Source organism: Rhinoderma darwinii, chromosome 4 (genome assembly GCF_050947455.1).
Source record: "Rhinoderma darwinii isolate aRhiDar2 chromosome 4, aRhiDar2.hap1, whole genome shotgun sequence".
NCBI lineage: Eukaryota > Metazoa > Chordata > Amphibia > Anura > Rhinodermatidae > Rhinoderma > Rhinoderma darwinii.
Genome location: NC_134690.1, coordinates 299,319,321 through 299,607,678, shown reverse-complemented (window position 1 = coordinate 299,607,678; position 288,358 = coordinate 299,319,321). Strand labels below are relative to the sequence as shown.

The window sequence follows — 288,358 nt, the reverse complement described above, 5'->3', positions numbered from 1 at the left end:
AAATATTTAAAGGATAATAAAAGATGTATATATTTATTGTTTAAAATAACTTTATAAAAATGTATCTTTGCTAAATATGACGACCATGTAGCATATTAAAAATTCTATATATAAATCCATTAAATATACTACATATGAATTATTACCTAAAAAATGGACGTATTAGAAAAAATATAACAATACTAAAAAAAAAAAAAAAAAAAAAGACACAAACCTAAAAAAACTAGCTTGAATACAGGATAACAGGAAAAAAATCGTATGGAGGCAGGCAAATGTGCTTAAAATAAAGACACTCAGCACACAGAAAGACAATAAAACACTTTATATAGAGGAATGGATTTATTTATTTTTTAAAAGGGTGTAACAATGAAATAATACTTCTTATAATTAAAAGGAGAAGGGATTGTGCTATTACTGGGCATGTGCAGTACCTTTCATTAGCTTTAAAACCTAATGCAAGGAGTGCGCAGGCACTATGGATGCTCATTGTACAGAGCATGCGTGGTTCAAAGAGAGATTCTTTGAACCGCGCATGCGCGAGCTTGACGTGCCGTTCAGGGAGCTGACTGGAAGAGGACTTCGTCCGGAAATTCAGAAGAGCACTGAACGATCAGGATGTCCGGAAGTCCAGAGTTCTGATGGGGGTGGCGTGACTGAAATTGCGATTAGAAGAAATCAAGATTTTTTGAAAGGGAAATATATTAAAAAAGTTTGTTTAATAGCTATTTATTATGTCAGTAAATAGTTTTTTTTAAAAGTGGAAAACCCCCTTAACCTCTTGGAGATGCAGTCAATTTTTACTTTTTCCTTGTTCTTTTATTCTCCTAGCCTTACAAAAGCCCATTTTTATTTTTTATCTTTCTGTTGACATACACTACCGTTCAAAAGTTTGGGGTCACCTAGACAATTTTGTGTTTTCCATGAAAACTCACACTTATACTTATCAAATGAGTTGCAAAATGACTAGAAAATATAGTCAAGACATTGACAAGGTTAGAAATAATGATTTTTATTTGAAATAATAATTTTCTCCTTCAAACTTTGCTTTCGTCAAAGAATGCTCCATTTGCAGCAATTACAGCATTGCAGACCTTTGGCATTCTAGCTGTTAATTTTTTGAGGTAATCGGGAGAAATTTCACCCCATGCTTCCAGAAGCCCCACTCACAAGTTGGATATGCTTGATGGGCACTTCTTGCGTACCATACGGTCAAGCTGCTCCCACAGCTCTATGGGGTTGAGATCTGGTGACTGCGCTGGCCACTCCATTACAGATAGAATACCAGCTGCCTGCTTCTTCCCTAAATAGTTCTTGCATAATTTGGAGGTGTGCTTTGGGTCATTGTCCTGTTGTAGGATGAAATTGGCTCCAATCAAGCGCTGTCCACAGGGTATGGCATGGCGTTGTAAAATGGAGTGATAGCCTTCCTTATTCAAAATCCCTTTTACCTTGTACAAATCTCCCACTTTACCATCACCAAAGCAACCCCAGACCATCACATTACCTCCACCATGCTTGACAGATGGTGTCAGGCACTCTTCCAGCATCTTTTCAGTTGTTCTGCGTCTCACAAATGTTCTTCTGTGTGATCCAAACACCTCAAACTTTGATTCGTCTGTCCATAACACTTTGTTCCAATCTTCCTCTGTCCAATGTCTGTGTGCTTTTGCCCATATTAATCTTTTCCTTTTATTAGCCAGTCTCAGATATGACTTTTTCTTTGCCACTCTGCCCTGAAGGCCAGCATCCCGGAGTCGCCTCTTCACTGTAGACGTTGACACTGGCGTTTTGCGGGTTCTATTTAATGAAGCTGACAGTTGAGGACCTGTGAGGCGTCTATTTCTCAAACTAGAGACTCTAATGTACTTGTCTTGTCGCTCAGTTGTGCAGCGGGGCCTCCCACTTCTCTTTCTACTCTGGTTAGAGCCTGTTTGTGCTGTCCTCTGAAGGGAGCAGTACATACCGTTGTAGGAAATCTTCAGTTTCTTGGCAATTTCTCGCATGGAATAGCCTTCATTTCTAAGAACAAGAATAGACTGTCAAGTTTCACATGAAAGCTCTCTTTTTCTAGCCATTTGGAGAGTTTAATCGAACCCACAAATATAATGCTCCAGATTCTCAACTAGCTCAAAGGAAGGTCAGTTTTATAGCTCCTCTAAACAGCAAAACTGTTTACAGCGGTGCTAACATAATTGCACAAGGGTTTTCAAGTGTTTTCTAATCATCCATTAGCCTTCTAACACAGTCAGCAAACACAATGTACCATTAGAACACTGGAGTGATGGTTGCTGGAAATGGGCCTCTATACACCTATGTAGATATTGCATTAAAAACCAGACATTTGCAGCTAGAATAGTCATTTACCACATTAACAATGTATAGAGTGTATTTCTGATTAATTTAATGTTATCTTCATTGAAAAAAACTGTGCTTTTCTTTCAAAAATAAGGACATTTCTAAGTGACCCTAAACTTTTGAACGGTAGTGTAGATGTATAAGGTCTTGTTCTTTGTGGTACGAGTTGAAGTTTTCAAAAGCACAATTTAATGCACCATTTATTGTACCTGAAAACTGAAACAAAATCTTTATGGGGTGAAATGGGAACAGCGATTCCTCCATTGTCTTGGGTTTCGTTCTTACAGCATTCACCGTGCAGTAAAATGACATATGAACTTTTTTTTTACGGGTTTATACGATTACGACGATGCCAAATTTATGTAGTTGTTTGTGTTTTAACACTTTTACCCCAAAAAAACTTGTTAAAAAAAATAGTTTTGTGTTGCTATAATTTGTGAGCATAACTTTTTTATTTTTCTGTTGATTGAGCGGTGTGAGGGTTTGTTTTTTGCAGGGTGAGCAGTAGTTTATATTGGTAGCATTGTGGGGTACATGCAACCTTCACCATGCGGGTTAAACAACATTATCTTAAAATAGTTACTACTTTTATGAATGCGGCGATACCAGTTTTGTTAATTATTATTATTTTTTGTACACTACTTTTGGGGAAAAGGGAGTTTTTTTAACTTTTAATATTTTTTTGTAAAAAAAAAAAGGTTATTTAGCGTTTTTTTTACTTTTTTTTTATTAGTCCCCCTATGGACTTGAACTAGCGATCATTGGATGGCTTGCACATTACACCACAATACTTATCTATCCCCCTTGGCTGCTGTCACTTACAGTTATGTGACATGCAGCCAAGGAGTATGCTGAGCAGATTGATGTACAGTTTTGTGGGAAAATCCCTGATTAGGCCTGCCCACTGGATCCAAAGACTAGAATGAGCAGGGATTGACAGATGTATGCCCACTCATACATGTGAGTCATTAAATGAGACTGCCCACTGGACTCTTAAAGGAACAGTGTCATCACAAATTTATTTTTCATATGTTAAAGATGTTAGTGCTTTATTAAAAACGTTTATATTTATGTGTGTGTTTGTGTTTTACTTTTTCTTATTTTTACACTTTTTCTTCCCTATGGGGGCTGCCATTTTTTGTTCCATTTCTGTATGTGTCGATTAACGACACATACAGACATGGAATACGGCAGCCACAGTCCCATAGGGACTGCGAACGGCTCCCGTCCCATCCACTTCTGTGTACGCCGTCTGTGTGGGAACTGCGCATGCGCCGCTCCCACACAGTCCAATTTGAAATTGGCGCCGTCCGGCTGGACAGTAAGATTACTACTTCCGGTCGCGGCTTCCGGACTTGTGCACTTGGACCAGCGGCAGCAGACGGAGCGGACGGGCCGGAGGGAGCCGCGGCGGCAGGAGCAGGTAAGAGATTTCAATGTATGTTCGTGTTTGTGTACGTTTACTACTGTATGTTAACCTTCTACACTGTGTGTTAGCTCAAAAAATGGCGACACACAGTGTAGGAGGTTAGACCGTTCAAACCCCTCGTTTATCCCGGCACTAGCCAGGATAAAGGAGGGGGGGATGCTGAGAGCTCACTAGAGCGAGGGCTTTTTACCCAATTTTGCAATGCTGCAATTTTGGGAATAGCTCCATCTAGTGACCAGCAATGGGAAATATTATAAATTAGAATCTAATTTATAATATTTCCTGACTCGTAAAAAAAAAAAAAAAAAAATTTGAACAATGTTTAATCACCTACACACTAAATGTTTAATTAAAAAAAAACAAACATGTTTTTCTGGCAACACATTCCCTTTAAGCCTGGAATCTTAACATGCTATGTGGAACAGTATCAAAAGCTTGGAAAATCTAGATATAGGACATCCACAGTCTTACCTATAACCACTTTAAAATTGACCTCCTTATGGAGACCGAGGTTTGCACAAAATTAGGTACATAAAGACATGGTTTGAGGAGTTTGGTCTGGAGGAACTCAAGTATCCCGCAGAGCCCTGAACTCAACCCGATCAAACACCTTTGGGATGAACTGGTGTAATGATGGGGGTGGGGAGACAGACAAGTGAGCCCTAATCTACCCACCACTCAGTCCCTGCCTAATTGCAACGACCCGCCCTAGGCAACGGGGTACAACTGGGCGACGGTCCCTACGCTCAATAAGTGCACGACAGACAAACAGACAAGGGTACACAGAGCTAGGGGGAGAAAGGGGCAGTTGCCCATGGCAAAACCGTGAGCAACAAGAGAAGTGAACAAGTCGAGTCAAACCAGGAGTGTACGAAGTACCAAACGCAGAGCAGGAGAGTAGTCAGCAAGCCGGGGTCAATATGAAGCAAGGACAATGGTACAAGAAGCTGCAGCAGGGCCAGGAAACCAAACGAGAAGAATCACAAGCAAAGGAGGAACAGGAAAGGCAGGTATAAATAGACAGAGGGCGGGAGCTAGCTCCGTCTGGCCAGGCTGTGATAGGTTCTCCGACTCCTAAGCCTGCCACCCTGAGTGGTGGAAGATGGAGTCAGTCTCACAGACATAGAAGCAGGTGCAGACTGATTATCTATGGGCGTTAACTCCGAAGCTGTGCCTGGCAGATCCTTTACAGTACCCCCCCCTTTTATGAGGGGCCACCGGACCCTTTCTAAGTGGACCTGGTTTACTGGGGAAACGAAGGTGAAGCCTCCTGACCAATATCCCAGCGTGAACATCCCGAGCGGGTACCCAAGTCCTCTCCTCAGGCCCGTATCCTCTCCAATGGACCAGGTACTGGAGGGAGCCTTGGACCATTCTGCTGTCCACAATCTTGGCCACCTCGAATTCTGCCCCCTCAGGGGTGAGAACAGGGACCGGAGGTTTCCTCGAGGGAGCCAAGGACGGGGAGCAGCGTTTAAGGAGGGAGGCATGGAACACGTCGTGTACTCGAAAAGATGGGGGCAACTCCAGTCGGAAGGAGACAGGATTGAGGACTTCAATGACCTTGTACGGCCCTATAAACCGAGGAGCAAACTTCTTGGACGGGACCTTAAGGCGCAAATTTTTAGACGATAGCCACACCAGATCCCCGACCATAAACAAGGGATTAGCAGAACGTTTTCTATCTGCCTGAGTTTTTTGTATGCTCTGGGACGCCTCTAGGTTCTTCTGAACCTGAGCCCAGACTGTGCACAGTTCTCGATGTACGACCTCTACCTCGGGATTGTTGGAACTACCAGGTGAAACGGAAGAGAACCGTGGATTAAACCCAAAATTACAGAAAAAGGGGGAGACCCCTGACGAGTTACTGACCCGGTTATTAAGGGAAAATTCGGCGAGGGGAATGAATGAGACCCAATCATTTTGACAGTCAGAGATAAAACACCTTAAATATTGTTCTAGAAGCAGGTGCAGACTGATTATCTATGGGCGTTAACCCCGAAGCTGTGCCTGGCAGATCCTTTACAACTGGAATGCCAATTGCATGCTAGAACTTCTTATCCAGCATCAGTCATCAGGTCATCATGCCTGACCTTACAAATGCCCTTTTGGCTGAATGAGCATAAATTTCCACAGACACACTGCAATACCTTTTTGTAAATCTTCCTAGAATACTGGAAGCTGTTATAGTTGCAAACGGGGGCCCAACTCCAATAATGCTGGTTTTGAAATAGCAATGTCCAACAAGCTCTCTGGCAGCAGCTTATCTCTTTTGGGTACAAAAGATTGAGCTTGTATAACTCTAACATGCCCGATCCTTCTTTCCATCTGCCATCGGGGGAGTGTTGGTTGGCCGCCATACACATCTGATCGTTGGCTACTCCCAATTAAATCAACAGGTTCATCCGAGTTGTGTCTAATGTGTATGGGCACCTTTACATTTTAACATATCTGCTTATCCTAACTCAGCTGCATACATATAAACCAAGTTACATTACACATCATCTTAGTCTATTACAAGCAAAAATGGAATAGCACTCCTACTATGTGGGTGCTACTTAGATGAATTCTTTAAGCTGTAAGACTGTGTAAAGAAATCCACAACACTCCTTATGTTAGGATTAATATATATAGATTTTTTTTTTAACTCGTTTTATTGAACAATAAACACAATACAATTAGTGCATCAATAAAGAAATAATGGCATTACATCATGGGTACATATGCAAAATAGAATACAATGGAAAGATAAGAGACTAAGCATCCGGTCACACCGGAGGCAATACTAAATCCCACATAGAGGATAGTACAAACGATATATAATACATATTGTATTAAGAATGTAATTGAACGCAGTTATACAGAACTTTTGCACATGTGAGTTTCGTACTTAACAACTTATCATCACATCTTGAGTAATAAGTAGAGCACTGGATTTGGGACACAAATTCAGTAGTACATTTCAGTAACAGCCAGGTTACAGCAATGGGACCCCCCACACATCTTAACACTGGACACTTCAGGAACCTCGAGGATCAGGTGAAAGTTCCGCTCTCAGTGATCTTGGGGATAATAGGGCCAGAGGGGAAGCATTCCAAATTTCCAAAATTTTCTGGAATTTGTCGGGGCAGCCTCTATGAGTATACACCATTTTCTCATAAGGAATTGTCATGTTTATCAGTGTCATCCATTGGCCACAGGTAGGAGACCTATCGCCCATCCACCTGATTGCAATGGCTTTTCAGCAATAAGGATTCCCTAAGAAAGATCCTGATATGATGTGACCACACCGACTCATCTAGTATACCCAAAAGACAGACCTCAGGGGTGAAAAACACCGGGATCCCCAAAAGAGATGCCAGCTTCGATATTATATCCCCCCAAATTGAATGAATATATGAGCATTGCCACGCCAAATGCCAGAAGTCAGCTTGTGGCTCCTAACATCTATGACATATAGTGTGTGGGAGTCTGCCAATTTTATGGAGACATGTTGGGGTTAAGTAGCATAAATGTAGAAAGTATAATTGAGTCATCCGGTTGTTAATTGCAGGAGATACATAAAGTGGAGATGCTAGTGCTTCCACACAGTCTTCCATAGATAAACCTGGAATAAAGGATTTCCATCTATTGTCAGAGGCCAATTGTGTAGATTCCAATTGTGTCCCAAAAGATATGTATATTGTAATGACGGGGTAGGGAGACAGACAGGTGAGCCCTAATCTACCCGCCACTCAGTCCCTGCCTACTTGCAACGGCCCGTCCTAGGCGACGGCGTACAACTGGGTGACGGTCCCTACGCTCAATAAGTGCACGACAGACAAACAGACAAGGGTACACAGAAGTTAGGGAAATGGGGCAGTTGCCCATGGCAGCACCGTGAGCAACGAGAGTAGTGAACGAGCCGAGTCAAACCAGGAGTGTACGAGGTACCAAACGCAGAGCAGGAGAGTAGTGAAAGAGCCGAGTCAAACCAGGAGTGTAAGAGGTACCAAACGCAGAGCAGGAGAATTGTCAGTAAAGCCAGGGTCAAAATGAAGCAGAGGACAAAATGTTCAAGCAGCAGCAGCAGAGCCAGGACACAGACAGAATCACAGGCAAAGGAGGAGCAGGAAATGCAGGTATAAATAGACAGAGGGCGGGAGCTAGCTCCGTCTGAGCAGGCTGTGATAGGCTCTCCCACTCCTCAGCCTCCCAGCCTCACTGGTAGAAGATCGTGTCACTCTCTCAGACTTAGGAGCAGGTGCAGACTGATTACCCACGGGCGTCGACACCGGAGCTGTGTCTGGCAGATCCTTTACATAAATAGTGCTGATATAATACCCTTAGAGCACTACGTTCATTACGTAGTATTCCACAGTACTTGTAGTAAGCTGTTATCACGTAGCGGGTTAGTAGACCCACTAGGCCGCACCGCCGTAGCAGGGAGGCTGCTGGCCAAACAACAGGAGCCCCTGAATACAAAGTCCCGCACAAGAGTACCTGGATAGTCCAGACAGTGGCCGCAGCTCTGGCACAGATGGAGATGGGTGCAGCAGGTATCGCCAAATGTGGCGGTTGTCACAGGTGCCGCAGGTTGCGCCAGACGTGGCAAATTCCTCTGGACGTGGCAGAAGATACAGGACATGGCGGATGACACAGATGCCGCAGGTTGCACCAGCACTCACGGATCCATGGCTGCGGGCGTCAGGAGGTGAGTAAACCCGACGGCCCGTGGTCATGGACGCTACAGCTGTTGAGTGCAAACATGAAGGAATCTGAGTTGGCCAGCCAAGAAATATAGATAAAAGTCTGGAAGGGCCATGCCCCCTTGGGTTTTTGTAAATGGAAGAAAACAAGGGGAGAAGAGGACAACACGGCACTCCTCTAAGGTAATACTGTTTCATGTAGAAAAATAATTGAAACAATGCACAGGGAGCTGTTAGACTCACCTGATTTAGTTGTGCAAATGTAGGCACAACACCAATGATTTGCATCAAAGAAAGATCTTTCAGATGGACGCCGACTGCCATCCACTACTATCCCACGGGCAAAGTCCACAATGTCCGGGGAGAAGGTTTGGAATAAAAGGAAAGAAAGTGTAGCTTTGGGACATGGCACCAGGCATTTAATTGTTGGAGTGAAGACTACAAGTATTCTTCAGTATGTATATAGAAGAAATCCTCCAGCTCACCTGACACTTGCTGTATGTGTTGCGGTCATCGCACGGGCTCTCGTGTCGGCACACGATGGGTATAGACAGGCAGAGGCAAAGGGGCTGAGTCCAGCGCTGAAGAGGGTAAAAAGGAAACTAGTTCCAAGTTTACTAGGTATTCAATTAAAAAGGTCCAATAGGTTGGAGTCCTGGTGTGCAGACGGGAGTAAGTAACGATCCAGTCCTGGAGCCTACGCGTTTCAGACGTTAAGCACGTCCTTAATCATGGCTGTTTCAAACAGCCATGATTAAGGACGTGCTTAACGTCTGAAACGCGTAGGCTCCAGGACTGGATCGTTACTTACTCCCGTCTGCACACCAGGACTCCAACCTATTGGACCTTTTTAATTGAATACCTAGTAAACTTGGAACTAGTTTCCTTTTTACCCTCTTCAGCGCTGGACTCAGCCCCTTTGCCTCTGCCTGTCTATTCTTCAGTATATTTTCTTTATTAACACACTACGCGTTTCAAGACCGAACAAGTCCCTTAGTCTGGCATGTACACACTGCAGAGAATATGACCTCCTTATATCCTTACAAAAGAACCTAGAAAAAAAAGTGTGTTCTTACCTGCCAGTAGTTACACACAATTCAATTTGAAAAAATGGGAGGAGTAAAAATTTAAATTAGCCGACATTAGTGGTCAGTGTCGTAGTCACTACGTAATTAAGTGGCAACATGTATCACAGTAACAAGGACTAACTGTAGCCAGGCTGCAGTCGTTTAGTCATTCCGTATCTGACAATAATACTTTTGTACTATCGATCCGTTTAGATCTATTCATTTTCTTTCTTGGGATATTGTTTTGATAACCTAAATGGACATCAATTGAAAACTGACAGGTGAAAAAGATTTGTCTTTTTTCTATATATAATGGTACCGTGTGTAGCTAAAATAGTAAATACATTCAAAAAAATATATATATAATAAAAAATGAATATAAACTTGCACATATTTCGTAAGATTTGTCCTTATATAAACTAAATCTAATATGTATACAAACAAAACAATTTTAAAACTATTTTGGTCCCACTCTACACCGTGTTCCAAATTATTATGCACATTGGATTTAAGTGTCATAAACATTTAATTATTCGTTTTTCAATTAAACTCATGGATGGTATTGTGTCTTAGGGCTCTTTGGATCATTGTAATCAATCTCAGACACCTGTGATAATTAGTTTGCCAGGTGTGCCCAATCAAAGGAAAACAACTTAAGAAGGACGTTCCACATTATTAAGCAGGCCACAGGTTTCAAGCAATATGGGAAAGAAAAAGGATCTCTTTGCTGCCGAAAAGCGTGAAATAGTGCAATACCTTGGACAAGGTATGAAAACATTGGATATTTCAAGAAAATTTAAGCGTGATCATCGTACAGTGAAAAGATTTGTGGCTGATTCAGAGCACAGACTGGTTCGTTCAGATAAAGGCATAATGAGGAAGGTTTCTGCCAGACAAATTAATAGGATTAGAAGAGCAGCTGCTAAAATGCCATTACAAAGCAGCAAACAGGTATTTGAAGCCGCTGGTGCCTCTGTAGTCCCGCGAACCTCAACTTGTAGGATCCTCCAGAGGTTTGTAAGTGTGCATAAAGCTATTATTAGGCCACCCCTAAACAATGCTCACAAGCAGAAACGGTTGCAGTGGGCTCAGAAATACATGAAGACTAATTTTCAAACCGTGTTGTTTACTGATGAGTGCCGTGCAACCCTGGATGGTCCAAATGGATGGAGTAGTGGATGGTTGGTGAATGGCCACCATGTCCCAACAAGGCTGCGAGGTCAGCAAGGAGGTGGCCGAGTCATGTTTTGGGCTGGAATCATGGGGAGAGAGCTTGTAGGCCCCTTTAGGGTCCCTGACGGTGTGAAAATGACCTCTGCAAAGTTTGTAGAGTTTATGACTGACCACTTTCTTCCGTGGTACAAAAAGAAGAACCGTGCCTTCCGTAGCAAAATTATCTTCATGCATGACAATGAACCATCTCATGCTGCAAAGAATACCTCTGTGTCATTGGCTGCTATAGGCATAAAAGGAAAGAAACTCATGGTGTGGCCCCCATGTTCCCTTGACCTCAACCCTATTGAGAACCTTTGGAGTATCCTCAAGCAAAATATCTATGAGGGTGGGAGGCAGTTCACATCAAAACAGAAGCTCTGGGAGGCTATTCTCACATCCTGCAAAGATATTCAAGCAGAAACTGTCCAAATACTCTCAAATTCAATGGATGCAAGAATTGTGAAGGTGATATCAAAGAAGGGGTCCTATGTTAACATGTAACTTGGCCTGTTAAGTTTTTTTTGATTGAAAGAGCTTTTGATTTCTGTAAATATGACCTCCTGATGCTGCAAACTCAACAAATTACCATTTTAGTTCTCTTTACAACCTTTAAAATTGTTAAAAGTTTTGATCTCTGTTGTGCATAATAATTTGAAACAGTGCATTTTGAGTTTTTTACTTCTAAAAAAAATCTGTTATCATTAGGAGATTTGTTCAATAAAATTTGCATTATACTCCAATGGTTGATGGCTTGAAGATTATACTGACTGTCATTTGCATAGACTATTTAGGAAAATCAGCGAAAAATAACATTTGCATAATAATTTGGAACGCGGTGTACATTGCCTCAGGTACCCGGTCTGAACTATAGACATTGTTTTGTGCCTTGTTGGCCAGCTGCTACCCCGCTACGCGGTACGGCCCAGTGGGTCCACACCCCCCACCGTGACACTGGGTTATCGGAGTACACACGACCTCTGCAATTTCCATTAGGTACGCTCGTCCTGTATCCCAGTAACTCAGAACATGTAAATGGAAGAAAACAAGGGGAGAAGAGGACAACACGGCGCTCCTCTAAGGTAATACTGTTTGATGGAAAAAAGTAATAGAAGCAATGCACAGTGAGCTGTTAGACTCACCTGGTTTAGTTGTGCAAATGTAGGCACAACACCACTGCTTTGCATCAAAGAACGATCTTTCAGATGGACGCTGGCTGCCACCCACTACTATCCCATGGGCGAAGTCCACAATGCCCGGGGAGAATGGTTTGAATAAAAGGAAAGAAAGTGTAGCTTTGGGACACAGCGCCAGGCAGGTAATTGTTGGAGTGAAAACTACAAGTATTCTTCAGAATATTTTCTTTATTAACACACTACGCGTTTCAGGACACCTTTTTTTCCTGGTTCTTTTGTAAGGCTATAAGGAGGTCATATACTCTGTACCGTGTATATGCCTGATGAAGGGACCTGTTCGGTCCTGAAATGCGTAGTGTGTTAATAAAGAAATGATACTGAAGAATACTTGTAGTATTCACTCCAAAAATTACCTGCCTGGCGCCGTGTCCCAAAGCTACACATTCTTTCCTTTTATTCGAACCCTTGGGTTTTTGGCCTTTGTAAAATAGTCACACTCAGTTTGTGTCTGGAGTTTCCCCAATAAAGTTATTAGGGATTGTAATTTGGTAAAAAAAGGGATTTAGGAATGGTACCTGAGGCATGTTCGAGGAGGTACAATCCTTTCGGTAGAAGTATCATTTTAATTAAGTTAATATGTCCAGGTACGGACAAAGGTAAAGCACCCCAAATCTTACATTTTGATTCAGTATACCCTAGCAGAGGGTAAATATTTTTCACGTGAGACTTATTAGCGCATTTAGTTATATAAATACCTAAATATTTAAATTCTTCAGCCACTGGTAGGTTATAGTACTCGGCTGGCCAGTCAGAATCCCATAATGGCATCAAGGCTGATTTGCCCCAGTTTATGTGTAGGCCTGAAAATGGAGCAAATGCATCCAATAGAGGGATAGCTCTAGGTAAGGACGTATCTGGGTCTGCCATAAATAGAATAGGATAGTCTGCATATAAGATAGATAGAATAGTCTGCATATAAGCCAACACGTTCCTCCCTCTCCCCATGAGAAACCCCACGGAAAATAGTATACTGTCAAAATCGGAGTGCCAGAGGTTCAATCGCCAAAGCAAACAGTAATGGCGATAAGGGACACCCCTAATGGGTACCCCTTCCTAAATTAAAAAATGAGGAACATTGACCATTAATTAAGAGGTTAGCCCTTGATTTCTTATACACAATGGATATCCACTTAATGAACTGAGGGCTAAAACCAAATTTCTTAAGTACTGCGACTTAGTAAGGACACTCTACTGAATCAAAGACCTTAGCTGCATCCAAGGAAGCCAAGGCCCCCTTTTCTTTATAGGCTCCACCCAACTGAGCTATGATCTGTACCCTACGTATGTTTTCTGTAGTACTCTTACCAGGCATAAAGCCTGACTGATCAGAATGGATAATGCTGAGAATGGCAGAGTTAAGACAGTTAGCCAGTATTTTGGTTAATATTTTGTAATCTATGTTTAATAGGGATATAGGCCTATATGAGCCACATTCAAATGGATTCTTATCAGGCTTCAGGAGCACTACAATAGTAGCCTCATATAGAGAGTCTGGGAGCTAATTGGAGCTAAGCTCCCTGTGAAACATATTAACCCCTTAAGGATGCAGCCTAGTTTTGGCCTTAAGGCTCAGAGCTCATTTTTCAAATCTGACATATTTCACTTTATGTGGTAATAACGTCACAATGCTTAAAGGAATAGTGTCACGAAATTTTTTTTTTTAACATCAGTTTGATTTTAGTCTTTTATTAAAAACTTTTACATTTATTTGTGTGTTTGTGTTTCACTTTTTTTTATTTTTACACTTTTTCTTCCCTATGGGGGCTGCCATTTTTTACTCCATTTCTGTATGTGTCGATTAACGACACATACAGACATGGAATACGGCAGCTCCAGTCCCATAGTGAATTCGAACGGGGCCCGTTCCATCCACTATGGTGTACGCCGTCTGTGTGGGAACGGTGCATGCGCCGCTCCCACACAGTCCAAGTTGAACTGTGCGCCGTCCGGCGCCATTTTCCTGTGGACCGGAAGTCGCGGCCGGACAGTAAGACTACTACTTCCGGTCGCGGCTTCCGGACTTGTGCACATGGAGCAGCGGCAGCAGACGGAGCGGACGGACCGGAGGGAGCGGCGGCGACTGGAGCAGGTAAGTGATTTCTATGTATGTTCGTTTTTCAGTGTGTTTTTACTACTGTATGTTACCCTTCTACACTGTGTGTTAGCTCAAAAAATGACGACACACAGTGTAGGAGGTTTGACCGTTCAATCCCCTCGTTTCTCCCGGCACTAGCCAGGATAAAGGAGGGAGGGATTCCTAGAGCTCACTAGAGCGAGTGAGTTTTTCCCAATTTTGCAGCAAAAAGCAATGTGGTTGCTTTACCACATGCAATGCTGCAATTTTGGGAATTGCTCCATCTAGTGACCAGCACTGGGAAATATTATAAATTAGAATCTAATTTATAATATTTCCTGACTCGTGAAAAAAAAATAATAATTAGAACAATGTATAATCACCCACACACTAATTATTTAACTAAAAAAAAAATACATGTTTTGCTAGCAACACATTCCCTTTAAAGGGAACCTGTCTCAAGCATTTCACCTGTTGAACTCTCCTCACCCCTCGCTGGCCGCTGCTATTAAAAGTTCATTGCCGTTATCCCCTCTCCTAAACTCCTCCTCCAACTGTAAATGACTGTCTGCAAACATTTTGCGCCTTTTATTGTAATAATCCGGTGTCCCTTTGTGCGCACACCCCAGAAGAGGACATGCACAAGCGCAGGATTTTGTGTGCTGGGGGAAGGCCTGGAGCTGTCAATAAAAAGTAAAGAGGCGGGGTCAACTCGGAAAGACTTGAGGAATGAAGATATGACTCTTTTCAAACGAAGATTTGACTCTTTTATGCTCATTAGCATACGGCACGGGAACACTAAAAACTGAATACTAAAGCTACAGAGCCGACTAAGAAGACAATTATAGGTTCTATAGAAATGATTTTTCACCCACTACCACCAGGTATTGCTGGTTTAATAGGTGAAATGCTGGTCACAGGTTCCCTTTAAAGCTATCCAAGAGATTCTGAGATTGTTTTCTCGTGACACATTTGGCTTCATGTTCGTGGTAAAATTTGGTCGATATATTTAGTGTTTATTGGTGAAAAATTGCAAAATTTAGAGAAAATTTTGAAAAAATAGCATTTTTCAGAATTTAAATGCATCTGCTTGTAAAACAGACGGTAATACCACCCAAAATAGTTACTAGTTCACATTTCCCATATGTCTACTTTAGATTGGCATCTTTTTTGAACATTATTTTATTTTTCTTGGACGTTACAAGGCTTAGAACATAAACAGCAATTTCTCATATTTTTAAGAAAATTTCAAAAGCCTTTTTTTTAAAGGGAACATGTCACCAGCATTTCACCTATTGAACTTTACTTCTCCCTAGCTGGCCGCTGCTATAAAAAGTTCATTGCCATTATCCCCGCTCCTAAACTCCTCTTCCGACTGTAAATATCGGTCTGCAAACGTTTTGCGCCTTTTATCGTAATTATGCGGTGTCCCTTTGTGCGCACACACCAAAAGAGGACATCAATGCACAAGCGCAGGATTTTCTGTGCTGGGGGAAGGCGAGGAGCTGCCAATCAAAAGTAAAGATGCAGGGTAGACTCGGAAAGACTTGAGGAATGAAGATATGACTCTTTCCAAACGAAGATTTGACTCTTTTCAAATGAAGATCTGACTCTTTTCTGCTCATTAGCATACGGTGTGGGAACACTAAAAAGCTAAATACTAAAGCTACAGAGCCGACTAAGAAGATAATTATAGGTTATATAGAAATGATTTTTCACCCACTACCACCAGGTATAGTCGGTTTAATAGGTGAAATGCTGGTGACAGGTTCCCTTTAAGGTACCTGTTCAGTTCCGAAGTGGCTTTGAAGGGCTCAGAAGGAAAGGAGCGCTATGTGTTTGTTGTAATCCAGATTTTGCTGGATTGGTTTTCGGGTGCCATGTCGCATTTGCAGAGCCCCAGAGGTATCAAAGCAATGGAAACCCACCAGAAGTGACCCCATTTTGGAAACTACACCCCTCAAGGAATTCAAATGTGGTTGTTGTTACAATTTTGACCACACAGTTTTTTCACAGCACCTATTTGAATTGGGCTGTGAAATGAAAAAAATGACATTTTTTCCAATAAGATGTCATTTTTTATCAAAATTTCTTATTTTCGCAGGGAAAAAAATACCCAATTTTGTTGCCCAATTTCTCCTGAGTTCAGCAATACCCCATTTGTGGCGATAAACTGCCGTTTGGGCCCATGGGAGGCCTCAAAAGGGAAGGAGCGCTGTGTGTTCTTTGGAGTGCAGATTTTGCTGGTTTGGTTTTCGGGTGCCATGTCGCATTTGCAGAGCCCCAGAGGTATCAAAGCAATGGAAACCCACCAGAAGTGACCCCATTTTGGAAACTACACCCCTCAATGAATTCATTTATGGGTAATGTGACCATTTAGACACCATAGTGTCTTCACAGAACTTATTTAAATTGGGCTGGGAATTAAAAAATATATATTTGTTTTCCACTAATAAGTCGTTTTAGCTCAAAAATTCCTATTTTCACAAGAAATACAATACTACATTTTGTTGCCCAATTTGTCCTGAGTGCGGCAATACCCCATTTGTGGTGATAAACTGACGTTTGGGCCCATGGGAGGGCTCAGAAGGAAAGGAGCGCTATTTGTTCTTTGGAGTCCAGATTTTGCTGGATTGGTTTTCGGGTGCCATGTCGCATTTGCAGAGCCCCAGAGGTATCAAAGCAATGGAAACCCACCAGAAGTGACCCCATTTTGGAAACTACACCCCTCAAGGAATTAATTTATGGGTGTTGTGACAATTTTGACCCCATAGTTTTTTCACAGAATTTATTTGAATTGGGCTGGGAATTAAAACAAAATTAATTTTTTCCAATAATATGTAGTTTTGGCTGAAAATTTCTTATTTTCACAAGAATTAAAATACCCCATTCTGTTGCGCAATTTGTCCTGAGTGCGGCAATACCCCATTTGTGGTGGAATACTGCCGTTTGGGCCCATGGGAGGGCTCAGAACGAAAGGACCACCATTTGGCCTACTGGGGATTTTCTGGTGCGAAGTCATGTATGCAGAAGCCCCTGAGGTACCAGTACAGTTGAAACCTGTACAGTGACCCCGTTTTAAAAACTACACCCTTAAGGCATTCATCTAAAGGTGTAGTGACCGGAGACATACACCCCATAAACTGTAATGTGTGTTCCCACGGTTATGGCAATGTGTAATGTAATGTGGCTGTTATCAGCTGCCTGGGCACACGGCAGGGCTCAGAAGGGAAAGATGAGGGGGGATAAGCTGTGCGGAGTACATCAGGGTAAGTAAAATTGGGGTAAATTATAAACCAAGGGATGTATGATAAATTTTAAAACACTCTTTCATACAGAGCCCTGTTTTTTCGTGACACGCGTCACATTGATAAATTGTGTCCTCCCTTATCCCCTTCTTATAGCAGACTTTGCACCTCTTTTGACTTTTTCCCTTCTTGCCAGTTTGGGGAACTTCTCCTGGAAAGTGTTGCCCTGGTACGATGCGTGTGGCCTCCAGAAGTACTGGGTGCCCCCCCTTCTTGGTCCCTAAAGATTAGTTTCTTGATAACCACCTCTTGAAATTCCAGGAAAGTTCCCGTCTGGCCTGCACATCGACGTAGCACGTACGCATTGTACAATGCCATCTGTATGATGTGCCCGGCCAGCTTCTTATACCACACCGCATGGCGCTGTAGGGCTTCAGGACTATTGTAGTCCAGGATGCAGTCTGGTTTGGGGGTCTCTCTACTGGTACCTCGTCCTGGTACATGTGTACTGGTGTGGCATCTCTCTTGTCTTGTACTTTACACACAATATGTTGCTGCTGGATTGTGCCCTGCGCTCACCCCTTCTTGTTTGCCCAAGCAGAGTCTTAGGGTGGCCTCTCAGATTTCTTCTAGCAGTGCCGCATGCCGCAGGACTAGAAGCGAGGCAGTTTAAGAGTGGGACGCTGGTATAAAAATTATCCAGGTAGAGGTGGTAACCCTGGTCCAGCAGTGGAGGCACCAAATCCCACACAATTTTTGCATTAACTCCCAGTAAGGGGGGGGGGGCATTATGGGGGTTGAATACTGGTGTCCTTCCCTTTATATATCCTAGATTTGTAGGTATACCCTGATGCACTCTCGCACAGCTTATACATCTTAACGCCATACCTTGCCTTCTTACCTGGCAGGTACTCGCGGAATTGAACCCTCCCTTTAAAATCTACCAAGGACTCATTAATAGAAATACACTTCTCAGGGGTGTATGCTTGGGAAAACTGGGCACTGAAACGGTCTAATATGTAGCTACTTACCTGCAAACGCTGATGCTGCTGCAGAATCAACTGTAGCCTCTGGTGCCGATGTGTCCTCGCTCGTCTGACACGATGCAGGACCTGTGAGTGACGTCACAGCGTGATCTCTCAAGAACACGGCTGTGTCTGCACTGCCAGAAGCTGGGCGTTCTGAAGAGAAGTGGATGATACTTCTCGTCAGAAAGCCCAGCTAGTAAAAGTAGTAAACACGCCCCGATGTACGCACATAATACACGCCCAGTTGTACTTTTACTTTTCAACACGCCCAGTTGTACTTTTGCAAGCCTCATTTGCATAAATACAAAAATGGCCATAACTTGGCCAAAAATGCTTGTTTTTTAAAAATAAAAACGTTACTGTAATCTACATTGCAGCGCCGATCTGCTGCAATAGCAGATAGGGGTTGCAAAATCTGGTGACAGAGCCTCTTTAAGTTTTGATGACCTGAGCTCAACCACACCTGTCTATTTTAATCACTGGGATCTAGTATAAATATTTGCTCTTTAGTCATACAATCCTGGGCCAACCTTTTGACAAAGGAGATAGAGTATTTAAGGCATCCACGAAGATACGCCTTCAATGTTTCCCATACTATAAGGGAGTTGGCAGTACCAACATTACAGCCTATAAAAACTTGTAGCTGGTCAGGAATCCTATCCTGGTCACCTAATAAGATAAGCCAAAAAGGGTATACTCTCCATCCTGATCTACAGGTTGCCCCTGGGTTCTGTAGTTCTAAACATAGGGGGGAATGATCTGATAATCCTCTAACAGCATATCGGACATCTGCCACAAACACAGAGACAGACGGTGTGCCAAAAACATAGTCTATATGTGACAAAGCTCCCCTCCCCAATGTGTATAACAGGAGTATAACATCTCAGAAACATACCTACTCCTCCATAGGTCCACCCACCCCACTTCATCCAAGAATTTCCTTAAAGCAATGGAGTCTGGTGGGACAGCATTCACATTCTGCGAAGCTTGTAGCCTATCCATCATTGGGTCTAGTACCATGTTACAATCTCCCATACACACCATCAGGGAATTGGACCGAAAAGATTGCAGCTGGATGTAGTATAGACATGCCTGATGCTGGGGGGTATGTATAAACCTAGTATTACATATGGTGAGCAGTTAATATATGCATGCGCAAATATATATCGCCCATCGGGGTCGATAGAAACCCTTGTCACCTCCCATCTCAAACTCCCCTGGAATATGAAGTATGAGTAGAGTGACTGGACCACTGAACCCAGGGTTTATTAAGAAATCGGGCAGACAATATGTGGCGAGAAATGTCTAATTTGGGATAGGACAGCAATGCTTTTGTCAGGCCGACCCATTCCCCTAATATTCCAAGTTACAAATTTTAAGGCAGCCACCCAAGTGTAAATACATTATACTTATCAGGACCAGGGGGACCACGTACATATTCATATCTACATATCCCATCAGGTGCATGGAATAATATTATCCACTCTCTAACTGGAGAATTTATCCAAATGCTGTCAAACAGTTCCCGAGAAGTACGACTTCGCAACAGCATATCACATGTGCATTGGAGTTCAAAATTATCAAACAGCTTAACCATTGAAGAAAAAGATAACATATAGTAAGTGGCAAGTTACAGGGGTTACTTGTGAGACGAAAGAGAAAGGTGTCGGTTGTCTCACAAGTAAATGGCAATTCCCTCGTGACTGATAGTAACTGGTAGAATACAAAAATAGCATACATATATATACCGATAGCCATGTTTTTTTTTAAATCAAAAAGTTTTTTATTGAATCCGCAAAACATGCAAAAGTACATAACACAGTAATGAAATAGTTTACAGTATAGAAAGTGATTTACATACATTTGATTGACTATATGTTACGTTCACATATGTTCACTGTGTTAATTATGTAAAAATGAAACAATACATCATCTTTGTATACCATTATACATTAAGCTTTAATACAGCTCATTAAATGCTAGATGGTAATACTTATCCTGGAGCTTACAATACATTTCCTATACTCAGATCCTTTTCATTATTTATTGGGTCTTTATTCAAAGAATCAATCAAACCGAATAAGGTTCATTATAGTTTATACTGTTTATGCTTTTAGTATCACTGTGCGGAGCAACTGAAATAAGTAACTAATCTCAACCGGTTTTGACTGTATTCGATAGCCATGTTTTTACACCTCGGTCGACTTATTCAGCCTTATGAAAGATATAATAGCAATATACACCCTAGAACCAACTGTTCAACAGTGGGTCACAGCCTAGAGACAAAAAGTACCATATTCACATTAGTGAGAATCATGTGAATTACAGTCATATTAGTTGTAGAATCACGGCTGCAGCACTTCAGTAATAGTATATATTCCTTAACATTAATAGCAGCAACAGAATTATTTCGGAAACATTGATCAGGTGATGAAGTTGCTAGTTATCTATTATAGTGTGCAAATGCAACATATCGTATATTCAAACTTTAATATAATAGGAACCTGTAAAGGATCTGCCAGGCACAACTTCTGTGTATACTCCCATAGGTAATCAGTCTGCACCTGAGTCTATGTCTCTGAGACTGACTCCATCTTCCACCACTCAGGATGGCAGGCTTAGGAGTGAGAGAGCCTATCGCAGCCTGGCCAGACGGAGCTAGCTCCCGCCCTCTGTCTATTTATACCTGCCTTTCCTGTTCCTCCTTTGCTTGTGATTCTTCTCGTTTTGTTTCCTGGCCCAGCTACAGCTTCTATCTATTTGATCCTGCTCCATACTGACCCTGGCTTTCTGACTACTCTCCTGCTCTGCGTTTGGTACCTCGTGCACTCCTGGTTTGACTCGGCTCGTTCACCACTCTTGTTGCTCACGGTGTTGCCGTGGGCAACTGCCCCTTTCCCTTTGCTTTGTGTTCCCTTGTCTGTTTGTCTCGTGCACTTACTGAGCGTAGGGACCGCCGCCCAGTTGTACCCCGTCGCCTAGGGCGGGTCCTTGCAAGTAGGCATTGACAGAGTGGCGGGTAGGGAAACTTGTCATTACTTAATCACAAGCCCGTATACCTAGTCTACCCTGCTCCCTGACACTACTATGGACCCCCTTGAGACCCTGGCCCAGCAAATGCAGGGTCTCTCCCTACAGGTCCAGGCCCTGGCTCAGAGGGTCAACCAGCCTGACGCTACCATGGTAGTGCCCCTCACCTCACCTCTTGAACCCCACCTCAAGTTGCCTGACCGGTTCTCAGGGGACCGGAGGACTTTTCTCTCCTTTCGGGAGAGTTGTAGGCTCTACTTTCGCTTAAAGCCTCATTCCTCAGGTTCTGAGAGCCAGCGGGTGGGTATAATTATGTCCCGGCTCGAGGAAGGGCCCCAAGAGTGGGCCTTCTCCTTGGCTCCTGACGCCCCTGAACTTTCCTCCGTTGATCGTTTCTTTTCTGCTCTCGGACTCATTTATGACGAGACTGACAGGACTGCCTTTGCCGAGAGTCAGCTGGTGACCTTACGTCAGGGTAAGAGACCTGTTGAGGAGTATTGTTCTGACTTTAGGAAGTGGTGCGTGGCTTCTCGGTGGAATGACCCTGCCTTAAGGTGCCAGTTTAGGTTGGGTCTGTCGAACACCCTGAAAGACCTGCTAGTTAGCTATCCCTCTTCTGACTCCCTAGATCAGGTTATGGCTTTAGCGGTACGACTTGACCGACGTCTCAGGGAACGACAGCTTGAACGTTTCTATGTTTTCCCCTCTGACTCCCCCATGATGCCTCCCGAGGTCCCGTTGCTTCGCTCTTCCATGGAAGACTCGGAGGTACCTATGCAACTCGGGGCCTCCGTGTCCCCCCGACAACGTAGAGAGTTCCGCAGGAAGAATGGTCTCTGCTTCTATTGTGGGGATGTCAAGCATCAAGTGAACAACTGTCCTAGGCGTAAGAATAAGCAGCCGGAAAACTTCCGCGCCTAAGTGATCATCGGGGAGGTCACTTGGGCGCACAGGTATTTCCCGTAAATATGAAACGTAAAAAAATATTGCTTCCCTTTCAGGTCTCTTTTGGTGGTAGGTCTGCTACCGGCAGTGCCTTCGTGGATTCAGGGTCTTCTGCTAATATCATATCTGTGGAATTTGCTATGTCTCTAGCTATGCCTTTGATTGATTTGCCTAAACCTGTCCCGGTAGTGGGTATAGACTCCACTCCTTTTGCTAATGGTTATTTTACACAGCATACCCCTGTTTTCGAACTCCTTGTTGGCTCCATGCATTTGGAGCAGTGCTCTGTACTGTTGATGCAGGGATTATCGTCCGATTTGGTTTTAGGCCTTCCCTGGTTGCAGTTGCATAATCCCACATTTAACTGGAATACTGGGGAGCTTACCAAATGGGGTAATGAATGCTTGACATCATGTTTTTCTGTTAATTCTATTTCTCCCCCTGAGGAGGTGAACACGCTACCTGAGTTTGTTCAGGACTTCGCTGATGTTTTCTCTAAGGAGGCCTCCGAAGTGTTACCTCCTCATAGAGAATACGATTGCGCTATCGAATTGGTACCAGGAGCTAAGTTTCCTAAGGGTAGGATATTTAATCATTCTTGTCCCGAACGTGAAGCCATGAGAGAGTATATCCAGGAATGCCTGGCCAAGGGTTACATTCGCCCCTCTACTTCTCCGGTAGGTGCTGGCTTCTTCTTCGTAGGGAAGAAGGATGGTGGTCTTAGGCCATGCATTGACTACCGTAACTTGATTAAGGTCACTGTAAGGAACCAGTATCCCCTTCCTTTGATTCCTGATCTCTTTAATTAGGTTCAGGGGGCCCAATGGTTCTCTAAGTTTGATCTACGGGGGGCGTATAACCTTATCCGCATCAAAGAGGGGGATGAGTGGAAGACTGCGTTTAACACGCCTGAAGGTCATTTCGAATACCTCCTCATGCCCTTTGGGTTGTGTAATGCTCCTGCGGTCTTCCAGAATTTCATAAATGAGATTTTGAGAGATTACCTGGGGGTATTTCTTGTAGTGTACCTTGATGACATACTGGTGTTTTCCAAGGACTGGTCCTCCCACATTGAGCATGTCAGGAAGGTGCTGCAGGTCCTTTGGGAAAACAAACTGTTTGCGAAAACCTAAAAATGTGTGTTTGGGGTACAGGAGATACCATTTTTGGGTTAAATCCTCACTCCTCATGATTTCCGCATGGACCCCGCCAAGGTCCAGGCTGTGGTGGAATGGGTCCAACCTGCCTCCCTGAAGGCGTTACAGTGTTTTTTGGGGTTCGCTAATTATTACAGGAGATTTATTGCTAACTTCTCGGTCATCGCTAAGCCTCTTACGGACCTCACTCGCAAAGGTGCTCATCTCCTCCACTGGCCTCCTGAGGCTGTCCAGGCTTTTGAGGTCCTTAAGAAGTGCTTTATCTCGGCCCCGGTGCTGGTTCAGCCCAACCAAATGGAGCCATTTATCGTGGAAGTTGACGCATCCGAGGTGGGAGTGGGGGCTGTCTTGTCCCAGGGTACCAGGTCCCTCACCCATCTCCGTCCCTGTGCCTACTTCTCCAGGAAGTTTTCGCCCACTGAGAGTAACTATGATATTGGCAACCGCGAACTCTTAGCCATTAAATGGGCATTTGAAGAGTGGGGCCACTTCCTGGAGGGGGCTAGGCACCAGGTAACGGTCCTTACCGACCACAAGAATCTGGTTTTCCTAGAATCTGCCCGGAGGCTAAACCCGAGACAAGCTCGATGGGCGCTATTTTTTACCAGATTCAACTTTTTGGTTACCTATAGGGCTGGGTCTAAAAATATTAAGGCCGATGCACTGTCGCGTAGCTTCATGGCCAGCCCTCCTTCGGAGGAAGATCCTGCTTGTATTTTGCCTCCTGGTATAATCATTTCTTCTATTGATTCTGATTTAGTCTCTGAAATTGCGGCTGATCAAGGTTCAGCTCCCGGGAGCCTTCCTGAGAACAAGCTGTTTGTTCCCCTGCAATTCCGGCTAAGCGTACTTAGGGAAAATCATGACTCTGCACTATCTGGCCATCCAGGCATCCTGGGTACCAAGCACCTCATTGCCAGAAACTATTGGTGGCCTGGGTTGCCTAAAGACGTTAAGGCCTACGTCACCGCTTGTGAGGTTTGTGCTAGGTCCAAGACTCCCAGGTCCTGACCAGCGGGCTTACTACGTTCTTTGCCCATTCCCCAGAGACCTTGGACCCATATCTCCATTGATTTTATCACCGATTTGCCTCCATCTCAAGGCAAGTCGGTGGTGTGGGTGGTAGTAGACGGCTTCAGTAAGATGTGCCACTTTGTGCCCCTCAAGAAACTACCCAACGCCAAGACGTTAGCTACTCTGTTTGTCAAACACATCCTGCGTCTCCATGGGGTCCCTGTCAATATTGTTTCGGACAGAGGGGTACAATTTGTTTCTTTGTTTTGGAGAGCCTTCTGTAAAAAGTTGGAGATTGATCTGTCCTTCTCCTCTGCCTTCCATCCTGAAACTAATGGCCAAACTGAGAGGACTAATCAATCTCTAGAACAATATTTAAGGTGTTTTATCTCTGACTGTCAATATGATTGGGTCTCATTCATTCCCCTCGCCGAAATTTCCCTTAATAACCGGGTCAGTAACTCGTCAGGGGTCTCCCCCTTTTTCTGTAATTTTGGGTTTAATCCACGGTTCTCCTCCGTTTCACCTGGTAGTTCCAACAATCCCGAGGTAGAGGTCGTTCATCGGGAACTGTGCACAGTCTGGGCCCAGGTTCAGAAGAACCTAGAGGCGTCCCAGAGCGTACAAAAAACTCAGGCTGATAGAAGACGTTCTGCTAACCCCTTGTTTATCGTCGGGGATCTGGTGTGGTTATCGTCTAGGAACTTGCGCCTTAAGGTCCCGTCCAAGAAGTTTGCCCCCCGGTTTATTGGGCCGTATAAGGTCATTGAAGTCCTCAATCCTGTCTCCTTCCGACTGGAGTTGCCCCCATCTTTTCGAATACACAACGTGTTTCATGCCTCCCTCCTTAAACGCTGCTCCCCGTCCTTGGCTCCCTCGAGGAAACCTCCTGTTCCCGTTCTCACCCCTGAGGGGGTGGAGCTCGAGGTGGCCAAGATTGTGGACAGCAAGATGGTCCAAGGCTCTCTCCAGTATCTGGTCCATTAGAGAGGATACGGGCCTGAGGAGAGGACTTGGGTACCCGCCCGGGATGTTTACGCTGGGGTTTTGGTCAGGAAGTTCCACCTTCGTTTCCCTAATAAACCAGGTCCACTTAGAAAGGGTCCGGTGGCCCCTCATAAAAGGGGGAGTACTGTAAAGGATCTGCCAGGCACAACTTCTGTGTATACTCCCATAGGTAATCAGTCTGCACCTGAGTCTATGTCTCTGAGACTGACTCCATCTTCCACCACTCAGGATGGCAGGCTTAGGAGTGGGAGAGCCTATCGCAGCCTGGCCAGATGGAGCTAGCTCCCGCCCTCTGTCTATTTATACCTGCCTTTCCTGTTCCTCCTTTGCTTGTGATTCTTCTCGTGTGGTTTTCTGGCCCAGCTACAGCTTCTATCTATTTGATCCTGCTCCATACTGACCCTGGCTTTCTGACTACTCTCCTGCTCTGCGTTTGGTACCTCGTGCACTCCTGGTTTGACTCGGCTCGTTCACCACTCTTGTTGCTCACGGTGTTGCCGTGGGCAACTGCCCCTTTCCCTTTGCTTTGTGTTCCCTTGTCTGTTTGTCTCGTGCACTTACTGAGCGTAGGGACCGCCACCCAGTTGTACCCCGTCGCCTAGGGCGGGTCATTGCAAGTAGGCAGGGACAGAGTGGCGGGTAGATTAGGGCTCACTTGTCCGTTTCCCTACCCCCGTCATTACAGAACCAGTCATCTCGGGAATAAAACCATCATATATATATATATATTGATTTTTATTGCTCAACAAATAACAGAATTTTGTACGTCCAAAAAAATTATTTTGAGTATCCATACAGATATAATATCCAAAGTGACCACCTTACAGTCCACACCGGACCTTTGTCAAGTCGTAGCTACATAAACAAAATTTAATTAAATCAGAATAAAGATCAACATCGAGAAAATGATAGGTTGGTACAACTGTATGGAGCATAATTTATTTTCATTCAAACAAGCTCACATAAATAACATGGCCCATATGATAATACATGAATGAACACAACATAAAAAATGAAATGCTATACTAGTAGCATAGGATATAATCATTAGCTCCAGGTCTATATAGATAACTGTGTAACATCTTCATATATTCCTACAAACGTGGGTCAAAATAATAGTAATTATCTGAAGCATGGAAATTAAGGAAAGAGCAGCTACTGGGGAGAAACTGAGAGCCTATTCTTGGTGTCTGCTAAAGCCCACGCTGCAGGCGTGGATGCCCACACATGCGTAGTACCAGATTGCCATGACAAAATGACGCTACAGTAAATTAAATGGGAACTCCGTCCCGCTGACCGCTAAAGATCAATATAAATTAATAGAAACAGAAGGAGTGCCGTGGATTTCTTTACACAATCATCTTAGTCTAGGACATGGAGCTTTCCGTCAGAACGGAACCCTGACTAAAACAAAAAAAAATCATAGATAACGCTCATGTGAACACAGCCTAAGGCTTTGTTGACATCTGCGTCAGGGCTCCGTTCAGGTGTTCCATCAGAGCTTTCCGTCAGAATGGAACCCTGACTGAAACAAACGGAAACCATGATTTCAATGGTGACTGATTCGGTGCAAATGGTTTCCGACTATGGTATTTCTTCCGTCAAAACGATGGAACCCTTGCACAACGAAGACAAACGGAAACCATTTGCACTGGATCTGTCACCATTGAAATCATGGTTTCCGTTTGTTTCAGTCAGGGTTCCATTCTGAAGGAAAGCTCTGATGGAACGCCTGAACAGACCCCTGACGCAAATGTCAACAAAGCCTTAGGCTGTGTTCACATGAGCGTTGTCTTTCCATTCAGGGGTTCCGTCTGAGCTTTCCATCGGGGGAACCACTCAAAGGAAAGGCAAACTAAAACCTTAGCTTCCATGTGCATCACCATTGATCTCAATGGTGACGCAAACTTTGCTAATGGTTTCCATTTGTCACCGTTGCGAAAGGGTTCCATTGTTTTGACGGAATCGATAGCTCAGTCGAACCCTTTCACAACGGTGACAAATAGAAACCATTAGCAAAGTTTTCGTGACCATTGAGATCAATGGTGATGCAAACGGAAGCTAAGGTTTTCGTTTGCCTTTCCGTTGAGGGGTTCGCGCGACGGAAAGCTCAGATGGAACCCCTGAACGGAAAGACAACACTGATGAGAACAGGCCATTAGTAATCCTTTTTTTTTTTAAGTATATAAAAGTACAGGATTTTTTTTCTCCGTTCAAAAAGCACATGTCTAACTGATCAGTTATTTTTAACATTGGTGTCAATGTAAGGCTTCATTCACATATCCGTCAGGGCTCTATTCTGACGTTCCACCGGAGCTTTCCATCAGAATGGAGCCCTTACTGAAACAAACCGAAACCATAGGTTTCCGTTTTCATCACCATTGATTTCAATGGTGACGGATCCGGTGCCAATGGTTTCCGTTTGTCTCAGACAAAGCAAGGGTTCCATTGTTTTGAATGAATAGCGTAGTCAACTAAGCTCCGATGGAACATTAGTATAGAGCCTTGACGGATATGTGAACGCAGCCTAAAACTGATACAAACGGATTATAATCAGTTAAAATAAGCCTTTTTTTTGCTCTGCCCATTTGTAGACAGCATTTTGCAAATTAATTAAAACTCTATTGACAGGAAAATGCCTTTAGTGATAGGTCATTATAGGTTTCTTACTATTTTCTTACAAATATTGTAGTCTCGTGTTTTTTATTTTTACTTTCTACAAAGTTCTGATTGCCTGTGGGTCCAGAACATGCCCCCTCTAGACCCCAGGCTGCAAAATTTAAGCAGAACCTGGAGGCCAGGGGAAGTCAGCCCGGGACTGAGCCAAACAGACCCTTGGGCCAACAGTGAGGGGTTTAAAAATTAACCTCACTTGGGTTCTTATTGTTTGTGGGTCCAGGACATTTCCTGCTGTCCCCTCCCCCCTAGTGGTGCAAAATTAAAGCACACCTGGGGGCCAGCCCTGGACCCAGAGCCGAACAAACCCTTTTGAAAACCAAGAAGGTTGCAAAACATAACAACACAGTAAAATCACAATAGTAGTTTCATAAATTTGCAGTCCACTCATGGGGATGTTGGCGCTCGAGCCGTAGTCTCCCTGGATGCCACCAAGGTATTTGACTCCATAAAGTGGGATTTTCCTTTTTTGACCCCTGCAAAATTTGGATTTGGATCCGAGTTTATCAAATGGGTTCAATTATTAAACTCTGCCCCATCCTCATGAGTGACAGTAAATGGTTGGATTTCAGACCTATTCCCTTTATATCGAGGTATCAGACAGGGTTGTCCTCTTTCGCCTCTATTATTTGCGCTGGCAGTGGAACCTCTTTCTGAAATACTTAGACAAGAATCCTGTATTATAGGTTTTAATCTCTCTCCCATACGGGAAAAGGTTAACATGTATGCCGACAACACTGTTATATCTCGCTGACCATGGGGTGTTCTTACATTTAGTACTTTCTATAATGACACGTTTTAGTTCAATGTCCGGATTGTCCATTAATTGGTCTAAGTCCCATATTCTACCATTAGATGTATCGGCTCCTGTTGCTATGGCGATCTCTACCCCAGTCCTCTGGTCAACCTCTATCACATATCTTGGTATAGGAATTTCAAGATCAGTGTTTGAATTTAAAGAGTTAAATATCACCCCTTTAATTGTTTTTTTAAGCACCAGGATTGCCAGATGGAACCAACTCCTATCTACTTCTGCTAGAGTGAGTTTAGTTAAAATGACCCTAATGCCTAAAATCCTGTTTATCCTCCAGCAATCTCCCATATACCTCCCAGCCCGTTTCCTACAACATATTGAAAGTATTCTCACCTCCTTTGTATGGAATAATGGTAGATCCCAGGATGAGGGTGGTGTATCTCTCCCTAGTGTTAAGTGGTACTATATAGCTGGTCAGTTGTCGCAGCTGGCGAGATGGGGAGAGGCTGAATGTGAACGTCTCCAAACGTTGCTTATTTCCCCATTCAGTACACATTACTCCCACACCTGGCATATTCTCTTTTGTGGCTCACTACATACAGGAGGAAACTTACGTGATCACCCGATCCTGAACCAGGCCTTACTGGTGTGGGACGTATCCCAGCGCACATTCTTCTCCCATGACATCACTAGGCACACACCCTTATGGCACGGTAGAGCTCTCCCAGAACTATTACAGCTCTCCTTTGATATCCCCTGGCACAAGAATGGTATGTGGTATCTCTCCAACATGTATTAAGAGTTTCCCAGAGCTGCAAGAGGAATTCGCACTCCCCTCCTCCCAACTGTTCTCCTATTTAAGATTCAAGCCTGCTCTTGAAACTCAGGTTCAGGTGAGATAACGTTCCAAAGCTTTCCCTTTCCCAATTTTATACTCTCTACCCGTTAAACACCTGATTTCCAATTTTTATAGCTTATTGTCCAGTAAGCAGGGGTGAACCTAGCCCCTCTGCTGCCTGAGGCGAACTATAAAAAGGCGCCCCCCCCCTCCCAAATCTATCGGAGTTTTCACATTACTAGCTTTACACAAACACGCAATATATACATTTTTTAAATAGGAAAACATTTGATGTTTATTTGTTAGGCCCTGTTCATATGGAGTATTTTGACGAGTTTTTGGGCGCGGAAACCGCTCCGCAAAACTCGTCAAAAACCAGCCGAAAATGCCTCCCGAGAAAGAAGGGACATGCCCTATCTTCACGCTTTTACGCCTCTGACCTCCCATTGACATCAATGGGAGGCAGAGAAAGCGTATTTCGCTGAGTTTTTTGCCCGTAGCACTCAATGGGCGCAAGCGAAAAACGCAGCAAACGACGTGCAGGAAGGGACAAAATCTGCCTCAAAATCTCAAACGGAATTTTGAGGCAGAATTTCCCTCCTGCAAAAAAATCTGTGTGAACATAGCCTTAAAGTGCTGTTTGAAGTATGGAAAATATTTAAAGGGAATGTGTTGCTAGCAAAAATTTTTTTTTTTTTTTAGTTAAACAATTAGTGTGTAGGTGATTAAACATTGTTCTAATTTTTTTAATTTTTTTCACTAGTCAGGAAATATTATAAATTAGATTCTAATTTATAATATTTCCCAGCACAGGTCACTAGATGGAGCAATTCCCAAAATTGCAGCATTGCATGTGGTAAAGCAACCACATTGCTTTATGCTGCAAAATTGGAAAAAAATCCCTCGCTCTAGTGAGCTCTGAGAATCCCCCCCTTCTTTATCCTGGCTAGTGCCGGGAGAAACGAGGGGATTGAACGGTCAAACCTCCTACACTGTGTGTCGCCATTTTTTGAGCTAACACACAGTGTAGAAGGTTTACATACAGTAGTAAACACACACTGAAACACGAACATACATAGAAATCACTTACCTGCTCCTGCCGCCGCCGCTCCCTCCGGTCCGTCCGCTCCGTCTGCTGCCGCTGCTCCAAGTGCACAAGTCCGGAAGCCGCGACCGGAAGTAGTAATCTTACTGTCCGGCAGCGACTTCCGGTGTACAGGAAAATGGCGCCGGATGGTGCTCAGTTCAACTTGGACTGTGTGGGAGCGGCGCATGCGCCGTTCCCACACAGACAGCGTACACCATAGTGGATGGAAGGGGCCCCGTTCGCATTCACTATGGGACTGTAGCTGCCGTATTCCATGTCTGTATGTGTCGTTAATCGACACATACAGAAATAGAGTAAAAAATGGCAGCCCCCATAGGGAAGAAAAAGTAAAAAAATTAAAAAAAGTAACACACAAACACACAAATAAATACAAAAGTTTTTTATAAAACACTAACATCAAACTGATATAAAAAACATTTTTTTGACAACACTATTCCTTTAAAGAATTATTCTTACTGCCAATCAGTGCAGTGCAAATAGTACAGTCTGCACTGCATTGCCCCATATCTCTCCTCGGCAGCCAGTCTCATTTGTGGCGTCACTCTCTGCAATTACATTCAGGCCAGTCCAGGACGGATCGCGCTTAGCGCTGTTTTGAAGCGGCACGTCCTGGGCTGGTTTCTTTGCTCTACTTGCTGTATTGTTGTGGTCTGCCTGTGCTGGCTCGATGCCAGTGGTGGATTAATATGATCTTTGGCCCTGGGCTGTACACAAGTTATGGGCCCACATCCCACACGTAAGTATCACCTACATGTCAAAGTACATGACATGCCACTCTGCAGACTGTCTCTTAGCCTGATCATCTGCTGCTACACTCACACTTCCTCACAGCCCCCACCACAATAATTGACATAGATTGTAAGACCAACATTACAAATAATACCCCCATACTGTTACTGAATAATACCTCCATACTGTTACTGAATAATACCCCCATACAGATACTGAATAATACCCCATACTGTTACTGAATAATACCGCCAAACCATAACCACATAGTGACTGTCTAATATCCTCATACTTTTACTGAATAACACCCCCATACTGATACTGAATAATACGCCCACACCATAACCACATAGTGACGGAATAATACCCCATACTGTTACTGAATAATACCGCCAAACCATAACCACATAGTGACTGAATAATACCTCCATACTGTTACTGAATAATACCGCCACACCATAACCACATAGTGACTGAATAATACCCCCGTACTGATACTGAATAATACCTCCACACCATAACCATAGTGACTGAATAATACCCCCATACTGTTACTGAATAATACCCCCACACCATAACCACATAGTGACTGAATAATGCCCCCATATTGTTACTGAATAATACTGCCACACCATAAACACATAGTGACTGAATAATACCCCCATACTGTTACTGAATAATACCCCCATACTGTTACTGAATAATACCTCCACACCATAACCACATACTACCACCACCACATAGTGACTGAATATTATCCCCATACTGTTACTGAATAATACCCCCATACTGTTACTGAATACCCCCATACTGTTACTGAATAATACCCCCATACTGTTACTGAATACCTCCATACTGTTACTGAATAATACCCCCATACAGATACTGAATAATACCCCATACTGTTACTGAATAATACCGCCAAACCATAACCACATAGTGACTGTCTAATATCCTCATACTTTTACTGAATAACACCCCCATACTGATACTGAATAATACGCCCACACCATAACCACATAGTGACTGAATAATACCCCATACTGTTACTGAATAATACCGCCAAACCATAACCACATAGTGACTGAATAATACCTCCATACTGTTACTGAATAATACCGCCACACCATAACCACATAGTGACTGAATAATACCCCCGTACTGATACTGAATAATACCTCCACACCATAACCATAGTGACTGAATAATACCCCCATACTGTTACTGAATAATACCCCCACACCATAACCACATAGTGACTGAATAATGCCCCCATATTGTTACTGAATAATACTGCCACACCATAAACACATAGTGACTGAATAATACCCCCATACTGTTACTGAATAATACCCCCATACTGTTACTGAATAATACCTCCACACCATAACCACATACTACCACCACCACATAGTGACTGAATATTATCCCCATACTGTTACTGAATAATACCCCCATACTGTTACTGAATACCCCCATACTGTTACTGAATAATACCCCCATACTGTTACTGAATACCTCCATACTGTTACTGAATAATACCCCCATACTGTTACTGAATAATATCGCCAAACCATAACCACATAGTGACTGAATAATACCCCCATACTGTTACTTAATAATACCACCACACCATAACCACATAGTGACTGAATAATACCCCCATGTACTGTATATATATATATATATATATATATATATATATATATATATATATAATGCTGCCATATATTGTACATATAGAGTCCAACATATGCTGCAAGTATAATTAATCAAATCACTTTATACTCTGTACATTAAATAGCGGTGTTATAGGTGTGTACACATATACCACTACATATTGTTTGTATAAAAAAATACTGCTATAACTGTAGACGTATAGTACCATTATATTCACTGCACACCTATTATACTGCTATATACTACACTCACATATAATACCACCGCTATATACTGCATACACCTATAATCAGGGGCATAGCTAAAGGCTCATGGGCCCCGATGCAAAAGTTCTTATTGGGTCCCCCCACACGCAAACTTCTCATGGCCGACGGTCCACAGCTTTCAGCTGCATCGCTGGGTCTCCTAAGTGACCCAACAATGCAGCACTAGCAGTGGGGGCGTCACTAAGGACTTAAAATGTAAGGGGAAATAGCCCCAATACATATGTGTCTGCCCAAAAAAAATGTGTGTGTGTGTATAGCACTACGACCCTATAAACTATGGACAGGATACATTGGCTCAGCAGACAGTATCACACATGATAGGATTAGATACAGTGGCTCTGCAGACAGTATCAAACATGATAGGATTAGATAGAGTGGCTCAGTAGACAGTATCACACATAATGGGATTAGATACATTGGCTCAGCAGACAGTATCACACATGATAGGATTAGATACTGTGGTCCAGAAGACAGTATCACACATGATAGGATTAGATACAATGGGCAAGCAGACAGTATCACACATGATAGGATTAGATACACAGACCAGCAGACAGTATCACACATGATAGGATTAGATACACAGCTCAGCAGACAGTATCACACATGATAGGATTAGGTACAGTAGCTCAGCAGACAGTATCACACATGATAGGATTAGATACACAGCTCAGCAGACAGTATCACACATGATAGGATTAGATACAATGGCTCATTAGACAGTATCAGACATGATAGGATTAGATACACAGCTCAGCAGACAGTATCACACATGATGGGATTAGATATAAGGCCCAGCAGAGTTTCACACGTGATGGGATTAGATACACAGCTCAGCAGACAGTATCACACATGATAGGATTAGATACAGTGGCTGAGCTGACAGTATCACAAATGATAGGATTAGATATAAGGCTCAGCAGACAGTATCACACATGATAGGATTAGATACACAGCTCAGCAGACAGTATCACACATGATAGGATTAGATCCAGTGGCTCAGCTGACAGTATCACACATGATAGGATTAGATACAGTGGCTCAGCAGACAGTATCACACATGATATTATTAGATATAAGGCCCAGCAGAGTTTCACACATGATGGGATTAGATAAACAGCTCAGCAGACAGTCTTACACATGATAGGATTAGAGATAGGGCTCAGCTGACAGTATCACACATGATAGGATTAGATACAGTGGCTCAGCTGACAGTATCACACATGATAGGATTAGATACAGTGGCTCAGCAGACAGTATCACACATGATAGGATTAGATCCAGTGGCTCAGCTGACAGTATCACACATGATAGGATTAGATACAGTGGCTCAGCAGACAGTATCACACATGATAGGATTAGATATAAGGCCCAGCAGAGTTTCACACATGATGGGATTAGATACACAGCTCAGCAGACAGTCTTACACATGATAGGATTAGAGATAGGGCTCAGCTGACAGTATCACACATGATAGGATTAGATACAGTGGCTCAGCTGACAGTATCACACATGATAGGATTAGATACAGTGGCTCAGCAGACAGTATCACACATGATAGGATTAGATACAGTGGCTCAGCAGACAGTATCACACATGATAGGATTAGATACAGTGGCTCAGCAGACAGTATCACACATGATGGGATTAGATACACAGCTCAGCAGACAGTATAACACATGATAGAATTAGAGATAGGGCTCAGAAGACAGTGTCACACATGATAGGCTTAGATACACAGCTCAGCAGACAGTATCACACATGATAGGATTAGATACAGTGGCTCAGCTGACAGTATCACACATGATAGGATTAGATACCGTGGCTCAGCAGACAGTATCACACATGATAGGATTAGATACAGTGGCTCAGCAGACAGTATCACACATGATAGGATTAGATACAGTGGCTCAACAGACAATATCACACATGATTGGATTAGATACATGGCCCAGCACGCTGACATTGCGGCTCCAGCGCTGGACCCAGGAAAGGTAAGAATAATAGTTTTGCTTTTTTATGTGTTTCTAATTATTTTTGTGTGTTTGTGTTTTTTTACAAGTTCGGTTGTTGGACTACTTAGGATTCGAGGACAATTTCAATGACAGTGTTTTTTTATTCTCAATAAAATGGTTAATGGGGGTTGTGTTTTTTTATTTCAATAAAATATTTTTTATATGTGCTTGTACTTTTTTAAACTTTATTATTACCGCCTTAGTAATGGCCGCTGGCTGATTGACAACCTCCACTACTAAGGTGGGGCTTAATGTTAGCAGGTGCAAAGGCCAACACTAACCCCCATTATTACCCCGGTACCCACCGCCACCAGGGGTACTGGGAAGAGCCGTGTACGAACCAGTACCCGTCCATCTGTAGTGACGGGCAGGCACCAGGGTGGCCGCAGGCTGGTAGTATTAGGCTGGGGAAGGCCAAAAACAGTAGCCCTCCCCACCCTGGTAATGCTGCCTGCTTCTGCTGTGTTGTATCTGGCTGATTATGAAAATTAGGGGGGACCCCACATCGTTCTTTCCAATTATTTTGTATTTTATTTTTTTTAAATGACGTGGGGTCCCCCCCATTTTTCATAACCAAGCAGATACAATAAAGCAGCAGCAGCCTAGCATTACCAGGGTGGGAAGGGCCACTGTATAAGGCCTTCCACAGCCTGCGGCCGCCCCAATGCCCGACCATCACTACAGATGGTCAAGTACTGGATCGTACCCGGATCTTCCCAGCACCCCTGGTGGCGGTGGGTACCGGGGTAATAAAGGGGGTTAGTGTTAGCCTCTGCACCGGCTAACACTAAGCCCCGCCTTAGCAATGGACGCTGTCACTCAGCCGGGGGCCATTACTAAGGCGGTAGTAATAAAGTTTAAAAAAAACACAAAGACATAGAAAAAATATTTTATTGAAATAAAAATAAACCACACAACCCTCATTAACCATTTTATTGATAATAAAAAAAGCCGTCATCGAAGTAGTCCTGGAATCTAAAATCTTGTGTAAGAAAACACACAAAAAACGATTAGTAACACATGTTAGGCTTAGATACAGGGCCCATGTGTGATACTGTCTGTGGGACCCTGTATCTAAGCCTACCTCAAGGTAGGCTTAGATACAGGGTCAGGCAGAAAGTAATCTTATACAGTAATACAGGGCCCATCAGACAGGATCACACATGGGCCATGTATCTAAGGGGTTGCCCAGTCCCTAAACATTGATGGCCTATCCTCAGGATAGGCCATCAATAGCTGATGTGTCGGGGTCCGTCTCCCCGGACCCGCCAATCAGCTGTTTTGAAGGGGCCGCAGCACTCGTACGAGAGCTGCTTCCCCTTCATTTCCCTTACTCGCTCACACTGTAAATCGCCGACACCGATTCACAGTGTGACCGGAATAAAGTGACCGGAATGAAGGGGAAGCAGCTCTCGTACGAATCCTGTGGCCCCTTCAAAACAGCTGATTGGCCGGCTCCCGGGAGTCGGACCCCGCCAATCAGCTTCAGCAGTCGGATATTAATCTTACCCTCCTCTTCAGCCGCGACGGAAGCTCTGTCCTAACTCTATCCAGGATCACGATGTTTGCGCGGCGCATAGCATTGTGACGTCATGCGCTGCGCACAACGCTGTGACGTCAGGACCTCCACTGCGATCCGGAACCAGGAGGGTATATACTGTCAGTTACTATAGTAACAGTGGCCCGTGGCCCGAGTTACTATAGTAACTTTTTATTGATGTGGTGCGGGGGGCTGCGGGCCCCCCTGGCTTCGGGGCCTGGTTGCAATTGCGACCGCTGCGACCCCTATAGCTACGCCACTGCCTATAATATTGCAACATACACTATGCACAATACTGCTACACAGTCTACACACACAATACCAGTATATACACTATATACTCTACATATCAGATTTCCCACTATTTACACAAATAATGCAGAGTCTCATATATAGACGAGAATCATATATACACACACACACACACACACACACAAACACAAACAAACAAACATTTACACACTCATACACACACTTACCTTCTATCTAGGATCTCTCATGTAGTCTCTTGAAGCAGCGGGGGCTTTACAACATGCCCCATCCCAGGCCAGCAGATATGACCAGCTGCAGAAGTAGCTGGTCTGTTAGACAAATAGGGGGACACAGTACACGAGAGGAGGGGGGCAGAGGAGAGGGAAGCAAGGGGACACAGGAGAGGATGGGGATACAGGAGACACAGAAGAGTGACACAGGAGAGGAGGAGGGCGCAGGAGAGGGAGACAGGGGAGGACTAGACACGGAGCTTCCTCTCTGCAGACGCTGAGGCTGTGAACTCTCCCCTCCCCCTCTTCTCTGCACCGACTGCTTCCGACGAAAGGGAGAGAGAGGGAGAGGACGTAGCTTGTATTCACAGCAGTCCACCGCTCACCTCATTCGTCTGGTCACTTGCTTGAGGAGAGGACCGCTCCTCCTGCAGACCTGCTCCTCTCTGGTGGCGCGTGCTTCATACAGCGTCAGAGAGGAGCAGGAGTGTTCTCACAGACACAGACGGGCACGTCTGCTAAGTAAAATAATCCCCCTCCCCGGTCCAGTCCGTCTCTGGCTCAAAATGCCGCCCCCCACTTTCAGCTGGGCTGCGCCGCCTGAGGCTGTTGGCTCACCTCGCCTCCTGGTAGGTGCGGCACTGCCATTAAGTCTAGAGAACTTATGCTTATTCCACTGAATTAGAAGTGGGAAGGTGATGTGGGTCCACTGACTGATGATGAGTGGGATGGAGCCCTCTCCTCCCCTAAATCTGTCTCATCTAACTACAATGAGCAACTCACACAATTGTATATAATACAGGGTGGCCCATTTATATGGATACACCTAAATAAAATGGGAATGGTTGGTGATATTAACTTCCTGTTTGTGGCACATTAGTATATGGGAGGGGGGAAACTTTTCAAGCTGGGTGTTGACCATGGCGGCCATTTTGAAGTCGGCCATTTTGTAACCAACTTTTCAATGGGAAGAGGGTCATGTGACACATGAAACTTATCGAGAATTTCACAAGAAAAACAATGGTGTGCTTGGTTTTAACGCTACTTTATTCTTTCATGAGTTATTTACAAGCTTCTCTTTGTTTACAGCCATTGACATGTCGCAGAGGTTAACACGTGAGGAGCGGATAGAAATTGTGTTGATGTCTGGTGAACGCAGTACCCGGATCATTGCAGCAGATTTCAATGCAAGACACCCTATGAGACCATCCATCTCCCATGCTACAGTTTGCAAACTGCTTGCCAAGTTTCGTGAAACTTGTTCAGTGTTGGATTTGCCCAAATGTGGACGCATGAAAACTGTCACTAATGAAGAAACATCAGTGGCTGTCCTAGCTTCATTCAGCAAGAGCCCACAGCGTAGCACTCGCCGCATGTCACTGGAGAGTGGCATCAGTCGAACATCCCTTCGGCGGATATTAGCTACTCACAAATGGCACCCTTACAAACTCCAGCTGCTGCAGCATCTCAACAAGGATGACCCAGATTGGCGCACTGAATTTGCAGAATGGGCAAAACAAAAATTGGAACAGGACCCTTAGTTTACACAGAACATTTTGTTCAGTGATGAGGCAAACTTTTATGTGAATGGTGAAGTTAACAAACAAAACCACCGTTATTGGTCTGACACTAACCCACATTGGATAGATCCCTCCAAGACTGTTGGAACACAAAAATTGATGGTATGGTGTGGTATATGGGGTACAAAGATAGTGGGGCCATTCTTCATCAATGGAAACCTCAAGGCCACAGGATATCTGAAATTGCTACATGATGATGTGTTTCCCTCTTTATGCACTGAAGCTGGCACGTTCCCTGAGTTTTTCCAGCAAGATGGTGCACCACCACATTATGGGTGTCAGGTCCGAGCATTCCTAGATGAACAGTTTCCTGGAAAGTGGATTGGTCGTCGTGGGCCAGTTGAATGGCCCCCTAGGTCTCCCGATCTGACCCCCTTAGACTTTTATCTTTGGAGTCATCTGAAGGCAATTGTCTATGCTGTGAAGATACGAGATGTGCAGCAACTGAAACTACGGATACTGGAAGCCTGTGCTAGCATTTCTTCTGCGGTGTTGCTATCAGTGTGTGAAGAGTGGGAGAAGAGGGTTGCATTGACAATCCAACACAATGGGCAGCACTTTGAACACATTTTATAAGTGGTCAGAAACTTGTAAATAACTCATGAAATAATAAAGCACACCATTGTTTTTCTTGTGAAATTCTCGATAAGTTTGATGTGTCACATGACCCTCTTCCCATTGAAAAAACTAAAGTTGGATACAAAATGGCCGACTTCAAAATGGCCGCCATGGTCAACACCCAGCTTGAAAAGTTTCCCCCCTCCCATATACTAATGTGCCACAAACAGGAAGTTAATATCACCAACCATTCCCATTTTATTTAGGTGTATCCATATAAATGGCCCACCCTGTACATAGGGCATATTATACCACCACTAGATTACATAAGTTCCGTCCCAAATGCCTGGCCGAATGCCCTAAATGTGGGCTCACGTTGGGTTCCTTTATCATTTGGTGAACTAAAACAGAGAAAAAACAGAGAAAAAGAGACACGGCGCTACATAGTGCAGATTAACATGGTAATATGAGAGAGCAAGAAACCAAAATCGTGCTCACCTTATCAGTGTAAGTACTGGCAGGTGCAACACTTTATGTAAAGGTAAAATGTATTACAAGAAAAGCTGCTGCCCGGTCCCGTAAGCAACGACCAAAAGGAGTTGCCAATGATAAATAGGTAGGAAAAATAGGAAAAAAGGGACCACAGTGGCGCTGTTAGTACTATGAACAAAAGTTCATGTTTAATAAAGGATTAAACATATATATAAGCGCTAAGCGTTTCAACGTCGGACTGGAGTCTTCATTCTACATTTGTACTTGTGGAAACTATTTGGTTATGTTCACACGCTGTGTTTTTAGGTGTATTTTACGCCTGAAAAAGTAGCAGCTGAACGCCTACAAAGTTTGCCCATTGAATTCAATGAGTAAAACAGCATTTAGTTCATACGGGGTGTCTTTTTACTCGGCTGTCTTAAAAAAACGGTGTGTAAAAAGACACTCCATAAAAAGAAGTAGCATGTCACTTTTTAAAACATTTTTTGGAGCTGATTTTCCATTGAACACTATGAAAAACACCTCAAAAGAAGCTCCAAATTAAAAGAAGCTTAATTTTTGGCTGCAAAAACGACTGAAAAGCAGAGGCTGTTTTCTCTGAAAACAGTTATGTAATTTTCAGCTGTTTTTAACATTGCATATGAACATACCCTTTGGGTTCTTAGTTAACCAGTTAATTCTTTACACTTTGCCTTTTGCCTTAAGCCGAGATTGGCTCTGCACACAAATTCATAAATACTAGAGGAATGTACTGTATAATAACTAGATGCACTTTGTTTGTACTTGTAACTCTATTGCAATACTGTATTGAATTACTGAATTTTTTTATACTTTCGGTTGACATGTTGTCGACATGACATCATACTTTGTATGTTATTCTGATGTTTTACAATGAACTATCAGCGAATTAAAAAAATATTCACAATAGTAAATAAAGAAAAATAATTTATTGGGATAGCAAAATCAGACTGATCTTTGCCACATTCCAATACTCATTTATAGGCCCCCAAGGAAAAAATAATTTAAGATAAGAGATATAGAGATATAGAAAACATATATCAAACTGCAATTCATGATGTGAGAAATGATGAAAACTGCAGGTATATTGAATGCTGCAGGATGAGGCTAGGAAAATTTAGAGTAGCTTTGGTGTTCTGGCACCGGACTGCATCATCATCAGGTATATCTATAAAACATACAAGGAACAAACATTCAAACACAAACAAAGCCTATTCATCGTAATCAGATATTAATATGTTTGTTTGCAAACTATTTTTTTTTTACATTTTAAATTTGAGCTCATTGGGTATACCACATGGATTTTTTAAGGAACACATTGGCCATTTCCTTCTGAATCTCAAATTAACAGGTTTTTTTGTGATCACGTCAGTGTATATAACCTGTTAGACAAAGCATAAAAGTTAATCTCCTTGTTTTGATATCATGTAACAAATCACCTCAAGCCTAAAAAGAAACATGAACATAATTAGAATGCAACTCACACCATAGGCAAGCACAGAGAAATCCTGACCATCACCCAAGTAGTAAGGCCCGATTCACACATGAACGTGCTTTCGCGGGTGCAATTCCCCCGAAAATCCACAGGAGAATTGCGGCCCCATTCATTCCTATGGGACCATGCACACAGACGTGGTTTTCACGGTCCGTGCATGGCCCCGGACCGCAGAAAGAACGGGCAAGCTTTATTACTGCGGTCTGGGCTCATTGAAAATAATGGCCGGCCGACCCGGAAATCACGGCCATGCACATGGCTACGGTCCTGTGCATGAGGCCTAAAACATCCAAATCTAGCATGACAAGCAAAAGGGCTTTCTGAATGGCATATTTTTTATTTATTTTTCTTTTAAGAAATACAAAGAATTTTCTAAACTATTAAACAAGTCACCCACAATTTAAAACTTACAATTCTAATCTTTGACTCCCAAGTACATTCAGAAAGTTTCACAAATAGTTTTTAAAATGTTGGCATGGACTATGACCAATGGTGAGATTATCACAGAAAGAGTTTCAGTAATAATCTCCCTATGTCTTTTCAATTATTCACCTGTGAGTCTGATTTATTGCAACTACTACAGCCACTAACTGGTTAAAGAGGCTCTGTCACCATATGGAGTACATAAAGAGATTGGCGCTATAATGTAGGTGACAGCAGTGCTTTTTATTTAGAAAAACGATCTATTTTAAACCACTTTATGAGCGATTTTTAGCTTTATGCTAATTAGTTTCTTAATGCCCAAGTTGGTGTGTTTTTACTTTAGACCAAGAGGGCGTTGTACAGAGGAGTGTATGACGCTGACCAATCAGCGTCATGTACTTCTCTCCATTCATTTACACTGCACTAGCGATATAGTTATATCGCTATGTGCAACCACATACACTAACACTAACATTACTGCAGTGTCCTGATAATGAATATACATCACTACCAGCCAGGACGTGATGTTTATTCAGAATCCTGACACGTCCGAATCTTTTCTGTGAGATTCCAGCAAGGCAAACGTAATCTCGTTTGAAATGACACGTTTGCCTTGCTGGAATCTCACAGAAAAGATTCAGACGTGTCAGGATTCTGAATAAACATCACGTCCTCGCTGGAGGTAACGTATATTCATTATCAGGACACTGCAGTAATGTTAGTGTTTGTGTATGTGGCTGCACATAGCGATATAACTATATCGCTAGTGCAGTGTAAATGAATGGAGGGAAGTGTATGACGCTAATTGGTCAGCGTCATACACTCCTCTGTACAACGCCCACTTGGTCTAAAGTAAAAACACGCCCACTTGGGCATTAAGAAACTCATTAGCATAAAGCTAAAAATCGCTCATAAAGTGGTTTAAAATAGATCATTTTTCTAAATAATAAGCACTGCTGTCACCTACATTATAGCGCCGATCTCCTTATATAGGAGATAGGGCACTTATAATGTGGTGACACAGCCTCTTTAACTTTCCCCTTCTCCTCTGACTGATCACTCTGTCTGTCTGATTACAACTCCTTTCCATCCCTCCTTCTGTAATTGGGAAAGAGGGAAGAGATCATAAAAGGTATTTCAATGATTCTTTGTCCACATCATTATAAATCTATTTCACTCTTTGATTAAATGGTTCTGTGACCTGCAATCTATTGATACTGGACCTGCTCAGTCTCTCTCACTATTACATCTGTCTCTTGAGGCTTTAACTGATGTGTGACAAGTTATACTTTTCCAGTATTATCAGTATTTAGTAGTAGTAGTAGGAGCTGCTGGTAAATGGTAAACTTTTTTAAGATCGTCCCATGGATATCTGCAATTATAAGATGTTCCATTTTATTCTACCTGATTCACACCACATTTTTCAGCCAAATTATCAAATGCAATGTTAGCAACATGTTTACATTCCACCGGCTCCTTCTCTACACTCTGCTTTAACTGACAAATCTTCATTAACATCTGGTAAATGCTCACAAATTTTAGTTGTGTTTTTTTTTTTTTTTTTCCAAGTAGAGATTCCCCAGTAGCTACCACATACAATCTAAAATTGGTTGTTTTATCATTGATTTTTTTCTGAAAAGTTTCATACTCCTTTACTTACTGGTTTAGCTCATTGTATTTTTATTTAATAACCTCAATTAATTTAATGCAACAGGGCAGAAAACTTAACACCATGATTCCTTTACACGTTATTTATTTTTTAAAATTTTCCTGCCTGGAATTCAACATTTTGTTTCTTGTTCTGCACTTCAATTCTGAATAAACTTTCCATATTTGCATCTTTTTTTTTTTTTCACAAATTGTCCGCTTTTATCATCATTTATATCATATGGAGTCATTTATATCTCTGGAGTCAGAGACAAAAATCCATCTTGCACATCATTATCCAAAGCTTTTAACTATATGAACTACGCTATGAACCAGACTACCATGTTCAAAACCTGGATTACTAGTGCATGCTCCATTACAATCTTCCCTTTTTGTTTTTTTAGTCTGCAGTCAATTTTCACTGGATACTTGATAAGCTGCTATGAAAAATTCCCTATATGTAGGAGTTTAATCATATGGGAGTGGTGGAGCTGATGGAGTCACTGCAGAGTGTGTTTCCTCATCATTAGAAGATAAGTAGGGAATGTCTTGTTGTTCCCTTAGACTTTTACATACTTCAATATAAGTATGTAAGTGGTTTAGAGAAAAACTTACTGTTATAAGCCAGGAAACAGTGAGAGCTGAAGTTTTCTTACTCCACTTCTTACACTACTCTCTAATTCTTTTGTATCAGCAGGATATTCCTGATTCGTAACTAATAAAGGGGCTGACATGACGTTATGTTAAAATATTTGGGCACAAAGCAAATCAGTAAATTATGTCCCTAATGAAGGTGCAACTCAATGTCACAAACACTCCAACAGAGCGATGTAAAATGCTCTGCCAGGCACCAATCCTAGTAATATGGTGCCGGTTAGTATTATGATTATTTTCTGTCACTCCACTTACCGTTCTCAGAGTAATGCCTATTGGCACCACACCATAGGTGTGTCTGCTTACCAAAACCTGGAGATTCAACCACTCAGTGTATACAATGAATGGTAAGTACAGAAAAAACAAACAAGACAAAACAATTCCTAAGGGAATTCTCCAAGTCCATTGGAGAGCAGAGATCTTCAAATCTACAAATTTGACATAGGCATTTAAAAGATGCTGCCGGCATTCCGTTACGTTTACACACAAGCATTAACAAACTGGATGCCGGTACTACAATACTCCTTACTCCGCAAGAGCTTAACAGTCTGCCCAGTGTCTGGTTACTTTGCATACAAAGCTTTCACAACACTCTGCCCGCTGACTCAGTATCTCAGCACGGTTCCCCTATTTCCAATTTGGTCTAAAACCAAAAAGAGAATTTCTTGGCCTTTTGGACTGGAAAAAAATACCAAGCCAGTAGTGACGCAAACCTGAACCTGGGCCCCCTTCCTATTTTGATCCGAAACCAATAGGGTCTCTTCTGGGCTTTAGAACTAGGATCCTAATCAGCAGTGACGCAAACCTGAACTGTAGCCCCTTTTATTTCTACTAGATAAACATTACTTTTCCTGAGAGTGGTATTAGAGTATACCCATACTAATTCGTCCACTTACTGAACTGTGGTGACCAATGGAAAAAACTGTGTGGACAGGCTTTTTAGCAAAGCAAGGTGTCAGGTTACCTGTATGTTTGCGCAGTCCTGCACTGATTACATATTCGTAATGGTCACGCTGCCAGCAAGAAGAGTTTGTGTTTTTGGAATCACGTCGGGCTCACCAAAATATGTAGTAGAATACCACTCATGAGAGACTGAATCTTCAAGAAGATAGGGTTTATTCACAACCAGCCGAGAGCATTCACACCTCTAGCCCGTTTTACACTTTGAGTTGTACATCAAATCCTTACCTCGATTGGGTGACTAACATCAATACCTTTATCATATTGGACAAATACATGCATGCACAGCTTGTTATTTTCTAGTGGTCTTCTCATGATCAACTTATGGTTCACATCAGTCTCACTGGACCAAACTCCTTTGTCCTGTCCAAATTCTAACTAATCATTCTTATTGGAGTAGTCAACCCCCACCTTGGAATGTGTCTGCCTATGTAACCTCAGAATGTAATACATAGCATAACAGGGGGCAAAAATCTAATTTACCTTTGCATCTACATCTAAAAGTAGCTTCAAAGAAGACCAGATGTACATCAGTATACAGCAAATCTTTCTTCACAAAATACAGCAAAAACATTAGGATCCGCTAGATTCATGATTATTTGTTTTTATCATCACCACTATTATTTTTAGTCTAATATAGAAATATCCAGAGTAATATATCACAAATTGTTTAATTAACAGACTATTTTTTATTTATTAATATATTGAATTTTTTCCTTTTTATGACAATGCTTAACCAGAGAATATTTAAATTTCATGATGCCAGTAAATTTGTGGTTGTGTTTTTGAATTTTTTCCATTATTTATTTCCATGTTTACACACTATGCATCATATTTCTCTGTGATGTACATTTTCACTTCCATCGTCCTCCAAGAATACTTTTCCTGGCTCTGGGTCCTTTGGAACTGCAATATGAAGATAAAAAAAAGTTACCGTTATAGCAGCGCTAAACAAAATGAACTTTCCCTTACGTCCTTCCAGCAGCACAATAATGGGGTATTTCTGCTCCTATGTACTAGTAGGGCAGACGGAATTTTTAATTTAACCCCTTCCCGCTTTGGCCACTTTTAACCTGTCTGACAGCCTCATTTTTCAAATCTGACATGTTTCACTTTATGTGGTAATAACTTCGGAATGCTTTTACCTATCCAATTGATTCCGAAATAGTTTTCTCGTGACACATTGGACTTTATGTTACTGGCAAAATTTGCTCGATACATTCAGTATTTAATTGGGACAAACACCAAAATTTAGCGAAAAATTTAGAAAATTATCATTTTTCTAAATGTAAATGTATCTGCTTGTAAGACAGGCAGTTATACCACACAAAAAAATTTTGCTAATTAACATCCCCATATGTCTACTTTAGATTGGCATCGTTTTTTTTAACATCCTTTTATTTTTCTAGGATGTTACAAGGCTTAGAACTTTAGCAGCAATTTCTCACATTTTCAAGAAAATTTCAAAAGGCTATTTTTACAGGGGCCAGTTCTGATGTGAAGTGGCTTTTAGAGCCTTATATATTAGAAACCCCCAATAAGTCACCCCATTTTAAAAATTCCACCCCTCAAAGTATTCAAAACAGAATTTAGAAAGTTTCTTAACCCTTTAGACACTTCGCAGGAATTAAAGCAATGTAGTGGTAAAATTTACAAATTTTAATTTTCTTTGTAGAAATTCATATTTTTATCAATTTTTTATTTTTTTTTGCAACAGAAAGTTTTACCAGAGAAACGCAACTCAATATTTATTGCCCAGGTTCTGCAGTTTTCTGAAATATCCCACATGTGGCCCTAGTGTGCTAATGCACTGAAGCACCGGCCTCAGAAGCAAAGGAGCAGCTAGGGGATTTTGGGGGCCTTCTTTTTATTAGAATATATTTTAGGCCCCATGTCAGGTTCGAAGGGCTTTTGCGGTGCCAAAACAGTGGAAATCCCCCAAAAGTGACACCATTTGGGAAACTACACCACTCAAGGAAATTATCTAGGGGCATAGTGAGCATTTTTACCCCAAAGGTTTATTGCAGAAATTATAGGAAGTAGGCCACGAAAATTTAAATCTAAAATTTTTCAAAGAAAATGTAGGTTTAGCTAACTTTTTCTCATTTCCACCATGACTAAAGGGGAAAAAGCACTGCAACTTTTGTAAAGCAATTTCTTCTGAGTAAAACAATTCCCCACATGTGGTCATAAACGGCTGTTTGGACACCCGGCAGGGCTTACAAGGGAAAGAGCGCCATTTGCCTTTTGGTGCTCAAATTTAGCAGTAATGGTTTGCGGAGGCCATGTCACATTTGCAAGGCACCTGAGGGGACAAAACAGTGGAAACCCCCACAAGTGACCCCATTTTGGAAACTACGCCCATTGAGGAAATGATCTAGAGGTATTTGACCACAGAGGTTTCTTGCAGAAATTATAGGAAGTAGGCTGTGAAAATTAAAATCAATTTTTTTTTTAAAGAAAATGTAGGTTTAGCTAATTTTTCTCAGGACTAAAGGGGAAAAAGCACTGCAACTTTTGTAAAGCAATTTCTCCTGAGTAAAACAATACCCCACATGTGGTCATAAACGGCTCATTCGACACACGGCTGGGCTTAGAAGGGAAAGAGTGCCATTTGTTATTTTAGCTCAAATTTAGCAGGAATGGTTTGCGGACGCCATGTCGCATTTGCAAAGCCCCTCATGTACCAAAACAGTGAAAAAATGCCCAAAAAGTTACTCCATTTAGGAAACTACACCCCTTGAGGAATTCATCTAGGGGTGTAGTGAGAATTTTGACGCAACGGGTGTTCCATAGATTTTATTAGAATTGGGAATTGAAAATAAAAACAATCCCTTTTCTTCAATAAGACGCAGTTTTAGCTCAATATTTTTAATTTTCTAAACAAATAAAGGAAAAAAAGAACCACAATATTTGTAAAGCAATTTGTCCCGAGTATGGAAATACCCCATTTGTGGTCATAAACTGCTGTTTGGGCACACAGTGGGGCTCAGGAGGGAAGTAGCGGAATTTCGCTTTTCGAGTGAAGATTTTGCTGGATTGGTTTCTGGTCACTATGTCCCATTTGCAATGCCCCTGTGGGACCAAAACAGTGGAAACCTCCCAGAAGTGACCCCATTTTGGAAACTACACCCCTCAAGGTATTCACCTAGGGTGTAGTGAGCATGTTAACACCACAGGTCTTTTGCAGAAATTAGTGTGCACTCGATGTTCCAGAGTGAAAATGGGATTTTTCCCATAGATATGCCAATATGTGGTGCCCAGCTTGTGCCCCCATAACAAGACAGCTCTCTAATTATTATGCTGTGTTTCCCGGTTTTAGAAAAACCCTACATGTGGCCCTAATCTTTTACCTGGACATTCGACCAGGCTCAGGAGTGAAAGAGTACCATGTAAAATTGAGGCCTAATTTGGTGATTTACAAAGTATTGGTTCACAATTGCATAGGCTCTGATGTGAAGAAAATAAACCCCTGAGAAGTGACACTATTTTGGAAACTGCACCCCTCAAGGCATTTATTAAGGGGTGTAGTGAGCATTTTCACCCCACAGGTCTTTTATATAAAGGATTGCACTGCGGATGGTGCGGTGCCAAGTAAAAATTTACGTTTTTCCCTAGATATGCCATTTCAGTGGACAATATGTCGTGCCCAGCTTGTACCACTCCTAGGTGTGGTGATGCCATTTATGTGGAAGTACACGGCTGTTTGGGCAGCTGTAGTATTTAGAGGGGAGGGATCGTCATTTGGCTTTTGGAGCGTGGATTTTGCATTGTAGTAGTTTTGTTTGGAGTATTACTGGTATTTCAGTTTATAATGTGGGGGTACATGTAAGCAGGGCAGAGTACATCAGGGGCCTAGTCAGGTGGTATAATAATGGGGTAAAAAAAAGAATAAAATAATCCATATATATGTAACTGTGAAGCAATCTTTTCTGCACAGGCCAGTGTCGCACGGATAAATGGTGTCCTTTTTTATCCCCCTTTTGGTACACACTCCGTACCTTTGCAGTTTAGGGAATTTTACTGTGAAAGCATTGTCCTGGTATAATACGGGCACCCTCGCTTCCAGCAGATATGTTTGGGCCCTCTCCTTCCTTGCTCCCTAATTTTAGGGCCCTGATAATTTGCTGTTTTTTTTGCGGGACATCCTGTAGTTTTTATTGGTACCATTTATCACTTTTTATCCTATTTTTTGGGAGGTCAGGTGACCAAAAACTGCAATTCTGGCATAGTTTTTTTTAGGGTTTTTCTTTATACAGCGTTCACCATACATTATATTTTCTTTTAAGAAATACAAAGAATTTTCTAAACTATTAAACAAGTCACCCACAATTTAAAACTTACAATTCTAATCTTTGACTCCCAAGTACATTCAGAAAGTTTCACAAATAGTTTTTAAAATGTTGGCATGGACTATGACCAATGGTGAGATTATCACAGAAAGAGTTTCAGTAATAATCTCCCTATGTCTTTTCAATTATTCACCTGTGAGTCTGATTTATTGCAACTACTACAGCCACTAACTGGTTAAAGAGGCTCTGTCACCATATGGAGTACATAAAGAGATTGGCGCTATAATGTAGGTGACAGCAGTGCTTTTTATTTAGAAAAACGATCTATTTTAAACCACTTTATGAGCGATTTTTAGCTTTATGCTAATTAGTTTCTTAATGCCCAAGTTGGTGTGTTTTTACTTTAGACCAAGAGGGCGTTGTACAGAGGAGTGTATGACGCTGACCAATCAGCGTCATGTACTTCTCTCCATTCATTTACACTGCACTAGCGATATAGTTATATCGCTATGTGCAACCACATACACTAACACTAACATTACTGCAGTGTCCTGATAATGAATATACATCACTACCAGCCAGGACGTGATGTTTATTCAGAATCCTGACACGTCCGAATCTTTTCTGTGAGATTCCAGCAAGGCAAACGTAATCTCGTTTGAAATGACACGTTTGCCTTGCTGGAATCTCACAGAAAAGATTCAGACGTGTCAGGATTCTGAATAAACATCACGTCCTCGCTGGAGGTAACGTATATTCATTATCAGGACACTGCAGTAATGTTAGTGTTTGTGTATGTGGCTGCACATAGCGATATAACTATATCGCTAGTGCAGTGTAAATGAATGGAGGGAAGTGTATGACGCTAATTGGTCAGCGTCATACACTCCTCTGTACAACGCCCACTTGGTCTAAAGTAAAAACACGCCCACTTGCGCATTAAGAAACTCATTAGCATAAAGCTAAAAATCGCTCATATAGTGGTTTAAAATAGATCATTTTTCTAAATAATAAGCACTGCTGTCACCTACATTATAGCGCCGATCTCCTTATATAGGAGATAGGGCACTTATAATGTGGTGACACAGCCTCTTTAACTTTCCCCTTCTCCTCTGACTGATCACTCTGTCTGTCTGATTACAACTCCTTTCCATCCCTCCTTCTGTAATTGGGAAAGAGGGAAGAGATCATAAAAGGTATTTCAATGATTCTTTGTCCACATCATTATAAATCTATTTCACTCTTTGATTAAATGGTTCTGTGACCTGCAATCTATTGATACTGGACCTGCTCAGTCTCTCTCACTATTACATCTGTCTCTTGAGGCTTTAACTGATGTGTGACAAGTTATACTTTTCCAGTATTATCAGTATTTAGTAGTAGTAGTAGGAGCTGCTGGTAAATGGTAAACTTTTTTAAGATCGTCCCATGGATATCTGCAATTATAAGATGTTCCATTTTATTCTACCTGATTCACACCACATTTTTCAGCCAAATTATCAAATGCAATGTTAGCAACATGTTTACATTCCACCGGCTCCTTCTCTACACTCTGCTTTAACTGACAAATCTTCATTAACATCTGGTAAATGCTCACAAATTTTAGTTGTGTTTTTTTTTTTTTTTTTCCAAGTAGAGATTCCCCAGTAGCTACCACATACAATCTAAAATTGGTTGTTTTATCATTGATTTTTTTCTGAAAAGTTTCATACTCCTTTACTTACTGGTTTAGCTCATTGTATTTTTATTTAATAACCTCAATTAATTTAATGCAACAGGGCAGAAAACTTAACACCATGATTCCTTTACACGTTATTTATTTTTTAAAATTTTCCTGCCTGGAATTCAACATTTTGTTTCTTGTTCTGCACTTCAATTCTGAATAAACTTTCCATATTTGCATCTTTTTTTTTTTTTCACAAATTGTCCGCTTTTATCATCATTTATATCATATGGAGTCATTTATATCTCTGGAGTCAGAGACAAAAATCCATCTTGCACATCATTATCCAAAGCTTTTAACTATATGAACTACGCTATGAACCAGACTACCATGTTCAAAACCTGGATTACTAGTGCATGCTCCATTACAATCTTCCCTTTTTGTTTTTTTAGTCTGCAGTCAATTTTCACTGGATACTTGATAAGCTGCTATGAAAAATTCCCTATATGTAGGAGTTTAATCATATGGGAGTGGTGGAGCTGATGAAGTCACTGCAGAGTGTGTTTCCTCATCATTAGAAGATAAGTAGGGAATGTCTTGTTGTTCCCTTAGACTTTTACATACTTCAATATAAGTATGTAAGTGGTTTAGAGAAAAACTTACTGTTATAAGCCAGGAAACAGTGAGAGCTGAAGTTTTCTTACTCCACTTCTTACACTACTCTCTAATTCTTTTGTATCAGCAGGATATTCCTGATTCGTAACTAATAAAGGGGCTGACATGACGTTATGTTAAAATATTTGGGCACAAAGCAAATCAGTAAATTATGTCCCTAATGAAGGTGCAACTCAATGTCACAAACACTCCAACAGAGCGATGTAAAATGCTCTGCCAGGCACCAATCCTAGTAATATGGTGCCGGTTAGTATTATGATTATTTTCTGTCACTCCACTTACCGTTCTCAGAGTAATGCCTATTGGCACCACACCATAGGTGTGTCTGCTTACCAAAACCTGGAGATTCAACCACTCAGTGTATACAATGAATGGTAAGTACAGAAAAAACAAACAAGACAAAACAATTCCTAAGGGAATTCTCCAAGTCCATTGGAGAGCAGAGATCTTCAAATCTACAAATTTGACATAGGCATTTAAAAGATGCTGCCGGCATTCCGTTACGTTTACACACAAGCATTAACAAACTGGATGCCGGTACTACAATACTCCTTACTCCGCAAGAGCTTAACAGTCTGCCCAGTGTCTGGTTACTTTGCATACAAAGCTTTCACAACGCTCTGCCCGCGGGACTCAGTATCTCAGCACGGTTCCCCTATTTCCAATTTGGTCTAAAACCAAAAAGAGAATTTCTTGGCCTTTTGGACTGGAAAAAAATACCAAGCCAGTAGTGACGCAAACCTGAACCTGGGCCCCCTTCCTATTTTGATCCGAAACCAATAGGGTCTCTTCTGGGCTTTAGAACTAGGATCCTAATCAGCAGTGACGCAAACCTGAACTGTAGCCCCTTTTATTTCTACTAGATAAACATTACTTTTCCTGAGAGTGGTATTAGAGTATACCCATACTAATTCGTCCACTTACTGAACTGTGGTGACCAATGGAAAAAACTGTGTGGACAGGCTTTTTAGCAAAGCAAGGTGTCAGGTTACCTGTATGTTTGCGCAGTCCTGCACTGATTACATATTCGTAATGGTCACGCTGCCAGCAAGAAGAGTTTGTGTTTTTGGAATCACGTCGGGCTCACCAAAATATGTAGTAGAATACCACTCATGAGAGACTGAATCTTCAAGAAGATAGGGTTTATTCACAACCAGCCGAGAGCATTCACACCTCTAGCCCGTTTTACACTTTGAGTTGTACATCAAATCCTTACCTCGATTGGGTGACTAACATCAATACCTTTATCATATTGGACAAATACATGCATGCACAGCTTGTTATTTTCTAGTGGTCTTCTCATGATCAACTTATGGTTCACATCAGTCTCACTGGACCAAACTCCTTTGTCCTGTCCAAATTCTAACTAATCATTCTTATTGGAGTAGTCAACCCCCACCTTGGAATGTGTCTGCCTATGTAACCTCAGAATGTAATACATAGCATAACAGGGGGCAAAAATCTAATTTACCTTTGCATCTACATCTAAAAGTAGCTTCAAAGAAGACCAGATGTACATCAGTATACAGCAAATCTTTCTTCACAAAATACAGCAAAAACATTAGGATCCGCTAGATTCATGATTATTTGTTTTTATCATCACCACTATTATTTTTAGTCTAATATAGAAATATCCAGAGTAATATATCACAAATTGTTTAATTAACAGACTATTTTTTATTTATTAATATATTGAATTTTTTCCTTTTTATGACAATGCTTAACCAGAGAATATTTAAATTTCATGATGCCAGTAAATTTGTGGTTGTGTTTTTGAATTTTTTCCATTATTTATTTCCATGTTTACACACTATGCATCATATTTCTCTGTGATGTACATTTTCACTTCCATCGTCCTCCAAGAATACTTTTCCTGGCTCTGGGTCCTTTGGAACTGCAATATGAAGATAAAAAAAAGTTACCGTTATAGCAGCGCTAAACAAAATGAACTTTCCCTTACGTCCTTCCAGCAGCACAATAATGGGGTATTTCTGCTCCTATGTACTAGTAGGGCAGACGGAATTTTTAATTTAACCCCTTCCCGCTTTGGCCACTTTTAACCTGTCTGACAGCCTCATTTTTCAAATCTGACATGTTTCACTTTATGTGGTAATAACTTCGGAATGCTTTTACCTATCCAATTGATTCCGAAATAGTTTTCTCGTGACACATTGGACTTTATGTTACTGGCAAAATTTGCTCGATACATTCAGTATTTAATTGGGACAAACACCAAAATTTAGCGAAAAATTTAGAAAATTATCATTTTTCTAAATGTAAATGTATCTGCTTGTAAGACAGGCAGTTATACCACACAAAAAAATTTTGCTAATTAACATCCCCATATGTCTACTTTAGATTGGCATCGTTTTTTTTAACATCCTTTTATTTTTCTAGGATGTTACAAGGCTTAGAACTTTAGCAGCAATTTCTCACATTTTCAAGAAAATTTCAAAAGGCTATTTTTACAGGGGCCAGTTCTGATGTGAAGTGGCTTTTAGAGCCTTATATATTAGAAACCCCCAATAAGTCACCCCATTTTAAAAATTCCACCCCTCAAAGTATTCAAAACAGAATTTAGAAAGTTTCTTAACCCTTTAGACACTTCGCAGGAATTAAAGCAATGTAGTGGTAAAATTTACAAATTTTAATTTTCTTTGTAGAAATTCATATTTTTATCAATTTTTTATTTTTTTTTGCAACAGAAAGTTTTACCAGAGAAACGCAACTCAATATTTATTGCCCAGGTTCTGCAGTTTTCTGAAATATCCCACATGTGGCCCTAGTGTGCTAATGCACTGAAGCACCGGCCTCAGAAGCAAAGGAGCAGCTAGGGGATTTTGGGGGCCTTCTTTTTATTAGAATATATTTTAGGCCCCATGTCAGGTTCGAAGGGCTTTTGCGGTGCCAAAACAGTGGAAATCCCCCAAAAGTGACACCATTTGGGAAACTACACCACTCAAGGAAATTATCTAGGGGCATAGTGAGCATTTTTACCCCAAAGGTTTATTGCAGAAATTATAGGAAGTAGGCCACGAAAATTTAAATCTAAATTTTTTCAAAGAAAATGTAGGTTTAGCTAACTTTTTCTCATTTCCACCATGACTAAAGGGGAAAAAGCACTGCAACTTTTGTAAAGCTATTTCTTCTGAGTAAAACAATTCCCCACATGTGGTCATAAACGGCTGTTTGGACACCCGGCAGGGCTTACAAGGGAAAGAGCGCCATTTGCCTTTTGGTGCTCAAATTTAGCAGTAATGGTTTGCGGAGGCCATGTCACATTTGCAAGGCACCTGAGGGGACAAAACAGTGGAAACCCCCACAAGTGACCCCATTTTGGAAACTACGCCCATTGAGGAAATGATCTAGAGGTATTTGACCACAGAGGTTTCTTGCAGAAATTATAGGAAGTAGGCTGTGAAAATTAAAATCAATTTTTTTTTTAAAGAAAATGTAGGTTTAGCTAATTTTTCTCAGGACTAAAGGGGAAAAAGCACTGCAACTTTTGTAAAGCAATTTCTCCTGAGTAAAACAATACCCCACATGTGGTCATAAACGGCTCATTCGACACACGGCTGGGCTTAGAAGGGAAAGAGTGCCATTTGTTATTTTAGCTCAAATTTAGCAGGAATGGTTTGCGGACGCCATGTCGCATTTGCAAAGCCCCTCATGTACCAAAACAGTGAAAAAATGCCCAAAAAGTTACTCCATTTAGGAAACTACACCCCTTGAGGAATTCATCTAGGGGTGTAGTGAGAATTTTGACGCAACGGGTGTTCCATAGATTTTATTAGAATTGGGAATTGAAAATAAAAACAATCCCTTTTCTTCAATAAGACGCAGTTTTAGCTCAATATTTTTAATTTTCTAAACAAATAAAGGAAAAAAAGAACCACAATATTTGTAAAGCAATTTGTCCCGAGTATGGAAATACCCCATTTGTGGTCATAAACTGCTGTTTGGGCACACAGTGGGGCTCAGGAGGGAAGTAGCGGAATTTCGCTTTTCGAGTGAAGATTTTGCTGGATTGGTTTCTGGTCACTATGTCCCATTTGCAATGCCCCTGTGGGACCAAAACAGTGGAAACCTCCCAGAAGTGACCCCATTTTGGAAACTACACCCCTCAAGGTATTCACCTAGGGTGTAGTGAGCATGTTAACACCACAGGTCTTTTGCAGAAATTAGTGTGCACTCGATGTTCCAGAGTGAAAATGGGATTTTTCCCATAGATATGCCAATATGTGGTGCCCAGCTTGTGCCCCCATAACAAGACAGCTCTCTAATTATTATGCTGTGTTTCCCGGTTTTAGAAAAACCCTACATGTGGCCCTAATCTTTTACCTGGACATTCGACCAGGCTCAGGAGTGAAAGAGTACCATGTAAAATTGAGGCCTAATTTGGTGATTTACAAAGTATTGGTTCACAATTGCATAGGCTCTGATGTGAAGAAAATAAACCCCTGAGAAGTGACACTATTTTGGAAACTGCACCCCTCAAGGCATTTATTAAGGGGTGTAGTGAGCATTTTCACCCCACAGGTCTTTTATATAAAGGATTGCACTGCGGATGGTGCGGTGCCAAGTAAAAATTTACGTTTTTCCCTAGATATGCCATTTCAGTGGACAATATGTCGTGCCCAGCTTGTACCACTCCTAGGTGTGGTGATGCCATTTATGTGGAAGTACACGGCTGTTTGGGCAGCTGTAGTATTTAGAGGGGAGGGATCGTCATTTGGCTTTTGGAGCGTGGATTTTGCATTGTAGTAGTTTTGTTTGGAGTATTACTGGTATTTCAGTTTATAATGTGGGGGTACATGTAAGCAGGGCAGAGTACATCAGGGGCCTAGTCAGGTGGTATAATAATGGGGTAAAAAAAAGAATAAAATAATCCATATATATGTAACTGTGAAGCAATCTTTTCTGCACAGGCCAGTGTCGCACGGATAAATGGTGTCCTTTTTTATCCCCCTTTTGGTACACACTCCGTACCTTTGCAGTTTAGGGAATTTTACTGTGAAAGCATTGTCCTGGTATAATACGGGCACCCTCGCTTCCAGCAGATATGTTTGGGCCCTCTCCTTCCTTGCTCCCTAATTTTAGGGCCCTGATAATTTGCTGTTTTTTTTGCGGGACATCCTGTAGTTTTTATTGGTACCATTTATCACTTTTTATCCTATTTTTTGGGAGGTCAGGTGACCAAAAACTGCAATTCTGGCATAGTTTTTTTTAGGGTTTTTCTTTATACAGCGTTCACCATACATTATAAATTACATATTAACTTTATTCTGCGGGTCAGTCCGTGTCCGGCGATACCAAATTTATAGCACATTTTATTTTTTACAACTTTTGTAAAAAGAATGTATTTTTTTATGTTGACAAGTTGGGAGAACCATAATGTTTTCATTTTTCCATCAACGGAGCTGTATGATGGCTTGTTTTTTGCAAGATGAGCTATAGTTTTATAGGTATCATTTTTGGGTACATGCGACTTTTTGATCACTTTATATTCCAATATTTGTAGGGCAAAGTGACCAAAAAACAGAAATTCTGGTATAGTTTTTTTCCGTTTTTAATTACACCGTTTCCCACGTAGAATAAATAACATCATATTTTTTTGTTTCAGGCTGTTACGGTCACGGCGATACCAAATATGTATGGTTTCATATTTTTTTACCATGATAAAGGACTTGATAAGGGAAAAGGGCAATAGTGTATGTTTTATTACTTGAAACTAGGGGACTTGAAGGTCTGTCTGATGTTTTTTTTTCTAATACATTGCACTACCTATGCGGAAAGCACTGGCTTTCCATGACGTATCCATACAACAAATGTCTGGAAGGGGTTCATCTAATTAACTAGGGCATCTAATTTGCTTGGAGCAAGAGATCAGGAAGGTTAAGAATTTATTCATTGTTTCTTCCAGAAAGAAACAAATGCTTAAAGGCTATGTACATCTTTGAAAACTTTTTTTTTCTTTTTCTAATAAACATGTGTATCAGTGCTTTTGGTGCAACTTTCTAATTTCTTTTTATTAAAACTTTGTTTTTACTTTTTGAGATACAGCTGCTTTGTATCCTGTATACAAAGCAGCTGTATCTTGCGCTGAGACCTGAATCCGTCAGGTCAGCAGCACTGACGGGTTCAGTGAAAGCAGTTCCTGCAAGTCTCTGACATGCAGGATCCACCTGTTATCAATCAAATCTAAGTTATAAACTTAGGTGGGATCGGTAACAGCTCGATCCTGCATGTCAGAGACACGCAGGAGTCGCTGACCCTGAACTCATCAGTGCTGTTGACCTGACGGATTCAGGTTTCAGTGCAAGATACAGCAGCTCTGTATACAGGATACAAAAAAACAACTTTTTAAAGGTATATTCACCAAACCTACTCTGGGTAGATTGAGTGTAGAGACCAGTAGACTGGCTTACATTATTAGAACTGATGTACCTTATTTTTATAGAGCAGTATCCACCTCTAGGGCTGAATAAAGTCTGATCCAGCTGGATCACATTTGCTGTGCAGCTTGGAGCTCACACTTAATATTTATAAAACATTATAGGCTGAATTTTAGGTTCTCCGAGTAGATGTCTCTTGAGCGGTCAATTTTGAGTTCCACCAGACAAGAGGGCTCTCCCTATGGGGTTACTTCTTGCCAAATCCACATTATTGTGCTGCTGGTAGGACATAAGGGAAGTGTAGATTTCGAGCGTTAATCTATTTTCTCTTAGTCCTATTTTCTCTTAGTCCAGCACAAGCTTCCCGCCCTAATTAAGGCTACTACTTTATAATAAACACAAGGTGGGAGGGGCTAGATGTCCTTTAGTACGGAGGGGACTCTAGTTAATTAGTGTTTAATTTGACTAAATTTAAAATTCAATCCGTCCTACTAGTACACAGGGGCAGAAATGATTGTACTGCTGTTAGGACTAAGGGAAAACAGATTAACGTTAGAAATCTACACATATGATATTTTATGCAAAAAAGATTTCTTTACTCCGTTTTAAAGGCTATGTTAACCTTTTGTACCTTTTTTTTCATCAAATGTGTTGAGTGTTTATATACAATTTTGGAATTGACATTTATTAAAAATTGTATTTAATTTTTGCGCTGCAGCTTCTATTTATCTAATATACATACAGTAGAAGCTGAATAATGCCAATATAAGCCCAATCTGTCAGCTGGACTGATGGCTCGGCTGACAGCGGCTCCTGTGTGCCTCCAACTCTTAAAGAGTCTCTGTCACCACATTATAAGTGGCCTATATTGTACATGATGTGATCGGCGCTGTAATGTAGATTACAGCAGTGTTTTTTATTTAGAAAAACGATAATTTTTGACTGAGTTATGACCTATGTTAGCTTTATGCTAATGAGTTTCTCAATGGTCAACTTGGCGAGTTTTACTATATGACCAAGTGGGCGTCTCTCCATTCATTTACACTGCAGATAGCGATATATCTATATCACTATTTGCAGTCATATAAACACACTATAACGCTACTCATGTGTCATGACAATGAATATATATTCCCTCCAGCCAGGACGTGACGTGTATTCATTCTCCTGACAACTTCTGTAGCGTCTGTGTGATTTACAGCACAGCACAGCGAGATCTCGGAAGTGAATGACAGTTTACAGCTTAATCTCGCGAGACTACGCCTGCTGTTTTGTAAATCACAGAGACGCTACAGAAGTGGTCAGGAGAATGAATACACGTCACGTCCTGGCTGGAGGTAATGTATATTCATTGTCATGACACATGAGTAGCGTTATAGTGTGTTTATGTGACTGCAAATAGCGGTATAGATATATCGCTATCTGCAGTGTAAATGAATGGAGAGAAGTGCATGACACTGATTAGTCAGCGTCATACACTCCTCTGTACAATGCCCACTTGGTCAAATAGTAAAACACGCCCAGTTGTCCATTGAGAAACACATTAGCATGAAGCTAATATAGGTCATAACTGAGTCAAAAATGATAGTTTTTCGAAATAAAAAACACTGCTGTAATCTTTATTACAGCGCCGATCACATCATGTACAATATAGGCCACTTATAATGTGGTGACAGAACCTCTTTAATATAACCCTAATACTGATCAAATCAGTTAGCATTTATTTTATTTGTATAGACATTTTCTGCAAACAAGCAAAAATATTCTGCAACTTTTTTTTTTTTTTTTTTTAGGCAGTTCATCAGTGACATAAAAAAAAGTATCTATATTTATAGTTGTATGAGAATACAAATACGTGGAGAGTATTTTATATTATATGTTGTACATTTAAAAGGGTTATTCCCATCTCGGACATTTATGTGATATCCACACAACATTCTCCTTTTTCTTTACATGGAAAATAACCCAGAGGGCATATGTTACATTTCATAAAACATATTCATACATTTCATTTTTTTATTTTTTATTTTTTTCAAGGCTCAACATTTCTATCATTTTACACTGCCTTTCATATTGCGCTGGCACTGTATAAGATACGCCATGTTGCAAGACACTGAGCCTGGCAATCATCTTGCTATTGAAATCTTTAATTCTCTATCACCTTCTATCTGACTTTTATCTCAAATGTGCAAACCAAAGAATCAGAATAATAAATCAATGAATAATATTTAGTCTCACTCAAAACTTTCCAATATCTTTGCAGTTTTGGCCTTCAGGAAGCAGACCCATTTTTCAAATATGACGTGTCACTTTATGTGGTGATAACTCTGGAATGTTTTTACTTATTTAAATAATTTTAACATTGTTTTTTCTAAACACTTTGCACTTTTTGTTAGTGGTAAATTTTCGTCGATAGGTTTACTCTATTTATAAAAAAAAATGTTTAAAGAAACTTTACAAAAATTTGCATTTTCCTACATTTGAAATCCTCTGCTTCTAAAATTGTATTATAATACCACATAAATTACTAAATACGTTTATCATATGTCTTCTTTATGTAGTCATTATTTTGGTATTTTTTTTTCTTTTACATAGTTACATAGTTGATAAGGTTGAAAAAATAGACAGGTCCATCGAGTCCCACCTATAATCCTACCGTGTTAATCCAATGGAAGGCAAAACCCCCGTGAGGTTGATGCCAATTGCCTCATTATGGGAACAATTACTCCCTGACTCCAAACATGGAAATCAGAACAAATTCCCGACCTCCAGAATCTAGTACTCATTATGTCCTTGTTACAGGCTTAGGCGTAAAAAGATCATCAGAACGATCTCTGCACTGTCCAATTATATATTTTTACATTGTAAATAGATCGCCCCTAGGCCGTCTTTTTTTTAAACTAAATAGCCCCAAGTTTTATAACCTTTCTGACACGAACAGCAGAGGAAGCAAGCCCTCAGCCACATCGGGCCGTCGGCACGTCATCAATATTAGAAAAGCGTTTGAACGGCACCATTTAGTACCGAATTTTTAATTATAGTATATTAGTAAAGTATATTAGTAAGTGACTTCTTTTTACATAAAAATATTAATGCAATGCAATTTTTGGTCCCCGGATTACCCCTTTAATGCCTCATTACTACCATTCTGCTTTAGTAGTTTGAACTCTTTCTTTCTTATCATGATGTTTCAGCCCACGTGACCGCTGCAGCCAATCACAGGCCAATCACAGGTTGCAGCGGTCACATGGACTGCCGCATCATCCAGGGAGGTCGGACTGGATGTCAAAAGAGGGACGCGTCACCAAGACAACGGCTGGGTAAGTATGAATTTCTTTTACTTTTTCTGCGGAAATGGCTGTCCCTTCTCTCTATCCTGCACTGATAGAGAAAAGGGGCTGCCGATTACTGCAGTGTAATTTTGCAGCTAAAACGTGCCCGTAAATACGGGTGGAATACGGGTGACACCGGACCCGTATTTACGGGCACGGGTCCGTAAATATTGGTGCAATACGGGTCGAATACGTGGGACCAAGGACCCGTATTTACGCCAGTATTTATGGGAGGAAAAAAATACGTTTGTGTGCATGAGGCCTTAGAGATTATTGTAGGTTCTCTACGAAACCTCTTATTAACCCCTTAAGGACAGGGCCAATTTTGGCCTTGAGCACAGAATTTTTTTATAGTTCCCTCTTTGCGCTCATAACTTTTTTTTATTTTTTGTACGACGAAGCTGTATGAGACTTTGTTCTTTTGCGGGACGAGTTGTACTTTATGTAGGTACCATTTTTTGGTACATTTACATTATCGTTTAATTGATATAAATTTTTATTTTGACAAAAATGCAGAAAAAAAGTATTTCCTCTGCAGTTTTTCTTTTTTTTTTTTACATCATACACTAATCATCATAAATGTTATACATTTGTTGAACAGTTGTTACGGTCATGGCGATATCAAATATGTGTATATTATTTCATTTTTTGTGACATATTTTGTAAAGCTTATTAATTGTATAAAATGTGTATTTCTGTGTATTTTTTTTGCCAACTTTTGTTATTTAACATTAAAATTTTGTTTATATTTTTTTTAATTCCATAGGGTGATTTTTCATTTTTGATCTTTAATATACTGGCATATATCTATATGCAAGTACATTAGCCTGTGTACTGATTATACACAGTTAGTTGTTTGGGCATACCTCAGTATTTCCTAACAGGGAATATGGTCATACAGCCCTGGGATCCTTCAATGGACCCTGGGCTGTCCAGCCATCCAAGGTATGGCCATCTATCGTGTCACAGGAAATCCCTGTGACGCGATCAAAGGGAAGTTCACCCTTCTCATATACACTTTGCATGCCGCAATCAGGTTTCTCTTTTCTCCGCCGTTAGAGCACTTGCTGTCACCCAGGACGAGAATACTCGTCCTAATGTGGCAAGCACCAGCCGCTCAGGACGAGTATTCTTGTCCTGTGTCTTCAACTGGTTAAAGGATACATGAAAACGTATTATGCTGTGGTCACTATTACCTAGGTGACCCTCAACCTAAATTTTTGATATCCTGCCATGCCTCTTGGTTAAAATTAGGTCTAGAAGTGCGGATTCTGCACCAGTTGTGAAAGGTAATTGTCTTGTCAAAAACCTTTTTCCTCTGTTGGACCTGCAGGTTTCTGCCTCACAGTTTATATCTGGGTAGTTAAAGTCCGCCATAGTTATGACTTCATTAATATTTTCTTTGTCGATTTTCTGCTTCTTCCATTATACTTAAAGACTTACAATAAACCCCTATCAGTATTTTATTATTCTTTCTCCCTCACCTTATTTCCACCCATACGGACGCCACATGATGATTTCCGTCATATACATCATCATGCAGAATGGGCTTTAGGCAGGATTTTACATATAAGCGAACCCCTCCCCCTATAGTATGATCATTTCTAAACAGACTGTAACCCTGAATATTAACAGCCCAGTCATGGCTATCATCCAGTCATGTCTCACTTATCCCCACCATTTCACAATTCACTTCCAAGATTATAAATTCTAATTCCTCAATCTTGTTATTGAGGCTTCTGTCATTAGTATACATGCACTTTATTTCTTTATCTGTATCACATTTTTTTGCTATTTCTAGTAACTGTTTTAACCCATTCTTCTATTTCACCCCTATCTTAATTTATTTGACCCAGCTGTAGCGCCGACGGCCACAGGTCTCAAACACCCCAGCGGCCGCCGGCTTGATTGTCCTTATCACCGGCGCCGTCTTGTCCTCCTTCCCCGGCCTCTGCCCAAAGGGTGCACGCGCACCAGGAATATTGCTCCCAGCTTATCCAAGCACATGCTGGACTACTTAAGTGCCTGAGAAATATTACTAACCCAATGTTAGTTTGCAAAGGTTCCGTAGCCTGTTCCTAAAAACTGTGTTCGTGACTAGTCCTGTATCCTTGTCCTGTCCTGTATCCAAGTTCAGTGTCCATGACAAGTCCAGAATACGTGATGTGTCCAAGGTCCGTGAGGAGTCCAGCATCAGTGTCCAGTATCCGTGAGGAGCAGTGGCGTAACTACCGTGGTAGCAGCCATAGCAGCTGCTACGAGGCCCGCGGCTTGAGGGGGCCCGTGTCGCCAGCCGACAAGCCCCCCCATATGCTCGGTTGCGCCACTAGCGGCCATTATGGCTGCTACAGCAGAAGCGCCGCTACTATGGGGCCCGCGCCGCCGAGCCTCCAACAAGTATGGGCCGGGCGACACAGGCCCTCTCATGCCTGTAGGCATCGCTAGCACCGGAATTGTTTTTTTTTTCTCATAAAAATGTTAATTGTATTATCTATAGTGGGGGCTCTATTTACAGGGGGGTAGACTATATGTGGGCCGCTATATACAAGGGGGGTCTATATGTGGGGCACTAGCTACAAGGGTGGTCTGTATGTGGGGCACAATCTACAGGGGGGTCTATATGTGGGGATGTGGGCCACTATATACAGGGGGGTCTATATGTGGGTCACTATCTACAGGGGAGTCCATATGTGGGACATTATCTACAGGGTGATCTATATGTGGGGCTCTATATACAGGGGGATCTATATGTGGGACACTATATACAGGGGTGGGTTACCTGTGGGGCACTAGCAACAGGGTGGCTATATGTAGGGCACTGTCTACAGAGGTGGGCTATACGTGGAGTACTATCTATAGGGGAAGCTATATGTAGGGCAGCATGGTGGCTATGTGGGCACTATCTACAGGGGGCACAGTGTGTGTGTGTGACAGTGTATGATACTATTATAATCAGGGACACAATGTATGGCGCTATTATAGCTAGAGGTGCAAGAGGTGTTGAGAATTTTAACTTTGTTTATAGGTGCAGAAATGTTTTAAAAGTGAGAAGCTGGAGACATCTGAGCGGAAAACTGCAGAAATGGGTCATGGCCGGTAGAAATCCATCATAGATGTCTGGAATGGAGGGAGAAGAAAAGAACTAGAATCTGAGACGTCACCGGTAAGTCACTTAATGTAAATGTTTATTCTGTCTCTAATCAGTACTGTAGTCACTGTATGATCTGCAGCGAGATGATTATGATATGATTTTTTTTTGTCAAACAGCATCTCCCAGCATATCCTCACCATTGTTCGGGCCATGCTGGGAGCTGTAGTTTTACGCCGTACAAACCTATACGGCAGGGGTTGCACTAAATTGAGCTGTATTTGTTCTGGTGTTGTATATACACTACCGATCAAAAGTTTAGGGTCACTTAGAAATTTCCTTATTTTTGAAAGAAAAGCACAGTTTTTTTTCAATGAAGATAACATTAAATTAATCAGAAATACACTCTATACATTGTTAATGTGGTAAATGACTATTCTAGCTGCAAACGTCTGGTTTTTAATGCAATATCTACATAGGTGTATAGAGGCCCATTTCCAGCAACCATCACTCCAGTGTTCTAATGGTACATTGTGTTTGCTAACTGTGTTAGAAGGCTAATGGATGATTAGAAAACATTTGAAAACCCTTGTGCAATTATGTTAGCACCGCTGTAAACCGTTTTGCTGTTTAGAGGAGCTATAAAACTGACCTCCCTTTGAGCTAGTTGAGAATCTGGAGCATTACATTTGTGGGTTCGATTAAACTCTCAAAATGGCTAGAAAAACAGAGCTTTCATGTGAAACTCGACAGTCTATTCTTGTTCTTAGAATTGAAGGCTATTCCATGAGAGAAATTGCCAAAAAACTGAAGATTTCCTACAACGGTGTGTATTACTCCCTTCAGAGGACAGCACAAACAGGCTCTAACCAGAGTAGAAAGAGAAGTGGGAGGCCCCGCTGCACAATTGAGCAACAAGACAAGTACATTAGAGTCTCTAGTTTGAGATCTAGACGCCTCACAGGTCCTCAACTGGCAGCTTCATTAAATAATACCCGCAAAACGCCAGTGTCAACATCTACAGTGAAGAGGCGACTCCGGGATGCTGGCCTTCAGGGCAGAGTGGCAAAGAAAAAGCCATATCTGAGACTGGCTAATAAAAGGAAAACATTAATATGGGCAAAAGCACACAGACATTGGAAAGAGGAAGATTGGAAAAAAGTGTTATGGACAGACGAATCGAAATTTGAGGTGTTTGGATCACACAGAAGAACATTTGTGAGACGCAGAACAACTGAAAAGATGCTGGAAGAGTGCCTGACGCCATATCTCAAGCATGGTGGAGGTAATGTGATGGTCTGGGGTTGCTTTGGTGCTGGTAAAGTGGGAGATTTGTACAAGGTAAAAGGGATTTTGAATAAGGAAGGATATCACTCCATTTTGCAACGCCATGCCATACCCTGTGGACAGCGCTTGATTGGAGCCAATTTCATCCTACAACAGGACAAAGCACACCTCCAAATTATGCAAGAACTTTTTAGGGAAGAAGCAGGCAGCTGGTATTCTATCTGTAATGGAGTGGCCAGCGCAGTCACCAGATCTCAACCCCATAAAGCTGTTGTGGGAGCAGCTTGACCGTATGGTACGCAAGAAGTGCCCAGCAAGCCAATCCAACTTGTGGGAGGGGCTTCTGGAAGCATGGGGTGAAATTTCTCCCGATTACCTCAACAAATTAACAGCTAGAATGCCAAAGGTCTGCAATGCTGTAATTGCTGCAAATGCAGCATTCTTTGACGAAAGCAAAGTTTGAAGGAGAAAATTATTATTTCTAATAAAAATCATTATTTCTAACCTTGTCAATGTCTTGACTATATTTTCTAGTCATTTTGCAACTCATTTGATAAATATAAGTGTAAGTTTTCATGGAAAACACAAAATTGTCTGGGTGACCCCAAACTTTTGAACGGTAGTGTATGTACTGATCTTTGTTCTGATGCTGTATGTAAGTACTGAGCTTGGTTTTGGTGCTGTATATACACGTATGAGATTGGTTTTGGTGCTGTGTATATATGTAATGAGTTTGGTTTTGGTGCTGTATATATGTACTGAGCTTGGTTCTGGGGATGTATTTATGTACTGAGGTTTGTTCTGGTGATGTATATATGTACTGAGGTTGGTTCTGGTGCTGTATATATGTATGGGCTTTGTTCTAGTGCTGTATTTATGTACTGAGCTTTGTTCTGGTGCTGTTTATATGTACTTAGCTTGGTTCAAGTGCTGTATTTATGTACTGATCTTGGTTGTGGTACTGTATTTATGTACTGAGCTTTGTTGTGGTACTGTATATATGTCAGAGCTTGGTTCTGGATCTGTAGTTATATAGGATATATTTATAATAACAAAATTGCAGGGCAGATGGAATTGTTCTCAATTCATTGTATATTTAATGGGAACCTGTCAGGTAGTTTTAATCCCTTGAACAGACACCATTCGGTAATACATGACCTGACAATATTTCCAAACATTCCCTTGTATGTTTTTTTTCATATGCAGCAAAATTCTTAAAATCCACTTTTAAAACGACGCACACTATAGGCTAATTACTTATTAAAGGATCATAGGGCAGTGCCGCTATCCTGAAGAGTCACATAGTCCTGCCTCCAAACCCACCTTTCCATGTTTGAGTGACATCTCCCTGGCTGATACAACTTTCTCGGATGTGCCATTGCGTTGTGGCACTATACACAAGGGGGGGGGGGCTGTGTGGCACTATACACAAAGGGGGGCGGTGTGGCACTATACACAAGAGGGAGCTGTGTAGCACTATACACAAGGGGGAACTGTGTGGCACTATACACAAGGGGGAACTGTATGGCACTATTTACAAGGGGGAGGGCTGTGGCTCTATCTACAGGGGGCTGAGTGTGGCGCAATCTACAGGGGTCTGTGTGTGGCACTTTCTACTAAGGGGGGTCTGTGCTGCACTTTCTACTAAGGGAGGCTGTGTGGCACTGTATACAAGGGAGGGGGGCTGTGTGGCACTATATACAGTGTGGGCTTTATGGCAATATCTACACGGGGCTGTATGGCTTTATCTACAAGGGGGAGGTGGGGGCGCTATCTACAAATGGGGTGTGACACTGTCTATAGGCTGGGCTATATAGCACTGTCTACAGGGGGGCTGTATGGCACATTCTACAGGGGGCACTATTTATAAGGGGGCTGCTTGTGGCACCCGGGGGGGGGGGGCCCAGTCAAGAGTTTGCTATGAGGCCCAGTCTTTCCTCATTACGCCCCTGGTGAGCAGTCCAAGATCCGAGTCCAGTGTCAGTGACAATTCCAGTATCCATGTCTGTGATGAGTCCACTCCCCGTGTCCAATGTCCGGGAGATGTCCAGTGTCCGTGTCCAGCTACCCTGCACCAGCCTGCTGTCAGCTACCCTGTACCAGCCTGCTTCCATCTACCCTGCAGCAGCCTGCTTCCAGCTACCCTGCACCAGCCTGCTTCCATCTACCCGGCACCAGCCTTCTTCCATCTACCCTGCACCAGCCTGCTTCCAGCTACCCTGCACCAGCCTGCTTACAGCTACCCTGCACCAGCATGCATCCAGCTACCCCTGAGATACCCGTAAATTAGAAACCTTTAAGAAATGACAAAACTGGCAAAACTACCCCACGTGAGGAATTAATCTAGGAGTCTAGTGAGCATTTTGACCCCATAGGTTTTTTTTGCGGAATTTAGTAGAATTGGGCTGTAAAATATATATTTTTTTTCCAATCTAATGTAGTTTTAGCTCAAAATTTTTCATTTTTAGAAGGACTTAATTTCATTTAGACACATCAAAATTTGTTACACAATTTCTCCTGAGTAAGGCAAAAACCCATATGTGGTCATAAACTGCTATTTGAACACACAGCAAGGCCCCAAAGGGAAGGAGTGAAATTTCATATTACAAGATTAGTTTTCGGACACCATTATGCATTGTTCTGTAAAGTGGAAACCCCTGAAAAGTGACCCCATTTTGGAAACTACAGCTCTGAAGAAATTCATCTAGTGGTATAGTGAGCATTTTCACCCCACAGTGTTGGTCAACCTCACTTTCATTTATGCAAAACAAATATAAAAATAATATATTGTGGAGTTAAAAACATGTTAAAAATATAAGCTATACATATAGACTATACATACAAGCATATATAAAAGGGGAATGGAAAAATACACATTAGTAGAATGTACAATATATTTAGTAAGTCAAGGATTGGTTGAAATGCATCTGTCTGATGGGCCTCTTTTATGTCTGTCAATCCTAAACACTGACCTCACATGATGTTATTAATTACTAATTAGTTTTGGGTGGTTCTTTTTGTAATTGACTCACTATAAATGCTGTGCATGTTCTTTGTATAACTCATGGCCTGATGAAGATGCTGATTCCACATTGAAACGCGTAGCCTTAATAAATCTTGTTTGGAAATCACACTGGGCTCTCCTATCCCCTTTTATCTTCATTCACTGTTCTAATGATATTTTTTATAGTTCAGACTATTACAAACGTGGCAATGCTTATTTTGTATCGTTTTTTTTAATTTTCCCGATTTCAGAAACATACAGTGCCCCACATAGATAGCGCCACACACAGTGCCCCTTATATAGAGCGACACAGTGCCCCCATAGATATCAACACACAGTGCACTCCTTAGATAGCAACACACATTGCCCACTGTAGATAGCGACACACACACACACACACACACACACACACACACACACACAGCGCCCCCATACATAACCCCTCACACACAATGCCTCACGTAGATAGCACTACACACACAGTGCCCAACATAGATAGTGCCACACATATACACACAGTGTCCCACGTATGTAGCGCCTCACCACACACATTACCATATGTACATAGCACCACAAACAATGCTTCCCTTAGAAAGCGCTACACACACAGTACCCCCTGTAGATAGCATAACACACACTGCCCCCAGTAGATAGTGCCACACACACACAGTGCCCTCGTAGATAGCGCCACACACAGTACCACATAGCACCATACACAGTGCCCCTTATATAGCACCAAAGACACCCACACAGTGCGCCCCTGTAGAAAGCGCCACCCACAGTAACCCTGTAGATAGCGCCAAACACAGTGACCCCGTAGATAGTGCCACAAGCATAGTGCCCCCTATAGGTAGCAACCACACACACACAGTGCACTCCGTAGATAGCAACACACCTACTGCCCACTGTACATAGTGGCACACACAGTGCCCACGTAGATAATCCCACACACAGTGCCCCTCGTTAATATTGCTACACAGACACAGTGCCCCCATAGCTAGCACCACACACTGCCCCCCACAGATAGCGCCACACACACAGTGCCCCCATAGATAGTGTCCCGCACATACAATGCTCCTCGTATATAGCGCCCCACACATATAATGCCTCCCATATAAAGCGCCACACAAACACATAGTAACCCCCATAGATAATGCTGCACACACTGCCCCCCGTAGATAGCATAATACACATACACATACTGTCCCCCCCGTGGATAGCGCAAAACACACTGTGCCCCGTAGATAGCAACATACACACAGCGTCTTTGTGCATAGCCACACTCATACACACGCACATACACACACAGTGCCCTCTGTAGGTAGCGCTACATAAGCATACAATAACCCCGGTATAAAATGACACACACACAGTGCCCCCATAGATAGCGCCCCACACACATTGCCCCCCATAGATAGCTTGCCACATATTCTGCCCCTCGGAGTTAGCGCCCAAACACACTGCCCCCGTAGATAGTGCCCCACATACACTGCCCCCATAGATAGCGCCCCACACACACTGCTCCCCATAGATAGCTGATGATATAATTCCAGTCATTGACACAAGGCCTCAATCTAACACCTGGCTTTAGGAGCCATTACATGGACACACGTCACATCCCCCATCAGACTGATTCCAGATGCCTTAAAGAGGCTCTGTCACCAGATTTTGCAACCCCTATCTGCTATTGCAGCAGATAGGCGCTGCAATGTAGATTACAGTAACGTTTTTATTTTTAAAAAACGAGCATTTTTGGCCAAGTTATGACCATTTTTGTAGTTATGCAAATGAGGCTTGCAAAAGTCCAAGTGGGTGTGTTTAAAAGTAAAAGTCCAAGTGGGCGTGTATTATGTGCGTACATCGGGGCGTTTTTACTACTTTTACTAGCTGGGCGTTCTGAAGAGAAGTATCATCCACTATATCGGCGTTAGCAGGTAAGTCGATGTAGCTACTTACCTGCAAACGCTGATGCTGCTGCAGAATCAACTGTAGCCTCTGGTGCCGATGTGTCCTCGCTCGTCTGACACGATGCTGGACCTGTGAGTGACGTCACAGCGTGATCTGGCAGAAGCTGGGCGTTCTGAAGAGAAGTGGATGATACTTCTCTTCAGAACGCCCAGCTAGTAAACGTAGTAAAAACGCCCCGATGTACGCACATAATGCACGCCCACTTGGACTTTTACTTTTAAACACACCCACTTGGACTTTTGCAAGCCTCATTTGCATAACTACAAAAATGGTCATAACTTGGCCAAAAATGCTCGTTTTTTTAAAATAAAAACGTTACTGTAATCTACATTGCAGCGCCTATCTGCTGCAATAGCAGATAGGGGTTGCAAAATCTGGTGACAGAGCCTCTTTAACTCCTAGGTCATCACCCCTATAACCTCCGTTTTATTGCCCCGGCTTATCTTAATGATGTATCACCTCATGTACTAATGTTCTTTGTGTAACATCTTAAATGTTGTGCTTTTTTCTAAGTCATTAATTTGTAAACTTGCCTGACGAAGGAGCCTGTGTGCTCTGAAAGCTTGCATATAGAACTTTTATGGTTAGCCAATAAAGGTATCATAACTACAATACTAGGAGATGGAATGTCAGCTATATAAACAGATGGAGCGGGCAGCACAAGCTGGTACAGTAGTGATAATGGGGGATTTTAATTACTGGGATATTAATTGGTGTCATGGTTCGGCTTCAACTGCAAAGGGGAGACATTTCCTCAACCTGTTGCAGGAAAATTTTATGGGCCAGTTTGTGGAAGACCTGACTAGAGGTAAAGCTCTATTGGATCTGGTCATTTCTAATAATGCAGTGCTTGTTGGGAACGTCAATGTTCGTGAAAACCTCGGTAACAGTGATCATAATATAGTTATATTTTACATATACTGTAAAAAACAAACACAGGCTGGGAGGGCAAAAACACTTAATTTTAAGAAGGCCAATTTCCCCAGGATGAGGGCTGCAATTTAGGATACAGACTGGGAAGAACTAATGTCAAATAATGGTACAAATGATGAATGGGAGATTTTCAAATCTACTTTGGGTAATTATAGTGCAAAATGTATTCCTATAGGTAACAAGTATAACTGTACAAACCTGATTTGTTTTTATGAAGAGATTAGCAGAAGCCTAGACAGAGGGGTCGCTGTGGATATAGTGTTTTTTGACTTTGCAAAGGCATTTGACACTGTCCCTCATAGACGACTAATGGGTAAATTAAGAACTATAGGTTTAGAAAGTATCGTTTGTAATTGGATTGAGAATTGGCTCAAGGACCGTATCCAGAGAGTTGTGGTCAATGATTCCTTCTCTGAATGGTCCCTGGTTATAAGTGGTGTACCCCAGGGTTCAGGGCTGGGACCACTATTATTCAACTTATTTATTAACGATATAGAGGATGGAATTAATAGCACTATTTCTATTTTTGCAGATGACACCAAGCTATGTAGTAATGTTCAGTCTATGGAAGATGTTCGTGAATTGCAAGCGGATTTAAACAAACTGAGTGTTTGGGCATCCACTTGGCAAATGAGGTTTAATGTAGATAAATGTAAAGTTATTGTAATGATGGGGGTAGGGAAACAGACAAGTGAGCTCTAATCTACCCGCCATTCAGTCCCTGCCTACTTGCAACGACCCGCCCTAGGCGACGGGGTACAACTGGGCGACGGTCCCTACGCTCAGTAAGTGCACGACAGACAATTAGACAAGGGTACACCGAAGCTAAGGGAAATGGGGCAGTTGCCCACGGCAACACCGTGAGCAACAAGAGTGGTGAACGAGCCGATTCAAACCAGGAGTGTACGAGGTACCAAACGCAGAGCAGGAGAGTAGTGAACAAGCCGAGTCAAACCAGGAGTGTACGAGGTACCAAACGCAGAGCAGGAGAGTAGTCAGTAAGGCAGGGTCAGTATGAAGCAGGGTCAAATAGTTCAGAAGCTGCAGCAGGGCCAGGAAACCAAACGAGAAGAATCACAAGCAAGGAGGAACAGGAAAGGCAGGTATAAATAGACAGAGGGCGGGAGCTAGCTCCGTCTGGCCAGGCTGTGATAGGCTCTCCCACTCCTAAGCCTGCCATCCTGAGTGGTGGAAGATGGAGTCAGTCTCACAGACATAGAAGCAGGTGCAGACTGATTACCTATGGGCGTTGACACAGAAGCTGTGCCTGGCAGATCCTTTACAGTTATGCACCTGGGTACGAACAACCGGCATGCATCATATGTCCTAGGGGGAGCTACACTGGGGGAGTCGCTTGTTGAGAAGGATCTGGGTGTGCTTGTAAATCATAAAAGAAATAACAGCATGCAATGTCAATCAGCTGCTTCAAAGGCCAGCAAGATATTGTCGTATATTAAAAGAGGCATGGACTCGCGGGATAGGGATGTAATATTACCACTTTACAAAGCATTAGTGAGATCTCATCTAGAATATGCAGTTCAGTTCTGGGCTCCAGTTCATAGAAATGATGCCCTGGAGTTAGAAAAAAATACAAAGAAGAGCAACGAAGCTAATAAGGGGCATGGAGAATCTAAGTTATGAGGAAAGATTAAAAGAACTAAACCTATTTAGCCTTGAAAAAAGACGACTAAGGGGGGACATGATTAACTTATATAAATGTATTATTGGCACATACAAAAAATATGGTGAAATCCTGTTCCATGAAAACCCCCTCAAAAAACAAGGGGGCACTCCCTCCATCTGGAAAAAAAGGTTCAACCTAGAGAGGCGACAAGCCTTCTTTACTGTGAGGACTGTGAATCTATGGAATAGTCTACCGCAGGAGCTGGTCACAGCAAAGACAGTAGATGGCTTTAAAAAAGGCTTAGATAATTTCCTAGAACCAAAAAATGTAAGCTCTTATGTGCAGAAATTTTTTGCTTCCCTTTTCCCATCCCTTGGTTGAACTTGATGGACATGTGTCTTTTTTCAACCGTACGGACTATGTAACTATGTATAATATGTGGGACACTACATACAGGGGAGCTATATGTGAGGCATTATCTACAGGGGTGAGCTATATATAGAGCACTATCTATAGGGGAAGCTATTTGTAGGGCACTATCGACAGGGGTTGGCTATATGTGGGACACTATCTACATGGGTGGGTTACCTGTGGGGCACTATTTACAGGGGGCTATATGTAGGGCACTGTCTAATTGAGTGGGCTATATGTGGGACACTATATACAGGGGGAGCTATATGTGAGACACTATCTACAGAGGTGGGCTATATGTGGAGCACTATCTATAGGGGGAGCTATATGTAGGGCAGCAGGGTGGCTCAGTGGTTAGCACTATTGCCTTGTAGCGCTGGAGTCCATATGTGGGCACTATCTACAGGGGGCACGGTGTGTGTGTGTGTGGGACACAGTGTATGGTGCTATTATAATCAGGGACACAGTGTATGGCGCTATTATAATTAGAGGTGCAGTGTATGGCACTATTATACTTAGGGGCGTTGAGAATTTTGTCTTTGTATATAGGTGCAGAAACGTTTTAAAAGTGAGAAGCTTAAGACATCTGAGCAGAGAACTGCAGAAATGGGTTGTGGCCGGGAGAAGTCATCATAGAGGTCTGGACCAGATGGAAAAGAAAAGAGAAAAAGAACTAAAATCTGAGACATCACCGGTGAGTCACTTAATTTAAATGTTTATGCTGTCTCTAATCAGTAATGTAGTCACTGTATGATCTGCAGCGAGATGATGGGTGGTTTGATTATGATATGATTTTTTTTTTGTTAAACAGCATATCTTTACCATTGTTCGGATCATGCTGGGAGCTGTAGTTTTACCCCGTACAAACCTATACGGCAGGGATTGCAGTAATTTGAGCTGTATTTGTGCTTGTGCTGTATATATGTACTGAGCTTGGTTCTGTTGCTGTGTTTTTGCTTTTGTTGCTGTATATATGTACTGTACTGAGCATTGTTTCGATGCTGTATATATGTATTGAACTTGGTTCTGGAGCCATATATGTCAGAGCTGGGTTCTGATGCTGTAATTATATAGGATATATATATAATACCAAAATTGCGGTGCCGGAGGAATTGTTTTCAATTCATTGTATATTTAATGGGAACCTGTCTGGTAGTTTTAACCCCTTGAACCGCCACCATGCGGTAAGGGTATGTGCACACACAAACTCAAATACGTCTGAAGATACGGAGCTGTTTTCAAGGGAAAACAGCTCCTGATTTTCAGGCGTTTTTTAAACCACTCGCGGTTTTCGCAGCGTTTTTCGCAGCGTTTTTTACAGCCGTCGGCTCCAAAAACGGCTGAAGAAGTGACATGCACTTTTTTTTCGTGGCCGTTTTTTTATGCGGCCGTTTTGAAAAACAGCCGGGAAAAAAATGGCCCGTCGGAACAGAACGCCGTTTTTCCAATTGAAATCAATGGGCAGATGTTTGGAGGCGTTCTGCTTCCGATTTTTCAGCCGTTTTTCAAGGACGTTTACGGCCTGAAAAACGGCTGAAAACACTCAATTTGAACATACCCTAGTACATGACCTGACAATATTTCCAAATGTAAGTTTTTTTCAGATGAAGCAAAATATATAAAATCTATTTTTAAAACAGTGCACACTATATGCTAATTACTCATTAAAGGGTCATGGGGCGGTGCTGCTATCCTGAAGAGTCACATAGTTCTGCCTCCAAACCCAACTTTCCATGTTTGATTGACAACCCCCTGGCTGATACAACTTTCTCGAATGCGCCATTGCCTTGTACTACTAGGGCACACACCGTGCAGCGAGGTATACACTGCCCGGCTTCATCGCTTCACCGCGCATGCCAGGGGACTACAAGGCAATGGTGCATCCGCAAGAGTATGAGGATGCTGGTAGTGATGTAGAACAGCCAAGTGGATGTCAATCATAATCTGGGGGGGAGCCATTTCAATTTTCGCCTCAGGCAGCAGAAAATCTAGAATCGGCCCTGACTGTAGTCCATGTGACTGCTGCAGCATTTAATTGGCTGCAACAGTCACATGGAATGGAACGTTATCCCAGGAGGCTGGGCTGTGCTCAGAAGGGAGGATCGCGTTGCTAGGACTACTGCAGGGGGTAAGTATGAGCTTTATTTATTATTTTAAAATGAAAATATTTTTTTTTTCATTTGCGATTCCTGCCGCAAAACTCGCAACACATTTAATGAATTTAATGGGGAAAACCTGCAACAGAAGAGCAGCGATTCCGCTGCATAATTTGACATGCTGTGGCGTCAAAAACCGCACCACGGGTCAATTTATGAAACTTGTTTTTGGGCAGATTTTTTCCACTATGTGGGGATGAGATTTGTTAAAATCTCATCCTCTCTGCTGCTACTGTTTTACGTTGCAGATTTTCCGCAATTAAATCCGTTGTGGAAAATCCACAGTGTTTACGCTGTGTGTTTTCCTACCCTAAAACCAGATTTGTATGGCCTCTTCAATTCTGGTGATTTTATGAAGATATTTCTATGTAGACGTAGTCATAAATAGTATGTTTGAACTCTGCGCATCTTGAACTTTTATTTTTATGATGTGTGGTACATCAATTTTTTTGCTTGGGTCATACTTCAAGCAAGAATGATATCTTTTTATGCATTTTTAAAAAAAAAATTACAATTTGACACAAAATTGCATGACTTTGCTTGTTTTGACAATGTGCCTGATGTCTACTTTCAGAAAATACATAGGTATAGGGGCTTAGGGCAGATTCACACGAACGTTGCGTTTTTGCGCGCGCAAACAACGCAGCGTTTTGCGAGCGCAAAAACCATTTGACAGCTGCGTGTGTCATGCGTGTCTGATGCGCGGCTGCGTGATTTTCGCGCAGCCGGCATCATAGAGATGAGGCTTGTCGACGCCCGTCACTGTCCAAGGTGCTGAAAGAGCTAAATCTTTCAGCACCCTCGACAGTGAATGCCGAACACAACAACGAAAAACCTGTAAAAAAAAAAAGATAAAGTTCCTACTTACCGAGAACTTCCCGGCCGTTGCCTTGGTGACGCGTCCTTGGTGACGCGTCCTTGGTGACGCGCCTCTCTTGACATCGGGCCCCACCTCCCTGGATGACGCGGCAGTCCAAGTGACCGCTGCAGCCTGTGATTGGCTGCAGCCTGTGCTTGGCCTGTGATTGGCTGGAGCTGTCACTTGAACTGAAGTGTCATCCCGGGAGGTCGGACTGCAGGAAGGAGACAGGAGTAATCGGTAAGTTAGAACTTCGTTTTTTTTTTACAGGTTCATGTATTTTGGGATCGCAAGTCACTGTCCATGGTGCTGAAACAGTTTAACTCTTTCAGCACCATGCACAGTGAATGTCTTCCGACGTCGCGGACCGGAAATTTTTTTGCCGGGTTCGGCCAAAACGAGTTTGGCCGAACCCGGTGAAGTTAGCTTCGGTTGTCGGTGTTCGCTCCTCGCAAAGACACTCCGTTTGGATGCTTGGAAACAGAAAAGCACGTGGTGCTTTTCTGTTTCCATTCATCCTTTTGACAGCTCGTGTGCTGTTTCAGTCTGTTCGCACGGAAGTGCTTCCGTGCGACCTGCCTGGTTTTCACGCACCCATTGACTTCAATGGGTGCGTGATGCGTGAAATACGCAGAGTTATTGAACCTGTCGCGTATTTTGCGCAGCGAACAAACGCTGCACAAAATACACGGACTGTGTGTACTGCCCCATAGACTTCTATAGGGCATTGCGTGCCGCGCGAAAACCACGCGGCCTACACGCTACCAAATCACGCTCGTGTGAATCCCCCCTTAGAAAGATTTTTTATTTTCTAGTTTGGGTTTTATTTGTACATATCAAAAGTGTAAATATTGTCCTGGCTGCCAGAGGTGCAAAATGTCCAAATACCTCTTTGCAGAGAAAGGGTTATTAGGACCTTGGCACAATATTGTGTTTGGTTGTCGTACGGTTGCCATGGCAACTGTATTGTCCAGCATGCTGTAGCGTCTCTCCATGTCATGAGCCTAATATCTTGGTTGCGTCTACGACTGCTCCTGACTCTCTCTTTTACCTGTTGATGGCATTTTCCCTCAGGGCCACGCAGTCAGCGGCCTTCCACACCAGTGCTCTCCTCAACGGCATGTAAATGACCCAATTTTAAAAACTACACCCCTTAAGGCATTCATCTAGAGGTTTAGTGAGCATTTTGACCCCACAGGTATTGTGTAAAAGATAATGTGCAATTTTCTATACATATATGTCATTTCAATGTCGAATAAATTATGCCCAGCATGTGCCACAAGAGACATACACCCCATAAACTGTAATGTGGGTTCTCCCGGGTACGGCAAAACCCTACATGTAGCTGTTATCAGCTGTCTGGGCACACGGCAGGGCTCAGAAGGGAAAGATGAGGGGTTTAAGGTGTGCGGAGCACATCAGGGTAAGTAAAAACGGGGTAAATTTAAAATCAATGGATGTATGGTAAATTTTAAAACACTCTTTCATACAGAGCCCTGGTTTTTCGGGACACGTGTCACATTGGTATATTTTGTCCTTCATATCCTCCTTTTATAGCAGACTTTGCACCTCTTTTGACTTATTCCCTTCTTGCCAGTTTGGGGAACTTCTCCTGGAAAGTGTTGTCCTGGTATGATGAGTGTGGCCTCGCTTCCAGAAGTACTGGGTGCCCCCCCTTCTTGGTCCCTAAAGATTAGGTTTTTGATAACCACCTCTTGAAATTCCAGGAAAGTTTGCCACTGGCCTGCACATCGACGTAGCACGTACGCATTGTACAATGCCATCTGTATGATGTGCACGGCCAGCTTCTTATACGACACCCTCGATTTCTGCATTGCACTGTAGGGCTTCAGGCAGGGGCGTAACTAGGAAAGACTGGGCCCCATAGCAAACTTTTGACTGGGGCCCCCCTCCGCTGGGTATCACACAACCCCCCCTTGTAGATAGTGCCTCTCTATAGATTCCACCACACAGCGCCCCATATAGATAGGACCCTACACAGCACCCTGTAGATAGCCTCATACACAGCCCCCTGTAGATAACGCCTTACAGGCCCCCTGTAGATAACGTCTTACAGCCCCAAATCCCCCCTGTAGATAACGCCATACAGCACCCCTGTAGATAACGCCATACAGCCCCCCCTGTAGATAACACCATACAGCACCCCTGTAGATAACACCATACAGCCCCCCTGTAGATAACGCCATACAGCCCCCTGTAGATAATGCCATACAGCCCCTCCTGTAGATAACGCCATACAGCCCCCTGTAGATAACCTCTTACAGCCCCAAATCCCCCCTGTAGATAACGCCATACAGCCCCCTGTAGATAACGCCATACAGCCCCCCTTGTAGATAATGCCATACAGACCCCCCCTGTAGATAACGCCATACAGAACCACCCCCTGTAGATAACACCATACAGACCCCCCCTGTAGATAATGCCATACAGAGTCCCCCCTGTAGATAATGACATGCAGAGTCCCCCCTGTAGATAATGCCATACAGAGTCCCCCCTGTAGATAACGCCATACAGACCCCCCCCCCTGTAGATAACACCATAGAGAACCACCCCCTGTAGATAACGCCATACAGACCCCCCTGTAGATAACACCATACTAAAAAACCCCTGTAGATAACGTCATATAGTTTGTCCTACAAAAGACATGCATCCCCTATCCACAGGATAGGAGATACATGTGTGATCGCTGGCAGCGATAAGAAGAATGGGGGACCGAAAGTCCCCCCGAAGTTCTAAATGAGAAACCTCGGACTTCCGGCGTCTGCGCAGTTCAATAAAAATGTAAGGTGCGCTGGTCACGCATGCGCACAAGCGCGACAAGTGCACAATTCATTTTTATGGAGCTACAGACAGACCCCGGAAGTCTGAGGTTTGTCATAGAGAACTTCAGTCGACTTTCGTTCCCCTGTTCTCCTAATCGCTGGGCGTCCCAGCGATCACACATGTATCCCCTATCCTGTGGATAGGGGACGCATGTGTTTTGTAGGAACAACCCCTTCAGTGGCATCGCTACGGCTGCTATAGCGGTAGTTACGCCACTGGCTTCAGGACTTGATCTGACAAGTCCACCCCTCCCATGTACCTATTGTAGTCCAGTATGCAGTCTGGTTTGGGGGTCTCTGTACTGGTACCTCATACAGGTACCTGGATACATCTCTCTTGAGTGTTTGCCCAAGCAGTGTCTAGGGAGATTTTCTCGGAACACAAGGACAGGAGTGGGAAGTGGATGAAAGGTGGGAAAAGCAGAAAAAAAAAATGGATATATGTGGTTTTTTTCTCACACTGTCTCTTGCCACAAATGCTCTCAATGACTCTCAAACTCCAACAGAGAGCAGGTGCGGCAGGATCTGAGGTCAGAGCAGGAAATTATATATGCGATCGCCGCTAATGGTCGGTCGTCACTGACTAACCAATAGTGGCGATCGCGGAGTCGGGACCACCACAATTGGTGCCTGCACACTGAGCTGTGATAGCCTGCTGTCAGAAAAAAAAGGCAACACAGCTCAAGGAAACGCTGGGGAAAATGGCGATGCATTTTCCCCATTACGTACTATTCTGTCACTGAGCGTGAACAATGTTCTCAGCATGACGAAATAGTACGTCAAGGTGCGGGAAGGGGTTAATGAGCAGAAAAGTAGAAGTATTTTCATGTAAATAGGTTGCAATGTATGCGACTATAAAGCTATGTCTTCTTTTTTTCAAGCACATCACATGTGTTGTAAAAAAAGGGTTCAGTGCTTAGTAAATATGCAATTTAGACTGTATGCTTTTTTGGAACGCAATTGCACTAGAAAACGGGTGCAATTGGAGGGATTAATATGGCCCACTTTACTGTAAAACATAAAAATAAATGATTTATAGAAAATTAGTGATCACCAAAAAAACTCACCTTTTACTGTTCCATGATCCAGAAAAGAGACAAAGAGAAATAAAAATAAATAAGAATTAAAGTACAAACAATGAACATACCAAATAGACAACAGTAGTAAATCATAAATAAGGAGAGAGAAATTATTATTTTTGCTTTACTCTAACAAATCATAAACATAAAAAGTAGTGTTGGTGACTATTCTGTGTATATATTGACAAGGCAATGCAAATTTCAAACAGGAAGCAAGAGGGGAATTAGAAAATATACAGTGGAGTTACATTATTATGACCACCAGCTAATATCCAAAGTAACCGCCGTGTGCAGCACGGGCAGCAGCTAGACGGGCTGGGAGTGACTCAATTAAGTGCTGGTAGGTTGTCTCAGGGATCTGGAGCCATACTGACAGCAATGCATCCCACATGTGCTGGAGGGTTCGTGGGGGAGGATCCATAGAGCGAACAAGACGATCGAGGTAAGACAAACAGTATGTATGGGTGGACATGATCTGCAACGATGGATTCATACCTAAATCGGTTGAGAGTGCCTTCCACATGAATGATTGGCCCAAAGAATGCCATGAAAAAATTCCCCAGACCATAACGTTGCTGCCACCAGCTTGTGTTCTTCCAGCAATGGTTGCAGGGTGTTTGTTCCCTGATGTTTCTCACCTGACATGCCAAGTCCATCCATTCGATGAAGCAGAAAACGTGACTCATCAGAGAAGGCAACCCTTTGCCAATCATCGGTGGTGCAATTCTGATACTGCCGTGAAAATTGAGTCCTTTTTTACCAATGCGCCTTTGTTAGCATAGGAGCAGTGACCATCCGTCTGCTTCCGTCAGCCCCAGTAGTGTTCGCTGAACTGTTGTTTTAGACACACGTCTGGTAGACCCCTGGTTGATTTTCACATTGAGTTGCTCCACTGTAGCGTGCCGTTTGGCTCTCGCGCACCTTCGTAGTCGACGTTCACCTCTCACATCAATGGCACTGGTGCTCCGCAGTTTCCACATAGTTTTTTCCCAATGGTGCCATTTGTCCACGCGACACACTTTTACCACAGCAGCACACGAACAGCTCACAAACTGCGCTGTTTCAGAAATACTGCCACCCATGGCCTGAAAGCCAATAATCCCTTTTTGCAACTCTGATAAATCGCCCCTTTTACCCAAGGCAACAATGTGTGATATGTGTTCAGACAGCCTATCGTACACCTTATATACCCACCACTCCAGCCCACAAGTCATCAATTCCTTCATGGGCCACACGCTGCCGATGTCGAAAGTAGAAGGTGGTCATAATAATGTCAACTTGTAGTTCTGTATTCGATTTTTGTAAATTAAAGGGGTTCTCCCACCAAACATATGTATCCCCCACAGGATAAGGTGATACATGAGTAATCGCTGGAGTCCGACCGCTTGGATCTTCAGCAATGAGGAGAGTGGGGGGCCGAAAGTCCCCAAAGTGCTCCAGGAGAATGGAATGCTGATGCGCATGCTTGGCCAGCGCTCTCTATTCATTTCTATGGGACTTCCAGGACCATTGTCTCTGGAGGCTCCATAGAAATGAATGGAGCACTGCAGGGTACTTTCGGTCCCCCGTTCTCCTCATTGCTGGGGGTCCAAACGTTCGGACCCCCAGCGATCACACGTGTATCTCCTATCCTGTGGATAAGGGATACATGTGTTTGTGGGGAAACCCCCTTTTAGGCAGGTATAAGTGCTTAAGATAAATACGCTCTTACATCTTTTGGTAATCCGTAACTCTGTTCCTCAAGACATTAATCTGCAAAACAGAAAACAATAGATTTTTACAATGTATTATAGTAGCATTTTAGTTGGACTTCCTATTACATGTCCTATATTTACCTCATATTTCTGCTTCTCAAATTTCTCTTGAAGGTCAAACTTTTCAGCTTCTAGCTGGTATATTTTGTTATACAACTTCTGAGCTTCTACCCTAGTTAAAAAAAAAGTGTATGGTCAAAACTAGGGTGATGAATAGGAGAATGTAAAAGCACAATACACTGCAATACATCTGTATTGCAGTGTATTGTACAAGTGATCAAACGATCGCGTGTTTAAGTCCCCTAGTGGGACTAAATAAAATGTAAAAAGTTTTATATATTTTAAAAAAACATTGAAAGTAAAAAAACGTCCAATTTTTTATATAAAATAAGGTAAACAATAAAAAATAAACATATTTGGTATCACCGCGTCCGTAGCTTTATTTATCCCACACATTGAACGCCATAAAAAACATATGACAGAATTGCTGTTTTTTGGTCACCTCACCAAAAAAAAATAATAAAAAGTCATTAAAAAAGTTGTATGTTCCTTTAAAATGATACCAATAAAAACTACAGCTCGATCTACAGAAAACAAGCCCTCACAAAGCTCAATCGATGGCAAAAATAAAAAACTTATGGGTCTCAGAATATGGCAGAGCAAAACAAATGTTAACAAATTGTTTTTATTTTGTAAAAGTAGTAAAACAAAAATACCATATAAATTTGATATCTCTGTAATCATACTGAATCACAGAATAAAATGAATATGTAATTTTAACGCACAGTGAACAGAAATAAAACTAAACCCAAAAAACAACAATCGAGGATTTGCTGGTTAATTCCATTCCCCCTGCAAAATGTTTTTAAAAAGATTCTCAGTACATTATATGATACACTAAATGGTGCCATTAAAAAACACAACTAGTCTCACAATAAACAAGTCATCATATTGTCGTAGGAAAAATAAAAAAAAGATATGGCTCTTGGAATATGTGGATGAAGAAACAAAAACTGGTCTGGTCCTTAAAGGGTTATTATGCTCAATAACCTGTAGAGGACTATCCAGAGAGTATGATTGGGTCGATTGGAAACACGAAAGACCTGCCGGTTTATAAATAGACCAGAAAACTGATAAAATTTTTCAAAACATTCATAATACATCGGGATCGATTTTATGGTATTGCCAACAAATAGTGACAGATCTTCGGCAAATAAAGAGATTCTAACCTCAGTTTGTACATATCTAACTCACTATCTCCTTCATACAGATGTAGCCGTCTTTACCTGGACATTTAACGCATTAAATAAACAATGGCTAGATCTCTTATCTTGACTTTTTCAATGAATTTTCAATGGCTTTTGTTGTGTGATATCACGCTAATCAACACAAAAGGGGTAATAGCTAAGGCAAAAAAGTATATCAAAAGTATTTAAAGGGAATGTGTCGCAAATTAAACCTTTTTTTTTTAAGTGTCGTTACTTATTTCTATTATATTTTTTAAGTTTTTTGCTGTATATTTTTTTTTTTCCATATGGTGGAAAGTATTAAAAATTAAATAATAATTTGACATGTTTGCCTATGTTGGCCACCAGGGGGGGGGCACTTCCCAGAATTGCAGCAAGGTGAATAAGGCAAAGCAACCTGACTCACAGCTGCTTTAAATGTGGGAGGGAATCTCACCCCTCCCACAAGCCAGGAAAAGATGTCTTCAAATTGCTAATCAGTGTCCGGCAGCCATATGGGTGTGATTCTGCAGCTGGCAGAAGTTATAGGACACACCAAAAGGCTAAGGGTATGTTCACACGCTTACTAAACAAAGGGAAAACAGCTCCTGATTTTCAGCCATTTTTTAATCAAACTCGTGTTTTTTAACGCCCGCTTTTGGAGCTGTTTTTCTATAGAGTCATTGAAAAACGGCTCCAAAAACGTCCCAAGAAGTGATGTGCACTTCATTTTGGTCGGGCGTCTTTTTACGTGCCGTTTTTGGAAAACGACGACATAAAAAATGCCCTGTCGGAACAGAACGCCGTATTTCCCATTGAAACCAATGGGCAGATGCTTGTAGGCGTTCTGCTTCCGATTTTTCTGCTGAAAACATTGTGTGTGAACATACCCTTAGGGTATGTGCACACGCTAACTGCATTTACGTCTGAAATGACGGAGCTGTTTTCAGGAGAAAACAGCTCTGTAATTTCAGACGTAATTGCTCGTACTCGCGTTTTGCGAGGCGTCAATTAGGGCCGTAATTTGGAGCAGTTCTTCATTGAATTCAATGAAAAACAGCTCCAATTACGTCCCAAGAAGTGTCCTGCACTTCTTTGCCGAGGCTGTTATTTTACGCGCCGTCTTTTGACAGCGACGCGTAAAATGACAGGTCGAGGCACAGTACGTCGGCAAACCCATTCAAATGAATGGGCAGATGTTTGCCGACGTATTGGAGCCGTCTTTTCAGGCATAAATCGAGGCGTAAAATGCCTCATTTACGCCTGAAAATAGGTCATGTGAACCCAGCCTTAGAATGATGAAAGTGAAGTGAATGACTTTTCAGTTGACCGGTTCACACGCCGTGTATTTGACATGTTTTTTTTTTGCACATTTTACGTGCAAAAAAACACATTAAAAAAACGCTTGATTACACTTGATTTTGCGTGTTTGGGGGGGATTTGTGTGTGTGTGGGGGGGGGTGCTCGCCGCTGATTCTTCAAAACAGCTGATAAGCGGCTATGAAGTATCAGCGGCGCCCGTGCACACTCCGCTCTGACACACACACACACACGGGAAAGTCTTAAAGGGGTCATCCAGGAAAACATGGCGCCGCACCTGTCTTCAGGTCGAGTGTGGTATTACAGCTCTGTCCTATTCACTTCAATGGAGGTGAACTGCAATACCAGACACAACCTGAGAACTGGTGCGGCGCTGTGTCTCCAATACGGACACCCCTGCTGTCCTGAGATGACACGATGGGGGAGGCGGGTGTCAGAGCCACCCATGGCCATCACTGCAGACAGAACCACACAACTACGGCATGAGGGCAGGGCTTGTCCTGAGTGCACTGTCTCTTGTTATGGACAGATTTATAGTCACGTGAACACCGTCTGATGAACCGCTAACCTGGGTTCGATCACATGACAGAGGGGAATCACCAAAAACGCTGTGCACCCTCAGCCCGTCCATCCAGCCCTTTCCTGGTTATATCTGCTTCTGGGAAAGCTGGGTGACCACCATTACCCCTCCTACTGGAGTGTTTGGGGATGTGACTAATGAACCTCTCACACTCCAGTAGGAGGGGTAATGGTGGTCACCCAGCTTTCCCAGACCCCTGAACTGTAAATCTCTCTAGTTGTGCTGAGACTGTTTGGGGATGTGACTAATGAACCTCTCACACGCCAGTAGGAAGGGTAATGTTGGTCACCCAGCTTTCCCAGACCCCTGAACGGTAAATCTCTCTAGTTGTACTGAGACTTTTGGGGATGTGACTAATGAACCTCTCAGTCTCAGCACAACAAGAGAGATTTATCGTTCAGGCTCTGGGAAAGCTGGGTGACCACCATTACCCCTCCTACTGGAGTGTTTGGGGATGTGACTAATGTACCTCTCACACTCCAGTAGGAAGGGTAATGTTGGTCACGCAGCTTTCCCAGACCCCTGAACGGTAAATCTCTCTAGTTGTACTGAGACTGTTTGGGAATGTGACTAATGAACCCCTCAGTCGCAGTACAGCAAGAGAGATTTATCGTTCAGGGGTCTGGGAAAGCTGGGTACCACACTAACAGCGGGCATACTATCACCCAGCACTCCCAGGACCATTACATCATGTGTCCTTTATACAGTCTCCTGCACGACTGGTGGGGGGCCCATCGGGGGGGGGCGCCCGTTGGGGGGGAGGGGCAGCCGTCGGGGGGGGGAGGGGCCCGTGGGGGGGGCGGTGGCCCGTCGGGGGTCATGAGAGCGGAGGTCTGTGAGAGAGAGAGAGGGACAGACAGAGACGCACATCTTACCTGCAGTGCAGCTGGTCTTCAGTATGGCGCCTGCTATTTCCCTGCAAACAGCTGCTCTGCTGTGTGATTCTGACCTGCGTCTGCGCAGTACAGAGCCAGAGAGCAGAGTCAATGGATCGGCTCCCGTTCATTGACTCCTATGCACTGTAGCTGCCGTATTCCATCTCTGTATGTGTCGTTAATCGACACATACAGAGATGAAAAACAAAATGGCAGCCCCCATAGTGAAGTAAAGGTTAGAAAAAATAAAAAAGTAAAACACAAACACACAAATAAATAAAATTTATTTTAATAACATACTAAAAGCAATACATCTCATATTAGAACAGTCTATCTATAAGTTAAAAAATATATTTCTTAAATTATCATAATCCGATTTACACAACATAAAGCCACTTCAGTCATGGTGGACCGATGTAGCAATAACTTATTTACATCAGCATCACCCTTCCGTTCATGGATTCTGTTAGACCTTTCCGTCGGAGGAACCCATGAACGGAAAGCCAAAGGGAAACCATAGCTTCCGTTTGCATTACTCCATTATTGATTTTAATGGTAATGCTTCTGTTGCAATTGGTTTCCGTTTGATTTCGATCTGTCGACTACACTATTGTTTCTGCAAAGAAATGGAAACCTTGCGGAACTGAAACAAACTGAAACCAATTGCAACGGAAGCATTACTATTGAAATCAATGGTAATGCAGACGGAAGCTATGGTTTCCGTTTGGCTTTCCGTTCATGGGTTCCTCCAACAGAAAGACCAAATGGAACCCATGAATGGAAGGGTGACTCTGATGTGAACATGCCCTTAATTAGATGTAAAATACTCCAAACACGCTCCTGTTCTTAAAGAAAAACAGTATTACCTCATGTATATATTGCTACTGCTGTATTTCTAATATTTAAGCATTATCCACCCTAAGCCACATAGATACTACTTTACCTGTACCTTTAGTGATTCCGTAGCCTCTAATTTAATATTTGAGTTTTATTCCTTTATTCCCTTTTATTTATACTGTATACTTTATATATACCCCACCTAGTCTATTCGACTAAGAAAGGCTGGTCCCTTTTTATCTTTTGGCCCTCACCTTCTTCCTCTATACATACAACCAGAGAATTGGAAACCAGGAGGAGCCTAGTTCCTACATTAGCATATAGCCACACAGTAGCTTCCTCAGATGAATAAAAAATAAATAGTCCTTCAATTATGTACTATACATAGTTTTGCAAGATATAATAATAAATAATAGGAATAACCATGAATCGGTTCTAAGGGACCTCAAAATATTATCACGGTACCTGGAGAAAACCATCTTAATTAAGAAAGCCCTTGATCCACTCCCTAGCGGGAACACACAGAGCAGAACCCTGTGCGCCCTCTCTAGGTCAAAAAATTGTGATAGGGACGCTCTAGAAATATTTTCTGAAATCCATTCCTGTATGAATTTTACTGGATCACCCCCCTCACATTTTTCAAGAAATGCGACTATTCTGAGATTAGATCTTCTGGATTTGTTCTCAACATTGAATACTTTATCCAGTATCATTTTGTTTGAGATCTTAGCCATTTCTTTTGAGAAAGCAACCTTCTTGTCTTCATTATCTCCAAACCCGGAGTCTAGTTCAGACAATCTGTCTTTAAATTTACTCATGTCAGCCCTTATAAGGCTACATTCAAACGAGCGTCAGAAGCCTCAGACGTGTTAAACGGACGTTTTTCACGTCCGAGGTGCACCCGTGCGGGAATGCTTTGTTCCGGATCCCCCATAAACTAGAGTCTATGGAGGGATGTGTGACATACAGTAAAATAGGACATGTCCTATTTTTTCACTGACTCTTCGCACACAATTACATGAGTCCGTGTGGGGGCCGTTGTTTTAACGGACATCATACTGACATGATATACGCTCGTCTGAATGAGCCCTAAGGTAATAATTTATTTTTATGCTGCCAGTTTGCTGTATAAGATTATTCAGATGGGAATTAAAAAGGTTTACAGCTTTAAGAACATCTCCGAAACTGGGTTCTCTCAACATGGGCAGATACATTCTAAAGAAGCTTTCATCTAATGTGGTAGAGGTACTGTAATGTCGGGGTAGGGAGACAGACAGGTGAGCCCTAATCTACCCGCCACTCAGTCCCTACATACTTGCACGGCCCGTCCTAGGCGACGGCGCACAACTGGGCGTCGGTCCCTACGCTCAATATGTGCACGACAGACAAACAGACAAGGGTACACAGAAGCTAAGGGAAATGGGGCAGTTGCCCACGGCAACACCGTGAGCAACAAGAGTAGTGAACGAGCCGAGTCAAACCAGGAGTGTACGAGGTACCAAACGCAGAGCAGGAGCGTAGTCAGTAAAGTCAGGGTCGATATGAAGCAGAGGTCAGTAGTATTAGCAGGAACAGCTGAGCCAGGAAACAAGAGAGAATCACAGGCAAAGACAAGAAGCAAATGAAGGTATACATAGACTGAGGGCGGGAGCTAGAACCGTCTGGCCAGGCTGTGATAGGTTCTCCCACTCCTCAGCTTACCAGCCTGAGTGGTAGCAGCTCGAGTCACTCTATCAGACCTAGGAGCAGATGCAGACTGATTAACCACGGGCGTCGACACAGAAGTTGTATCTGGCAGATCCTTTACAGTACCCCCCTTTTATGAGGGGCCACTGGACCCTTCCTAGGTGGACCTGGCTTATTGGGGAACCGAAGATGGAACCTCCTGAGCAATACCCCAGCGTGAACAACCCGGGCGGGTACCCAAGTCCTCTCCTCAGGCCCGTATCCTCTCCAATGGACCAGGTACTGGAGGGAGCCTTGGACCATCCTGCTGTCCACAATCCTGGCCACCTCAAATTCTACCCCTTCAGGGGTGAGAACAGGGACCGGGGGTTTCCTCGAGGTAACCAAGGACGAGAAGCAGCGTTTAAGGAGGAAGGCATGAAACAAGTAGTGTATTTGAAAAGACGGGGGTAACTCCAGCCGGAAGGAGACAGGGTTAAGGACCTCAATGATCTTGTACGGCCCCTATATACCGGGGAGCAAATTTTTGGGACGGAACCTTAAGGCGCAAATTTTTGGAAGACAGCCACACCAGATCCCCGACCACAAACAAGGGGTTAGCAGAACGTCTTCTATCTGCCTGAGTCTTTTGTATGCTCTGGGATGCCTCTAGGTTCTTCTGAACCTGGGCCCAGACTGTGCACAGTTCCCGATGAACGACATCTACCTCAGGAATTTTTGGAACCATGAGGAGAACCATGGATTAATCCCAAAATTATAGAAAAAGAGGGAGACCCCTGACGAGTTACTGACCCGGTTATTAAGGGAAAATTCGGCGTGGGGAATGAAGGAGACCCAATAATATTGACAGTCAGAGATAAAACACCTTAAATATTGTTCTAGAGACTGATTAGTCCTCTCAGTTTGGCCATTAGTTTCAGGATGGAAGGCCGAAGAGAAGGACAGATCAATCTCCAACTTTTTACAGAAAGCTCTCCAAAACAATGAAACAAATTGTACCCCTCTGTCAGAAACAATATTGACAGGAACCCCATGGAGACGCAGGATGTGTTTGACAAACAAGGTAGCTAACGTCTTGGCATTGGGTAGTTTGTTGAGGGGCACAAAGTGGCACATCTTACTGAAGCGGTCTACTACCACCCACACCACCAACTTGCCTTGAGATGGAGGCAGATCGGTGATAAAATCCATGGAGATATGGGTCCAAGGTCTCTGGGGAATGGGCAAAGAACATAGTAAGCCCGCTGGTCGGGACCTGGGAGTCTTGGACCTAGCACAAATTTCACAAGCGGCAACGTAGGCCTTAACGTCTTTAGGCAACCCAGGCCACCAATAGTTTCTAGCAATGAGGTGCTTGGTACCCAGGATGCCTGGATGGCCAGATAGTGCAGAGTCATGATTTTCCCTAAGTACCCTTAGCCGCAGTTGCAGGGGAATAAACAGCTTGTTCTCAGGAAGGTTCCCGGGAGCTGAACCTTGATCAGCCGCAATTTTGGAGACTAAATCAGAATCAATAGAGGAAATGATTATACCTGGAGGCAAAATACAAGCAGGATCTTCCTCCGATGGAGGGCTGGCCATGAAGCTACACGGCAGTGCATCAGCTTTAATATTTTTAGACCCAGCCCTATAGGTGACCACAAAGTTGAATCTAGTAAAAAACAATGCCCATTGAGCCTCCGGGCAGATTCTAGGAAAACCAGATTCTTGTGGTCGGTAAGGAACGTTACCTGGTGCCTAGCCCCCTCGAAGAAGTGGCGCCACTCTTCAAATGCCCTTTTAATGGCTAAGAGTTCGCGGTTGCCCATGTCATAATTACTCTCAGTGGGCGAGAACTTCCTGGAGAAGTAGGCACAGGGACGGAGATGGGTGAGGGACCTGGTACCCTGGGACAAGACAGCACCCACTCCCACCTCGGAGGCGTCAACCTCCACGATGAATGACTCCATTTGGTTAGGCTGAATCAGCACTGAGGCAGAGATAAAGCACTTCTTAAGGATCTCAAAAGCCTGGACCGCCTCCGGAGGCCAGTGGAGGAGATCAGCATATTTGCGAGTAAGATCCGTAAGAGGCTTAGCGATGACCGAGAAATTAGCAATAAATTTCCTGTAATGATTAGCAAACCCCAGGAAGCACTGTAATGCCTTCAGGGAGGCAGGTTGGACCCATTCAGCCACAGCCTGAACCTTGGCCGGGTCCATGCGGAATACATTAGGAGTGAGGATTTGACCCAAAAATGGTATCTCCTGCACCCCAAACACACATTTTTCAGATTTAGCAAATGGTTTGTTTTCCCGAAGGGCCTGGAGCACCTTCATGACATGCTCAATGTGGGAGGACCAGTCCTTGTAATACATAAGTATGTCATCAAGGTACACTACAAGAAATACCCCCAGGTAGTCTCTTAAAATCTCATTTATGAAATTCTGGAGGACCGCGGGAGCATTACACAACCCAAAGGGCATGACGAGGTATTCGAAATGACCTTCGGGCGTGTTAAACGCAGTCTTCCACTCATCCCCCTCTCTGATGCGGATAAGGTTATAAACCCCCCGAAGATCAAACTTAGAGAACCATTAGGCCCCCTGAACCTGATTGAAGAGATCAGGAATCAAAGGAAGGGGATACTGGTTCCTTACAGTGACCTTATTCAAGTTTTGGTAATCGATGCACGGCCTAAGACCACCATCCTTCTTCCCTAAGAAGAAGAAGCTAGCACCTACCGGAGAAGTAGAGGGGCGAATGTAACCCTTGGCCAGGCTTTCCTGGATATATTCTCTCATGGCCTCACGTTCGGGACAAGAGAGATTAAATATCCTACCCTTAGGGAGCTTAGCTCCTGGTACCAAATAGATTGCGCAATCATATTCTCTATGAGGAGGTAACACTTCAGAGGCCTTTTTAGAAAAAACATCAGCGAAATCCTAAATAAACTCAGGTAGAGTGTTCACCTCCTCAGGGAGAGAAATAAAATTAACAGAAAAACAGGACGTCATGCATTCATTACCCCATTTAGTAAGATCCCCAGTATTCCAGTTAAACGTGGGATTATGCATCTGCAACCAGGGAAGGCCTAAAACCAAACCGGATGATAATACCTGCATCACCAGTACAGAGCACTGCTCTAAATGAATGGAGCCAACAATGAGTTAAAAAACAGAGGTATGCTGCGTAAAATAACCATTAGCAAGTGGAGTGGAGTCGACACCCACTACCGGGACAGGTTTAGGCAAATCAATCAATGGCATAGCTAGAGACAAAGCAAATTCCACAGACATAATATTAGCAGAAGACCCTGAATCCACAAAGGCACTGCAGGTGGCAGACCTACCCTCAAAAGAGACCTGAAAGGGAAGAAAGATCTTATTAGGTTTCATATTTACGGGAAATACCTGTGCGCCCAAGCGACCTCTCCGATGGTCACTTAGGCGCGGAAGTTTTCCGGCAGCTTATTCTTACGCCTAGGACAGTTGTTCACTTTATGCTTGTCATCCCCACAATAGAAGCAGAGACCAGTCTTCCTGCAGAGCGCTCTAGGTTGTTGGAGAGTCATGGAGGCCCCGAGTTGCATTGGTTCATCCGAGTTTTCCGTGGAAGAACGAAACAACGGAACCTCGGGAGCCATCATGGGGGAGCCAGAGGAGAAGGCACAAAAACTTTCAAGTCGTCATTCCCTGAGACGTCGGTCAAGACGTACCGCTAAAGCCATAACCTGATCTAGAGAGTCAGAAGAGGGATAGCTAACTAATAGGTCTTTCAGGGCGTTCGACAGACCCAATCTAAACTGGCACTTCAAGGCAGGGTCATTACACCGAGAAGCTACACACCACTTCCTAAAGTCAGAACAGTACTCCTCAACGGGTCTCTTACCCTGACGTAAGGTCACCAGCTGACTCTCGGCAAAGGCAGTCTTGTCAGTCTCGTCATAGATGAGCCCGAGAGCAGAAAAAAAAGTAAACAGAGGAAAGTTCAGGGGCATCAGGAGCCGAGAAGGCCCATTCTTGAGGGCCGTCCTGGAGCCGGGACATAATTATACCCACTCGCTGGCTCTCAGAACCTGAGGAGTGGGGCCTTAGACGGAAATAGAGCCTACAACTCTCCCGAAAGGAGAAAAAAGGCTTCCGGTCCCCTGAGAACCGGTCAGGCAACTTGAGGTGGGGTTCAAGAGGTGAGGTGGAGGGCACTACCTGGTTAGCATCACGCTGGTCGCACCTCTGAGCCAGGGCTTGGATCTGTAGGGAGAGACCCTGCATTTGCTCAGCCAGGGTCTCAAGGGGGTCCATAGTAGTGTAGGAACCAGGGTAGAAAAGGTATATGGGCCTGTGATTATGTAATGTCTGGGTAGGGAGACAGACAGGTGAGCCCTAATCTACCCGCCACTTAGTCCCTGCCCACTTGCACGGCCCGTCCTAGGCGACGGCGTACAACTGGGCGACAGTCCCTACGCTCAATATGTGCGTGACAGACCAACAGACAAGGGTACACAGAAGCTAAGGGAAATGGGGCAGTTGCCCACGTCAACACCGTGAGCAACAAGAGTAGTGAACGAGCCGAGTCAAACCAGGAGTGTACGAGGTACCAAACACAGAGCAGGAACATAGTCAGTAAAGCCAGGGTCAATTTGAAGCAGAGGTCAGTATTTTAGCAGGAACAGCAGAGCCAGGAAACAAGAGAGAATCACAGGCAAAGACAAGAAGCAAATGAAGGTATACATAGACCGAGGGCGGGAGCTAGAACCGTCTGGCCAGGCTGTGATAGGTTCTCCCACTCCTCAGCTTACCAGCCTGAGTGGTAGTAGCTCGAGTCACTCTATCAGACCTAGGAGCAGATGCAGACTGATTTCCCACGGGCGTCGACACAGAAGCTGTGTCTGGCAGATCCTTTACAGGTACTCTCCGCACTACTTAGAAAAAAGTCAATAGGTTTTGCCCTGGCAGAATTAACTTGCTGTGTTGCTTCTTGCATGTTGCAAGATAAAGCATTCACTGTTTACTGTGATATTGAAATTGTGCTCCCACAAAGTATCAGAGGATTAGAATTCACTGAAGTGATTAATGAGTAAAATTTTAAATATTTATTAATAGATAACTCTCTAAAAAAAGGGGTACAATCACCACTGTGAAAAAAGCCCCACCGTGTTTATTTAAAATCGTATTAAATTGTAAATTACAATCTCCAGTTCAATTGTGAACCCTATTCTGATTGTACTCAAAAGATATAGATTGGATCAGCGTTTAACATTAGTGTATCAGTGGATGGGAACCTAAAAACACCGGAGCCTGCTGTTACGGCTCCTAGATCCCCCAGTGCTGGGGTTACCCAACGATACCACTGTCACCTACGCTATAATCCCTTCTCAACTGACCCTACGCATTTCTGTATATCAATTCATCAGGGGTCTATATTTGTCAGAGTCTAGCTAAAGTGCCAGTGATGTAGAACTGTAACTGATATTCTGTTACAAACACAAAAGCGTGCTCGCATGGATATCAGCGGCACGCTTCACTAAGGACTCAGAGTTAATATAATTAATACTCCTCTCCCTGGGCAGAGGCAAAGCCTCGGAAACTACCAATCACTGTCGTCCACGTCACCCGTGACGTGTGGTCATGTGACTCCCGGCACGTCAGCTGACATACACGGAAGTCCAGCACCAAACATCGCGTCGAGCGAGCAGGCGCAGAGAGAGGCCGAGGAGTGCATCTCATTAATGCCCAGAGCCCTCCCATCTAGGGGGAGGAGCTAACGATACTTCCATGGGACTCAAGATTACTGTCCAACTGAAAACAGCAACCTGGCAGCCATACGTCTAATAGACACTCTGTTCACACATCAGTGTAGATGAACAGGCATAGTATTTTAGTACATGAGCGGTATTTTGAATATAATGAATATAATAATGCATGCATAAACGAACAGATATATCAAAACATCTAATAATAGGCTAAGATTATTTTAAACATGATAGAGGCTCTTCTCAGATATAGCAGGTATAATTCGTCTGCTCATTTAGACCTGGCTGTGTACATGCCAGTCTGTAAATCCACTGTGCCTCCTTCCTGAGAATTAGATTGTCCCAATCTTCTCCACGTTTTGGAGGTCGCACCAGTTCGATCGCCTGAAATCTCAAGCAGTCTGCTCTACCATGGTGTTTAGCATGTACATGCTTGGATATAGGGGTGTCTCTCATATTTGTCACATCTCCTACATGCTCCCTAATTCGACGCCGAAATTGTCGAATCGTTTTACCCACATAATTTAGTGGGCATGGACATGTAATGAGGTATACCACTCCTGCTGTTTTACAATTCACAAAATCTCGTATATCATACTCGATTCCGGTGGTAACACATTTAAATTTTCTCCCATTCTGGATGAAATTGCAAGCTCTGCAACTGCCACATTTATATGTGCCTGGAACCTTCCTATCCAGCCATGTTCCTTCGTGTGGTACAGGATCAAAGCAACTCTGCATTACCCTGTCCCTAATGTTTTTACCCCTACGAAACGTAACTGATGGCTGGTGAGTGATCTGATCCACCAGGTCCATATCTGCACTGAGGATACGCCAGTACCTTTTCAGTATTGTCATAATTTCTGATTGTTTGGAGTCAAAAGTGCCTATAAGCCTAGTAATATTTTCCTCTTTCCTTTTCTTTGGGACTAAAAGACTTGTCCTATCAGAGTCTCTCGCCACCTCATAGGCCTTTTGAATTACTCCTTTAGGAAAACCCCTATCCTTAACAGTGTTACCACAATTTTTTTTTAAAATATGTTAAAGATGTTAGTGCTTTATTAAAAACGTTTGGATTAATTTGTGTGTTTGTATGTTACTTTTTCTTATTTTTACACTTTTTCTTCCCTTATGGGTGCTGCCATTTTTTTTCCATTTCTGTATGTGTCGATTAACGACACATACAGACATGGAATACGGCAGCTCCAGTCCCATAGGGACTGCGAACGGGGCCCGTTCCATCCACTTCAATGTACGCCGTCTGTACACAGTCCAATTTGAAATGCGCGCCGTCCGGCGCCATTTTCCTGTGGACCGGAAGTCGCGGCCGGACAGTAAGATTACTACTTCCGGTCGCGGCTTCTGGACTTGTGCACTTGGACCAGCGGCAGCAGACGGAGCGGACGGGCCGGAGGGAGCGGCGGCGGCAGGAGCAGGTAAGAGATTTCTATGTATGTTCGTATTTGTGCGCCGCTCCCACACAGTCCAATTTGAAATGCGCGCCGTCCGGCGCCATTTTCCTGTGGACCGGAAGTCGCGGCCGGACAGTAAGATTACTACTTCCGGTCGCGGCTTCCGGACTTGTGCACTTGGACCAGCGGCAGCAGACGGAGCGGACCTACTTCATATTCTCTGTCACTGCATCGGGAGTCTATGGTCGCAGCCGTCGAGGGGTGAGTTGGAACGACGGGCCGCGGCCGTTACAGCTGTGCTGCCTTTGGACTACATGAATCAAAAATGTCAGTAAGCAAATGTTCATTTTCCTGGTCGTCCTTTAGGCAGTACAAAAAGGGACTTAAGAAGCAATATCAAGGGAATGTACTGGACACGCAGCTTTTAGCACTTTTTCTCCAATGGCTGAGCCCAGTGAAGCACTTATGTCTAGATGATAATGCTCGATGAAGGTATCTGGATTTGACCAAACAGCCACCTTGCAGATCTGATCTAGCGAGATATGTGCAAACTCTTCCCATGACCTAAATGTGGACCTAGTAGAATGAGCTTTTATTTGGACCTTGAAGTTGATAACACTTCGAAATCGCATTGCGGATCTACCTTGCTAGAGCAGCCTTACTAGCTTTATGACCTTTGTTAGGGCCCTGGAACTGAAGAAACAACGCTTCTGATAATCTGAAACTTTGCACTTTATCAATGTAGCATAGAACTGCGCTCCGGACATCTAAGGCATGCAGTTCCTGCTGACTTTCGTCCTGAGGAATTGCACAAAAAACAGGAAGCATTATTTCTCAGTTAACAGAAAGGTTAAAGGATATTTTAGGCATGAATTCGGGCATTGTTCTAAGGGCCAAGCGACTGCTTAGTCCTTGGTACATTTTAAAGGGAGGCTTCAATTCCGCCAGTACCTGCTGGGTAAGAGGGCAAGGTATGGTGTGAAGATGTATAAGCTGTGCAAGAGTGCATCAGGGTATACCTGCAAATGTAGGATATATGAAGGGAAGGACACCAGTATTCAGCCCCCAGAATGCCCCTCCTTACTGGGAGTTAATGCAAAAATTGTGTGGGATTTGGTGCACCCACTGCTGGACCAGGGTTACCACCTCTACCTGGATATTTTTTATACCAGCGTCCTACTCTTCAAGTGCCTCGCTTCCAGAAGTACTGCGGCATGCGGCACTGCTAGAAGAAATCTAAGAGGCACCCTAAGACACTGCTTGGGCAAACAAGAAGGGGTGAGAGCAGGGCACATTCTAGCAGCAACATATTGTGTGTCAAGTACAAGGACAAGAGAGATGTCCTTGTATTGACAACAATACATGCCCACACCAGTACCCATGTACCTGTACGAGGTACCAGTACAGAGACCCCCAAACCGGACTGCATCCTGGACTACAATAGGTACATGGGAGGGTGGACTTGTCAGATCAAGTCCTGACGCTCTACAGCGCCATGTGGTGTGGTATAAGAAGTTGGCCATGCACATCATACAGATGGCACTGAACAATGCGTACGTGCTACGTCAATGTGAAGGCCAGAGGGGAACTTTCCTGAAATTTCAGGAGGTGGTTATCAAGAAACACATTTTTAGGGACCAAGAAGGGGGGGCACCCAGTACTTCTGGAAGCGAGGCCACACGCATCGTACCAGGGCAACACTTTCCAGGAGAAGTTCCCCAAACTGGCAAGAAAGGAAAAAGTCAAAAGAGGTACAAAGTCTGCTATAAGAGGGGGATAAGGGAGGACACAATATATCAATGTGACACGTGTCCCGAAAAACTAAGGCTATGTATGAAAGAGTGTTTTAAAATGTATCATACATCCCTTGATTTTTAATCTACCCCAGTTTTACTTACCCTGATGCACTCCGCACAGCTTATCCCTCCTCATCTTTCCCTTCTGAGCCCTGCTGCGTGCCCAGGCAGCTGATAACAGCCACATGTAGGGTATTGCCATACCCGTGAGAACCCACATTACAGTTCATGGGGTGTATGTCTCCGGTCAAAATGCTCACTACACCTCTAGATGAATGCCTTAAGGGTGTAGTTTGTAAAAACGAGGCCACTTCTTGGGGGTTTCAACTGTACTGGTACCTCAGGGGCTTCTGCATACATGACTTTGCACCAGAAAATCCCCAGTAGGCCAAATGGTGGTCCTTTCCTTCTGAGCCTTCTCATGGGCCCAAATGGCAGTTTATCACCACAAATGGGGTATTGCCGCACTCAGGACAAATTGGGCAACAAAATGGGGTATTTTATTTCTTGTGAAAATAAGAACATTTCAGCCAAAACGACATATTATTGGAAAAAAAATATTTTGTTTGAATTCCCTGCCAAATTCAAATAAGTTATGTGAAAAATCTATGGGGTTAAAATGGTCACAACACAAATAAATAAATTCCTTGAGGGGTGTAGTCTCCAAAATGGGGTCACTTCTGGTGGGTTTCCATTGCTTTGATACCCCTGGGGCTCTGCAAATGCGACATGGCACCCGAAAACCTATCCAGCAAAATCTGGACTCCAAAGAACAAATAGCGCTACTTTCCTTCTGAGCCCTCCCATGGGCCCAAACAGCATTTTATCACCACAAATGGGGTATTGCTGCACTCAGGACAAATTGGGCAACAAAATTGAGTATTTTATTTCTTGTGAAAATAAGAAATACTGAGCTAAAACTACATATTATTGGAAAAAAATATTTTTTTTAATTCCCAGCCCAATACAAATAAGTTCTGTGAAGAAACTATGGTGTCTAAATGGTCACATTACCCATAAATGAATTCCTTGAGGGGTGTAGTTTCCAAAATGGGGTCACTTCTGGTGGATTTCCATTGCTTTGTTACCTCTGGGGCTCTGCAAATGCGACATGGCACCCGAAAACCAATCCATCAAAATCTGCACTCCAAAGAACACACAGCGCTCCTTCCCTTCTGAGGCCTCCCATGGGCCCAAACGGCAGTTTATTGCCACAAATGGGGTATTGCTGCACTCAGGAGAAATTGGGCAACAAAATGGGGTATTTTGTTCCCTGTGAAAATAAGACATTTTGATGAAAAATTACATCGTATTGGAAAAAATTTAATTTTTTAAATTTCACAGCCCAATTCAAATACATGCTGTGTAAAAACTGTGGGATCAACAACCATAAATTAATTCCTTGAGGGGTGTAGTTTTTCCGAAATGGGGTCACTTTTGGGGGATTCCTACTGTTTTGGCACCGCAACACCTCTTCAAACCTGGCATGCTGCCTAAAATTTATTCTAATAAAAAGAGGCCTCAAAATGTACTAGGTCCTTCTTTGCTTCTGGGACTTGTGTTTTAGTCCACAAGCGCACTAAAGACACATGTGGGACATTTCTAAAAACTGCAGAACCTGGAAAATACATATTTAGTAGTGTTTCTCTGGTCAAACCTTCTGTGTTACAGAAAAAAATTTAATACAATTGAAATTCATAAAAAAAATTTAATTTGCAAATTTCACATCTACTTTGCTTTAATTTCTGTGAAATTCCTGAAGGGTTAAATAAACTATGCTGTTTTGAATACTTTGAGCGGTCTAGTTTTCAAAATGGGGTGTTTTATGGGGGTTTCTAATACATAGGCCCCTCAAAGCCACTTCGGAACCGAACAGGTACCTTCAAAAAAAGGCTTTTGACATTTTCTTAAAAATATGAGAAATTGCTGTTTATGTTCTAAGCCTTGTAACGTCCAAGAAAAAGAAAAGAATGTTCAAAAAACGATGCCAATCTAAAGTAGACATATGGGAAATGTGAACTAGTAACTATGTTGGGTGGTATAACCATCTGTTTTCTCTAAATTTTGCAAGTTTTCACCAATGAACACTGAATATATCATCCAAATTTCACCACTACCATAAAGCCCAATGTGTCACGAGAAAACAATCTCAGAATCGCTTGGATATGTTTAAGCATTCCGACGTTATTACCACATAAAGTGAAATATGTCAAATTTGAAAAATGGGCTCTGAGCCTTAAGGCCCAAACGAGGGTGCATCCTTAAAGGAAGGGTGTCGCGGAAAAAATATTTTTTATATAAATTTGCTTTTAGTGTTTTATTAAAAAATGTTGTATTTATTTGTGTGCTTGTGTTTTACTTTTTTTTATTTTTTAACTTTTTCTTGTCTATGGGGGCTGCCATTTTTTTTTTCATCTCTGTATGTGTCGATTAACGACACATACAGACATGGAATACGGCACATACAGCCTCATAGTGAATGCGAACGGGACCCGTTCCATTCACTATGCTGTACGCCGTCTGTGTGGGAACGGCGCATGCGCCGCTCCCACACAGTCCAAATTGAAGGTCTTCAGCCGAGCGACCTCCGGCGCCATTTTCTTGTGGACCGGAAGCCGCGGACGGACAGTAAGATTACTACTTCCGGTCGCGGCTTCCGGACTTGTGTTCTAATGCAAGCACTTGGAGCGGAGGGAGCAGACGGAGCGGACGGACCGGAGGGAGCGGCGGCGGCAGGAGCAGGTAAGTTATTTCTGTGTATGTACGTGTTTTAGTGTGTGATTACTACTGTATGAAAACCTACTACACTGTGTGTTCGCTCAAAAAATGGCGACACACAGTGTAGGAGGTTTGAACGTTCAATCCCCTCTTTTCTTCTCGCACTAGCCAGGATAAGGGAGGGGGGATTCTGTGAGCTCACTAGAGCGAGTGTGTCTTCTCAAATTTTGCAGCATAAAGCAACGTGGTTGCTTTACCACATGCCAATGCTGCAATTTTGGGAATTGCTCCATCTAGTGACCAGCACTGGGAAATGTTATAAATTAGAATCTAATTTATAATATTTCCTGACTCGTGAAAAAATTAAAAAAGTTAGAACAATGTTTAATCATTTATACACTAACTGTTTAACAAAAAAAAAAAATAATAATTTCTAGTGACACATTCCCTTTAAAGGGAACCTGTCACCAGCATTTCACCTATTGAACTTTACTTATCCCTCACTGGCCACTGCTATAAAAAGTTAATTGCCCTTATCCCCTCTGCTAAACTTCTATTCCGACTGTAAATAACGGTCTGCAAACATTTCACGCCTTTTATGGTAATAATCTGGTGTCCTGTTGTACGCACACACCAGAAGAGAACATCAATGCACAAACGTGGGATTTTCTGTGCTGGAGGAAGGCGAGGAGCTGTCAATCAAAAGTAAGGAGGCGGGGTAAACTCGGAAAGACTTGAGGAATGAACATATGACTCTTTTCAAATGAAGATTTGACTCTTTTTAAATGAAGATATGTCTCTTTTATGCTGATTTGCATACGGTGTGGGAACACTAAAAAACGGAATACTAAAGCTACAGAGCCAACTAAGAAGACAATTATAGGTTATATAGAAATGATTTTTCACCCACTACCACCAGGTATTGCTGGATTAGTAGGTGAAATGCTGGTGACAGGTTCCCTTTAAGGGGTTAAAAGCTCATCAACTGTCAGTTTGTCATGGCCATTTTGCGTCAGTGTGTCTCCAAATTTTCATCCATTTCCAGTCAGTCTGTCTGTTTTTAATGGTCGTTTGACATCCGTTTTGCATCCGTTTTTCATGTCCGTTAAGAAACTGATCAATTTCATTGGTCAGGCTTTTTTTGTCCCAAACCCCTGAAAACACCCAAAGGAAGGTCACATGTTCACCCAGTGGCGTAACTACCGCGGTAGCAGCAGTAGCGGCTGCTACGGGGCCCGGGGCTTGAGGGGGCCCGGTGGTGCCGCTAGCAGCCGTTATGGCTACTACAGCGGTAGCGTCGCTACTATGGGGCCCGCGACGCCGAGCCTTACACAGGCCCTCTCATGCCTGTAAGTGTCGCTAGCACCGGAGGGGGCCCCAGTGCTAGCGGCAGCCAAATACATGTATTAGCACTGAATGGCCGGGCATGTTCCGTGCCTGACCATCCAGTGCCTTACAATGACACTGATTGGCTAGCGGCGCGATGACATCATCGCGCCGCTTCCATGCTTGGAAGGTGCTGATTGGCGGGGCAAGTCATTCTGCCCCGCCAATCAGCGTCATTGGAGGATGCTCGTTCAGCTCCTGCAGACATGCTCAGAAGAGAGCATGTCTGCATCGCCAGTGAACAGCGTGGGAACCGGAGAATGTGAGTATGTCAAGTTTTTGTTTTTTTTCCCTCATAAAAATGTGAATGGCATTATCTATAGTGGGGGGGGGGATCATCTTTATGTGGGCTATTATATATAGGGGGTCTATATGTGGGGCAGTAGCTACAGGGGGGTCTATATGTGGGGCAGTAGTTAGGAGAGGGGGTCTGTATGGCGTTATCTACAGGGGGGCTGTATGGCGTTATCTGCAGGGGGCTGTGTATGGTGCTATCTATAGGGGGGCGCTGTGTGGTGGAATCTATAGGGAGGCACTATCTACAAAGGGGGGGGGTTGCGTGATACCCAGCAGAGGGGGGGCCCCAGTCAAAAGTTTGCTATGGGGCCCAGTCTTTCCTAGTTACGCCCCTGTGTTCACCTATACACTCTTTACAGCCTCCCTGTATATGATGCCACACACCTCCCTGTATATGATGCCACACACCTCCCTGTATATGATGCCACACACCTCCCTGTATATGATTCCACACACCTCCTGTATATGATGCCACACACCTCCCTGTATATGCCACACAACTCCCTGTATATGATGCCACACACCTCCCTAAATATGATGCCACACACCTCCTGTATATGGTGCCACACACCTCCCTGTATATGATGCCACACATCTCCTGTATAAAATGCCACACACTTCCCTGTATATAATGCCACTAAGACCCCTTTATATGATGCCACAGACCTCCCTGTATATGATGCCACACAGCCTCCCAGTATATGCCACACAGCCTCCCTGTAGATGCCACACAGCCCCGATGAATATGATGCCACACACCTCCCTGTAGATGCCACACACCTCCCTGTAGATGCCACACACCCCTCTGTAGATTATGCCACACACCTCCCTGTAAATTATGCCACACACCTCCCTGTAAATTATGCCACACATCTCCCTGTAGATGACACACAGCCCTGATGTATATGATGCCACACACATCCCTGTAGATGATGCCACACACCTCCCTGTAGATGATACCACACAGTCTGACATAAATGCCCTACATATTCACCGATGCAGTGTTGTCTTCTTTAGGTAAGGTCTCCCCTCTTCACTGGATCTGCGAAGGCCACGCGATGACACTTACCGTTGCAGCTCATCTTCACGTTTGGTCTCTCGTCTCCATGGGATCTGCGAAGGCGTTTCGATGATGTCATCTCATCGACTTCGCAGAACCCGTGAAGACGAGAGGCCACACCTGAAGAGGTCAGCGCTGCATCAGTAAGTGTATCATCAAGCCGCCGATAGTCAGCAAGGGAACTAAAAAAACAAGGGGGCACTCCCTCCGTCTGGAAAAAGAATGGTTCAACCTGCAGAGGCGACAAGCCTTCTTTACTGTGAGAGCGGTGAATTTATGGAATAGCCTACCGCAGGAGCTGGTCACAGCAGGGACAGTAGATGGCTTTAAAAAAGGCTTAGATAATTTCCTAGAACAAAAAAATATTAGCTCCTATGTGTAGAAATTTTTTACTTCCCCTTTCCCATCCCTCGGTTGAACTTGATGGACATGTGTCTTTTTCAACCGTACAAACTATGTAACTATGTAACTAGTAGTAGTTCCTTGCCAATCCCCATGTCACAGATCCATTTTTAAAGGTTGTTACATGTATTGACAGCCGTTAAAAACGAATCCATTGACTTCTATGGGGACCGTCAGGCCATTAAAATGGCCAAAAATAGGACATGTCCTATTTTTTGACGGCCAGTATTTACGAAAATAACGGCCGTGTGAATACACCCATAGAACATCATTGTTCTGAAAACGGCCGTGTGACGGCCGTTAAAAGAAAGTCCATCGCATGGCCATTTTTCACTGTTGTGTGAATAAGGCCTTAATTGTATTTAATATTTGTTGTTTGTGTGGTAGTGGTGTTATCGTTATTCACCACCTTGGCTGCTACTAAAGCTTGTGCTGACTAGCAAAAGTAGGTATAGAAACCAATAAATAGGAACAGAAGGAAAGGCTGGGTTCAAATTGCTTCTGTATTACTGCTTGTGAGTAGTCCTATACAGTGGAGGAAATAAGTATTTGATCCCTTGCTGATTTTGTAAGTTTGCCCACTGTCAAAGTCATGAACAGTCTAGAATTTTTAGGCTAGGTTAATTTTACCAGTGAGAGATAGATTATATTAAAAAAAAATAAGAAACTCACATTGTCAAAATTATATATATTTATTTGCATTGTGCACAGAGAAATAAGTATTTGATCCCCTACCAACCATTAAGAGTTCAGCCTCCTCCAGACCAGTTACACGCTCCAAATCAACTTGGTGCCTGCATTAAAGTCAGCTGTCTTACATGGTCACCTGTATAAAAGACTCCTGTCCACAGACTCAATTAATCAGTCTGACTCTAACCTCTACAACATGGGCAAGACCAAAGAGCTTTCTAAGGATGTCAGGGACAAGATCATAGACCTGCACAAGGCTGGAATGGGCTACAAAACCATAAGTAAGACGCTGGGTGAGAAGGAGACAACTGTTGGTGCAATAGTAAGAAAATGGAAGACATACAAAATGACTGTCAATCGACATCGATCTGGGGCTCCATGCAAAATCTCACCTCGTGGGGTATCCTTGATCCTGAGGAAGGTGAGAGCTCAGCCGAAAACTACACGAGGGGAACTTGTTAATGATCTCAAGGCAGCTGGGACCACAGTCACCAAGAAAACCATTGGTAACACATTACGCCGTAATGGATTAAAATCCTGCAGTGCCCGCAAGGTCCCCCTGCTCAAGAAGGCACATGTACAGGCCCGTCTGAAGTTTGCAAATGAACATCTGGATGATTCTGAGAGTGATTGGGAGAAGGTGCTGTGGTCAGATGAGACTAAAATTTTGCTCTTTGGCATTAACTCAACTCGCCGTTTTTGGAGGAAGAGAAATGCTGCCTATGACCCAAAGAACACCGTACCCACTGTCAAACATGGAGGTGGAAACATTATGTTTTGGGGGTGTTTCTCTGCTAAGGGCACAGGACTACTTCACCGCATCAATGGGAGAATGGATGGAGCCATGTACTGTCAAATCCTGAGTGACAACCTCCTTCCCTCCACCAGGACATTAAAAATGGCTCGTGGCTGGGTCTTCCAGCACGACAATTACCCGAAACATACAGCCAAGGCAACAAAGGAGTGGCTCAAAAAGAAGCACATTAAGGTCATGGAGTGGCCTAGCCAGTCTCCAGACCTTAATCCCATCGAAAACTTATGGAGGGAGCTGAAGATCCGAGTTGCCAAGCGACAGCCTCGAAATCTTAATGATTTACAGATGATCTGCAAAGAGGAGTGGGCCAAAATTCCATCTAACATGTGTGCAAACCTCATCATCAACTACTAAAAATGTCTGACTGCTGTGCGTGCCAACAAGGGTTTTGCCACCAAGTATTAAGTCTTGTTTGACAAAGGGATCAAATACTTATTTCTCTGTGCACAATGCAAATAAATATATATAATTTTGCCAATGTGATTTTTTTTTATTTTTTTTTATATAATCTATCTCTCACTGGTAAAATTAACCTAGCCTAAAAATTCTAGACTGTTCATGTCTTTGACAGTGGGCAAACTTACAAAATCAGCAAGGGATCAAATACTTATTTCCTCCACTGTACATGACAACACTGTTACAGCTTATATTGGCAGCATTTGATAAAACTGGGGCTGCTTTGAATGTGTGAGCTGCTACTATGTTTCACCCTTTAAGGTAAACAGCCAGCCGTAGCGTACATTTAAAACAGTGTTATCAGTAAACGAATTGGTTAAATGTGATATATTGTAAACACATTAAAGTCCTGAGTGCTTGGGAGGGAGAGTATGTAGTTGTTTATTCTCCATGAGTTATTTTTGTTGGGATGGTTTTGTTCGTTCAATATGATAAACAGGGGCGCGAGGTCTGACCACGTTATTTGTTCAATCTGGATATTTTTTATGTTTTGTAGTAACCATTTGTCTGTGATGCAATAATCTATCCGTGTATAGGTGAGATGTACATGAGAATAGAAAGTGTAATCGCGTTCATTTGAATGCATGCATCTCCAAACATCGTACAATTCGTTAACGTGTAACCAAGACAGTAGGGAGGGGGAAGGTATCTTTCTATGAACTGTAGTGTCTAAATTAGAGTCAGAGATAATGTTAAAGTCTCCACATAGTAAGAGTTGACCTGTTTAAAAAAATTAAAAAACTTCAAAGTAATTTGTTCATAAAAGCTGTTTGATTTTTATTTGGTGCATATATGTTACATATGGTGTATAATCGGTTATTAATTTTTCATATTAGTATGAGAAACCTTCCTCCAGGATCTAATATTTCTTTTACAAGTTAAAAAATTTGTGTATTTTTAACTGCAATTATTACTCCGGCCACCTTTTTTTTTTAGCATGTGCATGAAATATTATTAAATGCAGGATGATGTATTCTATTTGCATCAGATGATACCAGATGGGTCTCTTGAATTTATAACATTTTCATGTGCTGGTCACTAGAGGGAGCAATTCCCAAAATTGCAGCATTGGCATGTGGTAAAGCAACCTCATTGCTTTATGCTGCAAAATAGGAGAAGACACACTCGCTCTAGTGTCCTCACACAATCCCCCCTCCTTTATCCTGGCTAGTGCCAGGAGAAAGGATGGGGTTGAATGTTCAAACCTCCTACACTGTGTGCCGCCATTTTTTGAGCGAATGCACAGTGTAGGAGGATTAGATACAGTAGTAATCACACAATATAACACGAACATACACACACTTCACATACACAAACACAAACATAACTTACCTGCTCCTGCCGCCGCCGCTGCTGCCGCCGCTGCCGCCGCCGCTACTGCCGCCGCTCCTAGTCCTTGCGTCTGACCATATGGACGGAAGCCGCGACCGGAATTCGTCATCTTACTGTCCGGCCACGGCTTCCGGTCCACATGAAAATGGCGCCGGATGTCGCTCTGCCGAAGACCTTCCTTTTGGTCTGTGTGGGAGCGGCGCTATAGTGAATGGAACGGCTCGCGTTTCCATTCTCTATGGGGATGTATGTGCCATATTCCATCTCTGTATGTGTCGTTAATCGACACATACAGAGATGAAAAAAAAAATGGCAGCCCCATAGAGAAGTAAAAGAAAGAAAAAAGAAAAAAGTACAACACAAATAAATAAAATTTATTTTAATGACATACTAAAAGCCATAATATATAAAAAAAAATAATTTCGTGACACCTTCCCTTTAAGACCCTTTTAAACACATTAAAGTCAGTTGCATACTCTGCTCCTAGCCGACCATGGAGCAAGCCGGCAGGAATACAAAGCACTGCTTAAAGGAAAGGTGTCATGAATTATTTTTTTTTCTAAAATATTATATTGAGTTTATTTATTTTTTCACACAGAATGTTTTTTTATTAACACTTTCTTACTTTACTAGAAGCTGCCATGTTTTATTTCATCTGTGTATGTATCTCTAAGGGTATGTGCACACGGTAGCAGGCTTTTACGTCTGAAATGACAGACTGTTTTCAGGAGAAAACAGCTGCCTCGTTTCAGCCGTAATTGCTCCTCCTCGCATTTTGCGAGGCTTCTCTGACAGCCGTAAATTTTGAGCTGTGCTTCAATGAAGAACGGCTCAAATTACGTCTGAAAGAAGTGTCCCTCACTTCTTTTGACGAGGCTGTATTTTTACGCGTCGTCGTTTGACAGCTGTCAAACGACGACGCGTAAATGACAGGTCGTCTGCACAGTATGTCGGCAAACCCATTCAAATGAATGGGCAGATGTTTGCCGACGTATTGTAGCCTTATTTTCAGACGTAAAACGAGGCATAATACGCCTCGTTTACGTCTGAAAATAGGTTGTGTGAACCCAGCCTTAGGCTGTCAAACGACGACGCGTAAGTTGACTGCCTCGGCAAAGAAGTGCAGGACACTTCTTTGCAACGTAATTTGAGCCGTTCTTCATTGAAGTCAATGAAGAGCAGCTCAAGATTTATGAGCGTCACACACGCCTCGCATAATGCGAGAAGGAGCTTTTACATCTGAAACGACACAGCTGTTTTCTCCTGAAAACAGTCTGTCTTTTCAGACGTAAAAGGCACTCTAGTGTGCACATACCCTTAACGACACATAAACAGATGGAATACGGCAGCTACAGTGCATAGGACATAATGAACGGCTCCCGTCCATTGAGTCCTCCCCTTCTGCTGTCTCACTCTGTACTGCACAAGCGCAGTTCAGAGTGACCCAGCATAGAAGCTGATTTTTAGGGGGAAAGCCGGCGCCATTTTGAAGACCGGCCGCACTTCAGGTAAGGTGTGTGTGTGTGTGTGTCTGTCTCTCTCTCGTGGCCCCCCCTCGCAAACTCCCCCCTCGTGACCCCCCTCGCGACCCCCTTTTTGGGACCCCCTCACTTGCTGTGTGTGTCTGAACTGTGTATGTGCGTAGCAGAGCTGTGTGTGTGTACAGATCACTGTGTGTGTAGCAGAGCTGTGTGTGCGTAGCAGAGCTGTGTGTGCGTAGCAGAGTTGTGTGTGTGTACAGAGCACTGTGTGTGTGTAGCAGAGCTGTGTTTGTGTAGCAGAGCTGTGTTTGTGTAGCAGAGCTGTGTGTGTACCAGAGCTCTGTGTGTGTACAGAGCGCTGTGTGTGTGGGGGTGTGCATGCAGGGTGCTTATGGGGGGGCTGTGTGATGGGGGCGTGTGTGTGGGGGGGGGTGTGCAGGGCCCTCTAGTATTTATTGTGGGGAGAAGACAGAAGTCGCCGTAGGTGAGTATGAGTATTTATATTTTTCATATTAAGAACTTAATTTTTTTTGTTTTGCAGGTTCCGCTGGACATAGTTACATAGTTAGTACGGCTGAAAAAAGACACATGTCCATCAAGTTCAACCAAGGGACGGGAAAAGGGAAGGTAAAAATTTCTACACATAGGAGCTAATATTTTTTTGTTCTAGGAAATTATCTAAGCCTTTTTTAAAGCGATCTACTGTCCCTGCTGTGACCAGCTCCTGCGGTAGACTATTCCATAGATTCACAGTTCTTACAGTAAAGAAGGCTTGTCGCCTCTGCAGGGTGAACCTCTGCAGGTTTGATTGCTTGCAAATAGAAGATAGCAAAAACTCACACAATTCAAAACCCTTTTTCTTTTTTTTTTTTCTTGCAGATTCGTTCCAGCTGAGCAGCTGACTAGGGGGAAGGGGTTAACTGGACACAGGTGGTATAAATTAGCCAGCAGAACTAATTTTGAGCTTGCTCTTTCTGACATTGGTGGTTTAAGTGGCTAGTGATCTAAGTTGAGTTCTAAAACCGGAGTTGAAAAGAGGAGTTGAAGCCCCAGTAAGTACTCTTCTTTTCTTTTAGGCCTCATGCACACGACCGTAGCCGTGTGCAAGGCCGTGATTTTCGCGTCATTGTTTTCAATGAGCCCGGACCGCAGAACAGGGCCATAATAAGACATGCCCGTTCTTTCGGGGCTCCCGGGCCGTGCAAGGACCGCAAAAACTATGGTCGTGTGCATGGCCCCATAGAAAAGATCGTTCGTGTGCATGGGGCCTTACTTTGACAATTGTTCACTGTTTTGTTGTACCTTGGATAATGGATAACAAGATAGGAGGTTTTCTTCAGTGCACAGTTTGCCATATGTATACCCGACTGGAGCCGGAGTTCCAGGGTGAATATCTCTGTGGCAGATGTGAGCATGTTGGTCACCTGGAAGCTCGCATTAGAGATCTGGAGGAGCAGAATGCAACACTGAGGAGGATAGACAATCTTGAGCTGAGCTTGCTGCTCACGGAGCATGCAGTTAGTGGGTTAGAACTGGAGGGTGAAGACATGGGTGAGCAGGATCAGGTAAGTAGCTGGGTTAATGTAGTTAGGGGCAGTAGAAAGGGGTCAAAGAAAAGGAAGGCCGATCCGCTTTCTGACATTCCAAGCAAAATTGCCAAGTTGGGTGATGATGCGGGGTGTCGGTCTCAGAAATGGCAGCCCTAATGGATACTGATCTCCCTAACAGCCGGGAGAACCGCCCAGCTAGTAGTCGGCGGGATGGTAATGCAAGTAAGCCAAGACAATTGATAGTTGTAGGGGAATCTATAATCAGGAAGACGGATAAAATAATTTGTCGCCAAGACCGCCTCAACCGAATGGTTTGCTGTCTCCCTGGTGCCAGGGTTCGGCATGTGGTGGAACGGGTGGACAAATTGCTGGGAGGGGCTGGTGATGATCCAGCTGTTGTGGTCCATGTCGGTACCAACGACAGAATAAATGGTAGGTGGAGGAGCGTTAGGGTATGTTCATTACGGGGCTGTTTCCAGGAGAAAACAGCCCCGTCATTTCAGCCGTAACGGCATGTGCAGGCGCTTGAACGCCGCGTCCATTATGGGCGTAATTGGCTCTGCTTTTCATTGGAGTCAATGAATAACGGCTCCAATTACGTCCCAAGAAGTGACAGGACACTTCTTTGGTGTGGGCGTCTATTTACGCGCCGTCTTTTGACAGCGACGTGTAAATATACGCCTCGTGTGAACAGACAAACGTCAGCCCATTGCTTTCAATGGGCAGATGTTTGTCAACGCATTCAAGCCGTAATTTCGGACGTAATTCCAGGCGTAAAACACCCGAATTACGTCCGTAATTTGGCCGTGTGAACCTACCCTTAAAGGAACAGTGTAATCACAATTTTTTTTTTAATATGTTAAAGATGTTAGTGCTTTATTAAAAACGTTTATATTTATTTGTGTGTTTGTGTTTTACTTTTTCTTATTTTTACACTTTTTCTTCCCTATGGGGGCTGCCATTTTTTTTTCCATTTCTGTATGTGTCGATTAACGACACATACAGACATGGAATACGGCAGCCACAGTCCCATAGGGACTGCGAACGGGTCCCGTCCCATCCACTTCTGTGTACGCCGTCTGTGTGGGAACTGCGCATGCGCCGCTCCCACACAGTCCAATTTGAAATGCGCGCCGTCCGGCGCCATTTTCCTGTGGACCGGAAGTCGCGGCCGGACAGTAAGATTACTACTTCCGGTCGCGGCTTCCGGACTTGTGCACTTGGACCAGCGGCAGCAGACGGAGCGGACGGGCCGGAGGGAGCCGCGGCGGCAGGAGCAGGTAAGAGATTTCTATGTATGTTCGTGTTTGTGTGTGTTTACTACTGTATGTAAACCTACTACACTGTGTGTTAGCGCAAAAAATGGCGACACACAGTGTAGGAGGTTAGACCGTTCAAACCCCTCGTTTATCCCGGCACTAGCCAGGATAAAGGAGGGGGGATTCTCAGAGCTCACTAGAGCGAGTGCTTTTTTCCCAATTTTGCAGCAAAAAGCAATGTGGTTGCTTTACCACATGCAATGCTGCAATTTTGGGAATAGCTCCATCTAGTGACCAGCAATGGGAAATATTATAAATTTGAATCAAATTTATAATATTTCCTGACTCGTGAAAAAAATAAAAAAAAATTTAACAATGTTTAATCACCTACACACTAAATGTTTAATTAAAAAAAAAAAACATGTTTTGCTGGCAACACATTCCCTTTAAGAATAATTTTCAAGAACTGGGCTACAAGCTGAAGGGAAGGACCTCCAAGGTTGTATTCTCAGGAATACTGCCTGTGCCATGCGCATCACAGGAAAGACAGCGGGAGCTCAGGGAGTTAAGTGCATGGCTTAAAGAGGCTCTGTCACCAGATTTTGCAACCCCTATCTGCTATTGCAGCAGATAGGCGCTGCAATGTAGATTACAGTAACGTTTTTATTTTTAAAAAACTAGCATTTTTGGCCAAGTTATGACCATTTTTGTATTTATGCAAATGAGGCTTGCAAAAGTACAACTGGGCGTGTTTACAGTAAAAGTACAACTGGGCGTGTATTATGTGTGTACATCGGGGAGTTTTTACTTCTTTTACTAGCTGGGCGTTAGGAATGGGAGTGTATGATGCTGACGAATCAGCATCATCCACTTCTGTTCGTTAACACCCAGCTTCTGGCAGTGAAGCCACACAGAGTGTTCTCGAGAGATCACTCTGTGACGTCACTCACTTCCTGCCCCAGGTCCTGCATCGTGTCGGCCACATCGGCACCAGAGGCTACAGTTGATTCTTCAGCAGCATCAGCGTTTGCAGGTAAGTAGCTACATCGACTTACCTGCAAACGCCGATGCTGCTGCAGAATCAACTGTAGCCTCTGGTGCCGATGTGTCCTCGCTCGTCCGACACGATGCAGGACCTGGGGCAGGAAGTGAGTGACGACACAGCGTGATCTCTCGAGAACACGCTGTGTCTGCACTGCCAGAAGCTGGGCGTTCTGAAGAGAAGTGGATGATACTTCTCGTCAGAACGCCCAGCTAGTAAAAGAAGTAAAAACGCCCCGATGTTACATACACAATACACGCCCAGTTGGACTTTTACTTTAAACACGCCCAGTTGGACTTTAGCAAGCCTCATTTGCATAAATACAAAAATGGTCATAACTTGGCCAAAAATGCTCGTTTTTTAAAAATAAAAACGTTACTCTTATCTACATTGCAGCGCCGATCTGCTGCAATTGCAGATAGGGGTTGCAAAATCTGGTGACAGAGCCTCTTTAAGTCTTGGTGTAGAGGAGAAGGTTTTGGGATCCTAGAGCACTGGGCTGACTTTTCATTGCGGTACAAACTGTATTCTTCAGATGATTTGCACCTAAATGGAAGGGGGTCCACTGTGCTGGGGGAGAGAATTCTAGCTGGGGTGGCAGAGTGTTTAAACTAGGGCTGAGGAGGGAGGCCAATGTAGAAAATGATTAAACATTGTTCTAATTTTTTAATTTTTTTTACGAGTCAGGAAATATTATAAATTAGATTCTAATTTATAACATTTCCCAGGTCTGGTCACTAGATGGAGCAATTCCCAAAATTCCCTATGGGGGCTGCTGGGATGTAATATTACCCACTTTACAAAGCATTAGTGAGGCCTCATCTAGAATATGCAGTTCAGTTCTGGGCTCCAGTTCATAGAAAGGATGCCCTGGAGTTGGAAAAAATACAAAGAAGAGCAACGAAGCTAATAAGGGGCATGGAGAATCTAAGTTATGAGGAAAGATTAAAAGAACTAAACCTATTTAGCCTTGAGAAAAGACGACTAAGGGGGGACATGATTAACTTATATAAATATATGAATGGCACATACAAAAAATATGGTGAAATCCTGTTCCATGTAAAACCCCCTCAAAAAACAAGGGGGCACTCCCTCCGTCCTCTTTTTGAAAATATGCACCACATTTGCCCTGCATCAGTCCCTTGGCACTATACCAGTCACGAGAGAATCTCTGAATACTATGAAAAGGGGGACAGAAATAACTGAAATAAGCGCCTTAAGAATTCTAGGGTGTAACCCATCTGGTCCTAGGGACTTGTGTACATTTATTTTATTTTATTTAGCTTGGACCATATCTACAATCATCCAATTCAGTATATCAACTGATATATTAACAGCACAGGCAGCGGCTACATCAGCTGCTCTTTCTTCTGTTTTATATACAGAGCTAAAGAACCCATTTAGTAACTCTGCCTTCTTTTGATCCCCTGTGACCAACTCCCCATTATCACTATCTACCAACCGCCACTAGGGTTATCAGGAAGAACCAGGTACAATCCAGTACCCGACCATCTGTTGTGATGGCCGGGCACTGGGGCGGCTGCAGGCTGGTATTATTAGGCTTAAAAAGGGCCAAAAACCATGGGCCTTCCCACCCTGGTAATGCTAGGCTGCTGCTGCTATGTTGTATCTGACTGGTTCTGAAAACGGGGGGGACCCCACGTCGCTTTTTAAAAAAAAAAAAGAAATTTAAAATGACGTGGGGTCCACCCCATTTTTTATAACCAGCCAGATACAACACAGCAGCAGCCGCCTAGCATTACCAGGGTGGGAAAAGTCACGGTTTTTGGCTCTTCCCAGTCTCATAATAGGAGCCTGCGGCCGCCCCAGTACCCGACGATTGCTACAGATGGTTGTGTACTGGATCGTACACAGCTCCTCCCGATACACCAGGTGGCAGTGGGTACCAGGGTAATAATGGGGGTTAGCATTAGCCTTTTTACTGGCTAACATTAAGCCCCGCCTTAGTAATGGACGTCGTCAAACAGAAAAATGGCATTACTAAAGTGGTAATAAAGTTTTAAAAAAAACAGACATAAGAAAATATTTGTATTGAAATAAAAACTCCTCCACACAATCCTCGCTAACCATTTTATTTAAACAAAAAACGTAGATCATCATAGTAGTCCACCGAATCTACAACGTAGTCCAATAGGTCCAGCGGAAACGACAAAAAAAATAAAGTTAGGCCTCGAGCACACTTCAGTGAAATGCTTCAGTGTGCTATCCGTTTTTTTAATGGATAGCACACTGACCCATTCATTTCTATGGGACCATGCACATTTCCTTTTTATTTGCGTTTTTTTTTTGTTGCAGTTTTTGTGTGCACTTTTTGCACGTTTTTGGGCGCGTAGTTAGGACTCCCACTGACTCTGGGAACATTTGGCGCATTTTTTGCACCAAAGAATTGATCCAATGCTTCTTTTTTACGCAACACGTTTTTTAAAACAGCTTGATTTCCCATTGATGTAAATGGAAAGCTTAATCAAAGTGTTTTTTTTGCGGTTTTTTTTACGCATTTTGTGTTCGCTTTTTGGTGCATAATTAGGACTCCCATTGACTATGGGAACATTGGGGCACGTTTTACGTGCAAAGGAATTGATTTGACACTTCTTTATTTACACAGCGCGTTTTTTATACATACCAGGCGTCTTGACAGGCCCATACTACTTCCTTCAGACTCCATATTATAAACTGGAGGGAATGTATGTATACCACAAAGCGGTGACACAAAGTGTTTGCTTAGAGCCTGCTGGAAAATCAACAGCGGCGTTCCCTATGGCAGAATCACTCCAGACCAGGGAACAGAGAGTCAAATTAACATGTTGCCTTTTGTATCTTCTATTCTTCTGTCTAACAGAAGAAACAAATACCGCTGATTTGTGTGCTGTGGGAAGCTTTAGGGTATGTTCACACGCTTAACCAAAAACGTCTGAAAATACGGAGATGTTTTCAAGGGAAAACAGCTCCTGATTTTCAGCCATTTTTAATCAAACTAGCATTTTTCGCTGCGTTTTTTTTACGGCCGTTTTTGGAGCTGTTTTTCTATTGAGACGGTTCAAGAAGTGACATGCACTTCTTTTTACAAGGCTTTTTTTACACGGCCGTTTTTTGAAAATGAGGCGTATAAAAATTCCCCGTAGGAACAGAACACTGTATTTCCCATTGAAATAAATGGGCAGATGTTTGTAGGCATTCTGCTTCTAACTTTTCAGCCGTTTTTCAGGCGTTTACGACCTGAAAAACGGCTGAAAATAGCCCGTGTGAACATACCCTTAGGGGTAGCATTTTTTATTGTGTCAAAAGAAAAACAGCTCCAGAAACTGTAGCAAAAAACGCCTCAAAAAACGTTTGATGCTTAAAAAATGGCTGAAAATCAGAGGCTGTATTCCCTTGAAAACAGCTCGGTATTTTACAGCCTAAGGGCTTATTTAGACAAACGTGATATACGTCCGTGCAACGCGCGTGATTTTCACGCGCCTCGCACGGACCTATGTTAGTCTATGGGGCCGTGCAGACTGTCCGTGAGTTTCACGCAGCGTGTGTCCGCTGTGTAAAACTCACGACATGTCCGTTATGTGTGCGTTGTTCGTGCATCACGCACCCATTGAAGTCAATGGGTGCGTAAAAATCACGCGCAGCACACGGAAGCACTTCCGTGTGACGCACGTGATTCGCGCAACAGCAGTAAAAAGTATGAATGAAAACAGAAAAGCACCACATGCTTTTCTGTTTACAAACATACAGAGTGTCATAAGATGGCGGCTGCGCGAAAATCATGCAGCCCCGCATCAAACGGGGCTGACATACGGAGCTGTTAAGTACATTTTGCGCGCGCAAAACGCACACGCTCATGTAAATCAAGCCTTATAGGGAGTCAGACTGTCAATTTAAATTTCTAATTAACTCTTAATCTTCTCTCCAATGGGATTAATGGAAACTTAAACCTGTCTGTGCTGCCTGAAGGATGACCAGGAAATTATATATATATATATATATATATATATATATATATATATATATATACACACACACATACAGTACCGTTCAAAAGTTTGTGGTCACCCAGACAATTTTGTGTTTTCCATGAAAACTCACACTTACTGTATATTTATCAAGTGAGTTGCAAAATCACTAGAAAATATAGTCAGGACATTGACAAGGTTAGAAATAATGATTTTTATTTGAAATAATTTTCTTCTTCAAACTTTGCTTTCGTCAAAGAATGCTCCATTTGCAGCAATTACAGCATTGCAGACCTTTGGCATTCTAGCTGTTAATTTTCTGAGGTAATCGGGAGAAATTTCACCCCATGCTTCCAGAAGCCCCTCCCACAAGTTGGATTGGCTTGATGGGCACTTCTTGCGTACCATACGGTCAAGCTGCTCCCACAACAGCTTTATGGGGTTGAGATCTGGTGACTGCGCTGGCCACTCCATTACAGATAGAATACCGGCTGCCTGCTTCTTCCCTAAATAGTTCTTGCATAATTTGGAGGTGTGCTTTGTCCTGTTGTAGGATGAAATTGGCTCCAATCAAGTGCTGTCCACAGGGTATGGCATGGCGTTACAAAATGGAGTGATAGCCTTCCTTATTCAAAATTCCTTTTACCATTGTATCAATGTACCATAGAACACTGGAGTGATGGTTGCTGGAAATGGGCCTCTATACACCTATGTAGATATTGAATTAAAAACCAGACGTCTGCAGCTAGAATAGTAATTTAGCACATTAACAATGTATAGAGTGTATTTCTGATTAATTTAATGTTATCTTCATTGAAGAAAACTGTGCTTTTCTGTCAAAAATAAGGACATTTCTAAGTGACCCTAAACTTTTGAAAGGTAGTGTGTATGTGTATATATATATGGGCTTAAAGTGCAGACTCTCAGTTTTAATTTGAGATTATTCACATCTTATTTTGAGGAAGGGTTTAGGAATTACAGCTCTTTAATATGTAGCTGCCTCTTTTTCAATGGACCAAAGGTAATTTGACAATTATCTGAAAAGCTATTTTATGGGCTTCATGGGCTATTCCCTCGTTAATCCATCATCAATTAAGCAGGTAAAAGGTCTGGAGTTGATTCCAGGTGTGACATTTGCATTTGGAAGCTGTTGCTGTGAACCCCAACATGAGGTCTCAACGCAAGTGAAACAGACCATCGTTGGGCTGAAAAAAATGAAGAAATCCATCGGAGAGATAGCACAAATGTTAGGAGTGGCAAAATCAACAGCAATCAAATACTTGGACCTTCAAGTCCCCTAGTGGGACTAAAAAAAAAAAAAAGTGTAAAAAAAGTAAAAATAAAAATTGTCAATTATAAAAATTTCAAGTCATAAATTAAAACACAATCGCCCTTTTTCGCTGATCAAGTCATTTATTATTGAAAAAATAAATAAACCATACATACTAGGTATGGTCGCGTCCGTAATTGCCTGAATTATAAAAATATTATGTTAATTTTCCCACGTGGTGAACGCCGTTAAAAAAAACCCTAAAAAAACAATGCCAGAATTGCTGTTTTTGGTCACTTCGCCTTCCAAAAATTTGAATAAAAAGTGATCAAAAAGTCGCATGTATCCAAAACAGGGTACCTTTAAAAACTATAGTTCGTCTTGAAAAAATAAATTAAATTAGAAAGTTATGGCTCTTACAACACGGTGACAGAAAAAATACATTCTTTTTACAAAAGTAATTTTATTGTGCAAAAAGTTGTAAAACATAAGAGTGTTATAAATTTGGTATCGCCGGAATCGTACTGACCCGCAGAATAAAATTAACATGTCATTTATAACACATAAAACATGTAATTTGAACCCTATATAAAAAACACAAAAAAAAACTATGACAGAATTGCTGTTTTTTGGTCACCTTGCCTCCCCAAAAAAAAAAGAATAAAAAGTGATCAAAAAGTCGCATGTACCCCAAAATGGTACCAATAAAAACGACAGCTCATCCCACAAAAAAACAGCCCTCATGCTACTAGGTCTATGAAAAGATAAAATAAGTTATAGCCACTATAAGTCAGGAAAGAAAAATATGCAATTGTGCAAGCTCAAGGGAAACATTTCTTCTTTTTCATATGGTAATTTATTAAAAATATCTGCTGTAAGCGAGGGTGTCCATATTATACCAGGATAATACTTTCATAGCAAAATTCCCCAAACTGCAAAGGTGCAGTGTGTGTGCCAAAAGGGGAATAAGAAGGAACATTTATGAGTTCAACACTGGCCTGGCCTGTGCATAAAGGATTGCTTCACAAAGTAGCACAATTGATGTTATTTTATTGTTTGTTTTTTTACCCTGATTATTATACTCTCTTATTATGCCCTGATGTACTTTGCACAGATTACATATGCCCCAATATTATAAGAAGAAACGCCAGTAATACCCCAAACAGAACTACTACCAACGAAAATCCATGCTTCAAAATCCAAATCGCGCTCCCTCCCTTCTGAGCCCTACAGTGTGCCCAAACAGCAGTTTACATCCAGATATATGGCATTACCATAACCGGGAGAACCATTAAAAAAAATTGGGGTGTGTGTCTCCAGTGGCACAAGCTGGGCACGACATATTTGCCACTGAAATGGCATATCTGGGAAAAAAAATAATTTTTACTTTGCACCATCCGCAGTACAATTATTTACGGAAAAGATCTGTGGAGTGAAAATGCTGACTACACCCCTCAATAAATGCCTCGAGGGGTGCAGTTTCCAAAATGGGATCTGTTCTCAGGTGTTACTTTTATTATTTCACATCAGAACCTCTGCAATTGTGAAGCAATGCTTTGTAAGTCGCCAAATTAGGCCTCAATTTCGCATGGTGGTCTTTCAGTCGTGAAACCTGCCGAATGTACAGGCAAAAGGTTAGCTTGTTTCTAAAACCGGGAAATACAGCGTAAAAATTAGAAAGCTGTCTCTTTATGGTGGCACAAGCTGGGCACCACATATTGGCATATCAATGGAAAAATTGCCATTTTCACTTTGCAACATCAAGTGCATACTAATTTCTGGAAAACACATGCTGGGTTAACATGCTTACTACACCCCTAGGTGAATACCTTGAGGGGTGTCGTTTCCAAAATTAGGTCACTTCTGGGGGTGCTTTCCACAGTACTGGTATCTTAGGGGCTTTGCAAATGCGACATACAGATATAGCCATTTTTAACTTGATTCTGCTAACTTGCTGCAGCGTGATATCACACAAAAAAAGCCATTGAAAAATATTTGAAAAAGTCAAGATAAGATATCTGGCCACTGTTTATTTAATGCGTTAAAAGTCAAGGTAAAGACGACTACATCTGTAGCGCCCAGAAACCAATCGACCAAAATCTGCACTCCAAAAGCCAAATAGTACTCCTTCCCTTCGGAGCACTGCCGTGTGCCCAAGCAGCAGTTTATGACCACATAACTGGTTATTATCGTACCCAGGAGAAATTGCTTTACAAATGTTGGGGTGCTTTTTCGCCTTTTATTTTTTGAGAAAATGAAAAACTTTGAGCTAAAGCTAAGTCTTATTGGAAAAAATAAATACATTATTTTCACTGTCCAATTCGAATAAAATCTATGAAACACCTGTGTTGTCAAAATGCTCAGTACACCCCTAGATGAATTCCTCAATGGGCGTAGTTTCCTAAATGGAGTCACTTTTGGGGAGTTTTTACAGTACTGCTCCCCCATGGGATTTGCAAATGTGACATGGTTCCAAGAAACTAATCTAGCAAAATCTGTGCTCCAAAAGCCAAATGGCGCTTCTTCTCTTCTGAGCCCGTTCGCGGGACAAGAACATAATATTACCACTTTTCAAAGCATTAGTGTGGCCTCATCTGAAATATGCAGTTTAGATCTGTGCTCCAGTTTATAGAAGTATGCCTTGTAGTTGGAAAAAATACAAAGTTGAGCAAATAAACTAATAAAGGGAGTGGTGAATCTTAGTTATTTGGAAAGATTAAAAGTATAAAATGTATTTGGCCAAAAATAGACATGACTAAGAGGGGTCATGATTAGCGTGTATATAAATGGCCCGTACAAAAAATATGGTGAAAACCTGTTCCATGTAAAATCTCTTTAAAAGACAAGTGAGCACTAAAAAAAAAGGTTCAATCTTCAGATTCGACAAGCCTTTTCTCCATAAGGGATTATTCACACAAACAGGTGTCAAATTGGTCGAGAAAAACATCAGTTTCTTCACAGATGTTTTGCATCCATGCGAGACCTGATTTCACAGATCCCTCATAGACTTGAGTCTATTGAGGGATCCGGGAAAACGGACGAAAATAGGACATGTCCTATTTTGTTCACTGCCCGTTAAAAAAAACAGCCGTAAGAATAGCCACATAGACGTACATTGATTTTAACGCCACCGTATGACGGATGTTAAAAAAAATGGTATCACACAGCTGATTATCCTGTTCATGGGAATAAGGCACTAGAACTGTGAATCTGTAGAAAAAAAGGCATTAGAACTGCGAGGGCTCGTCCACACACTCCGGAATTGCCGCGTTTTTTCCGGCCGGAATGTTGGATTTAAAAAATGCAGCAGAATATAGTAGCAGCACAGTGGATGAGATTTAACAAATCTCATCCACATGCTGCGTAAAAATTCAGAACAGAAATTGACCTTCAGTGCGTATTTTTCGAGCCACAACATGTCAATTTCTACCTGTGGAAAGTGACCAGAATTGCTGCGTCTTTCAAAGGAGATCTCTCCATCTTATAACATTGTGAAAAACGCAGCAAAATATGCACCATTTTCAGCTGTAAAAACCGCTGGAAATGGTGCGTTTTTGCCGATTCCGTCATGATATACAGTAACAATTATTGCTAGAAATGAATGTCTAATAACTTTCTGTCAGTTGGAAATCATATCTTCAACCATTGACTGTCACAATAAACAATAATTTCTGTAAACTATGTCATAGATCCCGTGGATTTTAGAAACTGTCACAGGGCCAACAGAGAATGATGTTGGCAACGGATTTGGAATAAAGCTAAACAGTGGAGCGGAGTCTAAGGAATAGCTAGGTGTTCACTCTTTAGCCCTCATACAGAGCACTTGGCCGCTGTAACGCTGGCTGCGGATCCTGTCCAACAGGCTCCGGCTTCTGCATCTTTTCTGCCTACTGCCACAGGTCCTTCCATGTTGCTGCCACCCCAGTATGATGGGGATCCCAAAGCATGCCATGGTTTCTTCAATCAGTGCCAGATTAATTTCCAGCTACATGCCGACCATGCCCCTACTGACCAGACCAAAATCGTATTTAAGGTCTCTTTTCTATTTGGTCAAACATTGGCATGGGCCAATCCCATGTGGGAGTGTCAGGGTCCAGAGACCTCGAGTCTACAACCATTTCTGGAGACATTCAGTACTGTGTTCAAGGAGCCTGGCCGAACTTCGTCAGCATCAGCTGCCATCCTGAATATCCACCAGGGCAGTTCCACTGTGGGCCAATATGTTGAACAATTCCAGACTCTTGCGTCAGAGTTGACCTGGAATAACGAAGCCTTGATCGCAACCTTCTGGCAGGGGTTGGCAGGCCAAATAAAGGACAAGTTGGCGGGCCGTGAATTGCCTTAATGCCTAGATGCTCTCATCACACTGGCCACGTGAATTTACATTAGTTTTAGAAAGCGTGCTCAGAAGCGCACCCAGGAAGACCTCTGTTCACCCTGACTACTGTGGAACCTATGCAAGTTGAGGGTTAAACTTACAGATCAAGAGCGTCAGCATAGGGAGAACAAGAACCTCTGCGTGTACTGTGGCCATTTTGTGCGCAACTGCCCGGTGAAGATGGGGAACTCCAGCATCTAGAGTTGGTTGGAGGGACGATCCTAGGTGAAGAGAACCTCTCTAAAGTTGACTATGTCCATGAAGCTTTCCTGTGGTAATGCTTCTGCCACCATCCAAGCCTTTCTTGATTTTGAAGCTGCAGGAAACTTCATCCTTCAAGACCTGGTGACACGTCTTAACCTGCCGGTTGATCTTCTGGAGAGACCCTTAGCAGTGGCATCCTTAAATGGTCAGCGCCTTCTTGATCCAATTCTGTTTGTCACACAGACTCTGACTATGGAGGTTGTGGTGCTTCAATCGGAGAGGATCTCCTTCTATGTGTTGTCAGCCTAATTTTGCTTTTGGGTCTTCCCTGGCTACGGCAACACGCCCCGGTTCTGAATTGGAAATCCGGCAAAGTCCTTCAGTGTGGTGCAAGCTGCCATGCCAAGTGCCTGCCATGGATCGATCCTGCCTCAGCCCCGCCTATGCCTTAAAACCTGCTGGGTCTGCCCCCTTGCTCCTCCCCTTATGCAGACGTCTTCAGTAAGGGGGAGGCTGAGACGTTGCCGCCACATCGACCCTATGACTATCCTGTTGATGTGTTGCCTGGGATAACTCCTCCTAGTCGAATCTATCTATCCTTAAGAAGAAACTTAAGCCATGTCAGAATACATTAGAGAAAACCATGAAGGGGATTCATCTGGAAATCTTCGCCGGCCAGAGCCGGGTTTTTCTTCGTACAAAAGAATGATGGATCTCTTTGCCCATGTATAGATTATTGTGGTCTTAATAAGATCACGGTAAACAAATACCTGCGACTATTGATCGCTGAACTCTTTGGCAGGATCCGTGGAGCCAAGGTTCAACAAACTGGATCTGAGCGGAGCATACAGCCTGATCCGCATCCGTGAAGGCGATGAGTAGGATACGTAACTGAGCAGCTTGAATAAGCCAAGTCAGGGGCATAGCTGGGGGGGTCAGATGGGGCATGTGCCCCAGGCGCAACTAAGAGGGAAGGTGGGGCGCCAGGACAGCACTGTCCATGACGGCAGCCTTCTGCCTCTCTGAGGGGACGGCGGCGCCACTGAAAACCAGCCGCTGCCACCCCCTCCTGCACTATAGGCGAGGAATGGTCAGGTATGCTCCGTGCCCAGTCATTCAGCGACTTTCACCGACTCAAGCGGCGCGATTACTTCTTTGCACTGCTTGCGTCATTCAAAGGCGCTGATTGACAGGGCAAGTCATAGTGCCCTGCCAATCAGCGCCTTTCATAGACGCAAGCGGTGCGAGTATACAGGGGTGGGCTATATGTGGAGCACTATAGGGGAGCTATATGTGAGGCACTGTATACAGGGGGGCTATATACAGGGGTGGGCTATATGTGGAGCACTATATACAGGGGTAGGCTATATGTGGAGCACTATTTATAGGGGAGATATATGCAGGGCACTATCTGCAGGGGTGGGCTATATGTTGGACACTATATACAGGTGGCTGTATACAGGGATGAGCTATATATGGTACACTATAGGGGGAGCTATATGCGAGGCACTATATACAGGGGTGGGCTATATGTGGAGCACTATTTATAGGGGGCGATATATGTAGGGCACTATCTACAGGGTGCTGTATGTGGAGCACGATCTACAGGGGCACTATGGGGGTCACTATCTACAGGGGGATCTATGTAGCGCACTATCTACAGGGGGCTTTATGGGGGGCACTATCTACAGGGGGCACGGCGTGTGTGTGGGACACAGTGAATGGTGCTATTAGCATTAGAGGTGCAGTGTTTGGCACTATGATATATAGGGGCACCATAAGAACTTTATCATTGTTTATAGGTGCAGGAATGTTTGAAAAGTGAGAAGCTGAAGACATGTGAGTTGTAAACTGCAGAAATGGGCTGTGGCCAGGAGAAGTCATCATAGAGGTCTGGACCGGATGGACAAGAATAGAGAAACAGAACAACTAGAATCTGATCTAACCTGTGAGTTACTTAATGTAAATGCTTATTGTGCCTCTAATCTGTAATGTAGTCACTGTATGATCTGCAGCAAGATGATGGGTGGTATGGTATGATTTTTTTGTGAAACAGCATCTTTCAGCGTATCCTTACCATTGTTTGGGCCATGCTGGGTGCTGTATACATTTTAGTGCAAACTTATGTTGTATTTATGTACTGAGCTTGGTTCTGGCGCTGTATATATGTAGAACTTAGTTCTGGTGCTGTATATAGGTAATGAGCTTTGCTCTGGTGCTGTAATTATGTACTGAGCTTTGTTCTGGTGTTGTATAAATATACTGAGCTTTGTTCTGGTGCTGTATATATGTATTCAGCTTTGTTCTGGTGCTGTATATATGTAGTTAGTCTGGATCTGGTGCCGTATATATGTAATGAGCTTTGTTCTGGTTCTGTATATATGTAATGAGCTTAGTTCTGGTGCTGTATATATGTAGTGAGTCTGGATCTGGTGCCGTATATATGTAATGAGCTTGGTTCTGGTGTTGTATATATGTAATGAGTTTTGTTCTGGTGCCGTATATATGTAATGAGCTTGGTTCTGGTGTTGTATATATGTAATGAGTTTTGTTCTGGTGCTGTATATATGTAATGAGCTTGGTTCCGGTGATGTTTATATGTACTGAGCTTGGTTCTGATGCTGTATATATGTACTGAGCTTTGTTCTGGTGCTGTATATACGTAATGAGCTTGGTTATGGTGCTGTATATATGTACTGATCTTGGTTCTGGTGCTGTATAAAAGTACTGGGCTTTGTTCTGGTGCCATATATATGTACTGAGCTTGGTTCTGGTGCTGTATATATGTAACAAGCTTTATTCAGGTGCTGTATATATGTAATGAGCTTTGTTCTGGTGCTATATTTATGTACTGAGCTTTGTTCTGGTGCTGTATTTATGTACTGAGCTTTGTTCTGGTGCTGTATATATGTAAAGAATGAGCTTGGTTCTGGTGTTGTATATAGAACTATATTGCTTGTGAAATGTACTTTATGCTCGAGTTACATAAAAAAAATGACAACTCATTGATTGGTAGAGAAAACAAACATGGCGAGGGGAGAGGAGATGTCGGGAAAGAGATTCGGGGGGGGGGGGGGGGGTGGTGCCAAACTGAATCTTTGCCCCAGGTGCTTAAGAACCTAGCTTATGCCTCTGAGCCAAGTAATCAAACAGTTTTTGGTAAATTTGAGGTCCTGGGACGATACCCAGAGTAATATACTTACAAGGATGAGTGTGATGTCTTTATGACATATGGTTGTTATGTTCTTGATTTCACAGCAAACTGCTTCCCAAAAGGGAATGATCTTTCGGCAGGTTCAAGATTTAGTGACCGCCCTATTCTGTGTCTTAAATGACAGAGCTATTTTTTCAGTTATGCTAGATTTATTTTTATTTTTTCGAAACATAAAAAAAAATAATCTTATACTTATACAGATTTCTGTGATTTTTCATCCAGGCCGTTCTCCTGGGATGACGCTTTATCCCATGCCTGTGATTAGCTGCAGTGGTCACATGGGATGGAATGTCATCACAGGAGGCTGGTCTGCAGGACGTCAGAGGGTAAGTATGGGCGTACCACAAATTTAGTCCGAAAACCCCTGCAGCCGCCCTGTGTGAAAATACCCTGAAAGAAAATATTTTTAATACTGGAGCGTTGGATAATACTACTTTATTTTCCACTATTATTGCCTTGTGGCCAACAAGGATTTTGCACACCCACCAGAAACTTGGTTCTCATGGCCTGTGACTACCATCTGGAACTGGTGAGGTTTTTTTCTACTTTTTTTCTCTATTTCTTACATCTGGAGTACGGATACTAAAATTTGAATGTACAATGTATTTGAATAACATTTGTAAAAAAATTACTAAAAGGATCATGCACACGGCCGTATTATGGCTCAGTTTTGAGTGGAGCCATAATTCGGCTTACATAGTGGTGACTGGGGCCTCTATTGTACCTCTGTATGCCTCCAATACTATACATGGCGGCATACAGAGGTTTGTGGCATGATCCATTTAGATACATTGCTTCTACGGGAGAATATTTTCGTACATATGGCACCTGACGTAAAATGTATGGCAGCACATGGGGGCTCTGTTCTACGGATCTGTAAGGCCCCCATGCACTTCCATACAGTCTCCATGCACATGACAATGCTGTGTGCAGAAGCCTTAAGTTCGATATTCCAGTTTTAGATTGTGCACACATATTTTTGGAAAATTTCCTGTGTCCTGAATTCTGTTGCATTAATAAAACTCGTAATGTTCCCGCTTTGGTAAGTAGGTTTATATTGCTTTAACGGTGGCCATCAATTTACACAGTTGCTAATATGTTTTAGCTAGCGATACATTAGAGACTGATTATGCGCTAAAAGATCTAACCACTTCGCTCTTGTTGTAGCCTAAAATATTGAGAGCACTAGTCCTCCTGACTGTAGTTATTACAGAATATGTTAAAAGCATGCAGCAGGTGAAGGGTTTTTCCCTGCTGCCTGTGTCTTCTGAGGGGCGAAGTATGCAATGTATGCAAAACAATGGTAGAATGTCATCGGCTTAGACGAGCTCCATGGCATTAGAATGTTTGTATGTATCAATCTGGAACCCGCTTAAAGAGGTGAATATATTAAACATTTTTGATTGGTTTACATATTAGACAATAGAAATACATTTTTAGGGGTTTCACAAAACTAGAAGTGATAATGTATCTCTTAATTTCTAGAAAAAAAGACTGAAATGTTCTATAAACGGTGAAGAAACCGAATAGGGTCATGCACTTGTGAATACATAGAAAATGCGTATGTATAAATTTTCATAAAAAGCAGTACATTGAACAACTAAACATATCGATCAAAGAGAATGTTTGGTAGCATACCGCAGCTTGTCTTCATTCAGGTTCTCAATATTTAATGGCTTTCTTCTCTGTGCCAAAATCATTTTTTTCTTCTCTCGTTCTGTCTGTTTCTTCCCTCCTCTTTTCTCAGTCTATATAAATATGAATAAAATACATTTAAAACAAATCCTAGACACATCTGTACATAAGCCAAGCATTATAAGCAGTGTTTGACAAAATTTGAGTTTCTTCCATCATACTATAATTTCAGATTTGAAAACATTTTTGAAAATGTGCTTACATAGTTTGAATGTACTCCATGCCCTACTCTATAGTGAAAATTTAAATGGGCACCATATAATTCTTTATTTCCTCTGCAGCATCATTGCAGGCAAAATGACAACTCAACAGCTGCTTTTCCTAGTGATTACATCTCAGGTGGCGCAATGACATCATGGAGGAGCACTATTACCATAAGGATACTCTGAAAACTTTACTTTTATTGGTACTATTACTATCGGGGCACCCTGGCACAGTTACTTTTGGGAGCACTTAGAGGGAGGGCTATTTTTAGTGGGGGCACTCTGCTACGCATAATTATTTTTAAAAGCACCATATGATAGCCAAAATAATTTTTCAGGGTGCTTATTGGCCATTGTTACTGTCAGGGGCAGTATCAGCTTGCCACAATTATTTTTGGGGGACTCTGTGTCTGAGGCACAATTACTGTCATGGCCACTACAGAAAACTGGTGTAAATTAAAGTGAGAATCTATGCTTGTTCCTAGTTGGCGTAAATTTCACTCTATGGGGCATAGCAGAGTAAAGGCCCATCCCGGGCCCGGTACCTTGCCACCACAATTATGGCACACAGCCGCAGTCAGGGCTAGTGGAAAGATGTGACTGATTTAGTAAGAGGTTCTCTTCTTAATAAATCTTTTGCATCTTACTCCAGCAGAGCAGATAGCTAAGACAAGTGTATTAAAAGACAGTCTTAGTAAATCTGGCTGTTGGAAAAGCAAGAAGCCAAAGACATCTGAGCGGCAAACTCAGCTTATGGGCCCCGGAGCAAAAGTCCTTCTTGGGCCTCACCCCCAACTTCTCTTCATGGCCGACATCCCACAGTTTTCAGCTGCATTGCTGGGTCTTAAGACATCAGGGGAAATAGCCCCAATACATATGTTTTGTCCAGCCCCAATTTTTTTTTAATAATAAATACCGTATATAGTATAGACAGCATACCATGAGAGTACGGCACCTATAGCTCCGTCACAGGATAGTTTTTCTAGATAGACGTGCTGCTGGAGGCCATGGATCCCTCGGACAATTGAGACTGCTGCGACCCTTATAGCTACGCCACTGCTGGGAGCTGTAGTTTTTACATGGTACAAACTTTTATATGGCACAGCTAACCTGACTTTGCAAATAATCCCTGTAATAAGCTGCATTTTTACTGGTGGTGTGTATACAGTTAGGTCCAGAATTATTTGGACAGTAACACAATCTTCATGGTTTGAGCTCTGTATGCCCCCACATTGGATGAATTGAAACAACAACTGAGATGCAATTGAAGTGTAGAGTTTCAGGTTTAATTCAAGGGGTTGAACAAAAATATCCTGTCAAACGTTTAGGAATTGTAACTATTTTTCTACACAGCCTCCTCATTTCTGGGGCTCAAAAGTAATTGGACAAATTAACATTACCATAAATAAAATGTGTTTTTTTAATACTTTGTAGAAAATCCTTTGCAGTCAATGACGTCCATGGGTTCCAGACTTCAGGCAATCACCAAACGCTGGATTTCCTCCTTTGTGATGCTTTGCCAGGCCTTTACTGCAGATGTCTTCAGTTGTTGCTTGTTTGTGATTCTTTCTGCCTTAAGTTTTGTCTTAAAGGGGTTGGCCAGTTTACCATAAATGGCTTCGAATGTATGACTGGTGGCAAACAATATACTTGCACAGAGGGCTGCCTCCTCCAAGCATGTAGGGGGCTCCACTAGGCTCTGCCTCTACTCTGTGCTCTGTTCTTAGTTACACACATGGAGTAAATAAGAGCCGAGGAGCAGAGTAGGAAGCTCCGCCCACAGCCCTTCCTGCACGAAGCCTGTCAGCATGGAGAGATGGTGAGTGTCTGTGTGTCTCTCTGTATTTCTGTGTGTGTATACAGTGTGTGTCTCTGTGTATGTCTCTGTGTGTATACAGTATGTTTCTCTGTGTTTGTATGTGTATATGTTACAATGTGTGTGTGTGTGTGTGTGTGTGTCTCTGTGTATACAGTATGTGTCTCTGTGTTTGTATGTTACAGAGTGTGTGTGTGTGTGTGTGTGTGTGTGTGTGTCTCTCTGCATGTGTTTATGTCTCTTTGTAAAAGTGTGTGTTTAATATTAAAGTAGAACAGATAAAACAAATATATCTGTGCTGCCTCCTATATACCCTGCTGCCCCTATATATCATGCTGCTCCTTATATAACCTTCTGCCTCCTATATACCCTGCTGCCCCCTATATATCCTGCTGCCCCCTATATATCCTTCTGCCTCCTATATACTCTGCTGCCCCTTATATACCCTGCTGCCCCTTATATACACTGCTGCCCCTTATATACACTGCTGCCATTATATAAATGCCTCTGTGTGTGTTTATATGTGTCTGTGGGTATAGTTATCATCTACGACATTATCTGTACTCAGAGAGCTATCACTGTGTTATCTGTGGTGTTACATAGGACTGCAGGTAACGTCTACTACATTATTTGTACTCGGAGAGTTATCACTGTGTGTTATCTGTGATGTTTCATGGGACTGCAGGTAACGTCTACTACATTATCTGTAATCAGAGAGTTATAACTAAGTGTGTTATCTGCGGTGTTACATAGGACTGCAGGTAACGTCTCCTACATTATCTGTACTCAGTTATTACTGTGTGTTATCTGTGGTGTTACATAGGGCTTAACATGAAATCTACAACATTATCTGTACTGGGTATATATGGGTCTGTTTTCGAATGTGTCTTTGTGCTTATATATATGTGCCTTTTATATATTTGTATATGTTTCTGTCTGTGTATTTATCTGACGGTGTTTGTGTGTGTATATGTGTTTGTACGTCTATATATTTACCTGTATGTATATATTCCAGATGTGTGTATATATATATATTTGCCTGTATGTCTAAATATATGTCTTTATGTATTGTAAGGGGATTAGGTAGCGGGACAGTCGTCTCCTGGGGCAGACGGGCACTCAATATCAAACACGCCAGTAAATTTCAGTCCGCACAGCAAAGATGTGGTACTACTGGCCTCAGCCAGTTTTATTTACAGGTTGTACATGAATAAAAAGAAAACAAATAAAAGAAAGCTCTATGCCTGTCCGGCACTAACTATACAGTCAGGTATCCTAACTAATACAGTTCAGGCCTAATGCCTGGCACCATAAACCATGCAGACCATACAACCTGTTATGAATGCAGTCGGTTTGCTCTCACAAGCTCCTCTCCCCAGGCTGGGAGAGAGTGTGACTGAACTGCAGCCTTTTTAAAGGGCTATCACACCTGACCCCTGATTAATAGCTAGACAGCCCAAGACCAGGACTGTGTGGATGGAGTGGGGACCCACCCATCTCTCCCCACTCCAACAACCAGGCCCTTTTCCAGGTTTTAGATAAACCTATTGCAGAGGGAGAACCACATTCTCTGCTGAATTTAGTCCCTGGTTGTTTTCAGATAGCAGAAGACACAAATCTTGGGGAAATATAGACCCCATCCACAACCTCTCCACATGGTCTGTCACAGTATGTACAGTATATATGTTCAAGTATGTGCATGTCTATATATGTGGTTAATTTTTTGTTTTGGTGTAGGGGGCGGCAATATAGAGTCCCGCATAGGGCGCCATCACACTTAAGGCCGGCCCTGTACTTGCCAATATACTTTCTTCAGTTTTTCTGCCTTATTCTTCTGTTCTGGCAAGCCACGCCCCCAGGTGAAGAAAATCCTTTTCCCTGCCGTCATGCCGCCTCGTCCATCCCAGCTCATGGTATGGAGAGGCAAATAACAGAGCACGTCCATGCCTGAACTATCACAAACTTCCGGTCCTCCTGTGCTTGCGCTGGTTTCAGATTTGTCCGGGAACAGCGCAAGCGCACTGGATACAGGCGGCATCCACTTTCATGCGCATGTGCGATCTTTCTGTCAGTTCAGGAAGATCGCAAAGTGCTGAACGGCAGTGTGAGGGTGGGGGGGACGACTAAACCCATTTGACTAAAACTTACCCATAAGAGTCTTTATATTGTTATATAGGTCAGAGCCATGTTATATATAGTGTAATACAGCTATACATAATGTATCACACTATTTATAACATGGCTCTGACCTATATATCAATATAACATCCCATACAATCCTAGTATGGGAGATATATATATATATATATATATATATACATACACACATACACACACACACACACACACACACACATATATATACATACCTACACACATATTGATATGATAAATCTTTATTCAGATATGGGAATGGGGGAATTGTACCATTTCTTTGATACTGTTGAAATGTACAGCGAGGTACACTTTACTATACAGCTGTACAGTGGTAGCTGAAGTGAAGCAGCCGGTGACTGAGGTGTTTTTCTCACAAGATGACAGGCAGAGAAGGATGTACTGTGCTGGCAATGATGCATGCTGGGACTTTTACTTTCATTTTTTACTTTTCCCACCCACACAAGCCTGCGGATAGCACACTGCTACTGGACTATGGTAAGGTGGAGAGGCTACATAAATGATTATTATTTACTTTATTTATCCCCATTACAATTCATCAGGGCTTTCTTTATTGCCTGGGGGCACTTTTGAAATTGTATGCTGATAGTGGTCAACCCCTTTAACCCCTTAATGATCAGGCCATTTTGCACGTTAACCCCTAGGCGCACCACGACATAACTGTACGTCCGGGTGGCCAGTGTCTTAGCGCACGGGGACGTACAGTTACTGCGCAGTTCCTGGTGCACACTGTCGGCGATAGTGTGCACCGGGAACCGGGAAGCCAGCTGTCCCTGACAGCTGACACTCCACTGTATGCCGATCAGCGGCTTATTTCCGCTGGTTTATAGCACATCGGCAGATCTCACAATGAAATCGTGAGGTTTGCAGATGGCTAGCATGGCGACCGGAGGCCAAGTAATGGCCTCCGTGTCTGCCATGTACGGAAGCCTATCAGGACCAGCCTCCTGATAGACTTCCGACTTCCTGTCAGAGTGACATGACGTCACTGCCGTTCGCGATGCACACTGTCGGCGACAGTGTCTGTGACAGTGTGCATCGGGAACCGGGACGTTCGCTGTCCCTGACAGCTGACACTCCACTGTTGCCGATCAGCGGCTCATTGCAGCTGATTTCGGCAATTAACCCGTTAAATGCGGAGCTCGATTGCGATCTCCACATGTAGGGGGTTTGTAGCACATCAGCAGCCCCCATGCCATTGTGGGGGCTGCTGATGCTTGAGATGGCACCCGGGGCCAGACAACGGCCTCCGGGTCTGCCATGTATGGAAGCCTATGAGGACCAGCCCACACTGACAGTTGGAATACATTACACTACCTAGGTAGTGTAATGTCTTCTAGCAGCGATCAGAGCTGCAGGTAAAAAAAGAAAGTGTAAAAAGTAAAGAAAAAAGTAAAAAAAAAGTTAATAAATAGGTTTTACAAAAGTGTAAAAATAAAAGATTTTTTTTTCCTATAGTAAGTCTCTTATTATAGGAAAAAAATGAAAACTTTGAAAAATAGTACACATATTTGGTATCACCGCGTTCGTAATGACCCAATCTATAAAACTATAATGTTATTTTTACCGCACGGTGAACGCCGCAAAAAAACAAACAAAACAATGCCAGAATCACTATTTTTTGCACCACCCCTCCCAAAATATAGAATAAAAAGTGATCAAAAAGTCGCATGTACTCCAAAATAGTACCAATAAAAACTACCGTCCGTCCCGCAAAAAACAAGCCCTTACACCGCTTTTTTGACTGAAGAATAAAAACGTTACGGCTCTCAGAATATGGTGATACAGAAAATTAATTATTTTATAAAGAAGTGATTTTATTGTGCAAACGCTGCAAAACATAAAAAAACTATATACATATGGTATCGCCCTAATCGTACCCACCCGCAGAATAAAGTTGTAATTTATAGCGCATTATGAACGCCGTAAGAAATAAAGAATTTAAAACGCCAATATCACTGCTTTTTGGTCACCAAAGCTCTAAATAAAATGTAATATAAAGTGATCAAAAAGTTGTATGTACCAAAAAATGGTACCAATAAAAGCTAAAACTCGTCCTGCCAAAAATAAGCCCTCACACCGCTCAATTCATAGAAAAATAAAAAAGTTATGGCATTTGGAAAGCGGGGAGTGACAAACTAAAATGGAAAAGCAAAAAAGGATCAGTCCTGCAAAGGTTAATTAATTTCTATTAAAAAAAAAAATTATTACCACATGTGGGGTATTGTTATACTCGGGAGAGATTGCGTTAGAAATTTAGGGCGACTTTTTCTCCTTTATCTCTTGTGAAAATGAAAAATATGCAACATTTTAGTGGACAAAAATGTTTATATTCATTTTCACGGCCTAATTCTACTAAATTCTGCAAAAACCTATGTGGTATAAATGCTTACTATACCCCTAGAAAAATTCCTTGAGTGGTGACGTTTCCCAAATGGGGTCATTTTTGGGGTGTTTCCACTGTTTTGTTCCCTCCCGGGCGTTGCAATCACGATATGGCACTAAAAACCAATCCAGCAAAATCTGCGCTCAAAAATACAAATGGCGCTCCCTCCCTTCGGAGCCCTGCTGTGGGTCCAATCAGCAGTTTGTTACCACATATGGGGTATTTCCGTAATCTGGAGAAATTGCTTTACAAATTTTGGGGTGCAGTTTCTTCCTTATTCCATGTAAATATTACAAATTTCTGTTTTTTCAGAAATAAAGTAGATTTTCATTTTCACAGACTAACTCCAATAAATATAGCAAAATACATGTGGGATCAAAATGCTAACTATACCCCTAGATAAATTCCTTGAGGCAGTGGCGTAACTACCGCGGCTACCCCATGGCCGGAGGCTCCGCTAGCAGCTGCTATGGCTGCTACAGTGCGACGCCACTGAAGGGCTTGTTCCTACAAAAGACATGCATCCCCTATCCACAGGATAGGGGATACATGTGTGATCGCTGGGACGCCCAGCGATAAGGAGAACGGGGGACCGAAAGTCCCCCGAAGTTCTCCATGACAAATCTCGGACTTCCAGGGTCTGTCTACAGCTCCATAGAAATGGCTTGCGCAGCGGTCGCGCTTGTGCGCATGCGTGACCAGCGCTCCTTTCGTTTTTATTGAACTGCGCAGACGCCCGAAGTCTGAGGTTTGTCATTTAGAACTTCGGGGGACTTTCGGTCCCCCGTTCTCCTTATCGCTACCAGCGGTCATACATGTATCCCCTATCCGTTGGATAGGGTATGCATGTCTTTTGTAGGACAAACTATAGACCGTTGTTTTTTTGGGGGGGAGGGGCTATATGGCGTTATCTACAGGGGGATTCTGTATGGTGTTAATTACAGGGGGGTCTGTATGGTGTTATCTACAGGGGGGTCTGTATGGGTATATCTACAGGGGGACTCTATGGCTTTATCTACAGGGGGGTCTGTATGGCATTATCTACAGGGGGGTGTCTGTATGGCGTTATCTACAGGGGGATTTGGGGCTGTAAGACGTTATCTACAGGGGGCTGTATGGCATTATCTACAGGGGGGCTGTATGGCGTTATCTACAGGGGGGCTTGTATGGCGTTATCTACAGGGGGCTGTATGACGTTATCTACAGGGGGGCTGTATGGCGTTATCTACAGGGGGGATTTGGGGCTGTAAGACGTTATCTACAGGGGGGCTGTAAGGCGTTTTCTACAGGGGGCTGTGTATGGTGCTATCTATAGGGGGTGCTGTGTGGTGGAATCTATCGGGAGGCACTATCTACAAGGGGGGGTTGTGTGATACCCAGCAGAGGGGGGGCCCCAGTCAAAAGTTTGCTATGGGGCCCAGTCTTTCCTAGTTACGCCCCTGCCTTGAGGGGTCTAGTTTCCAAAATGGGGTCAATTTTGGTGGGTTTCCACTGTTTTAGCACCACAAGACCTCTTCAAACCCGACATAGTGCCTAAAATATAACCTAAAAATAAGAAGGCCCCAAAATCCTGTAGGTGCTCTTTTGCTTCTGAGGCCGGTGTTTCGGTCCATTAGGGCACTAGGGCCACATGTGGGATATTCCTAAAAACTGCAGGACCTGGAGAATAAATATTGAGTTGTATTTCTCTGGTAAAACCTTCTTTGTTAGAGGATTTTTTTTTATTACAAATGAATTTCGGCAAAAAAAAAAGAAAATTTGTTAATTTCCCCTCTACAATTCTTTATTTCCTGTGAAACGCCTAAAGGGTTAAGAAACTTTCTGAATGCTGTTTTGAATACTTTGAGGTGTGCAGTTTTTAAAATGGGGTGATTTATTGGGTGATTCTAATATATAAAGCCCTCAAAACCACTTCACAACTAAACTGGTACCTGTAAAAATGGCCTTTTGAAATTTTCTTGAAAATGTGAGAAATTGCTGCTCATTTTCTAAGCCTTGTAACGTCCTAGAAAAATAAAAGGACGTTCAAAAAACGATGCAAACATAAAAGTAGACATATGGGAAATGTTAACTAATGACTATTTTGTGTGGTATTACTATCTGTTTTACAAGCAGATACATTTAAATGTAGAAAGATGCAAAAATTTTTGCACATTTTCTCTAAATTTTGGTGTTTCTCACGAATAAATATTGAATTTATCGACCACATTTTTCCACTATCATAAAGTACAATATGTCACGAGAAATCAATCGCTTTGATAGGTAAAAGCATTCCCAAGTTATTACCACATAAAGTGACACGTCAGATTTGAATAAATCATCTGTGCCACAAGGTCAAAACAGGCTGCGTCCTAAAGGGGTTAATGACCAAGGATTATTTTTTGTTTTTTTCACTGTTGCATGCTAAGAGTCGTAACTTTTTTTTTATTCTGACGACATAGCTGTATAAGTGCTTGTTTTTTACGGGGCGAGTTGTGTTTTTCTATTGCACCATTTTTGGGTGCTTAGAATATATAGATTAACTTTTATTAACATTATTTTAGGAAAGAATTGAAAATAAATATCTATTCCAGCGTTGTTTTCACGTTATAAATTTACGCCGCTCACTATGCGGCATAAATAACATGTTACCTCTATTCTATCAGTCGGCACAATTACGGGGATACCAAATATATAAAGGTTTTATGTTTTCCTACGTTTGCAAACTAAAAACCCTTTTTAAAGGAACAGTGTCATCACCAATTATTTTTTTATATGTTAAAGATGTTAGTGCTTTATTAAAAACGTTTATATTCATTTGTGTGTTTGTGTTTTACTTTTTCTTATTTTTACACTTTTTCTTCCCTATGGGGGCTGCCATTTTTTGTTCCATTTCTGTCTGTGTCGATTAACGACACATACAGACATGGAACACGGCAGCCACAGTCCCATAGGGACTGTGAACGGCTCCCGTCCCATTGACTTCCGTGTACGGCGTCTGTGTGGGAACTGCGCATGCGCCGCTCCCACACAGTCCAATTCGAAATTGGCGCCGTCCGGCGCCATTTTCCTGTGGACCGGAAGTCGCGGCCGGACAGTAATATTACTACTTCCGGTCGCGGCTTCCGGATTTGTGCACTTGGACCAGCGGCAGCAAACGGAGCGGACGGGCCGGAGGGAGCCGCGGCGGCAGGAGCAGGTAAGAGCTTTCAATGTATGTTCGTGTTTGTGTGTTTACTACTGTATGTAAACCTACTACGCTGTGTGTTAGCTCAAAAAATGGCGACACACAGTGTAGGAGGTTACACCGTTCAAACCCCTCGTTTATCCCGGCACTAGCCAGGATAAAGGAGGGGGGGAAGCTGAGAGCTCACTAGAGCGAGGGCTTTTAACCCAATGTTGCAATGCTGCAATTTTGGGAACTAGCTCCATCTAGTGACCAAAAATGGGTAGTATTATAAATTAGAAATAATTTATAATATTTCCTGACTCGCGAAAAAAAAAAAAAAAAATTTGAACAATGTTTAATCACCCACACACTAAATGTTTAATTTTTAAAAAAAAAACATGTTTTTCTGGCAACACATTCCCTTTAAGAAAAAAAAGAAAAAAATAAATACTTGTTTTAGAATTGTCACATTTCAAGAGCCGTAACTTTTTTATTTTTCCGTCGATGTAGCCATATGTAGGCTTGTTTTTTGTGGGACAAGGTGTAGTTTTTACTGATAGTATTTTGGGGTCCATGGGACTTATTGATTAACTTTTATAGTAGTTTTTTATGGTGGGAATGGGAGAAAAAAAAAACATACTTTTGCCATTGTTTTTTGATTTATTGGACGCCGTTCACCCGGCGGTTTAATTAATGTGTTAACTTTATTGTTTAAGTCGGTACGATTGCGGCGATACCATATATTTGTATGTGGTTTTATTCTTACACTTTTACTAAATAAAACTTTTTTGGGAAAAAAAGTGGTTTTATTTTATTTTTACTGTAATTTTTTTTTTTCAAACACATTATATGTTGCTGTCGCTACTTACAGCAGCATCTAATGGGTTAAACTGCTGGAATCGGATTGATTCCGGCAGTTGGAGTAGGAGCCAGGCTGTGTATATCAGCCATGATCCTGCCGCTGATCGCGTGAGTACACTGGCAGTTCCCACCCGAACAGATTGACAGATATATCTGTCGCTATGCGGAAATTAACACCTGCTTGCGATGGATATAACCATTGTTAAGGGGTTAAGCAAATTAAATGCATACTCGATCGGGTTGAGAACTGGTGAGTGACTTGGCCATTGCAGAATATTCCACTCCTTTGCCTTAAAAAAAAAACTCCTGTGTTGATTTCGCAGTAGGTTTTGAGTCATTTTCCATCTGTACTGTGAAGTGACGTCCAATCAACCTTGCTGCATTTAGTTGAATCTGAGCAGAAAGTATATCTTTGAGCACTTCAGAAATCATCCGGCTGCTTCTGTCTTCAGTCACATCATCAATAAACACTAGTGACCCAGTGCCTTTGGCAGCCATGCATGACCATGCCATCACACTGCCTCCACCATGTTTTACAGAGGATGTGGTGTGCTTTGGATCATGAGCCATTCCAAGTCTTCTCCATACTTTCGTCCTCCCATCATTCTGCTACAGGTTGATCTTAGTTTCATCTGTACAAAGAATGCTGTTACAGAACTAGGCTTTCTTCTTTACATGTTGTTTGGCAAAATCTAATCTGGCCTTTCTATTTTTGAGGCGGATTAATGGTTTGCACCTTGTGGTGAACCCTCTGTATTTGCTCTAATGAAGTCTTCTCTTTATGGTGGACTTAGATACTGATACACCTACTTCCAGGAGAGTGTTCTTCACTTGGGTAGATGTTGTGAAGGGGTTTTTCTTCTCCATGGAAAGGAATCTGTGATCATCCACCACTGTCATCTTCTGTGGACGTCCAGGCCTTTTGGAGTTCACGAGATCACCAGTGTGCTCTTTTGTTTTCAAGAATGTACCAAACTGTTGATTTGGCCACTCCTAGCATTTGTGCGGTCTCTCTGATGGATTTCTTCATTTTTTTCAGCCTAACGATGGTTTGTTAATTTGCTAAATTAGCATTTTTTGAACTATAAATATATGTGCTTGTAAAACAGATAGCAATACCAAACAAAATAGATACTAGATTACATTTCCCATATGTCTACTTTATGTTTGCATCGTTTTTTGAACATTCATTTTTCTAGGACGTTACAAGGCTTAGAACTTTAGCAGCAATTTCTCATATTTTCAAGAAAATTTCAAAAGGCTATTTTTTCAGGAACAGTGCAGTCCTGAAGTAAATTTGAGGGCCTTATTTATTATAAAGTCCTCATAAATCACCCCATTTTGAGAACTGAACCCCTCAAAGTATTCAAAACAGCATTCAAAAAGTGTTTTAACCCTTTAGGAGTGTCACAGGAATTAAAGCAATGTAGAGGTGAAATTTACACATTTCATAGTTTTTTTTTTGCCAAAATTCATTTGTAGTAAAAAATTTCTGTACCACAGAAGATTTTACCTGAGAAATGCAACTCATTATTTATTGCCCAGATTCTGCAGTTTTTAGAAATATCCCACATGTGGCCCTAGTGTGCTAATGGACTGAAACACAGGCCTCAGAAGCAAAGGAGCACCTAGTGGATTTTGGGGCCTTCTTTTTTTTTGAATATATTTTAGGCACCATGTCTGGTTTGAAGAGGTTTTGTGGCACCAAAACTGTAAAGACCCCCCAAAAGTGACCCCATTTTGGAAACTATACCCCTCAAGGAATTTATCTAGGGGTATAGTTAGCATTTTGAACCCACAGTTTTTTGCTAAATTTATTTGCATTAGTATGTGAAGATGAAAATCTACTTTTTTTTCTTAAAAAACGTAGAAATGTTTAATTTTTACAAGGAACAAAGGAGAAAAAACACTCCAACATATGCACAGCAATTTCTCCCGATTATAGCAATACCCCATATGTGGTAATAAACTACTGTTTGGACCCATTGCAGGGCTCAGAAGGGAAGGAGAACCATTTGGATTTTGCATTTCTGATTTTGCTGGAATACTTTTTAGTGCCGTGTTGCGTTTGCAATGCACAGGAGGGACCAAAACAATGGAAACCCCCCAAAAGAGGCCAGCACTCACTTCCTCTCCACTCGGCACTGTCCTGTAGGGTGCGCGTGCATTATATTTTAAATGAACCCCAATCACTCTGGACTACGTAAGGGGCCCTGCCCCTTCACTCCCCACCTGAGCGTTGTTAGTAATTCCCATGTTAGTCTTTGAAAATGGTCCCTCAGTGTTATCCTGTTCCCAGTGTTCCCGTGCCCTGCCACCTTTATCTTGTATTCCGTGCCATGCTTTGTTCCTGAGTCTGTCTAGTGTTGGAGTCGTATCCTACTGCATCTACTGCCGTCCGCCACGTCTGGTGCAACCTGCCGCACCTACTGTCATCCGCCACATCAAGCCCCATTCATGCTAAAGCCTCTGCCACTGTCTGGACTATTTAGGTACCCCTGTGCTGGACTTTCTATTGATTGCGTGCTCTGTTTGGCCAGCTGCCTCCTACGGTGGTGCGGCCTAGTGGCTCCACATACCCACAGACCGTGATACTGAGCTTGGATCTGGTGTTGTATTTATGTACTGAGCTTTGTTCTGGTGTTGTATTTAAGTACTGAGCTTTGTTCTGGTGTTGCATTTATGTATTGAGCTTGGTTCTGGTGCTGTATATATGTATGAGCTTGGTTCTGGTGCAGTATTTATGTACTGCGCTTGGTTCTGTCACCAAATCTCTGAATTAGCCGGTAGATTTGTCGTGGCTTACTGCGCACGCCGCACTGTCCCCCACCCTTCTCACAGTGCAGAGTGTAACTAAATGGGCTGAGCAGGCTTAGGATATTGAATGTGCGCATATAGGTCTATACGCAATGGGTGAGTTTAATATAATGTGTTGGGTAGATAGGTAGGTATGTATTCTTATGTAATTATATACGTAGTGTGGAAATCCACACTTAAATATTCTGGACAGGGAATTTCTTTATTTAGTGTCCACTTTACTATAGAGTGTATTTGGAATATCGTAATTGTTTTATTTTATTATTAGAATAATTTTCCATGGCACGATACACCACAAAACACAGCGATGCCCCACCCCAAGGCGCGTATGTTGTTTGTCCGGAAAACAGGGAACTCATTAAAAATTTGAATCCCTGGCCGGGGAATCCGCTCCTGGAGGAGCCCCTGAAGTCACTGTCCATATATTACCAGGACAGTGATGTTAGGGGCTTTGAGATGCCGGAATCCCCATGCTCTTATGTCAGACCCATTGACAAAAATACTTAATAATATTAGACAAAAGGTAATATTATAAGACAAAAAAATCATAACATTATGGTCCCTGATGCCTACCGATGAAATGATAATGTTTCTATACCTTTTGAAGATAGCCACCAAAGTGAAGCATGTTTGATAATGCCTTCTTTTTCTTGTTATCTTCCTCGGCTCTTCTGCTATTTTCCTTTTCTTCTTTGCGAGCACGTTCTTCCTGCATAAGAATATTGACATAAGAGATCTAAATGTTCCAGATTTCTCTGCAGCTTTAAATTGACATTCAATGGTATGTAAATATGCGTTTAACAAATTATATATTTCTTCTGTTTTGTTCTTCATATGTAGTCAACTGAATCTCGTGGATTCTTAAATATATAATAGATAAATGCAAGCAGTAGTGCACCTATACGAAGGAACACTTCTCAAAATATTTGTTGTGTGCTGCTATCTGCCTCCCTGTGGTGTTGCTCCTAACACAGTATTTTTTACTGATGCACTTTTAATATGGAGGTTTGGCTTAAAGGGGTGTCCAATTAGGGCAACCCTGTCCATATACCCTATAAGGCCATATGGATGTTATAGAGGGGGACAAACAGAGCTGAGAGACACTATAAAGAGAAGCTGTGTAGAACTTGGCATCACCATATTTTACATGGTCGCCTATTCATTTAAATTGGCACCGTGTAAGAGTGTATTCACACGGGGGTTTTGCATACATTTTTTTTTGGTGCGTTTTCAGCCATGCAACAAAAAAAAAAAAACACACGGCAAAACCACACCATGTGAATACCACACTGTTCCTGCAACAACCACTGCAGGAGAAATGTGTGTCCACATGCAGCTGCACCTGGTATTAACAGCTGATCTCTGTGAGGTTGAGCTGCAGGACCAAAGGTGATCAGGTGATCACCAGTGGGTTCTTATTTAAAGAAGGGGGCGCCCAGATGAGACAACCCTTTTAAATAGATTGCATCAATTCTCTTAATTCATGTATCTTATCAATTTTAATTTCCTCATTGAATATGATAAAATAAATGTGTATATTATAAAATATCTGTCACCCTGGTGCTTTCCACTAATTACACAGCTGCCTGATAAACCTTGCTTTGTTTCCAATGAAGACAAAAATAGACCGCAGATGGTATTCGAAAACATTTATTACACCTAAAAATAAAATAACACATAATAAACAATTAAGGCTGGGTTCACCTGCGTTGTGCCATTCCGTTGTTCTGCTCCATCAGAGGAGCAGAACAAGGGAATATTGGAACAAATGGTTCAGTTGCACAACAGACACCGCCGGTTGCCGACAGAACCCATTAGCATGCTGCGTTATGGTCTCCGGTAATCTCCGGTAAACCCTGCCTGATCTGCAATGGAGGCCCCTAACGGAGCCTCCGACGCAGATGTGAATGAAGCCTTAGACATTAAAAATGTATCTGTGAGGCCTCATGCGCACGACCGTGCTCGTAATTCCGACTCGTAATTACGAGCACGGGCGGGCACGGCCGGCCACGGGCAAGCGGCCGCTTTTGCGAGTCGTGCTCCCATTATAAAGTATAGGAGCACGGCCCGTAAAATGAAAAAATAGAACATGTTCTATTTTTTTAACGGCACGGGCACCTTCCCGTGAGAAAACGGGAAGGTACCCGTGACTAACAGAAGTCTATGGGCCCGTTATTGCGGGTCGTAATTACGACCCGCAATAACGGGTGTTTTTACGGTTGTGTGCATGAGGCCTTAGGTTTTTCAGATGCCAAAAAAGTAAATAGGTAAATAATTATAAAAACTTGGTTTGCTTTTCTGGTTGTGTTGTGATGATGGCTGTTAAACAGTCGCATTGAAATGTAATACAATAAAATATTCACATAGCAACTGCCCATTTAATGATTAGGAGACTTCTGACCTCCTCCTCACCGTGTGAGCAAGCACAGTGTTTTTAACGTAAGCAGATTCCCGTGCATGCTTTCCTGGTATTTGTAGTTCTCCTCTGTGATCACTGTGCCAAGCATATTTATGTATGTTCCCTTTTCTCTCCCCGCCTTCTAAGAGCCATAATTTTTTTTACATGGTGGACATAGCCGTATAAGAGTTTGTTTTTTGCATGTGTTTTATTTTTTAATGGTATAATTTAAAAGGGTTTTCCCATAAGAGACATTTATGACACATCCACAGGATATGTCATAAATGTCAGATAGATGCGGGTCCAACCTCTAGAACGGGACCCCTAAACCCCAATTTGCCGCTGTGTTGCGACTGAATTTTAACCATGGAAAAGGTTACATGGTCGGGAGTTATCAAAACAGCGTATCTCTCTGAGCTACGCTGTTTTCGTAAATCCCATAGAACTGAATGGTAGTTACGGAAACAGCATAGCTCACATGCTACACTGCTTCCGTAACTGCTATTCACAACTATGGGAGTTACAGAAACAGCATAGCTCAGCGAGCTTCGCTGTTTTCGGAACTCCCGACCATATAACCATGAAGAGGCTGGGAGGCAGCGAGAACAGACAAAGGTGGAACGGGGTTTAGGGGGCCTCGTTCTAGAGATAGTTGCGGCTCCCAGAGATGGGACCCGCATCTATCTGACATTTGTGACATATCTTGTGGATATGTCATAAATGTCTCTGATGGGAAAACCACTTTAATGTACCATATAATGTACGGAAAAACGTAAAAACAAATTCTTTGTGTGATAGAACAGAAAAAAAAACAGCAGTTCCTTCATCTTTTGTTTTTTTTTTTCAATTTTACGGCGTTCCGTGTGGGAGGAAAAGACATGCTAATTTTATTCTCAGCATCACCAAGGTGTGGACTCCAGAGGCAGGGACCGCCTTTAATAGCTTGAAGAATGCCTTCACGTCAGCCTCAACCCTCCATCATCCTGATGTATCTCTACAGTTTTCGTTGGAGGTGGCGCACTTCTGTTCCAGAGAGGTCCCAAAGGCAAGACAGTGGTATGTGGCTATTACTCCAAGCTTTTCTCTTCTGCAGAGCGCAACTACTCGATTGGAGATCGGGAGTTACTGGCCATCAAATTGGCCTTGGAGGAGTGGAGACACCTACTAGAGGGCGCAGCTCATCCCATCCTTATTTTCACTGACCACAAGAACCTCACCTACCTCCAGAGGAGAGTCCCTGGGCGCCAACACCCATGGCCACAGACCGTCGGGATTACTCACTTCCCGATGGCCGCAGCCATTGATCTGCGAGCGCTGGCCCCCATCTCCTCCTCAGGAGATGCCAGCGCTCACTTCCGACCCGTTCTGCAGCATCCCGTAGGCGCGCACCTGGAGTAATGTTCCAATTAGCATAAATCACCCTGGACTATAAGAAGGGCCCTTCCCCTTTCCTCATTGCCTGAGCTTTGTTGTGTATACCCATGTTAGTCTTTGCTAATGGCCCCTTGAGTGTTTTCCAGTTCCCAGTGTTCCCGTTCCTGCTACCTGTATCCTGTTTCCCGTGCTACAGTGTTCCTGTGCTGTACAGTGCTGGAGTCGTGTTGTGTCGCCTACTACACCTGCTGTGTTTCACTGCACCTGTTGTCTGCCTGCTGCCAGAGTTCCATCTGATCCTAAACCATAGGTACTGTTTGTATTGTCACAGGTACCTTATCCGAACTATAGACATTGACTTTGTACCCTGTTTGGCCAGCTGCTATACCGCTACGGCGGTGCGGCCCAGTGGGCCCACATACCCACAGATCGTGACACATAGAACCCAGGTTGCATTAACAGAATACAGTGTTGGACAGGAGGTGCAATGCAGGAAATACAAGAATGGAAAAACAGACAAGACAGAGGGGTAATCAGCAAGCAGGGTTCACAACTAGGAGATACTAAAAGTCCAAATCGCAAAACAGAAGAGTACAAGGACTTGCAAAAGGTTAAAACCAGCCGGGAGCAGAATGTCCAAATCAGTGAGCAGAGGGAAAATCCAAAGACAAAGCCGAGGTCCAGTTCAAAGATTCCAAACAGTCGCAGACAGAGAAATGAGATTGGCTCTGCATCTCAAACTAGGGCCACCCAGAAGCTAGGCTAGTAGTCATGACAACCTTAAAGTGACGTACGTTTCCTAACATAATCTTACCACATATGCCAAATACTGTCTTATGTTATTTACGATTTTATTGATTGCATGTAAACAACAGGATGAGTATAAGATAAACGGTAGGGGCTGGGTTTAGCTCAGACTTCTACAGATAGCAGATTAGTTCTGGTCTCTGTTTGTCTCTGGCTGTACACATGTCGATCTGCCTTGGGAGAACCAATCTATAATTTGGAGGCCCCAGCGAGATCCCCATCAACTGGACTGAACAAGGAGAGGTTCTTCTCCTTCGGCAAAGGGGTGAAAATTCAAACCCAGGTAAGTGAGCCTTTGTCTCGCTTATCTCCCTTTTTCCTGGGGGAAGAGCTCCGGTTCTCAGTCCAGAGGAGGAATTGGGGTCTCAGATAGATCATTTAAAGTTTGTTCTTATTTTGTGCAAAATGAATGCTACTAAAACTGCTGATAATTATTAAAAAGGCGTATGAATGTGAGTGTAGGTTATATCCAACCTAGTTGGGTAGAGACTCTGCTCTCGTGCTGCTCATGTAAAGACCTTAACCCCAACAGGGGTGACAGAGGGAATTGCAGCAGCAACCCATACTGAGGGTCTATTGGAAGTGGCATTTAATTGTCCAAGTGAGTAAGGTTCAGGCTGCTGCAGTTCCCAGTGTACAACCCGAAAGGGGGCATTGGGTCAGGAGTCAGTCAGTTTGTCCAATGCTATACTAACAGCCATTGATACCTCTATGCAGATACTGTTAATTAAGAGTAGGGGGGTGGAGCTCCTATAGTAAATGCATACCTTTTAAGGCTTTCCCTTGTTTTGTGGTCCCACCCCAATAGATAAAGATTTTTGAGTTATTAGGAGCACCAAATTTTATATGCCTCAGTCGGTGAATCATGTTGAACACCCCCATGCTAATAGTTTCTCTAAGGAAGATTCAGGAACAGAGACTTAAATGTACGAAGAATAGATAGCTATAGTATTTGGGGTATTTTCGGCAAAATTTTTATTCTTCTACTTAAGTTATCAAGAGTACAAAATAATTAGAACTCAACAGAGAATATAGTTGCCAACTTATTGCCCAGGAAGAACTGGCTGTTGATGAGTAAAATTGAAATAGCCTAGGACATAAAAGATTATAAATAGCAGGAACTGAAGCTAGGGATCGCAACCCTTGACAGTTGCTATGGGAACTACTTTCACTAAATCAGGACAAAGGCCAGGTAATTTGGACCCCAAGATAACCATGAAATGGAACATGAAATTTGGGCAGTTAAGAATGCAACTAAGATTCTCAAAAGGGTGGGCATGCCAAAAAGTGGCTATTTGGATGCCAAGAGATGGAGGCATTTCATTAGGAAAAATTATATGTGGATAGACAAGCATTAATATGGGCCACAAGTAGCAACATGGATAAAAACCTCAGAGAGATATGATCCCCTTAATAATTGCACTGATCAGTGAGGCTGTTTATCATTTAATTAGTTCTGATCACTTAATCATATATATCTATGTTTTACAGATATACGCATATATAATATATACATATAAAATTAATTTCTTCATATATTTTACACTATTAAACTGTTAGCGTCATCATAAAGTTATTAATTATTAGAGTCGTTCATCCATTGATTAGTTGTAAAGATTCAATTGATTACAGTTCAACGGCACGGACACCTATCCGTAGCGATGCAGAAAGGTGTCCGCGGCCAATAGAACTGAATGGGACCGTAATTGGAGCCGTATTACGGTCCACAATCATGGGGAATTTTTACAGTCCTGTGCATGGGGCCTTAGGAATATTAATATCAGTCCTGGTGGTAGGGCTTGTCAGTAGTAGTAGGTTGTATGTGTGTCGTAGGTTGTATGTGTGTCTTAAATTATGGCCTGTAAAAAGGCAAACAAAGCCAACACTTGGAGCAGATTATCAGATGTTACTCCATCAGAAAAGCAAAGAGCAGAATGGAATAGAATGGAGAGATATTTGAGCAAAACAGGGGCTGTTGGGAACTGTGCTCCAGATAGTGGTGATTATGAGGATGGAGAGAATAGGCAGGGAGTGGAAATGGAGGTAAATGGAGGAGAAAAATTACAGAAAGAGAATTCTTCTTTGAAGGACATATCAGGACAAATAAAACAGTGTTTTGAGGAGGTAGATGGTGTTTTGATACAGCTTGTCACGGCCGCGGTCGTGGATCGCAGACCTTTGAACTCTGCCGGCATCTGAATACTTATGTCAATGCAATATTTTAGTTTTTACTTTTCATTAAATTAGCAAAAATTATGAACATTCTGTTTTCACTTTGTCATTATGGGGTATTGAGTGCAGAATAACAGGAATTTTTATTTTTAATTTAGCACGTGGCTTCAACATAACAAAACGTGACAAATACAGACCTTTCGACTGCTGCCGGCATCTCCTTCCCCAGAGACGCCAGCACTTCCAGCCTTAAAGGGCCAGCATGCACACCTGTAGTATGTTCCCCACCCAATCCGCACACACTCTGTTATATAAAAAGGGTTTTGCCCTCTCCCTCTGTAACGTCTATGGCTGCGGACCGTCGTTCAGACTTACCCTCTGACGGCGCGGCCATGGACGCCTGTGTTCTCGGCGGTATCTCCCTCCAGGGAGACGCCAGCACTGACTTCCGGGTTCTGAGACTGTTTCCCGCAGGGCGCGTGCACGGCCTTAAAGGGTCAGTACGCGTCCAGTTGCTAATAATTAGCTAATAATTAGCCCAGAATGCTGCTGGACTATAAAAAGGGCTCTGCCCACTTGATCCTGATCGTTGTTGTATACCTAAAGTTTGTCTTGCAAATGGTCTCCCAGTGTTTTCAAGTTCCCAGTGTTACCCGTTCCTGCTGCCTGTACCCATGTTGTTCCATCTGCCACATCCAGTGTCATCTGCCACGTCCAGTGTCAGCTGACACGTCCAGTGTCATCCGCCACATCCAAGCATCATCTGTGCCACAAATCATCTGTGCCAAAGCGTCTGTCTGGACTCTTACAGGTACTCGTGTGTTAAGATTGCAGTACCAAGAAAGGTTATAAAACGTAGTGTTATTCAGTTTAGAAAGAAAAAACTGTTTAAATACAAAATACAATGTACAAATGTATAAATAGACAGTACAGAGATCCTTTACACTTAGGCCATTCAACCATAACAAGAAGCTTCAGCATAATCTCAGATGGGGATTATTTACTATGAGAGCAGTGAGACTTTGAAACTTTCTGCCACATGATTTTGTTATGGTTGATTAATTGAGCAAGTCAAGCAGGGCCTTAAAATATATGGGTGCTAGATTCTGGAGATGGGCTGTTGATCCAGAAAATTATTCTGAATGCCAAATTGGAATGGGGAAGGAATATTTCCCCAAATGAGGCAATTGGCATCCACCTCATAGGGGCTTGTCCCTTTCTTCTGACTAAACACAGTAGGATTAAAGGTTGACTTGATGGACCGGTGTCTTTTTTCCACCTTGTCATCTATGTAACTAACCCAAAGGTTTTTGATGGGGTTGTAGTCAGGGCTGTGTACAGGCCACTTTAGTTCCTCCACACCAAACTTAACGAAACATGACTTTGTGGACCTCATTTTGTGCACAGAGGCACACAGTCATGCAGGAATAGGAAATGGCGTTCCCCAAATGGTTGCCACAAAGATGGAAGTATACAATTGTCTAAAATGTCATTCTATGCTGTAGAATTAACATTACCCTTCAATGGAAATAAGGGGCCTAGCCCAAACCCTGAAAAAGTCCCAGACCATTATCCCTCCTTCACCAAATTCTACAGTAGGCATTATGCATTCAGGTAGGTAGCATTTTCCTGGTATCCGAAAAACCCACATTCGTCCATCAGACTGCCAGATAGTGAAACTTGATTCATCCCTATAGAGAACACGTTTCCACTGCTCCTGAACCCCATGTGCTTTACCCCACTGGCGCCTGGTTATTTGAGGGTTGTTTGCAGCCATTGGAACACAGAAACCCATTTTCTGAAGCTCCCAACACATAGTTATTGTGCTTATGCCAATTCCAGAGGCAGTTTTGAACACTGTAGTAAGTGATGCAGCAGAGCATTTGAGATTTTTACATGTCACGTGCTTCTGCACTGTTGTCCTGCTCTATGATTTGACGTAGTCTATCCCCAGCAATACAAAGTCCCGCACTAGGGTACCTGAATAGTCCAGAAAGTATCCGAGGCTTTGGCACAGATGGAGGTGAGTGCAGCAGGTTATGCCAGACGTGGCGGATGATAGCAGGTGCTGCAGGTTGCACCAGACCTGGTGGATCACACTGGACGTAGTAGATGACAGCAGATGAAGTGAAACACAACTCCAACACTAATGGCTCAGGAACGAGAACACAGCACGGGAAACAGGATACAGGTAACAGGGCACGGGTAACAACAGGAACGGGATATCACTAAAGGATCATTTGCAAGACTGACATGGAATAAACTAACAATACTTAGGCAAGGATCAGAAGGGCAGGGCCCTTCTTATAATCCAGGAAATCATGTGTCGTTGATAAGGATGATTTCCAAATGCGCGCGCGCTCGCCCTAAGGCCGGGCACAAGCATGTGCGCGCACCCTACGGGATACAGCGGACCGGAGCAGAAGTGAGCGCTGGCGTCTCCTAGGAAAGAGATGCGAGCCAGTGCTCACAGATTCATGGCTGCGGCCGTCGTGGGCTGAGTAAACCCGACGGCCCGCGGTCATGGACACTACACATACTTAGAAGCTGTATCGTTCACTATGAGCGAATTTTATGCTTGTCCTGTACGTTAGACACACACAGGACCCACTAAGCCGAGCCATCAGTTCAATTTAGATGTGATTGACATTATTGTAATCCTGTGTGCTAGACACACACACAGGACCCGTTTTCAGCTGAGCCGTCAGTTTAGCCGAACTGACGGAATTGGCTGAACTGACGGAAATGGGTTTCTGTCATCCAACGGCTGCACACAACCCTCAGATCACCATGCGCCAGTGGTGTAAAGCACACTTGGCTCTGGAGCAGTGGAAACGTGTTCTCGATAGTGATGAATCAAGTTTCACTATCTGGCAGTCTGGCGGATATCAGGAAAACGCTACCTTCCAGATTGCATAGTGCCTACTATAAAATTTTGTTAAGGAGGGGTAATGGCCTGGGACTTTCAGGGTTTGGGCTAGGCCCCTTATTTCCAGTGAAGGGTAATAGCAAACGACACTATGTATACAGGATACAGTGAAGCTGTATTGGAAAAACAAAGCAACTTTTTATATTAAAGAAATCAATTTAAAAAATATTCATAAGGACCTAAAACATTGATTTAATAAAAAATAATAATAAACTTGCAAAGTGTATATACACTTTGTATATACTGTTTGTTTTTACTTTGTTATTAAATATTCCTCCATCGCTGCAGAGTCCCTCCATCGCTGCAGAGTTCCTCCATCGCTGCAGAGTTCCTCCACCGCTTCAGAGTTTCTCCACCGCTTCAGAGTTCCTCTATGGCTGCGGAGTTCCTCTATGGCTGCGGAGTTCCTCTATGGCTGCTGAGGTCCTCTATGGCTGAGTTGGTGTGGAGTTCCTCTATGGCTGCTGATCTCCTCCATTATTGTTGAGATACTTTACTGTTGTTGCGGTCCATGGCTACTAAAGTCCTCCAATGCCGCTGAGCTCCTTCATTGCTGTGGTGCTCTTCTATTGCTGCAGAGTTCCTCCTTCCCTGCTAAGTCTTTTCATTGTTGCGGAGTTCTCCCATGGCTGCTGAACATTTCCACTGCTGCTGAGTTCCTCCATTGCTGCCGAGCCGCTCCTGAGATGTGGAGTCTTTATATAGGGAAGATGAAACGCCCTGAATATGCCGGCTAAAAAACAGCCCTAATAGGGCAATTCTCAATGCAGATCGGGGAATGGTCTACCAGAATCCCTAAAACGGAAAAACAAAAAAACTTTTCCTGCTTTAACACCTAAGCAAGGATATAAAAGGTACTACATCTATAAGGTCTTTAGGAGAAGAAGTGGTCTCACCCATTATTGTGGACACCTCAGATACCAATCCAGCATCTCAAACAGAACCCTAAGGGCTGGATAACCCTCTGCTACTACAGGAGAAACTAAGTACAGTTAAAGAAACTAACTGTAAAGTTAATGGCTTGCATGTTCAGTTGAATGGGGTTGAATTCGCAATAGAATCGATGAAGCGGAGGACAGAATTTCCCTCCTGGAGGACTCTATGGGCGTACAATCAACGGAGGTTACGGAACATAAACAAGATGTCAAACTGTAACATAACAAAATAAGCTTACCGATATGGAAGATAGAGCTAGAAGTTACAATCTGAAATTTGTGGGATTCCCAGAAGGGGTGGAAAACAAATATTGTGAAAAATGTATGCAGGAATGGATTCTGGAACATATATTACCAGAGTCCCTTTCTATATTTTTTTGTGTAGAACGAGCCCACCGGCTCCCAGTCAAATCTAGATCAGCGGGGGCTTCCGCTAGGCCTATTTTGTTAAAATTATTATGTTATCGGGATCGTGATGCAATTTTGCGGGAAAAGAGGACAAAGGGAGATTTGTTTTTTAAATGAGGCTCGGATCTCTATCTATATTGACTTTTCTATGGCAACAAATAAGCTCAGGCTGAGCTTTCTTCAGGCCAAAAGGAGATTGCTCAAGGAAAATATTAAATATTCGCGTATATATCCAGCAAAATTAGAAATCTCCCAAGAAGAAACTACGATTTTATTTTAATCAGCAATGGAGGCGGAGACAGAGAGAGGATTTTTTATTTTTATTATTTTTGTCCTCGGTAGGCCATTTATAAAGAAGAACCATGCTGAAAGTCGCGTCATCGAACATTAGGGGGGCCACTGCAAGACTAAACAGGTACTCTATCTTTAATCTAATTAGGAAATACCTCCCCACCATTATATATCTTCAGGAGACCCATTTGGTCAAAGATAAAATTAGCTGGATAGCCTAGTCTTACCATTTTGTATACACGTTTTTTTCCAGGGAAGTTTCCATATTAATACATAGGAAAGTAGACGCTCAGATTTAGGATACCCTTATCGATACAGAAGGAAGGTATATCATCCTATATGGATGTTTTGATGTAGTAACCTGTGTTCTTGCAGTGGTATACAAAGGGGGGGCCCTTTTTCGTCATGTGTGATCAAGGTGGTCTCGCAATATTTGATATCAAAACCAAAATACCCCTTCCTAATATTTGGAGATTTCAATGAAGTCATGGATACAGAGTTAGACAAATTCAGGAAAAATCCAATAATATCACATAGGTCAGCAACTAAGTTAATAGGTTTAACATCTGAATTGGGCTGGCTTGATATATGGCAAATGAAGAACCCCCATGCTAAGAAATTGTCATGCTTTACAAGTTCTAGGGAGGTAATGTCAAGAATTGAACTAATGTTGAAGTATATAAAGAAAGTGTCTTATGAACCACATGGTGTCTCAGACCATGATCCTCTTATGGTTGATCTTGATCTGAGCGCAAGACAGGTTAGTAAGGTATAAAAGATTTTTCCATCAGTCTTGGTAAAAATACCATTATGCAAGATAGATAATGAATTGTCAGTGTTTCTGGAAACCAACTCGGGTTACCCGGATTCAGCGATATTATGGGATACCCTAAAAGCATTCATTAGGGGAATAGTTTTCAAAAACCAAAATATTAAGAAAACATAGTATATTCAAAGAGATATTATTAAAAAAAACAACTGGAGGAGGCGAGAAGGAAATATGTAGATAATCCTTCAGAAGCTACCGAATCTCAATGGAAAGTCTCCAAATGAAATATGAAAACTTGATACAGGAGGAAGCACAATCAGAAATCTTTTTGAGTTGCAAACAATACTATTTTAAGGCTAGTAAATAAAGTACATTTTTGGCACATATTGTAAGTAACCAACGGCCTTCTAATTCTGTTTCCTCCATTAAGAACAACTTGTTCACGATGCTAGGGAAGTAGTAGAAGAAGTCAGAGGATTCTATCAAGACCTGTACCACTGTTGGTTAAAAGACTCAGAGGATCGCTTAGATAATTATCTGGATGGAATGGAATTCCCTAATAATGATAATGAACAAAGATCAATGTTAGATCACCCGAGAATATCGGAGGAATTGAGACCATCCTTGCTGGAAACGCCAAGTAACAAAGCTGTGGGGATAGATAGAATTGCATTTGAGCTATATCAGTTATACCAGGATAAATGAATCCCTATTTTAGTGGAAACGGCAAACAAATAGCAAATTTTCTCTTGCCGAAATCGTATTTGCCTATTTCACTGTTGAATACTGATGTCAAGCTGTTGGCCAAGATTTTGTCCGGCAGACTGAATAAGGTAATGAATAGTATAATTCTCCTGGACCAGACTGGGTTTATTCTGGGGAGGGTTATGATAAAGAACGTCCGCAGAGTTTTTGCTAATTTACAATACGGGTGTCACACTGTGGGTATGTGGACCCACTGGACCATACCGCTGTACCAGGATAGCAGCTGGCCAAACAGTGTACAAAGTCAATGTATATATAATCCAAGCACAAGGGTACCTGTATTAGTTCAGACAGCAGCAAAGGCTAGGCTCAGATGGGACCTTGACAGCAGACACCAGGCGTGGTGTAAGACAGCAGGCGTGACCGGTGGCACAACACGACTAAAACTTTCTAAGTCACAGGAACAAGGTGAGAGTCAGAAGGTGAAGAAAAAAAATGCAGTGTAATTACGGGTATCGGCGCCAGGCTGAAGAAGATCAGGAACGGAGTCAAGTGAATAGGATCTAGGAGATCTTTTATCGAGAAGACGACGCGTTTCTGGACCGGACTGGTCCCTTCGTCAGGTCAGTAGTCTCGGAGGAGGGCCGCCATCCCCTCACCTTTTTGCTGTACTAACACAGGAACAAGGTAGCACGGGATACAGGATATAGGTAGCAGGTACGGGAACAGGATAACACTAAGGGACCATTTGCGCGACTAACATGGGTAAACACAACAACGCTCAGGTAACAAGTAAAGGTGCCGGGCACTTCTTATAGTCCAGGTTGACCACTGTCTAATAGGGGATTATTTTCATGTGCTCGCTGGCCTTTTATGGCCAGGCATGAGTGTGCGCGCACACCCTATGGGACACAGAGGAAACGGAGCGGAAGTGAGCTCTGGCGTCTCTTGGGGAGGAATGTTTAAAAAGTAAGAAAGGACTTTTGTCCTCACTATATAACAAATTCCTATTACGAAGGAAATCATATTAAATAACAAAGAATAACAAAGAAAATGGGATCGATTGTATAACAGTTCTCACCGGTTTGTTAGTGGATCCTCGGTGTCGTCTGGGAGATGGTGCTTGGAACCCAGGCAACGCTTGGCACAGCGGGTAGAGGAGGTCGGATGGATAGGCAGAAGTCAGGACAGGCAGCAGACGTCGTAATGAGTATGGCATCAATAGGTCAAGGCAGGCGTCGTAACGGGTATGGATAGCAATAGGTCAAGGCAGGTGGCAGGTGGCGTAACGGGTATGGATAGCAATAGGTCAAGGCAGGCGGCAGGCAAGGATAGTCAAGTTCAGGCAGAGGTCAGCAACGGGAAATCCAGACAAAAGGCAGAAGGGACGGAAACCAGGAACCAGGGCACAGGGAAACTCACGGGGAACTTGGTTGAACAAGCATGGATGCAAGGAAGGAGGAACCTTAAATAGGAAGTCTTAGGAATTAAGGCGTGCGCTGGCCCTTTAAGGCAGGACGAGTCAGCGCGAGCACCCTCTAGTGACTCCAGCTGCACATCGAGGATGACGGCCGCGGAGGGAGATAAGGGATGCACTTACCTGATGCCGTCCAGGACCAGCAGAGCGTCCGGATCGGGTAAGTGGAGCTCGGGATGAGCATGTGGTAATGGAGGATGCCGGAACCGGAGCAGAGGCCGTGAGGGAGGCAGCGAACGGCATGGCAGCCGTTACAGATTGGGGTTTAGTTTATAACCGATGCTATTTATTTTTGGCACCTCCGGTCTTCTGAAAGACTGTGGTTTGTTTCTGGCAATGTTGGTTATCACTTATAAATGGATGTCAATAGATTTCTCACAGAATGTAGAATGCTACCATAAGGTGAATAGAGTGATGTTTTAAGAAAGATCATATTACTTGACGCTAAGTAAAGAAGAAGGGAGATTTTTTTATATAAGTTCTGGAACAGATGGGTAGTTGGACTATCCCCCGAACAGAAAAAGACCAGCGCTCACAGATCCATGGCTGTGGCAATTGGGGGGGGGTGAGTAATCCCTGCGGTCCATGGCCGTGGACGCTACAACGGGAAAGTGTACGCTAAGAAGGGTGCTATCCTCTCAAACAGGCCAGAGTAGGCATGAAAGATCAGAAATCAGCTTACTTTAACATAGAAAGGAGAGTGCGGCAAGTTTGTCCTATATCCCCTCTCTTCTTTAGTAATTGAGGTTTTGGCAACGAAGATAAGAACCTCTGAGAATATAGTAGGTTTTCAAATGGGTAATAAGGTCGATAAAATCTCGTTATAAGCAGATGTTCTTCTGTTTATAGGGGATTTATCTTCGGTTGACCATGTAATTCGGTTATACCAAGAGTTTGGTGAGCAGGCTAGCCTTCAAATCGATTGTCAAAAATCTAATTTGTTGAATATCTCGGCCGAGGTTAACCCCAATCAGATTTCCTCCTTGAATTCTGTTGAGGTGTTTGAATATTTAGGCGTGAAAATTTCTAGGGATCCCGTTGACTACATTACGTGGAATAAAAATCCTGTGTTTGCATCTTTGAGGGGGAAAGTTAAAGCTCGGAATAAGTTACCATTGACCAAAAGCTTCAAAAATTGCACTGATGAAAAGGTTTTTTTTTACCTAAAATATTACATTTTTTCTCCAAATTTCCGATTTAGTTGCTGGGCAAATTTTTTAAAACTCTAGAAGCTATCTCTATTAATCTGATTTGGAATGGGGAAAAAAAAAATTGCATTAAATACTCTGTTCTTATCCCTACCGGTTACCAAAGCGGGCTTTGCCTTTCCTGATTGGAGGAAGTACTTTTTAGTTTCTCAGTTCCAACAGTTCCGGGACTGGGAGGGCCTGGGGGCTAATAGATTTTTGTTGAAAACACTAGGGGACAAATGGTCTAATATATTTGAAGTTCTAGAATCCGGGTTTCTGAATTCCCCTGATTTGGGACTATTTATGATAACCAGCAGCAGGTCTGAGATGCGGTCAATCTCATTGAAAAAAATTTATATCTTTATTGAAGTCACTCCTCAATGGGACAACAGGAATATTGGTGAGTTTGACGGCATCCCGAACTCTTTGTTTTGGAAAAAGCATCACATCACAAGGACGTCATATTTATTTAATAATGCATAACTAAAAACTTTTACGGTAATGCAGTAGAGACTGTACAAGGTCCCTGATTAAGGGACTGTTTAGATATTTTCAAATAAAACACACCTTTTTGGCCATTAAATATAAATCATGGTTCGTTCCTACTACACCTTTTCAACCATTAGAAAGTTTAAAAAGTAAGAAAGGACTTTTGTCTTCACTATATAACAAATTCCTTTTAGGGGATGAAGGAAATCATATTAAATCACAAAGAAAATGGGATAAGGATCTTGGGATAAGGATCGATTGGGGGTTAGTTTATAACCGATGCTATTTATTTTCGGTACCTCCGATCTTCTGAAAGACTGTGGTTGTAGAAAACTAATTAGAATGATTGTTTCTGGCAAGATTGGTTATGACTTATAAATGGATCTCAATAGATTTCTCACAGAATGTAGAATGCTACCATAAGGTAAATAGAGTGATGCTTTAAGAAAGATCATATTTGACACGAAGAGGAAGGGGGATTTTTTTTTATAAGTTCTGGAACAGATGGGTAGTGGGACTATCCATGAACAGAAAAAGACTTTCGGGCTGGTGTAAAATGTGTTAGTAGCTGTTTGAGGAGTCATTTTTTTAATGTTTTTATTTTAATTTTATTTTTTTTCGTTTTTTTTTCCTCTTTTCTTTCTCTCACACTCTCCCCTATTTTCCAGGGTTTTAGTGGATGATTGTTGATTTTCCAGCATTGACTTTTGGGATAGTGTCTGTACTACATAATATTTTGTTTAATATAATGTTAACTCAGAATATTTTCTTAGTTTTTTTGTTATGTAGTGTGAAATATTTTGTTATATAATTCAACAATAAATTATATTATAATTTATAAATACTATATTAATATTTCATACTATATTATTTAATATTTAACAATATTATTTTATAATATTGTTTTAATTACTATTTTATTATTTGTATCTACTATATAGCCTTTGATAATTAGAAGGGGTGTCCGCATACTTTTGGCCACTTTTTTTTTTTGTGTTTATCAACTGTTATTATTTTAGACCTTTCTAACTATAATGCAATGTCATATGTTGATATGACATTACATTATTGGCTGTAAACATAAAATGCATAGGCATTTATCAGGTATGCCCAAACAGGCAATATTACTGGATAGTCCATGGGGCCCATTCACATGCAGCTGAACAAACTGCGCAGATTTGAGGACATGTTGCGGACATGTTGTTCTTTTCTATTGACGCACAGAGAATCCAGATAGATGGATACATAAATAAATTAAATTAACTTATAATGTCTGTCTACTAACAAATTACCCTAAGCATTAACAGAATGTAAATGGTTTCTGCTGTCGAACAAAGATGGATAATATGACATACATTTTCTGACAAATAAAATTACAATCATAGTTTTTTGCCCAGTTCAGCTTCTCTTTACAAGTGTAATAATACAGCAAACATACTCACTGCCAATCTGGTCTGCCTCTCCTTCTCCCTCTCTGTTCGAATTCTTAGCTGCTCTGCACGTTCTGCTCTCCGTTTCTCCTACAATATTTTAAAGGTATATCATTATTAAAATATATATATATAATTAGGAAAATAAAAAATGTATTTGTTTATTACAAAGCCTCTACTGTATTTAAGAGCTGATAAACCCAAAAGAAGAAATGATCGACTAAAGCACAACAAATTAATAGCAAAAAATACAAAATTTTATTGACATGAAAATGTAACAAGGTTAAAACTGGAACAGGGAATGAGTCACTCAATAAAAAGACATCGAAAACGATCATGTACCAGTTGTAGATGTAACATAAATCTATACAACACTGTTTGTTTGTTAATACAGCAAAGAGAATAGTACATATACCTATGTAGACCTGTAGCTAATAAAGCCAAATGGGTGATGACAAAAAAAGATCCACATGGGATACGATGCATGTATGTAATGCCTAGGTCACCTCTGTGAGAGTAAATGTGTGGCAATCGTTACATGTGAATACCTGAATGCAGTGATTGTCTGCATGTATGTGATAGACTAATATAAGCCATCATGTGTATTTGCAGAATCAATGTTTCAGATAACAACAATGTGCATGGGCTCACAAAGGGGTAACAGGCCAATGGCAGGCAAAAAGTCAGTAATAGCTGTGAAACATACCGGTGGACATGATGGAGACGTGGAAAAGGATGTCTGGACCCGACGCGCGTTTCGGCAACTGCCTTCGTCCGGGGTTAGGGTGAAACTGCTAATATCTACCTATATATAGAGTGTAGCTCAGGTGTTTGCGATGTATACAGAAATGAGGAGAGGAGGAGGCAAAATCAGATGACAGAAGTCGGCGTCTGGTGCGGGGTACCAAGATGGCGCTGCCCCACTTCCGGTCCGCGTCATCAGAGAGGATGTGGGGCGGCGCGGACTAACCACGCCCCCCACACACATCCCACTCCGAGTGGAGACAGCGGTCGGAAGAGGCCAGGGCCACTCCCCCCATGAACACGAACATCTGATCAGGATGTCATGAACACCAGCGCGCAGTCCATCATCGATATGTACCAGAAGGAAACGGGGAAAGAAAATACAGATGGTTTGCAAGATATTGTATATAGTTGAAAATAAACAAATGGCGTGAGATGACTTCCTATGGTGTGAGTTATGTGATGTGTGACATGAAGAAAAAGACAGGAGTGTGATATGAATGAATAAATAAATACATCACTGGCAATAGTGAAAATGATTAAATAGATAGTGTGATTTAAATAGTGTGATGTAAAAATGTGAGTGTGAAAATTTGAAGGTGAAAGATTGTGAGTGTAAAGGATAATAAATATGAATGCCAATGAAAGTATGAGTGGGGTGGCAAATGTACAATATGATGCAAGTGAATTAGACTAAAATATGATAAGAAATATAATGAGAATAATAAAACACGTTAATGTGTGTGTGAACATACAAAAATAGTGGACACAAAATTGTTCTGTGGATATCAGTACGGAATAACACCTAAGTACTGAGTCTAGAATAGCCATTATAATGAAGCCACATGTATTAGTACATGTATTTAAGAGCTGAGCCGAATTCATGTCGAAGTCACCTCCAGTCTACATAATTGCATAGTCGAAATCTCTGCACGGTAAGAGTTCCTGCTTCAAAGCTATACATTTACTGTGATGGGAGAGATTTTCTGTACTGCAGCTGTATGATCACTGGACATTTCTGCTGTGATGTAGATAAAACTGAAAGGGAACCTGTCCTGTCGAGCATACGGTCGAATCTGTAGGCTTTATATTGTATAGCATGAGGAGATGAGAAAATGGACATATAGTTTTGTGGGAAAAGATTCAGGATAACTTCTAACTTATTTATTTAAATCCCTCACTATGAGCTAAAGGAGTCCAATAGGCGGTCTCATTCATTGATTGACTGGATTCCATGTATTAGTGTGCCCACAGAAATAGCTGCCAATCACTGAGAGGGACTGCACACTGTACTGCAGCCCACAGTGAGCATGAACTGAAATCAAAAAATTACACGTTATCCTGAACCTTTATTACAATATGTATTTTATGACCCCCTGATTAACACTCTTAACTCCTTCCCACAAAATCACTTCTCACGTTACTGTACGTGATGTTGACGGATGCGGCTCAGAAGCGGAGCCTGCGCCATTAGCCGCAGGTGTCAGCTGTTTTGTCACAGCTAACACCTTGCTATAATGGCCAGGATGGGAGCTAGGCTTCGATCTGGCCGATTAACCCCTTAGATGCAGCGATCAAAAGAGATCGCTGCATCTAGGTGGTTAGATCGCACCCAATGGTTGCTAATGGCAACGATTGGCACCTGCTATGGCAATCGGAGGCCTAGCGATGGCCTCCTAGTACGGAAGCCTATTAGACCCCACCGGGAGGTGAAGGCTAATAGGCTTGCTGCCAGTGAATAGCTGACAGCGACTCTAATACACTGCACTATATAGGTACAGCAGTGTATTAGAATAGCGATCAGGGCTTCATGCCTCCAAGTCCCATAGTGGGACAAAAAAAAAAAGTTAATAAAAATGTTGTCAAAACCTAAAAAAAAAAAAAAAGTTTCCAGGTAAAAAAAACCAATAACAACCTTTTTTCCCATAAGGCTGGGTTCACACGACCTATTTTCAGACGTAAACGAGGCGTATTATGCCTCATTTTACGTCTGAAAATAGGGCTGCAATACGTCGGCAAACATCTGCCCATTCATTTGAATGGGTTTGCCGACGTATTGTGCAGACGACCTATAATTTACGCGTCGTCGTTTGACAGCTGTCAAACGACGACGCGTAAATGGACTGCCTCGGCAAAGAAGTGCAGGGCACTTCTTTGCCACGTAATTTGAGCTGTTCTTCATTGAACTCAATGAAGCACAGCTCAAGATTTACGAGCGTCTCAGACGCCTCGTAAATTACGAGGAGGAGGATTTACGTGTGAAACGAGGCAGCTGTTAACAGTCTGTCTTTTCACACGTAAATGCCTCTCATCGTGTGAAACTTTAAAGGAAAACTTTAAAGAAGTACACATATTTGGTATCACCGTGTCCGTAACAACCCAAACTATAAAAATATCATGCTATTTTACCTGCACTGTGAACGCTGTAAAAAATAAAATAAAAAAAATAATTTCAGAATCACTGTTTTTTAGTCACTACCCCTCTCAAAATATAGAATAAAAAGTGATCAAAAAGTCACATGTACTCCAAAATAGTACTAATAAAAACTGCATCCCGTCCCGCAAAATACAAGCCCTTGCACAGCTTTTAGGACTGAGAAAGTTAGAAAAGTTATGGCTCTCAGAATATTGCGACACAAAAAATTTATTATTTGAAACAAAAGTGGTTTTATTGTGCAGACGCTGTAAAACATAAAAAATCTATATACATACGGCATCGGCGTAATCGCATCGACCCGCAGAATAAAGTAACATTTTAATTTATAGCACATGGTGAGTGCCGTAAAAAATTAATAAAAAAACCTTTATCAGAATTGCTGGTTTTTGGTCACCTTGCGTGCCAAAACAAATTAAGTAAAAAGTGATTAAAAAAAATCACATGTACCCAAAAATAGTACCAACGAAAACTACAGATTGTCACACAGCTCCAGTGGAGAAAAATGTAAAACATTATGGCTCTCAGAATATGGTGATGCAAAATGTGCAGAGTGTTCCAAAAGCGGATAAGATTGGGCACCATTTATCAGTTTATTTAGCAACACTGGACAAACATCTGCAGATTATTATTTATTTACCGCATTATTATACCCTCTTATCATGCCCTGATTTATTCCGCAGAGCTTACATATGCGCCCACATTATAAACTGAAATACTTGCAAAACCCTGAACAGAACAACTACCAAGCAAAATCTGCGCTCCAAAAGCCAAATGGCGCTCCCCCATTCTGAACCCTACAGCATGCGTAAACAGCAGTTTATGTCCACAGATATGGCATCTCCATACCCGTGAGAACTCGCTTAACAGTTTGAGGTTTTTCTCTTCAGTGGCACGAACTGGGCACAACATATTGTGCACTAAAATTGCAAAACTCTGAAAAATTGCAATTTTCACTTTGCACTGAGCGTTCATTTCTAATACAAAACAAATAAACCTGTGGGGTCAAAATGCTTACTACACCCCTTAGAAAATGCCTTGAGGGGTGCACTTTCCAAAATGGGGGTCACTACTTGGGGGTATTTGACACCAGAGCTCTGCCATTGTAGGCCAATGCTGCACCAACATAGACCTCAAATGCGCATTTGCCCTTTCACTCCTAAACCCTGTCATATGTCCAGGCAAATGATAAATGCCTTGAGGGGTGTAGTTTACTAAATGGGGTCACTTATCAGGGTTTTCCACTCTACTCTGGTACCTAAGGGAGCTCTGCAAATGTGACATGGCACCCGTACACCAGTCCAGCCAAATGGCGCTCCTTCCATTTTGAGTTCTGCCATGTGCCCAAACAGCAGTTTAGGGCTACACATGGGGTATTGCCATACTCGGGAGGACTTGGGTAACAAATTGTGCTTTTTTTGTCTCCTATTACCCCTTGTGAAAATAAAAAATTGGGAGCAAGAGCTGCCTATTTTTGGAAAAAATAAAATTTTTAATTTTCACTGCCTAATTCTAATAAAATCTATGAAACACCTCTGATACCCCTCAAAGATGAATGCTCTGAGGGGTATAGTTTCCAAAATTGAGTCACTTCTCAGGGGTTTCTACTGTACTAGTATCTCAGGGACTCTGCAAATGCGACATGGCGCCCAAAAACCAATCAAGGAAAATCTGCATGCCAAGTAGCACTACTGACAATCTGAGCCCTGTGCTTTACTAGTGTTGGGGTGCTTTTTCCTCCTTTATTCCTTGCGAAAATGAAAAAAAATTCAACATTTTAGTGGAAAAAACATGGTGATTTTAATTTTCACTGCCGAATCCAATAAATTCAGCAAAAAAAAACAGTGGAGTCAAAATGCTCACTATACAACTAGATAAATTCCTTGAGGGGTGTAATTTCCCAAATGGTCACTTTTGCGGGGTCTGCACTGTTTCAGCCCCTCAGGGGCTTTGGAAATGTGATATGGCACCGCAAACGATTCCAGCAAAATTTGAGCTCCAAAAGTCAAATGGTCGTCTTCCTTTTTTTCTAAGCCCTGCCGTGTGTCCAAACAGCAGTTTATTACCACATATGGGGTATTGCTGTGACCAGAAGAGTTTGCTTTACAAATGTTGGGGTGCTTTTTTAACTTTATTGTGAAAGTGAAAAAATCTGAGCTAAAACAACATTTTATTAAAAAGAAAATTTAGATTTTCAATTTCACGGCCTAATTCCAATCAATTCTGCAAAAAAAACTGTGGGGTTAAAATGGAACTATGCCCCTAGAAAATTCCTTGAGGGGTGAAGTTTACAAAATGGGGTCACTTTTGGGGGGGGTTTACACTGTTTTGGTCCCTCCAGCAAAATCTGCGCTCCAAAGTCCAAATGGCGCCCGTTCCCTTCTGAGCCCTGCCGTGGGTCCATACATCAGTTTACTACCACATGTGGGATATTGCCGTAATCGGGAGAAATTGCTATACAAATGTTGGGGCGCTTTTTCTCCTTTATTCCTTGTAAAGATTTTTCTTTTTCCAGACTAAATCCAATAAGTTTAGCAAAAAAACTGTGTGGTCAAAATGCTAACTATACCCCCAGATACATTTCTTGAGGGCTAGAAACTGCAGAATCTAGGCAATAAATATTGAGTTGCATTTCTCTGGTAAAACCTTATGTGTTACAGATTTTTTTTTTATTACAAATGAATTTAAGCAAAAAAATAATGAAACTACTTTGCTTTAATTCCTGTGACACGCGTAAGGGTTTAAGAAACTTTCTGAATGCTGTTTTGAATACTTTGATGGTTGCAGTTTTAAAATGGCGTGATTTCTGGGGACTTTCTAATATATAAGGCCGTCAAAGCCACTTCAGAACTGAACATTATCTCTGAAAAAATAGCGATATGGCAAATGTTAACTAGTAACTATTGTGTGTGGTATTAACATCTGTCTGACAAGCAAATACATTTAAAATGTAGAAAAATGCTCATTTTCTCAGAATTTGTGTTTTTCACAAATAATTACTGATTATATCGACCAAATTTTACCACTAACATAAAGTACAATCTGTCATGAGCAAACAATCTCAGAATTTCTTGGATACATAAAAGCATTCCAAAGTTATTACCACATGAAGTGACATGTCAGATTTGAAAAAATTGTCTGTGTCCTTAAGGCCAAAACAGACTGTGTCCTTAAGGAGTTAGCAAGCAAGTCTATTACTCTTCCTCTAGTTAGGCCTATAATGTCCATTGGTTAATTTAAAACGTTGCTTCATGTTAGATGCTATTTCCTCTAATTGATATTTTACAAGGCTTTTTTAAAACTTTGCTTCATGTTTGAAACTACCTCCCCTTCCCAACTTCAGTGTTCAAATTCAGTTAAATTTGCATGAGTTATGGACTGCATACTGCTAAAATGAAGTAAAACTATGTCCATATCATATAAAGGTAAATCATCTGTTTTGTTAATTAAACATATTTGAAAGTTAACATATTTGAAAGTTAATCTCCTGTCATTACTGAGTTTTCTGACTTCTTCTTTGAGATACATGTTATGCTAAATGAAAATAACATTTCTGGTACTGTAGGCTGTTAAAGGATTATTTCAATCATAGATATTTATGGTATATCCACAGGATATGCCATAAATATCTGATATCCCAGAGGTGGGACCTGCCCCTATCTCCAGAACAGGGTTTCCCCGATCCGAGTCCCGAATTGTGAGGAGGTTGCCTGCTGCACCTTATAGAGGGGGTTCTCGCATTCATTTTTATTGGAGTTACGGAAACAGCTGATAGAACACGGTGCTTGAAATAGGTGCAGGATTTGTGCCCAAAACACATTTACAGCATATACTGATGTCTTTGACGGGAATAACCCTTAAACCATGGCTCTGTTAGGTTACGTTCAATCAAATTTAAGTGGGAATGCATCTGAAGCATAATGGATTTGTACAAACCCCATTAATATATATGGAACAGTCTGGAGCAAATCTGCCACGTGTGAACCTTAAAAGTGGGTTATAGTGGCACAGTTATAAGTGGTACTACGGAAAAAAAAAAAACACACATCTTTTACATAAAATGCACTTGTAGGCTTGAGATAGGGTAAACATTTGTGTTTTGTGTTTGGTTTAAAAAAAATATACACACAAAAACTGTACCATAACCTAACTTCTTACCAGTTTTGATCTTCACGACAGAGCCTTATTTTTTTTTTCGGACAGGATTTAATTTATGTGGTTAAAACTTTTAAATGCTTTTGCTTATCTAAGCAATTCTGAGTGTTATCTTGGGACCGATTGTATTTTATGTTAGTGGCAAAATGTGTTCGATACTTAGTGTCTGTTTGTAGAAATACTCTGGAAGAGACAGATAGTAATACCAAACAAAATAGTTACTAATTAACATTTACCATATGTTTTCTTTGTTAGCATAATTGTTTTATTTTTCTAGGATGTTAGAAGGGTTATAATTTTAGCAGCAATTTCACATTTTTCAAGAAAATTTCCCCAAATTTTTTTTGTCATCAATTCAGCTCTGAAGTGGCTTTGACGGGCCTATATATTAGAAACCCCAATTAAAAAACGGCACCCCTCATTTATTCAAAATGGCATTTAGAACGTTTCTTTACCATTTTGGTGGAGGTGAACTTTACAAATTCCTTTTTATTTACAGAAATTCAGTTTTAATCCATTTTTTTTTCTATAACACAATAGAAACATAACTCAATATTTATTACCCAGATTCTGCAGTTTTTAGAAATATCCCATTTGTGCCCCTGATGTGCTATTTGACTCAAACACAGGCCACAGGGGTCTCCTTCCTATTAGAATATATTTTAGTCACCTTTTCAGGTTGGTAGAGGTCTTGTGGTGCCAAAACATATAAAGCCCCCCTAAAAAGACTAAACAGGTTCTGCCGAATACGGAAATGGCATATAAAAATGTGGACGTTAAATGCTGCTTGGGCACACTGCAGGACTCAGAAGGATAGCGCAATTTGGCTTATAGAGTGTAAATTTTGCTGGATTGGTTTGTGGGCACCTTGTCGCTTTTGCAGAGCTCCTAAGGTGTCAGTACAGTGAAAACACCAAAGAATTGACCCCATTTTGTAAACTACACCCATTATAGTATTCATCAAAAGTATATTAAGAAATACTTGTTTTGTTTGTTCTTTTACTGGTATTTAAATTTATCACGTGTGGGCAGATGTAAGCTGTGCAAATTACATCAGGGTATAAATTGGTATAATAATTGGGTAAATAAATTATAAAATTAATAATCCAGCACAGGCCAGATTTTTCGGGGCAGGTGTCACACTCATAAGTGGTGTCTTTTCTTATCCCGCTTTTGAAACATACGTTGCCCCTTTTATGTGTCATTCCCTTCCTAGCAGAAGGGAAAGTGTAGGGTATGTTCATACGGCGCTAAAAAAAACCCGATGTGTAAACGTGTCAAATACGCTAACGTTTCTTGTGAAGCTCTTTTAAAATAGTCGTTTTTGACACTTTTCCCATGTGTTTTGTGCGTGCTTTTTGTGCGTTTTTGGCATGCAATTAGTCCTCCATTGAATATGGGTACATTTGGCGTGTTTGCAGCACGTTTTACACAAAGCTTTTTACACTAGGCGTTTTATAAAATACGCTTGCGTAATAAAAAAGTGCTTAATGAAGCAGGTTTTTTTACGTGTAATTCGGCACATAAAACTCTCCAAAATACACGTCAAATACACGCTGTGTGAACAGGGTTGTACAATACGTACACCCTCGCTTCTAGACATGGCTGTGCCTGGTATTACAGCTCAACTCAGTCCTATGCACATGAATGGGACTGATCTACTCTGGGATGTAATACCAGGTACAACCGCTACTAAAAACTAATACTACTGCTGTGCCTTATAAACAATAAAGGCACCTACAAATAGCTGCTCGGCGGGGGTGCCAAAAGTCAGACCCCCACCGATCTGATATTGATAGCCTATCCTAAGGACAGCCCGGATATCCCCTTAAACCCTTCACGCTCATCGACGTAATATTCCGTTGCGCTAACCAATACGTTCGCGCTCAGCGATGGAATATTACGTCGCGGGAGTAACGGCCATTTCGGCCGCCTTCCCGACACATGCAGGAGATGTGACAGCTGCTGTCTTGTACAGCAGTTGCCGCAGCTCCTATAGCGGGGACAGATTGCTGTGTCCCCGCTGATTAACCCCTTCAATAGCGATCACGGCTACAATCACCAGCCTGCTACACGATAGCGGCCGGCGATGGTGACTATGGCAACCGGACACCTAACATCGACGGAAGCCTAGTGGGTGCTGACAAAGTCAGGACCCACTATGCTTGCTGTCAGTGAGTAGCTGACAGCTCGAATACACTGCACTACGCATGTAGTGCAGTGTATTAGAATAGCGATCAGGGCCTCCTGCCCTCAAGTCCCCTAGTGGGACAAAGTAATAAAGAAAATAAAAGTTTTAAAAGTAATAAAAAGTAAAAATCCCCCCTTTTCCCTTATCAGTCCTTTATTATTAATAAAAATATATAAACAAACAAATAAACGATACATAATTGATATCGCCGCGTCCAAAACGGCCTGAACTACAAGATTATTTCGTTATTTATCCCGCGCGGTGAACGCCGTAAAAGAAAAATAATAATAAACCGTACCAGAATCACAATTGTTTGGTCACTTCACCTCCCAAAAAATAAAAAGAGATCAAAAAGTCGCATGTACCTAAAAATGGTGCTGATCGAAACTACAGTTCGTTACGCAAAAAATAAGTCCTCACATGGCTTTCTTGATGAAAAAATAAAAAAGTTATGGCTCTTAGAATAAGGCAACACAAAAAGTAAATGATTTTTTACAAAAAGTATTTTATTGTGCAAACGCCATAAGACATAAAAAAAACTATAAACATTTGGTATCGCCGTAATCGCATCGCCCCGCAGAATAAAGTGAATATGTCATTTATAGCGCACGGTGAATGCTGTAAAAAAATAGAATAAAAAAACAATAGTAGAATTGCTGTTTAGTCACCACGCCAATTAAAAATAGAATAAAAACTGATCAAAAAGGCACATGCACCCCATGAAAACAGCAATGAATTCCTCAACGGGTCTAGTTTCCAAAATGGGGTCACTTTTGGGGGGTTTCTACTGTTTTGGCACCACAAGACCTCTTCAAACCGGACATGGTGCCTAATAAATAGGAGGGCTCAAAATCCACTAGGTGCTCCTTTGCTTTGTAGGCCGGTGCTTCAGTCCATTACCGCACTAGGGCCACATGTGGGATATTTCTCAAAACTGCAGAATCTGAGCAATAAATATTAAGTTGCGTTTCGTTGATAAAACCTTTTGTGTTATAAAAAAAAAAATTGTATAAAAAGGATTTTCTGACCAAAAAAAATATGTACATTTCACCTCTACTTTGCTCTAAATTACCCTGACACCCCTAAAGGGTACATAAACTTTCTAAATGCTGTTGTGAATACTTTGTGGGGTCGAGTTTCTAAAATGGGGTGTTTCATAGGGGTTTCTAATATATAGGTCCCTCAAAGCAACTTCAGATGTGAACTGGAACCAAAAAAAATAAATAAATTAGGCAATACTTCGCTTCTTACATTATACTGATAATGAGCCGTGCCCACCCCAAGATGACCCAATTTTTGACCGTTTGTATAAACGGAGACCCCTATTAGACCGTATCCGTGCCCGGTTTTCCCAAGTATACACCCCCGAGAAGTGTATTTCTATTGATGAGTCCTTGGTAGATTTTAAAGGGAGGGTTCAATACTGCCAGTCCCTGCCGAGTAAGAGGACAAGGTATGGCGTGAAGATGTATAAGCTGTGCGAGAGTGCATCAGGGTATACCTACAAATTTAGGATATATGAAGGGAAGGACACCAGTATTTAACCCCCACAATGCCCCCCCCCCTTTACTAGGAGTTAATGCAAAAATTGTGGGGGATTTGGTGCACCCACTGCTGGACCAGGGTTACCACCTCTACCTGGATAATTTTTATACCAGCGTCCCACTCTTCAACTGCCTCGCTTCCAGAAGTCCTGCGGCATGCGGCACAGCTAGAAAAAAATCTGAGAGGCCTGCCTAAGACTCTGCTTGCGCAAACACTCAGAAGGGGTGAAAGCAGGGCACATTCTAGCAGCAGCATATTGTGTGTCAAGTACAAGGACAAGAGAGATGTCACACCAGTATCCATGTACCTGTACCAAACCAGACTGCATCCTGGACTATAATAAGTACATGGGAGTGGTGGACTTGTCAGATCAAGTCCTGAATCCCTACAGCACCATGCAGTGTTGTATAAGTAGCTGGCCGTGCACATCATACAGATGGCTTTGTACAATGTGTACGTGCTACGTCGATGTACAGGCCAGAGGGGAACTTTCCTGGAATTTCAAGAGGTGATTATCAAGAACCAAGAAGGGGGGGGGGCACCCAGTACTTCTGGAAGCGAGGCCACACGCATTGTACCAGGACAACACTTTCCAGGAGAAGTTCCCCAAACTGGCAAGAAGGGAAAAAGTCAAAAGAGGTGCAAAGTCTGCTATAAGAGGGGGATAAGGACACAATATATCATGTGACACGTGTCCTGAAAAACCAGGGCTCTGTATGAAAGAGTGTTTTAAAATTTATCATACATCCCTTGGTTTTTAATTTACCCCAATTTTACTTACCTTGATGTACTCCGCACAGCATATCCCCCCTTGTCTTTCCCCTCTGGGCCCTGCTGTGTGCCCAGGCAGCTGTTAACAGCCACATTGAGGGTATTGCCGTACCCGTGAGAACCAACATTACAGTTTATACTTCGCACCAGAAAATTCCCAGTAGGCCAAATGGTGGTTCTTTCGTTCTGAGCCCTCCCATGGGCCCAAACAGCAGTTTATCACCACAAATGGGGTATTGCTGCACTCAGGACAAATTGGGCAACAAAATGGAGTATTTTATTTCTTGTGAAAATAAGATTTTTTCAGCCAAAACTACATATTATTGGAAAAAATTAATTTTGTTTTAATTCCCAGCCCAATTCAAATAAGTTCTGTGAAGAAACTATGGGGTCTAAATGGTCACATTACCCATAAATGAATTCCTTGAGGGGTGTAGTTTCCAAAATGGGATCATTTCTGGTGGGTTTCCATTGCTTTGATACCTCTGGGGCTCTGCAAATGCGACATGGCACCCGAAAACCAATCCAGCAAAATCTGGACTCCAACAAACACATAGCGCTCCTTTCCTTCTGAGCCCTCCCATGGACCCAAATGGCAGTTTATCACCACAAATGGGGCATTTCCGCACTAAGGACAAATTGGGCAACAAAATGGGGTATTTTGTTCCCTGTGAAAATAAGAAATTTTGATCACAAATGACATCTTATTGGAAAAAATTTCATTTTTTTAATTTCACAGCCCAATTTAAATAGGTGCTGTGAAAAAAACTGTCAAAATGATAACAACAACCATACATTAATTCCTTGAGGGGTGTAGTTTCCAAAATGGGGTCACTATTGGGGGATTCCTACTTCAAACCTGGCATGCTGCCTAAAATATATTATAATAGTCTACAAAATGCACTGGGTCCTTCTTTGCTTCTAGGGCTTGTGTTTTAGTCCACGAGCGCACTAGAGCCACATGTGGGACATTTCTAAAAACTGCAGAATCTGGACAATACATATTTAGTAGTATTTCTCTGGTAAAACCTTCTGTGTTACAGAAAAAAATTGAATAAAATTGAAATTCAGCAAGAAAAATGAAATTTGCAAATTTCACCTCCACTTTGCTTTAATTCCTGGGAAATGCCTGAAGGGTTAAAAAAACTTTCTAAATGCTGTTTTGAATACTTTGAGGGGTCTAGTTTTTAAAATGGGGTGTTTTATGGGGGTTTCTAATACATAGGCCCCTCAAAGCCACTTCAGAACTGAAGAGGTACCTTAAAAAAAAGGCTTTTGAAATTTTCTTAAAAATAGGAGAAATTGCTGTTTATGTTCTAAGCCTTGTATCGTCCAAGAAAAATAAAAGAATGTTCAAAAAATAATGCTAAGCTAAAGTAGACATATGGCAAATATGAACTAGTAACTATTTTGGGTGGTATAACCGTCTGTTTTACAAGCATATGCATTTAAATTCTGAAAAATTCTATTTTTTCAACATTTTCTCTAAATTTTGCAATTTTCACCAATAAACACTAAATATATCGACCAAATTTTACCACGAACATGAAGCCCAATGTGTCACGAGAAAACAATCTCAGAATCGCTTGGACAGGTTTAAGCATTCCTACGTTATTACCACATAAAGTGAAATATGTCAGATTTGAAAAATGGGCTTTGAGCCTTAAGGCCAAAACTAGGCTGCGTCCTTAAGAGGTTAAAGGCCAAAGTTATTTATTAACCTCTTCCCACTGTAGCCACTTTAGACCTTCCCGAAAGAGCCTTATTTTTCAAATCTGACATGTGTCACTTTATGTAATAATAGTTTTTGAATGATTTTACCTATCCAAGCGATTCTGAGATTGTGGTAAAATTTGGTCGATACATTTAGTATTTAATTGTGAAAAACACCAAAATTTGGCGTAAAAAAATTAGATTTTTTTCTAAATGTATCTGCTTGTAAAAACATTCCACACAATACCACACAAAATAGTTGCTAATTAACATTTCCCATATGTCCACTTTAGACTGGCACCATTTTTTTAACATCCTTTTATTTTTCTAGGATGTTACAAGGCTTAGAAATTTTGTAGAAATTTCTCACATTTTCAAAAGGCTATTTTTACAGGCACCAGTTCAGTTCTGAAGTGGCTTTGAGGGGCCTCTACAATACAAACCCACATAAGTCACACCATTTTATAAAATTGCACCCCTCAAAGTATTTAAAACAGGATTTAGAAAGTTTCTTAACCCTTTAGGCATTTCACAAGAATTAAAGTAGAGGTGGAATTTATGAATTTCTGCAAAAAAAATAAATAAATTGTATTCAATAAAAAAAAAAAAAATCTGTAATACAGAAGGTTTTACCAGAGAAACGCAACTCAATATATATTACCCAGATTCTTCCATTTTTAGAAATATCCCACATGTGGCCGTAGAGTGCTAATGGACTGAAGCACAGACCTCGGAAGCACCGAGTGGATTTTGGGGCCTTCTTTTTATTAGATTATATTTTAGGCACCATGTCAGGTTTGAAGAGGCCTTGTGATGCCAAAACAAAGGAAACACCCTATTTGGGAAACTACAAGTAATTTATCTAGGGGTGTATTGAGCATCTTGACCCCACAGGTCTTTCATAGATTTTAAAGAGATTTGGACATGAAAAATTATTTTTTTTTCCAATGAGATGTAGTTCTAGCTAGAAAAAAACAAAACAATGTCCACAAGGAATAAAGAAGAAAAAGCAATTCTGGCATGGTTTTTTTTATACAGCGTTCACCATGCATTATATTAACATGTTAACTTTACTCTGCGGGTCAGTACGATTCCGGCGATCCCAAATTTATAGCACTTTATGTTTTACAACTTTTTGTACAATAAAATTACTTTTGTAAAAAGAATGTATTTTTTTCTGTCGCCATGTAGTGAGTACCATAACCTTTTCATCTTTTTCATAGACAAAGCTGTATGAGGGCTCATTTTTTGCGAGAGGAGCTATATTTTTTATAGGTACCATTTTTCTATACATGCGACTTTTTGATCACTTTTTATTCCAATTTTTGTAGGGCAAAGTGACCAAGAAACAGAAATTCTGGCATTGTTTTTTACGTTTTATTTCTTTTTTACGTTGTTCACCGTATAGAATAAATAACATAACATTTTTATAGAAACAGATAGAAAGTATCGAGGCACTCACCGGACTTGCAACAAACTTCTTTATTCAAAGATCTTGGTCAGGATGTGGAATTAACCTCATCCTGACCAAGATCTTTGAATAAAGACGTTTGTTGCAAGTCAGGTGAGTGCCTGGATAATTTATCTGTTTATATCAAGTTGGTTTGTGCTGCACTTGTCGATGAGCACCTCCGGGGCAACTTAACTGCTGAAATCCATTAGGAAATAAAGCCATTTGAAACACTCCAACTACAAATTGACACTGGTTCAACAGTGCCAGCCTTTTCCTTATTTCTACTAATAACATTTTTATAGTTCAGGCCATTATGGTCGCGGTTTTACCAAATATGTTTGGTTTATTTATTTTTTCAATTTTAAAAAGGACATAAGGGAAAAAGGGCGATTATGTTTTATTTTATTACTTAAAGGTCCAACTGTCTGATTTATTTCTAATACATTGCACTACCTATGTAGTGCAATGTATTAGATCTGTCAGCTGTTCACTGACAGCAAGCCGATTAGGCTTCGCCTCCAGACGGGACCTAATCGACTTCCATAACGGCAGAACAGGAGGCTATTGTTAGGTCTCCTGTTCCCATAGCAGCAGTTGGCAGCACTGCGATCGCATGCAGGGCTGCCGATTTGCTACCAACCGCTAAGATGCAGCAATCACTTTCGATCGCGGCATCTAAGGGGTTACTGCCAGGAACCGGCGCTAGCTCCAGTCCCTGCCATTACAAGAGTGTGTCAGCTGTAACATACAGCTGACATCTACCACTGATGACGTCGGCTCAGCTCCTGAGCCGGCGCCATCTTTCCGTCGGTTACGGAAGCCTTTTAGGCCCCGCCTCTGGGCGGGGCCTGGAAGGCTTCCATACTTGCCAGACCGGGAGGCCTGTATTAGGCCTCCGGTTGCCATTGCAGCCGCCTGCACCCTGGCAATTTCGTTGCTGGGGTGGCGATGAACTGCCAACACCTTAAATGCAGCGATTATAAATTAACATGAAAAGCACAAACATTACAAAGAACGCCCATAAATTTTAATATTTAGTGCAATGAAAATAAAATCCTCAGGGTGATTTACATCCGTTTATTTAAAAAAAAAAAAAAAAACTGGGACAGATTCCAAAAGAACAAAGTAAATCTTTTCCTACCAATTATGACTACAGTCACACCCGGAAAAGGAAACTGCTTCGAAGCAAAGCAGGAACATAGAACAGTTGAGTAAAGATGCCATTCCTGCAAAACATCTGGGCAGAACTACTTTTTAAGGAATGAGAAGGTTTTGCAGGATTTCACTCTTTTCTGCAACTCTGTCTATTATACCATCCAAATCGAGACTCATAAGAATGTCTTTTTCTGTTGCGATCAGTATAAAAGAATCCAAATGATCCGGGGATAGTGAGTTTCTCAGTCGGTTCTTGATGAATTTTAAGGTGGAGAAACTTCTTTCTCAAGCAACTTGCATAAATTATATTGTCAGTAGGAATTTGTAGGCCAGACCAATCACGTTATATGTAACAGATTGTATCGCCATAGAATTTGATAGCAACAAATAGCTCAGTTCTATGGCTTAATTACCAACTCCACTTCTATATTGTCACATTGGGTATGTGGACCTACTGGGCCGTACCGCCTTGACGGTATGGCAGCTGGCCAACAGGACACAGTCTATAGTTCGTATAGTGTACCTATGGTAGCTCAGACAGTAGCAAGACAGGCTCGGCTTGGACCAAGCAGCAGGCAGGCGCCAGGCGTGGCGCGGTAGAACTTCAGCTCAACACAGCACTTGACCAGGATAGCACGGGATACAGGTTACAGGTAGCAGGAACGGGGAACACTGGGAACTGGAAAACACTTAGGAGACCATTTGCACAGACGACAACAAGGCTCATTGAAGGGTGGGACACAGCCCTTCTTATAGTCCAGGGTGCTCTTTGAGCAATCAGTCTGGACTGAGCTCGTGAGTGAACCCTGGTGGTCACTGTGGAACAGGATGGCCGCATGTGCAGACATCTCTGGAGAGAAGGGCGTCGACCGGATGGAAGGAGCTCGTGGTCAGCGACAACAGACATTACAGTATCCCCCCTCTTACCCCCCTCCTCTTGGGACCAGAACGTAAGAGAAACTTCTTAATGAGGGTAGGAGCATTGAGATTCTCCTCTGGATCCCAGAACCTCTCTTCTGGACCAAACCCTCTCAAATCTACTAAATAAAAGGTTCTTCCTCTTACTTTGTTGGTGTACAGGATCTCCTTAACCTCAAATATCTCGAAAGAACCGCTGGGGGCAACTGCAGGGCTAAGAGTCTTAGAATAGTGGTTCTGGAGCACAGGTTTCCGGAGAGAAACGTGAAAGGAGTTGGGGATCTGGAGGGTAGGAGGCAGCCGAAGCTTGTAGGAGACCGGGTTAATCTGTTGCAAGATCTCAAAGGGTCCGAGGAACCTGGGAGCAAACTTGTAAGATGGCACCCTCAGCCGGATATTTCTGGAGGACAGCCAGACCTTGGTAGCTAGAGAAAACTGGGGAGGTTCTCTTCTCCTTGTGTCTGCCTTACGTTTCATGCGGTCCACCACGAGCAAAATACAAGCAGGATCTTCCTCCGAAGGAAGGCTGGCCATGAAGCTATGCGACAGTGCGTCAGCCTTAATATTTTTAGACCCAGCCCTATAGGTGACCAAAAAGTTGAATCTGGTAAAAAATAACGCCCAACGAGCTTGTCTCGGGTTTAGCCTCCGGGCAGATTCTAAGAAAACCAGATTCTTGTGCTCGGTAAGGACCGTTACCTGGTGCCTAGCCCCCTCCAGGAAGTGGCGCCACTCTTCAAATACCCATTTAATGGCTAAGAGTTCGCGGTTGCCAATATCATAGTTACTGTCAGTGGGCAAAAACTTCCTGGAGAAGTAGGCACAGGGACGGAGATGGGTGAGGGACCTGGTACCCTGGGACAAGACAGCACCCACTCCCACATCAGAGGCGTCAACATCCACGATGAATGGCTCCATTTGGTTGGGCTGAACCAGCACTGGGGCCGAGATAAAGCACTTCTTAAGGACCTCAAAAGCCTGGACAGCCTCAGGAGGCCAGTGGAGGAGATCAGCACCTTTGCGAGTGAGATCCGTAAGAGGCTTAGCGATGACCGAGAAGTTAGCAATAAATCTCCTGTAATAATTAGCGAATCCCAGGAAGCACTGTAACGCCTTCAGGGAGGCAGGTTGGAACCATTCCGCCACAGACTGGACCTTGGCGGGGTCCATGCGAAATTCATGAGGAGTGAGGATTTGACCCAAAAATTGTATCTCTTGCACCCCAAACACACATTTTTTGGTCTTAGCAAACAGTTTGTTTTCCCGAAGGACCTGGAGCACATTCCTGACATTCTCAATGTGGGAGGACCAGTCCTTGGAAAACACAAGTATGTCATCAAGGTACACTACAAGAAATACCCCCAGGTAGTCTCTTAAAATCTCATTTATGAAATTCTGGAAGACCGCGGGAGCATTACTCAATCCAAAGGGCATGACGAGGTATTCAAAATGACCTTCGGGCGTGTTAAATGCAGTCTTCCACTCATCCCCCTCTTTGATGCGGATTAGGTTATAAGCCCCCCGTAGATCAAACTTAGAGAACCATTGGGCCCCCTGAACCTGATTGAAGAGATCAGGAATCAAAGGAAGGGGGTACTGGTTCCTTACAGTGACCTTATTCAAGTTCCGGTAGTCGATGCACGGCATAAGACCACCATCCTTCTTCCCTACGAAGAAGAAGCCAGCACCTACCGGAGAAGTAGAGGGGCGAATGTAACCCTTGGCCAGGCATTCCTGGATATACTCTCTCATGGCTTCACGTTCAGGACAAGAGAGATTGAATATCCTACCCTTAGGGAGCTTAGCTCCTGGTACCAAATCGATTGCGCAATCGTATTCTCTATGAGGAGGTAATACTTCGGAGGCCTCTTTAGAGAAAACATCAGCGAAGTCCTGAACAAACTCAGGTAGAGTGTTCACCTCCTCAGGGAGAGAAATAGAATTAATAGAAAAACATGACGTCATGCATTCATTACCCCATTTGGTAAGATCCCCAGTATTCCAGTTAAACATGGGATTATGCATTTGCAACCAGGGAAGGCATAAAACCAAATCGGACGATAATCCCTGCATCACCAGTACAGAGCACTGCTCCAAATGCATGGAGCCAAATCGGAGTTCAAAAACAGGGGTATGCTGTGTAAAATAACCATTAGCAAGAGGAGTGGAATCGATACCCACTACCGGGACAGGTTTAGGCACATCAATCAATGGCATAGCTAGAGACATAGCAAATTCCACAGACATAATATTAGCAGAAGACCCTGAATCCACGAAGGCACTGCAGGTAGCAGACCTACCACCAAAAGAGACCTGAAAGGGAAGCAAGATTTTATTAGGTATTAGTTTAAATTAAAAAAATAGGTGTAGTAGGTATACGTTTGCTTTCATTAAATTATAATAACTCTGCCTGTGTAAACGTTTAAAACAATTTTTATTTAGCAAAATGTATCATTAAAAAATTATGTAGGGCAATAAATTGCCAAAGAACTCAGATACAGGCGTTAACAGGCGAATCCATATAGCACACGATGGCATGCGGAGTGTAAACATGCAATAAGCACCTAGATACAAGTGCCCGACATGTAACAAACACCCCACACATTTAGTCCTGCCCCGTGTGCTGACAAATATTTAAAAGGATTTGCCTGCCACTGATATAACAGACACACTTCCCAACGCGTTTCTGCACCACATAGGGGAGCGTCCTCAGGGGTATATTTTGTCTATTTATCTTTATTAGTGAACGGCCGGTCAGCTTGTATGATGCTGTTCATTTGAATTTCGGCGCGCATGAGACATCTGATGTAGGTCCCAATACGCGCCGGCGAAATGCTTAAGTCTTATACAGATACAGCCCCACCTCCCCAGCCACACGCATGGTCGAGCGCCACCAATCAGATCGTGAGACGTCAAAACAGACGCCCATCCAACTGGCCGGCCCCCTGGTAACCACCTGGCCAATGGGAACAATGCATACAGCATCGCTAGTAACGGGGGGGGGGAGCCAAAGGCGGCCGAGCACGTCAACCCGACACAGTACCGAAACGAACGCTGTGCCACAGCAAAGGAGGAACTCAGAGAATGACAGCCAAATAAACCCCCCCAACAGAGCCAATACAAAAGCACATCAGACAAACCAGAGCAACAATAACAACAGCCGTACCACAGCACGGTGTCACAGGAATCATATAAGCGGGACACACCGAGGCGGACGATGCAATGGAACCGCCAGCACATGGACGGTGTCTCCCCAGCAGTCGGTCGGGCACCAGACGTAGTCTAAAAGACAGTGACATCAAAGCGCCACCCTGTCAGATGTAAATAAACGGACAAAAAAGGCCCACACCAACCTCCATAGTACAACCGCATCACAAAGATGCGATGTGGGGAAAAGTGACAGACCTACCGCAGGACAGAGCATGATCAGACAGGGGCGAGGATTAGAGTGACTAGAGGAATGGAACGTAAGAGATCGATTCATTGAGGCCAAGTGGCTTGACAGTTTGCATCCTGAAAATCCACCGTGCCTCCTTCTGTAGAATGCGTTTATCCCAATCACCTCCTCTAATTGGTGCCCTAACATATTCCATACCCTGGAACACGATAACAGAAGAATCTCCAGAATGACAATCCCAAACATGCTTTGAGATTGTAGTGTCAACTCTACCCTTGATATCACATATGTGGTTCCGAATTCTACGTCTGAATTCTCTCTTAGTCTTGCCCACATATTGCAGCCCACAGCTGCAGGTTATAAGGTATACTACTCCCTTTGTGAGGCAGTTGATAAATGCCCTATTGTAGAACACCTCTCCTGTCACATTGCTCTTAAATGTCTTGCTCTTAAAGACAGAGGTACAAGCTTTGCACCGACCACACCGATATGAGCCCAGAGTGTTGGTAGATAGCCAGGTGGTAGCAACCGTTCCCTCAAGGTGACTGTGTACCAATCGATCCCTGAGGTTCCGGCTTCTACGAAATGTAATTTGTGGCCAATCTCCAAACAAATTTCCAACATCAGGGTCAGTTTTGAGTATGTCCCAATGGGATGCAAGTATACTCCTGACCTCCCGATGTGCAGCATCGTAGGTACCGATAATTCTAACAACATTGTCATCCTTTGGGCATACCTTAGGGTTGAGTAGGGATTCCCTATCAGCCCCCATAGCATGCTGGTATGCCGACCTCAAAACAGTATCAGGGTACCCCCTGTGTTCAAATCGGTTCCTCAAACCCGTGGCAGATGTTCTAAAGTCGGATATGGTAGTGCAATTTCGTCTGGCTCTTATATATCGTCCTTTGGGGATTCCCATCTTTAAAGATCAAGGATGCCAGCTATCCCATCTTAGCAGGTTATTCGTAGCAGTGGGTTTCCTATGCATCTCAGTCTTAATGTGTCCCTGATCCGTCTTCTCTATCTGGATGTCCAAATATGTTATCCTTTTATCCCTGATCTCTGATGTAAAAAAGAGACCCAGATCATTAACATTTAGGATCGATGAATTTGCTTTGAATTCTGCTATCGTGCCTGACCACAGGATGAAGACGTCATCGATAAATCTTATCCACAACAGAATGGAGGACAAATATTTCTCCATTCTGTCGCAGAACACTAATTCTCTCTCCCACCAGCCCAGGTAAAGATTGGCATAGCTGGGAGCACAAGGGCTACCCATAGCCACTCCCCTGAGCTGATGGAAGAACTTATGCTTGAAAACAAAGAAATTGTGCTCAAGTACAAACCAACTGGAGCAATCGTAGGACAAATGGATTATGTGCGTAAAACTGAGCACCTCTCTCCCTCAAGAAGTACTCCACAGCCTCACACCCAAGGAAGTGTGGAATGGAGCTGTAGAGAGCCTCAACATCGAGACTCGCCAACAGAACATCAGAGTCCACCCTGATGCCCTCCAGTTTACGCAAAACCTCCATAGTGTCACGCACGTAAGATGGAAGTGCTGTGACAAAGGGCCTAAGGATCCTGTCAACATATAAGCTGGCATTTTGTGACACACTGTCAATGCCAGAGACAATGGGTCTACCCTTAAGCGGACTCAGACCCTTATGAACCTTCGGGAGGCTATAGAAAGTTGCCACCTGTGGGAAATTTCCAATAATGAAGGAGAGTTCACGTGCATCGATAATTTTGGCACATTTTGCCTCTGTAAGAATATCTCTCAACTCCGCCATATATTTTTTTGTTGGATTTTCTTCCAACACCTGATAACATAATCTATCTTTGAGAATATTCATGCACATGATCACGTACTGTGCACGATCCATTATCACAACATTTCCAACAAAAAAATATATGGCGGAGTTGAGAGATATTCTTACAGAGGCAAAATGTGCCAAAATTATCGATGCACGTGAACTCTCCTTCATTATTGGAAATTTCCCACAGGTGGCAACTTTCTATAGCCTCCCAAAGGTTCATAAGGGTCTGAGTCCGCTTAAGGGTAGACCCATTGTCTCTGGCATTGACAGTGTGTCACAAAATGCCAGCTTATATGTTGACAGGATCCTTAGGCCCTTTGTCACGGCACTTCCCTCTTACGTGCGTGACACTATGGAGGTTTTGCGTAAACTGGAGGGCATCAGGGTGGACTCTGATGTTCTGTTGGCGAGTCTCGATGTTGAGGCTCTCTACAGCTCCATTGTGCACTCCCTTGGGTGTGAGGCTGTGGCGTACTTCTTGAGGCAGAGAGGTGCTCAGTTTTACGCACATAATCAATTTGTCCTACGATTGCTCCGGTTTGTACTTGAGCACAATTTCTTTGTTTTCGAGCATAAGTTCTTCCATCAGCTCAGGGGAGTGGCTATGGCTAGCCCTTGTGCTCCTAGCTATGCCAATCTTTACCTGGGCTGGTGGGAGAGAGAATTTGTGTTCTGCGACAGAATGGAGAAATTTATGGAGATTTATTTGTCCTCCATTCTCTTGTGGATAAGATTTATCGATGACGTCTTCATCCTGTGGTCAGGCACGACAGCAGAATTCAAAGATTTTGTGTCGATCCTAAATGTTAATGATCTAGGTCTCTTTTTTACATCGGAGATCAGGGATAAAAGGATAACATTTTTGGAAATCCAGATAGAGAAGACGGATCAGGGACACATTAAGACTGAGATGCATAGGAAACCCACTGCTACGAATAACCTGCTAAGATGGGATAGCTGGCATCCTTGATCTTTAAAGATGGGAATCCCCAAAGGACGATATATAAGAGCCAGACGAAATTGCACTACCATATCCGACTTTAGAACATCTGCCACGGGTTTGAGGAACCGATTTGAACACAGGGGGTACCCTGATACTGTTTTGAGGTCGGCATACCAGCATGCTATGGGGGCTGATAGGGAATCCCTACTCAACCCTAAGGTACGCCCAAAGGATGACAATGTTGTTAGAATTATCGGTACCTACGATGCTGCACATCGGGAGGTCAGGAGTATACTTGCATCCCATTGGGACATACTCAAAACTGACCCTGACGTTGGAAATTTGGTTGGAGATTGGCCACAAATTACATTTCGTAGAGGCCGGAACCTCAGGGATCGATTGGTACACAGTCACCTTGAGGGAACGGTTGCTACCACCTGGCTATCTACCAACACTCTGGGCTCATATCGGTGTGGTCGGTGCAAAGCTTGTACCTCTGTCTTTAAGAGCAAGACATTTAAGAGCAATGTGACAGGAGAGGTGTTCTACAATAGGGCATTTATCAACTGCCTCACAAAGGGAGTGGTATACCTTATAACCTGCAGCTGTGGGCTGCAATATGTGGGCAAGACTAAGAGAGAATTCAGACGTAGAATTCGGAACCACATATGTGATATCAAGGGTAGAGTTGACACTACAATCTCAAAGCATGTTTGGGATTGTCATTCTGGAGATTCTTCTGTTATCATGTTCCAGGGTATGGAATATGTTAGGGCACCAATTAGAGGAGGTGATTGGAATAAACGCATTCTACAGAAGGAGGCACGGTGGATTTTCAGGATGCAAACTGTCAAGCCACTTGGCCTCAATGAATGGATCTCTTACGTTCCATCCCTCTAGTCACTCTAATCCTCGCCCCTGTCTGATCATGCTCTGTCCTGCGGTACGTCTGTCACTTTTCCCCACATCGCATCTTTGTGATGCGGTTGTACTATGGGGGTTGGTGTGGGCCTTTTTTGTCCGTTTATGTCTGACAGGGTGGCGCTTTGATGTCACTGTCTTTTAGACTACGTCTGGTGCCCGACCGACTGCTGGGGAGACACCGTCCATGTGCTGGCGGTTCCATTGCATCGTCCGCCTCGGTGTGTCCCGCTTATATGATTCCTGTGACACCGTGCTGTGGTACGGCTGTTGTTATTGTTGCTCTGGTTTGTCTGGTGTGCTTTTGTATTGGCTCTGTTGGGGGGGTTTATTTGGCTGTCATTCTCTGAGTTCCTCCTTTGCTGTGGCACAGCGTTCGTTTCGGTACTGTGTCGGGTTGACGTGCTCGGCCGCCTTTGGCTCCCCCCCCGTTACTAGTGATGCTGTATGCATTGTTCCCATTGGCCAGGTGGTTACCAGGGGGCCGGCCAGTTGGATGGGCGTCTGTTTTGACGTCTCACGATCCGAATGGTGGCGCTCGACCATGCGTGTGGCTGGGGAGGTGGGGCTGTATCTGTATAAGACTTCAGCATTTCGCCGGCGCGTATTGGGACCTACATCAGATGTCTCATGCGCGCTGAAATTCAAACGAACAGCATCGTACATGCTGACCGGCCGTTCACTAATAAAGATAAATAGACAAAATATACCCCTGAGGACGCTCCCCTATGTGGTGCAGAAACGCGTTGGGAAGTGTGTCTGTTATATCAGTGGCAGGCAAATCCTTTTAAATATTTGTCAGCACACGGGGCAGGACTAAATGTGCGGGGTGTTTGTTACATGTCGGGCACTTGTATCTAGGTGCTTATTGCATGTTTACACTCCGCATGCCATCGTGTGCTATATGGATTCGCCTGTCAACGCCTGTATCTGACTTCTTTGGCAATTTATTGCCCTACATAAATTTTTAATGATAAATTTTGCTAAATAAAAATTGTTTTCAACGTTTACACAGGCAGAGTTATTACAAGATTTTATTAGGTTTCATCTTTACGGGAAATACCTGTGCGCCCAAGTGACCTCCCCGATGATCACTTAGGCGCGGAAGTTCTTCCGGCTACTTATTCTTACGCCTAGGACAGTTGTTCACTTGATGCTTGTCACCCCCACAGTAGAAGCAGAGACCATTCTTCCTACGGAACTCTCTACGTTGTTGGGGGGACATGGAGGCCCTGAGTTGCATAGGTACATCCGAGTCTTCCGTGGAAGAACGAAGCAACGGAACCTCGGGAGGCATCATGGGGGAGTCAGAGGAGAAGGCACAAAAACGTTCAAGTCGTCGTTCCCTGAGACGTCGGTCAAGTCGTACCGCTAAAGCCATAACCTGATCTAGGGAGTCAGCAGAGGGATAGCTAACTAGCAGGTCTTTCAGGGCGTTCGACAGACCCAATCTAAACTGGCACCTCAAGGCAGGGTCATTCCACCGAGAAGCTACACACCACTTCTTAAAGTCAGAACAATACTCCTCTACAGGTCTCTTACCCTGACGTAAGGTCACCAGCTGACTCTTTCGCAAAGGCAGTCTTGTCAGTCTCGTCATAAATGAGCCCGAGAGCAGAAAAGAAAAGATCAACGGAGGAAAGTTCACGGGTGTCAAGAGCCAAGGAGAAGGCCCATTCTTGGGGCCCGTCCTGGAGCCGGGACATAATTATACCCACCTGCTGGCTCTCAGAACCTGAGGAGTGGGGCTTTAAGCGAAAATAGAGCCTACAACTCTCCCGAAAGGAGAAAAAAGTCTTCAGATCCCCTGAGAACCGGTCAGGCAACTTGAGGTGGGGTTCGAGAGGTGAGGTGGGGGGCACTACCAGGGAAGCATCACGCAGGTTGTCCCTCTGAGACAGGGCCTGGACCTGTAGGGAGAGGCCCTGCATCTGCTGAGACAGGGTCTCAATGGAGTCCATAGATGTGTCAGGGACCAGGGCAGACTAGGTATATGGGCCTGTGATTATGTAATGACAGGGTAGGGAGACAGACAGGTGAGCCCTAATCTACCCGCCACTCAGTCCCTGCCTACTTGCAACGACCCGTCCTAAGCGACGGGGTACAACTGGGCGATGGTCCCTACGCTCAGTATGTGCAAGATAGACAAACAGACAAGGGTACACAGAAGCTAGGGAAACGGGGCAGTTGCCCACAGAGACACCGTGAGCAACAAGAGTAGTGAACGAGCCGAGTCAAACCAGGAGAGAACGAGGTACAAAGCGCTGAGCAGGAGAGTGGTAAGAAAGCCAAGGTCAATAACAAGCAGATGATGAGTAGTACAAGCAGCAGCAGCAAGCCAGGAAACAAGCATAGAAGAATCACAGGCAAAGGAGGAACAGGAAAGGCAGGTATAAATAGACAGTGGGCGGGAGCTAGCTCCGTCTGGCCAGGCTGTGATAGGCTCTCCCACTCCTAAGCCTGCCATCCTGAGTGGTGGAAGATGGAGTCAGTCTCACAGACATAGGAGCAGGTGCAGACTGATTGCCCACGGGCGTCGACACAGAAGCTGTGTCTGGCAAATCCTTTACACGAGGACTCCATACTTGAAAGCACCTGACATCACTGTCCATATATAGACAGTGATGCCAGGGGCTTCTCTGGGCTCAGTGCTTAAAGTAATGCTGTGCCAGGGAGTCCCCTTGTGAGAGCCAGGATCAGTTTTTAACGGTTGTCACAAGAATGGCTTTCTGAAAAACGTCCATTAAAAACCGATCTATTGGTTTCTATGGGGGCTGTTGGGTCGAGAAAACATCAGAAAATAGAACATGTTCTATTTTTTGACGGCCAGTATTTACGGGGGCGTTAAAAAAAACACGGCCTTGTAAATACACACATAGAAGTTCATTATTCTGAAAATGGCCGTGTGATGGCTGTTAAAAAAAACGGTCATCACAATGCTGTTTTTAACTGCCATGTAATTAAAGCCTTAGTATTTTTTGAGTAAGAGTGACCTGTACTCAGTTCCAGCCTTAGGTCAGATGGCGCCCTGTGTGGGACTCTATTGCTGCCCACCACAAACCAAAAATGAACTACATATATAGGTATGCACATACTGGAACATATATACTGTACATACAAATATATATATATATATATATATATATACTGTGAGCCGGCGTCCCACTTGGGCTTCTGTATTGGGCAGTAACGCACACGAAAACGGGGTAAACATAAGCAGCGGGTACTTTTTATTTGCCCAAAATAAACAGATCCTTCTGCACAGGGCTTGTCTCGACCAGGCAAAGCAAAACAAAAATGAAACAATACAGCTTGTGGAAAAAACAATATGGAAAGTCCTCACCCTGTAGCAGCCCCCACCTGGCCGTGCAAGTGTCCTTTGTTAGGCTGGGTTCACACGACCATGTTACGTCCGTAATGTACGGTACGTATTTCGGCCGGAAGACCCGGACCGAACACAGTGCAGGGAGCCGGGCTCCTAGCATCATAGTGATGTACGATGCTGGGAGTCCCTGCCTCGCTGCAGGACAACTGTCCCGTACTGTAATCATGATTACATGATTATCATGATCATGATTACAGTACGGGACAGTTGATGTAGTTGATGTTACCTGCAGTCCTATATAACACCACAAATAACACAGGGATGACATTCTAAGTAAAGATATTGTAGCAGGTGTTACCTGCATTCCTATGTAACACTACAGATAATACACATTGATAACTTTCTGAGTACAGATAATGCAGTAGTGTTACCTGCAGTCCTTTGTAACACCACAGATAACACACAGTGATAACTCTCTGAATACAGATAATGTACTAGTTTTAACTGCAGTCCTATGTAACACCACCGATATCACACTCTGATAAACACACACACACACACACACACACACACACACATATATATATATATATATATACCCACATATTCACACACGCACATACAAAAACTTATACACACACAGACGCATATATAGACACATAGGCACACAAATACATGCAGACACATATACACATATAGAGACACATACTGTATAGACACACATAGGCAGATATAGACACACAGAGACCCATATTAACACACATAGGCACATATACAGGCACAAACAGATTCTCCATTTGGCAATTACCTCCCCCGTTACTGCACAGACTCACAGGCTTCTTGCAGAAGTAGGATGTGGGAGGAAATTCCTTTTCTTCTCTTTCCGCCCTGCTCCTGTTTCCTCCTGGGTAACCAGGAGTAGAGGATATAGAGCTTGTCAAACAGGTGACCCATTGGCGACCCATAAAAGCAGGGAGGGTGCAGCACTCGCACAGGTCGCACACCCTTAAAGAGGCTCTGTCACCAGATTTTGCAACCCCTATCTCCTATTGCAGCAGATCGGCGCTGCAATGTAGATAAGAGTAACGTTTTGTTTTTTTAAAAACGAGCATTTTTGGCCAAGTTATGACCATTTTTATATTTATGCAAATGAGGCTTTCTAAAGTACAACTGGGCGTGTTTAAAGTTAAAGTACAACTGGGCGTGTATTGTGTATGTACATCTGGGCGTTTTTACTTCTTTTACTAGCTGGGCATTGTGAATAGAAGTTTATGATGCTGATGAATCAGCATCATCCACTTTTCTTCACAACACCCAGCTTCTGGCAGTGCACAGACACACAGCGTGTTCTCGATAGATCACGCTGTGACGTCACTCACTTCCTGCCCCAGGTCCTGCATCGTGTCGGACGAGAGAGGACACATCGGCACCAGAGGCTACATTTGATTCTACATTTGATTCTAAATGTAGCTACTTACCTGCAAACGCTGATGCTGCTGCAGAATCAACTGTAGCCTCTGGTGCCGATGTGTCCTCGCTCGTCCGACACGATGCAGGACCTGGGGCAGGAAGTGACGTCACAGCGTGATCTCTCGAGAACACGCTGTGTGTCTGTGCACTGCCAGAAGCTGGGTGGTAACGAAGAGAAGTGGATGATGCTGATTCGTCAGCATCATACACTTCCATTCACAACGCCCAGCTATTAAAAGAAGTAAAAACGCCCAGATGTACATACACAATACACGCCCAGTTGTACTTTAACTTTAAACACGCCCAGTTGTACTTTAGAAAGCCTCATTTGCATGAATATAAAAATGGTCATAACTTGGCCAAAAATGCTCGTTTTAAAAAAAACAAAAACGTTACTCTTATCTACATTGCAGCGCCGATCTGCTGCAATAGGAGATAGGGGTTGCAAAATCTGGTGACAGAGCCTCTTTAAGGCCGGCCCTGCCTGCACTTCAATTTCACAATCCTCAAGTTCTTGAAGTTTGTCATTTGCTCACATAATGAAATTATCTGCAGTTTTACACCATCAAAATCTCTTGAAAGCTTTTTGAGATTTTCCTGTGTTCCAGACACCATGTGATAAGCTGTCAAGATATCCAATCCACTTGTTTGCAGATATTTCGACAATGGTGGTTAAATTTCAAATATACGCATAAATATTTGAGCTGTGATAAGAGTCTCGTATTTAAAAGCTATGATAACCTTCGAAAGAGATTTTTTTTTTTAAATAAAAAGGTCGATCAGTGTATTTGGTGCAACTTTCAGATTAGTTTTTATTAAAAATAATTTTTACTTTTGAGATACAGCTGCTCTGTATTCTGCATACAGAGCAGCTGTATTGTGCGCTAAGACCTGAATCCATCAGGTCTGCAGGACTGACTGGTTCAGTGTCAGCAGGTCCTGCATGTCTCTGACAAGTAGGATCCACCTGTAATCAATCACATCTAAATTATGAACTTAGAACTTAGATGTGATGGATAACCAATGGATCCTGCCTGTCAGAGACACGCAGGACCTGCTGACACTGAACCTGTCAGTCCCACGGACCTGACGGGTACAGGATTCAGCATAAGATACAGCTGCTTTGTATACAGAAAATAGAGCAGCTGTATCTAAAAAGTAAAATCGTCAGTCTCTTCACAGTGGATTGATGCTGAAACCTTGAAAGATCTCCTAATAAATTACCCTCCGCCCCTGACTTTAGAAGATACCATTAAACAGTGTTTTATGGGAGCACCTGTACTTGTTCAACCTGACCTTTCTAGCCCCTTTATTGCTGAGGTGGATGCCTCAGAAATATGTGTGGGGGCTTTGTTGTCTCAAGGATCTTCTGTATTGACTAATTTGCGTCCCTGTGCTTTTTCACTCGCAAATTCTCCGCCACTGAGAAAAATTATGATATAGCTAATCATGATCTTCTGGCTATTAAGTGGGCATTTGAAGAGTGGCGCCACTTTCTAGAGGGGGCTAGACATCAAATTACTGTACTGACGGACCATAAAAACCAGACTTTTTTTAGAATCAGCCAAAAGGCTCAATCCCAGACTGGCTAGGTAGGCCTTGTTCTTTACCAGATTTGACTTTATTGTAAATTACAGACCCGGGTCAAAAATTTCAGAGCCGACTATCGTGCTGTTAGTGAGGATGTTGCTGCAGCCAGAACCCCTGCCAAGAGCCCAGCTGGGGAAGTATCAGAAGAGATGGACACAGCGCTGATGTCCTCAGTGTTGGTCCATCCGAAGGCAGTGGAGGAGGTAAGGACAAGTCTCAGACTTGCAGACAATGCTATCCATATGCAAGCCTGAAACAGTGGCGGCCATACTTAATCCCGGACATTGGGTATATGAACAAGAAAACGGAGCCAGAAGCAAGCAAGAGAAGGCCACCTGGTAGGTTAACTATAATTTAGCAGTTTTTATCAACTTTTTTTTTTTGGATTGGAGGTTTGCTTTAATGAAAAGACTGTTATTAGAGTTTACACGCAATTTTGGCCTTAATCCCTGTCCATATGCCGCAAATGCACATCATAGAGAGGTTTCCTCTGCTCAGGATTCCTCTCTATAAACCACAGCATATTACGGTTTTGTCTGTGATAAGACAAACATTTTTTTTTTCCCTCCCCTCATTCCAACAGCCATTACTTTTCTATTTTTTCATTGACGTAGCTGAATATGAGGGCCTGAAATTTGCATTTTAAATAAGTTTATTCATATAATTTTTTTTAATGATTGAATGCATAAAAAGAGAAAATAGGACTATTAATTCTTTTTACACTGTTTACCATACAGTATAAATGTAAACTTACTTTTTGCCTGGGTTCTTATGATTATAGGAATACCAAATATGTATATATTTTTTAATGTTTGATTTTTTTATGTAAACTTTTCGCTGCACCCGAAGTGGGGTGGCGGCCATCTTTGTACCCTCGGCTTGACGCTCTTCCATTTTTTATGCTAGTATTGACCTTTTGGTTGTAGGTTTATCCATATGTTTTTGGTCAATGCACCAAGTCATGCTTGGTCTACATGTTTGGACGTCTCTATTTAGATACACGTGTATTTTATTTCTTTATTATTTCTTGATATATGCTGCATTTTTTCATCTTGAGACATTTCCCTATATGCACAGATAAGGTTGCGTATGTTCGTTGTATGCCCGACATCTGGGACTTCCACGATCCTGAGAATGAGCTGTGCCCTGCAGAACTACATCCCCTTCTGCCTTCACTTTATGAAGAGGAAAAACACTTTAAGCATTAAAATGTTAAGGAGTTTGCCACAGATTTTCTGTATAATCGATAAATGCACAGGGCAATATGGAGTATATGAAAAGTACAAAACATGCTTTATTGTGTACATACATCAATAAAAACAAACAATTAAAGCTAAAAAGGAGGAAGAAATAAACCCTAATGAAGGTGTAAAGGATCTGCCAGGCTCAGCTTCTGTGTCAACGCCCATAGGTAATCAGTCTGCACCTGTTTCTATGTCTGTGAGACTGACTCCATCTTCCACCACTCAGGATGGCAGGCTTAGGAGTGGGAGAGCCTATCACAGCCTGGCCAGACGGAGCTAGCTCCCGCCCTCTGTCTATTTATACCTGCCTTTCCTGTTCCTCCTTGCTTGTGATTCTTCTTGTTTGGTTTCCTGGCCCTGCTGCAGCTTCCTGAACTATTTGACCTTGCTTCATATTGACCCTGGCTTACTGACTACTCTCCTGCTCTGCGTTTGGTACCTCGTACACTCCTGGTTTGACTCGGCTTGTTCACTACTCTTCTGCTCTGCGCTTGGTACCTCGTACACTCCTGGTTTGACTCGGCTCGTTCACCACTCTTGTTGCTCACGGTGTTGCCGTGGGCAACTGTCCCTTTTCCCTTGCTTCTGTGTACCCTTGTCTGTTTGTCTGTCGTGCACTTATTGAGCGTAGGGACCGTCGCCCAGTTGTACCCCATCGCCCAGGGCGGGTCATTGCAAATAGGCAGGGACTGAGTGGCGGGTAGATTAGGGCTCACTTGTCTGTTTCCCTACCCCCACCATTACATAATCACAAGCCCATATACCTAGTCTACCCTGGTCCCTCTCACTACTATGGACCCCCTTGAGACCCTGGCTCAGCAAATGCAGGGTCTCTCCCTACAGGTCAAGGCCCTGGCTCAGAGGGTCAACCAGCCTGATGCTACAATGGTAGTGCCCCTCACCTCACCTCTTGAACCCCACCTCAAGTTGCCTGACCAGTTCTCAGGGAACCGGAAGACTTTTCTCTCCTTTCGGGAGAGTTGTAGGCTCTATATTTGCTTAAAGCCCCACTCCTCTGAGAGCCAGCGGGTGGGTATTATTATGTCCCAGCTCCAGGAAGGGCCCCAAGAATGGGCCTTCTCCTTGGCTCCTGATGCCCCTGAACTTTCCTCCGTTGATATTTTCTTTTCTGCTCTCGGACTCATTTATGACGAGACTGACAGGACTGCCTTTGCCGAGAGTCAGCTGGTGACCTTACGTCAGGGTAAGAGACCTGTTGAGGAGTATTGCTCTGACTTTAGGAAGTGGTGCGTAGCTTCTCGGTGGAATGACCCTGCCTTAAGGTGCCAGTTTAGGTTGGGTCTGTGGAACGCCCTGAAAGACCTGCTAGTTAGCTATCCCTCTTCTGACTCCCTAGACCAGGTTATGGCTTTAGCGGTACGACTTGACCGACGTCTCAGGGAACGACAACTTGAACGTTTTTGTGTTTTCTCCTCTGACTCCCCCATGATGCCTCCCGAAGTTCCGTTGCTTCGTTCTTCCACGGAAGACTCGGAGGTACCTATGCAACTCGGGGCCTCCGTGTCCCCACAACAACGTAGAGAGTTCCACAGGAAGAATGGTCTCTGCTTCTATTGTGGTGATGACAAGCATCAAGTGAACACCTGTCCTAGGCGTAAGAATAAGCAGCCGGAAAACTTCCAAGCCTAAGTGATCATCGGGGAGGTCACTTGGGCGCACAAGTATTTCCCGTAAATATGAAACGTAATAAAATCTTGCTTCCCTTTCAGGTCTCTTTTGGTGGTAGGTCTGCTACCGGCAGTGCCTTCGTGGATTCAGGGTCTTCTGCTAATATCATGTCTGTGGAATTTGCTATGTCTCTAGCTATGCCTTTGATTGATTTGCCTAAACCTGTCCCGGTAGTGGGCATCGACTTCACTCCTCTTGCTAATGGTTATTTTACACAGCATACCCCTGTTTTTGAACTCCTTGTTGGCTCCATGCATTTGGAGCAGTGCTCTGTACTGTGATGCAGGGATTATCGTCCGATTTGGTTTTAGGCCTTCCCTGGTTGCAGTTGCATAATCCCACGTTTGACTGGAATACTGGGGAGCTTACCAAATGGGGTAATGAATGCTTGACGTCATGTTTTTCTGTTAATTCTATTTCTCCCCCTGAGGAGGTGAACATGCTACCTGAGTTTGTTCAGGACTTCGCTGATGTTTTCTCTAAGGAGGCCTCCGAAGTGTTACCTTCTCATAGAGAATACGATTGCGCTATCGATTTGGTAACAGGAGCTAAGCTCCCTAAGGGTAGGATATTTAGTCTCTCTTGTCCTGAACGTGAAGCCATGAGAGAGTGTATCCAGGAATGCCTGGCCAAGGGTTACATTCGCCCCTCTACTTCTCCGGTAGGTGCTAGCTTCTTCTTCGTAGGGAAGAAGGATGGTGGTCTTAGGCCATGCATTGAGTACCGTAACTTGAATAAGGTCACTGTAAGGAACCAGTATCCCCTTCCCTTTGATTCCTGATCTCTTTAATCAGGTTCATGGGGCCCAATGGTTCTCTAAGTTTGCTCTACGGGGGGCGTATAACCTTATCCGCATCAAAGAGGGGGATGAGTGGAAGACTGCGTTTAACACGCCCGAAGGTCATTTCGAATACCTCGTCATGCCCTTTGGGTTGTGTAATGCTCCCGCGGTCTTTCAGAATTTCATAAATGAGATTTTAAGAGATTACCTGGGGGTATTTCTTGTAGTGTACCTTGATGACATACTTGTGTTTTCCAAGGACTGGTCCTCCCACATTGAGCATGTCCGGAAGGTGCTCCAGGTCCTTCGGGAAAATAAACTGTTTGCGAAGACCGAAAAATGTGTGTTTGGGGTGCAGGAGATACCATTTTTGGGTCAAATCCTCACTCCTCATGAATTCCGCATGGACTCCGCCAAGGTCCAGGCTGTGGCGGAATGGGTCCAACCTGCCTCCCTGAAGGCGTTACAGTGCTTCTTGGGGTTCGCTAATTATTACAGGAGATTTATTGCTAACTTCTCGGTCATCGCTAAGCCTCTTACGGATCTCACTCGCAAAGGTGCTGATCTCCTCCGCTGGCCTCCTGAGGCTGTCCAGGCTTTTGAGGTCCTTAAGAATTGCTTTATCTCGGCCCCGGTGCTGGTTCAGCCCAACCAAATGGAGCCATTTATCATGGAGGTTGACGCGTCCAAGGTGGGAGTGGGGGCTGTCTTGTCCCAGGGTACCAGGTCCCTGACCCATCTCCGTCCCTGTGCCTACTTCTCCAGGAAGTTTTCGCCCACTTAGAGTAACTATGATATTGGCAACCGCGAACTCTTAGCCATTAAATGGGCATTTGAAGAGTGGCGCCACATCCTGGAGGGGGCTAGGCACCAGGTAACGGTCCTTACTGACCACAAGAATCTGGTTTTCCTAGAATCTGCCCGGAGGCTAAACCCGAGACAAGCTCGATGGGCGTTATTTTTTACCAGATTCAACTTTTTGGTTACCTATAGGGCTGGGTCTAAAAATATTAAGGCTGATGCACTGTCGCGTAGCTTCATGGCCAGCCCTCCTTCGGAGGAAGATCCTGCTTGTATTTTGCCTCCAGGTATAATCATTTCCTCTATTGATTCTGATTTAGTCTCTGAAATTGCGGCTGAACAAGGTTCAGCTCCCGGGAACCTTCCTTATAACAAGCTGTTTGTTCCCCTGCAATTCTGGCTAATGGTTCTTAGGGAAAATCATGACTCCGCACTATCTGGTCATCCAGGCATCCTGGGTACCAAGCACCTCATTGGCAGAAACTATTGGTGGCCTGGGTTGCCTAAAGATGTTAAGGCCTACGTCGCCGCTTGTGAGGTTTGTGCTAGGTCCAAGACTCCCAGGTCCCGACCGGCGGGCTTACTACGTTCTTTGCCCATTCCCCAGAGACCTTGGACCCATATCTCCATGGATTTTATCACCGATTTGTCTCCATCTCAAGGCAAGTCGGTGGTGTGGGTTGTAGTAGACCGCTTCAGTAAGATGTGCCACTTTGTGCCCCTCAAGAAACTACCCAATGCTAAGACGTTAGCTACCTTGTTTGTCAAACACATCCTGCATCTCCATGGAGTCCCTGTCAATATTGTTTCTGACAGAGGGGTACAATTTGTTTCTTTGTTTTGGAGAGCCTTCTGTAAAAAGTTGGAGATTGATCTGTCCTTCTCCTCTGCCTTCCATCCTGAAACTAATGGCCAAACTGAGAGGACTAATCAGTCTCTAGAACAATATTTAAGGTGTTTTATCTTTGACTGTCAATATGATTGGGTCTCATTCATTCCCCTCGCTGAATTTTCCCTTAATAACCGGGTCAGTAACTCGTCAGGGGTCTCCCCCATTTTCTGTAATTTTGGGTTTAATCCACGGTTCTCCTCCGTTTCACCTGGTAGTTCCAACAATCCCGAGGTAGAGGTCGTTCATCGGGAACTGTGCACAGTCTGGGCCCAGGTTCAGAAGAACCTAGAGGTGTCCCAGAGTATACAAAAACCTCAGGCAGATAGACGACGTTCTGCTAACCCCTTGTTTATGGTCGGGGATCTGGTGTGGCTATCGTCAAAGAACTTGCGCCTTAAAGTCCCGTCCAAGAAGTTTGCTCCCCGGTTTATAGGGCCGTACAAGGTCATTGAAGTCCTCAATCCTGTCTCCTTCCGACTGGATTTGCCCCCATCTTTTAGAGTACACGACGTGTTTCACGCCTCCCTCCTTAAACGCTGCTCCCCGTCCTTGGCTCCCTCGAGGAAACCTCCTGTCCCCGTTCTCATTCTGAGGGGGTAGAATTCGAGGTGGCCAAGATTGTGGACAGCAAGATGGTCCAAGGCTCCCTCCAGTACCTGGTCCATTGGAGAGGATACGGGCCTGAGGAGAGGACTTGGGTACCCGCCCGGGATGTTAACGCTGGGGTATTGGTCAGGAGGTTCCACCTTCGTTTCCCCAATAAACCAGGTCCATCTAGAAAGGGTCCGGTGGCCCCTCATAAAAGGGGGGGTACTGTAAAGGATCTGCCAGGCTCAGCTTCTGTGTCAACGCCCATAGGTAATCAGTCTGCACCTGCTTCTATGTCTGTGAGACTGACTCCATCTTCCACCACTCAGGATGGCAGGATTAGGAGTGGGAGAGCCTATCACAGCCTGGCCAGACGGAGCTAGCTCCCGCCCTCTGTCTATTTATACCTGCCTTTCCTGTTCCTCCTTGCTTGTGATTCTTCTCGTTTGGTTTCCTGGCCCTGCTGCAGCTTCCTGAACTATTTGACCTTGCTTCATATTGGCCCTTGCTTACTGACTACTCTTCTGCTCTGCGTTTGGTACCTCGTACACTCCTGGTTTGACTCGGCTTGTTCACTACTCTCCTGCTCTGCATTTGGTACCTCGTACACTCCTGGTTCGACTCGGCTCGTTCACCACTCTTGTTGCTCACGGTGTTGCCGTGGGCCACTGTCCCTTTTCCCTTGCTTCTGTGTACCCTTGTCTGTTTGTCTGTCGTGCACTTATTGAGCGTAGGGACCGTCGCCCAGTTGTACCCCGTTGCCTAGGGCGGGTCGTTGCAAGTAGGCAGGGACTGAGTGGTGGGTAGATTATGGCTCACTTGTCTGTTTCCCTAACCCCACCATTACAGAAGGGTGATAGGACTGGGAACAAATAGTTTTTTTTCCATGTGTACATCTGCTCACGACCCCTGCTGATACTAGGTAAATGGCTATATAACACTTGCATAGCTTTTTAGAGATTTCTATCAGAATAGGGATATTGAAGCAAAATAATGACAAAGAATATATATCAAACACAGCATACCACCTGGCCCCAAAGTAAGTTTCGCCCAAAGCTTCGACCCGGATGATTTGTTCCCTAAATACATGTATACGTTCTCAATATTCTGTATATCATTCCAGTCCTACCACCCTTAATTAGGGTTTATTTCTTCCTCCTTTTTATCTTTAATTGTATGTTTTTATTGATGTATGTACACAAAGCATGTTTTGTACTTTTCATATACACCATATTGCCCTGTGTATTTATCGGTTATATTGATTGTTCCACACGGGACGTTAATAACATTAGTACCAGTACGCCTGTCTTCTATAGGTTGTCACCGATTTTCTGTGATTGGGCACCTAAATCCAAGGCAAATTACAATTTAATGCATGCCAATTGGATTTAAGCAAACCCTGTTCACATGCCGTGGAAAAACTCTAGATGGAAGAATGAGGGTGTCAAGGATTTTAAAATCTGCAACATACTCTATCTTCGTCCAAAGCCGGCTCAGACTTCGTAATAAAATGCCATGGTTACACGCTACAATCCTGAAGTCAAACCAGATGTATAACATCTGGACTCATATTAAGATTTTAAACTGGAAAGTATGTTCCCCTCTTCAGAATAAAATATGTGATGCCTGAACATACACCTGTGGCTCACAAGCTGTTACGAAAACTACAGCTCCTAACATGCCCTAATGATCTGTAGCTTTCTGGATATGCTGTGACTTGTAGTATCTGACTAGATGAGATGAAAACACTTTTATTATTTGGGCTTTGGGAATTATTTGGGAAGTATTCCCATCTTAGGCATTTATGGCCTATGCATAGCATACCATAGGCCATAAATGCTTGATAAGTGCAGGTCTCATCTATGGGATCCTCACTTATCAGGAGAACAGGGGTCCACTGACTCTTGTCTGCCAATTTAAAGCTGCTACAAATTTCTTACTCTGCAATGGAAAGGTGGCTGTGCTTACGTGCTGCCAAATCTCCACTGAGGTATATGGAGCTTGCATTGGGCAAGAAACGGTGGGCGGGGGTCAGTAGACCCCTGTTCTCCTGATAGGTCAGGACTCTATAGGTGACATTCTATGGCATATAATGTGAATTGGAATACCCTTTTAAGAAGGTAACATGTTTCTTGATGACTGTAAACTGTTGGCGAAAATTACAACTGAAGGTCTACAGGTGTCAGGGCATGTCGGGAGCTATAGCCCCCCATGGAGCGAAAGGGAATAACACACAGTAATTTCTTTGCATAATTATTTTCTTTATTTACTTAGTTGTGGAGGCTGGAGAGGACTTAGGACACACTTTTCTATGAAGTCTGTTTTTCTAAGAAGATGCTATACTCTGAGTCTGATTATTTGTCAGCTCAGCTCTGTGTGAGCAGTGAACTCGCCACCGGGCTGTCACAGAGTAGACGAAAGTTTAGGTATACGTGCTCACACGGAGCAGCAAGAAGCTGCAACATGATAGGGGCCGAGTACTCAAAAGGTGGGGCCAAGCAGGGCTGGCCTTAGGGGTGTGCGACCTGTGCCATTGCCCAGGGTGCATCACTCCAGCAGGTGGAAGGGGCACTGCGCTGGATCCCTTTCCCTGCTTGTTTCAGCAGCCGCCTTTCCGCCCGGGCGCTTCTTCACTCAGTAACGTCGCTACTACTGTAGCATCCATAACGGCTGCTAGCGGCAACACCGGGCATGAGGGCATCCGTGCTGCCCGTCAGGACGACCCCCCCGTGGCCGGTGGCACCGCTAGCAGCCGCTGCGGCTGCTACAGCGGTAGCGATGAAACTACAGCAGAGCAGGGCGGTATCTTTCTGCTCTGCTATCTACTAACACCACTATAGCTCCCTGAACGAACGGAATCCCTGTGTGGCCGGGGATTACGCTCCTGGACGGAGCGCTCGATGTCTCTGTACATATATAGACAGTGACATCAGTGGCAACTACTGAAGCGGAATCCCCGTCCACAGTATTGCCGACTCTGTGGACGGGGATTCCGCTTTAGGAGTTGCCCCTGATGTCACTGTCCATATACGGACAGAAGCATCAAGCGGAATGCTCCAGGAGCGGAATCCTCGGCCACAGGGGGATTCCACTCATTCAAAAAACCTACGGTGGTGCAATCTACAGGAAGGGGGTGTGTGCTGTGTGGCACTACCTACAAGGGGGCTGTGTGGCACTACCTACAATGGGGCTATGTGGCACTACCTACCAGGGGGCTGTGTGCCACTACCTACTAGGGGGCTGTGTGGCACTACCTACCAGGGGGCTGTGTGGCACTACCTACCAGGGGGCTGTGTGGCACTACCTACCAGGGGGCTGTGTGGCACTACCTACAAGGGGGCTGTGTGGCACTACCTACAAGGGGGCTGTGTGGCACTACCTACAAGGGGGCTGTGTGGCACTACCTACAAAGGGGATGTGTGGCACTACCTACAAGTGGACTGTGTGGCACTACCTACAAGGGGCTGTGTGGCACTACCTACAAGGGGCAGTGTGGCAATACCTACAGGGGGCTGTGTGGCACTATCTACAAGGGGAATCTGTGAGTGGAGGGCTGATGGTCATTTTACTGTGAGTGGCGGGCTGATGGCCATTTTACTGTGAGTAAAGGTCAAACAATGCAGTCAATTCAAAATCTGCTTCAAAATTCTTGAAGGAATTTTGAGGCTGATTATTTTTGCCTAAAATACGATGTGTGAACATCCCCTAAGAGTGTAGTGCTTGTTTTCTGTCTTTCTAAACAATTTTTGGTAGAGGTGCCCTGAGGACATTTTATTTTTCCAGTGGTGCCTCAAGTCCAAAGAGGTTGGGAAACTCTGTACTAGGCTCCAGGATCACGCCGCACTACGCAAGGATCCCGACGTAGAGCAGCTCCGTTCGTCTTGGAAACGGGGCCTAGGTGAGTACAATTTTTTTTGTTTGGGTCACTGTCTACAAGGAGGAGATGTGGGTTTATGGCACTGTCTACAGGGAGGCTGTATGGTACAATATACAGGTGTCACTATCTACAAGTGGGACGGCTGTGTGTGGCAGTCAGGGGAGGGGGGGCATTATACAGTATGGGGGCCACTAAACGGACATTATACTGTGTGGGCACAATTAGAGGACAAAATACTGTGTCCTTGAAGGGGTTATAATTTATTATTAAATATTATTATTATTATTATACTGTATATGGGGCACTAAAGGGGCATTATACTGTGTGGGGGCACTATATAGGGCATTATACTGTGGGGGCATTATACTTTTTCTATGTGGCATTTTTTTATGATGGGGTGGGGCGCCAAAAGACAATTTCGCACGGGGCACCATCTATCCTAAGGCCGGCCCTGGGGCCAAGGACTGAGGGGCATGGGCTGGGATTTAGTGGGCGGGGCCAAGGACTGACAAGACAGGGCCAGGACCCAGCCATGAAAAAGACACATATTAAGACAGTTAGCCACACTTACTGGCTTGGCAGCAGGCTGCTTGCTCCATGCATCGGCCAGTGAACCGCTCAGGGTAGCGGCGTACGAGCAGCAACAGAGCATGTGAGTGTGACAGTATGGAGAATGGAGAGGAACACCAGAGAAGAGAGGTAATCAGGAAGAGGCTCACAGCATACACTGGGACATATGACATTTGCCAGAATTAACAGTTGGGCAGTCCAGCCCTGACTAGGATCCTCCCCTTCCTGTGTTCCTTTGGCACACATGGTGTTACTTCAGGCAGACTTGCCTTTACTGCAGGATATGTTTTTTTTTTTTTCTGTACAATATATTCATTGTACATCATAAATGAATTTTTCAAGATTTTAATATGAATTTTTTCTATTTTTTCAGGTCTTTATCTTCACTTCACGTTGCCGTCCATGCCAATTTTGGATCCCTGTTCCAGTGTATAGAAACAAAATATCTGCCCGACAACACCTCATACAAATGTTCCAACTAGAATTACATTTTATAAATAGGTGACCTTGTATAGCTCTCAAAATGACATAGTGTGAAGTTTTTCTCTTTTTTTCTTACTGGTATGGGTCCATCAAAGTGGTCTTACTCGTGAAAGTTTCTTCTGGGTCCAGTTGTTGTCATACACTGCACCAGGGCCCATAATACATGTGTCCCAATGTAATATGACAACACCCTGTGACATAGTGTGTCCCCTAGGGGATTACACAAAGTCATTACACTACACACTCATTTGGAGTTGGAACGGAACATCAGCACCTGGGTTTCTGTTTAGATACTCTGGTTGTGTTGTCCCCCTTTGTGAATTATGCTGTGCGAACTCCTCCATAAGTGTTTAACTAAACAATCTTTCCATATATTTCACTGATGTTTCCCTTTTTGCAGTATTAAGCTCCTGTTCACACATGAGCTTCTGTTCATAAGCGGTATATCCGCCACTCTCAAATTATGCCAAGTGAGAGTTTTAGTATTATGACTTAACATTGTAGTCCCCTGACTCATCCATTATCCTGGTTAATGCCCTCCTTTTTGTTTATTGCTTTTGACTTATCCAGCAACTGTAAATCTAATTATTATTATTATTATTATATACACTAGCCATTGCTAGGCAACTACTGGGCAACAGCGATTTCCTTTTCCAATATGGCCACCTGATAACTTCCGGCGCGAACGGCGCATGCGGGGACATGCACACTAGGAGTAACACGGAGGTAGTCAGAATCTTGCATTAATGTTCACCTGTGATGTTTGGGCATGAGCAATTGAGTGCTTAGAACGCCGATATCAGAATTAGAGATACACTGGCACCTGGATCAATGAAGCATCAAGGTAAACTTAACTTTTTTACACAGGTATATACTGTATATGTTTATTACAGTCATTAGCACCTAATGCACTATGATATTGAGTCAAGCACTGGTAAAAAATTGTAAGGATTTGAATTGTTTGTTAGTTACAGTGGATCTTATGTTTAGTCTTAATATGTATGATAAACTGTAATAATACTGTATTTTTATAAGAATTGTATTAATCACTTGTAATAAGGATCAATTGCTATATTCCTTATATAAATTACTGCTATGTACCCATGAATTATGCTTGAGAAAGGCTCCAGTGTTAGAGCCGAAACTCCACACCAGTGCGTATAAAGAAATTCACTTTTTTCACTTTCTATTGGAGTGCTGCCTACTTTTGTATGCGTAAGGATTGAATTGGGAACATTAGTTGGATCGCTGAGAAGTGCACCCATGTATATATATATAAAAAGACTCTGCACCTAAAATGAGCACAGATGCTGATATGTGACATGCGTCGCTAATTAGCGCTTAGTGGCAGAAGGATGCACACAAGGAAATTGTGCAGTGTAAAAATTCAAATAGGCAAAAAAATATCTCAGAAGTCACAGCACACAGGAAGATGGTGCATATGAAAAAAAATTAGAAAGAAAAAATAAAAATCTCCTATAACAAATATTGAGCACAGATGCTGATCAGTGATGGCAGTCACTGATTAGCACTCAGCGACCGCAGAAGGTACACAGGAAGGGGGAGGGACAGGTACAGGGACAGGGAAATTTAGGGACAGATGAGGGATGCTGCAGCTAAGTCCACTCAGCAGCACAATTGCATACATCAAAAACTTTCAAGTATCGCAAAGAAAGAGGGACATCAAAATTTGTTTCCTTTTAAGCCACGCCTCTAATCCCCCCCAATCCCTGCCCATACACACCCGGTTCAGCCCACACAGTCTAATGCTCCCATAGTGGCTCCCACACAGTATAATGCGAAATAAATGCTCCCACACACTATAATGCAAAATAGATGCTCCCACACAGTATAATGCCCTCTAGCGGCCACTATACAGTATAATGCCCCCAAAGCTACCACCATATAGTATAATGCACCCATACAGTATAAAGCCAATACAGATACCCCCATACATTATAATGCCCACACAGATGCCCCCATGCAGTATAATGGCCAAACAAATTCCCCCATACAGCACAATGCCCCCTAGCTGCCCCATAGCTTCCCCTCTTCTGTATTTCCCCATAGCTGCCCACATGCAGTATAATGCTCCCATAGCTGCCCTTATACAGTATAATGCCCCAGAGCTGCCACCATACAGTATAATGCCCCCACAATATAATGCCCTATACAGTAAAATGCCCCCATAGCTTCCTCTATACATTATAATGCCCCCATAGCTTCCCCTATACTGCCCCCATAGCTGCTCTTATACAGTATAATGCCCTTATAGCTTCCCCATACAGTATAATGTCCCCATAGCTGCCCCATACAGTATAATGCCCCCTTACCTCTCACCATACAGTATAATGCCCCCTTAGCTGCCTTTATACAGTATAATGCCTCTATAGCTTCCCCATACAGTATAATGCCCCTATAGCGTGCCCCCATACAGTATAATGCCCCCATAGCTGCCTCACACAGTATAATGCCCCTTTAGCTGCCACTAAACTGTATAATGCCCCTTTAGCTGCCACTAAACCGTATAATGCCCCTTAGCTGCTCCCATACAGCATAATGCTGCCTTAGCTGCCCCCATACCGTATAATGCCCCCTTAGCTGCTCCTAGTGCCAGTGCCCACATAGTGCCACAGTGCCCATGTAGATAGTGCCACACATAGTGCCCATGTAGATAGCACCACTGTGTCCCTTGTATCTAGTGCACCAATATAACACCACAGTGCCCATGTAGATAGTGCCACACACCCCTTGAACATAGCGCCAGCACCCCTGTATATAGCGCTATCTCTCCTCTGTAGATAAAACCATTTGGGCTACTTATAGGAGCGGAATCCCTGGCCAGAGCATCGGCAAAGCTCTGGAAGGGGATTCCACTCCAGGAAAAGCCATTGACGTCACTGTCCATATATGGACAGTGGCGTCAAGGGCTTCCCCGGGCTCAGTGCTTAAAGTAGCGCTGTGCCTGGGGAGTCCTCGATGAGTGGAGGTGCTCCTTCTGCTCCTCCGCTCTGTACTAATGCTGAAGCAGGGAGCTGACTGTTCCCTGCTGCAGCATTGGGTTCAACTGTATCTGCATCCTGAGGACGAAGATAAAGTTGACACCGGGACATACCACCGGCCACCCGGGACAGCAGGACACCTCCCGGAATCGGGACTGTCTTGCTGAATCCGGGACGGTTGGGAAGTATGCAATTGGTAATGATCAATCACACACAGTAAGTGATCGCACAGTATGTCAGATGATCCACAGCACAGGAGGCCACAGCACAGCAGACACCAGCACAACACATATATTCAACTGCTCCGCAAACTGTTCCTGATCGGACTTTCAGGATTATCAAATGACAGATTAAAGAAATTTAAAACAACAGTGTATACTCCTGAAAAAAAAATTCAACTTTACCATGCGCTCTGTCAAAGACAACAGTTCTTCTTCTTCTTTCTTTCGACTCTCAAAGTGAGCTTCAATAAGTGTTTGAAGTTCTGTTAGATCCTTTACCATACGTTTCCTGTGAATATCCTGTAATTTGAGATATTGTTAAATTTGGTGCTTTTCACAACTAATAAGTTTTAAAAAAATTGTTGTTTTTTTTACTTCATCTTTTATTTTGCGCTAACATATTAAAAAAATGTACAAGAGCAACGGATTCACATATTATTTAACTATTTCTGCTGCTTATATAGTGCCAACTTATCCCACAGTGCTATACAGATTGTTGCTGTTCTCATCAGTCCCTATCCCCAATGGGGCTCACAATCTAATTTTGTTATTTTAAACACACTACACACTAGGTTCAATATTATAGGAAGTTAATTAACCTATCATTATGCTTTTGGAATGTGGGAGGAAACCCACGCAAACACTGGGAGAACAAACAAACTCCATGCTGATTTTTCCCTAGGTCAGATCCGAATCAAAGACCCGAGCCCTGCAAAGCCACCATGCTGCCCAACAATACATTATATATTATTAATTCTAATGGAGGCAAGATCTCAACACAGAAGAAAATGTATTTGAAAAAAGAGAGAGGGAAAAAAGGAGAACGTAATAAAGAGGTGCTAACATAACAAAGGTCAGATATCTCCTTTTATTGCGTTTCCCCTTTATCTCAATGTATTTGCCCCGCCAATGATTGTAGTATTGATACAGTACTTACCTAAAAAGGGTATTATGAAATTCTGTTTACAGGGATGTAAGAATCTTAGGAGTTGTGTCTATTAACTGGTTGCTGACACTTGACATCTATGTTTGGTATGAGTGGCTGGACGTTGCCGCATCATGACAAGCTTAGATGTCATGCTGATCGCGCGGGCACGGCAAGTGTGCCATTGCCATCAGGACCGGGGCAATGGATGTAATACACAGCCGCAGCCGCGCCCTAACGGCGGAGATAAGAGAAACCTGCTCTCCGCTGTTAACCCTTTGAATACCGTGATTAAATCTGATCGTGCCATTCAATGGTAGAATGAGAAGGGGGCCCGCCCCCTTTGATCACGTAACAGATTCCCTGTGACACGATCGAGGGACATACTTTATATGGGCGGACAGCAAAGGGTCCATTGAAGGACTCCAGGGTTGTCTGACTATATTTCTTCTTGTTTGGGCATACAGTGAAGGAAATAAGTATTTGATCCCTTGCTGATTTTGTAAGTTTGCCCACTGTCAAAGACATGAACAGTCTAGAATTTTTAGGCTAGGTTAATTTTACCAGTGAGAGATAGATTATATTTAAAAAAAAACAGAACATCACATTGTCAAAATTATATATATTTATTTGCATTGTGCACAGAGAAATAAGTATTTGATCCCTTTGGCAAACAAGACTTAATACTTGGTGGCAAAACCCTTGTTGGCAAGCACAACAGTCAGACGGTTTTTGTAGTTGATGATGAGGTTTGCACACATGTTAGATGGAATTTTGGACCACTCCACTTTGCAAATCATCTGTAAATCATTAAGATTTCGAGGCTGTCGCTTGGCAACTCGGATCTTCAGCTCCCTCCATAAGTTTTCAATGGGATTAAGATCTGGAGACTGGCTAGGCCTCTCCATGACCTTAATGTGCTTCTTTTTGAGCCACTCCTTTGTTGCCTTGGCTGTATGTTTCGGGTCATTGTCGTGCTGTAAGACCCAGCCACGAGCCATTTTTAATGTCCTGGTGGAGGGAAGGAGGTTGTCACTCAGGATTTGACGGTACATGGCTCCATCCATTCTCCCATTGATGCGGTGAAGTAGTCCTGTGCCCTTAGCAGAGAAACACCCCCAAAACATAATGTTTCCACCTCCATGCTTGACAGTGGGGATGGTGTTCTTTGGGTCATAGGCAGCATTTCTCTTCCTCCAAACACGGCGAGTTGAGTTAATGCTAAAGAGCTAAATTTTAGTCTCATCTGACCACAGCACCTTCTCCCAATCACTCTCAGAATCATCCAGATGTTCATTTGCAAACTTCAGACGGGCCTGTACATGTGCCTTCTTGAGCAGGGGGACCTTGCGGGCACTGCAGGATTTTAATCCATTACGGCGTAATGTGTTACCAATGGTTTTCTTGGTGACTGTGGTCCCAGCTGCCTTGAGATCATTAACAAGTTCCCCCCGTGTAGTTTTCGGCTGAGATCTCACCTTCCCCAGGATCAAGGATACCCCACGAGGTAAGATTTTGCATGGAGCCCCAGATCGATGTCGATTGACAGTCATTTTGTATGTCTTCCATTTTCTTACTATTGCACCAACAGTTGTCTCCTTCTCACCCAGCGTCTTACTTATGGTTTTGTAGCCCATTCCAGCCTTGTGCAGGTCTATGATCTTCTCCCTGACGTCCTTAAAAAGCTCTTTGGTCTTGCCCATGTTGTAGAGGTTAAAGTCAGACTGATTAATTGGGTCTGTGGACAGGAGTCTTTTATACAGGTGACCATGTAAGACAGCTGTCTTTAATGCAGGCACCAAGTTGATTTGGAGCGTGTAACTGGTCTGCAGGAGGCTGAACTCTTAGTGGTTGGTAGGGGATCAAATACTTATTTCTCTGTGCACAATGCAAATAAATATATATAATTTTGACTATGTGATTTTTTTTATTTTTTTTTATATAATCTATCTCTCGCTGGTAAAATTAACCTAGCCTAAAAATTCTAGACTGTTCATGTCTTTGACAGTGGGCAAACTTACAAAATCAGCAAGGGATCAAATACTTATTTCCTCCACTGTATCTAGGTATACCCTAACAACTGCTTATGTACTATGAGTACACAGGCTAATGTACTGGCATATACTGTAGCTATGTGGCAGAACATTAATGTTAAAAAATAGAAATTAAAAATCTCCCTATGGGATTAAAAAATAAAAGTAAAATTAATAAAAATAAGCAGGGTTAAATAAAAAAAATCTGAAATAAAAAACACAAACGCACATTTAAAAAAAAAAAAAATTAACTTTACTAACCCCTTAATGATGCAGCCTAGTTGGGCCTTAATCCTTCAGGACCCAGCCTGTTTTGGGTTTCAGGACACAGCCTATTTTTTCAAATCTGATATGTATTACTTTTTGTGGTAATAACTTAGGAATGCTTTTACCTATCCAAGCGATTCTGCGAGTGTTTTCCCGTGACATATTGTACTTTATGTTAGTGAAAAAATTTGGTCGATAAATTCAGTATTTATATATGAAAAATGCCAAAATGTAGAGAAAATTAGCATTTTTCTAAATTTAAACATTATCTGCTTGTAAAACAGATCGTAATACCACAAAAAATAGTTACTAGTTAACATTTCCCATATGTCTACTTTATGTTTGCATCGTTTTTTGAACGTCCTTTTATTTTTCTAGGACATTACAAGGCTTAAAACTTTAGCAGCAATTTCTCATATTTTAAAAAAAAATTTCAAAAGGCTATTTTGTAATATAATAATTTTTGAAATGCAACTCAATATTTATTGCCCAGATTCTGCAGTTTTTAGAAATATCCCACATGTGGCCCTAGTGTGCTAATGGTCTGAAACACAGCCTCAGAAGCAAAGTAGTATCTAGTGGATTTTGGGGCCTCCTTTTTAAAAAAATATATTTTAGGCACCATGTCAGGTTTGAAGAGGTCTTGTGGTGCCAAAACAGTGTAAACACCCTAAAAGTTACCCCATTTTGGAAACTATACATCTCAAGGAATTTATCTAGGGGTGCAGTTAGCATTTTGACCACACAGGTTTTTTTGCTAAATATATTGGAATTTGTCTTTAAAAATGAAAATCTACTTTTTTTCTGAAAAAACATAGAAATTTTGAATATCTACAAGGAATAAAGAGGAAAATGCACCCCAACAATTGTAAAGAAGTTTCTCCCGATTACAGCAATACCCCATATGTGGTAATAAACTACTGATAGAACCCAGCGCTCAGAAGGGAAGGAGTGCCATTTGGATTTTGGAGCACAGATTTTGCTGGAATGGTTTTCAGTGCCATGTCGCGTTTGCAACGCCCTGGAGGGACCAAAACAGTGGCAACTCCCCAAAAGTGACCCCATTTGGAAACAACACCCCTTAAGGAATTTTTCTAGGAGTATAGTTAGCATTTTGACCAAACCATTTTTTTTTTTTTTTGCAGAATTTAGTGGAATTAGGCAGTGAAAATGAAAATCTACTTTTTTTCCACAAAATGTTGAATTTTTTCATTTTCACAAGGTATAAAGGAGAAAAAAACACCCAAAATTTGTAAAGTAATTTCTCCCGAGTACGGCAATACCCCATGTGGTCATAAATGAATTAACCCTTTCAGGGCTGATCGATTTTTTTGCTTTCTTATTTTCGTTTTTCACTCCACACATTCCAAGAGCCATAACTTTTTATATTTTTCCGTCAATAGAGTGGTGAGAGGGCTTATTTCTTGCAGGAGGAGTTGTAGTTTCTATTGACACCATTTTAAAGTACCATAAAATAGACTGGGAAACTGAAAAAAAAATATTTGCGGGCTGAAATGGTAAACAACTGTATTGCAGTATATTGTTATTTTTACAGGCTTCTGTAACAGCGCGATCGCTGTTCCAGAAGATGATACCTGTTTCTGTCCTGTCATGTTCCTGTGATACCAGGTGATACCTGTTCCTGTCCGTTAGTCCCGTTTGTCAGCTGTAATACGCAGCTGACACCCGCAGCGTATGGAGCGGGCTCAGCACATGAGCCGGCTCCATACATAAACCCCCGCACCATGACATGCTATTATATTATAGTGCGCAAAGGAGTTAATGCGCAGCGGATGGTGCAAAGTGAAAATTGCAATTTTCCACCGATATGCCATTTTAGTGCATAATACGTTGTGCCCAGGTTGTGCCACTGAAGACAAATGCCACATAAAACGTTAAGCGGGTTCTCCCGGGAATGGCGATGCCATATCTGTGGACGTAAACTGCTGTTTGGGCACGCTGTAGGGCTCAGAAGGGAGGGAGCCCCATTTTGCTTTTGGAGCGCAGATTTTGCTTGGCAGTTGTTCTGTTTGGGGTTTTGCTGGTATTTGAGTTTATAATGTGGGGGCATATGTAAACAGTGTGCGGAGTACATCAGGGTATAATATGAGTGTATAATAATGCAGTAAATAAATAATAATTCATAGATATGTGGCCAGTGTTACACTGATAAATGGCACCCAATCTTATCTGCTTTTGGAACACTGCACATTTTGCATCGCTATATTCAGAGAGCCAGAACTTTTTTATTTTTTCTCCAACGGAGCTGTGTGTGGGCTTATTTGTTGCGGGACAATCTGTAGTTGTCATTTGTGGTGAATGCGTTATTTTGATCACTTTTTATTCAATTTTTTTGCAAGCCAGGTTACCAAAAACCAGCAATTCTGATAACGTTTTTTATTTTTTTACAGTGTTCACCGTGCACTATAAATTACATTTTACTTTATTTTGCGTGTCAGTATGATTACGGCGATACCATATGTATATATATTTTTTATGTTTTGCAACGTTTTCACAGTAACATCACTTTTTTATAAAATAATTTATTTTCTGTGTCACATATAACTTTTTTAACTTTCTCAGTCAAAAAAACGATGTAAGGGCTTGTTTTTTGTGGGACGGGTTGTAGTTTTTATTGGTACTATTTTGAGGTACATGCGACTTTTTGATCACTTTTTATTCTATATTTTGAGAGGGGTAGTGACCAAAAAACAGCAGTTCTGACATAGTTTTGTATTGATTTTATTGCGGTTTTAACAGTATGGGAAAAATAACATTACAGTTTTATCGTTTGGGTCGTTACGAACGCGGTGATACCAATATGTGTACTTTCTTTAACGTTTTGATTTTTTTCCTATAATAAAAGACTTATAGGGAAAAAAAGTAGTTTTTTTGAACATAACTTTTATTTTTACACATTTAATGAACTTTTTTTTTTGTCCCACTAGGGGACTTGAAGACTTGCTTCTCTGATCACTGCTATAACACATTACACTACCTATGTAGTGTAATGTATTATAACTGTCATTGTGACGTGACAGTCACTCTGACAGGAAGCCTAGGAGAACCAGCCAGAGGCATTGTCTGGCCTCCGGTTGCCATGACAACCATCGGCAGCCCCCGCAATCACTTAGTGGGGGCTGCCAATCTGCTTCAAACCCCCTAAACGCTGAGATCGAAATTGGTCATCGCATTTAACAGATTAATTGCCAAAATCAGTGGTGATGATCTGCTGGCTTGCAAGACTGGAGTGTCAGCTGTTGGGCACAGCTGACCTCCCGGTTCCTGGGCGCCGGGAACCGCTCCGCAACTGTACGTCCTGGTGCGGGAAGCAACAGCTCACCAGGACGTATAGTTGCGGCGCAGAGCGGGAAGAGGTCAAAGAGGCTCTGTCACCACATTATAAATGCCCTATTTCCTACATAATCTGATTGGCGCTGTAATGTAGATAACAGCAGTGGTTCTTATTTTGAAAAATGATAATTTTTGAGCAAGTAATGAGCAATTTTAGATTTATGCTAGTTAGTTTCTTAATAGAAAACTGAGCGTGTTTTTACTTTTTACCAACTGGGCGTTGTACAGAGGAGTGTATGACGCTGACCAATCAGTGTCATACACTTCTCATTGTTCCAGCCGAGCTTCTTTCACTGCACAATCACGCTGTAACAATGGCTGAATCAGAGTTATTGTTATATTCTAAATTAAATAATGAAAGATATTATTGTAATTGTTTGATCAATAAACATCAGCGGAGTATTTTTGAGCATACAAGCAATGTCTATGTGTCATGGCTGAACGCCTTTAACTGGTGTAGGGGGATGGATATTGGGTTTTCTCCAGAGTGTCCTGCAGGTTGTTTTACTATGTATTGCATTATATTTGCTTCTGCGCCTCATATTTTGAGGCTTGCCAAAGCTTTTGCAATGCTTCACAGCAAAGGCTAAAATAGTACCCCAAGTGTGAAGCAAGTATGGGAAGGAATTTTGTTGACACGCCCAGGGGATGAGGTGCAAAGGTTAGGCAAGTCCTCAAGGTGGGACTTCTTTTAAGTACTAGGATACAAAACGTACTCAAATAAACAAAAAGTGGGAAATGTGAAAGTAATTAAAATATATTTAAATATGTTTACATTTTTCAATTTTGTGTAGCATCCATCTTGTATATCTGGCATCCATCTTGTATTGTATTCTAAATGATTGGTTAAAATCAAGCCTACTCCCTTTTATGAAAGATATTATTGTAATTGTTTAAACAATAAATGTGAGAGGAGTATTTTTGAGCATACAAGCAGTGTGTCTCTTACTTCTCTCCAATATATCGATATAACCTATGACATAACCTATGATTTGGAACTGGATAAATTCACTGGGCGGGTATCGGTTGACATACCCATTACACATTTCAGTCTAATATATTTTTGGGCCATGATTGAGTCAACAACATGCAATCGAAGAAAGGAACTGCAGCACTCAGGATAATCCAAAGAAGTGTATTTGATTTATTCACCAAGCATAAAAACACTTCCAACGTTTCAACCCATGAATGGGTCTTTATCAAGCTTGTTCCTTCAAATTGCATATTGATTGTCTCCCTTGGACCTGGGATTCTTTCCTGCGTGCACCACCCATGTTTGGGGAGTTGTCCTTTCACACTGAAGAATTTTTGTGGCTGTGCTGCTGTTTTCCTAAAAAATCTACTACTTGAGTCAACAACATTGCATTATGTTTTTAGTCTATGCTCTACAAGTACACCCAGATCCTTTTCAACAAGTGATTCTCCCAGTTTAACTCCCCCTAGGACATATGATGCATGCAAATTATTAGTACTCAGATGAATAACTTTACATTCATCCACTTTAAACCTTATTTGCCAAGTGGGTGCCCAAATACTCAATGTGTCCAAATTTTGTTTTTAATTTATAGTTACATAGTTAGATAGTTGATAAGGGTGAAAAAAGACACTATCGAGTCCAACCTATAATCTTACCGTGTTAGTCCAGAGTAAGGCAAAGCCCCTATGAGGTTGATGCCAATTGCCTCATTAGGATAAAAACTCCTCTCTGACTCCAAATATGGAAATTAGAATAAGTCCCATCTCCAGAATCTAGTACTCATTACGAGTAATATTATACTTTTCAAGAAAGGCAGCAAGGCCCTTGTTGAACAAAAAATCAACCACCACAACATCCTATGGCAGAGAGTTTCATAGTCTCACTAATAAGGGAAAAAGGTCGATTGGATTTTATTTTATTACTTGAAACTTTTTTATTTTTTACTTTTTTGCAAAATTTTTATTTTGAGTTTAGGGTGGAGGTACAAAAAAAAGGGAAGGATGGGAAGACCTGGCTAAATATTCAGGCAAGGAATGAAAAGAAGTGACAAAACAGGTAAGTAAACCATAAGTACAGACAACAACATCAAAAACACATCTCTGCTGACAAGACTGATCATTATGTTACAGTCTTTCAAGAATAGTGTTAGGAAATTGCACATAGGTAATTCAATCATTACAATATAAAAAATATACATTAACCCCTTGCTGCACTAGCACGCACCGGTACGTCCTGTATTGCAGTGCTTTAAGGCACCGGGACGTACCGGTGTGTCCTGGCTAACAACTGTCACTCTGTCAAAGGACAGGGTGACAGAACTGTGCCATCAACTGTTTATGACAGTTGATTGGCACAGTAATCGGCAGGGGACCAATCACAGCGGTCCCCTGCCTGTAAACGCTGTGATTGGTCAGTCACAGCAGACTGACCAATCACAGCTCCTTGAGAACGTGTATGTGATGGAGCTGGCTCAGAAGCTGAGCCAGCGCCATCACCACCGAGTGTCTGCTGTATATTACAGCCGACACCACGCTGGCCCGGAGCCAGCCTCAGATTCGGACGATTAACCCCTTAGATGCAGCGATCGTAGTAATCGAAGTAATTTTATTGTGCAGACGCTGCAAAACATAAAAAAAACTATATACATATGGTACCACCGTAATCGTATCGACCCGCAGAATAAAGTAAAATTGATATTTATAGCGCATGGTGAACGCTGTAAAAAAAATGAATAAAAAACATCAGAATAGCTAGTTTTTGGTCACCTTGCTTGCCAAAAAATGAAATAAAAAAGTGATCAAAAAAAATCACATCTACAGATTGTCCCACAACAAATAAGCCAAAACACACAGGTCCTGTGGAGAGAAAATAACAAATTTCTGGCTCTCAGAATATGGAGATGCAAAATGTGCAGAGCGTTCCAAAAGCATCACATGCGCATTTGCTCTTTCACTCCTAAGCCCTGTCATATGTCCAGGCAAATGATAAATGCCTTGAGGAGTGTAGTTTACAAAATGGGGTCACTTCTCTGGGTTTTCCACTCTACTCTGGTACCTAAGGGAGCTCTGCAAATGTGATATGTCGCCTGTACACCAGTCCAGCAAAATCTGCGCTCTAAAAGCCAAATGGCGCTCCTTCCATTTTGAGCTCTGCCATGTGCCCAAACAGCAGTTTAGGGCCACACATGGGGTATTGGCATACTCGGGAGAAATTGGGTAACAAATTATGTGTTGTTTTTTCTCCTACTACCCCTTGTGAAAATACAAAATTGGGAGCAAATCTACATATTTTTGGAAAACATTTTTTTCCATTTTCACTGCCTAATTCTAATACAATCTATGAAACACATGTGGGATCAAAATGCTCACTACATGCCTAGACAATTGTCCAGAGGGGTATAGTTTCCAAAATGGTGACACTTCTAAGGGGTTTCTACTGTACTGGTACCTCAGGGGCTCTGCTAATGTGACATAGCACCCAAAAATCAATCAAGCAAAATCTGCATGCCAAGCAGCACTCCTGCCATTCGGAGCCCTGCCGTGTGTCCAAACAGCAGTTTATGACCACATATGGGGTATTGCCATACTCGGGAGAAAATGCTTTGCAATTGATTTGGTGCTTTTTCTCCTTTATTCCCTGCCTTATTCCAATAAATTCAGCAAAAAAAACAGTGGGGTCAAAATGCTCACTATACCGCTAGATAAATTCCTTGAGGGATGTACTTTCCCAAATGGGGTCACTTTTGCAGGGTTAGCACTGTTTTGGCCCCTTGGGGGCTTTGCAAATGTGATATGGCGCCGCAAACAATTCCAACAAAACTTGAGCTCCAAAAGTCAAATGGTGCTCCTTCCTTTCTAAGCCCTGCCCTGTCTCCAAACAGCAGTTTATTACCACATATTGGGTATTGCTGTGCTCAGAAGAGTTTGCTTTGCAAATGTTGGGGTGCTTTTTTAACCTGATCTATTGGGAAAATGAAAAAATATGAGCTAGAACTACATTTTATTAGAAAAAATTTAGATTTTCAATTTCACAGCATAATTCCAATAAATTCTGCAAAAACTTATGGGGTCAAAATGCTAACTATCCCCCTAGAAAAATTCCTTGAGGGGTGTAGTTTCCAAAATGGGGTCACTTTTGGGGGATTTCCACTGTTTTGGTCTCTTTAGGGCGTTGCAAATACAACATGGCACTGAAAACTATTCCAGCATAATCTGCTCTCCAAAATCCAAATGGTGCTCCTTCCCTTGTGAGCCCTGCCGTGCATCCAAACAGCAGTTTATTACCACATATGGGGCATTTCCGTAATCGAGTGAAGATGTTTTACAAATGTTGGGGTGCTTTTTCTCACTTATTCCTTGAAAAAATTAAAAATGTCTATATATTTTTTTTTAAAAAGTAGATTTTCATTTTTACAGACTAATACCAATAAGTTTAGCAATAAAACTGCTAACTAAAAAAAATGGTAACTATACCATTAGATACATTTCTTGAGGGGTGAAGTTTCCAAAATGGGGTCACTTTTGGGGGGTTTCCACTGTTTTGGCACCACAAGACCTCTTCAAACCTGACATGGTGCCTAAAATATATTCTAAAAATAAAAGGAGGCCCCAAAATCCACTAGGTGCTCCTTTGCTTCTAAGGTCTGTGCTTCAGTCCATTAGGACACTAGGGCCACATGTGGGATATTTCTAAAAACTGCAGAATCTGGGCAATAAATATTGTTGCGTTTCTCTGGTAAAAGTTTGTGTTAAAGATTTTTTTTTATTACCAATTGATTTTAGCAAAAATAAAAGAAAATGTTAACATTTCACCTCTACCTTGCTTTAATTCCTGTGAAACGCCTAAAGGGTTAAGAAACTTTCTGAATGCTGTTTTGAATACTTTGAGGGGTCTCGTTTTTAATATGGGGTTAGTTATGGGGACTTTCTAATATATAAGGCCTTCAAAGCCACTTCAGAACTGAACTGGTCTCTGAAAAAATAGCCTTTTGAAATGTTCTTGAAAATGTGAGAAATTGCTGCTAAAGTTAGAAGTCCTGTAACGTCCTAGAAAAAATAAAAGGACTTTTAAAAAATTATGCCAACATAAAGTAGACATATTGTGAATGTTAACTAGTAACTATTTTATGTGGTATTACTATCTGTCTTACAAGAAAATACACTTAAATTTAGAAAAATTATAATTTTTTCAAATTTTCTCTGAATTTTGGTGTTTCTCACAAATAAACACTGAATATATTGACCAAATTTTACCACTAAAATCTATCTGTGTCTCCGATGGCAGCCGGGGTCCTAATAAAGGCCTCCAGGTCTGCCTGTAGTGTATGCCTGCTAGGTTATGCCAGAGGCATGGCCTAGCAGATGTCTGTCCGGTTTGCACGGACAGGCATAATACACTGCAAAACAGAAGTATTGCAGTGTATTATAAATGTGATCGGCCAATTGCATAGTGAAGTCCCCTAGTGGGACTAGTAAAAAAAAAAGTTTCATGAAAAGTAAAAACAAAAAAAATGAAAAACCCAGTTTTTTCCCTTACAAACTGCTTTATTATTAAAAAACAAAATAAAGTAAAAAAGTACACATATTTGGTATCGCCACATCTGTAATGACCCCAACTATAAAGTTATTACATCATTTAACCCAACGGTGAACATCGTAAAAAATAAAATAAAAAACAATGCAAAAATTGCTGCTTTCTTTGAATCCTACCTTAAAAAAAATTTGATAAAACTTGATAAAAAAGTTGCATCTACTCCAAATAAACCAATAAAAACTACAAGTCGTCCTGCAAAAAAAAAGCCCTCATACAACTGCATCCGCGAAAAAATAAAAAAAGTTATGGCTCTTCAAATATGGAGACACAAAAACAAATAATTTTGAAAAAAAAGTGTTTCTATGGTGTAAAAGTAGTAAAACATAAAAAAATCTATATAAATTTGGTATCGTTGCAATCACAACGACCTGCTGAATAAAGTTATTGTGTTATTTATATCACACGGTAAACGGCGTAAATTTAGGATGCAAAAAAGTGTTGCGAAATTTCAGGTTTTTTTCTATTCCCCCCCCCAAAAAGTTAATAATAGTTAATCAATAAATTCTATGTACCCCAAAATGGTGCTATTAAAAATTACAACTTGTCCCACAAAAAACAAGACCTTATACAGTTATGTCGACGCAAAAATAAAAAAGTTATAGCTCTTATATTGAGACAATGGAAAAACTTAAAACAGCTTGGTCATTAAGGTACAAAATAGGCTGGTTATTAATGGGGGTTAATAAAGGGTTAGTTCCAGAAAAAGCCAGTCTACTCTGTCGAAAGCTTTTTCAGCATTTGCAGACAGTAGTGCTAATGAAATATTTTTCTTCTTTACAGATTGAATAACGTTGGGGATTCTTTAAGTATTATTATTTGCCTCTCTACCTGGTGTGAATCTAGTTTGTTCTTTATTTATCAGAGAAGGGAGCAAAATTTGGATCCTTTTAGCGATAACTTTAGCATATAATTTAATATTGTCATTAAAGATATTAGCCTATAGTTATTACATAGTGTTGCATCTTTCCCTTCCTTATGTATAACTGTTATGTGTGCAGTTAGGCATTCTAGCCTAAACTGATAGTCAGCCTTAATATTGTTAAAGAAATCTCTAATATGAGGTACAAAAATCTCTTTGAAGGTTCTGTAATATATTATGGAGTAGCCATCTGGACCACGGCTTTTACCATTAGGTATGCTTCTAAGAGCGTCCATTATTTCTTCCTCAGTAAAGGGATTATTTAAGATTTCCTGTTGAGAAGGGGAGATACTCGGCAAGGATATAGAGTTTAATAATATAATATAATTTAATAATATTTTATTGATAGATTCAGACCTATCAGATCGTTCATAATTCACTTTATTTATATTGTATAACTCTGAGTAATAGTCACTAAAAATTTTAGCTATATCTTTTTTTTTGCATTTAAGGTTTTTCTGCTTGTCGCAAATTTTTGGAATATACGTGGACCTAGTTTGTTTCTTAATTTATTTGCAGAGACATAATGTTTGCATTTGGCAAAGAACAGAAGTCTCTCAGAGTTAAAGTTCAATAGTTCCTTAACCCCTTAATGACCGGGCCATTTTGCACGTTAATGACCAAGGATTATTTTTTGTTTTTCCACGGTCGCATTCCAAGAGTCGTAACTTTTTTTTTATTCCGTCGACATAGCCGTATAAGGGCTTGTTTTTTGCGGGACGAGTTGTATTTTGTGATTGTACCATTTTTAGATGCTTATAATATATTGATTAACTTTTATTAACTTTATTTTAGGAGAGAATTGAAAATAAGCAGCTATTCCAGCATTAATTTTCACGTTATAAATTTACGCCGTTTACTATGCAGCGTAAATAACATGTTAACTTTATTCTATGGGTCGGCACGATTACGGGGATACCAAATATGTAAAGGTTTTATATGTTTTCCTACGTTTGCACAATAAAAAGCCTTTTATAAAAAAAATTACTTGTTTTTGCATCGCCGCATTCCAAGAGCCGTAATTTTTTTATTTTTCCGTCGATGTGGCCGTATGTGGGCTTGATTTTTGCAGGCCAATGTGTAGTTTTCATTAGTACTATTTTGGGGTACATAGGACTTATAGATTAACTTTTATTTAATTTTTTATGTGGGAAATGGGAGAAAAGGGAGAATTTTGCCGTTGTTTTTTGCGGTTTTTTTGGACGCCGTTCATCCGGCGGTTTAATTAATGTGCTCATTTTATTGGTCAAGTTGTTATGATCGCGGGGATACCATATATGTGTATGTGTTATTTGTTTTGACACTTTTACTAAATAAAACCACTTTTTGGGCAAAAAAAGTAGTTTTATTTGATTTTGAGGGGACTTCACTATGCGATCTGCTGATCGCATATATAATGCTTTGGTATACTTAGTATACCAAAGCATTATTGCCTGTAAAACTGACAGGCAACCTATTAGGTCATGCCTCTGGCATGGCATAATAGGCATACAGCCAGGGCAGGCCTGGGGTTCTTTGTTAGACACCCGGCTACCATGGCAACCCGTTGGCAGCCTGAGATCGCATTCGCGGGTCGCCGATGGGTGACAATGGGAGCTCGCTCCCTCTGTCAATAGATTTAAATTAAGCGGTCACTATTGACTGCGTCATTTAATGGGTTAAAAGGCTGAGATTGAAGATTTCTTCAATCTCGGCAGTTGCAGCGGGAGCCCAGCTGTCAGTCACAGCCGGGCTCCCGCGGCGATCGCGCGGCTACAGCTTCTGTGCCCGCGCGATCTCCATCATGTACATGCACGTGGGAATTTGCGAACAGGCTGCATTCCCCGACGTGCATGTATGTGAAAATGCGGGAAGGGGTTAAGTTCCCATCTTAACTTAAAGGGGTTGTTCGAGATTTAATAACTTTGTGTTAATGCTTGTAATTTATAAATGTAAATACATTTGTAATATACTTACATTTTCCAAAGTGGCCCCGTTTCCAGATCCTGCCGGGGGGAACTTGACGGGTGACGTCACTCTCTGCACTGGCTCTGGCCGCTTTGTTGATCTTGAATTCTTTGCCGGGTATACGACATGTCATTTGTGACGTGGTGTATATTGGCTTGTTCTGCTTCACAGTCCGTAACACGCTGTCACTGCTATTCTCGCGGTCCCTGCTGTTCTCGAGATAACAGCAGGGGCTGCGCATGCGCGTTACAATAGAATAAGCCGATATACAGCACAGCACGTCACCGTATACTTGGAAAATAATTCAAGATCAACAAAGCGGCCAGAATCTATCAGAATCTAAAGCTTGAGAGAGTTTGTGTGTATGATCAAGCTTTTTTATTTTATCTAATAAAAAAATTTTCCCCCTCTTTCTTCCTCCTAGATCACAACTCGATAAGAACTCCTCTCAAGACCGCTTTATGCGATTCCCATATCATTGAATTACATATACCATCTGTTAAGTTTGTACATTTTAATTTTGTAAATGTGTAGCTATATGTTTTTTGTCATTCACTATTCAATAAAGATTCATTAAGTTTCCAATTATATTTCCTTGAGAAAGTTCAAGTGTTATGAAAAGTGGTGCATGGTCTGAATGTAGGAACGATTCATATTTTGTTGAAGCAATATTATCTATCAAATGATGAGGGATAAATGTATAATCAATCCTGGAATATTTATTGTAAACAGATGAGAAAAAAGAATAATCCTTGTCAGTGGGATGTGTCATTCTCCAAGCATCGACGAGTTGTAAATCCGCAAGAGATTTTTTGATAGTCTTCAATTTCTTGTAAGAAATTGTCGAGATATCATTAGAGGTGTCCATAGTCAGATTTAAAGGAGCATTGAAATCGCCTCCAAGTATTAAATAACCTTTCGCAAATGTGGATAAGTCACCTAATGTTTGAGAAATATATTTTTCTTGCTTAAAGAGGCTCTGTCACCAGATTTTGCAACCCCTATCTGCTATTGCAGCAGATAGGCGCTGCAATGTAGATTACAGTAACGTTTTTATTTTTAAAAAACGAGCATTTTTGGCCAAGTTATGACCATTTTTGTAGTTATGCAAATGAGGCTTGCAAAAGTCCAAGTGGGTGTGTTTAAAAGTAAAAGTCCAAGTGGGTGTGTATTATGTGCGTACATCGGGGCGTTTTTAATACTTTCACTAGCTGGGCGCTCTGAAGAGAAGTAACATCCTCTTCTCTTCAGAACGCCCAGCTTCTGACAGTGCAGATCTGTGACGTCACTCACAGGTCCTGCATCGTGACGGCCACATCGGCACCAGAGGCTACAGTTGATTCTGCAGCAGCATCAGTGTTTGCAGGTAAGATCGACATACCCACTTGGACTTTTGCAAGCCTCATTTGCATAACTACAAAAATGGTCATAACTTGGCCAAAAATGCTCGTTTTTTAAAAATAAAAACGTTACTGTAATCTACATTGCAGCGCCTATCTGCTGCAATAGCAGATAGGGGTTGCAAAATCTGGTGACAGAGCCTCTTTAACATTAGGTGTGTAAATGTTTAGGAAGATGTACAATCTGTCATATAGCCTACCTTTAACCCCTCAAGGACGCAGCCTAGTTTTGGCCTTAAAGAGGCTCTGTCACCAGATTCTCAAATCCCTATCTCCTATTGCATGGGATCGGCGCTGCAATGTAGATAACAGTAACGTTTTTTGTTTTTTTTAAACGTTCATTTTTGGCCAAGTTATGAGCTATTTTATAAATATGCAAATTAGCTTTGAAATGGACAACTGGGCGTTTTTTTTTTTTTGTTATATCCAACTGGGCGTGTATTGTGTTTTTAACTGGGCGTGTTTACGTGTATGACGCTGACCAATCAGTGACCAGTCAGCGTCATACACTCCTCTCCATTCATTTACCCAGCAGCGATGTGCAGCCACATACACAGAGATTAACGTTAATCAAGTGTCCTGATAATGAATACACATGACCATCCAGCCTGGACGTCATGTGTATTCAGAATCCTGACACCCACATGTGGCTCTAGTGCGCTCGTGGACTAAAACACAAGCCCTAGAAGCAAAGAAGCACCTAGTGCATTTTGTGGTCTCTTTTTTATTAGAATATATTTTAGGCAGCATGCCAGGTTTGAAGAGGTGTTGAGGTGCCAAAACAGTAGGAATCCCCCAATAGTGACCCATTTTGGAAACTGCACCCCTCAAGGAATTCATTTATGGTTGTTGTTACCATTTTGCCCACACAGTTTTTTCACAGCACCTATTTGAATTGGACTGTGAAATTAAAAAAATGTAATTTTTTCCAATAAGATGTCGTTTGTGATCAAAATGTCTTATTTTCAAGGGGAACAAAATACCCCATTTTGTTGCCAATTTGTCCTTAGTGTGGCAATACCCCATTTGTGGTGATAAACTGACGTTTGGGCCCATGGGAGGGCTCAGAAGAGAAGGAGCGCTGTGTGTTCTTTGGAGTGCAGATTTTGCTGGATTGGTTTTCGGGTGCCATGTCACATTTGCAGAGCCCTAGAGGTATCAAAGAAATGGAAACCCACCAGAAGTGACCCCATTTTGGAAACTACACCCCTCAATGAATTCATTTATGGGTAATGTGACCATTTAGACACCATAGTTTCTTCACAGAACTTATTTGAATTGGGCTGGGAATTAAAACAAAATTAATTTTTCCCAATAATATGTAGTTTTGGCTGAAAATGTCTTATTTTCACAAGAAATAAAATATCCCATTCTGCTGCGCAATTTGTCCTGAGTGCAGCAATACCCCATTTGTGGTGATAAACTTCCGTTTGGGCCCATGGGAGGGCTCAGAACGAAAGGACCACCATTTGGCCTACTGGGGATTTTCTGGTACGAAGTCACGTATGCAGAAGCCCCTGAGGTACCAGTACAGTTGAAACCCTCAAGAAGTGACCCCATTTTAAAAACTACACCCTTAAGGCATTCATCTAGAGGTGTAGTGAGCATTTTGACCGGAGACATACACCCCATAAACTGTAATGTTGGTTCTCACGGGTACAGCAATACCCTCAATGTGGCTGTTAACAGCTGCCTGGGCACACAGCAGTGCTCAGAAGGGAAAGATAAGGGGGCAAGCTGTGCAGAGTACATCAGGGAAAGTAAAATTGGGGTAAATTATAAACCAAGGGATGTATGATAAATTTTAAAACACTCTTTCATACAGAGCTCTGGTTTTTCGGGACACGTGTCACATTGATATATTGTGTCCTCCCTTATCCCCCTCTTATAGCAGACTTTGCACCTCTTTTGACTTTTTCCCTTCTTGCCAGTTTTGGGAACTTCTCCTGGAAAGTGTTGCCCTGGTACGATGCGTGTGGCCTCGCTTCCAGAAGTACTGGGTGCCCCCCCCTTCCTGGTCCCAAAAGATTAGGTTCTTGATAATCACCTCTTGAAATTCCAGGAAAGTTCCCCTCTGGCCTGTACATCGACGTAGCACGTACACATTGTACAATGCCATCTGTGTGATGTGCACGGCCAGCTTCTTATACCACACCGCATGGCGCTGTAGGGCTTCAGGACTTGATCTGACAAGTCCACCCCTCCCATGTACCTATTGTAGTCCAGGATGCAGTCTGGTTTGGGGGTCTCTGTACTGGTACCTCGTACTGGTACATGGGTACTGGTGTGACATCTCTCTTGTCCTTGTACTTGACAATATATTGCTGCTAGAATATGCCCCGCTCTCACCCCTTCTTGTTTGCCCAAGCAGAGTCTTAGGGAGGCCTTTCAGATTTCTTCTAGCAGTGCCGCATGTCGCAGGACTGGAAGCGAGGCAGTTGAAGAGTGGGACGCTGGTATAAAAATTATCCAGGTAGAGGTTGTAACCCTGGTCCAGCAGTGGGTGCACCAAATCCCCCACAATTTTTTCATTAACTCCCAGTAAGGGGGGGGGGGGCATTATGGGGGTTGAATACTGGTGTCCTTCCCTTTTATATATCCTAAATTTGTAGGTATACCCTGAAGCACTCTCACAAAGCTTATACATCTTCACGCCATACCTTGCCCTCTTACCCGGCAGGTACTCACGGAATTGAACCCTCCCTTTAAAATCTACTAAGGACACATCAATAGAAATACACTTCTCGGGGGTGTATGCTTGGGAAAACCGGGCACTGAAACGATCTAATAGGGGTCTCCGTTTATACAAACGGTCAAAACTGGGGTCATCTCGGGGTGGGCACGGTTCATTATCAGTATAATGTAAGAAGCAAAGTATTGCCTAATTTATTTATTTTTTTAGGTTCCAGTTCAGTTCTGAAGTTGCTTTGAGGGACCTATATATTAGACACCCCTATCAAACACCCCATTTTAGAAACTAGACCCCTCAAAGTATTCACAAAAGCATTTAGAAAGTTTATGAACCCTTTAGGTGTTTCACGGGAATTTAGAGCAAAGTAAAGGTGAAATTTAAATTATTTTTTTTGTCAGAAAATCCACTTTATACCATTTTTTTTATAACACAAAAGATTTTATCAGAGAAACGCAACTCAATACTTATTGCCCAGATTCTACAGTTTTGATAAATATCCCACATGTGGCCCTAGTGCGCTAATGGACTGAAGCACCGGCCTCCAAAGCAAAGGACCACCTAGTGGATTTTGAGCCCTCCTTTTTATTAGGCACCATGTCCGGTTTGAAGAGGTCTTGTGGTGCCAAAACAGTGGAAAACTCCCAAAAGTGACCCCATTTTGGAAACTACCCCTTGAGGAATTCATTGCAGTTTTCATGGGGTGCATGTGACTTTTTGATCAGTTTTTATTCTATTTTTAAGTGGCGTGGTGACTAAAAAACAGCAATTCTACTATTGTTTTTTTATTCTATTTTTTTTACAGCGTTGACCGTGCGCTATAAATGACATATTCACTTTATTCTGCGGGGCAATACGATTACGGCGATACCATATGTTTAAAGTTTTTTTATGTCTTATGGCGTTTGCACAATTAAATACTTTTTGTAAAAAATAATTTACTTTTTGTGTTGCCTTATTCTAAGAGCCAGAACTTTTTATTTTTCCATCAAGAAAGCTGTGCGAGGACTTATTTTTTTGCGTAACGAACTGTAGTTTCGATCAGCACCATTTTTAGGTACATGCGACTTTTTTATCTCTTTTTATTCTATTTTTTGGGAGGTGAAGTGACCAAACAATTGTGATTCTGGTACGGTTTATTATTATTTTCTTTTGCGGCGTTCACCGCGCGGGATAGATAATGAAATAATTTTGTAGTTCAGGCCGTTACGGACACGGCAATACCAATTATGTATAGTTTATTTGTTTGTTTATATATTTTTATTAATAATAAAGGACTGATAAGGGAAAAGGGGGGATTTTTACTTTTATTACTTTTAAAACTTTTATTTTCTTATTTTTACACATCTTTTTTTAACTTTTTTTTAACTTTATTTCTTTGTCCCACTAGGGGACTTGAGGGCAGGAGGCCCTGATTGCTATTCTAATACACTGCACTACATGCGTAGTGCAGTGTATTAGAGCTGTCAGCTAGGCTTCCGTCGATGGCATAGCCGGACGCCATTGTTTGTGTCTGGTTGCCATAGTCACCATCGCCAGCCGCTATCGTGTAGCAGGCTGGCGATTGTAGCTTAACCCCTAAAAAGCCATGATCGCTATTGAACACTGCTTTTAAGGGGTTAATCAGCGGGGACACAGCGATCGGTCCCCGCTGTAGGAGCTGCGGCAACTGCTGTATAGACAGCAGCTGTCACAGCTCCTGCATGTGTCGGGAGGACGGCCAAAATGGCCGTTACTCCCGCGATGTAATATTCCGTCGCTGAGCGCGAACGTACTGGTTAGCGCGACGGAATATTACGTCGCTGAGCACGAAGGGGTTAAAGAAAACATATCTTCCTTCATTATCAGTCTTGACGTCTTTAAATATAAACAGTATTTTTTTGTTTATAATAATAGTAACACCTTTATTCCGTTTTATTGGTGAGGAAGAGCTATACTAAATTATAAACGTTCTGTTTTTTTTTTTATCACTGGTGTATACGATTTTTTTTTAAATGAGTTTCCTGTATGAAGGCAATATCAACCTTTTCCTTCTCTAAGTATTGCAGAATCTGTAATCTTTTTTGAGGGACATTCCTTTGACATTAAAGTTGCAATTTTAAATTTATTTTATTTTTTACAACTTTTCTTACACTATTTTTTTAGTCCCACTAGGGGACTTGAAGGTCCAGCTGTCTCATTTATTTTCTAATACATTGCAATGTATTAGATCTGTTAGTCGTGCACTGACAGCAAGCCGATTAGGCTCTGCCTCCAGACGGGGCCTAATCTGCTTCCGTAATGGCAGACCAAGAGGCCATTGTTAGACTTCCTGTTACCATAGCAGCCGTTCGCAGCCCTGCGATCGCATGGCAGGGCTGCTGGTTTTCTACCAACCACTAAAATGCAGCGATCGCTTTTGATAAGGTTAATGGCAGGGATCGGAGCTTGCTCCAGTCCCTGTCATAACAGGAGGGTGTCAGATGTATTATACAGCTGACATCCACCACTGATAACGCCGGCGCCATCTTGCTGACGGCTACAGAAGCCTTTTAGGTCCCGTACTAGGCAGACCGGGAGGCCAGTATTAGGCCTCCAGTTGCCATTACAGCCACCGGCAGCACGGCAATTTCGTTGCTGGGGTGGCTATGAACTGCAAACACCTTAAATGCAGCGATCGCTCTTGACCACTGCATTTAAGGGATCGAAGCTAACTTCGGTCCCCGCAATTACAGCAGGGTGTCAGCTATAACATAAAGCTGACACCCAGGGACGATGGCATGGACTCAGCTTCTGAGCCAGTGTTATCCATTTGTTTGAAGTATAGGACAAATTGAGGGAAGCACTAGCTTTCCATGATGTATACTCATGACTAATGTCGGGAAGGGGTTAAGATGTGTTAGACATGAACTGCTGTGGCTGCAACAGGTCCCTATCTTTTCTATAAAGAATCTCTGAATGCTTCTGGATGGAGTGCGGAGCTCAGTTAGAGACTAGCCTGTGAGGAGATTTTTAATGGTGTCAGGGCCCCAAAGCCCAGAACTAGGCCTTAGGCTTCTGACCTGGCTTAGCAACATTGGCAGCGGACAATGCTGCATATTTTTACATATCTGCACCTCGATGCTAGGAACTGCATTAAATTACAAGATATTTGTTTTGGGCAACCCTCAGTTGGGAACTGCATATTAGAGGAATTGCTCTTTGAGAAACGGATTGCTACAGTCAACAGGAAACGTAATATTTGGAAACCTTGATCCAGCTCAGTCAGCCCATTCTTGGAAGACTGCCTTGTAAGTTTGTGTAGCTCCATCTTAGAAGCGTTCTGCAATTTCTGACAAGTAAAGAAACCGTGAGTTATCCGTTCAATTGCACCTCAGTCTTCTGCCTATTATTCTGCACTTTAACACCAGGGGCACCCCACCTTCTACTTGCCAGGAGACATATAATCAGGGTGTGCCCCAGGGAAACAACTACCACAATCATCTAAGTGCAACCCCCTCATCACTATGCCAACCGTAAGAGTGTGGGAGGACTAGTGGAGGTGAGCCATGCCACCATCAACACCATGCCCATACCGTGATAGAGGACTACTACTGCCTGCTGTTCCACATGGTCAAACTGCACTTCCCTTGGGTTGCTACACTTGTAAGAAGGGTGTGCTGGGTTCTTTCAATGCTGCAGGAAATAAGACAGGCAGAGGCAAAAATTCAATTGCAGAAAAACTTAACTTTACTGTAATTATCATACATACTTCATTCCACAGGAGGGCACAAATTCTTGACCGTTACAAGAAACACCATATTTACAGTTCTCACGTGGGCTTTGCGCCTACATATCTTATATGGCACAGAACAACTCACTGTACTTTTTTCCGGAGTCTCTGGTAACAACTCTTCTGGCGGGGATCCACCTTCCCAACTGCCATTGTACAGGAGCACTCTCTCAGACACCATTTTTATGAGCCCAAGTCACTGCTGCAGTCAGCTCAGATCAACTTGTGGGTGCGTACCGCCACACAGCACTTCAGGGTTTGCCCTCTTCAGCTCCAGTCCAATCCACACACTGACCTTCTACAGACTCAGCTATTCAGGTGTGTACCACCCAGCAGGACTCCAGGGTCGGACTCCTAGCTGTGACCCAATCCACGATCAGACCTTCCTCCATTACTGCTCGTCATTCTACCGGTACCATGCAGTACCTCTTTTTCCACACTGGCAGCAGCACCTCTGCTGTCTCTAGGCCTCGCCACACTGACCTCCTTAAGCACCACAGCCACGTTATTCAGTAGCTATACAGAAGGAAGACTCCCTCTCCTCCCACGCCTTTCTCTCATATCACACATCTGTTGTCTCCGGCTCACAAGGCTCGGGCCCACTTCGGACATAGACCCGGTCTATTTCATAGGCCGCCCTTCCTCTAATCAGAGGCAACAGAAGGGGAAACTCTCTCTCCTACTAGTCTCATATACTCAGTCCTGCTTCTCTGGCCGCAGCTACTCTCAAGCAGCTTATGATAATACTGGATGCTTCCCTTGCCCCTTTGTCACTTGAGCAGGCTTCCTTCCTGCTGCAGCAGCCACAGCAGCAGGCCTAATTGCCCACACCCCCAACATGGGGATGTAATCTTCACATGGGATTGTGCCCAACTCAACTAAGATGGCTCCTTCCCCGTTATCCAGGCTTTTCCTTTTCCTCCTCACATGGGCTTGTGCCCAATACCTCCTCCTTCTCAAGTGCAAGTTCTGGGGACTGCACTTGAAAATGGGAATTCTGAAGAAACCATCTATCAGGGCCTACTAGAGCACAGACATCTTATACCACACCCAATGTACCGCATGGCCATGTCAAAGGATGCGTTATGAGGCAATACTTTGCTTCTTAAATTATGCTGATAATGAACAGTTCCCACCCTGAGATTAACAAACAAAACCTATAAATTGGAGTCTGACACACGAAAAGTTAATTAAAACAATGAAAGTTTATTAGATCAATTAAAATAAACAAACGTGTAAAAACATAGAGATGATGCCACAAGAAAAAATGGACAGCCAGAATATACATCACAGAGCGGCACTGTATGGACCGACTACACACACCTGGTCTAATACAAATACATATTTGATGAAATTGTGTGTAGAAAGCACACTATATATCAATCCCAAGTGCTGAGTACAGGATGCAACAACGATGCGTTCGCTATGTAATTTCACTGTATGATATATCTGGGACATCAGCCCATACGTGGTTACAGTGCATTACAAGAAAGGGTATCCACATCGCAAGTAAAACAAGTAATAACTGTTGCACGTGTAAGAATGTCACTTACCCATCTCAAAGTACAGATGCCAGACATCTGTACTTTGAGATGGGTAAGTGACATTCTTACACGTGCAACAGTTATTACTTGTTTTACTTGCGATGTGGATACCCTTTCTTGCAATGCACTGTAACCACGTATGGGCTGATGTCCCAGATATATCATACAGTGAAATTACATAGCGAACGCATCGTTGTTGCATCCTGTACTCAGCACTTGGGATTGATATATAGTGTGCTTTCTACACACAATTTCATCAAATATGTATTTGTATTAGACCAGGTGTGTGTAGTCGGTCCATACAGTGCCGCTCTGTGATGTATATTCTGGCTGTCCATTTTTTCTTGTGGCATCATCTCTATGTTTTTACACGTTTGTTTATTTTAATTGATCTAATAAACTTTCATTGTTTTAATTAACTTTTCGTGTGTCAGACTCCAATTTATAGGTTTTGTTTCTCATTCAGCGGGCTCACCGTTACCACCATGCGTATCACAGGCCTGTGGCCTGGTTCCCGATAGTGCCCGTATTCCATTGTGAAGGGCCATTTACCAATAATAATTTCTTTAGGGAACTGCTTGGTATCCTCCATCTAGGTAAAGTACCCACCCTGAGATTAACCCAGTTTTGACCGTTTGTATAAACTGAGAGCCAAATTACACCACTTCAGTGACCAGTTTGTCCATGCATACACCCCAGAGAAGTGTATTTCTATTAATGAGTCCCAGGTGCATTTTAAAGGGAGGCTTCAATTCCGCCAGTACCTGCCGAGTAAGAGGGCAAGGTATGGTGTGAAAATGTATAAGCTGTGCGAGAGTGCATCAGGGTATACTTACAAATTTAGGCTATATGAAGGGAAGGACGCCATGATTCAGTAAGCCCGAGCTTACCCCCCCCCCCCTCTCCTTTACTGGGTGTTAACGCAAAAATTGTGGGGATTTGGTGCACCTACTGCTGGACCAGAGTTACCATATCTACTTGGATAATATTTATACCAGTATCCCAGTCTTTAAGTGAATAGCTTCCAGAAGTATTGCGGTATGTGGCACTGCTAGAAAAAGTCTGAGAGGCCTCCCTAAAACACTGCGTGGGCAAATACTCAGAAGGGGTGAGAGCAGGGCACAATCCAGCAGCAACATATTGTGTGTCAAGTACAAGAGACATGTCCTTGAATTGACAACAATACATGGCCACACCGGTACCCACGTACCAGTACGAGGTACCATTATAGACACCCCAAAGCCAGACTGTATACTGGACTACAATAGGTACATGGGAGGAGTGGACTTGTCAGATCAAGCCCTGAAACCATACAGCGCAATGCAGAAATCAGGGGTGTGATATAAGAAGTTATCTGTGCACATCATACAGATTGCATTGTACAATGCATACATGTTACATCGATGTGCAGGCCAGAGGGGAACTTTCTTGGAATTTCAAGTAATAGTTATCAAGAACCTAATTTTTAGGACCAGGAAGGTCGGGGCACCCAGTACTTCTATAAGCGAGGCCACACGCATGGTACCAGGGCAACACTTTCTAGGAGAAGTTCCCCAAACTGGTCGGAAGGGAAAGAGTCAAAAGAGGTGCAGAGTCTGTTAAAAGAGGGGGATAAGGAAGGACACAATATACCGATGCGTCATATGTCATGAAACCAGAGCTCTGTATGAAAGAGTGTTTTAAAATGAATCATACAACCATTGATTTTTAATTTTACCCGTTTTATTTACCCTGATACACTCCGCACAGTTTATGCCCCTCATCTTTACTTTCTGAGCCCTGCCGTGTGCCCAGGCAGCAGATAACAGCCACATGTAGGGTATTGCCGTACCCGGGAGAACCCACATGCTAAGCACAATATATCGCTCACTGAAATGACATATGTATAGAAAATTGCAAATCTCACTCTGCACCATCTGCTGCGCGTTACTTTTTACACAATACCTGTGGGGTTAAAATGCTCACTGCCCCACTAGATGAATGCCTTAAGGGGTGTCGTATTCAAAATGGGGTAACTTCTCAGGGGTTTCAACTGTACTGGTACCTCAGGGGCTCTTTGTGAAAATAAGACATTTTAAGCAAAAGCGACATATAATTGAAAAAAAAAATATATATATATTTTTTTTCGTTTCACAGCCCAATTCAAATTAGTTCCGTGAAAAAACTGTGAGATCATAATGACCACAACACCCATAAATGAATTCCTTGAGGGGTGTAATTTCCAAAATGGGGTCTTTTTGGGGTTGTTTTCTATGTTTTGGCACCACAAGACCTCTTCAAACCTGGCATGGTGCCTTAATTATATTCTGATAAAAAGAGAGGCCCCAAAATCCACTAGGTGCTCCTTTGCTTCTGAGCAGGGCCGGCGTAAGCTCCCTGGCAAGTGCCGGGGCCCACTACCCTTGGGGGGGCCCCACACGGCCGCCGGGTGCTGATGCTGCGTCATGGCCCCTCTAAGAGTGGAATGCTTCTGCATCTAGAGGGAGCCCTCCTCTAGGAGGCGGAGTAACTACTGCTGTAGCAGCCATAGCAGCTGCCATAGGGCCCACAGCATTAGGGGGCCTGTGCCACCCGCCGTCATGGCCCCCTCCCTCATGCCCAGTGGCCCTGCTAGCAGCCGCTATGGCCACTAGAACGGTAGCGACGCCGCATTCAATAATATCTGTGTCCTTAGGATGAAGATACTATTGAACACTAAGGCAGAGCAGGGAGGTATCTCCCTGCTCTGCCATTTACTACGCTACAGACTCCCACGCAGAGTCCTAGTAGCTTCTAGCGCTGTGCTCGTGACTCCAGCTCTGGGGAAGCCCCAGATATCACTGTCCGTATATGAATAGTGATGTCAGGAGGAGAGAAGGAGTCCCAGGCAGAGCGCTAGGAGCGGCTCTGCTCCGGGACCCTTTCTTTGGGGAAGCCCCTGACATTACTGTCCATATATAGACAGTGATGTCAGGAGCAGAGCAGTGTATGAGGCAGAGTGCTGGTAGCGCTCTGCCAGGGACTTTGTCTCTGGGGTTGCCCCTGACATCACTATCCATATATGTACAGGTGATGTCAGGGGTTTCCCCAGAGCCGGAGTACCGGAGCAGAGCCTTTACTAGCGCTCTGCCACTGTCATATATGGACAGTGATGTCAGGAGGAGTGCAGGAGTCCCAGGCAGAGTGCTAGTAGTGCTCTGCCTGGGACTATGGCTCTGGGGTTGCCCCTGACGACACTTTCTACATATGGACAGTGACGTCAGGGGCTTCTCCTGAAGCGTGATCCCCAGCCACTCCTACACGGAGCCCCAAAGGCGCTACCTACAGGGAGGGGTCTGTGTGGCGCTACCTACAGGGAGGGGAGTTGTGTGGCACTACCGGAGAGGGGAGGCTGTGTGGCACTACCTGGGAGGGGGTTGTGTGGCACTACCAGAAAGGAGGGGGCTGTGTGGCACTACCAGGGAGGGGGCAGTGTGGCGCTACCAGGGAAGAGGGGGCAGTTTGGCACTACCAGGGAAGAGGGGGCAGTGTGGCACTACTTTGGAGGGGGCAGTGTGGAACTACCTGGGAAGGGGGGCAGTGTGGAACCACCTGGGAGGGGGGGCAGTGTGGAACTACCTGGGAGGGGGGCAGGGTCGCATTACCAGGGTGGGGGAGCAGTGTGGCACTACCTAGGAGGGTGGGCTGCATGGCACTGCCTGGGAGTGAGGCTGTGTGGCACTATTTACAGAGTGCACTAAATTTATGGGGGTTCAAACTGGGGGCCTAACTTCTTTATGGGGGCACCAAGTGACGTTTCCTGCCATTTTACCGCCGCCGTCAGTTCCCCCCGCAAAGTCTGTGTCACCCAATGGCCCACATAAACCTGGAGCTGGCACTGCTTCTGAGTCCTGTGTTTTAGATCAGTAGTGTTCTAAATACTGCAGAATCTGGGCAATAAATATTTAGTTGTGTTTCTCTGGTAAAAATGTCTGTGTTACAGAAAAGAAAATGAATTAAAATTGAATTTCTGCAAGAAAAAATGTATTTTCAAATTTAATCTCCAGTTTGCTTTAATAGCTGTGAAACACATAAAGGGCAAAGAAACTTTCTAAATGCTGGTTTGAAGACTTTGAGGGGTCCAGTTTTAAAAATGGGGGGTTTATGGAGGTTTCTAATATAGGTCCCTCAAAGCCAATTCAGAACTGAACTGGTCCCTAAGAAAAGGTTTTGAAATGTACTTGAAAATGTGAGAAATTGCTGCTAAAGTGCCAAGCCTTGTAACGTTCTAGAAAAATAAAACAATGTCCAAAAACCCATGCTAAAAAAATAGACATATTGGAAATGTTAATTAGTAACTATTTGGTGTGGTATAACTAACTACGTGTCTTACAAGCAGATGCATTTAAATTCAGAAAAATTATATTTTTTGCAAATTTTCTCAAAATTTTGCTATTTTTCACAAATAAAGACTGAAGGTATTGACAACATTTTACCACTAACATAAAGTACAACGTCTCACGATAAAATCTCAGAATCGCTTGGATTACCAAAAGCATTCCAAAGTTATTACCACATAAAGTGACACATTTCAGATTTGAAAAATAGGGTCTGAGCCTTAAAGGGGTTTTCCCATGAGAGACATTTATGACATATCCACATGGTATGTCATAAATGTCAGATAGATGTGGGTCCTACCTCTGGGACCTGCACCTATCTCCGGAGCGGGGCTCCCCATAAAACCGTTCTGCTGCTCTGTTTTGCGGCTGAACCAGGTGAATTCCGACCACGAAAAAGGTTACATGGACGGGAGTTATGAAAACAGCATAGCTCACTGAGCTAGGCTGTTTCCCTAAGTCCCAATGGAACGGAATGGTAGTTATGGAAACAGCGTAGCTAGCATGCTACACTGCTCCCGTATCTGCCATTCACTACTATGGGAGTTACGGCAATTTTTCGTAATTCCCGAGCATATAACCATAAAGTGGCCAGGAGGCAGCGAGAGCAGACAAAAGGTAGAATGGGGTTTAGGGGGCCCGGTTCTAGAGATAGGTGCAGGTCCCATAGGTGGGGCCCGCATCAATCTGATATTTATGACATATCCTGTGGATATAGCAGACAAAGAAATGGCGACAGCACACTGCGAACACTAATGCCACCTAAGCCACTAAATATAAATAAATATGCATTACTGCTAAATCTACTTACAAATAGGGAGGTTCTTAGTGCACATTTTGATCAAAAAGTGTTTGCCCAACTGCCACAACAAGGCGACCTCTGTAAGGTGGGGACCTACTATGCACATACACCTAGAACTGGGACTAAGGCCTCATGCACACGACCGTATTTTTTCCCACCCGTAAATACTGGCGTAAATACGGGTCCGGTGTCACACGTATTCCACCCGTTTTGCACCAGTATTTACGAACCCGTGCTCGTAAATATGGGTCCGGTGTCACACGTATTCCACCCGTATTTACGAGCACGTTTTTGGCGGCAAAATAGCACTGCACTAATCGGCAGCCCCTTCTCTCTATCAGTGCAGGATAGAGAGAAGGGACAGCCTTTTCTGTAATAAAAGTTAAAGAAATTCATACTTACCCGGCCGTTGTCTTGGTGACGCGTCCCTCTCTTCACATCCAGCCCGACATCCCTGGATGACGCGGCAGTCCATGTGACCGCTGCAGCCTGTGATTGACCTGTGATTGGCTGCAGCGGTCACATGGCCTGAAACGTCATCCAGGACGTCGGGCCGGATGTCGAGAGGGACGCGTCACCAAGGCAACGGGCGGGAGACCGGACTGGAGGAAGCAGGAAGTTGCCGGTAAGTATGAACGTCTTTTATTTTTAGTTTTTACAGGTTTATACTGATCGGTAGTCACTGTCCAGGGTGCTGAAAGAGTTACTGCCGATCAGTTAACTCTTTCAGCTCCCTGGACAGTGACTATTTACTGACGTCGCTTAGCAACGCTGCCGTAATGACGGGTGCACACATGTAGCCACCCGTTATTACGAGAGCTCCATAGACTTCTATGGACTGTCCGTGCCGTTATTACGGCCAGAAATAGGACATGTTCTATCTTTTTCAACGGCACGGGCACCTTCCCGTGAGAAAACGGGAAGGCACCCGTCGCCAATAGAAGTCTATGAGCCCGTTATTACGGGTCGTGATTACGACCCGTAATAACGGGAGTTTTTACGGTCGTGTGCATGAGGCCTTAGCCTACATATATATCTGGGGATGGTAAGAACCAGCATTAAACTAATTAAAATCACCCAGGGCAGAATGGGAGGAGTGCAAGAACAAAAATGGAGGCAGTCACTAACCCCACATATATGAATCACATAAAACACAACAAAAGTTTGAATAGCACATTCCAACATAATGATACAAAATGTGTATGCAGGTGCAAGAACACCTGTGACTGCAAATATACAGCAGACAAAGAAATGGCGACAGCACACTGCGAACACAGAAGAAGAAATGCTAGCACAGGCTTCCAGTATCCGTAGTTTCAGTTGCTGCACATCTCGTATCTTCACAGCATAGACAATTGCCTTCAGATCACCCCAAAGATAAAAGTCTAAGGGGGTCAGATCGGGAGGCATTTCTTCTGCGGTGTTGCTATCAGTGTGTGAAGATTGGGAGAAGAGGGTTACATTGACAATCTAACACAATGGGCAGCACTTTGAACACATTTTATAAGTGGTCAGAAACTTGTAAATAACTCATGAAAGAATAAAGTAACGTTAAAACCAAGCACACCATTGTTTTTCTTGTGAAATTCTCGATAAGTTTGATGTGTCACATGACCCTCTTCCCATTGAAAAAACTAAAGTTGGATACAAAATGGCCGACTTCAAAATGGCCGCCATGGTCAACACCCAGCTTGAAAAGTTTCCCCCCTCCCATATACTAATGTGCCACAAACAGGAAGTTAATATCACCAACTATTCCCATTTTATTTAGGTGTATCCATATAAATGGCCCACCCTGTACAACTGGTGAATAGCTGTCAGCTATACTGTCAGGGCTCCGTTCCAACGGAAAGCTCAGACGGAAGATCGGAACGGAGCCCTAGCGCAAATGTGAACGAGGCCTAAGGAGAGAGAATTTGAGGAGGATAAGAAGGAGGTGATAGAGGAGCTACCTTGGGCATGATTTTCTTGACACAATGTATTGGATACCTTAGGTGGTATAGAAGTTCTCTGGTGGATTAAATCTTCTATTTTTGATTTTACGTGCCTAATCTAGCGTTGTCACTAGATTGCTTAGATTTGTCCGTGCCTGAAATGTCAGATCCAGAGAAATCTGTAAATTTATTTCCTGTACCGGGGATTGAATGTATTCATGCTTTATAGGTATAGGCTTATCCTGTGTCAAAATCTCTGGGATGTCGTATGTCTTTACGATGTTTTCTATCTTTGATCTTTTATATATTGATCTTTTAAATTCTCAATATATATTTGCAATTTAATTTTGAAGTTGTTAAACTCAGGCAATGAATTAAACACCTTAATGTCCTCAATTTCCTTTTCAAGTTGAAGACTGATTATGGTAAAGTTTCGTTTTTCAAAGTCTAAGAGGAAGTTAACATACGCAAGGAGTTATCTGTCAGGAGCTCCTCCCAGCCCTTTTTGAAAGCTATGGCGCTATGACAGGAGTTTGGTGTAATGTTAATACGTAACCCGCTATATACAATTTTTTGTTGGATATATGTTTCCCAACAGGATCTAATATGTTGCTAGTATGTTTATTGCAAATCCCTAAAAGCAGTTTGAATATCAAACTGATGAAGTGGCATATTATCGCTGGAGAAGACATATATTGCCTCAGCAGACAGACTATCTGGATAATATTTTTTAGCTAAAAAAACTGCCATCACCATAGGCTGTTAAGGACAGGGAAATTCTGCAGTGGGAAAGATAGGGTCAAAATAAATGGGTAATTATCCCATTTGATTACCAGCAAAACATTAGGAAGACCCTGGTAGTCCGTGGGCCCATGAACAATATCTATACATAATTTGCCAAAAGGCAAGGGAAACCCCTTATTTTCCAACTACCCATATGACGAAATTGTAAAATAAAACCTTTACTAAATTCTATTCAAAAGAAAACTAAGCAACCACACATATATAAAATAACCAATGTGAAACACACAGTAGGTGCTCTATATGGCACTTAATTAACCCCTTCCCGCTCCTTGACGTACTATTACGTCATGGCAGCTGTATCGTTCGCGCTCCATGACGTAATAGTACGTCACGGGAGTAACGGCCGTTTCGGCCGTCCTCCCGACACATACAGGAGCTGTGACGCTGCTGTCTTGTTCAGCAGCTGTCACAGCTCCTACAGCGGGGACCGATCGCTGTGTCCCCGCTGATTAACCCCTTAAAAGTCGCGTTCTATAGAGATCGCGGCTTTTTAGGGGTTAAGCTGCCATCGCCGGCCTGCTACGCGATAGCGGCCGGCGATGGTGACTATGGCAACCGGACACCAAACAATGGCGTCCGGCTATGCCATAGACGGAAGCCTAGTGGGTCCTGACAATGTCAGGACCCACTATGCTTGCTGTCAGTGAGTAGCTGACAGTTCTAATACACTGCACTACGCATGTAGTGCAGTGTATTAGAATAGCGATCAGGGCCTCCTGCCCTCAAGTCCCCTAGTGGGACAAAGTAATACAGTAAAAAAAAAGTTAAAAAAAGATGTGTAAAAATAAGAAAATAAAAGTTTTAAAAGTAATAAAAGTAAAAATCCCCCTGTTTCCCTTATCAGTCATTTATTATTAATAAAAATATATAAACAAACAAAATAAACTATACATAATTGGTATCGCCGCGTCCGTAACGGCCTGAACTACAAAACTATTTTGTTATTTATCCCGCACGATGAACGCCGTAAAATAAAATAATAATAAACCGTACCACAATCACAATTCTTTGGTCACTTCACCTCCCAAAAAATGGAATAAAAAGAGATCAAAAAGTCGCATGTACCTAAAAATGGTACTGATCGAAACTACAGTTCGTTACGCAAAAAATAAGTCCTCGCACGGCTTGATTGATTGAAAAATAAAAACGTTATGGCTCTTAGAATAAGGTAACACAAAAAGTGAATGATTGTTTACAAAACGTATTTTATTGTGCAAACGCCATAAGACATAAAAAAAAACTATAAACATATGGTATCGCCGTAATCGTATCGCCCCGCAGAATAAAGTGAATATTTTATTTATAGCGCACGGTGAACGCTGTAAAAAAATAAAATAAAAAAAACAATAGTAGAATTGCTGTTTTTTAGTCACCGCGCCACCTAAAAATAGAATAAAAACTGATCAAAAAGCCGCATGCACCCCAAGAAAACTACAATGGATTCCTCAAGGGGTCTAGTTTCCAAATTGGGGTCACTTTTGGGGGGTTCCCAATGTTTTGACACCACAAGACCTCTTCAAACCGGACATGGTGCCTAATAAAAAAGAGGCCTCAAAATCCACTGGGTGCTCCTTTGCTTCGGAGGACGGTGCTTCAGTCCATTACCGCACTAGGGCCACATGTGGGATATTTCTCAAAACTGCAGAATCTGGGCAATAGGTATTAATTTGCGTTTCACTGATAAATCCTTTTGTGTTATAAAAAAAATGGTATAAAGAGGATTTTCTGACAAAAAAAAAAATTTAAATTTCACCTCTACTTTGCTCTATATTTTTGTGAAACACCTAAAGGGTTCATAAACTTTCTAAATGCTGTTGTGAATACTTTGAGGGGTCTAGTTTCTAAAATGGGGTATTTCATAGGGGTTTCTAATATATGGGCCCCTCAAAGCAACTTCAGAACTGAACTGGAACCTAAAAAAATAAATAAATGAGGCAATACTTCGCTTCTTACATTATACTGATAATGAGCCGTGCCCACCCCGAGATGACCCCAGTTTTGACCGTTTGTATAAACGGAGACCCCTATTAGACCGTTCCAGTGCCCGGTTTTCCCCAGCATACACCCCGAGAAGTGTATTTCTATTGATGAGTCCCTGGTACATTTTAAAGGGAGGGTTCAATTCCGCGAGTACCTGCCGGGTAAGAGGGCAAGGTATGGCGTGAAGATGTATAGGCTGCGAGAGTGCATCAGGGTATACCTACAGGTTTAGGATATATGAAGGAAAGGCCACCCCCAAACCAGACTGCATCCTGGACTACAATAGGTACATGGGAGGGATGGACTTGTAAGATCAAGCCCTGAAGCCCTACAGCGCCATGCGGTGTGGTATAAGAAGCTGGCCATGCACATCATACAGATGGCTTTGTACAATGCGTACGTGCTATGTCGATGTGCAGGCCAGACGGGAACTTTCCAGGAATTTCAAGAGGTGATTATCAAGAACCTAATCTTTAGGGACCAAGAAGGGGGGGCACCCAGTACTTCTGGAAGCGGGGCCACACGCATCGTACCAGGGCGGCAACACTTTCCAGGGGAAGTTCCCCAAACTGGCAAGAAGGGAAAAAGTCAAAAGAGGTGCAAAGTCTGCTATAAGAGGGCGATAAGGGATGACACAATATATTAATGTGACACGTGTCCCGAATAACCAGAGCTCTGTATGAAAGTGTTTTAAAATTTATCATACATCCCTTGGTTTATAATTTACCCCAATTTTACTTACCCTGATGCAATCCGCACAGCTTATCCCCCCTCGTCTTTCTCCTCTGAGCCCTGCTGTGTGCCCAGGCAGCTGATAACAGCCACATGTAGGGTATTGCCATACCCGGGAGAACCCACATTACAGTTTATGGGGTGTAGGTCTCCGGTCAAAATGCTCACTACACCTTTAGATGAATGCCTTAAGGGTGTAGTTTTTAAAACGGGGTCACTTCTTGCGGGTTTCAACTGTACTGGTACCTCAGGTGCTTCTGCATACATGACTTCGCACTAGAAAATCCCCAGTAGGCCAAATGGTGGTCCTTTCCTTCTGAGCCCTCCCATGGGCCCAAACGGCAGTTTAACACAACAAATGGGGTATTGCGGCCCTCAGAACAAATTGCGCAACAGAATGGGGTATTTTGTTTCTTGTGAAAATAAGAAATTTTCAGCCAAAACTACATATTATTTGAAAAAAAAAATTTTGTTTTCATTCCCAGCCCAATTCAAATTAGTTCTGTGAAAAAACTATGGGGTCAAAAGAGTCACAACACCCATAAATGAATTCCTTGAGGGGTGTAGTTTCCAAAATGGGGTCATTTGTGATTGGTTTCTATTGCTTTGATAGCTCTGGGGCTCTGCAAATGCGACATGGCACCCGAAAACCAATCCAGCAAAATCTGGACTCCAAAGAACACACAGCGCTCCTTTCCTTCTGAGCCCTCCCAAGGGGCCAAACGGCAGTTTATCACCACAAATGGGGTATTGCCGCACTCAGGACAAATTGGGCAACAAAATGGAGTATTTTATTTCTTGTGAAAATAAGAATTTTTGAGCTAAAATTACATATAATTGGAAAAAATATATATTTTTTTAATTCCCAGCCCAATTCAAATAAGTTCTGTGAAGAAACTATGGGGTCTAAAGCGTCACATTACCCATAAATGAATTCCTTGAGGGGTGTAGTTTCCAAAATGGGGTCACTTCTGGTGGGTTTCCATTGCTTTGATACCTCTGGGGCTCTGCAAATGCGACATGGCAGCCGAAAACCAATCCAGCAAAATCTGGACTCCAAAGAACACACAGCGCTCCTTCCCTTCTGTGGCCTCCCATGGGCCCAAACGGCAGTTTATTGCCACAAATGGGGTATTGCTGCACTCAGGAGAAATTGGGCAACAAAATTGAGCATTTTGTTCCCTGTGAAAATAAGAAATTTTAATAAAAAATTACATCTTATTGGAAAAAATGACATTTTTTTAATGTCACAGCCCAATTGAAATAGGTGCTGTGAAAAAACTGTGTGCTCAAAATGCTAACAACAACCATGAATTAATTCCTTGAGGGGTGTAGTTTCCAAAATGGGGTCACTTTTGGTGGGTTTCCATTGCTTTGATACCCCTGAGGCTCTGCTAATGCGACATGGCACCCGAAAACCAATCCAGCAAAATCTGGACTCCAACAAACATATAGCGCTCCTTTCCTTCTGAGCCCTCCCATGGGCCCAAACGGCAGTTTAGCACCACATATGGGGTATTGCCACACTAAGGACAAATTGGGCAACCAAATGGGGTATTTTGTTCCCTGTGAAAATAAGAAATTTTGATCACAAATTACATTTTATTGGAAAAAATGACATTTTTTTCATTTCACAGCCCGATTCAAATACGTGCTGTGAAAAAACTGTGTGGTCAAAATGGTAACAACAACAATAAATGAATTCCTTGAGGGGTGTAGTTTCCAAAATGGGGTCACTATTGGGGGATTCCTACTGTTTTGACACCTCAACACCTCTTCAAACCTGGCATGCTGCCTAAAATATATTCTAATAAAAAAGAGGACTCAAAATGCACTAGGTGCTTCTTTGCTTCTAGGGCTTGTGTTTTAGTCCACGAGCGCAGTAGGGCCACACGTGGGACATTTCTAAAAACTGCAGAATCTGGACAATACATATTTAGTAGTGTTTCTCTGGTAAAACCTTCTGTGTTACAGAAAAAAAAATGAATAAAATTGAAATTCCGCAAGAAAAATGAAATTTGCAAAGTTCACCTCCACTTTGCTTTAATTCCTGTGAAATGCCTGAAGGGTTAAAAAACTTTCTAAATGCTGTTTTGAATACTTTGAGGGGTCTAGTTTTTAAAATGGGGTGTTTTATCAGGGTTTCTAATACATAGGCCCCTCAAAGCCACTTCAGAACTGAACAGGTACCTTAAATAAAAGGCATTTGACATTTTCTTAAAAATATGAGAAATTGCTGTTTATGTTCTAAGCCTTGTAACGTCCAAGAAAAATAAAAGAATGTTCAAAAAACGATGCCAATCTAAAGTAGACATATGGGAAATGTGAACTAGTGACTATTGTGGGTGGTATAACCGTCTGTTTTACAAGCAGATGCATTTAAATTCTGAAAAATGCAATTTTTTCAAAATTTTCTCTAAATTTTGCAATTTTTCACCAATAAACACTGAATATATCGACCAAATTTTACCACGAACATGAAGCCCAATGTGTCTTGAGAAAACAATCTCAGAATCGCTTGGGTAGGTTTAAGCATTCCCACGTTATTACCACATAAAGTGAAATATGTCAGATTTGAAAAATGGGCTCTGAGCCTTAAGGCCAAAACTAGGCTGCGTCCTTAAGGGGTTAAGTCTCTAATATTAGGTGTATAGGGACAAATTTACATTTGATCCTCCCAAGTAACTAATATCCTCCAAAAACATTGGCCTATCCTATAAGCTGACACCGATATGTTATGCAATCTCTACCACCCCAAGCTTAACAAATCATAGAGGGAAAAACCTTTGTGATTTGCTGGTTCAGTCATTACTCCAGACGATCGAATACACAAAGTACTTGGCTCTCATCTGCGGTAAAAGGTTCTCACCCTTGTGGGAGGTGCTTATTTTGCCCACTTATGCCCACCACCAAGACCTTCTGCAACCCTTTGGATGGAACATCCTATGAAATCAGGCAATTTATTAATTATACATAATGTTTTTCATGACCATCCAACAAATAAGGAGAAGAATCTCCAAACTTCTAAGTACGATAAGTAAGAAAGAGGATTTGACCTCTATCAAGATATATGAGATCTACACATGATGGTAATACTAGGGCGCTCCAATTTTTGGGTATTACCCAATTAAAACTGGGCCCAAGCGCTGGCAATTTGGATCAAAAACTATTACAGGAAGACGCTCACTGGATTTACCGACTAGGTACACTAAATTCAAATGGTTTGAATGGGGGCTTCACTTTTGTTGCCTTCCTTTGACCGAACTATCCATCTCCTCCTTCCCAGTCTTGCATTGTATACCCTTTTCTGTTCTTTATTGGAATTCTAGTCTTGGGTTTTCCTGCCATTATCCTGAGAGTTTTATTTAAATTTACATATATCTATTTAATTATACTTGTAAACAATTTACTTTTTAGTCCTGGTGCTGTGTACCCAGGATTTAACCACAAAAAAAATGTTCCTCTTTTCCCCCTTTTTTATTCTCCTCTTTAAGTTAATCCACTATCTAATTAATTTGATTTCCAATAATTCTCTTAGCTCCACTGGTACTACCTATAATGCTATACCTCCCAGGTATAATTTACATTTTAATATCTCTTCCTAAATATTTGCAATGATAATTATTAGCAGTAGTGGATCATTTTGAACTATTCTGAACAAACTTGTTTACTCCTCTCAACTATGTTTACACTTATTCACTTATAATCAGTCCTTTAGAAACTACGTCCCTAGGCATGCGCAGTAGATCCGCGTCCGGGAATGTCTAATGCGCACGTCATATGTAATTCCTAAGTTTATAGGAAGGGGAGGTTTGGAGCACGCTGGCATTAGCCCAAAACCCCCTGAAGACGCTACGTCTAGCAAAATATGTCGGGGGGGGGGGGGGCTGACCGCATGTTAATTCAATGTGTTAACTGACAAATAGACCTGTAATGCAGAAAGGCACAGTGCCGTATAGCGCACTTACTGTCAGCTTCACATTGGTTATTTTATATTTGTGTGGTTGCTTAATTTTTGTTTTGAAAATAATTTAATAAAGGTTATATTTTACAATTTTGTCATATGGGTAATTTGAAAAATAAGGGTTTTCTGTTGCTTTTTGGCGAATTATGTTTAGAAATTCCACCGAAACTTAGGCCCTGTTCACATCTGTATCAGGGCATTCCGGTATTCTGCTCCGTCAGAGGAGCAGAACAAGGGAAAGACGCAACGGTTACCTTGCAATACAGACACCGCCGTCGGACAACATAACCCATTGACTTTAATGGGTTGCATCGATTTATCGGAAGCAATATCGTTATGGTTTCCGGTAATTTCTGCCGGATCTGTGACAAAAACCCCTAACGGAGCCTCCGACGCAGATATGAACATCCCCTAAAGAGTGCCAAAAGGTGTGATATTTAATTAGGAAAATCATTATATTTATTACTTTTCATTTGCATTAATAAACCTCTAACTTTTTAACCCCTTAGTGACCAGCCTATTTTAGACCTTAATGACCAAGTCATTTTTTATGTTTTTCCATCGTCTCATTCAAAGAGCTATCACTTCTTTATGTTTGCGTCGACATAGCTGTATAAGATCTTTTTTTTTTGCGGGACAAGTTGTAATTTTAATAGCACCATTTTGGCGTACATATAATTTATTGATTAACTTTAATTAACTTTTTTTGGGGGGGGGGGGGGATATAAAAAAAACTGCAATTTCGCCAAACTTTTTTGTGTCCTAAATTTACGCTATATACCGTGTGGTACAAATAAAACAATAACTTTATTCAGTGCGTTGTTTCGATTGCAACAATACCAAATTTATATAGATATATATTTTGTTTTACTACTTTTACACAGTGAAAACACTTTTTTTTCAAAATTATTTGTTTTTGTGTCTCCATATTTGAAGAGCCATAACTTTTATATTTTTCTGCTGATGCAGTTGTAGGAGGGCTTTTTTTTATTGCGGGACGACTTTTCGTTTTTATCGGTACCATATCGGAGTAGATGCGACTTTTTGACCACTTTTTAATCACATTTTTTTTTAAGGCTCGATTCAAAGAAAACAGCAATTTTTGCATGGTTTTCTTATTTTGTTTTTTACGACGTTCACGGTGCGGGTTAAATGATGTAATAAGTTTATAGTTGGGGTCGTTACGGACGCGGCGATACCAAATATGTGTAACTTTTTTACTTTATTTTGTTTTTTAATAATAAAGCAGTTTGTAAGGGGAAAAAGTGGGTTTTTCATTTTTATTTTTTTTTCACTTTTTATCCAAAATTTTTTTTACCTTTTTACAAGTCCCACTAGGGGACTTCACTATGCGATTATCTGATCACATTTATAATACACTGCAATACTTTTGTATTGCAGTGTATTATGCATGTCCGTGTAAAACGGACAGGCATCTGCTAGGCCATGTCCCTGGCATGACCTAACAGGCATAAACAACAGGCAGACCTAGGGGCCTTTATTAGGCCCCCGGCTGCTATAGAAGACACACACTCGGCGCTCATATCGCCGGGTGTCGATGGGAGAGAGAGGGAGCTCCCTCCCTCTCTCCAAAACCATTCAGATGCGGTGCTCGCTATTGAGCGCCGCATCTGAGGGGTTAAACGGGTGAGATCGATACAGATATCGATCTCACCTGTTTGAGCAGGGATGCCCCCAGCCCTCAGCTACCTCTGGTAGCTGGGAGCAGGGAGATTTAACGGCTCCCTGCTCTGTTTATTTATTCTGATACAGCGCCGTAAAAAGGCTATTGCATCAGAATAAAGCCCGTTAGTGGCAACCGTAAAAACACTATGGGGCGGTCACTAACGGGTTAAACTAAATAATTGGCATTTTAAATATTAGGCAATGTTCACACAGGACAATTTGTTTAAAACAAAACAAAAAAAACATTAAAAGCTGCATCAAGGGCATGTTTCCACAAAGTTTTTTTTAAGCTGATTTTGATGCGTTTTCTGTGTCTACATCAGCATCACATAGCGCCCTAAATCTGCCTCCCATTGATTTCAGTCGGAATCAGAGGTGCTTTTTTCAGGACAGATTTTTTTCTGCTCGTTGAAAAAAATCAAAAAAACATCCTGCTCTATATTGGGACGGATTCTGCTCTTAAACCTCCCATGGACATAAATTAAAGTCAGAAAAAAACCAGCGCCGTTTTAGATGCTATTGTTTGTAAAATAAAACGCAAGTGGATTTTACACATAAATAAGGTTCCTAAAAAACTGCCTACAAAATTCTGAGGGACATTTGGAGGTAGATTTTTTTTCTGTGTGAACATACCCTAAAGGGAGGAAAAGAAACTCCCTAAAACTTTTCCTTTTTTTGTATCTATACAGTAACTTGTTCTAGCTAATAAAAAAAAGAGGCATCAAAACATTAACATATCCTGGCCTTAGTGACGTTTCACATTGCTGTGATAAAGTATTAGTTAACAAATGCAAAACAAAGATTAACCGAAAATATCAAACCTAAAAATATCAATGCACTTACATCAAAATCCACTTTTTCTCCATCTGGAATCTTCAAAGGCACTAGGTTCGGCATAAAAAGTCTGTGAAAAAAGTACATATTTATGAAATGGCTTAATGTGTTATTATTTAGGGCATTTATCATAAGAAAAAATTCACACGTAACGGTTTTGTCTGATTTCTGGTAAGAAAAACCCAGAGGATTTCACAAAATCGATGTAAAAAAAAGCATATCAAAACTTGTCATGTGTAAAAACACCCTTACAGAGATCGAACTGCACAATTTTAGTAGTTTCATACTGAACCTGCTCAATTGTTTCCTCTCATGTAAAGCAAAAAGAACAAATGCATCGGAATTATAAGCAAATAAAGTGCAATCCTTATTCAGCTGTGCATCTAACCAAAATGATCATGCCAAGAAATTGACATGATCACGACAACATTTTAGCTAGGAAAGCCTTTCTGAAGCCATCAACAGCCAGAACGTCACTTTGCTGACATCCAGGGAATGTTCACGCGTATTTATTTTATATGTTTACATTTTCTAAAAGTCCCATTTATGCTATATACTTAAAGGGGTTTTCCACTACTTTCTTTTTTCTTATAAATCATTGCAATGCTGCTACCTTGTAATTTTGTCCCCTGACTATAGTTTAAACAATTGTATTTATTTAAATAAGCTTTACGCTGTATTGTTTATATAGCGGTCACATTAAATGTCTGTACATTGCGCCTGTGTTCGAGGCATCCTTAGCCTCCTCAATACCTGCCCAGTTCTTGAGGAGGCTTAGGATGCTTTGAAGACAGGCGCAATGAACTTACTGTTTATGCGCATGCGCAATGAAATTGCTTTCAATACACATGCGCAAAATATTGTAGGTTACTGCGCATGCGTTGGTGCAAGGGGAAGAAGACGTCATTCAGAAGAGAAAGAGCAAGAAGCAAGAAGACCGGAAGAGGAGCTCGTCCAGAAGTCAGTATTGAAGAAGACCGAACAAGACATCAGCGGAAGAGAAAAGCTCCAACGGTGGCAGAGTCATGTGGCACTAGACTAGACGGAATTAGAAGACATCTGCACCTTTGAGACGGTAAGTATATTTAAAAAATACTTTAATAAATATTCAATAGGTATTGCTGTATTGTTTTTCAAAAGTGGACAACCCCTTTTTAAGAATGGGAAGATTGTTAGTACTTGCCACTTGCACTTTATTGCCTCAGTGCCAGCTACAGTGTCCCCCTAAGTGACAGTTACTATAGGTACCAGGCAGTGTTCCTAGGTTTCATAGGTGCTAGCTAGTGTTCCCAAAGTAAAGTCAGAGAAAAGTAAACTATCTCTCCACTGCCATGATAGTCTGTCCTCCAGGGACGTCGCTAGCATCTGGTCTTCGGGGCCCAAGCCCCGGATCTTTGGCCCGTTGCCCCGAATCCCCGGTGCCTGCCACATTCGGGTCCAATTGCAACTGGGTCGCAGCGGCCACCCGCACCGCTTCTTAAAAGTTACTATAGTAACTGGGGCCTATGTAATAAAATACATGGGCCCACGTTACTATAGTAATGACACATACTTACCCATCTTCCGTCCCGAGCGCAGTGGAAGTCCTGACGTCTTCTCGTGTCATGACATCAGAACGCTGTGCGCCACGGATGACGTCACTTCGCTAGATGGTGTTGGGACATCCGTTGCACCCAGAGCTGAAGAGGAGGTTAAATGTAACATTATGGTCTGCTGGGGTCCTGTATCTAAGCCTACCTTGTAGTAAGCTTAGATACATGGCCCATGTCTGATCCTGTCTGATGGGCCCTGTATCTAAGCTTACCACATAGTAGGCTTCAATAGAGGGCCCCAGCAGACCGTAATCTTATACATTATAAGATTACGGTCTGCTGGTGCCCTGTATCTAAGCCTACCTTTTGGTAGGCGTAGATACATGGTCTAACAGACAGTATCACACATGGGCCCTCTATCTAAGCATACCACATGTGTTTTTTGTGTTTGTGTTTTTTTACAGGTTCGGTCTTTTGACTGTCGGGTTCGAGGACTACTTCGATGACGGCTTTTTATATTTTCAATAAAATGGTTAATGAGGGATGTGTGTGTTTTTTTAATTTTAATAAAATATTTTATCTATGTCTTTGTATTTTCTTTTAAACGTTATTACTACCGCTTTAGTAATGGCCGCTCGCTGACTGACAGAGTCCATTACTAAGGCGGAAATTAGTGTTAGCCGATACAGAGGCCATAGTAATGGACGCCTTCAATCAGCCAGCAGCTATTAATAAGGCAGTATAAATAAAAATTAAAAAAATACAAGGACATAAAAAAATATTTTATTGAAATAAAAAAACAAAACAATCCTCATTAACCATTTTATTGAGAATAAAAAAAGCTGTCATTGAAGTAGTCCTCGAATGCAACATAGTCCAACGACCGGACTTATAAAAAAAAACAGCAACACACAAAAAAATTACTAACACATAAAAAAGCAAAGTAATTATTATTCTTACTGGCTGCTGAGCTACTGTATCTAATCCTATCCATAGCTATAGGGTCAGAGTGCTACAGATATGCTGTCCAATATATATATATATATATATATATATATATATATATATATATACACGCATACATACATACATATACACACACACATTTTTTTGGGGGGTGGACATATGTTAGTACAAGGATACTTACTGCTGGGGCCCTGTATCTAAGTCTGTCACGTGTGATACTGACTGCTGTGGCACTGTATCTAAGTCTATCATGTGTGGATGTATGGCAAGGGGAGTGTGTGTGGAACCATACAGGGGGTTTTGTGACACTGTATACAGAGGGCATTGTGTGGGAAACGCTCTACAGGTGTCTTTGATTAGAGCCCCAAGACATATCTTTGCTTGGGTTCCCAGAAATGCCAAATTTGCCCCTGAGGTTTAGTACAAGGATACTTACTGCTGTTGCCCTGTATCTAAGGCTACATTCACACGAGCATGACAGATTAACGCGCATAAAAAACGCACGTAAATCTGGTCGTGTGCGTGGCATTTTGCATCAGTGTGCTTTGCTCGTGGCATATGTTTTTCACGCACTTGCAAGCACTTTTTATTTTCAATGTAATTGATGCGTGAAACATGCACACGGATGTCGTCCGTGTGCTGTCTGTGGTTGTCACGCACCCATTGACTTCAATTGGCGACTAGGTGCGGGAAAAAGCACTAATATAGGACATGCAGTGAGTTTTACGCAACGGACACTCGCTGTGTGAAAACTCACGCATTTGTGTAAAGCCCCGTTGAAATCAACGGGTCCGTGTGCTGTGCGTTATAATGCGTGGGTAAATATATGTCTCTGGGCTTTTGCCCCATATCTTTTAAAACCCTAGCAACGCCCATGCTGTCCTCTTTTGTGAAGATACCTGAAATCCTGAATGTTTTTGATACCTAGTCAATATGAGTTAAAACCTTACTGTAATTAGATCACGCTACCACCCACAGGTCGATGATCTCAGATGGTGCTCCTTCTTAACTATATAGGTAAAAGCAACGTGTACACCGTGTTCCAAATTATTATGCACATTGTATTTAAGTGTCATAAACATTGAATTATTCATTTTTCAATTAAACTCATGGATGGTATTGTGTCTTAGGGCTCTTTGGATCATTGTAATCAATCTCAGACACCTGTAATAATTAGTTTGCCAGGTGTGCCCAATCAAAGGAAAACTACTTAAGAAGGATGTTCCACATTATTAAGCAGGCCACAGGTTTCAAGCAATATGGGAAAGAAAAAGGATCTCTCTGCTGCCGAAAAGCGTGAAATAGTGCAATACCTTGGACAAGGTATGAAAACATTGGATATTTCAAGAAAACGTAAGCGTGATCATCGTACCGTGAAAAGATTTGTGGCTGATTCAGAGCACAGACGGGTTTGTTCAGATACAGGCCTAATGAGGAAGGTTTCTGCCAGTCAAATTAATAGGATTAGGAGAGCAACTGCTAAAATGCCATTGCAAAGCAGCAAACAGGTATTTGAAGCCGCTGGGGCCTCTGGAGTCCCGCGAACCTCAAGGTGTAGGATCCTCCAGAGGTTTGCAAGTGTGCATAAAGCTTGTTAGGGATCTGCCAGGTACTTCATCTAGCTACACTCCTGGGATTAATCAATCCACACCTGAGGCCAGACCTGTTCGACTGACACCTTCTCCCACCAACCAGGGTGGCAGGCTCAGGAGTGGGAGAGCCTATCGCGGCCTGGTCTCTCGGAGTTAGCTCCGCCCCCTGCCCTTTATTACCTGCCCTGTGCTCTCCCTCAGTGCTTGTAATTCTTTTGGATTCCTGGCCCCACTGCTGCTTGCTCCAGCCTGCTTCTGCCGTGCTTCTGCCTTGCTGCAGTTCTGCTTGACCTGCTTTGCTTGCCCTGGCTTGCTTCTGTCTCCGTGTCCGCTCGGGTGTACTCACTTCGTCCTGGTCCTGACTGTTCGTTCGCCGCCCCGTTTCCTCGTGGCGTTCCGTGGCTACTGCCCCTTCCCTTGCGTGTTCCCTGTTTGTCTTCCTGTGCACTTAGCCAGCGTAGGGACCGCCGCCCAGTTGTACCTCGTCGCCTAGGGCGGGTCGTTGCAAGTAGGCAGGGACAGGGCGGTGGGTAGATTAGGGCTCACTTTCCCTTCACCTCCTTCCTGCCATTACATAATTACAAGCCCTTACCTAGTCTACCATTTCTCCTACGCTGACGCTATCATGGACCCCCTTGAGACCCTGACCCAGCAGATGCAGGGCCTCTCCCTACAGGTCCAGGCCCTGGCCCAAAGGGTCAATCAGGGTGACGCTGCTTTAGTAGTACCCCTCACCTCACCTCTAGAACCCGACCTCAAGTTACCTGACCGGTTTTCAGGGGACCGTAAGACGTTTCTCTCCTTCCGGGAGAGTTGCAGACTGTATTTCCGCCTAAAGCCCCACTCCTCAGGTTCCGAGAACCAGCGGGTGGGTATCATCATATCCCGACTCCAGGAAGGGCCCCAAGAGTGGGCCTTCTCCTTGGCTCCTGACGCCCCTGAACTTTCCTCTGTTGATCGTTTTTTCTCTGCCCTCGGACTCATTTACGACGAGACTGACAGGACTGCTTTAGCCGAGAGTCAGCTGGTGACCTTACGTCAGGGTAGAAGACCGGTTGAGGAATACTGTTCTGATTTTAGGAAGTGGTGCGTAGCTTCTCAGTGGAACGATCCGGCCCTAAGGTGCCAGTTTAGGTTAGGATTATCTGACGCCCTGAAGGATCTGCTGGTTAGCTACCCCTCGCCTGACTCCCTTGACCAGGTTATGGCCCTAGCAGTACGACTTGACCGACGTCTCAGGGAACGTCAGCTAGAACGCTTCAGTGTGCTCCCCTCTGACTTTTCTGCGATTCCCCCCGAGGTCCCGTCTCCTCGCCCCTCCACGGAGGACTCGGAGGTACCTATGCAACTCGGGGCCTCCATGTCCCCTCGACAACGTAGGGAGTTTCGCAGAATGAATGGTCTCTGCTTCTACTGTGGGGACGACAAGCATCTACTGAACACCTGTCCCAGGCGCAAGAATAAGAAGCCGGAAAACTTCCGCGCCTAAGTGATCATCGGGGAGGTCACTTGGGCGCACAGGTATTTCCCGTTAATGTGAAACGCAATAAAATTTTGCTTCCCTTTCAGGTCTCGTTTGCTGGCCGGTCTGCCACGGGCAGTGCTTTCGTGGATTCTGGCTCATCTGCTAATATCATGTCTGTGGAATTTGCTATGTCTCTAAAGATGCCTTGTATTGATTTACCTTATCCTATCCCTGTAGTAGGAATCGACTCAACACCCCTTGCTAATGGTTATTTTACTCAGCATACTCCTGTTTTTGAACTCCTGGTTGGCTCCATGCATTTGGAGCAGTGCTCTGTACTGGTGATGCAGGGATTATCGTCTGATCTGGTTTTAGGCCTTCCCTGGTTGCAGTTGCATAATCCCACATTTGATTGGAATACTGGGGATCTCACCAAATGGGGTAATGAATGTCTGATGTCATGTCTTTCTGTTAACTCTATTTCTCCCCGGGAGGAGGTAAACACACTTCCTGAGTTTGTTCAGGACTTCGCCGATGTGTTTTCTAAGGAGGCCTCCGAGGTGTTGCCCCCCCATAGAGATTACGATTGCGCTATCGATTTGGTGCCTGGTGCCAAGCTTCCTAAGGGTAGGATATTTAATCTTTCATGTCCTGAACGTGAAGCGATGAGGGTGTATATCCAAGAATGCCTGGCCAAGGGTTTCATTCGCCCCTCGACTTCTCCTGTAGGTGCTGGCTTCTTCTTCGTGGGGAAGAAGGATGGTGGTCTTAGGCCGTGCATTGATTATCGTAACCTGAATAAGGTCACCGTAAGGAACCAGTACCCACTTCCTTTGATTCCGGATCTTTTTAATCAGGTTCAGGGAGCCCAATGGTTTTCTAAGTTCGATCTACGGGGGGCATATAACCTTATCCGCATCAAAGAGGGGGATGAGTGGAAAACTGCGTTCAACACACCCGAGGGTCATTTCGAATACCTGGTCATGCCCTTTGGGTTGTGTAATGCCCCTGCTGTCTTCCAGAATTTTATTAATGAAATCCTGAGAGAGTACCTGGGTAATTTTCTTGTTGTGTACCTTGATGACATACTGGTGTTTTCCAAGGACTGGTCCTCCCACGTGGAGCATGTCAGGAAGGTGCTCCAGGTCCTTCGGGAGAATAATCTGTTTGCTAAGACTGAAAAATGTGTCTTTGGGGTACAGGAGATACCATTTTTAGGGCAAATCCTCACTCCTCATGAATTCCGCATGGACCCTGCCAAGGTTCAAGCTGTGGCGGAATGGGTCCAACCTGCCTCCCTTAAGGCGTTACAGTGTTTTTTAGGGTTCGCCAACTATTACAGGAGATTTATTGCCAACTTCTCGGTCGTCGCTAAGCCTCTTACGGACCTTACCCGCAAGGGTGCCGATGTCCTCCATTGGCCCCCTGAGGCCGTCCAGGCCTTTGAGACTCTCAAGAAGTGCTTTATCTCGGCCCCCGTGCTGATTCAGCCCAACCAAGAGGAGCCATTTATTGTGGAGGTTGACGCTTCCGAGGTGGGAGTGGGGGCCGTCCTGTCCCAGGGTACCAGCTCCCTCACCCATCTCCGCCCCTGTGCTTACTTCTCTAGGAAGTTTTCGCCCACGGAGAGTAACTATGATATTGGCAACCGCGAACTTCTAGCCATTAAATGGGCTTTTGAGGAGTGGCGGCACTTCCTGGAGGGGGCCAGACACCAGGTAACGGTCCTTACGGATCACAAGAATCTGGTTTTCCTAGAATCGGCCCGGAGGCTTAATCCTAGACAAGCTCGGTGGGCACTATTCTTTACCAGATTTAATTTCTTGGTTACCTATAGGGCTGGGTCCAAGAATATTAAGGCTGATGCTCTGTCACGTAGTTTCATGGCCAATCCTCCTTCCGAGAAGGATCCCGCTTGTATTTTACCCCCTGGTATAATCGTCTCTGCCACGGATTCTGATTTAGCTTCTGATATCGCGGCTGATCAGGGTGCAGCTCCCGGGAACGTCCCTGGGGACAAACTGTTTGTTCCCCTGCAATACCGGCTGAGGGTACTCAGGGAAAACCATGACTCCGCTCTATCCGGTCATCCTGGCATCTTGGGCACCAAACACCTCATTACCAGAAACTATTGGTGGCCTGGGTTGCCTAAAGATGTTAGGGCTTACGTCGCCGCTTGTGAGGTTTGCGCTAGGTCCAAAACCCCTAGGTCCCGACCTGCGGGCCTACTACGTTCCTTGCCCATTCCCCAGAGACCTTGGACCCATATCGCCATGGATTTTATCACCGATTTGCCTCCATCTCAGGGCAAGTCGGTGGTGTGGGTGGTAGTCGACCGCTTCAGCAAGATGTGCCACTTTGTGCCCCTTAAGAAGCTACCTAACGCCAAGACGTTAGCTTCTTTGTTTGTGAAACACATCCTGCGTCTCCATGGGGCCCCAGTCAATATCGTTTCTGACAGAGGGGTACAATTTGTTTCCTTATTTTGGAGAGCTTTTTGTAAAAAGTTGGAGATTGAGCTGTCCTTCTCCTCCGCCTTCCATCCCGAAACCAATGGCCAAACGGAAAGGACCAACCAATCCCTGGAACAATATTTAAGGTGTTTCATCTCTGACTGTCAATTCGATTGGGTCTCATTCCTTCCCCTTGCTGAATTTTCCCTGAATAACTGGGTCAGTAACTCGTCAGGGGTCTCCCCGTTTTTCTGTAATTTCGGGTTTAACCCTAGGTTCTCCTCCGTCTCCCCTGGTTGTTCCAATAATCCTGAGGTAGAGGAGGTTCATCGGGAACTGTGCACTGTCTGGGCCCAGGTTCAGAAGAACCTAGAGGCGTCCCAGAGCGCACAAAAGATTCAGGCGGATAGTAGACGTTCTGCTAACCCCCGGTTTGTCGTCGGGGATTTGGTCTGGTTGTCGTCCAGGAACTTGCGCCTTAAGGTCCCGTCCAGGAAGTTTGCTCCCCGATTTATTGGACCTTATAAGATCATTGAAGTCCTCAACCCTGTATCCTTCCGTCTGGAGCTCCCCCCATCCTTTCGCATACATGACGTCTTCCATGCCTCCCTCCTTAAACGCTGCTCCCCGTCCTGGTCCCCCTCGAGGATACCTCCTGTTCCCGTTCTCACCCCTGAGGGGGTGGAATTCGAGGTGGCCAAGATTATGGACAGTAGGATGGTCCAGGGCTCCCTCCAGTACCTGGTCCATTGGAGAGGATACGGGCCGGAGGAGAGGACTTGGGTACCTGCCCGTGATGTTCACGCTGGGGTATTGATCAGGAGGTTCCACCTCCTCTTCCCCACTAAACCGGGTCCCCTTAGTAAGGGTCCGGTGGCCCCTCATAAAAGGGGGAGTACTGTTAGGGATCTGCCAGGTACTTCATCTAGCTACACTCCTGGGATTAATCAATCCACACCTGAGGCCAGACCTGTTCGACTGACACCTTCTCCCACCAACCAGGGTGGCAGGCTCAGGAGTGGGAGAGCCTATCGCGGCCTGGTCTCTCGGAGTTAGCTCCGCCCCCTGCCCTTTATTACCTGCCCTGTGCTCTCCCTCAGTGCTTGTAATTCTTTTGGATTCCTGGCCCCACTGCTGCTTGCTCCAGCCTGCTTCTGCCGTGCTTCTGCCTTGCTGCAGTTCTGCTTGACCTGCTTTGCTTGCCCTGGCTTGCTTCTGTCTCCGTGTCCGCTCGGGTGTACTCACTTCGTCCTGGTCCTGACTGTTCGTTCGCCGCCCCGTTTCCTCGTGGCGTTCCGTGGCTACTGCCCCTTCCCTTGCGTGTTCCCTGTTTGTCTTCCTGTGCACTTAGCCAGCGTAGGGACCGCCGCCCAGTTGTACCTCGTCGCCTAGGGCGGGTCGTTGCAAGTAGGCAGGGACAGGGCGGTGGGTAGATTAGGGCTCACTTTCCCTTCACCTCCTTCCTGCCATTACAAAGCTATTATTCGGCCACCCCTAAACGATTCTCACAAGCAGAAACGGTTGCAGTGGGCTCAGAAATACATGAAGACTAATTTTCAAACTGTGTTGTTTACTGATGAGTGCCGTGCAACCCGGGATGGTCCAGATGGATGGAGTAGTGGATGGTTTGTGAATGGCCACCATGTCCCAACAAGGCTGCGACGTCAGCAAGGAGGTGGCGGAGTCATGTTTTGGGTGGGAATCATGGGGAGAGAGCTGGTAGGGTCCCTGACGGTGTGAAAATGACCTCTGCAAAGTACGTAGAGTTTATGACTGACCACTTTCTTCCGTGGTACAAAAAGAAGAACCGTGCCTTCCGTAGCAAAATTATCTTCATGCATGACAATGCACCATCTCATGCTGCAAAGAATACCTCTGTGTCATTGGCTGCCAAGGGCATAAAAGGAGAGAAACTCATGGTGTGGCCCCCATGTTCCCCTGACCTCAACCCTATTGAGAACCTTTGGAGCATCCTCAAGCAAAATATCTATGAGGGTGGGAGGCAGTTCACATCAAAACAGAAGCACTGGGAGGTTATTCTGACATCCTGCAAAGATATTCAAGCAGAAAATGTCCAAATAATCACAAATTCAATGGATGCAAGAATTGTGAAGGTGATATCAAAGAAGGGGTCCTATGTTAACATGTAACTTGGCCTGTTACGTTATTTTTTTATTGAAAGAGCTTTTGATTTCTGTAAATATGACCTCCTGATGCTACAAATTCAACAAATTACCATTTTAGTTCTCTTTACAACCTTTAAAATGTTTTGATCTCTGTTGTGCATAATAATGTGAAACAGTGCATTTGAGTTTTTTACTTCTAAAAAAAAATCTGTTATCATTAGGAGATTTGTTCAATAAAATTCACATTATACTCCAACGATTGATGGCTTGAAGATTATACTGACTGTCATTTGCATCTACTATTTAGGAAAATCAGCGAAAAATAACATTTGCATAATAATTTGTAATGCGGTGTATGCTGCCTCTGAAGTAAATATCGGTATCTATAGTGCCAGGATCCTGGTTAGTGCCCCATCTGCCACTTCTTTTTATTGTATCTTTATTCTCAGGACTATTTAATCCCAAGGTGCACAACCTATTCTGGTCCAAGGGACACACAGTGTCCTGTGGATATGCCATATATATCTGAGATGCAAATACCAGTCATGGTATGCATTAGGCATAAAAAAAAAGTAAAACAGAAATTTGTGTCCTCTCCATCCCTGACCCACTGGGTTCACAAAGTAGATGATATCATGAGGGTGGAGGAGCATACTGCGTTACAAAATGACAAATATTCCTTCATCTCCGCCTGGACCCCTTGTATTCTTTTCCAAAGTTAAACTTCCTTCTGCTCATTTCTAGGTCGGACCTGAGGCACCTATACCAACTTGGCACTTACCTCAAACATTTCCCCTTTTTTTCACTCTTCTTCTACTTCTTTGCAGGTCTGCCACCAGGGCAGTACTAGTTGTACTGCAATCAGGGGCCTGGACCAAGTCAAACTAAGGAGGGGGGCACGCCAGCCTCTCTGCCTCTGGGCTGCAGATAGCAGAAGTTTAAGAGTGGGGGTGTCTCATAAACACGTGACCCCATGAACGCGGCGGGCGTTCTCTGAACCCACCGCCACTTTTCGTACCTGTGTGCTTGAGCCAGAGGTCTGCATCATCGCTGAGAGCTGGGACAAGGACTGGAGTGGGAGCCAGCAGCTCTTCTGACACAGTAAGTAACGCATCTGAATCGCAGCGATTACGCCGCAAATAACGCAACATAGAAATCAAACAAACATCTTTTACTTATCTCTGACGTTCTGTAGGCTGGCCTCCTGGGAAGACATTTCATCCCATGTGACTGCTGCAGCCAATCACAGGCTGCAGCAGTTCCCTGGGATGAAACATCAACTCTACAGTTTTCCGCAGTGGACATCCCGGGCGAAAAACTGCACCACAATTTGGTTTGTTAACTTAGCTTAAGTGTTATTAGGGTATGTTCACACACAGCGTAAACACTGCGGATTTTAGACAACGGATTTCATTGCAGAACATCTGCAGCGTAATACAGTAGCAGCAGAGTGGATGAGATGACATACTTTCAATGTGACCGCTGGTAACCCAGTCACATTGATCTCTCCATCCTTAAGAAATTGGTGGCCTATCCTCAGGATAGGCCATCAATATCTGATTAGTGGGGGTCCGACTCCCACCAATCAGCTGTTTTGAAGGTACAGCAGCGCTCGTATGCTGCTGCTTCCCCTTCATTCCCCGCTTCTACTGTGAATCACCATTATGTTTGTAGCAGGTGTTCACAGTATTACAGCTTTCTCCCATTCAAGTGAATAGGAGAAGGCTGTAATACTGTAAACCTCTGCTACAAGCATAATGACGATTCACGGTAGGAGTAAGGAATGAAGGAGCAGCGGTATACAAGTGCTGCTGGTCCTTCAAAGTAGCTGATTAGCGGGCTTGCCGGGAGTCAGACCCCCACTGATCAGATTTTGATGGCCTATCCTAAGGATAGGCCATCAATTTCTTATGAATGGAGAGATCAATGTGATCGGGTTACCAGCGGTCACATTGAAAGTAGGTCACGGACTAGTAACCCCTGTCACATAGCAAATGCAGGCACCCTGTAACTTTAGGAGTCCCTGCTTTAGCTTTTTCTGGCACATGGGACCTCCATAATGCCCAAGAATTGTTAACAACTATTATTTGTGGCGCATCATTAGGTCCCGTGCACAACAATAAAAACTACAGTTCATTGACATCTAGTTTCTATTGCAGCGCAGGGGAGAAAACAGAGGTCTGCTGTAGGTGAGTATCATTTTATTTTTTTCAATATTGCTAACTTTATTTATTTTGTTTTACAGGTTCCGCTGGACCGCTTGGACTACATCGTAGATTCGGTGGACTACTGCGATGTTCTAAGTTTTTTTTTATTTTTTATAAAATGGTAAAAGAAGGTTGTGTGGGGGAGTTTTTATTTCAATAAAAAAATATTTTCTTATATCTCTCTGCATTTTTAATACCTTATTAGAGCCTTTGTAATGGCAGTTGTATGTATGATAACGTCCACATCCATTACTAAGGCGGGGCTTGGTGTAAACCAGTGAAAAGACTAGCACTAACCCCGCCCCATTATTACCCCTATACTCACCTCCACCAGGGATATCGGGAAGAGATGGGTAAGATCCACTACCCAACCATCTGTAGTGTGCACTGGGGAGGCCGCAGGCTAGTATTAGGAGGCTGTGAGGGGCCAAAAACTGTGGCCCTTCCCACCCTGGTAATGCTAGGCTGTGGCTTCTTTTTTTGTATCTGGCTGGTTATGAAATTGGGGGGGGACTCCACGTAGTTTAAAAAAAAATTTGTTGAATAAGACATGGGGTCCCCCCCAATTTAATAACCAGCCAGGTACACTAAAGCAGCCGCGGCCTAGCATTACCAAGGTGGGAAGGGCCACAGTTTTTGACCCTTCCGAGCCTCATAATACCAGCATGCGACTGCCTCAGTGTCCGGCCTTCAACACAGATTGTCGGGTACTGGATCGTACCCGGCTCTTCCTGATGCCCCTGGTGGCGGTGGGTATCGGGATAATAACGAGGGGGGTTACTGCTAGCCTCTTTACTGGTTTACACTAAGCCCCGCCTTAGTAATGGACGTTGTCATACAGACAACTGTCATTACTAAGGCGCTAATAAGGTATTAAAAAGCGTACAGGGACATACGGTAAGAAAATTTGGTTTATTGAAATAAAAACTACCCCGCGCAACCCTGGTTAACCATTTTATAAAAGAAAAAAGAAGGTACATCGAAGTAGCCCAATGAGTCTGACTTAGTCCAAATGATCCAGCAAAACAAAAAAAATAAAGTTAGTAATATGAAAAATAAAATAAAAATGATTCTCCCCCACAGCAGACTTCTGCCTTCTCCCCTTCGCCACAATAGAAACTAGAGGTCAATGAAAAATAATTCCCTTAGGGCATGTTCACACCGCGTTGAAAAAACACAAAAAAACACGACGTGTAAATGTGTCAAATACACCAGCACTTCTTGTGAAGCGCATTTTAAAATACAGGCGTTTTGAAGCGTACTCCGCGTGTTTTTTGATGCATTTGTGTGCACGTTTTGTTTGGCGCGTAATTAGGACTCTCGTTGACTATGGGAACATTTAACGTGTTTTACGCGCCAAAGAAATGACTTGACGCTCCTTTTTTTATGCAACGCACATTTGAATACGCTCAAGAAAGAAATCTCGTTGTGTGTACATCCCATTGATATGAAAAGCTTGATCAAGCGTTTTGCGCCAAAACAAGGTGCCAAATATACACCGTGTGAACCTGTAAACTGAAAAGCCATACAGCACAGTGTCTTCCCACTTGACTTTCATCATTCTTCAGTCTCTTGGTCCTGTAGCTGCTGCTGCCGTGATCAGCACGTCCTACCATTGTACAATTACCTAAAAAAAAGGGTTAGGGTATGTTCACGCGGCTTATTTACGGACGTAATTCGGGCGTTTTACGCCTGGAATTACGTCCGAAAATACGGCTTGAAAGCGTTGACAAACATCTGCCCATTGAAAGCAATGGGCTGACGTTTGTCTGTTCACACGAGGCGTATATTTATGCGTCGCTGTCAAAAGACGGCGCGTAAATAGATGCCCGCGCCAAAGAAGTGTCATGTCACTTCTTCAGACGTAAATGGAGCCGTTTTCCATGGACTCCATGGAAAACCAGCTCCAGTTTACGTCCGTAACGGACGCGGCGTTCAAGCGCCTGCACATGCCGTTACGGCTGAAATGACGGGGCTGTTTTCTCCTGAAAACAGCCCCGTCATTTCGGCCGTTACGGACGCTGCCGTGTGAACATACCCTTAGTGTGGTCACTAGTAGAGAGAGTGTCCTTCCTACATTTACAACAGCTGTGAGTCAGGATGCTTTTCCTGAATCGTCTTGCTGTAATTATGGGAAGTGCTCCCTCTGGTGGCCAACATAGGAAACCATGTAAAATTGTTAACTTTTGATACTTTCCACTTTGTGGAGGAAAATAAATAAATACACCAAAAAAAATAAAATAATTTAAATCACGACACATTGCATTTAAGCTGCTTAGCAGCTCCGCGCTGTAATCGAGCACATCTTGATCTCAAGCTCACGACGTTAAAATCTTTCGGTCAAATCAAAAGTTATTGGTTATGTATCACACAGTGTGATATGGTGCTGGACGGGGAACCGTTAATTGGCAGTGCCACGGGAGGGGGGGGCCCAGATAATTGTCTGTATGGGGCCCTGAAATTCCTGATGGCGGCCCTGCCCCTTTGTTAGTATTTACCCCTTAGTATTCCATGTATATTTTTGTGTGATGTTGCCCTGGCATATTTCTTGGTCAGAAATGTCCCTATCAACATTTAACTGTATCTAATCCTCCAATTCTATGATCTCAGGGACTGCTCAATAAAAGCTGTTATCACTGTATATACACATTACTTTTAGAAATGTTTATTTAATTATTTTGAGAATAATTTTTTTTTTTTTTTTAAATGGAGTCATTTTAGCCAGTGTAAAGGTACGTTCACACGCTTAACAAAAAACGTCTGGAAATACGGAGCTGTTTTCAAGGGTAAACCGATCCAGATTTTCAGCTGCTTTTTAAGCAACTCGCGTTTTTTGCTGTGTTTTTTACGGCCGTTTTTGGTGCTGTTTCTATTGAGTCAATGAAAAACGGCTCCAAAAACGCAAGAAGTGACATGCACTTTTTTTTAAGGGACGTCTTTTTACGCGCCGTTATTTGAGAATGAGGCGTAAAATAACGCCCTGTCCGAACAGAACGCCGTATTTCCCATTGAAATCAATGCCTCCGATTTTTCAGCCATTTTTCGTGATTTTTACGGCCTGAAAAACGACTGAAAATAGCCCGTGTGAACATACCCTAAAAGTTACTGACAGTGATGTTGTGACAGATTTATCAGAGAACAATATGTCGCACATATGTCGATAAAGTAATCTAACTTTAACTTAAAGAGGCTCTGTCACCAGATTATAAGTGCCCTATCTCCTACATAATCTGATTGGCGCTGTAATGTAGATAACAGTGGTTTTTATTTTGAAAAACCGATCATTTTTTAGCAAGTTATGAGATAGTTTAGATTTATGCTAATGAGTTTCTCAATGGACAACTGGGCGTGTTTTTACTTTGTACCAACTGGGCGTTGTAAAGAGAAGTGTATGAGGCTGACCAATCGGTGACCAATCAGTGACTAATCAGTGTCCTACACTTCTCATTGTTCCAGCCCAGCTTCATTCACTGCACAATCACACTGTGCTGTGGATCATGCTGGGCTGGAACAATGAGAAGTGTAGGACACTGATTGGTCAGCCTCATACACTCCTCTGTACAACACCCAGTTGGTAAAAAGCAAAAACACGCCCAGTTGTCCATTGAGAAACTCATTAGCATAAATCTAAAATAGCTCATAACTTGCTCAAAAATGATTGTTTTTCAAAATAAAAACTACTGTTATTTACATTACAGCGCCAATCAGATTATGTAGGAGATAGGGCACTTATAATCTGGTGACAGAGCCTCTTTAATTACTGCCTAAAATGACACTACAGTGATAAAACAATGAAAAGCTTTCAGCACAGGTTTGTTGTTTGAGCAAATGAAACAAAATGAAGACAAATGGAAATGAAAAACTTACTTGGGTTTGGGCTTTGTCTCCTCTGGAACAATAAATGGGGGGGAAAAAAAGAGGGTAAACGTTAGTAAGTAATTATCCAGTGTTTGTCTCATAAATTCAAAATACGGAGATTGCTGAAAAATTATAATATTTTTATAGCAAGCATAAGCAAAGTAACTATTTTAAATTAGTGGGTATATCATTTATTAAAGTATGTTGCATGCATTACCACTAACATGATCCTAAAAAGTTTCCAGATGTTCCCTACTAATACATATTTGTTAAGCTTTTTCTTTTGTTTAACCTCTTCACAACCAGTAGTCATTGCAGCTTCTCTTTCGACAGCAGAAAATCTTTTGAAATTATACATTTTCAATTTATCATGGTATAGTTTGTTAGGCAAAGAAAGACACATGCCAATCCAGTTCAGCCTATTATTATGCAATGTTTGACCCAGAGGAAGGCAAAAGCCAATTTTTCTCATCTTATGGAAAAATTCCTTCCCGATTATTACGGCAATCAGAATAAATTCCTGTGTTAACAACCTATCTACAGTTATCTAGTAAACATAATTTATAATATTGCTACACTCAAGAAAGGCATCCAGGCCCCTTTTGAACTCTTTCAGTGAATAACAACTTCCTCTGGCAGAGCGCTCCATAGCATCAATGCTTTAACAGTAAAGAATCCCCTTCTATGTCGGTAAAGAAACCTTTCTTCTAGACGTAGAGGATGCCCCTTGTTGTAGTTATAATTCTGGGTATAAATAGATCATGATCAAGATTTCTGTATTGATCTTTGAAATATTTATACATAGTGTGACAGCTTGGGATAAGTTAGCTCACAGGATCGCCATCTCTGGGGTCAAGATGGTTGAAAATTTTCACTCCAACACACTTGATTCAGTTTGAAACTGGCCGCAATCAGCTTTATTATCTTTATACATGAAAGGCGTTTTTTTCAAAACAGTACAAAATAAACCCCAGGCCGCCCAGCCTCTAACTAAACACATAGCTTTCCTAGCTATCAGGGCACAATGTGATGCGCCGCACACACACCGTAAGGCATCAGGACCCGTGTTGTGCCCAAATCAAACTCAGGAGTGAGGTCAGTGAGTATACTGCCAGGGAAATAATGAAAGATTTTTAAAGGGGCGTTTCTAAACACATACTTTTCAAACCAAGTTAGTTTCATCACGCTCCCGCTAACCTGTTTTTTACGCTGCGAGTATTGGTCTTCACATATCCACCAGTCGAACTCTTTATATTACAAGTTCTAAAAAAAAAAAGGGCTAGGCAACATGTGCTGACAACTACTGGTAGCGTAAAATCCAGCGTAGGTAGTGCCACACTCAGTGCCCCTTGTAGATGGTGCCACACACAGCCCCCCTTGTAGATGGTGCCACACACACAGGCCCCCTGGTAGATGGTACCACACATAGCCCTCCTGGTAGATGGTGCCACACACAGTCCCCCTTGTAGATGGTGCCACACACAGTCCCCCTTGTAGATGGTGCCACACACAGCCCCCCTTGTAGATGGTGCCACACACAGCCCCCTTTGTAGATGGTGACACAAACAGCCCCCCTTGTAGATGGTGCCACACACAGCCCCCCTTGTAGATGGTGCCACACACAGCCCTCCTGGTAGATGGTGCCACACACAGTCCCCCTTGTAGATGGTGCCACACACAGTCCCCCTTGTAGATGGTGCCACACACAGCCCCCCTTGTAGATGGTGCCACACACAGCCCCCTTTGTAGATGGTGACACAAACAGCCCCCCTTGTAGATGGTGCCACACACAGCCCCCCTTGTAGATGGTGCCACACACAGCCCCCTTTGTAGATGGTGCCCAACACAGCCCCCTTTGTAGATGGTGCCACACAGCCCACCTTGTAGATGGTGCCACACAGCCCCCCTTGTAGATGGTGCCACACACTCCCCACTTTGTAGATATTGCCAAACACTCCCCTCCCCCCATAGATTGTGCCCGGCTGTCTCCCAAACAAATAAAAAAACGCATACTCACCTAGCCCCTTAGTATTCAATTGTAGACCCATAGAATTCAATTGTATTTGCGCCATGAGAACGCAGATGCAATTTAATATGGGAGTCGCCTGGGGCAATACACCACTAGTATGTAAGGGCCTCAGAGCCCTGGTCACAGAGGGGGTTTACAGGCAACTGGGTGCACGCCTTACTTTTACTATAGTAACAGGAGCCAGTGTAGTTTATTACATAAGCCCCAGTTACTACACTAACAGTGGATAGACGTGATTCATGAGGGCCTCCTGGCTGTGGACCCAGTCGCAATTGCAACCGCTGTGACCCCTATTGGTACGCCACTGAATGGCCCGTACAAAAAAAAGGGAAGAGCTCCCATGTAAAATCCCTTAAAAAACAAGAGGGCATCTCCAGAGGCAACAAGTTTTATCTATCATAAGAACTGTGAATCTGTGGAATGGCCTCTCTCAGGAGCTGGTCACAACAGTAACGGTAGACAGCTTAAAAAAAAAGGTTTAGATTATTTCTTGTAACAAAAAATTATCAGCGCCTATGTAAATGCATAATATTTTTGTTTGAATGTTTATCCAGTCTGATCGTCACTTGGGATCAGGAAGGAAATGTTTCCATTTTAGGATAGATTGGGCCATGCCTTATGGATTTCTTTGGAACACTAGGGGTAAAACAAAGTTTTACAGTTACCGATACCCCTTCCCTTTCTTAAATTTCTTTGGTTGAATTTAATGGACAAATGTCTTTTTACAATGGACTAAAATAGAGAAAGCACCCAACATTTGTGAAGCAATTTCTCCGTGCATAGTCATACCCCATACGTTGTCAGAAACTGCTGTTTGGTCACAAGGCAGGGCTCAGAACGGAAGTAGCGCCATTTGACTTTTCGAACTCAAATTTTTCTGGAATGGTTTTCAGGTGCCATGTCGCATTTGCAAAGCCCCTTAGGGAACAAAACAGTGGAAACCATCTATAAGTGACTCCTATTGTGAAACTACACACCTCAAGCAATCTATCTAGGGGTATAGTGAGCATTTAGATCCAACAGGTCTTTTTCAGAATTTATTGGAATTGAAAATCTAAATTTTCTCCAATAAATGTAGAGTTTTTTCATTTTCACAGAGGATAAAGGAGAAAAAGAACCCAACTTTATTTGGCATGCAGATTTTGCTGGATTGGTTTTTGGGTGCCATATCACATCTGCACAGCCCCTTTTTGGCCCCACAGTTGCTTCATAGATTTTATTAGAATTAAATCAGTATTTTTTTCACATTTTTTTTTCGTTTTAGCTCCCAATTTTTTATTTTCACATGGTGTAATAGGAGGAAAAACACCACAAAATGTGTTACTCAATATCTCTCGAGTATGGCAATATCCCATATGTGGCCCTAAACTGCTGTTTGGGCACATGGCAGAGCTCAGAAAGGATAGAGTGCCATTTGACTTTTGGAGCACAGATTTTGCTGGATTGGTGTTCGAGCACCATGTCGACACTCCTCAAGGCATTTATCGTTTGCCTGGACATGTGGCAGAGCTCAGAAGTGAAAGAGCACCATGTACATTTGAGGTCTATTTTGGTGATTTGCACAGCATTGGCCCACAATTGCAGGGCTGTGATGTCAAATAGTAAAACTAACCCCCCAGAAGTCGCCCCATTTTGGAAACTATACGCTTAAAGAGGCTCTGTCACCAGATTCTCAAATCCCTATCTCCTACTGCATGTGATCGGCGCTGCAATATAGATAACAGTAACGTTTTTTTTTCTTTTAAAAACGTTCATTTTTGGCCAAGTTATGAGCTATTTTATATATATGCAAATGAGCTTTGAAATGGACAACTGGGCGTTTTTTTTTCGTTATGTCCAACTGGGCGTGTATTGTGTTTTTAACTGGGCGTGTTTACGTGTATGACGCTGACCAATCAGTGACCAGTCAGCGTCATACACTCCTCTCCATTCATTTACACAGCAGCGATGTGCAGCCACATACACAGAGATTAACGTTAATCAAGTGTCCTGATAATGAATACATGAGTATTCAGAATCCTGATACTTCTGACTCTTTTCTTTGAGATTTCCAGCAAGGGAAACGAAATCTCGTTTACCTCCGTAATCTCGCGAGATTACGCGTGGCTTGCTGGAATCTCACAGAAAAGATTCAGAAGTGTCAGGATTCTGAATACACATGACGTTTTTTAAGGGGTGTAGTGAGCATTTTGACACCACAGGTGTTTTTTTTAATTAGGAATTAATGCACAGCGGATTGTGCAAAGTGAAAACTGCGATTTTTCCAAAGATTTGCCATTTCAGGGCCAAACATGTGGTGCCCAGCTTGTGCCACTATGCAAAGACAACTCTATAATTTTTAAACTATGTTTCCCAAACTTTTACTTGGACATAAGTCAGGTTCAGGAGTGAAAAAATCACCATGCGCATTTGAGGCCTATTTCTGCAATTTACACAGCATTGGCCCACAATTGCAGGGCTCTATGGACAAATATTAAACAAGTGACCATTTTAGAAACTACACAATATGTTTTGTCGAGTTTGTGCTGCGTCAGTCCCTTGGCATTATACCAGTCACTAGAGAATCTCTAAATATTATGAAGAGGGGGACAGAAATAACTGAACTAAGCTCTTTAACCCCTTCCCGAAATTGGGCGTGACTGTACGTCCGCAATCAAAGTGATTTCCCGCAAAAGGGCATACAGTTATGCCCAAGCTTTAACCTGTCACCATGTCAATAGACATGGTGACAGCGTCCTGATCGCAACTGTCATAGACAGTTGCCGAGCAGGACTCACGGCACAGGAACAATCAGAGTGGTCCCGTGCCGGCAAGCGCTGTGATTGGCCAGTAAGTACTGACTGGCCAATCACAGAGCAGAAAGGTTGTTTTGCCGACATCTCCGGCTCTGACAAGCTCACTTCTGTGAGAGAGCTTGTCAGAGACGTTTGCCAGTGAGAAGAACGTGAAGAGTCTAACAAAAAACAGCGATCTGCCCCTTTTCTGCCCACTGACCAGTGATCTCCACCTTTGGTGCCCACTGGTTATCAAATATATAATTATATAATTTCTGTCTGCAGCGACAAAACTTACTTGGGTACAAGCCCTACCGTTGGCTCTATTTGCTAATGAAGCATACACCAAAGGAAATCATGGACTTTCACAGTTTGTAGTACTGTTCGGCATGCCACTGCTGACAGGCCTTGTCTTTCAACAGGAATTACATTGACAGCATGCTTCCCTAACTCACTATGTTGTCCAGCTCTATAAGCAGATGACTAATTTGCATGGCCTTAGTCTTTTCTTCTTTACCAGACCCAGAAGACAAAACTGGAAGTCACCACCTACAACCTGGAGATTGGGTCGTGATAAGAAGATACATGAGGAAATACAGTCAGGGGCGTAGCTAAAGGCTCATGGGCCCGGGTGCAAGAATTCAGCTTGGGCCCCCCCTACCACTCCCCAACACCACCATCATCATCAGACCCCTGCACGCGCCTATGTCCAGACGCCTTGCCCAACAGCCCCCATAGTATAATGCCCCCACACAGTATAATGCCCCATAATGTATTATGCCCCCCCATAACAGCCCCATACCGTATAATGCTCCCCATATCAGCCCCCAATACAGTATGATTCCCCCATATCAGCCCCCATGCAGTATAATGCCCCCATCTTATCAGCCCCCATGCAGTATAATGCCCCCCCCACAATATCAGCCCCCATACAGTATAATACCCCCCATAACAGCCCCATACCATATAATGCTCCCCATACAGTATAATGCCCCCATCTAATCAGCCCCCATGCAGTATAATGCCCCCCCCCCCCGCAATATCAGCCCCCATACAGTATAATGCCCCCATATGTGCATAATAGAAAAATAATATAATTACTTACCTATCCCCGTTCCCACGTCGGGTGGAGGATCCTTCGCCTCCTCCGGTGTGTGCTATGAGTGACTCAGCACAGGCAGGCGCGATAATGTCGCTGCATCCCGCCTGCCTGCGTCGAACCGCTCAGGGCACAGTGAATGCTGGATCAAGGAGATGTCAGCTCCTTGCTCCAGCATTGAATGGAACCGGGACCTCGGTGAGTGACTTGCGACCCCCCGGAGGTCTTCACACGAACCCCCAAGGGGGACGCGACCCACAGTGTAGGGATGTCACGATACCAAAATTTGCCCTACGATACCGATACTTCGTTTAATTTGCCAGTAATAAAAAAAAAAAGTTATTTCGTTTTCTGATGTGAGGCACGAGGTGTGATGATGAATTTTGAATGTGCCTCACATTAATAGTAATTAACCCCATCATGTTTCTCAGTCATAATGGGTTAATGTGTAAGGTACATCATGGGGTTCATTACTGTTAGGGCTCGTATACACGAGCGTGATATACGTGCGTGCGACGCGCGTGCTTTTCACGCGTGTTGTACGCTCCTATATTAGTCTATGGGGGCATGCAGACAGTCCGTGAGTTTTGCTCAGCGTGAGTCCGCTGAAAAAAACTCACGACATGTCCTATCTTTGTGCGCAGTTCGCGCATCACGCACCCATTGAAGTCAATGGCTGCGTGAAAATCCCGCGCACCACACGGAAGCACTTCCGTGGGACGCGCGTGATTCGCGCAACAGCAGTCAAAAGTATGTTTGCAAACAGAAAAGCACCACGTGCTTTTCTGTTGACAAACATCCAAACGGAGTGTCATCATGATGGCGGCTGCGCGAAAAGCACGCAGCCACGCATCATACACGGCTGACACACGGAGCTGTTAAGTGCCTTTTGCGCAAAACGCTCACGCTCGTGTAAATGAGCCCTTAATGTGAGGCACATGGAGGTTAAATTCATCATCGCACCTCGTGCCCCACAATAAGTGATAGAAAGCAGTTTTTATTTTATTTTTTACAGCGTACACATCATAAATGATGCAAAAAAATTGTTGTGTAGGTTATTACGGCCGCGCCAATACCGATTATATGTATATTTTATGTATTGAGATTATTTTAATGTTTATTGTAAAAAAGGTGTATGTGTATTTTTTTTTTATTTAACATTACTTTGTTTTTACTTTATTTTTTAAACTTTAATGTACTGGCATATATCTATATCCCAGTACATTAGCCTGTGTACAGATAGTACACAGGCAGTTGTTAGGACATACCTAAGTATGCCCTAACAACAGGAAATATGGTCAGACAGCACTGGGGTCCTTCAATGGACCCTGGGCTGTCTGCCCATATATGGTATGTCCCTCAATCGCGTCACAGGAATTCCCTGTGACGCGATCCAAGGGGCACCCCCCTTCTCATTTTCCCCTGAATGCTGCAGTCAGCTTTGATCGCAGCATTCAGGAGAATAGCGGCGGAGATGAGAGGTTTCTCTGATCTCCGCCGTTATAGAGCGGGGCTGCGGCTGTGTAATACAGCCATTGCCCCGCTCCTGACATTAAGTGCGCGCGCGCGGTCAGCATGAGGAGATGCGGCCGGCGCTGCACTAATGAGCGGCGGTTCAGGCATTGAGGACAGAACATGGGGGTGTTTTGTAGTGCACCCGCCATGTTCTGTCTTCAGTGCCGCAGATCATTAGTGCAGCGCCGGCCGAATCACATCATCCTGACGGCGCGCACATGTCAGGACTCAGGAGCGGGGCAATGACTGTATTACACAGCCGCAGCCCCGCTCTCATACAGTCATGTGTACTATACTGTATTGTGTTGGATTGTGCAGTTTGCGGTGGAGAGAGGAGGGGGGGCTGTGATTTAACGCCCCCCCCCCCTCTCCACCGCAAACAGCACAATACATTACAAGGCATCACAACACATTACATTACATTACATTACAACACATTACATTACATTACATTACAACACATTACATTACAGACTGCAGCTTACCTGGAGTCCTCCGCACCGACTCTTCCACTCCACTGTCTGGAAGACGTGTCACGTGAGAACTCGGTCACATGGTACACTAAGTGACCGTAGTAACCAGGAAGTGCCTGCTTCACGGCACAGAAGATTTATTTAGGAAGCTTGCTGTTAGGGATCTGCCAGGTACTTCATCTAGCTATACTCCTGGGATTAATCAATCCACACCTGAGGCCAGACCTGTTCGACTGACACCATCTCCCACCAACCAGGGTGGCAGGCTCAGGAGTGGGAGAGCCTATCGCGGCCTGGTCTCTCGGAGTTAGCTCCGCCCCCTGCCCTTTATTACCTGCCCTGTGCTCTCCCTCAGTGCTTGTAATTCTTTTGGATTCCTGGCCCCACTGCTGCTTGCTCCAGCCTGCTTCTGCCGTGCTTCTGCCTTGCTGCAGTTCTGCTTGACCTGCTTTGCTTGCCCTGGCTTGCTTCTGTCTCCGTGCCCGCTCGGGTGTACTCACTTCGTCCTGGTCCTGACTGTTCGTTCGCCGCCCCGTTTCCTCGTGGCGTTCCGTGGCTACTGCCCCTTCCCTTGCGTGTTCCCTGTTTGTCTTCTTGTGCACTTAGCCAGCGTAGGGACCGCCGCCCAGTTGTACCTCGTCGCCTAGGGCGGGTCGTTGCAAGTAGGCAGGGACAGGGCGGTGGGTAGATTAGGGCTCACTTTCCCTTCACCTCCTTCCTGCCATTACACTTGCTGTATGGCAACGGGGGCCCGTGGGCCCCCCAGGCCTAGGGGCCCGGTCGCAAATGCGACTGCTGCGACCCCTATAGCTATGCCACTGAATACAGTATCTGGAACCCAGATTTGATGGCCCATACCAAGTACTACTGACCACTCCTACCTCAGTGAAAGTAGAAGCGAAACCCAACTGGATTCACGCTTCTCACTGTAAAAAGGTCGACTTTCAGGTCGGTGACACACATTTGTGCAAAAAGGGTGAGGCCACTCGGAGAAAGGAGGATTGACTATAGGAAAATTTAAAAGATGCATTTGCTGGCTTGCCTGTTCTTTTGTATCTTATGCTATTGTATACAGGTGAACGAAGAATGGCAGAAGAACTCTATTTGGCTTCTACATCAACAAACAGCCATACAGCTAAACACAACTGAATAATGGATCTTTTCTCATGTTCCAGCAAATCATAAAATAATCCCTTTAATTGGTATACCAATATCAATGAATGACTTTAATCTCACAGATTATAGCTATTATGTTGAAATATATGTAAATCACACCGCTCACAATGCTCTCTCAAACCAAGCAATATATTTAGAAATTGCTGGTCTACTCAATACACCCACTACAGATGTAGCCGTCTTTACCTCGACTTTTAACGCATTAAATAAACAATGTCAAGATCCTTCATCTTGACTTTTTCAATGACTTTTCAATGGCTTTTGTTGTGTGATATCACGCTGCAGCAAGTTATCAGAGTCAAGATAATGATGGCTACATCCGTATGTGAGTCGGGCCTATGAATGCTGATCACATAGCCAGAATTAAAGGGTGCAAAGTTAATTTACCTATGGTACACATTGGAGAAACTGATTGTAAAAATGCCACATTACTGTTCAATATGAAGTATGATGTAAAATGTGATGAGGTACACAGTAATTGTAATAACCAATGCTGGTGTGCAACTATGACAGCGTCTTGTGCCCCCAGGTGTTCCTGTACTGACAAAGGAGATGATGAACAATGGGACTGTAAGACTAAAGTGCATGACAATATGAGATGGTTTCAAAGTTGGTTGGGGAATCATGGTAAAATAGTTCCTAAGGTGATAAAATCAGGGCTATATTATATTTGTGGTAACAGAGCCTATTCTTGGCTTCCAATGGGAGCATGAGGTAACTGCACTATAGGAAGAGTTGTTCCAGCCATCAGACCATGTCCAAACATCTCAATTGCTGACATTTATTAAATGTATTCTAAGGAGACTAGAAATAAACAAGAGAGTTGTTTACAAAAGCAGATAAACCTTGGATTTGTTTCCCATCTTGGACAGGCTGAGGAATCGCATTAGCGAATAAGTTAAACAAATATGCTAGTATCATGGATGGTATAATTAATGAGACCACCAGTTCTATTCATGCTATCATTGAAGAGTTGGCCCAAGTTAGGAAAGTATCCCTCCAAAATAGAATGGTTCTTGATTATCTGTTACCAATAGAGGGTGGAACTTGTGCTGTTATTGGTGAAGAATGTTGCACCTGGATTGAAGACGCACATGACCCCATAGAGGCACACAGGAATAAAGTAAAGGAATTGCAGAAAAAAGCTAGAGATATATCAAAGGAGGGATGGGATCGATTGGTGTTTGGTTTAATAATTTGATTTCTGGATTGCTGAAACCTGTAGTGGTAGTGATAGGACTGATTTTAATGCTCTTAATTACTTGGAAATTATTAATGTGTTGTGTTTCTCGTTGCAGTAAAGATGCGGATACATCTATTCTTTAAGCACGATGACATAACAGCTACAGAGTCTGACAGCCCAGCTCAACTACCCACCTCTCCTGAGGACCCCTGAGCTGTTTGAGAGTAGGGTGGAGGACATCATCTCTGAGAAGAGGGTCCCACAGATGCACCACAGAAGTTTGAGCACCACCCTTAAAGAAAGGTTAATGCTCTAAATGTGTGATTTCACCTGGGATTTCTTCAGGGTGGTCCTTGTGATGTGATGCATTGTCATTTACAATAGTTAGAAAATAGTGTGTGTGTGTGTGTGTGTGTGTGTGTGTGTGTGTGTGTGTTATCAATACAATGTGTAGATTATTAGAGGGAGTGGCCACCATGAAACAGTCAAGAATTGATGTCTGACATCTCATGGTCTATGCATCTTATCTGTGTACTCTGTGAAGTACGGATTGTCTCGGGAGCCATTATCAGGATAGGTAGGATGATAGTTAGTCAGTGAAATGCATGATTATATATATATATATATATATATATATATATATATATATATATATATGTGCGTGTGTGTGTGTGTGTTTGTGTGTGAAGAAATGATCGCACCTTGATCCAAACGGTCCTATAGATATGTGAAGAAATGATCGCAGCACTCCAATAGGTTGATGTCAGAAAATGTGGTTTATTGTTCCATGTTTCAAAGGATATGCTACGTTTCAGTCCTCTCACATGACCTTTTTCAAGCTTGAAAAAGGTCCTGTGTGAGGACTGAAACGTAGCTTATCCTTTGAATCATGGAACAATAAACCACATTTTTTTACATCAACCTATTGGAGTGCTGCGATCATTTCTTCACATATCTATAGGACCGTTTGGATCAAGGTCAGGTTCGCATAGCACCAACCTATACAGTCACAAAGTGCTGCTTTTCTCTTCCACCTTCTATATATATATATATATATATATATATATATATATATATATATATATATATATATATATATAAGAAAATCCCAAAGCACTCCGTAATGGTGAAAAAAATGGTGGTTTATTAAGCCAGCACAAGCTGCAACGTTTCCGTCCTGCTATAGGACCTTTATCAAGCATTGCGAGCGCTGCGGCCCCTTCAAAACAGCTGTTCGGCGGTCGTCCCGGAAGTCAGACCTTGGCCCATCAGCTACTGATAGCCTATCCAGAGGATAGGCCATCATTTTTATTGGCTGGAAAACCCCTTTAACAAACTTTTAATAATTGTATGATTAAACATAATGGTGACTTCAGTTCCTTCACCATAACCCCAATTGACAAAATTGATAAAAGTCTTCCCAATAGATTTGATTCTCTATGTAAAAGAAAGTCTATTGGATCTATACATTCAACACATTGGTACCCAATGGCCTCAATGATATACCTGAGATCATCATCTGATCTATACCTTTAATTTTTTAGTATATAATAATTTGTTCTACCCATCCTCAGTGTTGTTTACCACATTTGTTTTTTTTATCTGTTTTCTATTACATATGCCTTTACCACACACATTTTACTCCGTCTTCAGAGAGATACAGTGGAGGAAATAAGTATTTGATCCCTTGCTGATTTTGTAAGTTTGCCCACTGTTAAAGTCATGAACAGTCTAGAATTTTTAGGCTAGGTTAATTTTACCAGTGAGAGATAGATTATATAAAAAAATAAAAAGAAAATCACATAGTCAAAATTATATATATTTATTTGCATTGTGCACAGAGAAATAAGTATTTGATCCCCTACCAACCATTAAGAGTTCAGCCTCCTCCAGACCAGTTACACGCTCCAAATCAACTTGGTGCCTGCATTAAAGACAGCTGTCTTAAATGGTCACCTGTATAAAAGACTCCTGTCCTCAGACTCAATTAATCAGTCTGACTCTAACCTCTACAATATGGGCAAGACCAAAGAGCTTTCTATGGATGTCAGGGACAAGATCACAGACCTGCACAAGGCTGGAATGGGCTACAAAACCATAAGTAAGACGCTGGGTGAGAAGGAGACAACTGTTGGTGCAATAGTAAGAAAATGGAAGACATACAAAATGACTGTCAATCGACATCGATCTGGGGCTCCATGCAAAATCTCACCTCGTGCGGTATCCTTGATTCTGAGGAAGGTGAGAGCTCAGCCGAAAACTACACGGGGGGAACTTGTTAATGATCTGAAGGCAGCTTGGACCACAGTCACCAAGAAAACCATTGGTAACACATTACGCCGTAATGGATTCAAATCCTGCAGTGCCCGCAAGGTCCCCCTGCTCAAGAAGGCACATGTACAGGCCCATCTGAAGTTTGCAAATGAACATCTGGATGATTCTGAGAGTGATTGGGAGAAGGTGCTGTGGTCAGATGAGACTAAAATTTAGCTCTTTGGCATTAACTCAACTCGCCCTGTTTGGAGGAAGAGAAATGCTGCCTATGACCCAAAGAACACCGTCCCCACTTTCAAGCATGGAGGTGGAAACATTATGTTTTGGGGGTGTTTCTCTGCTAAGGGCACAGGACTACTTCACCGCATCAATGGGAGAATGGATGGAGCCATGTACCGTCAAATCCTGAGTGACAACCTCCTTCCCTCCACCAGGACATTAAAAATGGCTTGTGGCTGGGTCTTCCAGCACGACAATGACCCAAAACATACAGCCAAGGCAACAAAGGAGTGGCTCAAAAAGAAGCACATTAAGGTCATGGAGTGGCCTAGCCAGTCTCCAGACCTTAATCCCATCGAAAACTTATGGAGGGAGCTGAAGATCCGAGTTGCCAAGCGACAGCCTCGAAATCTTAATGATTTACAGATGATCTGCAAAGAGGAGTGGGCCAAAATTCCATCTAACATGTGTGCAAACCTCATCATCAACTGCAAAAAAAGTCTGACTGCTGTGCTTGCCAACAATGGTTTTGCCACCAAGTACTAAGTCTTGTTTGCCAAAGGGATCAAATACTTATTTCTCTGTGCACTATGCAAATAAATATATATAATTTTGACAATGTTATTTTTTTTTTATTTTTTTTTATATAATCTACCTCTCACTGGTAAAATTAACCTAGCCTAAAAATTCTAGACTGTTCATGTCTTTGACAGTGGGCAAATTTACAAAATCAGCAAGGGATCAAATACTTATTTCCTTCACTGTAAGTTTATCAACTAAAAAGCAGAAGAGCTGGGTTACAAAATCTACTTAAATTACGCTCTATGGGTGAATTAACATTATTCAAATTATAATCTACAGCTGAATTACCATTACTCACACTTACCTACTGTAAAGACCCCTGAGGTACTGATTTCTGTAAAATTTAGAAGCCCTTATAGCAGATTGCATGTGATCCAAGTGCAGATTTACACCGTCCGTAGATTCCTGACTTTTAAGAATGCAACTACCTATAGTTGACACCATCAGGCTTCCATAAGCCAAGTAATGCTTTTCTTTCTCTTGAAGCCCTCCAGCTCTTTACAACAGCGTCTGGTGGTAACCGTGGGTAAACGCCATTGTATATAGGACATTGATAACCTACCACACAAAAAAATACAGTGGCATTTCATTATCACAGAGCCCTTGGGGGTCGTTGCTAGCCATCAATTGTAACCTCCTAGCTATGCAGAAACAAAAGGGTTATACCGACCTTGCTCAGACATCAATATAGCTATATAGCGTGAAGCGGAAACTCACTCATTCAACACTAATATTTAGGCACTAAACTGTATCTCTGCACCACTCGGGGTCATTACAACTCTAGTATCACCTTCACCCCTGTCAAATGTCATTTGAATCACTTCATGTGATCCATAGGCACTGTCCCGCAGTGAAATAATCTGTTACATAAAGTTAGCATCTTAATTTTTTAATCCTTATTAACCCCTTCATGACTGGCATATGGCTATATACGTTCCAACTGCCGATGCCCCGTGCAGTTGACACGTATATAGACGTTGACAGCCTGGAACGAGTTCAATGAGTGCAGTGCTGCTTCAGTGTGAGCAGGGCCGCACTCTCATGATGGCTGGGGCTTTGAGAGCCCCGGAATACACCCCCAACTTTAGATAGCGCCACACACACAACCAGGTAGCGCAAAACTGTCTGTAGGTAGTACTGTCAGTTTTGCAATGTCAGCAAGCCTAACAGTCTTACCGTACTTGGCAGACCAGAAGGCCATTGTTAGGCCTTCTGGTTGCCATTGCAATCATTGGCACCCATGCTATCGCGTTGCGAGTGTGCTGATTGGCTACAAACCACTTAGATGCTGTGGCCGCTTTTGACCGTGGCATGTAAGGGGTTAATCGGCGGGAATCAGAGCTAGCTTTCATCTCTGACATTACAGCAGAGTGTCAGCTGTAATATACTAGTATAGCTGACATCCGCAGCTTCTGACCCCAGACCATCACTGCAACGTACAGTTACGTCGTTTTGTGGCAAAGACGTAACTGTACATTGCATGTCGTTAAGCAGTTATATGTTTCCCTTTCAAACCTCAGGCTGGGTTCACATGTAGTGGCCATAGTGAATGAAGTACCGCAAATTGGAGCACTTTTTCAATTATTAATGGCAATTTTGCAGGTAAAACTGACGTTTTCTTGCAAAACTGCACAGCTATTAACAATCAATTTGCTAACTGTGCCGATTTTGCAAACAGAAGACAAAGGGGCAGATTCATTATAACTGTCTTAAACAGAAAGAGCCTAAAACTAGACCAAGCAGGCAGAGGATATGCCAAATTTATTAAAGTCTTGCAAGCTTTGTGATAAATTTGGCAGATCTTGCTAGACATGTTAATCATTTATCTTTCTTACGCCACCTCTTAGTTTACTTACTTTAAACCATTTTTTTGCACCACATTTAAAGCCACGCCCCCTTGTCCTTGTATGGTGAGGAGCAAAAACCGTCTAAAACATATACAAAATCTGACGCAAGGCATTCATGCCAGTTATTTTTGCACAAATTGAGCCAGAATTCTGGCGCATTTAGCTTAGTAAATCTCCCCCAAAGTCGGTATTTGATCTGTATTTGGGTCTGCAATATGGAAGCTCTTATAATGTATAATAAAGTATAAAGACATAAATAGAGAGACTAACAGGAAAAATAATAAACCTTGTTTGTATTTAGGTTCGCAGTTCAACAATACTTCTAAGCTTTTGGAAAGGAGTCCAAAGGCAATCACCTTATCACTTGTCTCTACCCCCATCTGGCTAAACATTTTTCCTGAGCAGCCACTGCAGGGGAAATGTAGTATTACATGGTGGTCTTCAAATGAATGGCCATACGTGTAATTTCACTGATTATAAATACTTATTGTGTATTATTGTTCCCTGTAAGGGGATGTTCACACAGAGTATTTTGAGGAGGTTTTTTGACGCGGAAACCGCGTCGCAAAACTCTGCAAAAACGGCCCGAGAACGCCTCCCATTGACTTCAATGGGAGGCGTCGGCGTCTTTTTCCCGCGAGCAGTAAAACTGCCTCGTGGGAAAAAGAAGCGACATGCCCTATCTTCGGGCGCTTCCGCCTCTGACCTCCCATTGACTTCAATGGGAGGCAGAGGAAGCGTATTTCGCGCTGTTTTATGCCAGCGGCGCTCAATGGCCGCGGGCGAAAAACGGCGCGAAAATCGGCGTGCAGGGAGAGAAAAATCTGCCTCAAAGTTCCAAACGGAATTTTGAGGCAGATATTCCTCCCCCAAAATACTCCATGTGAACATAGCCTAAAACTGTTTAGCACTGAATTCACTAACAGAAAATTAGTAACTTTATTTATTGTCAGAAATCAAACATTGATATGCATTAAAATAATTATCCAGTGCTTTACTGTAATGTAACTCCTATCACAGGAGATTCAGGGCTTGATATCATGACAGGCAGAGTTTTGCTGTTTCTACTTGCAAATCAGCCCTCTTATATGTGGCAGCAATGAGTAGTCACTGGTTTTTCCCAGCCGAGAATCTTGCACACATTCAATGGCATGGAAACAATTTCTAATGCACTTAGGGTATGTTCACACGCTAGCTGTAATTTACGGCTGAAATGACAGCCTGTTTTCAGAAGAAATCAGCTGCGTCGTTTCAGCCGTAAATGCTCCTCCTCGTAATATACGAGGCGTCTATGACGCTCGTATATCTTGAGCTGCTCTTCATTGAGTTCAATGAAGAACGGCTCAAATTACGTGGCAAAGAAGTGCCCTGCCCTGCCCGAGGCAGTCAATTTACGCGTCGTCGTTTGACAGCTGTCAAACGACGACGCGTAAATTACAGGTCGTCTGCACAGTACGTCGGCAAACCCATTCAAATGAATGGGCAGATGTTTGCCGACGTATTGTAGCCCTATTTTCAGGCGTAAAACGAGGCATAATACGCCTCGTTTACGCCTGAAAATAGGTTGTGTGAACCCAGCCTAATTGTCTGCTTCACATTTAACTGCCCGACTACTCTAGTTTATTATGACCCTACACGTTTCAATCCTGCAAAATTTCATCTGGGGTTCTTTTGAGTGAATCAACAAATAAACAAAAATTTCAGCTCCCAATGTGAACACACTGGGTTTAAAATTTACCCATGAGAAAAATGAGAAATTAATTACGGTCGTCGATCTCAAAATGACTAAAAATGATAGATACAAAATTATGACCACAGCTTACTGAAAAAAGACAGCAACACACAGCTTGCTGTAGTGGGAAAGTTGTCACTCCCTGCCTCTCAAGAAAGGAATCCCAAGAGGGAAATATTTGAGGACTCAGTGGAACTGTAGCAGTTTAAAGAGGCTCTCTCAAAACAATATAAGTGGCCTATATTGTACATGATGTGATCGGTGCTGTAATGTAGATTACAAAATGGCCTAAGAACTGAAAAAAACCAAAAAATATGTTTAAGAGTACCTACTTCCTTACAGAATCTCCAGCACATATTAGAGGAATTAGGATAAATAAGAGAAAGGCGGTGAGGTGTCAGATACCACCTATATAGTACTTTCCTAGAGGCTTCTAAATGATGAGTGGAGTTGGATAGCTGAGAGGCCAGGGAAAAAGTGGCATCCCAATCTACACTACCCGAAGGCAATGATAGATCCGCTTCCCATCTCTCAACGCATAGAAGGTTCGAGTGGTTCAAAATTTCCAAGATAGCCTGATACGCTTTGGACACCCACTTTGCCGTTTTAGCTGGCTGGTGAAAGTATAATTCGTAAGGAGATTTATGAGGAGATGAAGTATTACTCATTCCCAACAAAAAGTGACGGACTCTGACATATTTGTAAAATTCTGTAGCTGGCAGATGAAACTTAGTGGATAGCTCTGCAAAGGTAAGAAGAAGACCTTCACTCCATACATCCCCAACAGTCCCAACACCTCTCGACTCCCACATAGACAGGTTCATGTCAGGCAACAGGTATGAGAGATTCTTAATGAATAAATCCGCTAATCTTAGTGGAAACAGGCCTCGTTTAACCACCGTCATTTTCCATGAAGATAGAGCAGCCCTGATGATTAACATAGTTGAGGTAGGAATGGACTGTTTGAGTGCCACAGCCCATAAATATGAATCCAGGGAATTAACATTTGCCCGTGCCTTTTCTATGAGAACCCAATGCAAAGACTGTGTGGGGTGCAACCACTGTCTAACTTGATCTAAAATGCAGGCATGATAGTACGCTGTGATATGAGGGAAGCTTAGACCACCCTGGGCGACCGTAAGGTAAAGAACCTGAGCCGCAACTCTGGCCCTTTGTTTTTTCCAAACAAATTTCACCAATAAACTCTGGAGTTTATGTAAGTATGAAGCGGGGACCCAGATGGGCAAATTTCTAAACAGGTAAAGAATTTTAGGCAAAATCAGCATTTTAAGTGCTGCAATACGCCCTACCCACGAAACCTCAATTTTAAGGTGTTCATCCAATTCCTTAGTTAACTGGCCCAGCAACGGGGGATAGTTGAGAACATACATCTGAGAGGCTGGGAAAGCTAGTTTAATCCCTAAGTAGGTCAGCCCTCGATCCAACCATTGAAAGGAGTACAGAGATTTCAAAGATTGAACTACAGGATCCGATAAGCCCATATTCATAATTTGTGACTTATTTTCATTTAATTTGTAATAGGAGATAGCGCTAAATGTGTTCAAGATATTCAGAATGTGCGGGAGGGAGGTACAGGGATGAGTCAGGATCATAAGGACATCGGCAAATAGCCCTATTTTGTGTTCAGTTTGCCCAACATTTACCCCTCTAATTTCTGTGGTTGATCTTATGACCTCCGCTAAAGGCTCCATCACCAGAGTAAAGATTAGTGGGGAAAGCGGACACCCCTGACGCGTACCATTAGTAATGGAAAATGAGGAAGATTGATATCCCGAGGCCAGCACCGTAGCAGAAGGATGAGTGTATAAGGCCATAATCATATCCCGAGCTTTCCCCACAATGCCAAATTTGGTAAGAACAGTATCCAGGTAACCCCAATGCACACGATCAAATGCCTTCTCCGCATCCAAAGAAAGAAGCAGAGAAGGCGTCCGACTCCTCCCCACCCAATCAATGAGATCTACAAACCTCCTTCTCCCATCTACCGAAGATCTCTGCTTAATAAATGCAACCTGATCTTGATGAATCAATTGAGGGAGTACTAAAGCCAATCTCGTGGCTAGGATTTTTGAGTACAATTTTAGATCTGTATTAAGTAAGCTAATGGGTTGAAAATTTTGCGGTCTATCAGCAGGTTTACCTGGTTTTGGTAACGTTATAATTGTAGCTCGGAGCATTTCTGGAGGTATTTGGCCCGTTGAGTGAATATGCGTGAATAAAGATAAAAGCTGGGGGCCTAGGATAGTGCGAAATTTTTTAAAGTAATCATTAGTAAGCCCATCAGGACCTGGTGATTTTTGGGACATCAGGGAAGCTATAGCATCCCCAATTTCTGTAAGTTGGAACGGTTGGGATAAGGCTTCCAACTGGACTGGCGTGACACACGGAAGGGAGACAGAATCCAAAAATCCTGCAATGCCCGACGGGGAAGGTTGAGGAACAGCTGAGTCTTGTTTTAAGTTGTAGAGCAGGGGTCTCAAACTCGGCCGGGTAAGTGGGCCGCATATAGAAAAAATGGGAAGTTGACGGGCCGCATTACTTTCAAATTTGATACAATACAAAATTATTGTTAATCAATTAGTTATTTGAACTACTATAACACTATATTACTAGAATAATAATACTACATTACTATAATAATAGCGCTAGGTTTAAAATTTGAGATATTTCTCCACGTGCTTATTTCAACAATCCAGCTTTCCAGTTTGTGTCGCTAAATGCAGTCCGGCGGCACAGTTAGCACACATGTCAAGATTGGGCAGCCCCTTTTTAGATAGTGCCGCAGTGCCCTCTGTGGATGCTGCCGCAGTGCCCTCTGGGGATGCTGCCGCAGTGCCCTCTGTGGATGCTGCCGCAGTGCCCTCTGTGGATGCTGCCGCAGTGCCCTCTGTGGATGCTGCCGCAGTGCCCTCTGTGGATGCTGCCGCAGTGCCCTCTGTGGATAATGCAACACCCCCCTAGATAAGGCCACAGTGCCCTCTGTAGATAAGGCCACAGTGCCCTCTGTAGATAAGGCCACAGTGCCCTCTGTAGATAAGGCCACAGTGCCCTCTGTAGATAATGCCAGTGTCCTCTTCAGATACTGTCACACACCCACTTGTAGATAACACCACAGTGCCCTCTGTAGAGGCTGCCACAGTGCCCTCTGTAGAGGCTGCCAAAGTGCCCTCTGTAGAGGCTTCCACAGTGCCCTCTGTAGAGGCTGCCACAGTGCCCTCTGTAGAGGCTGCCACAGTGCCCTCTGTAGAGGCTGCCACAGTGCCCTCTGTAGAGGCTGCCACAGTGCCCTCTGTAGAGGCTGCCACAGTGCCCTCTGTAGAGGCTGCCACAGTGCCCTCCGTAGAGGCTGCCACAGTGCCCTCCGTAGAGGCTGCCACAGTGCCCTCCGTAGAGGCTGCCACAGTGCCCTCTGTAGAGGCTGCCACAGTGCCCTCTGTAGAGGCTGCCAAAGTGCCCTCTGTAGAGGCTGCCAAAGTGCCCTCTGTAGAGGCTGCCAAAGTGCCCTCTGTAGAGGCTGCCCCAGTGCCCTCTGTAGAGGCTGCCCCAGTGCCCTCTGTAGAGGCTGCCCCAGTGCCCTCTGTAGAGGCTGCCCCAGTGCCCTCTGTAGAGGCTGCCCCAGTGATGTCAGGGGCTTGCCCAGAGCTGGAGTCCCAGGCAGAGCGCTAGTAGGCTCTTCCTGGGACTCCAGCTGTGCTCCTGACATCACTGGGACTCCTGCTCTGGGGAAGCCCCTGACATCAATGTCGATGTATGGACAGCGATGTCAGAGGCTTCCGCAGAGTCCCGTAGCAGAGCCGATAATAGCGCTCTGCCCGGGACTCCGCTCTGGGGAAGACCCTGACACACTGTCCATATATGGGCAGATATGTCAGGGAATTCCGCAGCGTCCCGGAGCAGAGCGTATACTAGCGCTCAGCCCGGGACTCCGGCTCTTGGGAAGCCCCAGACATCGCTGTTCATATGTGGACAGCGATGTCAGGGAATTCCACAGAGTCCCGGAGCAGAGCCGACACCAGCGCTCTGCTCCGCTCTGGGCAAGACCCTGACACACTGTCCATATATGGGCAGCGATGTCAGGGAATTCCACAGAGTCGCGGAGCAGAGCCGATACCAGCGCTCTGCTCGGGACTCCGGCTCTGGGGAAGCCCCAGACATCGCTGTTCATATGTGGACAGCGATGTCAGGGAATTCCACAGAGTCCCGGAGCAGAGCCGACACCAGCGCTCTGCTCGGGACTCCGGCTCTGGGGAAGCCCCAGACATCGCTGTTCATATGTGGACAGCGATGTCAGGGAATTCCACAGAGTCCAGGAGCAGAGCCGACACCAGCGCTCTGCTCCGCTCTGGGCAAGACCCTGACACACTGTCCATATATGGGCAGCGATGTCAGGGAATTCCACATAGTCGCGGAGCAGAGCCGACACCAGCGCTCTGCTCGGGACTCCGGCTCTGGGGAAGCCCCAGACATCGCTGTTCATATGTGGACAGCGATGTCAGGGAATTCCGGAGTCTCGGAGCAGAGCCGATACTAGCGGCTGTGTCCCGCGGGCCACAGATGACAGTCCCGCGGGCCGCGTGCTTGAGACCCCTGTTGTAGAGAGAGGAATAGTATTGTGCGATAGAGTTTGCAATATCCTGTGGATTAAATAAAGTTTCATTTTGCTGATTGTAAAGGAAGGGAATTCTAGCTTTAAGGTCCTGACGTTTTAGTTGTTGCGCTAAAAGAGCTCCCGCTCTATTACTATGTCTGTAATATTTGACTTTCAGACGCCTCAAAGCTTTATCATATTTGTATAAGTCGAGTTGGTGCAATTGTGTATGGAGATGACTGATCTCGTGGGCCCTACCTGCATCAAATGTCTTCTTATTCACCTGCGTGAGTCGGATAATGTCTTCTAACAGTTGAATTCTTTTTGCTTCCCTAATCTTTTTGTCCCTAGCTGCTAAGCTAAGGAAATGACCCCTCATATAGGCCTTATGAGCACACCAAACCGTTGTGGGGGACACCTCTGGGGTTACATTAAACTGAAAGAACTCTTCCAAGTTGGATACATGAGCATCTTGGTATTTAGAGGCGTTTAAGATGAAGTGGTTAATCCGCCAGGGAAATGAGGGGGGTTTATTAAAGTGTTCAGACATTGAAATAGAGATAGGTGCGTGGTCAGACCACGTAATGGGTCCGATTTCAGAGGAGGTGACCTTCTCAAATAAATACTTATCCACAAAAAACATATCGATTCTCGAGTATGTACCATGAGGATGCGAAAAAAATGTAAAATCCTTCTCATTTAAGTGTTGCAAGCGCCAAACATCCATCAGACCCTCCCCAGACATAATTTTGAAAAGATCCGAAGGGGAATGCACCGCACCAGACGTTGTAGTATCCAAAGAAGGCCACATGACTTTATTATAGTCTCCCACTATTACCAGATGCCCTTTTTGAACCTGATGAACCTTTCTGAAGAGTCTGTTAAGGAATCGGATCTGATGAGTGTTTGGCCCATATATATTGACAATAGTATACTGTACATTATTCAAATGACACACTAGAATGATATATCGGCCTTCGGAAGCAATATGCATATAATCCTGTACAAATGCAACCGAGTGGTTAATTATAATAGACACACCTCTTTTCTTTGAAACTGCCGGGGCTGTTTATATGTGGGGGAAATGCTTGTGTTTTAGACGAAATGTATCTGCCTCTTGTAGACACAACACAGATGCCTGCAGCTTCTTAGCCTCAGCCCATAACATAGAGCGTTTGAAAGGACTATTTAACCCTTTAGTATTCAAAGAAGAAAATTTAAGTACCATATTGAAGACTAAAATATGATTGCGTGAAGGAGCCTATCTCGCAGCGTAACAGCTCCGCCTCTATTTTCAGTATAGCCATGAGATCTAATACATTATGACCTGTGAGTGTAAGTAACCGAACCATCGAATCCAACCTGCGGATCCATAAACAAAGAACTAAACAAATCGATCCAGGCAGGGCCGCCATCAGGAATTTCAGGGCCCCCTACAGCTAAATTTTCTGGGCCCCCCTACCGTGGCATCGCCTGTTATCGGTACTCTGTCCAGCACTATATCATGGTACCCAGGGCCGCCATCAGGGGGGGTATTAGGGGTACTGATGTGAGAGGCCCGGCCAAACCTAATTGAAAGGGGGGCCCGGCAAACTGCCTTGACTTGCCTTTGGTAGAAAAAAAACAGGCCCCTGCAATGGGGCCCGTTTTTTTCACCAAAAGAATGTCGTGAGCTGCGGGCCCCCCTTTCAATTAGGTTTGGCCGGGCCTCTCACATCAGTACCCCTAATACCCCCCCTGATGGCGGCCCTGGGTAGCATTGGGGTCGTCAAACACCGCCACCCGTGCGACCGATCGCGCGCACCCGCAAACTCCCGCGCATGCGCACCCGCGACCGCCTGGAACCGCGCACCGAATTTTGAGGCAGATTTTGACCTGCCCACACTATCTTGCCGCGTTTTTTGCCCGCGGCGATTGAGGACAGCAGACAAAAAACGCAGCGAAAAATGCATTTTCTGCCTCCCATTGATTTCGATGCGAAGTCAGAGGCAGAACCGCGGCAAGAAAGGACGTGCTGCTTTTTCTTTTTTCCGCGACTGGCTCCTATTGATTTCAGATTAAATTAATGGGAGGCGGTTTTGGATGTTTTTTGGTGCTGATTCTGATGCAGTGTCCGAGTCAATATCAAGGCCCAAAAACTCTGTGAACTGGGCCTTATTGTTAGGGCTTATTCAGACGAACGTGTAATACGTCCGTGCAACGCGCGTGATTTTTACGCACCTCGCACGAACCTATGTTACTCTATTGGGCCGTGCAGACTGTCAGTGATTTTCACGCAGCGTGTGTCCGTGTGTCCGCTGCGTAAAACTCACGACATGTCCGATATTTGTGCATTGTTCGAGCATCACGCACCTATTGAAGTCAATGGGTGCGTGAAAATCCCGCCCAGCACTTCCGCAGCCGTATAAACTGTGAATGAAAACAGAAAAGCACCACGTGCTACAAACATACATACAAACAGAGTGTCATAATGATGGCGGCTGCGCGAAAATCACGCAGCCACGCATCATACGCTGCTGCCACACGGAGCTGTTATGGAGCTTTTGCATGCGCAAAACGCCACGTTTTTGCGCGCGCAAAAATCACACGCTTGTGTAAATCCGGCCTTAGGGTAGGAACACACTAGGCGTGAACACTGCAGATTTTATGCAACACATTTTATTGTGGAAAATCCGCAGCGTATCACAGTCGCAGCAGAGGGGGTGAGATTTGAATAAATCTCATTCACACGCTGCAAAAAAAATTTACCTGCAGTGTAGCTTTTTAAGCCGCAGCATGTCAATTTATTCTGTGGAATCGCTGCTCCTTTGTTGTGGAAATGCTGCGGTTCTCCCGCAAAAATCACAAATGAGAAAAAAAAAAAAGGCACTTTTTTAAATTTATAAAAAAGTTTAGACTTACCGCGGCCGTAGTCCTGGTGACGCGATCCTCTATTCTTAGCGCAGCCCGGCCTCCTGTCATGACGTTTCATCCCATGTGACTGCTGCAGCGGTCACATGGTCTACAGCGTCATCCCAGGAGGCGGGGCTACGTTCAGAAGAGAGAGATGCGTCACCAGGACTACGGCCGGGGCAAGTCTAAACTTTTTTTTCGCTGCAGGATTCCCGCAGCGGACATGCCTCACCAAACCTGAGCCACTATTTGGTGCGGTTTTGCTGTCGGAATTTCCTGCGGCTACCGGGGCGGATAAGCTGTGTAGAGGATCGCAAAGAATAGAGGATCGCGTCACCAGGACTATGGCCGGGGTAAGTCTAAACTTTTTTATCAATTTAAAAAAGTGCCTTTTTTTTTTCTCATTTGATTTTTGCGGCACAACCGCAGCATTTCCGCAACAACGGATCAGCGATTCCACAGAATAAATTGACATGCTGCGACTTAAAAAGCCACACTGCAGGTAAATTTTTTTTGCTCAAATCTCATCCACTCTGCTGCGACTGTAATACGCTGCGGATTTTCCACAATAAAATGTGTTGCATAAAATCCGCAGTGTTCATGCCTAGTGTGTTCCTACCCTAAGGCCGGATTCACACAAGCGTGTGATTTTTGCGCGCGCAAAAAACGTGGCGTTTTGTGCATGCAAAAGCTCCATAACAGCTCCGTGTGTCAGCAGCGTATGATGCGTGGCTGCGTGAGTTTCGCGCAGCCGCCATCATTATGACACTCTGTTTGTATGTTTGTAGCACGTGGTGCTTTTCTGTTTTCATTCATAGTTTATACTGCTGCGGAAGTGCTGGGCGTGATTTTCACGCACCCATTGACTTCAATGGGTGCGTGATGCGCGAACAATGCACAAATATCGGACATTTCGTGAGTTTTACGCAGCGGACACACGGACACACGCTGCGTGAAAATCACTGACAGTCTGCACGGCCCCATAAAGTAACATAGGTCCGTGCGAGGCGCGTGAAAATAACGTGCGTTGCACGGACGTATTACACGTTCGTCTGAATAAGCCTTAACAATAAGGCCCAGTTCACAGAGTTTTTGGGCCTTGATATTGACTCGGACACTGCGTCAGAATCAGCACCAAAAAACTTCCAAAACCACCTCCCATTGATTTAATCTGAAATCAATGGGAGCCAGTCGCGGAAAAAAGAAAAAGCAGCACGTCCTTTCTTGCCGCGGTTCCGCCTCTGACCTCCCATCGAAATCAATGGGAGGCAGAAAATGCATTTTTCGCTGCGTTTTTTGTCTGCTGTCCTCAATCGCCGCGGGCAAAAAACGTAGCAAAAAAACGCGGCAAGATAGTGTGGGCAGGTCAAAATCAGCCTCAAAATTCTGTAAGGAATTTTGAGTCAGATTTTTTTCTGCCTGCAAAATACTCTGTGTGAACAGGGCCATACATAAACAGCACTTTGAGACACTTTACTCACTGTGTCAGAAGAGCTGCTGGACCCACTCCAGTCCTCTTCAGGCGATGTCTTCGGTCCAGACGTCCAGTCCTTCACCTCCAGGCAGGCTCCAGGTAAGTTGTGTCCATGTGTGTGTCCGCGGCTGCGCGCGCTTCGTTCGCGGGTGTGCGCGCTGGCGATCGCGGGGGCGCGCTTTCGCTGGTGCGCGCTTCCGTGCTTTCGCGAGTGCGGCCTTTTGTGGGTGCGTGCTCGCGGACGCTCGCGAGTGCGCACGCGCGGGAGTTTCCTTGTGCGCGCGGGCGGTTCGACGGCCCCCATGACGAGAGGGGGGCCCGCAGCTCACGACATTCTGTGGTGAAAAAACGGGCCCCATTGCAGGGGCCCATTTTTTTCTACCAATGGCAAGTCGCGGCAGTTGCCGGGCCCCCCTCTCAATTAGGTTTGGCCGGGCCCCTCACACCAGTACCCCTAATACCCCCCTGATGGCGGCCCTGGATCCAGGCCCTATCTGACAAACAGACAGTGCAAACCTAGAAGGGAGGGAAATCTGCATCAACACTAGCAGACATGACCCTACCCTAGGCCATATCAATGAGAGAGCTCATCCCATCAATACAAAAAGTATAAAGCGCATACAACACTGGCATAAAATAACTGCCTCCATGGAGGCTACTTATTCATGTAAAATGCATTCCATCAGTGCAAGTAATAACAGAAATTTTGAATAAAACCCCCACGGGAGTTTAAGATAACGATGACCGACGGTGGCGAACTTCGCGCCATTCCTCATCAAGGCGGTAAAATTTCTTAGGTGGGGAGACAGCGCGGAGCCGTGGAGAAGATCCCGACATAGATAGTCCCCCAGCTTCCAAGTTCCACTTTGGCCGGAGTATCCGCTACATGCTTGAATTCTTTGTACGAAATAACCAATTTAACAGGAAACCCCCATTTATAGAGAATCTGACAGTCCCGTAGAACACGTGTTGTGGGACCAAATTCTTTCCTGCAGAGTAGTGTTGATGCAGAGAGATCAGCAAATAGTTGTATATTCTTAAATCTCTCAGGTAGGGAGGTTACGTTTCTTGCTGCCAGTAGGAGCTTATCTTTAAAGTGGTAGAAATGTATCCGGGCGAACACATCTCTTGGTGTCGAGGCCGACAGGGATTTAGGTTTAGGGATACGATGCGCCCTATCTATCAGCAAATCTACCTGTGGCGTCTCCGGCAAGAGGGCCATAAAAAGATCCATTAAGTATTCTACCAGTTGAGCACTTGTTATGTCCTCAGGGATGCCCCTAAAGCGCACATTATTTCGACGTGACCGGTCCTCCAGATCCGCAATTTTACACGACAACGCTTCCACTTGTTCTTCCAAGCAGGTATTAGAGTCCACTAAATCATTGTGAGCAACAGAATATTCTGACAGCTTAGTTTCAATGTGAGAGGTTCTGTCCTCCAAGGCCATGAACTCTTTCTGTAAATCATGAAATGCATGCTGAATATACTGCTGTATAGAAGCATGAAAATCGTGCAGCAGGTGTTTAAGAGCAGATTCAGTCACTGGTTTATCAGCCCCTGTGCTGTGCAGCGTTTCGGACGCCATGTTTAGCACATGGTCTGGAGGAGAGTTAGCAGTACTCACTGTTGGAGAAGATGGCGGCCTGGAGGAGAACAATCCAGCTTGAGACCCAACGTGCAGCAGCAAAGAATCCGAAGATCGAGGAAGGCAGGGTGAGGAGACTGCGAGGCCTACATCTCTGACAGCCCCTGAAGACCTGCGTCCGGTTACAGGCTCTCCTGACATCTCTGAAGACGGCGATCCGGCGCCATTTTGGGACCTCGCCACCAGGAAGAACTCCGTCATTTTTGCAGCGGCCGGCTTCTTACGAATCCTCCCCATTTTAGCATCGTAAGTATCCTGAC

General features: G+C 43.0%; 1 protein-coding gene across 1 annotated transcript; it reads right to left on the bottom strand.

Annotated features, from left to right (window-relative positions):
• Nucleotides 1–82,682: 82,682 nt before the first annotated feature.
• On the bottom strand, nt 82,683–282,727 carry LOC142760544 (troponin T, cardiac muscle-like). The gene is made up of 9 exons (XM_075863736.1): nt 282,343–282,727; nt 260,582–260,603; nt 244,383–244,443; nt 203,068–203,184; nt 158,201–158,278; nt 141,413–141,523; nt 127,352–127,461; nt 82,811–82,901; nt 82,683–82,727 (listed from the first exon to the last, which is right to left on the bottom strand). The coding sequence occupies exons 1-9, from the start codon at nt 282,725–282,727 to the stop codon at nt 82,683–82,685; spliced, it is 1,020 nt and encodes a 339-aa protein (XP_075719851.1).
• Nucleotides 282,728–288,358: the final 5,631 nt, after the last annotated feature.

What these genes read in the sequence shown, in the direction of transcription:
- LOC142760544 (XM_075863736.1), bottom strand. Translation starts at nt 282,727, where the DNA reads ATGTTTTTTGTGGATAAGTATTTATTTGAGAAGGTCACCTCCTCTGAA. An exon ending in GAGAAAAAGTGGATTTTGAT is followed by an intron (nt 203,185 to 244,382) that starts GTAAGTGCATTG and finishes CTCAAATTACAG; the next exon opens with GATATTCACAGGAAACGTAT. An exon ending in TTGAGAAGCAGAAATATGAG is followed by an intron (nt 82,728 to 82,810) that starts GTAAATATAGGA and finishes TCTGTTTTGCAG; the next exon opens with ATTAATGTCTTGAGGAACAG.